The sequence below is a fragment of the Antennarius striatus genome, chromosome 1 (assembly GCF_040054535.1).
Source record: "Antennarius striatus isolate MH-2024 chromosome 1, ASM4005453v1, whole genome shotgun sequence".
In the NCBI taxonomy this organism is placed as follows: Eukaryota; Metazoa; Chordata; class Actinopteri; order Lophiiformes; family Antennariidae; genus Antennarius; species Antennarius striatus.
This window is the reverse complement of record NC_090776.1, coordinates 22,510,631-22,798,988: the sequence shown is the minus strand read 5'-3', so window position 1 is coordinate 22,798,988 and position 288,358 is coordinate 22,510,631. Positions and strand designations below refer to the sequence as shown.

The following is a 288,358-nucleotide window of genomic DNA, read 5'->3' as shown; positions in this document are numbered from 1 at the left end:
ATAACACACAATATCATCCTCTTCATGCTCTACTGACTCCTTCATTCACCTGTGCACCTGTCAACATTCCAAAAATAATCAACTGAAAGGAATCAAGCCAGAAAATTATTCCATAGTGTCCATCTGATGATAGATTCTGTAGAAATGTCTTTTCATTTACCGATCTGAAAGGATGGACCTGAATATGGTGTGAATGCACACATAAACACGCTCATAATTACTCTCGCCAGTGAAGCACTTCCAATGCAACCCCACCCTTCTGCAGTGTCCTCTTTCCATCTGACTGTATTAAAAGAAAACATCCACTGCCTATACTGGAATCACTCTTTAGGGCAGTGAGCCAACAAATTAAAACTGTCAAACTAGATATGTTTTTGGTCTGCCATCTGTTTAATCAGCATTCTACAAGCGACAACATGGTTTCCTCTGATAGATCAATGTTGCGTTTACTGTTATGATTCCCCTTGTTCTGGATAGCCAATGTGTAATGAGGATTTCTTTCAGCAAGTTGCATGATGTTACCCTTGTCCTTTACATAAAACCCATTTGGAAAAAAAAGTAGACCATTGAGCAGGGACCAAAAACCATTTATGAATATTAAAGTTGCCATGTATCTCTTACCTATGTAATTTGTTTGCTTCCGATATTTTCTAAAATAAGAAGTCAAAAACTTGTGCTATGATAAGTGATCAGTCTTGAGTCACATTTGCCAAGCATAGTTCATTGCCCTAACATTGTATGTTGAAAAGAACCTTGTGGGGGAATCTGGAAATAGCTTCACAATGTTAATGAGCAGTTTGATAGGCATTATATATGTGTGCGTCCTGTAGCTGCACACGCAGCACCTTCAGCGTCGTAATGCAAGTCATATTCCTGCTGCAGGATAATTGACTGTACACAGGAGCCCAGTTGTCACTCAGCACCCCAGGAATGCTGGATTTTCACTGCCTTCATTTAAAATCTCTATAAGGAGGCTAATCGTCATATAGCTGAGCATGCACCATGACACCACCACATTTATGTTGGAGGAAAGTTGGAGTATAGATTGTCAAGCCTGTGTTTCAGCTTATTTTGTTGCAAATAGAAAGAAGGCAGTTGGAGACTGTGACATCCCCGACTTACCCTTGACCTACTTCCAAGGTAGGTCTTTGACCATAGATCAAAGCTAGTGCATAGGTAGGTCACAGTGGCCTTCTCCCTCATCTTTCTGTCTTATCCTGTTCCTTGACCTTGACCTAGTTTTCTAAAGGTCAAGGTCATCATCTCATTTTCATCCCCTTTGCCGCTTGAGTAATGTGCTTTTTGTTTCATTTTTCTATCTCCAACGGTTGTGAAGATATTTGGGACATACTAACTTGCGAACGAATGAACAGACGAACACCGACAATCACAATACATCACCACTTTGAATCGGGATGTAATAATAGATTTTGACCAAAAAATACATTACCTAACTTCATCTTATGTATAATGAAATAGAATTATATTTGTTCTCCTTAATTTATCGATCGACTATTGTATTAAATGTAGTAATGTTTTTTTTAATTTGATGCCTTAGGTTTTTTTCAACAAAATAACAATACTCAGTGTTTTTATTTCTTTCACCCTTCCAGTGATCTCTGACTCCAATGACACCCTTGAACAATTCCAGTTAATGGAGACACTCTCAGGGGAAAGTCTGATTACTCCTCTGCTGTTGCTGCTGCTGATGACGGGTATGCTGAGTTCCCTTTGGGCTTTACCTTCACTAAATAAGAACACCAGCAATTACCTCAGCCTCTTCTTCCATTTATCTACATGTGACCAGTTGTTTGCAGGCAGCACATCCACCCAGGCACCTTACTACAAGACCTCAGAACTAACAGGACGATAGGACTCAAAGTTTACGCTGGTTGTCATCATCATCAGTGGTCATCACCGCATCTTTTAGATGTACCTCTGTCAAAAGCCTTTTTAAAACATACGTTATCCTGAAATTCACAAAATATTATGTATAAAAACTATTATGCTGTTTTTCTATGTAAGCAAGTAAATGACAGGCTTGTATGAAATGCACTTGAGCATACTTTAACATGCTGTAGGGGTGATGATCAGATAGTTTTAGTTTAAAATTAACCTTCAAGTCAAGTAAATCTTTTCTGTATTTCTGTATTTAAAGTTGTGTTTGTGTCTTTTTTAAATTTCCATATCTTCACTGGCAGACCTGCAGACTATGAATAAGCCAGAGAGACGTGTATAAGATGGATACACTTGACAACATGCATCACATGGCTCTCCCTGGATGAATTTATAATATGATTATTCCGATTGTCTTTTTTATTGATTCAGTACAGGACATTTTAGTATTTCATAATACAGAACTGACTACGTATCTGCCTGTGTTGTAATGACTCAATAGAAGAGTAATGGTTGGCTTGGTCATCATTCTCCTTAGAAATAAACCATAATGTCCATATTTTTTATTCATTAATTTTGTCAGTGCTCTCCTAACAGATTCATGCAAAGGGTCCTAAAAGTCAAAAATTCACCAAAAATAAACAGATGTAGATCTATCAAGGACAAAAAAAAAAAACTCTCCTGAATTTGTATTTAATTCTCCTTTTAATAATGCATGCTCATGGATTAGTTAGTTGTTCCTCAAGAATTAATAGCCTATTGCCTTTTTCATGGGTCATTTTAAAGCTCAGTCTGCCTCTCTTGCCACCGAAACAAAGCTACGAAGACAACCTTCAGTGAAAATTATAGAGTAGCAGCATCATTACCAAGGCTGCCTCTGTACAGGACAATGACTGAACATATTCCATATTCTAGCCCTGCAACAAAGAACAACATTTTTGACAAAAAAAACAAAATTATAACCCATTTTTTATTTTCGTGATTATAAGTATTCAATAAATGAATGATGCACAGGCTTTATATGTAATATACAGCATGCTTGAAAAACCCTGTGGCACCCTGAACTCCAGTTCCACAGAGCACATCAGATTCAACCATACAGTTAAACGAAAATCTGTAACTCCACATGTAATGATGAAAGTAGTTGTGTGGTTGTCTTTTATGTATTTGTTTGGGTCTGCAGCCTGTAGGAGAGCGACAGAGCAGCTCGAAGTCCAACAGGTCCAACACATGAGTCATTATTCAAGATGTGATCTGCAGGACAATACTGTTAGCAGTACTTTTTAATAATTCACTTTTGATTCCGTTGGTAAGACAGAGACTTAGGTTGGCTCTCACTCTCCCCCACCCTACCATCGGCTTCACATCACAGCTCGTACTCTGTATTCACAGTCTTCTGGAGAACAGTGATCCCAGATGTTGTCACATGAACTTAAAGACACTCTAACATCAACAACAGAATGCCCATCTGAGGAAGTATAAAGAATCACTATCTCTGAGGAGCATTGCAAGGAGATCTCCTCTTGTAAAGCTTGCATGTGTTCAAATTTTTTTACCTTCCTCAAATAGGCGGACACTAATTATTTGTGCATAAAGGCTACGGTGAAGATTTCCCTCTAAATGCGTGTCAATGAGTGCTTTTGAAGTAACTTCGGATTCTCTGCTTTTCTAGACATGTACACTGTATGGACTCACACTAGTATTCTCTATATTCTCAAGTTTCTTCTGAGACATATGTTCGGGTGAACATTTCCTTTAATGAGCAAATTACATCACAATTGTTCTTTTTAAAACTTAATTGCTAGTTTATTTTCTGTTTTTCTGCTCAATGTCTTCAGAAGAACTTGAAGCATGCACAGATTTTCCCAAGCATTCTTGAAGAGCTGCAACATCTCAGAAAACACAGGAACTACTGCTGCTGTGCAGTCTCCTTTCCGACCTTCATCACTTCTGAAGAGGATATAAAATTACATCTGAGGATGAACTGAACCAGTGACGGAGATAGAGCAAGTCATTTGTTTATGTAGAGCAGGTTTCTGATATGCTGATGTAAAATAGCGAGATGCTATTGGCTTATTCCTGGTATTCTTGCCATTTAATCAGTATTTCCTCTTCCAGTTCTGTTTTGGTGGAATAGAATTAGTTCTCTTGTTGATAAAACTCTTACATTACTCCTTATTTTGTAAAGTGGAGCAGTTTTATATTTTAAAGCTGATGAAGAAGTTTACAGAGATTGGAGGCTGAGTTCACAACTGCGCTTGCGAGATGTTTGTCCAAAACTGTAGCCTAATGAGAGCGGAGTTCTCCCACAGTGCAGATGTGATCACTGATGTGATCACTACATCCTGCTTCAAAGCGGTGATGTATTGTAATCGTCAGTGTTTCTGTGTTTGTCAGTTCGTCTGACCACCAAGTATCTTCACAACCGTTGCAGATAGAAAGATGAAACAAAAAGCACATTACTTGGACGGCAAAGGGGATGAAAATGGGATGACCTTGATCTTCAGAAAACTAGGTCAAGGTCAAATTTCAACTTTTATAAGCTCAGGAACTGGATAAGATAGAATCACGAGGGAGAAGGCCAGTGTAAGACCATGGATCAAAGATAGTGCTTTGACCTACCTTGAAAGGTCATACAGTAGCTATGCACTTGTCAGGTACTACTTTCAGGGTACCCTGACCTACTCTTCATGAGATGTGGCAGTCTCTGACTGCCTTGGTTCTTGATTGTGTTTGTAAGACATTCAACAACCAACAACAAATGCCTTACTATTGAGATAATTCATGGTATCCAAACCCAAATAGATACTAGTAATGAATAATTCCATGACATTTACCCGTAGCTCTGGAGTGCATGTGAGAAAACACAAACACACACGTACAGTATTCCAATCTGGCACATGGCCAGTCACTGAATTTTGTATCTGATTCAGGACCAACCGCGACAGTGAACCAGATTTCATCTGAGGAACATATTTTTGTGTTCATACAACTCATTATTCTAATGGTTTAGCTCCGTCAAGCCCATTAACTGATGATGTCATACACAGCCCTGTACTTAAATTTCAGCTGATTGTGGTGTTATTGAATGAATACTATGTGGGCAGGTTGTCTTTAACGGCGTGTTTCTGCGCTGCATCACAACAGAGATACCAAAGGCATAATTTCTACTTCTATATTCATGTATGTCTAGTTTGGCCCTCTGGGCAGCTCACATCATTTTCCAAGGCCAAACTATCCTCAAGGTCGGCTGTTTGCTGAATTGCAAAAATCTTATTGCAGATGCTGTTACTAAGCCCCACTCCTTACTTCCTGTTGCTAGATCACAGGTTGTGGACATTCATTTTACAACCATAGAATTTTCAAATGGGATTCATTTATTTCAAGTTTACAAGAAAACAATATTTATCATGTGGAGCCAATCCTACGTTTTCCAGACATGGTTCAGTTAATCCTGGATAAGGTTGTACCGTTTAAATACCAGCTGCTAATTTCAGCTTAAACAACATCTCCAAACCCTTGAATCCAGGATCGACATCACAATACAAACTGGTGCAATGTCAGTACAGGTATACCTCGGCTCATGTCGTTAAACAACTTACAATTAACTAGTCTCCAGGCTAAACTAAAAATAATTATTCCAGTCATGTACTGTATATTCACGAATGCATTTTCAATAAGTTACTGATAAGTTTGCAGTAGTTCTAGTTCTACAACCTAAACACAGTTTAATCCACTTCTGACACATTTACTTGTGCTTCATCTCGGAAGGGCTGAATAATTTCCTCAAACCCACAGTGTTGTCATACATAGTATGGATATATCCCACAAATGAATCAAAAAATATCTCAGAAACTGCTCCAGTATCTGTTTAATTATTAAATAAGTATTTACAAATTTTAAATGTCTACAATTCGAGAACAAAACAGTGGGGTCAAGAAAACAGACACAGGGGTTTTGGGTGGAGGCACAGGCATTGGGGATCGTTTACGCTGGGCTGACTCAAGAGGAATCAGCAGTCTTCTTTTTGAAGTGAAACATGTGGCTCCAGAATCTGTTGTCTTTCTTGTCTTTGACGACCTCCTTAAAAGAAGAAGACATCATATTTATTCAAACTTCCAGACATCTTGCTACCGATCCAGGATGCTCACCGAACACCTTATTGGCCATAGCCAGACTTAGACATGTAGACAAAGAGTTGAAGTTTGACCTGTGGCCACTCACTCGTGTTGGGATATCCTCCTCCTGCATCTCCAGTAGCTCCTCTTTCTCTGCTGGCACACCCAGATGATTGCCACTCCTTTTGTGAAGGTGTTCCAGGTTCTCGTTTGCTTCCTCTAGCTGGTGAGCTTTCCTTTCCCAGCTGGCACAGACCTCAGACATCCTCTGTAGGTCAGAGGTGATCTTCTGCAGGCTCTTGTCCTTCTCTGAGAGTTGCTTCTTCAGGATCTTCTCTTGCTCAGAGAAGTCCTGCTGGAGTCTTTCCATCATCTCTGCCATTTCCTTCTTAAAACTCCTGTGTTTCTCAGAGAGTTCTTGCTGGTGAAGGGCATCTCTCTGAGCCAGATGCTCCTGCAGAACATCAAACCGAACCCAGGACTCTTGTGGAGGTCTCTGTGTGTCATACAGATACTTTACACAAAAAGAACCCAAACAAAAACCTTAAAGTTCACGCTTCACCCATGAAATATGTAAAAAAAATTTAAAAAAATCAAATATTACTAGGGGAATCTCACCTGTGGACAGTTACCCTGGACTTGCTGGAGCTTCTCATGATTGAGAAGTTTGCTTTCAGTCATTTGCTCTGGTCTCAAATTCAGTGCCTCCAGCTGAAGTGCCTTCCTTTCCCAGGTTGCACATAACTTGGACATGTCTTTCCTTCTGGACAGTTCTTTCTTCAAATCCACGTTCTCCTCGATGAGATCATAAAGACTGCGCAGCAGAGAGATAATATTTTGATCTCTACGTGTGATGTCAGCTTTTGCCTCTCTGAGATCATCATGGAGCTGCTTGCTCTGCATAGCTGAGAGCTGACCTTGAAGAAAAGTGTGTTCTTCACCCTGTGCCTGAAGAAAGATCAAATTACAGGAAAAGATGCATAAGGAAAACCTTTGAAACTTTGTTCCATCATAAGCTGCTGCAACTGTCTCCCTCTGATTCTCCATCTCTCTGTAACTGGATCAGCTGTCCTGTTTACTGTAGGGACATATATCTACAGTATGTAAACTAACTGCTTTAATTGCCAATTTAAAAGTCCTAAAGCTACCTAGCTATTTATATTTACAAGGAACGTTATTAACCGGTTCGGGAACTAAATTTCTTGTTCAAAGCGGTTCAGGAACATCAGTTAATGGGTGGAAGGAAAAACAGGAAACGTTATAATACTGTTTCTGTTCAGAACGACCCGACTGACAAAAAAAAATTCTGGTTCAAAGCCCTGCTTATGACTAACTGTGGAACATTTCTATGAAAGATGGCTTAAAATATCTGCATTCTTTGAGTTTAAATCTTTTTTCACTGAACTCTGAGACAGTTGCTGGGTGTCAACCAGAACCCATGTCTGCTGTTGGATGGAGGTTTCCCGGTAGCAGGTAAACTTTGTGACTCCCTCAGACAGGTGCATGTTGGCTTAGTGGGTGCAAATGTGATATCAGATTCCCAACATGAAATCGATAAAGTACTGTATGTCAAAATCTACTTCAGCCTGAGGCTGTGTTTGTGACCTCTTGGCTTCTGGAGACGTATAGATTACTCGTCATATGGAAGGTGGGTGGAGGACATGTGCATCCCCCCCAGGGCAGACCCCACCCCACCTGACGCCAGGTGCTTCACCGACCTGGGATACGGAATGCTTCATTCATACATAACATACCACCAGTGGTTAGCAGTAGCATTAAAGGGTAGTTTTAGTTAGCTGTCTCATGTTACAACACTTTAGAAAACTTCGTCACAACATATAAACCAAGCAGATCAGTCACCGAAAAAAACCAACCCTGCGGTAATATAAGTAAATAATACCTGTGTGCTTCTGAACCCACCTGAGACATATCGGAGAACTCAGAACACGCAGCATTGTTTTCTAACTGCAGTACTAACAACTTGTAGCAGTGACTTCTTCTGCCGTAAAACTGCGCAGCGCCAAATACTCTCTGGGTGTATACTGCCACCTGCTGGCCATAGACGACAACGCCCTAGAGGACACAGGTGGGATTTTCTTTTGATTATTCATTAATTCATTCATTTTCTAAAGTGCTTCATCCGCTTGCGCAGGTTGTTTCCTTGATTAATGAAAATGAAAATGAATGAATTAAATAATTAATGAAAATTAATATTTAGAGAAATATTAAGTTAAACACTGGTGGGGGCTGGGATGGCTATAAAACAATTACTACTATATATCCAGGGCACCACATAGTAAACAGTGTATTAATATCATTCCTGATTTCTGATTGGGTGGGCAGCCCCCAACATCTGCTTCAAAGTCACAGACTCATTCTTATTACAAAGGCAGATACAAAGAACTCAATATGGTAAAGACCTCTTCAGGCCAATGTTCAGACTGTTATTTCACACTAGTTAAAAAGATCTGCCCTGCAGACAATATATTCCTGTTTCCCAAGGCAATGAGTGGGTCAGCTGACTATTGAACCCCATTATGTCTGGTCATCATATGGGACAACAGAGGCCTCTTCCTAAAGTGCTGTGTTTCTGTCCATATTACAACTTAATGAGCAAAAGACAAAGCAAATAAACTTTAACTACTGTTACATGTCATGGACACACACCATTAGTGATAGTAAAGCTTTAGCACCACACCAGCAAGCAACTGAAGTGACATTTACATTTAACATTACTCTCTAATGTGCTGCAGCAGAGCAGCTAAGCAGTGGTCACATTTAAACCCAACATTAACAGATGCAATTTTCTCTGGTGGCTCATTGAGTTAAGCTGCAGAACACGACATATGGTCACGTTTGTAAGCTTGATGACAGAGACTTCAGCAACAATGTCAATGTCTCACAATTCTCTCTGATCCAGCATCATTTATTCATTTATTTATTCATTTGACACTGACAATGACATTGACTCAGTGTCATTTTCTGCTATGGATAAAAAATTCAAAAATAAAGAGTCATTACGAAGCCTAAAGATTTTTTTTTTAAATGCATTATTCCATTTTGTTTTCTGAAATTGCCTTGAAACATCACCCTGTGTTGATGGGTGAAATAGTCATTGGGATTGCCTGGTGGGCTGCTAATAAACAGTATTATAATAAAACAAAAAATACTAACACAAAACTAAAACTAATTTCTGATTGCTATCCCATAGGAACTGAACAAAATGGAGGAAACATGGAAATAACCCCGAGCCTTGTCAAGCTTTGAAAATCATGGATAAACATCTAACAAAATACAATGGTGGAGCTGAGAAGTAAAACACTGTGAGTGATTGTACCAACAACCTAGTGATATTTAAATCATAGATGGCTTGTCATCACATCCATGTTTATGTAAGCTCGTCTATTGTTCAGAAACTAGGAGGACACAAATCCTTAACTCCTAAACTACTTTTTAAAAACAAATTTATTAGCTCATTTACCCATGTATTGCATTTATGTAACATTACATATAATGCAGATACAAGAAAGATCTCCTAAAAATATGGTTTGTCTGAACTGACAAACCTTATTGTTGATCCTGCCATTGTAGTCCAAGTGACCCAAGTGTGTGTGTGTGTGTGTGTGTGTGTGTGTGTGTGTGTGTGTGTGTGTGTGTGTGTGTGTGTGTGTGTGTGTGTGTGTGTGTGTGTGGACTGGCTAGATCCTGAACCACAGTGCATCTCAAATTTGCTTTAGTTTTGAGAACTGCATTGGAGTTTAGTCACAGGTAGAGATAGAAACAGTTTAATAACTGGAGCTTCATCAGGGACACTTGGTAATGTGAAGTGGGGCTATAGGAATAGAAAATGTGCCAGATATTGAACTGAGCCTCACTTGATTTGTTTTATGGTGGGGACTAATTTGCATTTAAATTACTGCATTTCAGGAAAATGTGCACATAAATCATATTTGTATTGATCAATGAGGGCACTTACTTATTTATAATCTCATTTTTGGATTTTAACAAAAGCTTTTATGGTAAAATACCGACCTGTATGTCATTGATCGTGCAGCTGTGTAAATACTGACACTGTGTTGCTCCTAAGAATTCAATTTTACCCTCACATTAACACATCAAACTGAGAAAAGACTCATACAGAATATAGCAAAAACAAATTCTGGCTATCAAATTTTTAAAAAATATCTGATTAATAGTATTTTATTGATCCAAACTAAATACAGTCAATGTAATTCTGAGTTTGAACAATGACGCTTCTTTTACAAAAGACGTGGTTGTTGATGGATATAAAAGGCACTCATCTGGAGAAGACTTTCACCGCCTCACTGGGATGGCTGGGTATGAGCCAGTACCCTAAATATCACCCTGCTAACAGAGCATGGATTATGTTCAGCTCCCCTGAAGCACTTCTTTCACCCTGGAAAATACGTTGCCACTTATGTGCGTATGACTGACGGTAAAGCCTGAAATGTGATCTGAAAGGCAATTTAAGTCACATTTCAATCCTCCTCCAAATGTGATTTGCTTCTGATTTGCAAGAACAAAAAACCCCCCAAAAAAACAAAAAAAACAGCTCTGGATATGACGAAAAAAAATTGACTTGAAGTTATTTGAGTGCCATCCTATTTACCTGTAGGCCATACTATAACCAGTTCTTCTTTGAATTTCCTGCTACCCTCTCCTTATGAGTCTTTGTCTGCATTGGAGTCCTCCTCCCATTGTTGGAGTTCACTGGATATGACACATGAATGATTTACAGAGCATATTCTGTGACGTAGCAGACAAAAATGCTTTTTAATCTTGATTCAGTTTCAATCAATTCCTGAAAACCTCAACATAAAAGCCTCACTAATGCAGTATTTAACAGATCCCAAAGCTATTATATGGTATTGTATGGAACAAGTGCTCATTATGCTCACCCTCCATAGATGTGACCACCTGCAATACTATAAGACATGCAGCAATGACTGAATAAAATCCATCATTTGTTGCCTGAGTTTTCAGCCTGTATGTACAGTATTTTTGTTCTTTATTGAACAGATATCTTCTTTAGCTTCTTTAGCATGCAGGGTTTTAAGCATGTCTCTGTAGCTGACAGTGATTAAAGAAAGATGCCTTCATACTATTTAGTTTTCTTACAGATTTTCCTTCATTGTGTCATAAAACAGGATCCAGCTACTGTTCACTCCTCTAATATCAAACAACAAAATTGTGTGTGGGCTCAATTACAAGCAAGGCTGTATCCAGTATCCAGACAGCAGTGGCTTTTTTTTTTTTAAAAAGGCATTTTCTTGGTAAAGTAGTGATTTATGATGTTTGCAAAGGCAAGAGGCATGCTATTTTATTAATGCACTATTGTTGAGGTTTCTATAGAATGGGTGAATGTTTTAGGTCCAAAATGTGTTTTTCTAATGTCCTATGACATTAAAGATTGTAGAAGACAAACAGAGAACAGGAACCAATGCAGTCACAGACTGCAACATCCCGCGACACCCCTGAATTCAAAATTTTACCCTGACCTACTTGCATAGGTCAAAGATCAAAGCTAGTGCTCTGACCTACTTTCAAAGATCAAAGCACTAGCTCTGATCTCTGGTCTTACACTGGCCTTCAAACTCGTCTTTCTGTTTTATCCGGTTCCTGAGTGTACAAAATTTTGAATTTGACCTTGACCTAGTTTTCTCAAGGTCAAAGTCATTGTTTCATTTTCATCCCCTTTTCCGCCAGAGTAATGTCCTTTTTGTTTCATCTTTATCTGCAACTGTTGCAAAGATATTTGGTGGACAAACTAGCAAACGGACGAACGGACAAACACATGAACACTGACAATCACAATACATCACCGCTTTGAAGCGGAATGGGAAAATCAAGACCTCTCCATCTTTTTGACACCTGCATTACACAGCAACTTTACCAGGTGAAATTCTTATTCTCCTTCTAGATCAGGTATATTCCGAAACAGCCATTTATTTTATTTTGTGTTCTATGTAATATCTTTATTTCATATTTCATTGCAGCTTTTTCACTGATTTGTGCATCATCTGTTTCCTCTGTAAGGCACCCTGAATGACCTTACTTTTGAAAGGCGGTGTATAAATAAAAATGCCTTGCTTTGTTTAATTATCCTTGAATAGTAGGGCACTAAATGGTTTCTCCACTCAACAGCTTACTCACATGCGTCCCTTCTGGAGCACTATTTAAAAGGTCTGCCAAACCTGTAAAGTATTTTGCAGAGTTAATAAATACAGTAGTTTCAAGCAGCACCATTTAAAAAATAGCTTGAAAAGGATTAATCATAAAAAGGCAAATAAAGCAGAAATCAACAAATTGATCACAAAGGAATAAAACTGAACATGCAAACAGCTAAACATGACAAAATTTGAACAGGATGCAATGCAAAAAGCCTCTTAAATCACAAATACAACCCTATAACTGATATGCGGTTCCAGATGAGTGGTGAGAGGCTGAAGTTGGTCTAATTTATTTTGTTTGCCCTGCAGCAGCTTCTTTCATCAGAGCAGAGAAAGTTACAAGAGTTTCGGCAAAATTTAACACAGGAAAGGATAAGCGTTGCAAAGGCTATAAAAAAAACCTGGGATCCTACTTGTCACCGGCTCGAACAAACAACCATTCTTACTGGAGTCAAAATGTTTTGGAAATGCATTCTAATGTTTAACTTAAAAGAAAAGCAAAACTAATTCACATTCAGTTCAGCATTTGTTTTATTGTTTCATGACTAACTGATCACTGCTCTTTCATAGCATTACACATACTGTATATGGAAAATATGAAAAAAAATGACTTGGTTTCCATTCTATAATTGTCTGAAGTATGAACAAGACTGAAAAACACCTTGACACTGTTATTTGTACTGCATAAAGCCCATGCTATAAATTCTATTATAAACACCTACTAATGATGAAGCACTTCTCTTTATTGGAATGAAACAACATGAAAACTGTCTTAACTGTGAGTCTGTCGCTTACTGTTTTGTTTTGTTTTTTGTTTTTTTTGGTGAAGGGTGATGGACATGAAACACAAACAAATAGCATCCTGTTTCAAAGGAAAATACTGGCAGAGCGAACTGCTCTAACAAGTACTAATTCAGAACCTGCAGACTTGAGCAAGAGACAAATGAGTGTTGAGGTGGAAATAATTGCAGACTTGTCAGCTAGATTTAACCACAGAGTTCAGGCTCCTGGAGTCCCACTAAGATAATTCTCAGAGGTTCTGTCTGGTGCACAGCTATTGTTAGTCAAATGTGTCACTATCTATTTTTCTGAAAAATCAAGACTAAGATGCAATAAATTGTTTGTTTAATATCAAATGTAAATTCAACCAGTTTAACTATTTTAAGAGAGCCCACTCAGCCTACCAAATGGTGGGGCATGTAGAACAGAACAGCCTTCAAATGAAGTACTGTAAATGGCAGCCACTCATGAGCAAGACATACTGTAAATTACAGCCAAGTCTGCAGTGGAGTTTGAAAGTGTTCTACTTTTTTAGAAACTGTGTGAATAAAAGTTGTTTTGTAAGTACCGGTAATAGTTTTTATTGCGGGCTGGACAGAGTAATAGAGGAGTGAACAAAAGCCCCAGGGTGAACACAGAGGGATAAAAGAATAGAGCAAAAAACCTCACAGCCTGGAGAGTGTAGCAACGCAGTGTGTGTGTGTGTGTGTGTGTGTGTGTGTGTGTGTGTGTGTGTATGTGTGTGTGTGTGTGTGTGTGTGTGTGTGTGTGTGTGTGTGTGTGTGTAGTGGCGAACAGCTGTTTCGTCAGCTGATGCGCGGGCGCGTAACCACAGCGGCATTGCAGCGTGCACAATCAGCCAAACCTCAGTTGTAAATATTGTATTGTCATTATAGAGTGCTCGGCAGAGCACGTTCGCACCCGTGTTCGTCTTGGTAGTCCCGGATAAAGTTTGTGTGTAATTCGGTATAGTTCGGTCATTTAGTTTGCTCATTTAAAGTAGTTTACGTATAGTTGTGTATAATTGCAGCAATGAGCGCTCCCAGACAGTCTTAGGAGCCATCCAATGTGAAAGCTACGGCTACCAAACATTTTTTGCAAACAGATTTGGGGAGATCCAAAGCAGTACAGATGTCCAAGACTGGTGGTGGATTCCTGGGCCCCTCAATATCGCAGACATTATCAAGAGGGGCGAGCCCCAAGGAACTGGACGAAGGTACAGAGTGGCAGGAGGGTCCTAAGTTCCTCTGTCTCCCAGAGTGAGTGGCCAGTGACGTTGCTGTCGAAGCTAGAGACAATCTCATACGCATCCAGAAAAAGACATTCGTTGCTGCCCTGACCAGACCTGGAATAAAGACAGAGCCCAAGCCTGAACTAATCTCAAGCCCCGCCGTGCACAGGTCTCCCGCTAGGGCTGCATTCAGAAGCCTGATGGATATCCAGCGATTGAGCAGCCTAACCAGACTGGAAAAGTCACTCGCACTGGTCTGGAGGGCAGCAAAGAAGTTTCTTCATGGTATAGCCAGGGAAAGACCAAATTGGGAGGCAGTTCCGTTTGATGGTACACTCACCGTGGCAGAGAGAGAAGACGCCTTCCTAGACCTCTGTCTGGCGGCACAAGTAGGTGCTACTTTTCCCAGCATCACAATACAACTATACACAACAGCTGGTTGTGTACAGGGACAAAGCAAGCGGGCTATTGGTATGCAGAGGCAGAATCCATCACTTCAAAGTGGACGGCTTGGTTGTTCCACTGATTCCCTTTGACACTTGGATGGGGACTCTGCTTGCACACCACACACACACTTGAGTCACCAAGAAGGACATGAGGGAGTTGCCGGGACTCTACTCAAGGCAGAAGGCTGGCCCAGAAAGTCGTTAACCAGTGAGTCCACTGCAGAAAGCCCAGAGCTCAAGTATGTCAACAGGTGATGGGTGACCTGCCAGTGGAAAGATCAAGATCTGCTGTGCCATTCCAGTTCATATCAGTTGACTTGTTTGGACCTTACTTGGTGAAGGACGATGTAAAGAGAAGAGTGTCCATGAAGGTCTGGGGGGTCATTTACTGCTGCATGGCAAGCCGAGCCTCACACATAGAACTGGTCAACAGTATGTCCACAGAGAGCTTCCTAATGGCCTACCACAGATTCACAGCCATCAGAGGCCACCCCCTATAGGTTTGGTCAGATCCTGGGACCAATTTCATTGGTGCAAAGTCCCTGTTGGAGGAGTTGTATGCGTTCTTGAACAGCCAAGACAGTGCAAGCCTGGAAGAGTATGCAGCAACAATTGGAACAAAATGGACCTGGAAAGTGCTCCCTGCCAACTCACCACAACGGAATGGAGCTGCTGAAGCTGCTGTGAAGGGCGCCAAGAGAGCTCTTCAAAGTTTGAGCAAGTCGACAAATCTTACGTTCAGCGAGTTCCTCACAGCCTTCCAAATGGCAGCAAACAAAAATCCTATTAATGCAAGAGTCCAGAGTCAGGAAGACCGCGTGGAGTATGTGTCACCAAATTCGCTTCTCCTGGGCCGAGCACATCACAGTGGTGACTTCAAGTCCTTTGATTTCCAGAACTACCCCTACAAGCGGCTCTGAGAAATCCAAGGTCAAGTCAACGAGTTCTTGAAAGCATGGTGTCAGCTTGCTGGCCAAAACCTTTTTGTTAGATCAAAATGACATGCTACAGAAATAATGTCTGTTGGTGACGTTGTATGGCTTTGTGATCAGAATGCTTTGCATGGGCAGTTTAGACTTGGCCGAGTTGTCACTGTAGCTCCCGATCCAAAGGGCATCGTGAGAGACGTTGAGGTTCTTGTCACTCCAGGCAAATGTGCCTCAGTCCACCATCAGCAGCCAGTGATACACTCCACAGGTTCTAGTGACCGGAAAGACAAGTCTGATGGTGTTGTATTGCGCAGAGATGTCAGGCAGCTCGTAGTTCTCTTACCTGTAGAGGAACAGTGCCCTTAGCGGTAAAGTAGTTGGTAAAGTTGTTCGCCTTTTCATTTTGCAAGCTTTCTGAGTAAGCTCAGCTGATGCGCGGGCGCGTAACCACGGCGGCATTGCAGCGCGCACAATCAGCCAAACCTCAGTCGTAAATATTGTATTTTCATTATAGAGTGCTCGGCAGAGCACGTTCGCACTTCGCACCCGTGTTCGTCTTGGTAGTTTTGGATAAAGTGTGTGTGTAATTCGGTATAGTTCAGCCATTCAGTTTGCTCGTTTAAAGTAGTTTACATATAGTTGTGCATAACTGCAGTGATGAGCGCTCCCGGCTCATCAGCTGGGGCGGGGGCATGTTGATTACCCTCACCTGTGTCAAATCGAGCAGAGAAAAGAGACGCCACTGGGGAGCAGAAAACTTTAGTTTCCCCAAAGAGCGTGCAAAAAGTACTAACAAAGAGCTCAACCGACCGCCGGTAAGAACACTTATTTTATGTGTGGATGCGAGGTATCTGAGGTGTGGGTGAAGGTATTTGTAGCGCCCTGTGCTGTGTGTAAATGTTGGCTGGTGAGGAAGAGTCAGTGTAACTTGTTTGGTCTGAATACAATATTGTAGCAGTCTGCTTAATCCATATTAGAAGTATTTGATGTGCAGACATAACTGTGCTGGATTGGCTACTAGTGAGAGCAAGGGATAAATGGGTAATTTTTTTCTCTACCTGCAGACAGCATATTTAAGGCTGCTAAAAAGTGACTTACTGAAAAAATAATAATTTTATAGTGAATAGTGGATGTAAACGTGTGTCTCAACACATGTATGTTGGTCTAGTAAAATATTTAATTCATTGGTTCCATGGTTTAAAAGAAAAACAAACATGAATTTCATATATTTTGATGCATTTCCATTGAAATAATTTACTTACGTCTGTTTTAACTTAAAGGGAAAAATCTATTTTCGTGTACTTGGTTAATGGTTAATGTGAAAGGGGTTTGATAATTGATCATTATTAATTTGTATTATAATTTATTATTGATTATGGGTCTGATAGTTATGTGATTTATTAGAACCTGTTTTACAAAATGATAATCATGAGGTGCTTGTCTAAGGTTTTTCACCTGCTGTTGAAGACTATTGAAGAAAAAGGTTGTAAAGAAAAATAAAAGAAAATACAGAAGGAACAATGACCTGGTCTTTGAGTGGATTCCAGCCTCTGATGTTCGGCATTGGTACACGCCTTGTAGACATAAATACATACAGACAGACAAATATACAAATAGATACACATATCCAAACACGAGAGTAAGCACGTATATATTTGGATATATGTAGGTAGTCTGTGCATATGTAAACCTGTCAAAGCACACATGGTTTTCCTTACCTTCCGTGGAGTTCTTTGGGCTTGTACCAACACATCAGCTTGAAACCACATAATGAGAACTAAATTGAGCAGTGTTTTAAAACTGCACACTCCATTTCATCAGCTGGGGACATAAAACAGCTATGCATTTTTGGGAAACGCTCGTAAGGTGATAAATAATTTCAAAAAATCCAGTATAAGCAGTTTTCCTTACAGACAGTTCATGTCATGCATCATAAAATGTCTCTCAAGTGGCTCATGCAGCATTTTATGCATTATGATACCACAGAGTTATCTGATGAGACGTACCAGTCTCTCACAGTCATTGGTTTGACAATCACATGTTTGGACTAGAAAACAGAATTCATTTCTACTCCATTTTTAATCTTTAATATTTTTAAGTGAATAATTTTCTCAAGGGGAAGTCTGGCTTTTTAGATTAGACTCTGTACAACTGCAAAAGGATATTACATTTGAGCAAATAGCACGGCCTAAGTCACTGCAGCCTCTCATAAACACTGTTATCAGTAAATGCTTTTTCTATCAACGATGTGTTTTCCAGGTGTGAAAACAAGAGACAGGATTTAAAGATTTAAGACTGTTTTCTGGAGAAAGTGAAAACTGAAAAGTACACATTAAAGCTACACAAGTTCCACTTTAGGCAGTACTAAAATATTTTTTAAATATCCATCGACGCCTTTCCTTAAATATCTGATCAACAGTGTCACCCCTTGAATCATTATTTCTACCTCAAATAAAAACTAATGCATTAATGAAGGGTATCTGAGAGTGTGAAACATGGTTATGCTTCAAAAACATGGACAGGTGTTAATTACACTAATATTATATTCAAAAGACTGTTTTGCATACAAGTAGATTAATTTTAGAAAACTATAAATAAAACATCTTGTGTTTTCCCAAAACCCCAAAAAGTTTAGTATTAGATCAATAAAAAAAATGCAATGAATAATTCATAAGGGTTATTTTTACTGAATTAGATCAATTATTTTTACATTTTTTCAATAGCTGACAAATTTCAAGGTCACAAAAGATCTCATTATAAATTGATTTTTTTTCTGATTTTTAGGATAGCTTATGGATATGGAAATGGAATATAAAATAATTTCAAGTAGCACCTAACCCTAACCGTGTTATGTGTTTGTCTGAACAGAACTTTTCGAGTCTATTCTTTGAAAGTGCTTTGTGTCTAAAAACAGATTGAGAAACGCTGCACTCATTGCTCTCTTGGATGCTTCGATAATATAGGAAAATGGTAAAATGGGTCACCCAATAAATCTCAGTTGTTTCATTTTATTATTTCATTTATTTAAACCGTGTGTGTTGGGAAAATTATGTGTCTGTGTAATACTGGTATGGATGTTGATATTGATGCTAATATTGATGTTGATATTGATGTTGATATTGTAGGCAGCCAGAAATAACTGAACATGTGGGAAAAATCTGCAATGAAAAAAAAAATCCCCTGGAAGGCTTTCACTGCTTGATGATTTAAAAGAAAGCATAGACAGCAGCAGAGATTTTCAGGGAAACGCAAGTTTATCTACGAGTGGTCACCTGTATGGAGCTGAGCTCTGATCTACATGTATGTCTAAATCCATGTGTAGCCCCTCTTAAGTTGATGTTAATTGAGCTAGAGGTAATGCCAGCTGACATTTTTAACACCATAACTCTAAGGGTCGTTGATATGTACATGACAGCCACATTTATGATTGTGTGCTAAAAGACAATGCTAAAGGATTGTAGGTTAAAATAAAGAGGGAAAGTCTCATCAGGTGAATAATCATGAAGGACATACTGAGACAAAACAAAATTGTTCTTGTATTCAAAATTTAACGCTTGTCTGTGCTGATATTATGAAAAAAGCATTAAAAATGTATTTATATTTTTAATCCTAATGAATTATGGTGGAATTAAATGCCTCCATATCACTAAATAATAGACATCTTGTTTAAATAACAGTGATCATAACTTCATTGATCATTAGCATTCTTTTACAAGAGATGAGGATTTGTAAAGGCATTAGCAAATATTTTCTGTCAAACCTTAATTTACTAAGTGAGAACTTTCCAAACCAAGCAGGATGAAGAAGATATTGTAACTCTAACCTCTATTATAGTATAGCATAGCATTATACTTCCCACAGGGTACCGGGTCATAGTGGAATTCTATTCATAAAGAGAATTTGCTTGTTATTGTTATCGCTGGACATATGGAAAAACCCCATCCAACAGAGACCTAGCAGCACCATGCTGGACATTCCATCAATCGAATATCCAATTTATCTATAATTTCATGATCATGAGGAGCAGAGATGAGCATTTCTAGTTTCAAACAATTAGAACTAAAGAAAAATGAGATTTAAAAACAAATGCAAAGATCATTTAAAGTAAGAATTTATTATCAAAATGACTTCTGTAATTCGAGTGCACGCATGTGGAAGGGATTGAGAGACGGGGGAGTCCACCAGTAGTGTGCAAATCACACACAAATACTCAGATAAAATTGGCAAACAATAGAAAACTGAAAGAGAAAAGGCTCCACCAGATAACCTACACCGCCCGCACAGATGTAGCAGCACATCCCACCTCCTACTTGTCTCCAACACACGACTCCATATCTACCTCCTGTTATTTCCCTCGCAACATGTGGGAGATAAGGACTAAAATAAGATTCGACAGTCAGGAAAATAATCCTCTAATAGAGACCAATCAAATCTAGAATTAGTGGGAAGAAGGAAGAGGGATGCTCTTTTCTCCCTAGGATCAACAGATGGTCGGTCAAAATCCTCAAGTTAAAAAATGAGAATATTGTGACCCAACGACAGTTTTTAGCCTCAAATATGTTCACATTCACAAATATATTTCAGTTTTGCCATGATACAAACCATTGTTGCAAGACCAACCTTGGGTCTACATGAAACAGACGAGACCTGACGTCCTGGCTGTCCCTCTTAGCAGAAGCAGCACTCGTGTCCAGCGGGGTGTCCTGCATCCTGTTGTTCAACTTGTTCCACTTTTAAAGCCCGACTCGTTTTTCTTGGATTTCTCAGATCCGGGCTCCGTGCTAGAATTTCATTTTTGGTTGGGCCGATGTCATTTTAGCTGGGACTTTTAATTATAGAAGTGAATGATGTTTACCTATCTTTGATGGATTCCAGCTACTCACTAATATACTGTGGAAAGTCACCTTCATATCAGCTTCTATACGAGAATTTGTTTAGAACATTTTCAGTGACAAGATATGTTTAACCCTGAGTTACATATGACATGTATATTCTCAGAGAGAGAGTTGTCCTGCCTGTGTTGTCCTGCCTGTGTTGTTCGCCTGTGTTGTCCTGCCTGTGTTGTACTGCCCGTGTTGTACTGCCTGTGTTGTACTGCCTGTGTTGTACTGCCTGTGTTGTACTGTCTGTGTTGTCCCACGTTGTACTACCTGTGTTGTACTGCCTGTTGTACTGTCTGTGTTGTACTGCCTGTTGTACTGTCTACCGTGGGTCAGAGAGGACTGCAATTTCATCTGTGCTGTATGTCGTGCATATATGGTACATTTGACAATAAAGCTGACTTTGACTTTGAGTGACATAAACATAATACGCTGCAACATACACATACTATTTTTTTAAAAAATCTGACTGATTCATGATTTCCAAAATTATTTAGTCCTTTTGAAGGTGTAAAAGCACTGTGAAAAGCTTTAACAGATATCTAATATCAGAAAAATAAAACTCTGGATGGTGATGGAGCCATTTTTGGCAGTAATTGCCTTTTTACTTTTTTGACTTTTTGTCAGACAAAAAGTGTAATGGCACTTTCAAACCCCTGAAACTCTTTGATTTTTAAAAATTTTTTTATACAATTTAATAATCCCTGAAGGGAAATTAAGAACACAGTCTACTTTTTTTTTGTTAGTAAATCACACGCATGTATATTAGTGTGTACAGGCCCCTGTAATACACACAACCACACACATGGGGGCCTGTAAGCATGCAATGGGAGGTGGAGTGGCGGGCAGCTCCTTCGTGGTGCACCCAAATGAGCAGCTTGTGTGGGTGGACAGCGCCTTGCTCAAGGGCGCCTCGGCAGTGCTCCGGAGGTGAGCTGACATCTCCCACTGTTAGCTCACTTTCGGGTGTTTTCTTTTTGGGCGGGAGTGGGAATTGAACCGCTGATCTCAGAACATTGGACGACCCACTCTACCGCGCGCTCTACCACTGAGCCACTGCCACCCCTTTATTTGGCCAATATTGTTGTCATACAATTTTTTTAACGATGTATTATTATTTAGGGTATTAAATGTGCACTATGCTCTGCTGATATAAATGTTTGTCTATATAGATGTGTGCCCATGTTAACATGAACTCTGGGCTGTAGACAGACCCTCAGTGTTATGAGCACAGAACATGCGCATCATATGAGCCCTCTCAGAAATGCCATTGTGTAGATTTATTTGCCAAGAAGCAGTGGAAAAATGCGTAAAACAAAAATCTCACAATATCTCACAAGCATTAGGAGAGTACAAGATTTATAGTTCAACACACTTTTATGATCCATTAACTTCCATCTTCAAAACAGTGAGTATACAAATACCACAAACCCTACATTGTTTTCAGATATGACATAATAATCATGTTTCTTTGACACAGCACCTCACATATTTCTAAATCAAAGTAACCTTGTAGGAGAGTCCCTGTTGACACACTTTCATTTGGTGAGGAAATCTGATCTGAACAGGTGACAGGCGTGCAGCGGCCAGCATGCTGTGATTACCATAAAGTCTGCATCACTCACTCTAGGCTGGAAATAGATAATGGAGATGATCTTGGAATCAGTAGGCATCCATGTAACCTTTACTTTAGCTTTGCTTTCTCTGCCTGAGTTGTCATGTTGGAGCCTTGAGTGCCTCAAATACTACGCTTGTCCTTGAGCTGTGCAGTATTGATCCATTCAACACTGATTATCTACTCCATCTTACACACAATTGACTTTGAGAGACCCAATTGGTGCAGAGTTCAGGTGATTATCATGAAGACCAGAGTAAATACACAACATGAATTTGGAGGACAGAAACACATTGGGAGGACTAAGTTTTGGACGGACTTAATGGCTAATTTAATGGATAAGTCAGCCAAGAGAATGCGAGTATGGTATCACGTGACTACCTACTAAAAATCTGTGATGAGGTGAAGTCGGGCATCTTGAAGCCCGAATACACGAGGAATTACTGTAGTTGGATATGGCAGCATATGGTGGTTGATCATATCTATGCATGTTCAGAAGTCAGATGTTCGTAACTTGAGGACTACCTGTATTTACGGTGAAAAGCTAGTTAATGTCACAACTTAACATTGGCCTCTTGTCTGTGGATTTACGTGAGTAACCAGGTCAGAATTCTAGAGAGTGGCAATGCTGTGGAGACTGTCAATATGGCTCCTTTGGTGCCGCATGTGAGGTAGCATCTAGTTCTACGGAGACTGAAACCAAGACAACAGGATGACACGTCTGAAACGCTAAGACTCAAACCACAGTCAATGTGAGTGGATAAATAGAACCCCAGGTGAGGTGTTTTTGATTGTGGAGTGATCTGTCCCTTCAGCATTGGCTGAGTGAAGGTGTGAGCCTTTGTGTTTGCTGCCCTGCTGACTTTAATGTGAACTCTATGGTTAGTCTGTCAGGCTGGTTGACAGATGAGTGGTCAGGCTGAGGTGACGCCCTGCTGGCTCTGACCTGCAGCAATGCTTCCCTCTACTGGCTTTATCTACTTTCTATTTTATTTCTGTGCCACAGTGGTTTTTTGCATGTTGATCAGGAGCAGATACGCCTGATATCAGCTGACATTGTCCAATGATTGGACCTAATTAGTTTATCTTAAACATGCACAAATGATAATTATAGAAATTAAGAAAACACATTATTTGACTAATCAACAGCTAATGAAAGCTAAATGGTAATATAGTTTCTTTTTAATTTGTTTCTGATTTGTGAACTTTTTATTCACTTTTTTATGACTAATTTCTCTTAATATTTAACAGGATTAGGAGCTGAATACACACAAATACTGTTAAACTTTATGTGTGTCCTTAGGACACGAATACTCAGAACGTCTTCACCTGAACAGCTGACATCCCTCATAAAATCTAACGCATGATCACTGGGCATGACAACAAAATAGTGGTATTTGCTTTCTATTTATGTTTAAAACTCGACTGAATGATGGACATTCTGACTAATGACTGTTTATGTTGATTAATTTATTACAAAAAACTGAGTATTTGCAGCATTTTATTCTGTTTTCTCGAGAGGGGGAGAAATTTTAACCAATGACATTTATCCAAGGTATTCTCTCATGCATTTTTAGTTTAATGAAGGAAACAAACATTTAAATTGCCTTTGCAAAATCTTGGGCTTCATTAAGATCCAGAGCGGGTTCTATAAATGCCAGACAATTCCACACTTCTTCACAGTGATCCCTTTGGTCCTGGTGCTGTTCACATTTGTTGTCCTCTCAGTCACTTATTAATGTTAGAGCTACAGGAGTCTGTTTGCTGCAGATTTACAGTAATTCCATCCTGCCCAGCAGGACGACCGCCTGTCAGCTCCACCTCCACCTCCAGAGACCTGGAGGAAGGCAGGCCGTCCAGCTGTCCGGAAAGCCATCACAGTGGTGTATTCCAAAAATACAAATAAATGTTATAGTAATTCCTGCATTTAATTTTTTCCCCTCAGCATACTGGATTCTGTCTTTGAAAATATTTCTATAAATTTCTAGTAACTGAAGCTGGTTTTCAATTCTAGTCTAAGGTGTGTTCCTACAAGCCCAACTAATATCTCTTCTCTCTATTTCTCCCAACCATTTCTTATTGTTTTGTCCGTTTCTGTGCTATTTATTTTACAAAAATATCAGACAAAAACAGGCTTTGTCCAAAATGTCTTTGAAAGGCTATCAAACAATTTTATCAAAGTGACTATTCTTTAAAATAAGTGTTCGTTGGCTTTAAATAAAGATATTTCATTTTCACTGGAAAAGATGTATCAGGTTTTAGTATGAATAAATTCATAGCTGCAGAAATGTGGATAAAGTTGGCTTTAAACAGAATTATCAGGTTTGCTTTACGGGTCATTTGAGGGGAAGGAACACGCTGAGAATAAGAAAGAGAAAATAGCATTTTATAAATTCAGTAATGTTCTAACAATCAAAATCTCATCAGCTTTTTTCATGTAGGACTGAAAACAGAGTAGGATGCCAAACAAACTATAAATTTGAATTTATAAGTCCAAAAATACATGAGTTATTCTATGAACTTTATAAATTCAAACATGCAAGTAAGCAATTGTATTATTTAAATCTCTATCTTTCGTCGCTCCGTTGTTTTTCTTAGAGGTTAAAAGGAAAGAGTAGATTGAAACATCAATAATGCTGACTTCACACCAAATTTTTCTCGGATATCATTTTGACCCTCATGAACTTCATTTTAATCTTTGACCATTGCAACAATCGTAACCTTAATAAAGATATGTGAGCAAATCAGTGTGTGATGCAGATCACCAGTACGAACAGTGAGTTCACGGTGTTTATCACTAACAGTACCTTCATCTGCTTGTCAGATTACATCTATGTTCTATCTGTGGAGTGTAGCAAATCCACGTGCATGACCAGTGAAGACACACAGGCTTCACCTTTTGTACACACTTTCAGAAACTGGTACTAATATGGAGTTGGATTGACCATCCAGCAGCAATCAGAGAAATTATTTTCACAAGCTACGGCTGAGGGCCGTATAGAACACTCATTTCTGACGGATTTGTTGTAATCCAAAAATAATTTCATTATAATATCATGTCTAACACTGTCTGGTTAAATGAACTGTTGCATGACAGCGACCTCTTGTGGAAACTACGTTAATCATGCCGTACATTGAAGCATAACTAGTGAGGTTATTTCTTACTGGAATGGACAACAGGCACTGTGGAGCAAGGCGGTTCCGGGTTTTATATTATACTTTAATGTTACAGGAGAAAATTATTGAAGTCACATTCAGTTCTATCAAAATCAGTTCTGCAGACATTTACACCACACAGCTTCCTGTAGTTCCAGTGAGATTATGATGGATCAGTTATAACAAAAAGCTGAGAGGCTAATCAGAGATTAAAATTCTGATATCAGCCTGTCTATGAGAATGATTTCAGTGATTGATGCTGATAAAACAGAAAAATGAACTTGTTTGCTGGCGCCTCTCTATGTCTGTTGTCTGAATGTTCGCTGTGCACAACAGTGAGAAGACACTATCTTAATTTGACACCACAATCACCTGTTCTGGATAGTCAAATCAACACTGCAAAAGCATGTGATGGATTCATGTGAGCACGGTATTCATATAAAACAAGAGCGGGCAGACTGGTACACAGTATTTCTGCACAGCTGTTTGATGGAGGGACAAAACCATCCTGGTTGGTAAATACATTGTTATGTACTTTAACTCCAGGAGGACTTGGATGGTCAAACACAGGAGCACCTGAATCTTTCATCACTAGACCTGATTCCACCTCCTTCATGATGTAGATATGCATTCCATGTGTTGGTTTCACAGGCTCATTGTCAGTGATGTCGACATTCTAAATATACCCTGTATGTTACATGACATCTTCAAGTCAGGTGACCTCATTTCATCAAAAAAGAACACCATTTCTAGGAAAGAATTATCCGCTGGTGTCCTTCCATACCTTTACATACTATAGAGAGGCCTGATAGATGAATGTGTCACTAGATGGATATCCAAAACCACAACTATTCACTACAAAAATGCATCCCACACATTGGAACGACACCAATTTGTCTGCTACCTTTATTGTTCGGACCTTAAAAAACATGAACACAAATAACATTGAAATTAATACAGTAAATCCATCTGAAATATAATGTGTTCAAAACCTGTGTATGTATAGAAGCAGTTTATTTGCAGCCCACACATTTATATATAGCTCGAAGATATAAGTCATTTTTATATGTGTTACTTTCTTTGTGACATGGGGTGACCCACGTTAATGATTTGCGTGCAGTTCTTCTCATCAATCTCTGTCCAGTCCTGCTGCACACCAGCTACATGCCATTACTGAGATGGCTCACATTGTGACCACATGAGATAATGAGAGCTGCTTGGTGAGTATATTACACATGTCTAAATATAGAGTTGAAAGTGCAGGTCTTGATGAGTGCTTTTTTTTTTTGTGCATGATAGAACGCTACGATGAAAATAAACTTCAGTCAATTTTATGGCCCTGCAAGTACTAATTCTTTCATTTATCCAAGTGTAGGACCTGCCAGAGCCTGATGTCCTGAACTGTTATGCCAATGTTAGAACCACACATGTTGTGGTTTGACATCAAAATTAATTTCATAGAATAAAATCAAATTTAACAAAGCTATTTTATTTAAAAAAATAAATACTTTGAAAAATGAATCCATTTCTCCTAAAAGCAAATGCATAGCTGTATATTACGCGTAATTCCAAGAGCACTGTAAATACAAAGCCCATTGCGGAGGGCCTTCATGACAGAAAGATGTTGGTCTTAGCACGGCACATATTCCTTTAGTCATGACATAGCCATTCCTTCGCCACATTTAAAAAATGATTTCATGGTTATCCAATGCACCTTTTGACACTGTGGCAAGGTGATCCACAACCTATTCATCATTCGAGTGCACTGGCACACAATGAAAAAGAAAAAGTCAGCTAATATCAAGCCATGCTTGTTGAAAATTCTGTATTTCCTGCTAAAATGCATGACTTCCCAGGTGGAGCAGCTCATACTACATGCAGTCAACAAGCCTGCATAAAACAACTCATTTCTTTTAGTACAAGAAATACATAAAAATTCAAAGTGGGTTAAATTTCTTTGCTATCATAAGTATTACATTAAAAACTGTTTTACTGTAATGGTTATTCATGCAGAAATATGTTACACGGATTAAATTCTAATTAATTCTTCTTTTAGTCTGCTCCAGGCTAGATGTCTGTGACAGATCCATTAGTATTGCAAGAAATGTGTGCATCACAGTCTGAATGAATTACAGCCAGAGTGCAGGTTTAATCTCCTGCTGCTATAAACACTCTGCATTTATTCAATATTGATACCTCCTATTTTTCTCCATGAGAAAAATGTGGCACTGGTCCAAATCTACATGATTCATTTGCTTTGGGTGAGCCCAAATTTTCATTCAGGGACTTTTAGACGCATGCACGAGGTCAGCCATAAAATAATTGCATTACTAATAAATTTATCTTGATAGTCATTATCATTTTAATGAAAATATCATATCATATCATATCCTGTGCATTAGAGAAAAGGTGCTAAGAAATATCTTGCACATGCACTCAAGTATATAAGTATAATAACAAAACTCTCCTTATACAGCATGAAGAACTAAAATGGAACAAGTTCAACAACAGTGTGACAACAGGACACTTTGCAGAGGTGTTGAAAGATGAGTTAGTAGTGACTGGTGGTGGTGGTGGTGTCATGCAGATGCCTGTCCCCATCGATGCATTGGAAAAGTGACATGAGCATCAACAGTGAAAATTGTTCATTGATGACCAGGGGAGGGCTATATAAAGGAGAGAACTTTTCTAGCACGAAGGTCTGATCAACAAGGTTGACGTCTTTGCCACGCTGATACCGTCTCAACGAATCCTGCTGTACTTTTTCCTGGATAATAGGACAGAAACTCTGGTAAGAATGACAGAGGGAGCAGCTCACATTTGACCCATGGCATTTTACTCTGTCAAAACACATTCAAATATTTTAGCTAGTGTGACAAACTTCAAATTCTGAAGACATTAATTCACAGTTACAACAATTATAACAGTTATTCACTTTTATGTATCACTGTACTCTAATCTAGCAATTTCTCTCAGGACAAACTTTACATTGTGCTTACCATTGTGGCTTTTTGAAGAAAGATCTCTAAAACTTGCTAACCTTAATTTATTTGTTTCAGTTATTCATCATGCTTTCTTTGAGGCACTGGGAAACATTGGCCCTGATACTCTTCCTCACCAGTTTCCACATACAGGGTAAACCACTGAGGTAACTTCTGCCTTTTGTTTGTCAAGTAGAAAGATGTGATGGGTAAATCACAATTATACTAAATATTTCACTATTGATGGAATTCAGCCCTGTGATATTTTCTTATTTCTACAGAAAGAGGACCATCAGTGAAGTGCAGCTCATGCACAACATTCAGGAACACAAACAAGTGGGAGAAAGACAAGATTGGCTACAGGAAAGGCTTAAGGACATTATTGTTACCAGCACCAAATCACAACATGGACAGTCAGGAAATATTAAGAATATTTTCCCAAAGGATGCTCTTGGTTCAAAGAAGTTGTAGACCTGAAAAATCGAACTCGACAGACACCCTGCTCAAAATCTGAAGATATCTGACAATTGTGTGTGTGTGTGTGTGTGTGTGTGTGTGTGTGTGTGTGTGTGTGTGTGTGTGTGTGTGTGTGTGTGTAAAAATGTTTTGCAATTTTTAAATGTCATTTTTAATCTGCTGCCTCAGTGCAAAATATATCATCTTTCATGTTATTTTGTATTGTAATAGGATTACAACTATAATAGTTATATTTCAGGCCAACATAAGGGAGAAATAGTCCCTCCTATAAAAGTATACTGCTGATGTCACCTTAGTCTGCTGTTCTGAATAACAACGCGTTGTCAAAATTCACCGAATAGAATAAATATTATTTCTTGTATATTTTAATGTGCAAAAAGGACCAACTAAGAAGGTAGTCTTACATGTACTGTATGTACTGTGTCACTTGCATAAAACAAAAGTCCTCCCTTTCTTCAAACTGAATTTTTTTTTCTTTTAAAACTTTCATTGATCTCATCTCTTTAAATATTATGATGGTGTTTGAGTAATACTGCTGTTGTCATTTATTTCTGGAGATGTTAAAGGCTAATTCTAAATAATTAATGCAACCTTAAAATGGTTAAACCTACGGCAAAGGCTTCAGACTCTCTATGACAAATTCTGTGGCCATTGTAGCATAAACAAATTAACTTTTTTTTTCAATTTATAAAAGAACTCCGCCTGCAGTTAAACAGATATGTTCAAATTCAGAATCACAAAATCAGGAAGTACTCTACATTGTTTTCACTGTACCTGAAAGGTATGAAAACCTGCTAAAGGTGACTAGAGAGGTCAGAACTGGAGAAAAAGCCACAGTGTGGTGGAGAGATAAATTTGCATAAAGTGCAATAAGTCACAGAAAAATGCTTTGAATTTGGACCTAAGCAAGTAAATGTAATGACCTTCCTCCTCTGAGCATGAGTCAGGTTGTCATCTTCTCTTGATTTCTACAAGTTTGTTGATATCCCTCAAATCACTCTTTTTTTTTTATTATCATGTAGAAATCTGACAGTTGTTTAGTAACAATGTCTATATTTTAGTGTGACATGTTAATTCTTTCTGATTTTGCTTCACATAAATTATCCTGGCCCAGCCTAATCAGTAGAATGGTATTAGACCATTAGCTTCACACTCATGGCTCCTCATTCAGAAATATATTTTTCCCCACTGTTACTGGAATACGTACGCGATGTTTCAAATACACTGTTGTTTTCCATGTCCTCACATCTCAGAAATACCTTTATCCTTCCTCAAGAATGAAGACGATGTATTAAATGAAATAAAGTACAGTAGTTAGCAGTAAACTTGTTTTGTCAATATGTCTTCCTCTTTAGCAATTATATATACAGTATTTTTCATAATCTTACAAGCACTAAAGTTATTTTGTTGGACTTTTAAACTGCTCATACATTAGAGGTAATTAAATTGGTTCACTTTCTTTAGATTGTTTGTCCTCTTGTCACTAGATATAACTAACCACATTTTGTGTACCTTTATTCTAACTACGTTTGTGATGTCCATCACTTCAATTTGCTATGCTGTGCTCTACCACCTAAAAATACATGTTCTGTTCTGTTCAGAACATCCTGTTTTTTTGTTCTCCTGATAATGTCTTTAACAAATTGATGTTTCATTTGCAACTTTCTCCTCCTCTCAATTAAGAATTGAGAGGAGGAGAAGAATTGCTTGACTTACAACTTCTGTTATTTCTCACTGATAACTCCTTTCCACGATTACCCCTCAGTACAGGGGTCAGGGGTTGAGTCTGACACAACTACATTTCTTCTGATATTAGAATATACCCTGACGAATTAATCATATACCCTACTATTTAGCCTCTTTCAATAAAACTTTGACATAAATTATATAAAATACACTTTATTCAATCAATTCACATTTCAACTGGAATAATGTATACCTCTTTTCATTCATTCATTCGTTCGTTTGCTCGTTCGTTCATTTCATTTCATAGATGGGAAAAAGAACGTCGTACATATCGCGAGATTTGCAATCAGTCAAATCCCATTTGCCTTCTAAGGAAAAAGTACACAAAAAAAAGTAATTTAAATAGATGTTGAAACGAAATTGTTTCCATCCAAACCATATTTATTTTTTCATCATACCTGCTTTTTTAAAAAACTAAAATGTGTTTGTGTTTTAGTAATACAGTAGTGGCTTGCCGCTTTGCGTGCGTCACGCGTCAAAGCCCTACGTAGTGCGTCACTACCTCTGACGTCATCAGGGTGAGTGTTTTGAAAGGGGACGGCTGGCTAGCTGGTGGTGTACGGTTTAGACAATTCAGCGGAAATCACTAGCAAACCGGGTACGTATCGTTTTCTCACTTTGTCATATCTTCTGATAATGTTCTGGGCTTTGCGTCTGTACTTTGAGAACCAATTTACTATTCACGTAACTTTCCCGTAATAGTATATTAACTGTTTTTTGGTTGTACCTCTGCCGATGCTAGTTTGCTAGCTGGATAGGCTAACATAGCAATGAGCTAACAATCGTCTGACTCAGACAAACAGCAGCGTTGGTTTTGTCGTGTTACATTTGTCTAGAACTTCAGCGGTACTGTAATCCTTCAGTTTCATACATTCCATCAATAGAGTGAACCATTGTGTTAGTTTACCACGGCTTTCCGTTTCCTGGTTAGCTCGGTGCTAAAGCGACATGACTTGTTGATTTCCCAATTAGCCAGATTATGAACGCTGAAGGATCCAGAGCGGACTCCCCTCTGTACGGGTGATGGCAGCGAGTCTAGAGTCATATGATAGTAACTCCAGTGACACCGAAAACTGGGATCGAAAATCAACAAGCCGACCCCGCAAACTCTGCAGACATTCGAGGTGAGCCTAACAATTAGTCAGACCTGAAGAGAATAGTCAAATTGGTAATAGTTTCACATGGCATTAGCTGATATTATTAATCCTAAACCACCACTGGAGAAGCCAAAAATTGAACTTCAAATATATTTATGTTATCTAGATGTGGTGTATGAGTTGCATTTTGTATGAAGTTGATTCACATTGATGCCATCATGCTATTTTGGTTAATTTAGCAGTACAGTACAGAAGAATTTGTCCATCCTGTCCTTCCCTCCTTATTATGACACAACATCATGTGGATCTGGTAGGCATTGCTTTACAAAACAGTTGAACTCATTCATTCATTCATTCATTTACCCTAACTGCTTCATCCGCTTGTGTGGGTCCACACAAGCTGGAGCCTATCCCAGCTGTCTTGGGGCATGAGGCTGGGGAAACTCCGGGTGTGACGCCAGTGCACCGCGGACAGTTGAACTCAACATCAACAAATTGTTTAAGTGATAACTGTTCTATAAAATGACAACATAGTTGCTGACAAAGCGTGTTCCGTAGTTATTGTTTATTCTCTAAGTGTAAGTGGTTTAAAGTTTATTGCTGCAGGATTTTTATTTTCTTTTGACACAAAACGACAGTTGTATATGCAAGAAAAGCTGAGAGTTGTGTGCTTGGTTTGAGGCCAAGCTGTAGTTGTGTGTCTGTGATAATGCAGGCTGTGATGATAGAAGGCTAGATATACCAATGTAATTTTTTCTTGTCTGTAGTGGCTTTGTCTCTCATGAAACTTTGATGTGTTTATTCTACTACGCCAGATTTTCTGGTGCATTGAGGATGTTTATGTTTGTTACAGTTGCATTAAATTTCAAGGGAAATAGAGCCTGATTTCTATGGGATATGTTATTTTTTATACTTTCTAATTCATGTGTCTGTAAGTGCTCATGAGTAATGTTCATAATATCTGTAAAGCCCACCAATCTGTAGAGCAGGAATAGGTGAATCTGTCTAGCTTTATAAGTATGACAGCAAAATAATAACTGAAAACTGAGAACCAGGGACAAGTTTTGGAATGCTTTTGTCTTTACAAATAGCAACCAGGCCCGAGCGTCTTGCTTTGAGGTCGAACAGAGGAAGATGAACCTGCATGGTGCCAGTGGAGGCAGTGACCGTTCACGTGACCGCCGCCGCTCTTGTGACCGCTCCAGAGACTCCTCACATGAAAGGGACGGCCAGCTCACTCCCTGCATCCGTAACATCACCTCACCCACCCGTCAACACAATACCGGTATGTTTTCAAGGAGGAAAAAAAAATCAGCAGCTTGAACAGAGTTTTCACAGCTCTTATCAGCTGTTACAGAGCATAGTGTATGGTGTTAATCAACTTATAGCTCAGACAGGTTTACAGGTCTACTTTTATGGCAGTAAGTGATCAAAACAGCACTTTTGTTCAGACAGAGACAACATGATTGTATGGATTGAAAAGACACACTGAGTAGAATTCTTTCCAGCCACTCAGTTATTTTAGATCAGCAGATGACCATTACTCTGAGGGAGCCAAATCTTACGTGAGAATGTTTATCATGAATATGAAACAACAACCACACCATTGGTAACACACCAAAGTGTTTACATGACATTCAGATAGCAATAAGAAATCATTACGTGTTTTTGATGAGACGCTGTGTGTCTGTAGACCGTGAACGTGACTGTGGCCCATCATCAAGGCCCAGTAGCCCACGACCTCAGAGAGTCTCTCCCAGTGGCTCTAGCAGCAGCGGGGTAGTGAGCAGTCGCAACAGCAGCTTGTCCAGTAATGAAGGCACCTTCAAAGGCTTGGGAATTGGAGAAATGGTTTTCGTCTACGAAAATCCCAAAGAGGGAGGAGCGAGCGCCACTGTTGGAAGCCGAAACATCAGGACCTCAGAAAGAGTCACTCTGATAGTTGATAATACAAGATTTGTTGTCGATCCTTCCATCTTCACAGCACAACCCAATACCATGTTGGGCAGGTAAAGTTCACTGTCGTTTTTATTTGTCCTTACCCATTACAGATACAATATCTGAACATATTTTAGTTGTGAGTAATGTGCAAGTAGTTATAAATGTACCTATAAAAATACAGTGGATTCTTTTATGTCTGTTGTCTTTTTATTTGTATAATAAACCAAGGCTTCTTTTTTTCAGAATGTTTGGATCTGGAAGAGAACACAATTTCACACGACCCAATGAGAAGGGAGAGTATGAGGTGGCTGAAGGCATTAGCTCAACTGTTTTCAGAGCAATTCTGGTCAGTCTGTCTTCATTTTTCTGTTTATATTAATGATGGTAGACTTCAGTTTAGAAGCATTTCAAATTGTAACTCAATGCCATTCAGCCCTCAGAATGGACAACCCCCCGCAGTTTAGTGCCTCAAAGAATCATTCATATCACTCTCATAAAGAGGAGATTTATGGCTGGGCTGTTGTGGGTTTCTATATTTAATTAGGTGCCGGGCCTAACAATCTATGTCTATGGTACAACTGTTATTCAATAAAATAACAGGAAAATTAATTTTACTTTGTGATACGGTGAGTGGGTGAGTGCACTAATTCCGGAGAGGTTGCTCTTGTTGTCCTGGAATATAATGTGCAAGTCTGATGGCACTCTGCTGTGTGTTTTGTGTACACGAGGGGGATAAAAGACAACTCCATCACCACAGACAGACAGCTGTCATACACTTTATTTTATTGTTAACACCCTCACAGCTGTTAATGTTCTGTCCATCTGGCTGCTATTTTCAATAATTTGTTTTGTAGAAGCTGTAGGCACTTGATTTCTTTAGTTTACATTTTATTTTGTTGGGTAAGGTGTTAACACAGCGTTCAAAATGACTTCCTTCTCTGTGATTTCCATCTGATTGACAGGATTACTACAAATCTGGGATAATCCGCTGTCCTGATGGAATCTCCATCCCTGAATTGCGAGAGGCGTGTGATTATCTATGCATCTCCTTTGACTACAGCACCATTAAATGCAGAGACCTCAGTGAGTGTTTCCTCTGGTGCATTGAAACAGTTTATCCAAACCACCACCAGCATGAACAATGTGATTGTATTTCACTTTGTCTACATATATAATATTTTTGTTGATGACCCTAATATCTCCTGTTAAAGGTGCCCTGATGCACGAGCTATCCAACGATGGAGCTCGGCGACAATTTGAGTTTTACCTGGAGGAAATGGTTTTGCCTTTAATGGTGGCGAGTGCCCAGAGTGGAGAGAGGGAATGTCACATTGTAGTCCTCACCGATGATGATGTGGTTGACTGGGATGAAGAATATCCTCCACAAATGGGAGAAGAGTATTCACAGAGTGAGTACACACTAACTTATGGAGAAAACACACAGGTCTGCTCATTCATGAGAGAGATCTGGTTTAAAAAAATGTTCCCTTTGTTTCTTTTGCAGTCATCTACAGTACAAAGCTCTACAGATTTTTTAAGTATATTGAGAACCGTGATGTGGCCAAATCCGTTTTGAAGGAGAGAGGATTAAAGAAAATAAGACTTGGCATTGAAGGTAAGATAAAAAGTATTGATTAATCTCTTCTTATTGAAATAAGCTTTTAGTGAAATGTTTGTCAGAAGAAATGCTGGGGGACAGAGAGTGAGAAGAGAGACACCAAAACGCATTAGACGTTATGTTAACAGCAGAGCACATAGATGGAGCAGAATATTATGATAAGAAGATTGTGTAGCAGCAGCAATGGCCTTAACGAAACAGCTGTTCTTCAGACAGGCAAAGCAGAAACACACAGGAATGACCAAGCAAAGCCGCTAACATCAATTAAAAAGGCACCAGTTAGTCTGTCTCTCCAGCAAAAGAAATGCAAGCATCGTGTTGGCGAAGGAATGAAGCATGAATAATGTAGTGGGTGAGGATACGGGAATGACTCCGCAGCTATGAAGCAGTTGGAAATGAACAGGAAGACATCAAGCACAGTTTGATTTACTAAAAAACATCTTCAGAGGTGTTTGGCGGTGGATTATTTCATCTTGATAATCAATAAGTGTTAGCTGATTATGGAAGTGGATACGTCTTTCATCAAGGGTGATCTGTGTCTGATTTTGAAATAACTTTTGAAATAGTGACCCAAAAACAAATATTTTTGACATGTTGTCATATTGAAAACATACAATTACAATAAATATTGTTATGCATGTGTCCTGTATGCTTTATGAATGGACAAAAATGTAGAAGAAAAGGCAATATATATAAAAGTGTAATTCGGTTATAAATTCTGCTGACTTTTATTTTCTGATGCAAAATGTAACTAATATGCTGTTTTAGTTTGATTGTATTTTTTAAACTGACTGGATCTCACACTGTTCCTCCACCAGGTTACCCCACGTATAAAGAGAAGGTCAAAAAGCGACCGGGAGGTCGCCCAGAGGTCATTTACAACTATGTCCAGAGGCCCTTCATCCGCATGTCCTGGGAAAAGGAAGAGGGTAAGAGCCGCCATGTGGACTTCCAGTGTGTCAAGTCCAAGTCCATCACCAACCTGGCGGCGGCGGCAGCTGACATCCCCCAGGACCAGCTGGTGGTGATGCACCCCGGTCCGCAAGTGGATGAACTGGACATCCTGCCTAATCATCCCCCGAGTGGGAGTCACTACAGTCACTATAGCAACGAGCCTGATCCTGATGTACCGCCACCTGCCGTCTGAGGACACACCAGTCCTCTGTCAATGCCTCTGCCCTTTTCCTCGTCTAGTCCTACTCCCAGCATGCTGCAGCATGGAGCGCCAGGGGCACCATAACCATATTGCCTTGACACCTCCTTTGCAGCCTTAGAGCCTCGAGAACCTGGTTGACTGTAGAGAATCAAACATGAGGGACATCAGGCGGGTGAAAAGACGTTTTCACAATTATTTACAATTTGTTTTTTACTTGACCAAATGAATTTATTTTTCACTTTGAAATAAATGAGTAAAACACTTTAATATTAACTTTATTATTTTTGTTTGTTATTGTACCTTTCTTTGAGCACTCTAACGGCTTTGCTAGTTTTTTACAGGTTATTTTACTGATACGTTTGCTTTTGATTCACTTGGGTGGCCTAACTACTAAGTGTGCTTTTTGATTGAGGAAAAAAGCAAGACCTCGGGAAAAAAATGTGACTATCTTCTCATGAGAAAAGTTTTCATCACCGCTTAGTGTCATGATATCCAGTTGAACTTCTTTCAATCTCTGTAATTGGGTATTTCGTCATTGGCTGGATCTGATATGTGATATTTTGCTCCTCGTGCAGTCAAGATCTTAAGCAGAGCACAGGTTGTTGTGGTCAGTGTTTGTGCAAAGCTTGAAATTGTTGTTTAAAATTAAATGTAATATTAAATAAAAATGTCAAAGCATTTTCTGTTTTTGATCCCTGAGTATTCAATGTTATGGTGAGTAATGAATGGAGGGACCGAGCAGCAAAGAAAACGTCTTGTTCAGGTGATGCATGATTGTTATTCTTCAAAAATCTATGTGATGCAAGTTTCAGCTTCACAAATACTTTACCTTGCAAATACAGGAGAAATAATACTTAAAAATAAATGAAAACTATCAGGTATATTTTCTTATACTAACTTTATTGTACATTTAACTTGCAGAAATGGTAAGTGGCTTGAAAACCTAAAGGGGATCCTCACCTACAGAAAGATTCTAATATTTTTTGTTCCAAAGGTAACCCATCTTTTTTCTTATATGCCTCCTTACCCCACAGAAATCCTAAAGCCACAGATTAGTCGACACACACATCTCATCGTTAGATGCAGGAAGTTATTTGTCTAACTTGGAGATCTTCACTTTATCACTTTTCATTTATAATGCTCACATAATGGTGAATGTTCAAGGTTAGGGAGTTCCTCATCCTTTGAGCCCTTAATCCTCTGCGACTATCGGTGAGATATGGTGTTACTTATCTAGAACCAGTGGATGACAGTATGTTGAAACAGTTTCATTGTCACGTTACATTACATTCTGTTATGGGTCTTATTTATTTTATTTGTAGTATCAGATACCTCTTGCATATCAATCCCACACCTGCGGTATTATCAGTTACAACTGACAGTATTGGTCTGGTGGTGTTACATCTGGTCCATCCTCGGCAGTCACTTACTTTATCCATCAGGAACTCCAAACACTGTTTGCAGACATTATTTCCTATCACCAGAAGCATGAGGCTGTCAGATGTGTTTCCTGTTGTTTTGCTTTGGCGGTTATGATTAAACACTCATAGGATATGACTGTCTGTGTCACCTGGCAACAGGACAGCAGCCATTGTGTGCGAGAGAAAGCAGAAGGCAGATAAAATCTGATCCTGAGTTTTCCATTGAGGATGGGGCCGGGTTTGTCCAAACTGAAATATCTTACCAACAACAACTTGGATTGGTTTTCAATGTTAAACACCTAGTCTCGTAAAGGGTGAACTGATCAGAATTGGGTGGGAAATCTCTCTTTATGTATTTTGTGGATTGTTAGGAAGTTTACACATATAGCATTATTGTAAATAACTCATAATTCACAATAACAATTAACTATATTACACATCTGGGTAACATGCTTAAGTTAATTTTAAAAAATGAAGATTAATAATGCTGAATGATACTAAGACAAAAATAATCTTGTAAAATGATTCATGTAACTTCAATAATGGCAGAGACAGTTTACTTCACCAATTTGATGTGAGAGGTTATAAAACTAAATATAGGAAATGCTCAGTGTGATGCATGAGTCATCTTTAATTTTCTACTTGTAACTGATCACATAAAGCTTTTCCCACATCTGTAGGACTTTCAGCACGTTGTGACAAACAAGAGAATGAGTGGATGACAGATAATGTGCAAGTAAGATAAACTACAGAGAGTGTTTCACCCGTTGCTTCATTCCCCTCACGAAGAGCAGTAAAGAACTGAAAATCCACTTTAACATTTATCAGTATGATCAGTGAATGTGGATAGCGAGTGTGTAACCGTGCTGCATGTGTGTTCAAGGACAGAGGCTCTGAAGTCCAGTCATACCCCTTCTGTAAAATGTTTTTAATTTTTAATTTTGTATACTAGTCAATCCTCGAAGGGAAATTAAGAGCACACTCTAGTTAGTAATTCTTCTATCAAAGACATGCATACATATTAGTGTGTACAGGCCCCTGTAGCACACACACACACACACACACACACACACACACACACACACACACACACACAAGGGGCATGGAATGGGACATAGAGTGGCGGGCAGCTCCTTCCTGGTGTGCCCCAAATAATTATAATATTATATAATGTAATATAATATAATAATCTTCTTCTTATAATATATAAGATATATCATTTACCTGTCACATTATGCTAAATGTTGTCTTCATGAGGATATTCATCAATCTTAAGTGTGTTTCAGACATGTGATATCATGTATAGATCATCATGGCTTGGTTAAGGTTTATTTAAATAAAATAAACATTCACACCTTCCATTCAAAAGTCAAATATCTTCCAACATCATGACATGAAAAGAACAACCACCGGCCTGACCATAGTGTCATTCTGCACTGCCTATGAATCAGCACAGAGATGCAACTGAACAGCTTTAATTCATGATGCATTGATTATCAGCTCTGCTGTGGGACATCTCTGCCCTTCTGTACCGGGGCACCGGGGGGTGGATGGTTCAAGACCCATGTCAGGCAAAAAATTTCAGAAACTGAGTAGCATATTCATAGGAATCCTAAAATGGTTTGGCTTTTTGCCTGTTACTTCCTCTTTTACCAGCTGTTTAAAGACAGGCTGTGCTGTCTTCTAATTTAATATGTCACAGGCAGAGACAGGCAGGCATGAAACCTTATACTTTATTCAACCCAAACCGAAACCCACCATCTGCTGCCTTTGTGAGATAAACTTTCAGCATTCCGTGTACCCGTCTGTGTGAAACCAAATGAGGAAATGTTTGGTCTAGCATGGGCTGAATCCTATAGTAGAAATTCTATTAAAAAAGTAAAGGGAACATTCAGAAGTTGTAATTTATGGCATTTCCCACAGTAAATTGTAATATAGGTGCAAACACGTGTCATCTGTTTTTATCTCACAAATAGCATGTCAACATTAGGAAGAATGGGTTCAGGTGTATTTGTTATGCTCAGCCGACCATTCCTGGAAATAATATGAGATAAGAAAATTAAATAATAAAGAAGAAATAACAGAAATAACAAAGCATGATAACAGAATTCCCTCTGTAAATTGTCCCAGTTATTGTGTGTGTGTGTGTGTGAGTGTGTGTGTGTGTGTGTGTGTGTGTGTGTGTGTGTGTGTGTGTGTGTGTGTGTGTGTGTGTGTGTGTGTGTGTGTGTGTGTGTGTGTGTGTGTGTGTGTGTGTGTGTGTGTGTGTGTGTGTGTGTGTGTGTGTGTGTGTGTAAAAAGAGACCTGGAATGACTTTATTGATAAGTATTTCATGTGTTAAATTAAACAATATATTTAATATAAAAATAAAAAACGATGAATGATGAACGAGATGCTTGAAACTATCCTCCGCTCCGTCATACCACTCACTGTGATTTAGCTTTTGATTACTGGAAGGTAACCAACCTGTTTGTGACAGATCTGGGTTACGCCCACCCCTACTGGAGATGACAGGCCATGAGATGTTCTGAAATAGGTTGTTGAGTGTCCCACAGTCAAGGTCCCAGGGTCAGCACCTGGCCCAACAGGATTAACACGTCTTCTGCTGGCATAATGGTGTTTAATTAGCACAAAGTGGTGACTCCAGTCTGTTAACAACAGGCGCAGTGTCTCTGAGCGGCTCACAGCTCTGCACTGGCATTGAAACCCTGGCTCAGGAGTCAATACCTCCATTAGTGACTTCAGAGAAGATGGCTGTGAGGTGAACAAAGGCTCCGGCGAACACAAAGTCACACATTCCAGGGATTAGAGAGCGCTGGCAGGTTCTGCCATTAAAAGACATTCATTTCTTTTCATAACATGCAAGGAATTTACTTTGGCTTCATGAAGAATAGCGTATTTTAACAGAATCAACATGACAAGGTGACTTTTCTTTCACATGACTGAGACTTAGAAAACCTGAATATATTAACAGTGTCATGTTTTTCTAACCAGCTAAATAGTCCTGCAAACTTAAAATCGCCACAGGTGCAGGTAGGTGCAAAATCAACATTATCATAATCCGTATTAGATTAGAATATTTTAGGGGCATATAAATGCCCAAAAGGGCGGAACCCTACCTGAGCCCTACCTCCTGCCCAACTCATCTGGGTCAGGATTCAGCCTTCCTCCACAGGATGAGCAGCTACAGCAAATTATTAAATTAATAAATGTTAGATATTCTTTACAAGATAAGCAGATTCTGGGTCTTGACCGGAGGAGGATGTAACTCAGACTGAAGGCTGGGCTGCCATCAGGTCAATGTACCCTCCTTACAAACATCAGTCACAAATAAACTTGTCTGTTTTTCTCTTCTTTATTTTAATATCAATCACTTTATGATAAACGACCTGCAGTAGCTCTTAAGCAGTTTGATAAGGATGGTATAAAATATATAACGAATATATAAGGAATAATATATCACTACAATAGACAATATTTTCTGACATAATGTGTAAACAGTATATCAAATCTCAGACTAGGTTTTTTTTTCCCACTCGTGAATTTACTGAGAAAGGTGAGAGAAGGTCTCTGAGGGTGAATACAGAACCAGAGCCTCACACACTGGGTGACTTGCGTGGGTCATGATTGGAACTTCAGTTCACACGTCAGTTTGTGCCAAACCTCTCCGATGGTTTTCCTTTCCTCTGTTGACTTCCTCCAGAAAGTCTCAGATGTCCTCCTCCATTGCCGGACAGCAGTCTTGAGTCAGCTTTAGATCGTTTTAATAGCGTCTAGGTCCACGTTGAGATGCAGACCGATGTATGACCTCACATCTACCTGCTTTTTCTCAGCTCCTCTTTCAAATCGGTCGTGCGTCCTGCTCCGTGTCTGACCTCCCTTGCGTCCAGCGACGCTCCAGCTCCTCCTGCATCTGCACCATAATGAGGCTTCCTGCTTCCACAGCTCCCCTTGCAGTCTAAGCGCGTCCTCACATCGCCGTGCGTACTCCTTAAACCCGGTAAAGGTCTCAGGAAGAGACCCTCCTGAGACGTGTCAATAGAAGGTATGTCCTGTATATAATCAATCCCGTATTTTGTTTTTATTCTGTCGAGACGCATCTTTAACTCGCACCTCTCAATCCTGTCATCCATCTCTGCAGTCCTCTGAATCTGCTGTGGAATGCTAAGAGAAATCACGACATGAGCCTGTTTCCACATTCTCTGCAGATGACGCTTCTCAGTGTGCTGCCTGGTTCCTCTTGATTCTCCCCAACTTTCTGAACGCTTTTCTTCATAATTCGATGCTTCCTTGACCCTATAACCCTGTCCGTTACCCGTTTCTCAGGTGCAATGCCACTGGTGGGAGGCCTCGCTATGCCCTTGGTAACACAGGTCTGCTGAGCTCCAGTCGCTCCTCTGCGCTCCGGGAACCTCGTTGGTTCAAAGATGCGTCGCTTTTCATTAAAACAAACTTCACGTTCCTCCGTTTCTCTCCCGACGCGACTCAAAGTCGGTTTTGTTTGATAAAAGCTTCTAGAAACTTCTCTATTTGTCGATCATACAGGAGGACTGCTGAGACGCAGTTCCGATGAGGCCGTGCTGTGAGTTTGGGTCTGCGCGTAAAAGTGCACAGGTTGTGCGCTCTTACGCGCCGACGACGATCTCGTCCTCCCGGCACGCGTAAACTGGAGTCTGTGTGTCCTCCGACGCCATCATGGACGTCTGATAACCTGATGACCCCTAATCCCTACACGCGTACGTGACGTTTATTGATCACATCTCTCAGTGCTCGGTCCCGCGGCCAGGTAAAGGAAGCGCGCCTCCAAGAGGCTGCAGGTGTCATTACATAAGATTTATAATGATGTTTGATGGAACCACGATATTATCGATGCTCTCGTTATTGATCAAATTAATTAGATGCTGATAATGAAAAATCACCTGGAAGAAGATAAAATGACATTAATTAAGTCAAATTAATTAAATTAATTATTTGTAGGCGGCACGGTGGCGCTACAAGCCTACAATTAATAAACCCCTTCAATGTTCAAATGTTATAGCTGCACAATGCTGTTCAGCGTGCTTTCGATACAAGGAATGCTTAAAAAGAGGACAAGGTCTGACTTTGTGTTCTTCATAAATGTTTAAAATGCACATCTTTCAAAATAAAAGTTAGAAAAGCACATTGTGTATCCCTGTTGTGTTTGTGAGACAGCTCGGACTTACACAGGTAACAAAATTAAGTTGTTCCATGTTTTACCATATTCCTCCTCCACATTCTCGTCTTCTTCCTCCTCTGGTTCTTCCTAATTCATAAAGTGAAATTTTATGCCAACATGTCACTTCTGAGAGAGTCCATCAGAGCTAATTCTCTGGAGGATTTGACAATGTTAGCATGAAAATATAGTTTATTGTTACTCTGAGATTTAATTATCTGATTTAACAGAAATCATGCAGTCATCTCTATGATATTAGGGTCACATTTTAAAGTCTATCCTAAAGTCTTCCTGTTTGCCGAAGCCACTGGTTGTGTGTAATTATTTCAAATGATGACTATATTTAAACCAGAAAGAAGGAAATACTCAACTTATTGCAAAGTAATAGTAAATACAGACCGCACAGGAATTACCTCCTACATTTTCACTAATGATCTTAGATAATCTGGCTTTGTACTCTTCTGTTTTGAGGACAAATTGTTTTAACTGTTTTCAGAAATGAATGATAATTTATTGGCTGGTCGCTGATGCAGTACATGCATGTGGCCAGCAGGAGGCGCGTTTCTCTAAAGACGACAAGAACATGATGGACATCAATCTAAATGTATGGCTTCAGAGATGAGGGCGAGTTTTGTGCATAAATCCCAGGTCATTTTATACATGACTAGATGCTTCTAGTCATGACTAGAACCAGAGAAATTTGTTCTTGTATGCGACTCAGTTGTCGTAAGGAGAAATGTGAGGTTTGCGGTTCATGTTTGGAAAGTAGAGCAAGAACCTGTGTGAATCAGTCATATGTGCAGCCTTCACGGTGACCACACGGTGGCGCAATACGATTCAAATATATTCACTTTTTTCTTGGGCTCTTAAATGACTTTTATTGAATTGAGGTTTCCTGTAAGACATTCGGGGGTGAGCTACTTTACATGTCGCGTCTGTACTGACAGTATTTTAAGATTTGAAGACTTAAATGACAAGATTTCTTTTCAAACTACTTACAATCAATTAAAATGTTTTCCATAAACGGGTCTTATCTACAATTTTATAATTTTAAGACATTACTTTTCTTTAAACTAGAGCTTCCTCAGGTGAAGATTTCTGTAGCCAGAGTGAAATACATTAAATCTAAAGCATGTGAAAGGCCCAGTCTGCTCTTGATAGGAGCTTTTGTACAGATCAACATTCAAATAATTGGTGCCTCATAAATTGGACGCTGCCTTCTGTGGGGAAAGTCAAATATCAGCACAAAAAAAACGCAAAATTTTGAAGTGAAAGGAAAATGAGGCAGCATTTATTCAGTTTTATTAAACTTCAATATGGCATACATGGAAAGTATCTAGAAAGCTACAAAATATCTACTGTTATCAAGAAGGCGTAATGTTACGGAGCAAAGACAAGACCATACGCAGAACACAGAAACGATGCAGAGCTTCTCCCCTTTTACTCCAATACTTTTTACTGTCATGATTAGGAAAAGATATCACATCTGTACCAAGAAAAGCTAAGATTTCATTTTATACAAAGCACCTTTTCACAAAAAAACAAAAAAAAAAACAAAAAACAGGTCTGCACACGAAAACCAAATGTGTGAATGATAACAACATGTGAGCCATGTGGAAAAGCACTTTAAAGCCACCATGTGAAAATGGTCATTAAACATAAAGGTACCAGTACCTACTCTGACAGAATTACAATTAACAAGAGCTAAACTGCTGATATGTTTGAAACATGATTCCTCAACGAAGATGATTTTTTTTTTTTTTTGTGTGTGTCCCATTTCTTCTTCAAATGGTCCACCAGACATTCGTGCAACTGAAGGCATCAGTTTCGCTGCACTAGTGTTGAAATGACATGTCAAAATGTACCAGCAGTGCAGCAGCAACGTCATTATTATCTATTTGCAATATACAGACGATGTCATCACAAAACAAAGTACGACTGTATACAAATACAATAAGTAAACAAGAACAGCTAGTAATCATTAATGTGAACAGATACACAGGGTAAACAGAAGAAAAAAACTCCAGTGTCTGTAGGACTGTGGCAAAACACTGAATGATTGAAACTTATCTGCATCCACCCAAGACAGTCCGCAAAGATATAGAGCTTCTTCAGATAAAATACTTAAAGAGTAATATTCTTTTGTAAGAAACAATAAATGTTTAAGTAGCTGTGGTCCGAACGGTGAAAAATACTAAGCTCTACGGTCTCGTCCTCATTAGCAAAAAGTGTTTCTGATGCAGCTTCCCAAACAGGTTCTGGAAACAATGCCAGATGTCACCACGTCAGAATCAGTTAAATAAATGTTCATTTTGTTGTAAAAGATAATTCATGACATCACACCCGCATCATTAATGGTAACAGTGTGTGAAGGGTGATGCGTTCTTCGGTGTTTTTATTGTGCGACCGTGCAGTCTGGGAAAGAGGAAACCCTCTTTTATTAAAAAAAAACAACAACAAAAAACAAACAAAATTAAACACTTGAACCTGCAAGTGTGCACGGAGCAGACTACTGCAGTGCTTCTTCTGTATACTATCAGCGGGTCCTTTTTTTTTTTGTTTCAAATTGATTCAAAATGTAAATAATGACTACAACACGTCTTAATATTGACCAGAAGCCTGCTTTCCCCTGCTGACATTACAGTTTTCTAAAAAGGCAATGTGGTGACTGGTTTCACTTGCATTTCCTCTTTTTTTTTTTTTTTTTTTGGTCTGGCAACAATCATTTTTTTTCAATTTGTTTGATCTTTTTGAAGCTGGGATTCTTAAACTAAAGGCACTTCCACGCTACCATGCAGGACATAACAAAAGATTTCACTGTATATCTGTATTTTTGGTCTTCTACATCAGGAAAGGCATCCAGTCTACACTCTTTGAAAAAGGCTGATGTCTCAGGAATATTTTACAGAATAGAGAAAAATATCACCAGTAATTTGACTGAATCTGACATAAATGTACGGCCATTTAAAAACACAACTGTACTTCTAGGAATGTACCAATCATTAGAAACATGATTGTCTGATGTGAATACGTAAGAAGTGGTTCGCTTCTTTTCCTTGTTTCATTCAAAACAGATTTTTGACTTAAAGCAAAGCAACAGGTGATGCTAGAGGATATTTTAAGGCACTGTTAATCCACACTTTGGCAGATAATATTGTGAATTTCCTACACAATATAAAGATATAAAGAGTCTTCCCATGTACAGATCACAGTTTTAGTGGCATCTCTAAGGGGTTTACGCAGCTAGAATCCTTTAAGGCTGGGGACTGGTTTAGGCCACAGAAACATGTGAACATAGCGTGAAGGCATCAACGCTTGGCTTGGAGATTTTCACCGTGGTCCCAGAGGGGAATGGTGTTCTCGAAGTCTGTCAGGGGAGCAAAGCAACAGCATACTAAAGGAGATCTGCTGTTTAAAGGTGATATACAGTGTAAAGATGTCCTAAAACCACTGATCTACCAGGAAACATCACTAAAGTAGGTCCAGAAAAGGGAACAAAGTGCTTTTGGATAAGGTGAGAAATTGAGTCATTTTAAGCATCAGCTGTCAGAGAGGAGACTTGATTGCAGGTTATCAAGACTTCCTGCATTTATAGAGCTGATGTTTGACGTCTGAAGTATTTTCACAGTGCATTCATTCTGTTAGTGTCTAAGACTTGGAGTGCTTCAACGGGGATAAATAACATTGGACACTGAGGTGTAACCGCAATCTTCAAGACCACTTGCTTCCAAATTGCTTTGTAGTGTTCTGTTAGTTTTGTTTCTTTGGAAAGTCTATTTGCTGTGTCTGGAGATCGACAGTATGTATGCTGATAAAATTCTGAACTATAGACTTACAAAACACTCAAACAAGTTGCACACACCACGTCAGGCCGCTGATAGAAACGGTTGTCATGGTTCCTTTTCTCAGTCTACATTACAGAGTAGAAAGACACAACACACATAACTCCATTTACCAAATAAATTTAGCAAATTATTGTTGAATGGCCATGGTTATACCCAACAAAGTCCAACGTAACATATTTTAAACAAGAATTCCCATATTTAAACATATAACAACTGTACCGCAAACCACAGCTGCAGTCATATAACAAACACAAATCTTTAAACAGCTGACTTCACCCAATAGTGTGAGCAAAAAGCATTGTAAGTGTGACGTTCAGGTAGAGGCACTGCCACTTGTTTTGAGGTTGATAAGTCTATGAAAGGAGAAGGTTGAGAGGGAAGGAGCCTGGAGCCTCTCATTCCTTCACCAGTCTGTAGATGTGATGCTGGGCGCCGTGCTCGCTGTTCGAAACTTCGAACACACACGCCATACATAGCAGGGTCTCCTGGGTGTCCCTGTTTGTCACCACCTGGAAGAGAAGAGATGGTTGCTCTCTGGTAAAGAAGTACTTATCGCTTGAAAAGAGTGAAAAGAAGTTGAAATAATGTACTGAAAATACAAAAACGTGGACAAAAGAACAAGACCTTGTGGTTTCTCATTGTCAACTCACTGAGGCGCTGAAGAGATACTGAATGAAATAAATGTGTAAGGCCAATATACGTTTTAAAAAATACATAAATCAGAAAATAGAAATGTGTAAAAACAAACTTAATCTTAATTCATATTAATTAACAACCAACAGTCTAAAATATGCTTAACCATGTGACAGTAAACACACAGTGATTTAAAAAAAACCCAAACTGTCTGCTTAAGCTGCTGCTCTGGACATCGAACCCAGAATCAAACAGTACAATTATGGTACTCAAATAATTATTTGTTATTTGTGCTCCGAACTGGAATACAAAAAACAAACAATCATAAAAAAACAGGAACATGAAGAGGTTCTTTATTTTAGAACATCCTAAGATGTCTTTAAACAGGAAGACTGATTCGACCAGTTATTTTTTTAAAGGTTTCTGAGAAACACTTCTGCTTAAAAACGAGACCGAGGTCTTGATTACTTTGGCCTGAAGACGCTCTCAGACCTGCTTGTCATTTTGCATCCACACTCTGCATACACGAGCCTCCGCCTGTGTTTTCACTCGATTTGTGCTTTCCTGCAGTGACGAATGACCCTTTAAAGCCCTGACTGATGGTTAATAACAGGGGTCCCTGCCCCCCTCTTATCCTCTCCTTTCCCCTGCAGATAATGAGGCTCCTCACACAGAGTTTCATCCCCTGTGGAATGACAGCAATGCAGGACGAGTGAGAGGAACTCATCTCAAAGCCCGGTCAACCTCACACACTTCGTTTTGTTGCAGCTGGAGCCATGAACACACCACAACAGCACAGACAATGAGAGTCCTACAGAGGGATATCACACACACACGCATACACACACACACACACACCCGTCAATGACGTGATTACCAGTAAGATGGTGAAGTTCTCCAGCACGCTGTTCATCATGTATTTCTCTGGCAGGTGTTTTAGCTTATGGATGAAGTTGATCATGTATTCACACATGGGAGACCGGCTTATCCTGTAGACAAAGCGTCCATTCTCAAAACGCGCGTATTCAGTCTGAGGATGGAAGAGAGAGACGGTAAGAAACAAAAGCAACGCGAGGAAAGAGGACATACGCAACAGGAACTGTTTGGATTCACAGGATGGAGTTCATACCTCCACTTTTTCAACCACCTGCTTGCCAAAGGAGCAGACCTTCGTGGAGCATGTGATGGTCATATTCTCTGAGCTCTCATACTGACTAGTGACTCCGTAAAAAGATCCACTATCGTCTTGAATGTTGCAGTTCAAGTCAGCCTGGGAACCAATCACAAGACAGCGTCAGAATGAGAGTCTTAGTTGTGTTTAAGGTTCTGCGTACACAAACAAACAAAAAGAACCACTGTCTGCTAAACATTGTCAGTCTGTTAAAAAAAATTAGAACATCATCAAAATTAAATTTGTCTTACAAAGCAGCTGCAATCTGAATACACAAGCATTGACGGGTTTCTGTTTAACCTGCATGTAACAGCTGAGTGCATTCTATTGATCACCGTATTACACGTTTAGTGTGGAAGTGAGACACGTGTCTGTGCTTTTAGAGGAATTTAGAATTTGGTATAAACATCAAGGCTAAAAAAATTTAAATTTGAACTTCGCAAATCAGAATTTGTCTGGATAGAGCTGTCAAGATTATGCATTCAAGTTGAGATTAGAATATCTCAGCCACACGTCTGTCATGGTAATGTGTCCGTATCAGAAAGAAGATTGTAAAGAGGATTAAATGAAGCTACGCTAAAAGAGCCATTTACAAGGTTGAGCGGGTCTCCTCCTGGAGGGCAGCCTTTCTATGCCCTCAAACATCCTGTTCATTATGGACGCAAAAAAGAGAAGACATCCTCCTACAACATTCTCCTCATTCATTAAGCAAAGCAGTTCTACGTTCATTGTTGTGCAGATTCTGTCTTTCATTTGAAATTTAGATTGGCCGGTAACTTCAAAAGGAATTTGAGGGGACTTGGTCCGAGTGCATACGACCCTACTTTGTTGGCTGCCGCTAGTTAGCATTTTGCATCAGGGAGGAAATACATGCAATGTTTAAACAGCCATTAGGAGTCCAACAAGGTCACTCCATTGTTTGGAGACATTACATTGAATTAGTGGGTGCTTTGATCAAAAGCTCTCCTGCTATGCAAGTCCAAATGCAGCAAAGAGCATTCTGTAAACATGAAGAGAGCAATCTTCTCTGTGGACTTTATTACACTCATTCACTAAAGAGGAACCTGGACAGACAGATGCTGCAGGAGTCACAATGCGCTTAAGGTCACAATGATATTAAGAACATAGACCATACAATCAACACAGCTACATGATACTATTACTCATTAATGTGACTGACGAATCATACTCACCCAGAATTTTATAAGAAAGAAAGAATTCTGGGGACCTTTTCCATACAGCTCCTTCAGTCCTCCTTTTTTTTCTGGGAATTTGTCATAAATCTGGCGAATGTCGACCGACTCCAGCAGGGCGTCACTGTAGGAGTGATTTGTCTGTCCGATATGTACAAATAGGTGCTTGTTGTACTGAAAACAGTTGAGACACAGTATTAGAAACACACTGTATCCTTAGACAGAATTACAAATTAAATTTCCGAAAAGTCATTCACACAAAAATTTATTGAAATTAAAACCGATTAACTCATTTGCATTAAAACACTTAAAACACAGTGTCATATAAACCTTCAGTTGTGACTTTATCACAGGTAAGAACGCTGTGACTGAGGCAGACGTCTTACGGTTTGTAAAACCACACAGTGAAATCATTTACTCAAAGGCTAATGGTGGATGAATAGTTCCTAGGCTACATATTCCTGCATTAAAGACAAATCATAGATGAAATTATGGTTTGTTAAGCTTCAGTCCCCTGCTGCTTGAAAGCAGAAAGAGATCGGTGACTCAGAGAGAGTACCTCTTGATTTTCAGGTAGCGCTGAATGAAACCCTGTCATGTGGCTATGCACTTTAAAAGCTCGGGGAGGGAGCTGCCCCTCCAACACGTGGGCTTCAACGTTAAGGCAACCATGTTAAGCATTAGCTGAAAGTAAGATTGGAGTTGTGTTATACTGTCATACTGTGTGTCGACAAACCAGCCTCCTCTCAAAATGTTCCAGTTTATTCATAGAGGACAGGACGCTACAGTGACGTTTCACTCACTGTGTCCGGGTCTCTCTGCTGCTCCAGGAAGGCGGAGAACTCCACCAGTCGGAGTTTGGATGTCCCGATGGAGCGGCCCTGCCACGCTGGTGCCGTGGGAGCTGGAACCGCAGTGGGCTCATAACCTACAACAATAAAAGACCCATCCAGTCTATAGGTTGTTTTACAGCACAGCATGGATGCGTTCATTTGGCTACAACATAATTGGTTGATGTGAAACTCCAGCTATTGTTATTATAATATTAAAACATATAGAAAGTTCATTAGTTACAATAATAAATACACATCAAACTGGAAAAATGAGGATTCTTAACATATCCATCCATTGAGGTGCAAATGTTTGGATTTTGTCAGTTTTTGCTTGGCTTGTTCTGTGTCTTTATCCGCAATATCCACACTAACATCAGTCTTCATTAATTTTTGATTGTTTTTTATTCAAGAAAGCAACTTTTGCATCTTTTTCAGAGGCATAGCGATAATGTAAGACTAACTCCTCGCTCTCTGTCTGGTTGATTTTAATAAGGTTGAATCGTGCAGGTGAGTCTCGTGATGAAAACTCTTGTCGGACTTAAAACATAATAGCGATTTCCAGGTTGGAAATTTAAGTGGAGAAATGGATAAATTGTGAATATTTTTGTTGAATGGAAGATACTTTTTTCCCCAATATTATGTAGCGGAAAATGGTAGCTTTGATGGGGTTTTTTTTGTATTAAGTAATAAGTATTTAAAGCTCGTGTCCCAGGGACACATGTCTTCTCCTTATCAAAATATTTGTTTTATAGCAAGACAAACCATCAGTTGTAACAAAGTAGAGGTTTTGAAATGAGTTTTATCAAATGAGACAAGCCACAGGAAAAGGGGGGGAAATGCTGGCACGTTTCACTGTGTGCAGTGTTGTCCCAAACAGAATATAGAGGGAAGACTTTAGGTTGGTGATTTTTTCGGACCCAAGCTCACACTAGTAGGAAGCGTGTTGTTAAATTCTCACTTGAAATAGGTGTTGTGACTGCTGGCTGGATGGGATAGGGTTGCTGGGCAAAAGGCTTAATACTGAAACAGATAAAGAGTGATTAGAAAAAAACCCACTTCCACAGCACATTGTATTGAATGTGTTGCTCAAAGAGAGCTCATCCTCTCGTTTTTCTGCCACCAAAGTGTGCTCCTTACTCTTGTGAGGATCCCGGTTGACCAGTCGATATCATACCCTGCCATAACTGAATACATGAACAGACAACAAAGAACACAAAAACAGTCAGTATTTAACTTGAATACCATTCATTTTGACCAGTAAATGTATTGGGTTGTGTCCTAGTTGTCTGCGTGGTTGGTCACATGGCTGTTTGGTGAATCCGGACGGGACGGATGAACAGCGTGGCGCCAACCGGGGTCTTACCCCTGCTCCAGGGAAGGCTGGACGAGGGATGCCTGGCAGTCCGAGCTTGTTGTGAATCGCCGTGGCAGAGACGATCTGAGCAGAGGACATGGAGGCCATGCTCTGCAGGGCTTTGTCCTTCACTGCTTGGTCCTTTAACAGCAGTCACAAAAGGCTTAGCAATCACACAGAAGGGTGAGGGGGAGGCAGCAACTACCAGACTCCTAACAACACATTAAAAGCACCGCTGACCTCTCACAACAGCAACAGCAAGCAGGTTAAAGGAAGACGCATTTACATTGCCATTTAATAGTATTTACAAATGTTAAGCTTTTAAAAGGAATGTGCCAAACAATCCCAGGTGAATTCCAATATACAATGGTTGGTAAAGGTATGCACTTAAATGAAAAGTTTGTTGTTGACTAATCTACGGCTGCAATAGTTACAAAACTAATTCAGCAGCACTTTGATCAAGGCTGAATGTCAAAAGTCTTCAACATTGTGAAGAATTTTCAAGTTAAAACGAAGGACACAAATCCCACTTGTTTAAGTGTCTTTCACAACTCCAAGGGTTTTAACACCAAACAGAGGTTTTTGAAATGATCAAGATATATCCACATTTATTGTAAATGGCCGTGTTTCATTGTTGGAATAACTCCAAACCCCTCTGCAAGTGCACAACACATTGTATATAGTTGTACATGCAGTCATGTGTTAATTCCCTTTAACAAACTCATTTAAATTCAGAACCATCCTGCTGTTGGTGTAAACAGTGGAGCACATATAAGCAGCTCACTCACACTAAAAAAAAACCCCATGCAGATTCACCGGTGGCAGAAGCTAAAAGGTACACATGCTGGCAAAAGATGCTTGTGGAGCAGAGTCAGGCAGCAGTGTGATAACACTATGATGACACAAAGAAGACAAAACCAAGAAGACACTGGGTAACAGCTATCGTGTCACTATGGCAAGAGCGAAACTGTCAGACTAGCAGCTGAAGGATGAGGCAGTCCACAAATAAAGCAGGATAAGTACCAAAAATCCAAAAGAATAAATACTTACCATACTTGTAACCTAAACGCAAAGAGACATTGTTTTACTGCAGATTTGCGCAGTTCTTATCGAGACGTCTTCAACGCATTAAATCATTTCAGCATGAAAAGTCTGTCACAGTGAAAAACCTTCTACTTTTAGATTATCAAGCATTGGTCACACAGAACAACAAATGAGTGAAAAAAATTACGCAATTAGTGTTTCCAAACTATCCTTGGCCTTGCTGATGGGGGGGGGGTGTCTTGCCCGCTATAATTTTAAAGATTAAATCCACTTTATTCGTCCACACGTGGGGAAATTATCTTTACACTCTTCTCACTCTTGTTCCATGTGGTAACATTTTTGGGTTAGTCATGCATACACACATAGCTTTTTGAATACAAATAACAATTTGATCAATATATATGACATGAGACAACATGATAATATTGTATCACAGAAACAGGTTTTAATGGATGCACCCCTGCATTAAATGAGAAAAGACAGATTTATACAAAAGCTGTCTGTTTTTCTTCAGACATCCGTTTGTGCCCTTGAAAGACAGGCCATTCATGTCGCTAGCTGCTTATCTGAGTCTGTTTCTCAACACACACACACACACACACACACACACACACACACACACATGCATGCACAGATTAATGATGGTCATTAACTTATACTAGAAGTAGAGCAACATGTTTAAATCAAAATGTATAGTTAACCACAAGAATAGAAAATGGTACATGGACATTGTCCTTTCATATACACGCTTCCATTACATAATTACTACCTTCAATTAGAAGCACATTTTATACAATATTATATCATTCACAATTCTCCATTTGGTTCTGCTTTCTTCAGTGATTTTTAACAGCTTTCACTACAACTGATATAATGGAAGAGAAAGCTTTGAAATGACCACATCTGAAACGGGAGGGAGGAAAGTGACTAACAACTACGGCTTTGTGAGAGTCTGGAGTTAGACAGATCGAAGGGAGAAGGAGAAAGCAGAGAGGGCATTGCACAAAACAGCCAGCCGCCATCAGGTCCATTTCCTCCGATCTTCAGCTGTCAGCCAATCACCAGCAGCCAATGCCAGCATGCTTCCCAACATATCTATGCTCCCCCCACCCCCCCAAATTATTATAATATGAATATTATTATTATAATATGAACGGGACTCTTATGGGGTGGCTTTACAAGCAGTTTAGTCTAGATGTCTGCCAAAGTTCAAGAATAAACTACCAAAAATATTTCAGACTTGATTTAAAAAATATTTTTCTATTCAAGGGACACGTTTGTGGATCGTCAATGTTGGTCAATTAGCGTGTCAATCTAGTTTACAATGACTTTTCACGACCAATTTTACATTGACTTCGATGAAATCTGGCGCAAAGATCCACGAGCCTCAGAGGCTGAACCCTGCTGACTTGTGTGATTGGTCGGATTTTTCATCTAGAGACTGTGGGGTTGTTGTTTGTGTTTTCAAATGGATATCAGAAGTGATAGACTTTCATTAAATGTGTTTCACACATTCATGTCGGATTGTGATCATTTGGCTGATCCCAGACTTTGAATTCAGTGCCATCCTCATGTCAAAATTGAAATTCGTCGATATGTTTGTGAACATATCTGCATTTTAAAACTACACTAGCCTAGCATTATGTCTGTGAAAGTTCTCATTCATCCATGTCTTGGTTTACCAAAGGTGGTGAAATCAATCCACTGGACTTGTGCAAAGTGCCTTCAAGAGGTTTCACCTCACATCTCATCTAGGAGGCTGCAGCCTCTTGAAACATCTTCAGGAATTTTCTACAAGTCCAGTGGATTAATTTCAACAACTTTGGATAACCTAGTATTAGTTACTTATGTTAACCTTTAGCCATGTAAATAATGTATCATGGCTACAACTCCCGAGAAAGTAACTTAGGGACTGTTTGAACCAACATTTTTGTATGTTATTGGCCAACATCTAGCAAATGCATTTGATAGGAGGCTCCTGTATAATCGGCGTGGGGGGGTGTTTTGTGGGATGTTTAATATTAATCAATTTCAATAGCTTTATTAATGTAAATAATACAATAAACCCCATTTTAGTCACCAGAAAATATGAGCATCCACAATCACAGAAAGGAAATGTAATAAAAGCAAATCCATACAGAGAGAAGTCGGAAACAAATCTGAGTATGGGTGGGAGATGGATTGGGAGGGTGACGGGAGAGGTGGGGGTTAGGAAATCTGAACAGACTTCAGTCAGCAGAGGATTTGGGTTAGAGAGAACAGAGCAGCAGGCATTCAGTCTCACCACAGGAAACAGGAAGTTAAGACACACAGCAACCAACAAGCCCAAAAGCAGAAAAGCGCATACCTTTAGCTTGGAATGAAACTCACGAGATTTCCTTCTGGCAAGAACCTGAATGTGACTAGACACCTGTGGGGTAGGGGAGGGGAGGAAGACAAAGGGAGAGCCTGTAACCATGGCAATGAAAAGCCCACTGCAAGTGGGCAAAGCCAGACGTACCTTAATGGCAGCTTGAATTTCTCGAACTTTCTTTCTTGCTAAGACCTGTAGGTGACTAGACACCTCCATTAAAAAAAGAAAAGATTGAAAAGAAAAAATAGGAAAAATTGTACAGATTAGCTTTATGTTTTTCATCTGAAGGAGGTCATGTGAACAACAGATGCTTCTCCAAAGCACATAGCGAGCTAACAGTGAGGTCAGCCATTAAGCTGTGTTGTCATCACTTAAGTGAACTGATTAAGGAGTGAGCAGGCTGGTTTAACACACATTAAGAGGACCCAGATGTGATCTGCTTTGTGCTGAATGAGAATCGGTTAATTTGGTATTCTAACAGGAGCTGGATGAGGCATTTCACTGGCCAGCTTTACCACTGGCATCTGCATCTTTAAATATGATTTAATGTCGCTTCAGATTTTCAAGAGCGCAAGCAGCAGTTTGCAGGGGTCATACAATCATCATGGACACATTACCTGGTGATGAAATAATGTGATTCACTGAACAAAAAAATCATAACTGACTGCCTTAATAATATCAAAAAAGGCTTTACATTAAAGATGTAAAGTAAGTATAAATTATTAAGCATTTTATAGGACTATAAACTGAACATGATTGAGTTTTAGAAGGTTGGTCAATCAAAATAATATATGAAGATACAGTATGCTCGTCTCGGGGAAATCATTCTGAGGATTTTTGTGTTTTAAAGACAAATTACTCAAGACAATAATTGCCATACTGACCAGTAAGTGTTATTCCGCTTTTCAAGTGGAATAATTGTTTTTCCACTATTTCACCAATTTATCATTTAAGCTCTAAAAGTCATATAAATAAAAAACAAATCCAACCATAAATTCCAGAATCCCAAAATAATATTTCAGTTTAGCCAAACTCAAAAATCTAGGACATTTTCACTTTGCCGTCATAAACGAGTCAGAATACAAGTGAATAATTAGCATTTTTAAAGTACTCCTCTGAAATCGACTAAAAAGGCTTGTTGTACACACAGCCCTACAATAGAAAAAACAAAAAAACAATTCTACACACATTACACCTTAGAAAAAAATAGATGTCTGTACGACAGGAAATAACTCTTTCCTCTCTGTTTCTGATTCTTTCTCAGAGAGGGAAACCAGACGGCCTTTCTGGTCCAGACTGATCAATTCAGAGCTCAGATGTGATTGTCCATCATTGTCACTCACTGGAAATGTCCTTGTTTAACCACCCTGATCAGTCAGTGGGTGGTTAAGTACTGTCAGAGATGCTCTTTATCGGGTGATCTGAACACAAGGATCAAAGGTAGGGTGTGATTTACTTAATGCTTTATATCCTATGAGATGGGATGTGGATACAAGAGAAGCTGAGCCTTTAGTTATATCAACACAATTTATTTTGATTCAGCGGTTTGAGATATACTCTGTGATGATAGTTTAGCGTCTGAAGAGCACACAGTGTGTTACAATGGATGGACTACTCACAGCAAACTTTTAAAAAAAGTTTTTATCTGCACTAAGCACAAGGAGAGGTCACCTCTGCAGCAACACAGAGAGACCTTCTGCACTTCAGAAGTCCCCTGACCTGCTAAAAACATTATGTTATCCTTTTTGGTTGGTCTGCTGCAGAATGGAAGGCAGCAGTCTGCACACGTTCAGACATGACAGTCCTCTGATGCTCATGCAGCCAAGGTAGGTCCGCTCCGTCTTACCTGCTTTCGAGTCCTTGTCTTTCCGGTCCGAAGCTTGATGTATCTGGCTATCAGCTCATTCCGACCTGCAGAAACAGGACATTGTAGTAGAAACACTGTTAATTTATAGATAAACTGAGAATATCAAAGGAACAGAAAGAAAAAACCTAAGAATCCAATGAATCAGGTTAGAGACTCTTCAATATTTAATCATAGCTCAGTACATAAACTTTGGTTCCTCATATTTTTATTTATTTTGAATAACAATTGTCAACATATTGTTAAAAAAGGATGCTTTTTTGCTATATTTAAAATTATATATAATAATATTAAAGTTCCAAATACACTGTAGTCAGGGCCGAAGCAACAGTTTTCTGAAGTTTCTCACAGTTTAACAGTTTCTTTTGATTTCCTCACCGCATGTTTTATATGAAAAACAAACATTGTCGACAATCTTGAAAAATCAATAACCACTTGTTTTTGTCTATGTCGGTAATGTAGAGAAAATCAAACAACCAAAAAATGAACTGATCCACAAATCAACAAAAAACCTCTTCCTGTCTGTTTCTGTCTGTTGAAGTCTCTGTCAGACATTCTGTAAATAATAAATGGCTTTATTCAGAAAAAAAACAAACACCTTTTCTACGTGACCATATATTCATTCTTAAGATTTTAGAAAACAGTTATGGGAAACGATACATTGCTAGTTTTATTATTATATTTCAATAATGGAAACTGAATCTATTGGCTTTAAAACAGTGTAGCTCTTATCACATTATAATTAAAGCATAGCTGTGCAGAGATTTCCAATTAACAACAGCTCTAAACATTTTTCTGACCATGTTATTTTTTGGAACAATGCACATCGCCCCTACTTGGCCTTTTTACATGATAATGACATACCACCAACCAAAAATATCACACAAATTATAGGTAAGGAGACACTCTAATTATGTGTCCGGCTGTAGCCTACAAATGCCACAGACCTGCACTAATACAGCATGAAATGCATCACTCCCGCACTACCATCAAACATTTTTCAACACGTACTTCATCCTTAACTAATGATCTTACTTTTGTCATGATACGATGGGACCACAATGCAATGTGCATGTGCTAATGAGCCGTATCTTAGGTAAGCAGAAGAAAAAGCACTTTGTTATACGATTGAAAGAATTTAATAGCACTCAAGGGACAAAGCAAAAAAATAAGAAATGCAGACATACTGCAAAAAATCAAAAGATGATACAAAGCTGATGGCTGTTTCTGTCTGCTTGTTGTCTGTGTGATGGAAACGCAAAGTAATATAGTAGTCGAGCTGCAGATTTCATGAGGCTGTGCAAGTGTCCTCAAAGTGTGTTTGTTCTATATAAAAGGTATAAACCCATTGTGGGCATAATTCAGGCTTTGGGGCATAAACCTGCCTCCAACATAAGAACTTGATTCTTGTGTTGCCTACCCGCGTGCCACACCTACACATTTAGTTGTTTTTAGCGGAGGGAGGCTTTGACCTGCAGCTTGTTACAGGCTGACCTCAAAGCTCTTCTCACACCGAACATTTGGGTGAAGCCAGGCTGAGAGAACCCGGTCATGTGACCTCAGAGAATAAATAAACTACATCTGGGGATTTACAATTCCAGGCTGCCCGTCCAGTCCTGCAGCGTAAACACGATGAAGAGAGGGCCCCGCACTATTTTCAATAATTCACACAGCGTTGAAGCAGAACATGACAATACAGGCATTCATGCAAACTCCTGATTCCTAGATCAAAGCACACAAATAGTCATCTGAAAGCTTACTGCTGAATAATTCATTTGTTATACCAGGCTGGCTCAATGGGTCCTGGCTAGCCGGATTTTTTTTTCTTCCCATTGCCTGCATTTGTGCTGCAAAACAACAATTGTTGATGAAAAAAAATAACATTTGGAACTCAACAACTTCATGGGGGTGGGGGGGGGTGTCCATGTCACTCAGAACAGCAGGGAAAGGATTGAATATTCAGAGTGTGACCCCCGATCAGATTTGTGTTGTTAAAGCAGGAGGAGCCCTCCACCTGAGAATCTATGACACATGAATGGTGCTTCACCAGCACCCCACAAAGACACGGTGGCCAGACTTTCTCTAAACCATCCTAAAGTATTTTTCTCATTCAGTCAGAAATCCAATTTGGACTTCTGGATCCTTTCTCCAAGGCAGCTGGGACAAACCTGCTGAGAATAACAATGGAGGATATTGCCCCATCCACTGGGGACCAACCTCAGAGACGCCTCACATGGAAGCACCCAGACTTCACTAAAGGATAAATTAAACCTAAACCTAGAGGATAAATTAAACCTAACATGCATAACTACACAACAAACTGCTTGAATCCCCTCCTCAAACCACCACAAACACACTGCTGACCCGAGCACTGAACAACCCTCCTCTGAAGAAAATACGAGCTATAAAATGAAAATACACAACATATATAATTCAACATCAACATCCATGTGAGCCCCTACTCAATAATTACTTTGCAGGACACAGCGTAAATAAGACACACAAACTACAACACTTCAAGTTACAACTTTTGTTGCTGCTTGATAAAACATAAAATCTTGTAGCGTTCACATTTTACATGAGTGGTCTCCAGCAGTCTGTTTATCTGATAGGTCGGTTAATCATTCACCACGTAGATCAAAGAAATATTTTAACACTGTGACACACAAACACTTGAATGAAGTTCATTATGGAACATATATACCCCTCCGCCTGTTCAGTCCTTACATTTCCTTGGCGTCTGTGGTAGAAGTAGGAGGGGGGGGGGGGTTGTTTGGTTAGAAGACTAAAAGGAGAAGAATTATGATTAAGTGTTTGTTTGTGCGTGAAGATGACGAGCCCAGCGACATTTAAAAATCATATTAGGTAATGCAGAAATTTAAAACAGCACGATGATGATTATTTCCAACATCCTTGAGCCCTAAACTGAAGCAGGGTTGCAACGCTATTTCATTTCTTTCATTCCAGATTTACCAGATGGTTATTTCCAAGGTCAATCAATTACTTGGTCTAAAAGATGCTTTTAAATATAGGAAACAATGATAATAAAACATGTGTCAAATTGTGTACGGTTTTACCGTGAATTGACACTGAAAATATTTTCTTTATTTTGCCCAATATTTAAAATGTATACATGACAATAAACATCATCCATCATCATCTCTGTATTTGCTTGCCTAGAAGTCCCTCCCTTGTGAGTGTGTGTGCGCTTGAACTTGTAAATATATTTAGACGTGTGTAAAATACATATTCAAAAATTGAGTGGAAAAAACTATTTTCCTACGGGATCACTGAAATTTGCTTTTTCTTCTTCTTCTTCTCTTCTAATCCAAACACAAAAAAAGAATCATCTTAAACTATCTCATCTTTACACCAGAACAGGTTTTTAAAAATCTATAAAATACTCTTTCTTAATTGACATAAAATGCATGAATTTTGACTGAATCAGTTGGCAAAGTCTTTATGCCCAACATAAGTGCTGCAACTAATCAAAGTAATGGCATATTAAACTATTTAACGGGTTCGGTTGAATGTTTGTGCAGCAGGAACAATATTTTACTGCAGTGCTCCATTTTTTTCTTCACATTTCCTGTAACAGCACTTTTTTCTAATGCAGGCAGGACCACAGTCACATCTGGCCAAGCACTCTGCCATGAGACGGTGCTGGGCCTGGCCGAGGATTAGTCGGCAGATTGCTTACGTGTGGGTGGCTTCCACCACTCGGCAGCCTCTCACCGCAGGCCTCAGATCAGATTCACAATACAGAGTGAATACAGGACTGTATGGACAGGTCCCATCAATAACCTCGTATTTAATTCTTCTTTATCAACACTTACTGTAATATGATAAATCGGTGCTCATATTGAAAATCCTTTCGATAAAAAAGGCTTGAGATTATCCCACAATGCAAACTCATGTGCTCAAAATAACGGTACCTGTGCTGTTTCACTATGATCGCTGTGATTTATGGTCCTTTTCCTTTGCCAGTGTATGACTGCAAATTTCTAAAGGAAGGATCTATTATACAAAATGTCATTGGAAGAGTTAAATAAACGTCAGGTCACTTCACAGAAACCAAGTACTAGCTGTTCCAAGTATTTATTGTTTGACTTTTTTTTTTTTAATGTTTTTTTTTAAATTGTGTGTTCTATATTGTTAGTAATGAACTGTTTATATATGGTGTATCTATCTAAATTGTAGTGTAATGTAGTTCTTGTAATTTAAAGTTACATGTTATTGTGTGTGTGTGTGTGTGTGTGTGTGTGTGTGTGTGTGTGTGTGTGTGTGTGTGTGTGTGTGTGTGTGTGTGTGTGTGTGTGTCTCTGTGTGTGTGTGTGTGTGTGTGTGTGTGTGTGTGTGTGTGTGTGTGTGTGTGTGTGTGTGTGTGTGTGTGTGTGTGTGTGTGTGTGTGTGTGTGTGTGTGTGTGTGTGTGTGTGTGTGTGTGTGCACACAAGGGGCAATGTCTTTGCTCTACTGTGTTACATAAAATTCGATAGATGACTCAATGGTCTCAGGCAGGTATTAGCATCACAATAGACTAAACCAACAATACAAAGGCATTCGTCCAGGAAACCCTCTTACTAGCTTCACCAATGGGAAACCACTATTTGAACATGAACACGAGAGTTGACACAAAATTATTAGTGAACTTTTTGGAAGGAAAACAAATCATTTTAGCAGGGGAACTAAAGTCTATGCTGTCGACTATGTTTTTATGCGTCAAATATATCCTAGGAAAAAATTAACTATAATGGAATACTTTAATTATAAACGCTTAAACAATTACAAATAATTCGAAATGCTGCACCTTGTTCAACAGGATCAATTTCTGACATATTTTTACAGTTTTGTCTCCATTTTTTGATAATTCAGGAAACAGTCCATCATCTGCTCATCACAAGTGTTTAAACTTTGTGGGGTTTGAACCTTCACTCATAAGAAACACTTCAAGGCCAAACAATTGCCACAACAATTGGCTGTCCAAAATAATATCTGTTTCTTTTTCTTCATGAACTTTTAGTCAAGAAAGCACTCATTGTCACAACTCGTCGCTCTCTCACTGCTGCGTGTAAAATGAGCAGGTGTCGTGTTAATCGTGTTGGTCGATATTAATAAGGCTGAATTACGAAGCTGAGTTGTGCGAGGTCCTAGCGTGAGATCCAAACATAATGCCGATTTCCAGGTTCAAAATTTAAGTGGAGAAATGGATAAATTGTGAATATTTTTGTTGAATGGAAGTGCATTTTTTCCCCAATGTTATATCCTGCGTCCCTGTCAAAAATGTGTGTCAAATACACAAGGAAACACGCTTACAAGAGCACTAAAGCGCCACATTTGACTAGTTCACTGTTGTGCAGCAACTCATGCCGATCAGCACCGCTCCATACGCACATCTCCAATACTCAACTCCCTCTTCTCAACTTCACCGTAGGTAAAAGCAACTGCTAATAGGATAAAAACATTCTGTATGATTATTTGCATGCGTGTGTGTTCACTATGATGCTGAAAATACACCGTAAGCAGACACACACGGGCGCATGCACACACACTCACACACACATACTACAGGCTACACATACACAGACCAAAGCAGAGCTAACTACTTAGCCAAATGCAAGCTGACTTCAACAGCTTGTGAGGAACTTTCAGTGTGTAGGTCTCAGCTAGGACATTGCCGCACACTGCTACCTTATCCTGAAAACTAACTTCACCTCGGGGATGAACACACCCTTATCTGGGGAGATGGGAGTGTTCTCCCTCTCTCCCATCGTGATGTCACAACGGGAGCTGATTTTAATCAGGACATCTTTAGACTCCCGGATGTTTTTCTAGATATTAGAGTCAATGCAGGAAGCATTTGTTGTCAAGATTCTAGGAGTTGGTATGGTTAGGGAGGACCACTATGTACTGTATATGTAGAGAGCTGAAAAAAATGTGGTTTTCATAACAGAACCTAAACACCTCTTTCATAATAGTCAAACACCTTTAATTTCAAGAATTGTCTCTTGATCTAATTCTCTTGATTTAAAACTGGCAAATAACAAAAGAAAATATACATCTAAAGAACAGATATCTTGTTCCATTCTATCAACATTTACCAGTACTTAGTGTACAAAAGGAGCACTAATATGATCAGCAGCAACATCTGCAAATGCTATCACAAATTCATTCACTGACTTGGTTTCTGTCCAATGTTCAGTCTTTCCTCTTGCTTTTTTTTTTTTTTAAATCAAAACATCCAGCATTACCACTCCAGAGTTAAATACACAAAATGAAAATGCACATTAAATCTGGTGGATGGAAAAACACTCACTGCGCATTGCATCTCTGGTTTAAAAATTGAGCCACTGAAAAACTAAATTTGGTGTATAATGCAGTGCGTATCTGTAATTAACAGCTCTTTAAAATCCATTTTTTCCCTCTGCACACCAAAAGAAATCAATACTTAACTTCAAATGACCTTATTGAGCTGGATAAAAGGCTTTATTGCAGGGGCTGGGTCAGGAGTGGTTGAGCTAATGTGTTAGTTGAACAGCGGGGGATTAAAGGTGAGGTGTTCTCTCAAAATCTGACACGACATCACAAAGCAGCAGGTCACTAACCTGAGCCTTCCTGGAGACACTGAGAGGATTACAGCAGCTAACCTCTGCTGAACTGTGCCTGTATTCAGATGGTGCTAAGGGGGGAAGACAGCCTCTTTATCACTCAGCAGGTCCAGCCCCTTCTGCTTCCTCTCCCCACTCTATGACTCTCAAATGAGTCCAGTGCTGAAACCCCCTAGTCCCAACTCCAAGCAATATACTCACAGGGGGCCAATTTGCACAGGCAGCCCTTGTCTGAATCACTCTATCAATTAGGAACCACTGTGTTTATCATCACATACATTATTGCAGAGGCTGGTCTGGTCAATGCGTTGAGGTGTGCCTCTCAGGAGAGAGAAAAGGATGAAATAAATGACCAGGGAGTCAAGCCACAGTTGAACAGGCTGCTGGAGTAATCTGCAAGGACAGCTGTAATTATGAGTCTCCTGAGGAACTGGCTGTGTGGTGAGTCCAGTGTAGGAGCACAGCGCTAAGAGTCAGGAAGGAGTACTGCCCCCACCCCTTCGACACAACAAAGTAAGACACTGAGTCAAATCAATATTTTCAATCTGTCAAGATCAATTCAGCATCTCAACACAAAGGACGACATGTCGGCAGTGGCCAATATGCATAAATGAAAAGTCAAAATGCATGTGATTGGCTCTTATATTTCGCATTCTTTGTAATCGTAAGGACGTAGACAGAGTCAGTCGCGACTTCAGGTTGCGATAGAATTTAAGTTTGGAAAGAGGTAAGTTTCCAAACAGCATATAATGCAGATAGTTATGACATAATAAACATGCATTTACTGTTACATTAGAGGATGATAATAAGACCGCTCATACTGGATGCTGGGGTCACTACAGGACACAGTCGAGTGTGATAATTTTAACGGTCGTGGATATAGTCTTCCTTTGTTGCCAGGGATAGTATTCAGTGTTGAGAGACCTTTTTTTAAAAATTAAAAAAAACAGCAAAGGAAGCAACTGGAGTGTCGTCCCCGCACTCTGACTGAGAGAATAACATTGGCATTCAGATTCCATTCATATGTTGATTACACAAAATGGTCCCATCAGAATGAGATGATCTCATCAGAATGAAAGTGTTTCATCAATGGGATATGATGTAATCAGTGACAAAAGATGATTTCTTGAAGCTTGAAAGTGACACTGCATCTTTAAAAAGCCCAGAGTCTCTCTGTGTTTTAGTCTAACAAAAGCAGCCAATTGGGAACATGCAACCTGAAACCAGAAGCCCGCCTCAGAGGGCCTTCCACAGACCTCAGAGCAGGGACACACCCCATGCACTCCTGCCTGCTATCAGCGTTCAACGCCAACAGTCACTGACTGACAGAGATCACACACACACACACACTGATGGTGTCATGAGGCTTCTTTTCAAATCGCTTGTAGAAATGCACGAACGGTGTGAATTGATCCTGGTAGAAGTCATGCAAATCACTGAAACACACCACTGAGCAAGCAAATTTAACAATTTTCCACAGTTTCGTCTCTTTTCACTCACAACTCAATAGTCTGGTTAGTGTCAGGTTCAGCAGCGTTTACACCTCAAATCTTTTCATCACCTGTCTTTACAATGAGAACAGGTGTGAAACCGTCACATGGACCACTCATACAAGACTGCAGTAATTACTGGCAAATAACATATGGCATTACATTTCATGCAAACACAGAAACATGACATTTCTGTTTGGCTGTTATCTCGCTCACAGTTGCTCTATCTCTTAGCAACACATCCCTATATGAATACTGCATTAACATCACAAACATTAAGTCAAATATTCACATCCGAAATAGAAGCTCTGACGTGTAAAACCCGTTTGACAGATGATTTGCACAACTATGTCAATTTATTCTCATTGACCTGTTCACATCACCCACAGGCACATTTGATATGTTCACCATGTCAAGTTGAAAAATCTCTCCAGCAACCCTCAATGAATTAAGAGCCAACTTGCCCCAACCCTAAAATTTTCAATGCTAAAAAAAGACTAAGACTCCTTCATGCATTCATTAAACCTGCATCAAAACTATTTAGACTTTTAACAATAATTCTTTTTCAGGGATGAAATCAAATAATTGGACGTTTTCAGTAGTCTGTGTGTGAAAACACAGTAGTCTTCCTCTGACAATGGCAGCGGAACAAATGAGAGATTACTCTGTAGGTGTGTGAAGCCTCTCCTGCAATGAAGTTCCTCACACTCCATTCTGAGTGAATGTAGGTGACTCAGGGAGCCTGAGCTGATCCCAGAATTCCTCATTATCCGCCCAGCGGGGAGACTCAGGTTCCGCTCGCTCCATCTCAGAGCATGCTAGGCCTGATGAGACGAGCCCCAGAGGAGCACGGTGCTGGGACATCAGGGGCAAGCCAGGTCTGCTCATTATATCTAACTCCTCCTTGGCATCCCTGCAAACCAAGTGCCACTTAGTTCCCACAGGAGGGGTCTGGGCTGGAGCACCAGAGAGATGGTAGGGCAAATAGCAGAGTCGTAATAGGAAATGGTTTACATCAAAAGACATATGTGAATGGCGGCTGCGCGTCCAACAGTCCAGCAACAGCGTGAATATCACGAGATTATTAATAATCTGTGTTCTTTTGTTATGATATATATGTAAGATTACTGACGCTGTTTAGAATCTGATTCATTTCATGAAAGTTTCCATTACAAGCATTAGAATATAGTTTTAGCAGGGTGTGGCATCATCTACTCAGCACTAAAAAAAATACGACACAGGTATGAAATAGTATAGAGTATTCATTTACAGATTTGTTTCAAGGCACGAAACAAAATCTGTACTTCTTTTTTCAGCAAAAAATGTACTGGTGTCATTCAGCTTGCCAGCTAAGTGCAAATACATAATTCAATGAATAAACATACAATTTGAGTGAAGCGTGTTGTTTCATTTATCAACTCTATTTGAGAGATAAATGAATGCGGCCGAGCACAGCAGGTGAATTATACAAGTGCAGTCTTAAGCCTTAAGCTGCGAGACAGTGCCCTCTATTTCCGTTTACTTCACACGATATTCTTATAAGCAAACAGCGAGATGCGGTGCATGAATGTAATGTCTTCCATACTGCCTCTGATAATCTGCACACTGCCAGTCTACCCCGGTCTCAGCAAATGCAAAACACTTCAGGTAAACACCACAATAAGCTAAGAAGGAGAAATTAGAAATTGTTTTGTGCTGCAACACAGTTGCTATAGAGACTGTTGCTAATTAACTACACTCTACCCCAGGGTAACAAAGGGCTTAAGGGCACTCAGGGCAGCTCTTCTTGTGATGAGCTCCGTGTATGGAACGTTATGCCATCCCCAGGGTCTCTCAAGAACAGAATACCTATCTCCTTGTTTCCAACTTTCCTCTCAAATGCCATGAGAGGTGGTGTCTCTCTGTGGCTGCTGTAAACCCTATGGACCTGGATTACATCACTATCAGCCTCATCAAGCTTAGCTGATCTCTGCTCCTTTTCAAAGACAAAAACCAATAGAGGTTTTAGACAAATCAATGTCTTGTAGCAGCATGGAGGACCACTTCCTTGGTTCTTAAGTATCTCTGATGTCATTCTAAAGAGTCAGCTAGCATCACTGCAGAAAACCGTAGCATCTCACTCGAGTCTCTGTCAAAAAAGTGCATTCATCTTCATAGCAGGCATGTAGCTCGTGTATGAATTACATTCAATATTATTCCAGCCAAATAATCTAAACAGTTGCTGCCTTGGAACATCTGACTGATATTTATAACAATGCATCTCAGACAGTCGAAAGGGGAAATGATAGGTGTGAAGTTTATATTTGTTCACTTGTCAGATGTAGCAGCTTGAACAAATATTTTAAATCTTTGCAACTTTTTCAATACCGTAGGCACAATTTTTGTACTCTGTTGACAAATTCAATGCAGCACTACCTTGATAATATTTTGTTGATCAATGACAACTGCAGAGAGAACCAGTAAAACATTTCAGTCAGACACTTTAAGGTTTAAAAGGGAAAAACCAAACCTTTGTATAGAACAGACTATGTAAGACTACTTCAACACAATACTGCACTACCCACAGCAAGCGTAGGAATGTGTTTATTTCTGACAAAAGAGGAACATGGAAACGTACATCAGTCACAAACCATATCAAAAATCATTTTTATGATATTAGCTTAAAAAAGCTGGAAATATCGCAGAAGATTCTCTGTGTTGACTAAAATCAACTGGAGTTTCTCATCTCATCCGCGGCACTTCATATTAAACCTTATGGGAGTCATCAAGGTTGTTAAGTCATGACGTAGTGACTCATCACCATCCAAAATACACTGGATGAACTCTGTTCTAATTTGATATTTTTTCTTATTATACTTGAGCATCTATCTTGTGTTTCAATTAAAATAAAAACTGACTGATTTCTTTCCTTCCTGATTTCTTGCCTTCCTGCCTTTGGGGATTGTCACAGTTCATGATGATTGTAGTGGCAGTAGGATACAAATGAATAGTAGACCAACAATGTAAAACAACTGTTGAGTCACATTCTTCCTTGGAAAATCAATTCCTTCTTTAAACAACTGGACGCTGGCAGTCCAGATCATTTTTTTAAATGTGAAACCGTGTTCCCTTACTGTATCTCCTCAGAAATATGAAAAAACAAATTTTACTGCCGTGTTAAACAGTTTTGACTCGGTATTGGTAGGGAAGATAGCTCATCTATTCTACGACAGATATGTAACCAGATCCAGAGCACATCTGGCAGATGAAACCCTGTAAGTTGTCTCTTAAGGTGGATTCAAGACCGCAAAACAAAAGGCTGTAATCAAGGCCTTGAATCTCTCTTAAGTATTAATCTTTTCAGTCAAGCGAAAGAAAAATGAAGTGCATTAATTTAGAATTGCAGAAAAAACTGTGGTGCTCAAGCCACAGCAGAGGGACAGCTTCTCTGGAAGCCCTGCTCTGAATGGAGACGAGGGAATTGGAGGAGGCAGCGGGCTGGGTCCTGCTGTCTGAGCTTTGCGGTGGCAGCTGAGGGGTTTCACTGCAACTCCTACGATTTACATTTTGTTTGGTTGCTAGGGTCACATGACAGATGCAAGCAAATGCTCGAATGGGATTTCTGCTGTCACTTGAAACTGACAGGCTGCGAAATGGTCCAACACCACTGAGAGAAAATATTCCCTCTTTCCATGACATCACCCAGCCAGAAATGGTTGGAAATAGGAGGAAGGAGAGGCGGCACAGCTGGTGGCAGCCACTGCACCATCTGCTACCGGCTAATAGTTTACGCTGCCGTACGTAAAAATGTGCTCATCCCAGATCCCATTGCTGATAAATATGAGACGGATTACACTGAAATATTTTATTACAGGGCCTGGCATTGAAACATCTGTTTTATTTTTAAAGGAATAGCTTGACATTTTATAAGCTACTGCAGACATTTAAAGAAGCTGTTAAAAACCTCTGTGGTCTTTCTGTTAGGCCTGTGTATTAAAAATTCACCAGGAACTAATTCATACAAACACAAAAATCAAAAAGTCAGTCAGTCTATTTCTTGGATGGCCACAGGTATGTACTAAAGGCCAAAAAACAAACAACACGCCTGCTCAGAAACCAGAATTTTCTGTATGAATTACAGTATTTTCTGCAGTATAAGGCGCACCATCAATGAATGGCCTGATTTGAATATTTTTCCATATATAAGGCACACTGGATTATAAAGCGCACTGACGGTTTTAGAAAAAATTAAAGGCTTTTAGGTGTGCCTTATAGTACGGAAAATACTGTAAGCAAACAAGTTAAAACATGTAGTATACAGTTACTAGCAGGCAGATTGTGTTCCCCACAAACAGTCAAGCTCGCCACTTCCCCACAATATAGTCTATAAGTGACATTACACACGAGTCTTGTGAGTATTCTCATCCAGAACACAATTATACATCTTTAAGGTCATCCATTAAAACCAAGCTTCTATAACTCAAACATCTGTACTCACCATACATCTTTCCCTCATCAGAGAGGATGATCTTCCTGCGCCCACAAGGAGGATAGATGGCTAGGGCCTCCTGGAAGCTCTGCTCAATGTCAGGGCTCCACACCCCCTCGGCATCGTTGTCCATAGGTTTGTCTGCTGAGTCACTCATCCTCTCCATGTCCTCGGCAGGGCTCTCACTGCCGCTCCAGCTGCTGGGATCAATCGTGGCGGTTGAGCTCTCCAAGCTGAGGCTTGGAGCAAACTAGGGAGAGACCTGGAATTTCCAAAGAAACACCCAAAGGGTCAGTCTCCACAATAGAGCAGCAAACCATTTCAAAAACAAATGACTCAACAATGATGGCTGAGAGTATAGTATGGAGCAGAAGCAACAAAGATATGTTGGAAAGCAACCAGGATGTTGTTTACTTGATTTACAGCTGACATTAGAACGGGTCACGGGTCTGCTGGAACTTATCTAAGCTGGCTACGGATGAGAAGCAGGCTACACCCCGGATGAGATGCCAACTCATCGCGGGGCCACACAATAGACAAACAGTCCTGCATGCTAACACTCACATCTATGGACAATTTGGTGTGACCAGTTCACAATTGAGACATGGGGAAAGCATACAAAGTCTGCACAGAAAGGAATCAAACCTGGAAATTAAATAGATATTATTACTCGAGTGAGAACATAGAACAGCATTTGATGCTTCCCTTGTCTGCTCCTCTGCTCAGGTACCCTTGAGCCAAGACATTTCATCCCAGCTTACAGCTACAGGTGGGGGCTTCAGGAATAAATGTGTTATAAATACAAGATGGAGAAGAAAATAGCTCTTCTGTAGAGTTCATGCCAGCAGTCAGCCCCACCCAGTCACACTGAATATTAAGCAGAGACTCAAACAAAATGGAGCACGTGACGACGAAAAATAAAAAACAGGATTCAGACTTGCAGCCATCGGATCACAACTAGTACTTAGAGAACTAGCGTCATCAATGCCACTGACACTGCTAAAGAAACTCATCTCACCACACATTATCATGCATGTATCTTGTTGTGTTTACACTCAATGATTTCTATGACAGATTTGTTCTGGTTTGATGAAGGCCAATGGCCAGCACACACAAATACAACTGTTTACTGTCAGTGGACATCTTCACGTAGTTCTGTTGATGTGTCCACATGTAGAAGCTGGCTGCACAATGGTGAGATGTGGGCGCACACAGACCTTTTATGGGGATTCATGGCCACACAGATGCAGACATTATGAAATGGACTTCAGAATTGAATGAGCGCTATCAAACATAAGCATTATTAATTGGAGAATGAAGTGTGTAGCAACAGTAAATAATCCCTCCAAAAACATTCTGCATTTAAGCAACGATCCAAATCACCATCAAACTCTTTATTGGACCCGCCCCAACCCTCTAAAACTGAAAAAAAAAGCAAATACAAGGTGACCACGCCCATCAGGTTAGATATCTGGAGCTCCCCACTGAAGAATCTTCTTGGATGAGAGGCGAAACATCTTCAAGCTTTTCTTTCAAGTTCAATTGACTTTATTCGATCATGTAAGACAAACTGTCACAATTGAGGCTAAATAAATGGCGTTGCACAAAGGTGAGTAAATGTTTGTACAGAAAAATGTCTGCTAAGGCAAAACAACAGAGCAAATTGGAGGAAACAGAAGAATTATTCATCGGTTTTTATACACAAGCACAATAAGAGTTAGGCCACAACAGGTGCTTTCATTACCAATTCATGTCATTTTCTAAACAAATTGATTTTATAGGTTAGAAATAAATAATTGTGGACATTTTAATTACAAATTCAGCATCTTTTCATGACATGACAGCTGAAAACACAAAATGGCAGAAAATACAAATGAAGTGCAAAAAATCTTTGTCTTTGAGAAGCTGAACACAAAATAAAATATAAAAATTTATAATACTAATTATTGTGAAGTCGACAACTCATTTTCTTTTGATCAACTAAATGCCTGATCAGTGCAGCTCTGTTAAGGACCTGATCATACTCAATGACCATTTAGCCATAATACTACACAACTGTGATGAGTCCACTGTAGATAGTGTCTGAGGTCGGCAGGCCACCCAAGGTGACAATCCACCATTACTATCAGAGCAACTCATACAGTATCTACTAATATACGGTAGGTACAGTACATTAGAGCAGTTTCTGTGTAAGAAAACATTTAACACACAAATAGTTAGATTCACAATGTCAATGAGTTTTACTTCATTTAATATTCATTCCCAGACTTGTCCGGCTTTGTTTAATCTTTTCTCTCTTTCAAGAACCCCTCTTCTTCTCTGGAAGATCGTAACTGAGAGAAGGGAGTAGCAGCATTTGTTCTTCCAGCACTTCCCTTCATGACGGGGAAAGGGGGGATGGGAACAAGCTGCAAGGGGAAAAAAAATCCCAGAGAGCAGTGCGAGCGTTACGTTTTTTGTGCGCTGACTGCTGATACTGCAGAATGGACTCAAAAACTGATGAGGGAGGGGAAAAAATTCCCAGTTCAACCACTAAGAGGCTGTGCCTCTTTCTGGATGTGCTTCCCTCATCCCAACCAAATGATGGACTGCGCTGATAATCGCTTCCAGCTTCCACTGACACGAATAGGAGGGGCTGTGAATAGAATATCCAGTTTTAGTCTGCTCCACTCCAAACAACTACTTACCATACAGTCTTCATTCAAAAAAGATTTCAAAAGATATGGTACCATTAGGATCAATCAGTGAATCAACAATTATTCATATTTTTACAATGAATAGGTGTTTTATTGAGGGACATACAATAAATAGATTAAAATTAAAAAAGAAAAGTTGTTTTGGGACTAAAGGAGGTATTTTGTGTAACACAACACAACCAGCAGCCTGTCTGGACTACCATGTTGTTTGATGCATCATAAATACAAACAAGAAACAACAAGGTAGTCACAGTCTGCAACATCACGCGACACCCCTGAGTTTAAAATTTTACCCTGACCTACTTTCGTAGATCAAAGCACTAGCTTTGATCTATGGTATTACTCACACTCGCCTTCTCCCTCATCTTTCTATCTTTATCCAGTTCCTGAGTGTACAAAAATTGAAATTTGACCTTGAACTAGTTTTCTCAAGGTCAAGGTCATCATCTCATTTTCATCCCCTTTGCTGCCCGAGTAATGTGCTTTTTGTTTCATCTTTCTATCTGCAACGGTTGTGAAGATATTTGGTGGACAAACTAACAAAAACACGAACACAAACAATTACAGTACATCACCGCTTCGAAGCGGGATGTAACAAACTGTGTCAGCCAGAAGTTGGCAAACAGTTTGTGTAATTCTAACGTTCTTATGAAAAAATTCCAGTTGCCACTGGTGGTGTTTTGTCACAACCTGTTGAATCTGATAGCAGCAACTTGAGTGATCGGGAGTGATTTTGTGGTTCTGTCCATCACACCAGATTGATGCTCAGGCATAGATGTTTCCCTCAACTGCAGGTGCCTCCTTTCATGTCACACCAGGAAATGAATACTCCTACACTAACACGCTATGAATTATTAAACCTCAACTCCACCTGCTATCCTATCTGACGGCTGAAGTCTGTGGTGTTAGAGAAACATCACAATCACATAACTACTCACCTTAACTACGACAGAAGCACTAAGCTTCTGGTCAGGTAAGAACACGATTGATCTATTTGTCCCAGTCTGGCCTGCAGAGGTGCAAGATGTACAAAAACATCCAGAGAGGGTCAAAAAGAAGTCAAGAATCTTTAAGTTGCTGGATGACAGAGAAAGTTTTAAATCACTGCAACCACAAAACCAGAAAAAATGTTTCGCCTACAAAAAAACCCCAGGAACTAATATTTTTATGAGTTTATTTTAGTATGAATATGAAGAATATAACCAGTTCCATTGCCTCATAGGTGGCATTAATTCATGTTGGGACAAAGTACCCTAAAGGAATTAAATATTTACAGTACATATAAACAAGATTCAATCACAAATAATTGAAGGAAAAGTAAACTTGTAAGATACACAAAGGTTATAAAAACAATCACTTTTACATTTCAGTACAACTAGATGACTTCATGTTCATGGATATTAAAATCCAAAATAGCTGCAACTTAGATTTCTATATTTTTTGTTGTTGTTTTTTTTTGGGGGGGGGGGTGACATTTGGAAACTTGTCTTGCTTTTATTCGATGAATGAAAGAAAGAGAACCCTGAATTTTCTGCTACACTGAATTATGTCATGTGATTTATTTAGGAAAAAAGGTTCTCATGGTCCTGCAGGGCACGACGGGGTTCGTGGGTTCCTCCCACCTCCAAAAACAGGTGAATTGGTGTCTCTAAATTGTCTGTAGGTATGAGTGTGAGCAGAAGAATGTATTTGTCTACGTGTAGCCCTGCGATAAACTGGCTTCTTGTCCAGGGTGTACCCCGCCTCTTGCCAGCTGGGATAGGCTTGATCCATGACCAGTATTCAGATAAGCAGCTGAATACTCTCTCCTCCTCCTTCTCTACAACCATCTGTTACTCCTCTTCCTCTCCGATCTCACTCTCCAAGTCTCCAATCACACCCGACTAACTCAACTTCTTCCCTGGAGTCTCTGTCCTCACAGGTTTTTCTCAGGTTCACCCCTCATCCACCAATCTGCTATGGACCCGCTCTTCTCATCCCACCAGTATCAACCCTAACCTAATCATCGGCCGGGGTCCGGCTTCCTTTTTTCCCCCCTCCGCGCCACCATACTGTACCACCCCTCATCCACCCATCCGCTGTGGACCATCTGCTGTGGACCTGCACCTCCCATCCACCAGTATCACCCCTCACCTAACTATCGGCTGGGGTCCTGCTGCCTCTCTTCCTTCGTGTCGTCATACTGTTCCACCCGTCATCTGCCCAGCCGCTGTGGACCTTCCTCTGTGGACCTGCACCTCCAAGCCCACCAGTATCACCCCCATCTATCCATGTGCTGTGGACCTTCTCTTCCAAGCCCACCTGTACCACCCCTCGTCTATCTATCGGCTGGGGTCCTGCTTCCTTTCTTCTTCCGTGCAGCCATACAGTCATCCATGCAGCTGTAATTGTGCCTTGACTTTAGCAGTGGGACACATAACCTTAACCACATTGACACTGACTCTATCTGGTCTATCTGTCACTCTCTCTCTGTCTCTCTTTCTCTGACCCTGTTCTTATCTTCCTTTAATTTCTTTTCCACCCAACCAGTCAAGGCGGATGGCCGCCCAAAAGAGTCTGGGTCCTGCCCGGAGTTTCTTCCTCATCGAGGGAGTTTTTCCCCACCACTGTCGCTTATGCTTGCTCTGGAGGGTTCAGTTGGGTTTCTCTGTCTGTTAAAGCGCTTTGAAATGTCTGTTGCCATGATTAAGCGCTATATAAATAAAACTTGATTAATTGATTGATTGATTGATTGAAGATGAGACAATTATTGATTGTCCAGTGTTCAAGAAAACAAATGAATAAATGAATGGTCCTGCACTGCTATTTGATCACGTCTTTTTTATTATATTTGTAATTTGTCCACAAATTTATGAATTCCTATTAGCGATGTCAAAGCTGTTTAAAAAGAAAAACATTCCAGGCACTACAAATAAGGGTGTTCAAACTAATCATTTACACACATGAGCATGAATAAATCATGTGCAGAATAATGCAACACTTTTTCCAACCGTAAATAATTTATTGAGTGATTTAAGCATTACTTCTTAACAGAAATATTATACATTTTATATTTGTAGCAACGCAGTAAGAACCTGATGGGCTCTGGCTTGTGGTATTTGATTATTATTCACACATACATGCATTTCCTTGATATACACTAAGAATTAAAACACTACATTTAGTACTGCACATCCTGCTGGTGTTGCACACCTTACATGGATTTGGTTTGATATCTTGAAATGATTTTCCCGTTTCTCAGGTGTCAGTGTCAGTGTGGCAGCGGTTTGCACCCTCAGAGTGGATTTTAGTGTAACATGGGTCTTGGCTTTTATTGTTGGATGCACTGTAGAGTTACAGAGCTCTGTTTTTTCAGTAAGGAGACTCTCACTCCTCGATGATCAGTGTCAATAACATGTTTATAAATGGTCAAATTAATAAAAAAAGGATGTGGAATGGGGAAATGGGGAAATAACTTTCCATTCATGGAAGAAAATGATGTGGGATATGTGATTGGACGCCTTCAAGTGAATGCATACCTTGTCTTTTATGACCAGTATGAGTCAGAGGAATTCTGACGGATACTGGTCTATATAGTGATCTACTATAATGATATTTAATTAATCTTCTCTTGACAACCGGAGATAGGGTCTGTTGACATCATTCAACCGCAGATGAAACAAAGGACGAAACACATCCTCGTCTTGTCTGCATCCACTGACATCAACTGGATATTTTTGCTGTGTGCAGCATGTGAATAACCTGACAGAGTTGTCAATGAAGATGGTCTCTTAGTGCCAGAGAATCCAGGGTCTAATTATGTCTGTCAAAAGAAGGTATGACAGTCACCCGTAGAAACACTTGTGGCGAACAGATAATTGCATAGTTCTGTGTTTGTGGGGTGTACACCATAGAAATAGTCTTATTTGTGATATGTTGGGAAGAGACGGCGTGCAATGCAATAAGTGGACGTGGTAGCTAAGCAGAGCCGTAAGTCTGACATGGTATTATGGGAAATTATACTTACCGTGAGATTACATAAACCACTCACCAAGCTGGAATCTGGCTCCTTAAATTAAGAGAACCCATTTCACCCAGCAGAGAGAGCAAGGTAATGAAAAGCACAGATGAGGAGTCTCAAATGTAATTTTCCATGTGGAGTTCTTTTGTGCCGTTATCTCAGAGGGTGCAATAATGATTCTGTGAATGACTTTTGTGCACCCCATAATGGCGCACAGTAGTTAAGGCCACAGTGTGTAAAACTATAATTGCAATGTGATTTCAAACTCAACATTTGCAAAGAGATGTAAAGGCATATCCTGGCCTTTGCATAATTATAACAGCAAAGTCAATAGCCTTCCATTTTCAGCAACATGTAACCTACGATGAACATTTACAATGACAATCATTACTGAAATTCCACTTAGTTTTAGCCATTAAAAAAATTAATTACCTTGTGTGTTTATGGAATGAAGCCTTTGATAGCAGATCTTAGAGGACCTTGAGATTCAGTCACAGGAAAGACATAAAATACAATTAACAGAGAATCTACAGGAATACTCAGATTTTTTCTGAGAACTTTGCCACTCTAAGTAAAGCCAAGCTTCAGACACTATTTAAAATAAATCAAAATCAAATAAATAGGTGTGAAAGATGAGTCCCAGCCTTTATTGAGTAAAATCACAGCTCTTGTTTGACCTGCTGCTATTTCATTTACAAAAAGAAAATGGGGCAAATAAGAGGGAATGCTTCAATTATCGCTTCCATATTGAGTGTTTGGTAAGTATTTGGATTTTTTTAATAAATACACCTTAAAATTTGGACCACACACAAATGGATAAAAAAGGTTTTCAATACCTATATCCAGAGGTCTGCTGGAGAGTCCAGAAAGATTACTTATGCTGCATCTGTTACTGGCGATGGCTTCATGTCTGTTTCATGCCTCTTTGAACCTGCATGGCTTAGACGCTATGAATCTGTCTGATATCATACCAGTCAAGTCTGAGGCCTGGAGCCCACCACCCAGCAACCAACAAGGCACTGTGGGATCAATCTTTGTTTGCCAGAGAATGGGATTGATTTACAGGTTCTGTCAAAGCAGCCATCTGTAGCGGCTTCAGAATGAGAAACAGGTAGCAACAACACGACCCAGACGACACCAGATACGACGGCAGCCCAGGAAAGAGTCATAGCGACAGACCTGCCATTCTTAACAGCAGAGACAACGGGAGTGTGAATCTTAGACAAAACAAAAAAATGTCTTTCAAGGTGAGAAAAGTAATTCCAAAATATAAAAAAAAATACAATTTCCCATTCAAACAAGGAGTATAATGAAAGTTCGGAAGATATTTGCCTTTCAAAAATTTGCAGTGCATTCCAGGCAGCGTAAAGCCGTCTGACAGTGGATTGTGAGCGGAACACATAAAGCTCAGGAAATTAAAGCTGTAAATAAAGGTCCGTCAGATAAAGGATCTCCTGACAGTTATGAGAGCAGAGCAGGCCGAGGGCTGGCTGGCCGCTGCCTCATTCAGGACGCGTGCGGATAGGCATAAAAAAACAAATCACAGTGATGAGCATGAAGGCCACCATTTGCATTTGGCTCAGCCAATTCACTGCGACTTTCATCACTTTTCTTCCTCTTCTCAAGCATTCATTTATCCTCTAAGACTATATACTTCTTTCCTTTCCTTCTTTCCAGAGCCATCTTATTCTCTCCTTTTTTTTCTTTCTTTGGGTTGGCGACTCCAGTAAAAGATACTGGATAATTTTAGTATAAATGAAGCAGCCTCCTAAAAGGTGCTGTATCGTCAGCCAACAGTGACTAAAATTCATCCTCATCAAATGGGTTTTACTTCTGAACAGAGCGAATATGCAAAATGTGAACTTATTTTAGGAGTGACTTTGGCACATAGAAAATATATTTACAGAACTACATTATATAAATAGATAAACCCTGCGAAGGAAGAAATCCCTATTGTTTTTTTACAAAGCAGCGGTCGTAAACCATTCTGAGATGTTGAGTTCTTTGTCATGTTTCTCATACATATCATACACAAATTACACAGATTAGGAAAATATTATTAACTAGAAGACAACCAAAACACGTCTACCTGTGGGATCGAGACACACAGCGGAGAACTCTAATTTGAGACCATCTATTTGGAGATTACTGCACATAAATGATCTCGACTGGTAAAAATATTTGGTGAGTAATGAAAGATAAGCATCCAGGGATGATATTTTTGGAGAAATTTAGAAGGTTTTATGAAGTATAGTGAGACATCTATAATGAGTAGAGCATAAACACTTAACTTATTCCATGTTTTTGTGAGTATTTGTCAACTAGGACCAAGAAGTAGTCAAAAAAATGAATCATCTGGGTTTTCAACCCATTTGGAATATTGAAAGTTCACATCATAATTACTAGTTTTTTCTGAGGCTGACATTTTACGTTTCTGTGGTTATCAAGGACCCCCGTTTGAAGAATAATTAAGTTTATTCCTCTGCTCCTGAGGGCTGTTCAGAAACAATTTGAAATACACTGAAGAGTCAGGCTGCGTGGTATGAGTTTACGACCACCGTATCAACATACGTCAGAACCACATATATCATCCTGCTGCTTTAAATATGCACAAGAGCAGCAAAGACATATTGATCCGACATTAAAAATAGTCCCCAACAAATGCTCTTAATTTTCAGTTAAGTTTATAGAACATTCCCAAATGTTTTAGAGAATAAGTTTACCGAATTTAAACTAAACTATACATTTGTGTCTTGTGTGTTCAGAACAAACAAAATGATCTGGGGTTTAATCCAATGCACAGGAAGTCAGAAAATATAAGAGCCGGACTACAGCACATCTGGTTTAAATATTATCATCCTTTTCCTTGACAATAAAGAAAAGCAGAATAGAGGAAGAGGAATATATGGAGCTTATCTTTTAGATTGATTTTTAAAAAAAAAAGAATTCTTGCTCTAATAAAAACTGAGTAGTCTGAGATTTATTTTTGCTGTCAGCACGGGAAATGAAGATGCAATTTACGATCCAACAAGACTCATTTTTGAAAACTACCAGTATTGGCTCTATTAAATACTTCGGACAACCAAATTCTGTCGCTTTGTCCCACATTGGATTCTAATTTACCAGACACAGCCAGCATATTAATGTTTGGCGCTACCCTATATACTATCTGTGCTCCGCTGAATTCAGGGCAGAGAGCTTGGCTGAACTGTGTCAGCCGTTATAACAATACAGACATCATTGATGAAAAGTCTTGTGGGAATTTATTACAAACAACGACTGAGGAATACTGCACCAGAGGGACTGAATAACCCACATTTGAATACAAGCCACAAATTATACACAGTTTCAGTAAATGAAGTGACTGTGTGTCTTTGTTCGGCTGCTTTTCTTTTCACTAGTGGGAGGCTGAACTCCAGTAAAGCTACTACGGCCAGCACTGACAAAGGAAGTAGTTGAAGCCAAGATTTCCTGCTTTCATTGTGGTTACGGACTAAAAATGCCTATAGTGGTTTCAGAAAGTGACTCACGTAATGATTCATGGAGTGCATATTGCTTTTCAATTTTGTACAATTGTGAGGCAGCCCATTTATTTTACTTTTTTATTCATATAGGAAGAAGTAAATTTCTGGGTCAAAATTTCTGGGTCAAAATAACTGCTGAGGCACTACACATAAGTAATGAGTGGTTGTGGCAATATTCTGTTTGCGGGTCTTTATTTGAGCACACATGACAACGAACGCTATATGGTAAAAATGATGAGGATATAATATTAAAACAGTGCGACTTAAAGCAGTCAGAGACACCAAGTTGTTTGGTGATTTGATTTATGATCTACTAGAGAGGCACAAACACCACTTGTTCTAAATGAACAGGTGGAGTCTGGTGCAAAACAGACTTAACACAATCTGTCTTCTAGAAGTATTCACATGGAGGGGAAAAAAAATACTGTGCTGAACTTATGAAGGGGGCTGACAGGGCCAAAGTGCATTCAGTAGCTGGCAGTCATTTTATGGCTGCAGTGCTGAAACAGATTTACTTAGATGACGTCAGTGGCTTTGAGCCAGCTTTTCCTTTTAGGTGGCACTCTCCACTGGCCTCAGTGGGCCCTGCTCAAACTGCTGTGCAGTAGCACACACTCTAAAATTCCCTTTCTAAACCAAGGTTTACCTCAGGGCACACACAGTCTGGAGGCCTGCGAGAAGTGTTTTAAAAGCGTGCTTTGACCAAGAGTCCACTGATGTTTAGATGAGATTCTACTACTGTCACAAATCATTTGTAATTATACAATTCATGACTGTTCCCAGACTCACTTCCAGATCACATATCTTCTTCTAACTTTTATGGACAAAATAAATAAATAATATTGTCTATTATCATCTCAATTATTTGTGAAGCACGTAATGTGCATATTCCCATGAGAAATTTCATGGGTTTAGTCCAAAAATAAAGTAAAAACCAAATCTGACCAAAGCTTTTAATGGCTGATAGTAGCAAAACAAGAATAGCCCTCAACAAGGCACATATAAACCGGACTTAAATGTGACAAATCACAGAAATCTGGAAGCTTTTGTTAAAAAAATCATCTACATCCCCTTACCTCAAATACATTGGCGGTACATGTGAGTTACTAGTAGTTCTACTAGTATCTCACACGTAGTTCTACTGGTTATAGTACTGCACCTAAATAACAACAACATTCTATGAACACATATTTTGACCTGATGGATTCTGATTCTGATCTGGATTTACACACAGACATAGAAACACATCATGCATGTGTGCTATGGCTTCATACGCCTTTTTTTTTCCTCCTGATAAATTGGGAAAAATGTTTAAAATTGAACTACAACACGGTTTTGAAGAAAGCTAGAAAAGAATTTCGTTAATTCAAATCTTCATCACTTCCGTACAAGACTCAAACAGGTTGTTACCCGACCAGCGGCCCAAACCTTCGTCTTTCATGAAAATCAGTTTTTATTCAACCAGGAAACAGACAATCAAACAAAAAAAAATGTTTCATCCCAGACAATCAAGCTGTGAAATTACAAGGTTGCAACCCACAAAACAAAAACCACAGCAGTGACAATAAAACATTCATTCATTTGTAATCTGTAGAACTCGTTTCAAAATCTGGTTACGAAACAAACAAACAAACACGACTCTGTTATAATTGCACTCTCTGGAAAATGTTACATTCACTTGTTAGTGACTGCATGAATAAAACTTGAAACATTTTGCTTTCTAAACTATATCCTCCAAACCTTAAGCCCAAACTAACACTAGAGAACATTTAAATCAGATGTCGTCCAGACAGCACATCGCTGCTCCGTGGCACCTGTTGCATGGAGATCTGACCACACAGGGGCTTTTCTGCAGCAACCAGCTACAACTGTCTCACACAGAATTATCCCTTAATGCGATGATAATCAAACCAGGCCAGGAAGATAGGAAGTCGCTTTAAAATTTAGGCTTAACATAACAATATGAGAGGCTAAAAACAGTCGTCTTCAGCCTTTAATTTCAGCATAATTTCTGGGTAGTTTAAGTAACGCACAAATTTGAAGTCATTGCCCTAACAACAAGGCGTTTAAAGGAATTGAAAATATGATGTATATTCGTGGTGGACACAGATGTCAGGCCAGCATTGTATATTTATTTCATCACATAAATGCAAAAAAACAGCAAAGATGTTTCAAACGCTGAGTTAAAAATACAGTTTTCTGAAATAACAATCAAGAAACATTCAGTATGGATAACTAAAGAAAAAGAGAAGTCTCCATTTTTCTCTGGGAGTCAACATAGTCCACTCTGTGTCCACTCTCTGTTTCACAAAAGCACTTTATTCTGTCCGCACTTCACAACAGAGAGACAACACTCCGCAGTCAAATTCAACAATGCAGCCAAAATAGGAAAACCCAACAAACAGTAAATCAAAGTTACACATCTCCTGTACAGATGATGAAACGTGTTATCAACGGCACGCTCTCCCACTCAGATTTTAACAGTGCCTGCTCAAAGCCTGAAAATGACTGAGCAATCAGAATATACATGAAGGCGCAATCTCATGTCTATGTGGTAGCCTCTTTTTAAAACCAAACGTGATGCTTGGTGTGACATTTTGCTACGCTGACAGAGAAAGTTTGGAAACTCCTGCGTGCAGAGGTAAAGATTCATTCATTTAAAAAAAAAAGACAAAATTCAGGCTTTCATCCAACAGGTCGACAGGTAGAGATGAAAACAAAGCATCTATTTCTACTCCTAGCTTTTATCCCAAATGACCAGGTTACGTCTGAATATTTTCCTGGAAATGATAATTAGCCATTCTGTAAGGTTTTCAGCAACGGTCGGTCATGAAAATTTGATTTTATAAATGAAAGAAGAGCACTTTGTACTTTGTGCTGGTCTCACCATGATCAGCTGCTTTCACATCACAAAAACAAAGAGGCAGAAGCCTGGAGATGCTGCAACCACAAACATACTAGTAGAATGGAAAGAAAGCAGATGTTGTCCAGCCCGTTAAAGCGAGTTCACATCTGTTTAAATCCCAAAAACACACAACTGTCTTCTGCTAAAAATTGCAATAACACACAAATTGATTGGTTTTCTGAATGCACGTATGTCACAAGCCAAGGCACGCAATGATAAATCAATGTGACTAGACATCCCAGGCAAACTGAACAGCTCAAGACAGAATGAGAACGGTCACATCAGGATCTGCTTATTGTGTATAATTAAGCATTAACACTCCTGATTGAATCACAGCAGCATATCTGCGCTGTGCAGCCGATGACCTGCTGACCTGAGTGGGCTGTGAGCTCAAAATAAACAGTTCCGAGCTGCAAACATTCAATTGTGTCAAGACAGGAGAGAGAGCTCCCTGAGTTACTTTTTAATATCGCTGGTGAAAAGTTTCTGTCCAGTTTCTCATCCCTCTCTTTGATAAACATCCTGTGTAATTTCCATAAAAAGTTGTGGGACTTGGAAGCAGGAAAACTTTGGGGCAGACATTTGAGAGGGAGTTGACTTTCAGCGGAGCAAGGCAAACAAAGCCCTCCAAAATAAAACCATCACAATCGGAACGGTGCAGGCAAACAAAAGTTTAATCTTAACAGAGTCAGATTAGGATGTTATGATATTATTTCACACCCACAAAGTAACAAGAGTCAACCGGGTGGGTAGTTTTGTTCATACACGACTCAGGCAGCGGTCAGAGGGAGCTTCAATCCACCAGACGAGTCCTGGACAACATTTCCTCTGGAGTTCGTGGAACAACATGGAGATCAGCACCCAGGACTGGGCAACAAAACGACAAACATGTACTCACACACACAACTTCGATGGCGATTAAAACAGCTTCTGCTCAACGGATCGAAGCAACAAGTCTCCTGGCTGAGGTTTTTCTTCGTGGTCGTCCGAAAACGCTCCGAGGAAATCCCCAACAACTCCCGGCTGATCCAACTAGGGAGAGGAAGACAGGAACGATTTTCAATCGTCATCTTGTCCAAAAAAAAAAAAAAAAAATGTTATTCGTGCTGTATCTGGTAGTTCTTCCTTCCCCGCTTGGGAGTTTGTGAGGATCTAACACGGGACAAAGAAGAAGCCGAGGGTTTTAAAGGGGCGGATGATGGGGCTTCTTTTCAAAAAATGTGAAAAATGTCAAAGATTTTCGCTGCTATGTCAAAGCCAAAGGCTGCAGCAGAGCGCCCAAAGTGGGCACCCTGTTGCAGCAGCCGTCTAGCTATCTGGGCGATGAAAACAGGCGATCTAACGTCATTTCACACCATGGAATAACTGGTAAACATTATAAAATAAATTCACATTTATAATGTAATGTCCAAAACGTCAACGAACCCCCGCGAACAGAAGTCTACAACCAGTTTGGATACCTGAAACTACCATTGAAACTTACCTCGTTATTGATATCTCATATAAAAATGTTCCTTTCTTTTGGTAATGGGATGTTACGGGGTATTTTTAATACTATGTCAAGTTATTCGGGTGTTTCTGGGCCAGCCAGGAAGGTGTAGGTGAATCGCTTCGCGTACTGACAGAGATGCGAAGAATGCTCGGAATGAGAGGAGGAATGAAATGAACGCAAAGAGCGAGTTTGCGCCGGGGCGGAGCGAGAGGTGGCGTCATCCTGAGCCCCGGCAGGCAGCCCGGGCAGCGGCGGGGCAGGGAAGGACGAAAACCTGGAGAGCTGAGGCCTTCACGGACACCCTCCAAGCTCCGATTTTACAGCTTCAAAGCCTCCAAGACCTCACCAAGTGGTCTTTGGCTCGTCTTAATCCCCTCAGCGTGTTGAATGCGTAACGCTTTTAGATAGATCATTGAGAGCTATCTAAGAATTCATACATATGTATGTATGTATGTATGTATACCCTGAGGACGCCTGTTTGAACATAGATATCAAAGATGCTGACATCAGCATTCTATTTTGTACATACAGTGCTATGAAAAAAAGCTGATGTCATTCTTTAGCTGCACAGTTATAACACATGTGTACACTTATGAACATAAGTCTCTGAATGTGATGATGATCAATAAGATTTGCACCAGCGCATCAAAACCAAGATGTTTGCACCGTGTTCTTTTTTTATATATAAATATGATGTCTAATATATATTTTAAAAAAAATATATATATATATATATATATATATATATATAAAACTGTATTTATTATTTCATTCATTCTCTATTTTTCCTTTGATCTGGAAAATACATTTACATTCGCATCTTTTGTTCATATTGTCAAAATGATATTTCAGTTATAAAACCCCATATGTGGTAGCCATTATTAGCTAGTTATGCTACTGATCATGAATATACTACTTACAATTTGGATTAAACTTTAACTGTAAAGTATGACAAGGCATTGCTGGTGGTATGCACTGCAGTGAGTTCCTTTCTTTTGATCAAGAAGTTCACTGAACTGCCAAAATGTATTTCCCTGAAGCATCAGAAATGCAATAGGCAGTGAAGAACAAGTAAAGGGGTATACGACAGTAGGATGTGCATGATCCATTACAACAGTATGAATACAAACAACTTCATATTAAAATGCTAAAAGAAATAGTCTGAATCATGAAAAATATCAACAGTATGCTCAGTGTGTAATGAGTATTCACTTGAAGGCTTACACAGGTATTTCATGTGGTTGTATTCCTTTTGGTGACAGTGATGTTAGCATCAACCCATGTACAGTACTTGTCTTTCTTTGGAAATGTGTTGTGTTTTATCAATGTGTTGTATGGATTTCCAATTTAATTATTGTACTTTCCTACCGTGTGTTTTCAAGGCAAGTTACCCCTTGCAAACATGAATGTTTTGGTCTATCTCACATAACATCAGCAAACTTCACAATTTCAAAGCCTTCGAGAAAGATCTAAAACTACATGACAAATTTAAGGTTTATTTTATCATATATGTTATTACTATGATGATAATATAGCAGAGAAAACTAAGTAAAGCGTGACAAATAAGCAATTAGTGTTATTTGCTGTCATGGTTTCTAATTCATTTGTGTTTCGGACACACCTTTTGGTCCTTCTTTAACATGCTTGATAACATTTCCTGACTCCAACATGTTAACCAAGACGACCAAAAAAGAACAAACCTATATCTTTATGTCAAGGCAGTTTGTTTTCTACAAGCCACTTGTTCAAATAAAAGACATTTATTGCGGACATGTTGACTAAACTTTTATATGATCTGATTTTTGTTAAGCCTGAATTTGTATTCGCATGTATGCGTTCAAAGAGTTATAGATAGCAAACCCAGTCAAAGACAGAGCTGCAGTCATGTCTGAACATGCCATCTATTAGAAGGCAGTGTTTTGACATCCAGCCTTAAAAAGAAAAGGATCTATAAAGATGAATGACTGAACCTGTGAGGACATCCATCAGCTCTTCTAAAACCTGTCTGTACATGTCGGGTTTGAGATTGTAGCAGGGAGGTGTATGCTTAAATTTCTTTGATACAGGATTGTCTTTTGCTCTAATTTTTTTCATGTGGATGGAAGCAGCTTTTCATGGTGTTTATTAGCAGTAACAACTTAAAACAGTTCCTTTTAGACAATACTGGGCTATTGTCCTCTATTTTATGAGTGAGAACCCTCAATAAATAACAAAAATTACTAGTCATCAAAAGGCAGCTGCATGTTCATTGTATTTGATGCCCTTGTTTCCTTCCACAGTTGAAAAGAGGAAGTATCTTCAACTCAGATGTTGCAGTGGTGATCTATGGATGACTATCCTGTTAGCACTGGTTATATGTATAGAATTAGTAAAACACTTACTGTACTACTGTATGAGAAGACCTCTGTGTCAGTGCACTCACTAGAGGGCTGGATTTTGTGGTTTACTGACCAACATAATTACGGTTAAATGAGAGATATACTAATTCCTTGTGTACCTATCACTGTGATGACTGTGCAATTATCGTATTTCATCTTGCCTATTTGAGTTGATGTAGCAAATCCTATAAACACTTTATGTCAAAAAAAGTGTTTGTTTTACAATGATACTGTTTGTGAAAAAAGCTGTTTAGTAACGGGGGTGTTTTCATGTGTGTGATATGTGGTGGTGTAAGCTGTAAAGGTAACAAATGAGACAAGACAGAGAAAACAGGGAGTAACATGTGAAATACATGTTCCTCTTATTAAAGAGCGGTGGTCAGGAGGAGCCCACCTCTTAAAATACAGGAAAAACAAAAAGGATCTAGTGCAGCATTTAAAGAACATTTTAATATCTCTGCAAGCAAAGTTTTTAATATGGATTATTCAATCAGGTGAAATCCTTAATGAGAAAACCTCCTTTCCAAGAGTGATATGGCCAAGAGATCAAATAATGAATGAATGAAAGAATAGTGATGCCAATGAAAACCCTTTTATAATTCTCATTTACAGACCTGTTTAAGGTGGAGGGAAATACTACTGTATTTCTGGTGGAAGGAGGAAGCTGGAGAACCCACACAGAGATGGGGAGAACATGCAAAGCTCACAGAGAAATGTCCCAGGGGGCTTTGAAACCAAGACCTTCTCTGAAGCATCACAATGATGAATGATGAACATCACTGTGCACTCTACATTACGGAGAGTGGATTACAGTACAGTGCTGCACTGGTTTGGATTTGTTCAACCACAGCATATTCCAGCATTAGCAGGTCTGTACAGATGACAGGCATCGTCTGGATTGGGCCTACATTAAAACTCTGCATCAGTTCAGGCAAACTGCACCACATGGTGAGACACCAGGCTGACACTATCCCCTGTACTACGCACAGGGCTACAGAATAAAATTTAAAAAAAACCCAGGATGAAAAATATTTAAAAAATATTTATATTTAACATTTAGTTCTTGAAATTGATTTCAAAGTTTGTGCTGTGCAATGGTGAATACAGAGGTGATCCTAGGATCAAAGCTCCAGGAGGCTTAGCCCTAAATCACAGTGTGACATGCAGACATTGTCTTACAAATGTGTTAAAGCCCAGGTTTACCTGTTTATTGGCTTTAAACATGAGTAGTTTGAAAGATGTGGTACTTAAGTGTACCACAAATACACTCGTAATGAATTATTTACTGAATGAATTGAATTTTATTCATTCATCTCCTTAACTGCTTCTTCTGCATTTGCGGGTCACAGGGGTTGCTGGAGCCTATCCCAAATGTCATACGGTTGAGAGGCAGTGGACACTCCAAGCCACTACACTGCAAAGCCACAAGAAAGACAAACAACCGCTCCCTCTACTTGAGTTTTTAATTTTTTTTAAATAACAGCAGTGGTCCAGAGAGAACAATCAAAATTTTAATACAATAAGCACATCTTAGAGAAAGCACTCAGCTAGTCAAGGAGTTCAGAAATCAATCTTGATAGCCAGGACTGACCAAAAATAACTCTAAACAATAACCCTAACCCTTAATCCTAACTTCTAATTCTAACCCTAACCCCTTACCCCTGACCCCTAACCCTTTACCCTTAACTCTAACCCCTAACCCTAACCCTTACACATAACCCTAACTCTTACCCTAACCCTAACCCTGATCCCTAACCCTAAGCCCGAACTCTAACCTCTAACCCTAACCCTAACAAAGTACATATGAGGATAAATGTATTAAACATTGTCGCTGTCTTTGAAACAGATGAGAGCAGTTTGTTAATGATGAATGCAGCATCATTCAATTCAGCTGTTCTACTGCTTGTCCAGAATCAGGGGAAACACTTTCATTCTGTCAGCAGACTTTCATTCTGTTGACAGAAAGTGACAGGATCGCAAACTGCTCTCTTAATGCCACATTTGAGTCCTATCTTTTCTATTCAGTGTGTGCCCACTTGTACATCTGATTATCCTCCTGGTGAAAATGTAGTAATGTCTATCATTTGTAAGTAGGAAAGGATTCTGAATGAAAAAATGTGCTGCTTAATTAATATTGATGTCAAGACAAGCCTTAAGAAGACAGACTTTTGTTCATATCAGTCAGAGGGAATAGAGTGTGTGAGTCTTCACCATCACAGTGGGAATGCACATATTATCTGTAAATCCTCTGACTAAAAGGAAGTATATAAATACAGAATAACGCCTGAGGGACACTGCAAGAGAGTGGGTTTAGGGATGAAGAGAATATACCCATTAGAAAAGAGAAAGATCTGTTTAAAGAGGTAAGAACAAGAATAGACAAATACAGTGTCCTTAATACCAATGTATTCTGAGTTATAAGGACAATATGATCTACTGTATCAACAATTTATATGAGTGGTTGACTGGGAAGTTTTATTTTTTATTTGGAAAGGGTTTAGATGCAGGAGACAGTGAGAAATCATTAATAGAGAGGATCTGAGGACCAAAAACAAGAAATAGTGTTTTCTCACATCCTTGTCGAGGAGGGGAGTGGTGCAGTGAGTACCACTGTCGTCGCACAGCAACGCAGGTCCGGGTTCGAGTCCTTCTCTGTATGGAGTTTGCATATTCTCCCCGTGTCTGCGTGGGTTCTCTCCGGCTTCTCCAGCTTCCTCCCACCTCCAAAAACATGCACTTCAGGTTCATTGACCAGTCCAGAACATAACAGACAAAATCACAGTCAGCCTGGACCTTCATCTGTTTGCACAGGGAACCAACAGCCCCATAGAGGGTGCCATTGCCACTGCCCCCACTGTCCGCACAAATTGAACTCAGAAGCTGCATCAGAATATGATTGTTGCTTTCAGGTCAGCATTCAATGCAATCCCCTCCATGACACGGAAAGGTAACACTCTAGGCATTAGTACCACATTCTGCATTTGGATATGCATTTGGATACTGTATTGGATTTCTGCAAAAATAGATGCTAGAAAGTTTGAGAAAGTCACACCTCTTTTACTTTTGTGTTGAACACTGTAGCCCCCAGGGCTGTTTTCAGCCTCCTCCTGTTCACATTATACACCAGTACATTACTCTAGCTATGGAGAGGTCTACTGTTACATATGCATATCTGTCATTGTATTGATTAACAATCATCCAATCCAAACCTGGGAATCTCTTGCCTTTGCTGTCTTTGCTGTGCAGATGTCATTTCTAAAAGGAATGATGACCTGATACACAGTTGATTGAGATTAACTAAATCAAAATGTTGAAAGGGGGTCATCCTGCAGAGAGTCTAGGGCAGTGGTTCTTAACCTGGGTTCGATCAAACCCTAGGGGTTCAGTGAGTCGGTCTCAGGGGTTCGGCAGAGTCGGGGCTCAAGACAAAACACCCGACACATCGTGTCAGGTGTTTTTGCCGAACATACACGAATCACTGTGTACATTTGACACATCGTGTCAATTTGTGATGACACGCCCCCCTTAGCCATCACTGGCTACAGGTGATCATGCTACATCGATTAGCCTACCTGTGCTACATGGATTTTGTGAACTCAGTAGTCAATTTATGCCTGTCATGATGGTACGTCATCTGATTGCTTTCTTCATGTTTTAATTCATAGTAACTACTTTGAGCAAAAAAAGAAAGTGGTCGGACAAACATGTCCTGTATAACGGAACGTGATGGGAGTCAGCGTTCTGCATTATTTGCAATGTCAAGTTGAGCAACTCTAGCCTCACAGTGGCAAAAATAAAGGAACACTTCCTTAAGCTGCATGGAAAACAACAGAAACAGACTTTGCTGTGAAAATGACATCAGAGTAGCACTTGCCAAGGTGAAGCCACACATATCTGAACTGGTTTTTCAATAACAACAGCAGAAGTCACACTGATTTGCAGGTGGGTCATTGAGTTCACGCATTGTCTTGGTTTTGTTCTTTGAAAAATGTGACATTAATGCACGATTCATTAAATACACCAGTAAAACATATACTTAAGTCTTAAATTTGAAAAAAAAAAATTTTTTTTTTTACTAAAGAAGGGTTCAGTGAGTGAGCATATGAAACCGGCAGGGTTTGGCACCTCCAACAAGTTTAAGAACCACTAGTCTAGGGCCAACTCTAGGTCCCAAGGTAGCATGAAATAAATTCAAATCTTTCACCCAAAACATGTGCGGTGAGGATCCAATTCACCAATACCTTTAAAACCAATAAACGCCATCTCCCTCTTTCAATGATCTTTCAGAAACTGCAGGATCTCCCGGGCCTCACATATGTGGAATAAACTAAGTGGGCCACTTATGTGTGCTCCACATCACAACTCTATATCACATCAAATGTCCTACAATGTATGAATATGATTGTCTTACAGACAGAGACCATGCCACATGACGGCTCTCTATCAACATCTTTGGCAATCCCAATGATTGAAGTGGTAGGTTCTGTTGGGGGGGGGGGTGTCCCTGGGGACAGAAGTGACTCAAGATTGGGAGCTGTCATTGTGCCCTATGTATCAGAAGTGGGGTGTATGACAAACTAGGCAGCATGAGGCCATTTCAGGGCTCTCAGTGCCCGCAACGCTTTGTTCAATCCAAATCGTTTGTACATTGGATGATAGAAAAGCAGGGGGTGCATATAGAAAGCTACAAATAGGCTGAGGCATTGGTGCAAAGGGGAAGGTTGACCCTTGTCAAGGAGAACAGCAAAGAGCAAAGAACTTCGCTGACTCCCTTCAAGTAAAATATTCCTTTGACTGCTGGATCTTCTGATTGAAGCCACCAACACCATGCTGACCATCACTTGGAGCAAATTGATTGCCCTGTTGGATGAGCAGGAATTCTAGTAGTGAATTCCTGCTCCACCGCTCAAATGATGCTGGCCTTTCTCTTAATTCTTGCTGCCCCTACTGGAGAAGACATATTGTAGCAGCTCCAGAATCCACAATCATAACCAGAAACTGCAATGATATGGAAAACCCTTAGTTTTCTGTAAACCTGACCAGAGCAAAGTCAGTGATCTCAATTGCTCCAGGAGCCTAGCTGCATCTGATGTTTTTTAAAGTAGGATGTGGGTCCATCAACAACGACAGCATTGCTTAATCTATCTGTTTTATTGAGATTTTTTAGTGGCTTGAATCTGATAATCCTTGGGTCAAAACAAATTGAATTACTCATTAAAGTTTCCAACCATTGTTAAGGAATCAAAAAATTCAAAAAGACTCTTTCCATCTCAGCCTTTAATTAGAGAATCACAAGTAATACCTAACCAGCCACATGGCTACCATCACTCTGTCTACCACTGCTGATTTCTTAGTGAGCATCATCTGGAACACCGTGATTGCGTTCACTCTAAACTATAAGTATTCAACCTCTTGCAGCTCATACTGGGGGTGCCTGCTCAACCCAGGATGGGCATTGAAGGTGGAATTGAAGATTGAAGAATTGAAGGTGGCACAAGTGTAATTTTTGAATTTCTACCTCCTTGAGGTTGCCAGAGGCTAACGAAGGGGAGTTTCCTTTCATATCTGTATGTGGGAATATAGTATTTTTTTTTCTTCCACTTCATCTTCTTCTATATCTCTTGCCAAGGGGTGTAACTCATCTGCTGTTCAAAAATCCATTCTTTCCTCATTAAATGTAGGGGTGGGGCAGGGCCTAACTGATGTTCTGCTCCAGGGACTTTTGGGACAGTTTGTGTAGCATCTGGCTTTAAACCAAAGCTACCTTTCCTGTCTACAGTACTTCAAGCTGTCATAATAAAGCCGTAACACATGTGACTGGGAGGCCCCAGTTGACTGTCATTATATATGGATCTGGATGGAGACACAGTGCTCTTTTTTCATTCCAGGTTCCTCCTTTGATGCTCGTGTGTGTGTGTGTGTGTGTGTGTGTGTGTGTGTGTGTGTGTGTGTGTGTGTGCGTGCGTGCGCGCGTGTGTGTGTGTGTGCGCGCGCGCACGCAGGGCAATGTCTTTGCTCTACTGTGTCTCAAACTTCATGTTACATTAAATTCCTTTTTACTGAAATTAAAATATGACAGATAAGTCTTTTCTTATCTGTAAAGCAAATTTAATTATCTGTAAAGCAAATTTAATGCTCAGAGACACCCAGACAACAGCAACCAGCTGTTCTGAACCAATGATTCTGTTTCCTGATTCTAGACACCTGGTTTATGAGGTTGGTCTGTGCTATAACTTTGATTTGAACCTGCTCTAAAGCCTCTAAGGGAGGCCATGGTGCAAGAGATTTAACCTGGTTTATCTCAGGTTACCCCAGATCTGCTCTGTTGTTTCCATCGCCTGCTTGGTCTGGTTTCAGCCTGGCCTGCAACTTCCTATAATCAGATAGCCATGTAAGGCCAGGTGCTTCCCTGGCTCTGTGTTTTGACTGCTCATCCAGCAATGCTGATTCTTCTGTTTAGAGATAAGAGAAGCACTCGTCAGGTTCTCTTACCGGGGAAACAAATAGGTCTGTGGGAGCTAACATCTGCAGAGCTTACATTCGTTTTACATGTTTTGTTTGTTCTTGTGTATTTGTTTTTTGAAACATGTATTTATTATGAGTGAATGTGAAAGTATAATGCGAAGTGTTTAGCTTGTTACCGCACATTTTACAATAACTGTTTAAATTAATCAATCAATATTGGGGTTTCTTTCCTCATGAAATCAATGAATTGTTCATTGATTAAACCACAAATAAAGTGAACCATATAATTTCTGGTATATCCCATCCCTTTTTTGCAAATTCGAATTAAATGGTGTTGTCAAGGTTCACTGAAAATAAATAACAAGAATCATGCATATAAAGGCTTGTTGACATGCCACGTTTAATTTTAGAAACGTGTTGCTTTTTCACTCCTTGGATCACGTTTGCGCTTACCGTACTTCAATTTCCTCAAAGAGATTGAGAATGCATGTGTGAGTGTGTGTGTGTGTGTGTGTGTGTGTGTGTGTGTGTGTGTGTGTGTGTGTGTGTGTGTGTGTGTGTGTGTTTGCTTGGTGTTCTTTACTCTCATATAGGAATATATTGCTATTTAGACATAAAATGTTACAAAATCTTCAAGCTGCTCTACTTTAAGTGTCCTACTGATAAATGTAAACACTTTTCTCATTTTCCATCATTCTAACACCCGTTACCATACATCACATTATAATAATGCAACCATACCTTTATGTTAAGTGTTATATATGAAATAGTCTGTAACAAGATGGCTAACAATTGAGAACAGTTGTTTGGATTGAATAAAAGTGTAATATCTCTGAAATACAAACTGGAATGACATTTTTCATGTTTTTAGGTTGGACTTGAACAAAATGACTGAATACTGATAACATCCTTCATCCATCCTTTAAAAAGAAAGCCTACAGTGACTTGTGAATGTATTAGCCCCCAAAAAACTTTTTGACATTTCGCCACATTTCAGGCTTCAAACTTAAAGATAACAAACTGAAAATATTTTTCAAGAATCAACAACATGTGAGACACAATCTTGAAGTGGAACCAAATTTATTCAACATTTTATATTGTGTTTCCAAATAAAAAACTGAAAAGTAGGATGTGTAAATGTGAGACCAAATGACAATACAGGTGAACTCTTTTTGTCATTGTTGTCATTTAGGTCAACATTGGATCATTCAGAAGTCATCAGGGAACTTCTGGAGTCGGTTACCTGAGCTGAGAGAACAGGGGGGCAATATTTCTACTTTTCAGTTTTTTATTCGTAAACACAATGTAAAATGTTGAATAAATTTGGCTTGGGCTTGACATTATCCCTGTTAGCACCAGACAAAAGGGGGAGCACAGGTCACCTGTTAATTATAGGGCCAACACAGTGAGGGGAAAAAGGGAAATTCACCTCTTATGAATATCTTTGGTTTTTGGTTGAAACCTGGAGGCAAACACATACATAGAGAAAACATGAGTCCACAAAGAGCCCTGGTCTGCAAAGAGTCATGGTCAGAAACATCCAGGAAATCCAGCTGGTTGACTTCTACAAATGCTTGAGGTATCGCAATCACTTCTACAAGTGGAGATCAAACACCAGAACATTATTAAAAGGAACCCCAGCAGAGACTCTCCTCTAAGAGCATCTAAAAGTTGAATATCATGGGAGCATCCTTGCTTTATGACTGAATACTGGACAAAATAGTGGCAATGGCTATAATTTCCTGCTAAAATTATTATCAGTCCAAACAAAGATGGAGTTGCACCTGGTTACAAGAATTAGAATATACAAAACATATGACCAGACTATATCTTCAAGCCTTGAACTATTAGGTGTTTCTTTACTCATTGACCTGATGGTAGACATAACATCGGTCTTCAATGAGTCATGAACAGGACTGAAGCTAAGTCTGAGAGACACAAAGCTTTTTGGCACAATGCCATACTTTCAGATTGACACAGTAATTTTCCTGCCCGTGATTTCTTTAATGGAAGATATAGTAAATGTACCCACTGCTCTGGCCACTGAGAGAGGCTCCATTAGACAGCAGTTGCAGTTCAACGTCAATGGTAATAATGAATGAAAATTACTACTGCATGGTGCAATGGGCTGTACACTAGTGGCCAGCTCAGCGTCAATCATGTTCCATATTCTTTACTGTAGACTTGCTTAATATGAACTCACCGTGGATTAACAAAACAAACAATGGCCTGTAGTGTTTTCCACAGATACAGTAATATATTTATTGTATACAGCAGCCGTATCACTGGTTATAATAAACATCTTCTGTCACCTTCTGTCGGTAAAGTTCACCCTACTATGGAATATGTAGCGAGGTTGTTCTCAAATGTTCCAATATTCTGCTGCAGCACAGTACTAAATAGTTTACATACCTGCTAGTTCCCTACAAATCTCTTGGCAGCTCCCTTAAACATTCAGCAGAAGCTTCGGCCAGGAGGACACACACATCAAGGATAGATTGATTCATAAATGTGTTCATAATAATGTTTATAACCAGATGTGCACACAGATTGTATCTAAAGCAGAGTTTTTCATGGTATCACACAGAATCCTGGTTTCACAACTTAGATTTAATTCCTACCATCAAAACTGTACACCATCAATGTCTGCTGCAATGTCTGAAAACCAGTCCTCATTTGCAAAAATGACTACATCCGTAGCCCCTGTACTAAAAAGTACAAAAACACACAGGCACATATTAGCATACAAACCTAAATAATTTAAGATAAAACTAATTAAAACACACAGGCCAATGAGGTACAAGTATGTAAATTGTAAGAATAGAATAAACATCAGTGTACATGCACGGACCTTTTCACAAATCAATTGTGTTAAGTGCAAGAAGGTGTGTGTGCTTGTGTCTGTGTGTGTGTGTGTGTGTGTGTGTGTGTGTGTGTGTGTGTGTGTGTGTGTGTGTGTGTGTGTGTGTGTGTGTGTGTGTGTGTGTGTGTGTGTGTGTGTGTGTGTGTGTGTGTGTGTGTGTGTGTGTGTGTCTGTGTGTGTGCAGGGTATGGTATGTTGAGGGGCTGGGGGGGATCAACCCCCCCTGTGGTTTCTATATCTGTATTTCTACTGAATAAATTTTACTCTTGGGGGGTGCAGAGGCTAATCGAAGCTTTAAGCTACTGAGGTATTCCACCACAATGACGTGAATGACGAGCTGATACGCTTCCTACTAATTTAAAGTCCAACACGACAATTATGTTTAATTTCTCTGTTTTATTTCCAATCAGTTTCTCAGTTAACTGGACCAATAGTTAACATCAAATGGCAAAACATTCAGAGTTCAGCATTCAGCAGTCAAAATCCTGTTAATGCTTCAGAGCAGAAAATAACATTGGTTCCTACTTATACCTGAGCACCAATTATCCCAAGGAGGCAAATTTATTTTTCCCGAACCATTCGGCCACCTTCGCCAGTCACAGCTGAGTTGAGACTTCACAATTTACATTGTGCGCTCAAAGATGTTTTGTGCCCCTACAATGCTGTAGCTTTGTGCACGAGGATCAGCTGGACAGAATCACGGTGTTATTTACAGTTTTTTTCAGTCGCTAACAAGCATTTGTCCAAACAGTAGTCACATTTTCAAAACTCTTAACACAGACTCACACCTCGAAAGCACAATTGACCAAATGGTTAATTTTCTTCTCAAAAACATTCATTTCAAAATAGAATACATCTTTTTCTGTACACACACTTTACCAAAACACTGGATATTCGACTCAAAATGACATTACTGTGTCAAACAATAATGCTTGTTTTCACTTCATAAGGTACATGCAGTCAATCAAAGTACACCAGGTTTCAAAATACTGGGTATCGCTGACATTTGAAAAATTACATAGACTTTTATGTTTCAGTTTTACAGTTTTTTCCAGTCGCTAACAAGCGTTTGTCCAAACAGCAGTCACATTTTCAAAACTCTAAACACAATTAGCACAGCATCGGTCTTTTGTGGCCATACCATTCACACATTTCATGTTGCTTTCACACAATATGCAGTCAGTGAACACATTTCCACATTGCTTTCATTTTATTAACACACAAGCTATACCTCCCAACAAAATTGTGGATTGTTTTTCTATTATTTTTGAATGTTAACACACAACATCCCACAATAGCAACAACAATATTCCAAACCTTAGATACGGTATAAAAACCTCTTCTTCTGCAACAATATCAAAAACATCAAAACAAATATATATTGCAGCTGATAAACAAACAATTAAATATTTGTTAAATTTTTTATTTGTTTTTTATTTTATATATTCAATTAATTCTGAAAGGGAAATTATTGGCACACTCTAGTGTGTGTATGCGTACAGGACCCCTATGTGTGTGAGTGTGTGTTCAGGGCCTGTACACACTAATATATGCACGTATGAATTACTAACACTAGAGTGTGCCACTAATTTCCCTTTCAGAATTAATTGAGTATATAAAATTTAAAAAAAAAGTAAAACTAAAAACAAAAAAAATCAATTATTTGTTTATCAGCTGCGATATATTGTTTTTGAACTGATATCATTGCAGAAGCAGAGGTTTTTATACTGTATCTAAGGTTTGGAATATTGTTGTTGCTATTGTTGGATGATGTGTGTTAACATTTGTAAATAATAACAAAAACAATCCATAATTTTGTTGGGAGGTATAGTTTGTCTGTTAAGAAAATGAAAGCAATGTGGAAATGTGTTCACTGACTGCATATTGTGTGAAAGCAACATGAAATGTGTGAATGGTATGGCCACAAAAGACCGATGCTGTGCTTATTGTGTTTAGAGTTTTGAAAATGTGACTGCTGGTTGGACAAACGCTTGTTAGCGACTGAAAAAAACTGTAAATAGTAGGTGCACCAAAGACCTTTGGGTGCACTATGCAGATTATGATGTCACAATTCACTGGTGATTGGATAAAGTACATATCGCAAGGCTGAATGCTTTATGAAAAATAAATTTGCCTCAAGGAGAACCAATACATCATTCAGCTCCTACAGGGGGACAATCCTGTCAATAATTTAAAAAAATATGTAATAGCATGCAGGTTGTGAGTGAGTTTTCTTACAGGTAGCCTATAATCTACATTTCTGGCTATAACTTTCAACCTGACCCGAATTGTATGCTAAGAATTTAGGCTCATAGGGTTTATTAATATCTTAGTGATTCCCTTATTCTTTTCATAATTAAGAAAAATAAAAAATCCCCCTTTCAGTTATTTGACAAATTGTACCCTACCAGTGTCTTTATGCGATTCAGGGTAATCAGCAAGAGTAACAGTAACTGTAATCTGTTTAAGGGGGTCAGGGTCATCAGTCAGTGCAGTTTAAAGGTGTCTTGGAAATTGTTCCAAACAACTTCTACAAAGAAAAAGGAATTGTTGCCAAAAATAGCAGAGGTCTTACTGATAATGAGCTGTATGTATTCACTCGACCTAGTATGAAAGTTGTTTTGCGTGAGGAGAAGAAGAGATGACAGATGGTGTGATGTCTTGCCTAGGATTGATTTATAGACGAAATGAGACCAGTGATGGAGCTGCCGGGTATGGAGGGGGGGTCAGCCCACAAATTTATAGAGGTCACAGTGGTGAGGCTGGTCAGGTGCCTTAGTGTCAAAGCAGATGAGGGTGGTACTTAATACCATTTTATAGAAGAAGTCACTGTAAGCCACGATAGGGAGAGCTGTCATCTTATTCTCACTACGGTCATCTTTAATAAAGATTGTATTTCAGCAAACAGTCTCAGCAGGTGAAACAAGGCAGTCAGGGACTGCAACATCCCGCGACACCCCTGAATTCAATATTTTACCCTGACCTATCTATCTGTATTACTTTTTCCCACACTCTTATCAACTGTTTAAAGCACATTTGTGTCTCACGGAAGTCCGAGACTCACAGAACGTAGCACTTCTGGATGCCATCAGCCAATAAGAATGCGTACGGTATCACACGACTGCCTTCCAAAAATCCGCGATGAGTACAAAGGTTGAAATTTGACCTTGAACTAGTTTTCTCAACATCAAGATCATCATCTAATTTTCATCCCCTTTGCTGCCTGAGTAATGTGCTTTTTCTTTCATCTTTCTGTCTGCAACGGTTGTGAAGGTATTTAGTGGACGGACAGATGGATGGATGAACTGGATGGATGTAATGAGTCCAATTTCAGAAGAGAGGAAATTGTAAACTACAAGTGTGAATGGTAACTTTTAAAAAAATGGTGATTAAGTAATTGATTGATGGGTTGACACAACAACATGAAGTCCAAAGGCTGGAAAAGACACAAGCTAAGGCTGCAGTCCTGTATAGACGTCAGACAGGCCTGTGGTGTTACATATGTGGAGAGGCCTAATTGATATGAGTCCAGTGGTCTGTATGGTCAGATACAGGAGTGTAATTACACCTAATGGCTGGAAATTCTCCTATTTAATAAGTCTTGCTGTATGACGTGTGATAATGGCAGAATCTTTTGTGTTTCTTGGTGGTAAAAGCAGATAATTCAGATCCAGGGTATAGTGCTTCAGACAATGGGCTATTGAAAAGCATTTTCACTATTGTAGTTTAAATGTCAGAGTATACAGCTGCAAGAAATTCACATCCTCGACCAAAACTTGGAGCAGAAAGTTAATTTGTTTATTTGTAGAGAGCAGCAAGTATTTTGCTATGAAAAGAAAGACACTATTTCACCATAGACATTAAATTAAATTTTTTTATAAATAAAGAATAAACATGGGAAACTAAAAAATAATTAAAATTCCTGCTCCACAAAAGTTACTAAAAATCTGACAATGCTGAAGCATCACATTCAAATTAGCAATGATTGAATTTTGGGGTTCAGACAAAAGACAAAAATTTGAAGGATGTTGTTTGTGGCGAGGTATGTCATAGTTGAAGTTCACAGTTTGCTTTGAAAAATGCCATTACAAACATTTATATATGTACAGAGTGCATGTGATTTGTTCAAGGGCCTTCAGCAGCATTCTTTGAGACAATAAAATGCACACTGATGATTTTAAAAATTATTACTGAATGTTTTGTGGAATATTTCCACAAAGCTTTAAATTCTCCATTGGATAAATGGAAATGGAAGAATTTCTGTGTTACAGTAGAAAAGTAACAAAAACAACAAAGAGCAGTAAAAGATTAGCAACAATATTTTTTTTGAAAATGAACACCAACATCTAACACATTCGTATCCACAAAACTACTGTTAAAGCGTTTTTAAAAAGTTCATGATTTTCCTCAAAGGAACCAGTTGATTAAAAACAAACTGATCATATTCTTCCTCAGAGATGGGTTAGGGTTAGGGTGTTCTGTTTTTACCTCCACCAAGGAGACAATTTTTTTTTTTAAATCAAATAGATTTGTTTAGCTTTTAGTTCAAAATCAGGAGGACAGGTATGACAGAAGAATATTTCTGCTCTTGTTTAGGTTCATGTCTGCCTCAAACCATTTGTTTAAAGCAACTTATCCCTCAAATCAAGACTATGAATAAAATACTGACTGTGTACAGCCTTATGTAGGATAACTGAGTCCTTGTTATATATTAGTGTGTTTTTGAAGGCCTGATTTTGACCTTCAAAAACACATTTTACTTAATTTTCAATTAAAACTTCAATTCAATCCTTTCATTACCGAAAACTGGAGAAGAATCTGTTTTATTATTATGCTGCATCACAACAGAAGCAGTATAATAAACAGTAAAGCAGCTGAAGATGAGCCAATTGCAGTCATCTTGTCTGATTTGACACTTCTTCTATTACAGATCTGAGGAAGTGTAATGGAAACTATCAACTAGTCTATTGAATATGGTTTATTGTATGAGGAAGTCTGGAGTGGCAGAGAAATATGTTAGAGCGGTGCAGGACATGTATGAGGACTGTAAGACAGTGGTGAGGGTGCTGTAGGTGTGACAGAGGAGTTCAAGATGGAGGTGGGACTGCATCAGGGATCAGCTCTGAGCCCCTTCTTGTTCGCTATGGTGATGGACAGGCTGACAGACGAGGTTAGAGAAGAATCTACATTGACTATGATGTTTGCAGATGACATTGTGATCTATAGTGAGAGCAGGGAACAGGTGGAGGAGAAGCTAGAGAGGTGGAGGTTTGTCCTGGAAAGGAGAGGAATGAAGGTTAGCCGCAATAAGACAGAGTACATGTGTGTCAATGAGAGGGACCCAAGTGGAATAGTGAGGTTAGAGGGAGAAGAGATCAAGAAGGTGGAGGATTTTAAGTACTTACGGTCAACAGTCCAGAGCAATGGAGAGTGTGGAAAAGAGGTGAAGAAGAGTGTACAGGCAGGATGGAATGGGTGGAGAAAAGTGTCAGGTGTGATGTGTGATAGAAGAGTTTCAGCTAAAATGAAAGGAAAGGTGTACAAAACTGTGGTGAGACCAGCGATGTTGTTTGGTCTAGAGACAGTGTCACTGAGGAAAAGACAGGAGACAGAGCTGGAGGTAGCAGAGATGAAGATGCTGAGGTTCTCTCTGGGAGTGACCAGGAAGGATAGGATCAGGAATGAGTACATCAGAGGGACAGCACATGTTAGAGGTTTTGGAGACAAAGTCAGAGAGGCCAGACTGAGATGGTTTGGACATGTCCAGAGGGGAGGTAGTGAATATATTGGTAGAAGGATGCTGAGTTTTGAACTGCCAGGCAGGAGGCCTAGAGGAAGACCAAAGAGGAGGTTTATGGATGTAGTGAAAGAAGACATGAAGGTAGTTGGTGTGAGAGAAGAGGATGCAGAAGACAGGGTTAGATGGAGGCAACTGATTCGCTGTGGCGACCCCTGAAGGGAAAAGTCGAAAGGAAAAGAAGAAAAAGTCTATTAAATATGGTTTTCCCACACTTTTGAACAGAAAGTTATAATAAATATCATCATCCAATTGGGAACCAATATCTTTGTCATGCATGTTGTGGCCTCCTGTTGCTGTACATGCTTATTGACTTGCGTGGCTGTTTAGAAGCATACTGAGATCTACTGCGCTAGGTACCTACCTGCGCTACCTGTTCAAACTATCTCTGATGATAACATTTTAAAATAATTATTCACACTGCTCAAAAGAATGAAGGGAACATTGGAATCACAAATCAGATTTAGATTCAGAATTACTCAAACTGAAAATCTTTAACCATGTACATTGTAAAATTTGCAGGACAAAATCACATAACAAAGGCCTGTGGAAATGAAAGTCATCAACCATTTAAAGCCAATCATGCAGCACATTGGCAAGAATGTTGTGATGGTGAATGAAGGGAAAACAAAGTCCTTGGTGAGTTTGGACGACAGTGAGCAGGATGACTGAGTGATAATGAGTAAGGACAAAATTAATGTAATGCTCTGTCCCCTTCAGGCTATGACGAACAAATACTCTCTTTTCTACTACTCTATTACTATCTTTGTCTATCTTATTTCGACTCTTTCAGAATTCTGCTGCTGAGGTCGTGAAAATTTCCCCACTGTGAGGCGAATAAAGGATGTTTATCTTATCTTATCTTATCTTATCTTATCTTATCTTATCTTATCTTATCTTATCTTATCTTATCTTATCTTATCTTATCTTCGATGCATTGAGCCCACATTTGTTGGTTGTTCAGTCCTGATTGGTAGGAATGTGATCCAACCCAATTTAAGCTTGAATATTAGTTTATAATACAATCTTCATTGTAGTATTTTGTAAATATGGGCAGAAAGCACCTTAACTGACAGTTGTTAACAACAGAATGTATTCTGCTGTTAAGAGGACAATTTTCTCCTCAGAGGAAATGCAAATATAAACGTCGTAATGGAATATAGATTATTTTCTCCAGCAAGTGTCTCCTCACTTTAGAAGATTTGTGTTTGGCTGTTTAAAAGGATGTCAGCTCAAATAATGACATTATATTTTTAGAATCATCTTGGCCCAGCTTTTTTTTTATTTTGTCAACTTTCACAGCTTCTGTAATTTCAAAGCAATTTCTGGCACTGATTACTCTGTTTCTTGAATTCTAATCACCGTTACTGTACAACTTGTTTTCTATGCTGCTCTTTTGGCTTTAAAGCAAAGGTAATTTAATAAAAAAGGAAGAGATGAAAAACTTACAAGAGGTCAGGAAAACAGATGGCACTCCCAAACAAAGTGCAGGGGTTTGTGCTTCTGCAGGGCTGTGCTTAATAAAACTGTCACTCATAAATCTGTGGGGTTAACCCAAATCCATTTTATTCTTCTTTACTTGAAAAATATTGTTTGCCTTCAAGATTGTGGTTATCTTGTGTGAAATGCAGCTCTTGTGTCAGAGCCGGCTGTGTATTGAAATGCCGTTCTACAAAAAAAAAATCAGTCTGTATCCATAAAGTCTCAGTGATGTGAATGCATGAAATTCCTTATAAATACAAAGATAGTCTCTTATTGTTTTTTATACAGTTTTGCTCTTCATTGAATGTGTCCTCTGGAGCAATGATAAATAAACTGACCCAGTTTAGTACTACCTGTGTTACCATCATGTCATTTTTAGGATGGTCTAGTTGAGTCCATCCTAGTTGAGGTTTAATAATCAACATCCTGTTTTAGAATACCACTTGTCCTGACATTGAAATGGATTCCTGGACAAGTCAGCAGTTTATCACAATGCCAAGACAAAAAAAAGGAATAAAAACCATTCACACTGACTCCTACAGAACATTCAGAAGTCACCAGAGAAGGATCCAGGGATGTGCTAGGGAAAGAACAGAACACATAGAAAGAGCCCAGGTTTGAATCAAAACCTACGTAGATCCAGACCCTCCTGGCTGTTAGGGAACCAAGCAAACCACTTTATTTAAATCAGTAAAAAATGCACTTTTTCCAGTTGTTTCAGAATAAAAGAAAGGCAGACAATATTGTGTTGGTATTGACTTCCCTTCAAAGTGACTAGCAAATAACTGTTTATGATCAATTCTCAATTATAGAGCATCCCCAGAAGCCGAGGAAACGCTGAGGAACTGCTTCCAGACCACCAACTGGGATGTTATTGTGGGCTCACATGGGGAGGACATTGAGGGGGCAGCTCAGTGCTTTACAGATTACATCAACTTTTGTGTGGACACCGTGGCCCTTGTCAGGACAGTCAAATGTTACCCCAACAACAAACCATGGGTAACAAAGGAAGTCAAGCCTGTCCTGGTTAGGAAGAAGCGGGTGTTCAGGAGCAAGAACAAGGAGGAGATAAGGAAGGCCCGGCAGGAAGTGAGACTCTGCCTGAGGGAGGCCAAGGAGGCGTACTGGAGGAAGCTGGAGAAGCAGCTGGGGCGCAACCAGGTGTGGGAGGTCTGGAATGGGATGAAAAACAGCTTTTTCAATCGGTTCAGCTCCCCTACCACTCCCAGCTCCTCGTCCCAGGCCTCTCACGGCCCTGCAGACCGCTCCACTGGTGCTCCCTCCTCCTGTGCTTCCTCCTTCACGCTTATCAGGCCAAGGTTGGGGTTGACAACGCTGTCTTGTACCTCCTCCACCGCGTGCTCTCCTACCTGGATACTGGGGGCTGTGCCGTCAGGGTGCTCTTGTTTGATTTTTTTAGCGCCTTCAACACCATCCAGCCCCGGCTCTTGCAGGATAAACTGACCTCCATGGCTGTGGACCCCTACCTCGTGAGCTGGATCACGGACTACCTAACGGACAGACCCCAGTACGTCCGTATGGGGGACTGTTTGTCTTCTATGGTGACCAGCAGCACGGGGGCGCCACAGGGGACCATGCTCTCCCCCATTCTCTTCACCCTCTACACATTGGAATTCAAGCACAACTCGGATACCTGCCACATACAGAAGTACTCCGATGACACTGCAATTGTGGCATGTATCTGGGAGGGTGATGAGGGGGGGTACAGGGCATTGGTGGCTGACTTCGTGGAGTGGTGCCAGCAGAACCAGCTCCAGCTCAACGTCTCCAAGACAAAGGAGATGGTTCTGGATTTCCGGCGGGCACCTCCCTCTCCACAGCCGGTGATCATCAAAGGCAGTGAGGTGGAGGTGGTAGGAAATTATAAGTACCTGGGACTGCAGCTAGACAGCAGACTGGACTGGTCACTCAACTCCAACTGTGTATACAAGAAGGGGCAGAGCAGGATGTACTTCCTAAGGAGGCTGGCCTCCTTCAACATCTGTCCTAAGCTCCTTCTCATGTTCTATCAGTCCGTAGTCTCCAGTGTGCTGTCATACGCCATTGTGTGTTGGAGTGGTGGGGCCAGGAACACAGATATGGACCGTCTGAACAGACTCATCCACAGAGCGGGCTCAGTGGTCGGGCTGAGCCTGGACTCTGTGGATATGCTTCTGGAGAGCAGGACCATGTCTAAAATTAAGGCCATCATGAACAACACCAGGCACCCCCTACACACCACCTTCTCCCAGCAGAGGAGCACCTTCAGACTGCTGTCACACAGCGCCTCCACAGAGAGGCTGAGGTCCTCCTTCGTGCCCCGTGCCATCAGGGGGTACAGTGACTCCCTCAGGAGGAGTGGGGGGTGGGGGTGGCGAGGTCAGCACGCGGTTAAATGGATTTTATGTAACTTTATACTGTTTATATTTTAGTTTTAGTTTAGTATATGTCCTGTTAATGCTCTGTGTGTCTGTTAGTGTAGTGTATGTCTGGTGGTATGTCCTGTGATGTCAGTGTTTTGTTTTGTTTTTCATGGTATTTATTCATTATGTAATGCCTGAGCAGTGGATATGTGCAATTTCCTCCGGGATTAATAAAGTATCTATCTATCTATCTATCTATCTATCTATCTATCTATCTATCTATCTATCTATCTATCTATCTATCTATCTATCTATCTATCTATCTATCTATCTATCTATCTATCTATCTATCTATCTATCTATCTATCTATCTATCCATCTATCTAACTGATCAGTGACTTTTCCCATTTCAGATACAATTTACGCTCTATGTTCGAGTATTAATTTTACCTTTAAATTTAACTTTCTGTTATCTTGACCTGTAAAATTACTCAGCAATGAACAAGGGAAGACAAGTTAACATCTAGACTACTCCAAATGAAAGTAGACATTTAAAACTATCTTTCAGCACAAAAAAGGCTTTCAGTCATTCAGAAATAAATTGACTCTGTGGGATGAAGGACCTTTTCACTTCACACTCTCAAGATCATTTGTTTAACACTTAATCAAACTGAGTATTTGCAGCTGACCAGAATTTTTTTCCGACCTGGTAGAAGCGCAGTCCTCAGTGCTCTAAGTGCATTCCTCAAGTTTCTGACGCATTAAGAAAACGTTTTTCTTTGAAGACAAAGTAGTTTTGTGGATCAAAAAGAAACAGTTCTGCCTTCTTGTGGCCTTCTGTATTATGTACATAACGACCATATTTTAGTATCAGTTTAAAAGATGTAAAACTGAAATGCACTGGTCAGAACCTGGCCACCGACGCAGTTTACACCTTTCGGGATATTAGTGACATAAATGGAGCTTTCATGAAATGTGGGACAGAGGTAATCCATCCTTCAGATTGATCTAATTCAGAGTAAGCTCGAGCTAAAGACATGAAGCGTCTCACTCAGAGAACGCTGGTAACAACCTAACCTTCAATGTTCTCTAGGGCAGGGGTCTCCAACTTTTTTCCTCCTCTATTTGTGTCAGTGTGACTGTTTTTCAACTTGCTGTGCCCACAGGCAGGGAGACCCTCTGTAGCCTCAATGACACTTTTCCCATCAGCTGAAGATGCGAACTTTCAATAGAGTCAACACCCCACCGTGGTGGAGACTGGAGTGTGGCAGCAGTACAGTACTCGTTCAACAATCATGTCTTGACTGCTCAGTGTGGAGATCTGTGGATCCAAACAATCCCATACACTGATGTGTTTAATAGACTGTGTACCGCTGCAACTGTGAGTAGCATCCATGTCACTCTGTCAGCTAGAGACAAGTCCCTTTGTACATGGAATACATAGAAAAGACAACATTCTGACAAATATATCTGATTGACTTTACATTATAATTTTCTATACAAAAACACTTGTTTTGATTAACAAGAGTCAATAAAATCACCATTTTCTGATTTGTTACCATAATCTATTAAGGTCAGAGAGGAGTAAACCTAAACTATCTGAAATTTATTCCAGATATATCATCATGATTCAGCATTGATTTTAAACACTTACATATAGGTACACAATAAAGATCTTTTCATCCTTATGCATTCAGTCCTGTAACATGGCACCTCAAAAAATAGCAATTTCAAAATTAAAAAACAAAAGGAAGCAAATATTGGAAAAAAAATTCTTCATATCATTTTATAACTTTATTGATCTTGGTGGCATCACACATGAATTTATAAAACAACTGAGGGGCAAATGCAGATACAGACAAAACAGCTGGTTTGATTCAAATCCTTCCTTTAAAGAGTTTAAAATGAATATGAATTGAATTTTATGAAATCAATCTTCAAAGATTTTAAATTGATAAAAATACTTTTTAAAGTTGAAAAATTTTATGAATTGTACATATATTTCCCATAAATGTACAAGCTTTTAGAGAAAATATAGACACATCAATGGAAATAAATATAGACACATCAATTATTTCTAAATGCAAAGTTTATAACTAATTAAATCATGGAAAAAATAATTAACAAAGACATATGTTAGTTTGTTAGCTGTCAGGAAGCATTAAGTGGACCTCTCTGAACACAAACAGGGCCATGTTTTAAATTAAGATCTAAATAAGTCAGATCATGCCCCCGCATGCAACACCGAACAGTTTATCTGTGAGGGGTTCGTAAGCCATGTTTTCCTTATATATGTTCGTTTGACAATGACAGAATTTATCATTTTGCCATTTAAACATAATTAAGAGTAGAAAACATCCAAGTTAATTTAGTGGAATGTTAAATTATGGATTAAGTTTTTCAAAAGTTGTGAAATGTTAATATTTGCCCTCAAAAAAGATGCAGTAGCAGAGAACCTAAAAATACTAAATCATGTCACACGTATTGTATTTGTTCAGAGTGAATGGAATTTCAGTTCTGTGAGCTCTTTGTAAGTGCATTCCTGAAGTCTTTGACTAAGAGAAAAATTTATTTTTTATTTTAGTCATGGAGGACAGGCATGCATGCAATGTGTTTCATTAACACATTAACTCTGAAATAAAAACTTCTTGAGAGCAGTTTCTCTAAACGGTGCTATGCTGCACATGAAAACATCAAATGGTGCAGATAAAAAAGACATTTTTACATTCTTATTTAACAAAGAAATTGTGACAATTTTATATAACTTTCTCTTGTGTTCTGTTCTGCTACAATTAGAATTTTTCTCACGAAAAAATGTCATTAATTTTATCCGTTTGTCACAAGAATCCATGACATCGTTCACACATGAAGTCTGAACACATTAAATAAAGGTTGAGGAGGTTTTTAATTTTGGAACTTGATGAAGTTTGGTGCATCCTCAGAGTTCACATGCAATCACATGTGGATAAAACAGCTCTGGTAAGTAAAGCTCAGTTCTTACGGTGGAAGATGGTTGAATGATGTAAGCTTAGGTCAGCAAGATTTGAGATATCCACATGAAATCCATTTGATAAGTAAAACACAACATTAGTTTACAATATGTATGATTTATGGATTTCTCAGCCTCAGTGAAGTTGTCATTTACAAAAATAATTTTAAAAAACAGGGTTAAAATACATCATTAATTAACTTTATCAGTGTCAGGTCACTGTCAGTTAATGACTGAAGCTTGAACATTCCCATCACTGGGTGCAGCACTGTTGTAGACAAATCAAACCCCAGGGCCGAAAGTTCATTTTTCTGGACACCTTGGGTAGGTCTATTCCATGTCATCTGTAAAGTACTTAACATGCGCACTGGAAGTGCTAAGAAAACCAGTCTGTCCCAACCAGGTAGTTGGTCTGTGGAGAAATAAACTGACATCGCTTTCTGATGTATAATGAAGTAGAAAAATACCATGTGAGGCAGTTACAGCATGAAGAGGAAAGACAAACGCAGAAGCTGTTGATTAGTCATGAGTTTAGTCACTCGGTGTCACGTCAAAGAGAATGTTTATTACCCCAGCACTGTCAATATGGTTAGCTCAGTTATTTACTGCCAGTAAACACATCACACATGATCATGTGACTGTGCAAGTGATCACCTTCAAAATGTCATTTCTCCTAACCATCCAGCCGGATCACACACTTCAAACAAAGTTTCAGCTAAATGAGAAGAAAAAGAGAAGAAAAAAAAAAGTCGAAAACCACAGAGAATTTTTTAGCATAAATAACAACAAATAAAAGTACAAAACATTCACGAAATAAAACACTGGAAGCAATTCCTGTCTGCTGGCACAACAGTACATGTGAAGTTTGAACGTCTCATGTTTTTATACAGATGTTAATTTCAGTCAGGATGTATGGAGACCGTTATTTGGCATTTTAAAAGACGTAAATCTCACATTCCTTAACGCACATGTATTAAATTCCTTTTATATGTTGCAGATTTAATAATTCCACATGGTTTCAATACAGCGGATACCAAAAAAAATCCAGTATCTGAACACCTAAAATAATGGCTGACGTTTTGCAAATATCATTGTCAAGTATTTTACAAAAAAATTAAGAAAATACTCTGAAATTTTAAAGTGCTTTATCAGCATTATTAGATGTATATGAATAGGAAGCAACAGCGTGGCTTCCAGTCAAAGGGGTTTGCAGGCGATCATCCGACAACATGCCTTAAATTAAAATTCAAACACATCACAGCATGCTCACCAGCTTCTAATGTCTACAGTAAAATATATCTCGTAAATCCATGCTTTTTAAACAGAACTATCTCTGAATGATCTGTTGAGGTTTAAAAAACATGATGAAAGGTATGTCACTTTGTCTTCATTGTTATTCTAACAGTCAACAGTAGATGGCAGCACAGTAAAATTAAATACCGTTTCTGCATTGCAGCCAACAGGCCTTAACATACATGACAGTCTGCTGCAATGCACACCAGGCAGTTCTCAAATATAAAGTGCAACAAGTTAGTCAGTACTAACCTGAGTTAAACCAGTTTAACTGCAGGATCCATTTTCATCGACAGATTGAATTTCAGTTCAATTGTACAGCAATGATGACATTACAGCAGTTTCAAGTCTTCCATGTCTGACTGTGGCCTGATGCCCCCGTTAACAACCTGCAAACGTCAAGACTGTCTGATCTTTGGCGAGTGTATCACAAATTAGGTAACAAGTCTAACTACAGTATCATCACAAGTTGCAAGTAAACATTAAAATGGTGCTTTTGCACTGCTACAAATGACAAGACGAAAATGTTCCAGCTGATGTTGTCACTGAGCCGCAGGATTGATGGAACCTGGAGTCAAATATTGATAATTGGGGTGGTCTGAGTGTTACAGGAGTGTCACGCCTGTTTGCTCCTGCAGCCACAGCACGACAGTTTGTATAAAGGGAGACTCGACAGGTTGTATAGGGATGGGCTCGTCAACTTCATCTTCTGCTTGCATCTGTAGCAGTACTTCTAGTAAAACGACCAGCAGGGGTAAACTCATGCTCAGCAACTCGTACAGGGATGCATAGTCCTGGGCGTTGTCCCTGACGTGGCCGACGAGGGCCCGTGCTTTGTTACGCATGCCGCGGCAGAGGTACCGGGGGGTGTTACACACGGTACGGATCACACTCAGGGGCCAGCTCAGGTGTTTCCTCATGCACGAGCTGAAGGTACCTGCTGAGGACCGACTCTGCAGGTCTGCTGTGCTGCTGGACGCTGAACCGCGTCCATCATCAGCGACGCTCCCCTGAAGTCCAGCTACGTTACGATTCTGAGACGGAGGGAGTGACAAACAGAAAAGTTTGATATTTTACGGTAATTTTTGCATAGATTAGTCAAATGTTGTTTAGATGCAAAAAACACTCACTGAATGAAAAGTCACATTCCTCCTTAGATTTGTCCTGTTGTTGCGCTGATCAAAATGAAGTTTGCAGTATAATTTACCTGTAAAATGACACCAAACATCAGTCGGTAAGAAGCAAACTCCATATAGAACATTTTAGCAACGTATTGATACGGTGCTGTCGACAGGTGATATCAACAGTACTGACCGGTCTCAGAGTCGAAGGCGTGGGCTCCCTGTCTCAAGGAAAAGTTGCAGGTAGAGCAGCGAAAACACTCCCTGTGGAAGTAGAGCCCCTCCGCAGAAACTCTCTCCATCATGTACACACGCCTCTCACAGGAGTGACACTTGTCGCTGGACGGGGGGAACGCCCGCCGTACTGAGCCCCCCTGCTGGGAAGAGCACAGGCACAACAATGGTGAAAAGAAAACCATGAACCCATCACTGACTTTAAGACATTGATTAAACACCTAAATAACAAGATATCACTAAAACAGATGCCGAGCACATTGTAGGGTCTTGGTTTTTTTTAAATTTCATATGATCTTAAATTTATGCTCAAAGATGTTTATCCCAAGATAATAAAACAAGCATGAAATACCGCACTTCTTGCTTCACAATTTAAAAGTAAAAACAAATTGCTCCAGTCGAACAGAGATGCATAAATAAAGTTTAGAGAAAAATTACTTAACAGCATTTGAGCTCCGCTCACAAAATACAACATTTAAATGATAGCAATGGAAAAAAAATGGAATAGATACAAATCATAAACAAGTAAAAATCATAACTTTCTAAAGGCACCACTTCAGAACTGCTGCGGTGTGAAGGTAGTTTCATGAAAACATATTTTACACTTTATGTTTTAGAAAGGAAATGTGACTGACAGACGGAGGCACTGAACCCACTTCCTAAATAACTTCGTGTCGGGGATAAAAATGTAAAGTTCATATTTTTCCAAGATCAAGATTATACGGTACTCCCATGTTGAATATTTCTGCTGTGACTGAGAATATTAATACAACAATGTATATGTTTTACAACTAAGAATGTATGGCGCTGGCAAGACATAGCTACAATCTCAAACCCCAAACTGAGAATGTAATCAGTCACATAATGTTCCTCTGCATTAGAAGTTCAGTCAGATTTTCTAGGGGGTGTCAGCAGAAGTGGTTGAACTTGTTGGGCACAGCATTACATGCTAGAGGAGTAATACTGTGAGACGATGAACACAAGACATGGGACATGTCTTCTGGTTACAGTAAGCCTTTCTCACCAAGATAATTATAGAAAATCACAAGGGCATTTGCAAGAACATAAATGGTTCAGTGAGAAGGTTTAGAAAGTCTGTCATGAATCAAATTTGATCCAAAAAAATTACAATTGAAACATAGATCACAAAGTGTAACAGGAGCAATTCCACTCAGCGTTAGTCACGCTGTAACATCTGGCTGTGGGGTCGGCTGTTTGTGACGGGTGGAGCAGAGAAACCCACAAAGAGGCACCCACAAAAACACACTTCTCTTTTGAGAGGACAGCAGGTCATTAAAAGCACAACAGGCACAACCAGCAGTTGATAGTATTCATGCAAAGCAGGAAGTCTTTTGCATCAGTTGGTTATGATTAAGAAATTAAATGATGTAAATCATCATCATCATGAAAACCACATTAAGATATAACTAATAACTAATTAATCACAGCAAATATAAATTTAAAGTGTTGCTTTGTTTCACAAAACTACAGTAGTTTTGTCATGTAAAACTGGGTCTGTTTGTGAATTAAATATCAATTTGACAAAATCTGTTTTTGCTTTTAAAACTGCTTCTACGTCTATATGTAGGGTTGGTTTTGTCATAATTTTTTCATGCTTATTGATTTTGTTGTTGTTCTTAATGCCACCTTAGGTCTAAAAAGATGGCAACAAGAAGTAGCCACAATGCTTTCATCCAAGTAAGGCTGTAACCAATGCTGATTATATATAACGTTGTATACTCCAGTTGACCTCCTGAGAAATGGATCAGAAGGTTGGTTGTTCGAGCGTCAGTCCCTCCGGTCAACATACTGTTCTATCCTGATGTAGACTGAGCCCAAGACTGAGCAGGGAAGAATTTCCCCCCTGGGGGATCATTGAAGAGTTCAAAAATTATAATAATGGAAATGTGACATAGCATCAGCATGCTTTCATTTAGTCCTGTTTCCAAACAGGATTATTGATTGGATCATTCTCTAAAACCAGGGATTACAGTCTGTTTTCTGACAGTCGATACAAAAAATTGTTTTGGATTTTCCACATGAACTTTTGTAAAAGTTGAGAGAAATCAGGGAAACCATAAAAACCGAACAGGAAGAGACATGAACTCCCACATGAATGTGGGTCAAGCTCCACACCCATCAACCACTGCCTACGTAGAGGCCACACTACTTCCTGTCCTGGCACTGAACATTGACTCTGAACATTAAAGTAGGCTGCTGAAGCATCCAGTATTAACTGAAAACTAGGATGGATTAAAAGCATAGTGGCACACCTTCTTATCTTTAATTATGGAACTTTGTCTCCCTGACTACGGACCAACTGATGTAAACTCACTCAAAAAGAACAAACAACAAACATTCAATATTAGGAGTCACTTCGGTAAAGAAAGCTAAGTAGTCATGGCAGAATTTCCTTCAATGAAATCTATCATGACAGAAAAAGAAAAAAAAAAGGCTGCATGTGACACCTGTGACCCCAAACATAAACACACTGGGAGGTGCAGAGGGGGGGTGAGGACAGACCACTCTTCGGATAGTCACCTTGAGCACAGCTGAGCTGTCACCTGAGAACAGCCCACTGAGGTGAAGGCCTTTTTCCTTTATACTCTTAGTGTGAAACTCTCTAGCCTGTTGTGTCTGAGCTTTTCTCTGCAGGGTGAAAGGAAAAGCCATCAGTCTCAATGAGACATATTCTCCCACAAACAAGCGTGTAGACATGATTAGGTTGGCTAATAACCATTTAATGCACGATTCACAGCTAAGTAATGAAAGGCCCTTCAGTTTTGCTCACCCACTAAGAAGCTGGCTTTGACAGCTAAGAGTTTTATTGTCAGGAAAACAATAGAGTCACTGTGTGAGATGAAGGATTCCTTATTACATTAATTTCATACTCCACTTGATGTGGTTTCTAATTTACTGGAACAGAGAAATCAGACAGCTGTACAGACCTGGCAGAGAAATTGGAGATGAGGACTTTGGTTCAGATGAGATCTGTGTTGTTGTACCATAAAGTAAATTATTGAGTCAGTGTGAAGATGCTGTCTGCGTGAGGTAAGACTAAATTACAGTATTTTCCGCACTGTAAGGAGCACCTAAAAGCCTTTAATTTTCTCAAAAACCGACAGTGAGCCTTATAATCCAGTGCGCCTTATATATGAAAAGGGATTTAAAATAGACCTTTAATGGAAGTATGCCTTATAGTGCGGAAAATACTGTACTTTGGTCTGACCTGCTGTAGTTAAAAAAATACTCAAGACCTGTGAGAAAATATTAGACGCTAAAAAGTTTCACACTCTCACTTTCCCTCAACAAAAAAAACAAAAGTCCTAGACTCCGAACATTTTTGAAGCTCTGATCTGAACCACATTACGCAGTCTTCTGGCAGAATCGGAATAATCTATCTTACGTTCAGATCGCTTCGACCAGTAGCCCACACCCTGGCTGACCTGTTCCCCAACAATCCTGTGTCTGTCTCAGCTCCTGCCAGGTCTGAAGCCCTACTCCTGGCTTTACTGTCAGGCTGTATAAATTAAGGGCTAACTTCACCTCCTGACACTTAAACAAGACTACGTGTGTAATCAGGTACAATACAGGTATAGTTTACATAATCACAGTTCACTCCGTGGCCGATTTTGGAGGTCAGAACACGCAACACAAACATTTTGACAAAAGAAGGACAGAAGGAACAAAAGGATGAAGTGAAAGACGTGAAGACAGAGACAGAGATCACCTCAGACACGTGATCGTCCACCTCCCTGAGGCGCTGGAGGACCCTTGACACGAATTGGATGGCTGATTGACAGGAAGGAGAGGAAGCAGGAGGGAGAGCGCTCTCAAGGTGAGGCTGGAGCTTTGTCTCATTGGGTGTTTGCTCAACATGTCTGAGCTTCACAACCGCAAACGGATGCTGGGGCTGAGGCTGGAGTTTGGCTTTGGGGAGACTCTTTGGGAGGTGGACTAAATGTTCTGCAGCTTTCTTGATGCTGACTTCAAACTGAAAGGAATTAAATGTGTGTGAGTGTTTTAGAGTCATCACTGCAGATCATGTCAAGGACAGACAGGGGATTGCATATAAAGTTTACAGTTGTCAGCGAAGCAGAACACTCAATTCAACCTGCATAGGGCGTCAAAACTGTTACAGTGAATTATCTGCCAGCGATATGTAATCAAGATCACGTGACGATGCGGGAACTGTTTTTAAAACTTTCTTCTAGGGACCGTCAAGGAGTGACGGGTCAGTCTGAAATCTGAGACGTGCGAATCAACAACCAGCCGGTAAATGAACAAGACTGTGAAATTCACTCCTTGTTTTTTCGTTGCTGTTTCGTTTTCTTTGTGGGTGGGACTTTTAAAAGCTTAGTTGATGAATGAATGTACTGTACTTTATTAATATTTAACAGACACATTTTGTAAACGTGGACAGACTCAGTTATAGACTTCTATTTCCTTCAATAAAGGAATCATCAAAAGTTGTTGAATTGTATCAGGATCAATTCTAAACATGCTTCTATTTATGTGAAGATTTACACATCACCGCTAGTTTCAAACACTGCCCTGATACCTGCATCTCAGGAGGAGGTTTAGGTGGGACTGGAGGCCTGACTTTAACGGACAGACTCCCCATCTTGCCAAGCGTGTGCAGTGGGGAGGATGTCTCACAGCCTGGCTGAGATTTAACAGAAAAGTTAGGAAGGAATACAAAAGGTTGACAGGATTATCAGGTGGACATCACAGATAGGAGAAGAAACTAAAGTCAGAAAAAGGAAACATTTTGCTGAAAACGGCCGAAAGATAAGCTGATATTCACAACAAAAGACGTTTTAAATAGTTTTTGAACTCATATTTGTGTTTTCACCTGGGTTCTCCTGACAGGGTAGCTGGGTGTGCCTTCAAACTTGGCCAGCAGCTGACTAGCCATGGAGCGCACTTTGTTTTCTTTGGGCTCTCGATCTTCTCTCAATAAAGCGCTGTTACCCGACAGGTTGGTGGCCTAACAGGAGACAGACGACAGACCAGATCATTCAACCGCGTAGGAAAGTATGAACTATGAAATAATGAGTAGGCATTTTTACTAACAAACCTCCTCCAAATAGCTGCAGAATTTCCTCCTCCTTTTGTAAATCGGATCTGAACCGTCTGACTTCTTCTCATCCTGTCAGTTCAGCAAAAAAAAAAAGAAAAAAAAGAAAAAGGGAATAAGATGGACTATCCAGGAAAAAGAGGGGGAGTTTCTAGCCGCAAACTACTGGGGAAAATTCTGGAATACATTGCCCACTAAAACTCATTTAACAATGACATACTGTATGCATGAAAGAATTCCACACAAAGCCAGAATCAGTCTAATAATTATATTGAGCATGAGATTTAAACAGTGTGGAGCTACCTTTGGTACACGTTTCCTTGGCACTGCAAGATTGAGCACATTATTATTACTTCTGACTTCTCTGGATGGATAATCTTCATTGTTTTCATCCAGTGCTCTGGAGCCTACAGTATAAGACACAACTGTATCAGAGTTTTCACTGTTTCTACAGCACACAGCTGTAAATGTCAGGTCATAACAATGGATAATGGAATTTGAAGACAGTTACTGAGTCGGGTGCTTTATAAAAATACAAATGAATCACTCCGGTGCATGTCAGAGGAGGATAAAGTGAGTCAAGTGGAGTCAGAAAACAGAATTGTAGAGTAAAGAAGTTAGAGTAAAGAAGAATGCTATAGTGTCAAGCACAGTTGAGTAGTTTCTAGTATAGCGAGCAAAATGGAGCAGATTGGAATACATAAGAATAAAATAAACGACCTGAGGCAGGAAAAGGCGTTCCACGGAACAGCTCATAAAACTTGGACAGGTAGGCCATCACCCTGGTCTTATCCGGCTCCTGATCACCGCTCAGTTCCTTGTCGGACGCAAACGACCGGATCCCAAACTCACGCTCGCTGATGTCCAAAGCCAGCTGGAGGTTGGCAGCATGGTCTTCTTCATTTAACGAGTCAAAATCTCTGATGACCCAGACAGTGAGAGATTTTACAGATGATGGTGAAGATCCTGAGTCAAGACTATCCATCTTCAGACAGATTACTTATTTTTTTGGTGTGCATTTCATAAAGATTAAGCTACTTCCTATTTATTTATTTTACAAAAGCCTTTATAACTATCTAAGATTCCCTGAATAATGCGATGGGAATGAAACAGTTGGTTTTGTTAATGAGATTCTCAGAGGGATTATTTCCTGTTGGAGCCAACATGTAGGTGTCAGCTGACTAGACCCAAGGGGAGTTCAAGATAATAATATAAAAACATTTAACAGTCGGCACCGGGGGAAGACATCAGACAAAAAAAAACCTGTCCTCAGCAGTCTTTAACCCGACACAGGAACACTCCACAGGACAAAACAGTGGGAGAAAATAGTAGCCCTGACGTCTCCGCCTCCCCTGACGTCCTTTCATACTAATGTAAAGAAGACAGCAGGAACCTAACAGCAGCACACACAAACTTTGGTGTTACTCTTAAAGAAAGGAGGCCCACTCTTTTCCCCAATCTCTTTCTTTTTTTTTTTTTTTTACAAATAAACTCCCACTCTCCTGTCTGCTGACAGACATGCGTATAGAAAAATGTCCTGGAAACCACATGAAATTTTCCTGGCATGTGGTGAGGTATGTAGGCAGCAATTAAAGAGTGAGAGGATATAATTAGATTTGTAAATGTTCTAATCTATAGTTGCACTGATTCATACACATGTTGTGTAAAGCAGCCGGAGGTGGAAAAGAGGAAATTAAGGCTCATTTTCTTTTTTTTCTTCACAACTCGAGATCACAAGACGGAAAGACCCATAACTTGGATCTAAATACTAACAACTTTTTATGTCAGTCATTTCAATAACAATGATAAAAATGTGTGAAATGTATATCTGCAAAACTCTGGATACGCCTCTGTTTCCATTTTTACACCCAGCTGACGTGAAGCAGAGCGCAACGACGCATGAAGTATTTTTCAAATCTGTCAGCACACTTAAAAGGGACCAAATGTTTGTAAGTTTTGGGAAGGAGGTAGAACGTCGCCAAAAACACACAAAGATTAAAGAGTCTCTCATTCTGAACACATTCATCACGCCCACAAAAAAAAATCTCTTTCACAAGTAGTTGTTAAAAAGAGGGCGCAGAGTTCATTTTAAGACAAAAAAAAAAGAATCGGGCCTGTCCATTTGATGTCCTTGCACATGCAAGAAAGAAATCCTGTTAAGCAATGCAGACGCAAGAGTGTGACATGATGGGATGTGTGTTACATACATCAGATGGGGTCTGAACCGGTGGATGAGGGCACAGAGGGTGATGCCACTTTTCCAACAAGACGTCAAGTCTGTGATCATCACATTCCTGTAGCCCTCCGTCTGCCTCTGGCACCAGGTCAGGAGCCTCGCCGGTCGGATCTCTGACTCTATAACACGATGTAGAAAGAGACATTTTCAAATGAAACACAGTTGCTCAAATCACTCAACGCCTGTCACCATCAGGAAGTTTACAGTGGAAAGAATATGAGGTCACAGGCAAATAAAGAGGGTCACGTGAAGGCTGAGGGCTAAAGTATGTAATTTCTATCAGCTTTGTCTGAACATGTACTTTCCTGTCTCCTTCAGGGGATGGCTCAAGTTACTTGAGTCAAACATACAGCTCAGATCAGTATGAAGGGGGTTTACCGTCCCACAACACATACAATCACATTTACAACTGTTCCAGAGGAGGATGAATGTTTTTCTTCAAAAACCTTTGACCGGGTTTGCCACAAACTCCCAAAAATGGAAAGTAAAGTTAAAAAAATGCTATAGGACAAAGAGTTACACAGGAGTCTTCGCAACCATTGCAGATAGAAATATGAAACAAAAAGCACATTACTCGGGCAGCAAAGGGGATGAAAATGAGATGATGACCTTGACCTTGAGAAAATTAGGTCAAGGTGAAATTTCAACTTTTGCACACTCAGTAACCGGATAAGATAGAAAGACGAGGGAGAAGGCCAGTGTGAGAAAGACCGTAGATCAAAGCTAGTGCTTCAATCTATGAAGGGTAAAATTTTGAATTCAGGGGTGTCACGGGATGTTGCAAGTCTGTGTTTGATCTAGAGATTCACTCCTAAAACACAGGAATCTGCCAAATCCTGGAAAATCTACCTCGTCTGCTTAGATTAACGGGCCGGCGTATGGTTGCAGCTCGCTCTAAAGAGCAGGAGTTCGTCTCTCCGCTGATGTACAGGTGACGCACCTGAAACAAGGAAAAGGGAAATTTAAACACCAGAGAAGCTGTTAAAGATAAGAGACCAACGGTAAGACTGTGACAGCGCTGCCTCCCACCTGGTGTGGCCTGACACAAGTGGAGTGAAGGTTGGGGTAGCGGGTCGCGGGGTCTATGGTGTACTGGTCAAAGTTTTTGCCGATGTTTTCAGGTGTTGTCTGCGGGAGCAGTCTGTAAATACTCTCCCTGTTGAAACATCACATGAACTCTGTTCAGTCAGTGTCTTAAAAAGAAGGTTTTGTGATACTAAAAGACACAAATATGCAGTGTTTGGCACCTTTCTGCCAGCACCTCCAGAACCGTCCGACCCTGAGCCCAGCTCTGTACCATCCAGGCCGTGTCAAAGGCAGCTAAGAAGCCTCTGGCACACCCTGTCCCCATGGGCCAGAAGGGCTGCACAGAACATGTCACAAATATACAAATGAATGCCTATAAATGTGTGTCAGAATAAACTGAGAGACAAAAAAAAAATCCTAAAGGATGGAATCAACTCTGCAAAAACAAAAAAATCAAAAACCAGCTGGCAACAGAAACAAATCTCACATGCAGTGTTTTACACGCTGGTTGTTCATCTTCTTTCCACACCATCTACACTCCTGCACTCACCGATATCAAGCCAACTTTACTCAACATGACCAGTCTACGCTTTTCTCACCTCTAGTAGACTGTCGCCAACTAGCGCTACCACCAAGTGGTGTCCAAATCTCTCCCTGACCAGAGCAGCATTCTCAGAGGCGTGCATGCTGGTGAAGTCAAACATCGCTACATCCGGCTGCCCGCAGTGGTTCATGGCAAAATCCAGCGTGGGAAGTTGATAGTTGGTGCCAAAGTCAGCAGCTTCACGGGCGTAGCACAGAAGAGCTTCCTGGTTGACGTTTTCACTATTCAGCAGCATCTGGGTTTCTCCATAATCCTGTGGAGCAGAAGCACAGCAGTAAGGAGAAGCCGCAGTTTCGCCCAACTAGTTTCATGGCAATCAATCAAGGGGTTTGGTTGCAATCCTGATAAGAGACAAACAAACAAGCCCACAGATGCTAATGAAAACCCCCCTAGATGATGCAGACATCTCCAAATTCATCAATAGGAAACCGCTGGTGCCAATAATCTGCTTACATTAATAACGACACCCTTGTCCAGCAGGCTTTGTTTCTTGGCAGTCATGACAAAGTAATGCGTATTGTCTCTGTAGTACACAATGTTCTCCAGATCGATGCCTACAACAAACAACAACAGACAAATCAGTGGCTACAACCAGAGCAAACTTTCTCTCTAGATGGATCACATCAGGTAACTCCTCAGTGCCTTTCTCCCACCTGTCACCTCTTTGAGGTCAAGAAAGAACTTCTGGTTGAAGATGAAGGCCACGCCACTGATCTCCTCCACTTTGGCCTCGGCGGTCGTGTTCCTGTTGATGAAGTTGGCTGTGATCGCAATCGCCAGCTTTCCCCTGAATTCTTTTCTTCGGAAACCTGAGAGAGAAACAGTTGATGAGATGAGGAATAAAGCAGAGATTAATCATCACCGGTGTCTCAAGCAACGCTGATCCCAATCAAACCAAGCCCTGTGAGCTTGACCAAGCAAATACTGTAATTACAAGAAAAAGCACAATTACAAGGCACTTATTTTGGGATCAGAGGCAGATTACCCAGGTGAGCCTTTCTGTAGCCAAGGGAACAAAAGCCATGGATTGTAAAAAGCACCAGTAATTAAATATTAAAGTACCCCTCAGAGGGGTGTGTGTGGCAGTAATGGGCCATCTGTAAAGCTTAAATACGTAAGCTAGTTTGTCATTTTACTTACAATGTGCTCATTCAGTTGAGATTTACAAGTATGTCACAGTATAACCTTTCTCTAGTCATATATTCAAAGAATTTAACTTATTAAATCCTATTTGTGGTCTAATGGCTCGGATACTTCTGTTACCTCCCAGACGACAGCAGGATGATGATTATTGTCGTTCTTGAGCAGAAGATGGGTGTTAGACTTTCTAAGGTGTAAGCAAAACACTTTTTTTGTGTCAGGGTTTCTCCATTATTGTTCACATTTCTGCTCTCCCTCTCTCTCTCTCTCTCTCTCTCTCTTTGTAGACCATACAAGTATCTCAAAGTCCACATGACGGCAGGAGAAAATCATTTCCTCTGGGCTCTTTCTTTTCTTCATTTTTGAAGATTGAGATAAAACATTTTGTTCTGCCTGAAAATTCCCTTTTCCGGAATAAGTATCCGACATGAATTGGCTGTTTGATGACGGAATATTTGGGAGGGAGGCCAAAACAGCATGATAGAGGGATGGAGAGACGCCAGCATGCATGTATCAATTGCTGCACTGAAGTCCAGCTGTAATCTCTTTCTATACAGCGTTTTGGCATGCACCTTTTCCCTCTGGGAGAGATTATTGACTTTACATGAGCTCAGGTTTACAGAAGGTGAGTGTATTTATAGATTCAACAGCAAGAATAAAGCCGATGTAATTCAGAGACAAGCTCCAGTAAGAGTCCTGTTGAACATGTTGGACTAGTCAGTAAACAGACGGTGCTCTGGGTTTCATCTGAATCAAGAAAACATGAGTTCTTCTTCCACATGACACCTCAGAGATTTTTTTAAAATACTATAAAAAATAGTGTGTGTATTTTCGTATTGCTGAGACTGAAGAGACCAGAATGTAATCGAAACGGCCTTATTGATTACAGATACCTTCGAACTAGTGTTGAAATGAAGGACACACTGTTTTTTAAAGTGTTGTTAACTGTTAATAAGGGATGACAGTCATAAACACCGCTGGAGTGTAAAAACGTGTAAAAAGCATCATATCAACATTAACTCCTTATTAAAGTGATAGTTGGCTCCCATAATGCTGTGCTTTGAATGCTGGTACGGTACACATACGGGGTCATGGATTCTTCCTGGAACACCCACAGGTAACTTTATATTATCCTTTCAAGACAAAAAGAGGCACATCCTTGAACTAAATCTTTCATCCCTGACATTCCCTATCTTCTCACCTTCCAGAGTGTTCCTGCGTCCATCGGCCCCCACGATGACATCAAACTCAAAGTTAGCCACGGGGTGATCAGAGGGTCGGATTGCAGCTCTCCACCCAATCCCTGAGAGGAACAAAGATATGAAGAGTGAGAGGGGTGAAATGCACTTCATACACGTAGCAGGATCACTTCCTTGTTGCTGTGATGCCAGTAAAACGAGAAATAACATCTTTTTTTCCTTTCAGAAAACAATTTTAATTGACAAGAAAGCAGGACAGCTCACGATTAAGTTCACGATTTGAGATACCGCATGTCCGTAAGTCTGACTCAGACTTCGGATTTAACATGGTAAGAATGCAGTGTGGTTGCTATGGGAGTGTGAGGCCGGCTTGTCAGTTTGTTGTGTAACATCAACATGTGGAAAATACATTCCATGATGTCAAAGGCAGAGCTAAGTCTGTCACAGCAAAAGAGGAGGGATAAGCTGGCGTCTAAATTAAAGCATGGCTCTTGTTATTATCAGAGCTTTGATATTAACGCTGAGGACACAAAGCCTGGCAGCAGCTTCTATTTGCTTCCCGACTCGATGTAGTTCAACATGATGAGAGGGTCAAATATCTAAACATGCTATAAACACGCATGGAAACGACAACAGCAAAGGCTTGGTCTTAAATTAAGGACAGTGTGTTGATTCACTGGTGTTGCGATGAGAATATCAGGCACTAAAAGGGAAGTCAGGCAGCCAGGTGACCTCCATTAATGTAACTATGATGGAAAAACTAGCTTGTTGCTCGTGTCCTGCTTCTTCCAGGGAATTGAATACAGCAGTATGAGAACTCTCTGGCAACCGGATCAACAGCACTAGATGATGGGTAAACACGACCCCGAAGGATGGCTGCACAGTAGCAGTCCAACAAAGACGCTTGTCACCATCTATTCATGTGGTTTCCTGCCGCTTAAATCTTTCCAAAGCTCACAGCTCACAAAATAAATGTTCAGTTGCTGTTTATAAAAGGACTGTCAAGTTTATTGGTTGAGTGCATGCATGGGTACTTTTGTTTTCCTGATCTTTTGGGGGTTCCAGCAAGTTGACAAACTCCACGTTGATGTGAAACTCCACGGCAACAATCAAGGCAACCTTCAGGAGGATGAGCTGCAGCTGTTGAATGCCTATCAAATACACACAAACACACATTACGTTTCTGTACAGACTTACACAATGCTGAAACACTTTGTGTGCTGTTATCTTGACATTGTCAAGAACGAGCCAGAAACTCCTGTGATCTTTCACCATTCCTCTTTTCAGTCTGTGATGTTGGTCTAATCATCAAATTCTTTTCAAATACAGTACTTTGTGAATTATAAGGCGTACCTAAACGCCTTTAGTTTTCTCAAAAACCAACAGTGCACCTTTTAATCCCGTGTGCCTTATATGTGAAATACATTTTAAAATGGGCCATTCGTTGAAGGTGCGCCTTATAATCTGATGCACCTTGTAATTCAGTGCAGAAAGGGTTTTAGAATAGGCCATTCATTGAAGGTGCGCCTTATAGTCCAGTGTGCCTTATAGTCCAGTGTGCCTTATAGTCCAGTGTGCCTTATAGTCCAGTGCACCTTATAGTCCAGTGTGCCTTATAGTGCAGAACATACTGTAAATTGTAACATCATTTCCTTAATTCACAGGGAAATTGTAACATTTATCAATAAACTAAAACCGCTTGCCATCGTCTTTGTTTCTATAAAGTCAGATACTAACTGATGTGGTCGATGGCTCCAGCGCAGAATTTGCCGTAAAACTTTTTGGCCCCAAGGCCCCTCAGGTCGTGAATGGTGAAGGGCCACAGGTGGAGCACGTTGTTCCTGGAGAAAGAGTCCCTCTTCTCAATCACCACCACTTTGGCTCCCATTAAAGCGAGCTCGATGGCTGTCCTCAGGCCGCAAGGACCTCCTCCGATGATGAGGCACTAAATAAGAGAATGACAAATTGCCCTCATTATCCAAACAATGTAGAGAGAAAAGAGCTTCAGCTGCATGTTGCCTGTAATCACCGAGGGCTGAAACCCTTCCTGCAGAAAGACTGAGAGGAATCCAATGGGTTTTTTTTAACATATAACGCAGCATTAAATGGATCATAAGAGGGGAGCAGCATTTATTGCTCCAGTGGAGCATTAAGTAGTTTACAGTGCCTCGCTTCAGCACACTTCAGCAGAGGCAGAACGCTGAGGACCTTTCTATTCAGCCCACCCTGTATGTGTTAGCAGTTTTAACACACCTGTAAAACAACCTCCATTTCAATCTACATATCTGAGGAGTGATTCGTGCATCGGCCTGCGCCAAATATGCGTGACATCACTGAGGTTACAGCATCCGTCTGAGAATGTGGTGGAAACATAACATCTCCTTCCAGAATGATAAGAGAAGTCCTCCACAATGTCTGTGTTTTTTTAAAGGTGAAACCTTCATTCTATTCCAAAAGCACGAAGAGCTCTGCAGCCCGAGCTCTAAATCCCACCAGTATTCAGACAAGAGTTTGCTACATATTTGAACCCAGGGAGTAATTTCCTGAATCCTGTGTGTCCTACAAAAGACAAACACAAAGCGGGTACAACGTGAGTCGATGTCACCCTTATCCACATCTTTGGAAAACTATCAGACAAACCCCAGATGCTTCCCTACACGCCCAAAAACAAGGTGACTGCTTTTGTAAGCATGTGGCTAAACTTTCACAGGCAATGAGGTACATAATGTGTCATAAACTATTTCCTGTGGTGATGTCATCGCGTTATCTCAGGTGTGACCGACACCCACAGGTGTCGTTAGCAGCAACAGGCTGTTTGTTCAAGCCTGTTGTTTTTCCTCGGTGGATTATTCCCAATGAGGCTTTTCCTGACCAGATACACACAAACATTTACCTTCAGCTCCATTTCAGTACAGAGCATCTTCATTTCAAGGTTGAAGACTTTGTCTTCCATATAGAGAAAAAAGTGGTTCAATTTCTGAGAGGCATCACAGCTCAAAAACAGTATCCAAATAACTAATCAATTATAAATCTACAGGGTGCATGATCAACAGTGTCAACACATCCGTCAGACTGAATGACTGCAGAGGGCTGCTGCCAGGAACAGTCTGGACTAACCAGCAGAACCAATCTGGGCTTTGATGAGGATTCAACAGGCATTTAGCTGTTGTTGTATCACAGAGGAGTCAGATTGCACAAAATTAATTTTTTGTGCATTGTAAAACTGTGATAATGACTGTGTGGTTATGTGTCACAGCAGCAAACTGGTCAGGCCGTAAAGCGTGGTTGGCATTGCATCTTTTACAAATTGCCGCTAGGGACGCGGAAATGAAGAGGAGTGCTGACTGATTTAATGCGTCACTTTTTTTGAGGAAATGAGTCACCATGAAAACACAACTCTTCCCCTTGTTATTTCAGTAAAAGCAAACTGGCCATCCTGTGAGCGATTACCTGTAAATGTGTTCTGTACGTGTGTGACGATTGAAAAGTAACTTGTTAAATCTCAAACACTGAGAAGAGAACTTAATTTCATAACTTCAAAAAAAGTTCATGTTTAAACCATGCAGACGATCCACTGTTTTAAGCACTTGTCTCACCCCCTTTTTATTTTACAACACTACCCTTTGGATTGTTCAATTTACGAAATTTGACCTTAATCTATTTGATGTTGGATTAATTCAGACAGAACCTGTGAAAGTGAGCTCACATGAAAACCCATTCCGCAGCATTACTGGTTTGTCTCCAGCCTTAAAGGAAGGGAGGAATACACACTCCGTTTGACGGGGGCTGAAGATTTAAAGTCAGCGAGTGATGCCGTCTTTCACTCTGTGCAATAAAAACTCTTTGAAGCTGCAGACAGATGATGTCTGAAAGGTAATAAAAGCCCTCCAGGTTTTCCTCCTTTCACCTTTCTTGCCAGACGCTGCCGCCACCACACACCCTGACATGATGTGTTCATCCCACTGCTGTCAGCTCTTTGCAATAACGTTCTCACTCTTATTACATGTTCATGTTGTTTCCTCTCTCTGTGAGGGATGGTTGTCAGCGAAATGGATTTAGATTTATGTTTTTTTTTTGTGCATTTTATGAAAACCTCTGTTGTGTTTTATATGATTGTGTGCTCACCTGGTGTTTCTGATTGTCTTGTGTGTTTGTGGACCGAGATTCTTTTGGCATCTCTCTTTCTCTACAGCTGAATGTAAAGGTTTCAGCAATTAATTTGTCTAGGTAGAAATGATTGCATGTATGCACAGCTTTGTTTTGGAGCACCTATCTGAGCGAATCAGTGCAAAGTAAAGTAGATGCCTTTAATTTCCTGTCCTGCATGTTGGGAACTAGAGTGAAAGAGTGAGTGTTTTTGGAGATGATGAGCTGTGTTCTGAGAACACCAACATCACCTCAGTGACGGTGTTTAGTCTTCATGAACAGATCCTGAGGAAGAACATCATTCATACGATTTTAAAAAATCAAATCAAAGCAGATACACAATATATTTTCAGTATCCTAAAATGTCAGCTTTGTGAAAAATTTACATTCAGATTATTTCTACCTTACTCTTTTGATTTGAAAAAGGTCACTCTTTTTTTGTGGTATAGCTTTGTTTGCCTGTTACATAAAAAAACATTATTAACAGATTTGGAATGTTACCAAAAGTTTCTTTAATATTTGCTGACAAGGCATTTATAAGACCCTTGTCTTCAGGGAATTAATGCTTGACCCTGCCAAACATCAGACTATAATCTGTGTTCAAGTCATATTCCAGATTTATGGAGCTTACATAACAAATAATAATGCATAAATTTGATGCATCTTCGAAAATTACTGAACTTCATCCTGAAAACATTAACTATTAGTGAAATATCAATTCTAACTTGAAGGGACATGCTTTTATAAACAAGTTAGATTATAAGGATCACACTAATATGGGACTCTTACTGTGAGGTACAACAAAAGGCCTTGGTAGAGATTTCTTCGTTACACAACACTGGCATGTGGACCTTTTAAAATAAACTTTCATACACAATAAAAAAAATAACTTCTAGATCCCTTACAACATTGAAGATGATATTAGAATATTTGCATCTTTTTTTGTCAGTCTTTTTTCTTTTTAAATTCACCACCTGTACTTTCAGTAGCCTACGACTTGACTGTTCAAAACTTTTTAAAAGTACCTTGGTGCCAGAGCAGACCTGGCCTGTGTTGTACTCCTTATGGGACATCCTCTTGTCCAGTTTACTCCACAGCGCTTTGGCCTTCCAGGTGGTGACTTTGGCCTTCAGACTGTTGTAGAAGGTGGCGTTGTCTGAGGGGTCCAGGGACAGACGTCTGCAGAGGACGTTGAAAGCCTGGAGGGTTTCCTTACAGGTCAAGGCCTGGACGAAGTTCTCAAATAGTTTCCCCACATTATCCCTGTCCTCCTCCGTCTCTCCCATCTTTCCCCACCAGAGTAATGTCCAGTGAGCTGCGTGCCTGCGTACTTTAGCACTCTCTGCCAGATGTGGCTACACCCTCTGCTTGGCCGTCATGCCCAGTCTGCAGAGGCAAGAGACAAGAGAGTGTGATGTCATCTCATGGCAAAGACTCTCTCACAGATGGTTTTGGGAAACTGGTTTATCCATCGTCTATTATTAGTATGGATATGTCTCATTTTTAAAACATTCAAGTTTTTTTCCCATTAATTTCGCTTTGAAGTCATTTCAAATAAGTATAAAGCATAGCTTTGTCTTATACGCTCTAAGCTCTGACGCGCTCATTTCTGACGGATAGTTTTACGATTTCTACGTCTCTTTTTACATATGCATTAGCTCATTGCACACACCTCTTTATATTGTACCATTTCTGTTTATTGTGTATTTTGCTGCTTTACGTGCTTTCAATTTTTTTTAATTGAATTGAACTGAATTGAATTAAATGAGGGCAACTTAATTACCATCGTTTTCAGGACTCTCAGTAGCAGTCATTATTAAGAGACGTGTCCTCAGACTGACAAGCTAGCATTCAAAGTGAAGTCAAAGCTGTCAGGTAAATATGAGAGCAAATGTTAAAGGAGACAGTTTTGTAATCAGCAGCAATCAAGGACATAGCTTCAGTTTTCTAAATGTTTTTACCACGTGAGCCTTTAAAAGCAGCTGGTTGCGGTTCTATTTTGGATTTATTGCTTCGGTAAACAGCTTCAAGGTTCCACAAAATATTTAAACACAACAAAACTGTGAGGGCTTTGTATTAAACACTCTAAAAAGTAATTCTACTTGCAAAAAGAAAACACTAGCGTAAGAACAGAGCTGAACAGACAAAATAAAACGTCAGCCACCAAGTATTTTGAAAAATGCTCTCAAAAGATCTTCATAAAAGCAAAGAGGAGATATTTTTTATTGTTGAAGCACGTGTTGGCTCATGTGGAGACCACGGCTTAACTGTCTGCTGTTTTTGACTTTTAAAAATCCTGTGAATGATGGGCAGCAAGGGTCAGACTGGCAGAGCAGGACTGACTGACCCTCACAGTAATTCATGATCATTGTAGTAAATCAATTACAATGATCAATCAATCAACCTTTATTCGTATAGCTCTTTAAAGCTTCTTGTTTCACCTTATTATCTGGTTCTTTGAAACTTTGAAGCTTTGAAAATTTTGTTGGAGACATTTTTATGAAAACAAATAGATAGTGGGCTTGGCATCAAAACATTTTGTTTCCAGAGCATGTTATTTAATGTATGAATTCTTCCTTTATCAGTTTCTACATGTACATATGCTAACAGTATGTTAGTGGTATTGACTTTTGTAATACTCATTTTATGCCTTTCCACTGTCATGTTGAACCATATTCATGTAAAAATAAAAGAAATAAATGAATGTAAAGTAAATTGTTTTGTTTGTTTTTTTGGTTGCTGTCTATTTTCAGGCAAGAGGGAGGTCTTAACCTGGAACGACATGCTGTGTCCAACGAGCCCCCAGTACTGGGGGCTCGTTTCCACTTGTCTTTGTACTGCAATTTGAATAAGGTGTTATTTTGAACGTCCCTCCCCTGTTTGTCCCTTTGCTAAAATTAACATAATCATTAACACAAAATCCTGTTTGGGTGTGCCTTTGCATCCTGTTTTTGATTCTCTTGATGAGAAAGATTCAGGCACAGAAAAGAACACCAACCTGCCCACAAAAATGTTGCAGTGAGACGCCCCACGGCCTGCTTTAAAGCTTCAAACTGCCCATGTTCCATTGGTAGATTCTGTGGAGCCCTGAGGCTTTTCACTGCCGGCATCCAGCCACAAAATGAGCCGACATTCCTCTGCCACGTGGCCAGAAGAGCCCTGAACTGCTCTATCAGCATGAGTCCGACACTCAGCGAGACCTCTCACCACCTCCACCAGCAAAGTAGTCACAGGACAGTCTCCACATTTCTTTGAGGAATTCACTCCCCCAGTTTCCAGTGAGGGAAGAGCAATGACTAAGACAGACATGATATAAGATGCAGGTGCTTTAATCTTTCATGCATGCAGCAGACTGTGATGGGAAAATCCCTGTGTATTCTATCATGCAATCAAGGAGTGTTAGGGGCCTGCATAGTGTCATCTATAAAGTCTCTGAGGAGTTATTTCTTTTTGAAAGCGGACTTAAAAGTTTGTTTGAGAAAGTAAGATGTAAAATACTGCCTAAAAAGGATTAAAGATGAGTAATGGTGTAATAAACACAAGCATGTATTTTTAGAACAGCTACTCGTGGCTGTGTTTGCAAAAGAACAACAAGAAATAACTTTAGGTTGACATCATTTTATTCCAAACGTTGGCAAGAGTTCAATAGTCTTTAATGCCTTTTGAGGAAAATTCACATTAAGATATGTTGACCTAACCAACATGGAGTCCAGCTGGTGAAGTAGAAAGTATTAAGACAGAGCAGACCTCCACCAGCTCAGTTTCCCCATTATACTGCTGAACCTAAAGGGATTGTTTGACCCACATAATATGACTCCATGACCATGGAAACCGACCACCAGAATAAAGAATAACATTAGTATCACTATCAATTCTCTACTTTGTCAATAAAACAATATTTTGCTAATGTTATTTTTCTTCAGGATCCAGCTGAGTAACTTGTACTGCTGCAACGTTTACATTTCCCAGTTCGGGATAAATAAAGTATATCTTATCTTATAAAGATCCATCATATGATATTTGAGTCTTTGTTACATATCTGTCACACCAGTTTGGTATTTCACAGTAGTGAATTGTCTCAGTCCTATAATTCTAAACATTCTGGATCGCCAGAACTGGAATATAGATTTTTGATGGATCTTATTGTATTGTATGTTTTTTTTATCCAAGTATTGATGATATCACCCATGAGTTTATGAAAAAAAAAAATCCCAGAGATCAATATCCCGCAACAGTGAAGAATCCCGTGAATAATGCACTGGATCACTACCAGAACCGAATGTATTGTTCATTGATCCATACCCCACCTCTCCAGAAACATTCACAATGTTCATTCACAAATTTGCATGTAATCCTACTAACAAGAAACTTTTGGAAGCATCTCTTTTGCAAGTATGTGACAATTGAAGAAAAACATACCAGTAAAAGTTTTCATAGTGGAGCCAAAGCTCAACACTTAAGCTACATTATCTCAGGCAGAGTCAAATGACTTCACCGCGTCTGACAGGATGGAAAGTCACTTGTGGGCAGACAGTAAAACCACAGAATGGCTGTAAAAATATGACTAAAGACAGACCAAGCAGAAAAAAACACACACACGCCATATGACCGTCGAAACACACAATGCTTAAGAAGATGCTGTGAAGGTTTGGAGTCTCCTGTCCAATCAGACGATGATCTGATGGAGTAAAACTGTCAGCAGCCAATGGACAAAATCATGATAAGTGATTCATTTATCTGAATGGTGAAGAATTTATAGTGCTATCTGAACTTTGGGAATTTTATTCTAGCACTTCCATCTCCTCATGCCATTAGGGTCACATGACACAGAAGTACTGCCACCACGGCATGGCTGTGCAGTGGAGCGTATAAATTAATGCACTGCTGTGTGTCTGAGGGACGTAGCAAACCTATCGGCTTCCAGTGTGATAGAACGGGAATGTCAGGAATGTGCAAAACATACCTCTTACACCTGGATGGTAAAGAGAACAAAGAAACGACCACACATGCACACCTTAACACACGCATGTTTCAGTTCAAATAACTGAATACACATAGTTTAAACACAAAAATGTGCTTCACCTCTTTACAACTTTAGAGTTCAGCTCAAGTTAGTGAAGCAGAAGTGAATCGTACTTTTGCTTAGGACAGTGAATGAATAGTCCTTAAGGACCATTGAGTGTATTTATAAAATAGGGTGGCGCATGACTGTTGGAGTTAAAATAGACACAGGACTACTTCACGACTGTGCAATTGTGTGAAAGCTTCAACTCTGCAAAAATAAAACCACTTGTTTACTTCATCAATTTATTGTTGATTTGTTTTTTTCCCCATCACATTAAATAATATACCTCTATCATCCACAAATAAGACTACATTTGAATATGTGAGCAAATGTCAGAGATACTGGAAGGAGTCGGTGATGTATGAAAGTTACAGAATAAAACTGACAATAAAAAAACCCATAAAGACAGTTACACAAGTTTCAAGCCAGCGATTCAACGTCTTCATTTGTTTGCACACAGCTCATAGTCTGAAGCTGTCAGAATACAATAGGAAGCTTGCAATTTAACGGAAAACATTGGGAGTGGTGGGAAATGTGTATACTGTAGCATAGCCAGCAAGTAACAGTAATTACAGGCTGAGTGAAGGAAACCAGGAAGGAACCCTCTGTGGGCTGATAGGCCAGCAGTGAGAAAACAGTTGACTCTGTCCAGGCCCCAAAGCCTCCAGTATTGTCTCACCTCTCTGAAATCTGTTCAGGAGGCGATGCAAACGCAGACGAGGCGCCCCCATTGACGAGGTGGAGATGGTGACAGATTGAATGTCAGAGGAACATTCGGCGTCGAGGTGCATTCACCACACGGCTCCTTTGGAGAATGATTTGTCTGGACAGAGTGTGCCTGCCCAGTTTCTAGCACAGACAACTTCACTTGACCTACAGCAAACTCATCAAATGGATTTATCATTCTGATGAGTGTTTCAGGGGCATAAAAATGCAGTATTATCCAGAAGATAAACTGCAAAGTGACTAAACGTCAAAGCGCAGTGTGGGTTTCTTCTTCGATCCATATCATGACAGTATTACAGCCTGGCAACAGCAGCAGATTCTACAATCCAATATGTGCCAAATAGAGAAGTGTCATGTTGAAGAAAACAACACATGACTAGTACAGACAGCAGCAGCGCTTGAATCAGTCAGCAGGAGAGCCTGTAAACAAGACTTCCCCTGATGAACACAGAAATGTACAAAGGTCAACTCAATAAAGGCCATGTGTTCAGGTGGAGGAGTGGTAGCAGGACAGAAGGCCTCTCACAAAACTAAATATTAAACACGATCGTTATGTCATCACCAACGTGCTGTCACACCAGGAGTATCCAGCTGGCTAAACCGTGATGGTGATGCACAGAGCAAGACATCCAATGCCTTGTTTTACAATTTAAACAGGGCTAAAATGCAACAGTGAAGAGCGTGAGCTCCCTCAGACGTCTCTTATCTGAACCCTTCCTGTGGCGTGTGTCTGGTTTCCTGTTCAGATCAAAGCTGAGAGGAGGCTGTAAAATTCCAGCGTTGTGATTGCAAAGCATGACTGAGGTATGTTCAACATGATCGCCTTCGATGGAAAGTGTTAATGAAGTCCAGGAGTGAATATGACCAGAGTAACATCTCCTTTTAAACCGGTTTAAACCGACCGGTTTAGACGTGGTGCATCCCAACTTATCTTGTCATTCACCATCATCTTTTATAAAAAAACATAAATGCTGTTATTTCATGAAATTTCATCAGGCTACTAGCAGGGCACGGGGAGCGCCACCGCCATCAGAAAGTTTCTCTCCCTGTTTTGTCTGATACCAGCTGCCCAGTTTTACGCAACAGAACAAGGAAGGAAACATATCGTCAAGAGGAAAGAGACAGTTTGCAACACATCGCCTGGCAATACTCGGAAAAATATGTAAAACACTTTCTCTTTATTTTTTCCTCACATAGCTACATCACCCTCATTTACCTAGGGATTGATTTATTAATTCTCCAGGATATCGATCAATTTATTCAATCCATCACTCAGATTTGGCCCGCTGCCAATGCCGAAGAGCAAAGGTGATCATTTATGATTTTTTATGTGTAAAATAAGATTTTGGAAAATTCATTTAGTAGTTGTAGTAAATAATAAGCTGGAAAGGTGATGACAGAGCATCTGTGGTGAAGGAGAACATTTGCAAATGTTTAGAATTTTAAATCTAATGGCTGTTATCACTGTGATTGTTCAGGTCTTAAGCATTCTAGTGATTTAGCAAAAAATATAAATTTTCTAACTTACCAGGATGTTTCCTGTTTTACCACATATTTTGCATAACAGCAAATGAAAGACTAAAAAAAAAAAGGCTTGTTGACAGGCAAATTCGCACTAATTCCATTAGTGTAAATCACTGAAACCATCTGTGTGGTAGTTATGATATGAATGAAAACTGTTTGGATGCACATTTCCTGGTAGAGTCACTCCAGAGTGAAGTATGACTCTTACAGTCTGACGTATCATAAATTACACAGGACATGACTCCTCACACAGCAGTGGGCGGTGAAATACCAGCTGCTTTACAAGCGTTACTTCAGACATTATGCATCATCCTCCTAAAATGAGTGGAGACATGTCTGGAGATGCAGATAAGTGATCATAATGTCTTTCTTTCTAAGCAACCGTCAGTGGTTCAGGTGTTAAACTTTGGCCATGTTATGGGAATGTGGTGTCTGCTTTATTCATTCAGCTGTGTATCTGATCAGCACATGAACCAATGATTGTCATTCACATTCATTCATGACTCTGATACCTCAGCTTTTCAACACCACACCTTTCTTTCTCATGCAATTTGAGGCATTACTACTGTCTGGAGCTGCTGAGCAGGTGGAGTCGCTCTGAAGAATGGTCCACAGGAATTAAAACACCACTCAGTGGTCGATCACTTTTAATCATACCACCACTTTCAAAGGTCATGATTAAGGATTTTTTTTTTTTTAAATCAAACCAGTTTTCCATTTCTTCTATCATTGAATTTTGAAAATCTCATAAATTTCATTTTGACAGCTCAACGTAATCCAGTGTGATTTACTACACCAGCAGGATAAAAGGTGATTTTACATGGTGATGACATTATATAGTGATCAGGATTAAGCTGTCCAATAAAAACGCGAGACGAACACGTGTTCAAAAAAAAAAGTCCGATTCAAATTCAAAACAACACCTCGATCGATTTAAAACTTTGTTCAAACTTAATGGTGACTGTTTATTTTTGTGCTGTTTTAATACGTCTGCTTATCATATCAGAGTACTCGTTAGAAGACCGTCACTTTCTCTAAAACCACAAAGTTAAAAACAAAACAACTTACCTCCGATCTCAACCCCGGTCTCCACGATGCCTTCACGATCCACGCTGTGGGTTGTGTTCCAGTCAGACTGACAGCAGGTCTGTCCGTAGTTCTGTCTGAGGGCGGTGCTCGTGGGTCGGACGCGTCCCTGAGCTGCTGTTTAATACACAGACTCCAGTTCCCCCACAGGAGACATCACTGCCTCCCCAACCACGAAAGGGTTTGATTTTAGAACCAAAATCAAACGGGGTCGACCATTCTAGAAACATATTACTGAATCAAAGTTCCTGTCTGATTAAATACTTGGGTATAATTTATGAGAATAAACTACATTTTCAAAAATTGTGAAAGTGCTGATAAGAGGTCTATGGAAAAATTTAATTGTGACACAGTTAACTGGTTTTTTCACGTGTTACTAGTTCATTTTGTAAGAGGTGATCCAAAAGTTACTCAACACATCACTTATTTACATTGTCAGCAGAAATAATCGTCCACGCAGCACAGCGTGAAACAAACAGCAGTAAGTCACTAGTCACGCAAACACGCCATCTAGTGTCCGTCCGGCGGAACTACGTGTCAATCGGGTCAACCCAAGGAAGCTTTTCTCAATTTACTAAATCTGAGTGTAGCTGGAGTACAACTAACATAACAATTAGTATTGATAATCTAGGAAAGTTTACAAAGTATACCATTGATCTTAGTTTTCTTACAGTATTACAAACCTATTTACATGTCTTGCAAATTAAAAAAAACAAAACAGATGTGAATAAAAATGCTGACGTGCCACAACACAAGTTTATGTGTGCCAACTTCCATTTCTTATGTACTTTTGGTTAATGTTTGTTAATTTATTGTTTGTCAAAGTTTATTTATTGTTCAACAATAGTCAATAGTTAGTCAAACTAGATATATTATAATAATTAGTTAGCAAATTATTAACCCTAACCCTGATAACTCTAACCCTAATATAGTAATTAGCAGAGTAGTTATTGGCTAGTTTAATATTGGCATTGATTGCAAAAGTTTACAAATTATGCCATTGATCTTATTTTTATAATAGCAAAACTAATTGCGTAATATGATTATTATTATCTAATTATTATTATCATTTGCCAGCTATTCATGTAGCTACCTAGCATTTAGCCAATTTGACGTCATAGCTGCTAAGATTATCCCTTCTTCATCAAGAAAGGTGATTAAATTTGAGTAATATAGATCTGTTCCTGGTTATGTTTATATGCTCTATACGTTTATGATGACACATACTGTATTAAAGTGTCTGAGGTGATGACACATACTGTATTAAAGTGTCTGAGGTGATGACATCCTCAGTGGACATGACTTCTCCGCTGCTGGCGTAGGTCGCCATCACTGCCACACCCTCCTCAGAACGCAGCGGCAGGACCAGCAGCAGGACCAGCAGCAGGACCAGCAGCAGGACCAGCAGCATGACGCAGCTAGCCCTGCTGGTTTTGCTTCTCACGGCGGGCTGCAACGGCATCCTTCCTGAGATCGTGGACTCAGGCATCAGCTACATTCTGGAGGATGATTACACTCGTGGACGAACGGAGTTGGAAGAGGAGCGACCCTCAGAGGAACCGCAGGAAACACCCGAGGATGCGTTTAAGCAAGTAGGAATTTTGCCCTCTTCCCCAGACCTTGTACTGTATAAGTTCCTGGAGGAAATTATGAGAATACAGTATTTTAAAATGACTTAATATACAAAGGCAGCCGTGCAAATAGAGTACGAGGCATCTCGTTACCTCTGGGTTCTCTTTCTAGGGGAACGTCAGTCTCAGCTCTCATCCCTCTGACCTTCCTCCAAGTCATCACAATGAAACTGGTTCTGACGCAGTGAGGGACAGTGAACCTGTCTTTACCTCAGCAGAGCAGGTAGGCTTAATAAAGTCAATAAAGTTATTGATGCATTCCAAATATTTGTTTTATTCCTTATGGGACAATCCTGACTGGTGTCCCCCCCCCCCCCCCTTCATGCAGGAGACAAACAACATTACAGCAGCCATCCAGTCCACAGAGATGTGGAACAATATTGATCGTGTAAGTTTGTTATGTTACAGAGCTGAAGATAACAGTATTAATATGATCCTTGATTTGAATTGTTGATATTGACATTTTTTATTTTACCAATGGAAACTAAAATGTTGATACAGTCAGTATTTTAAATTAAATTTGTTGCACATACTTTTAATTCAAACTAATACCAGTCAAAGTTACACGTAGATATGGCTTGTAAAGCTAAATATTCCAACAGCAAGTGTTGATATCTAAAATTGCTGTTACTGCATAAATAAAACGGTTTGCCATGATTCTTCACTCTTGTCTGCAGGGATGTATGACTGAGGAGGACTGTGGGGTGGGAAGCTATTGCTTTTATGATTTACACAACTCTAAATGTCTGCCTTGCAAAGCAACTGATGTGGTAAGTGAACCCAACTTTATTGAGTGACTGAATTGAGGCACCATTTGACATTCATGTCCTTCACACACATGCATCACTTTAGAACAGCTGGTGTCAGTTTGGTTGTATTGCAGTGTGTCCACAAGTGTAACCTGAGTGTGTTGTTTGTGAACATTGACCCAGGAGCTTCAAGCGAAAGGACATTTTACCCCCCACCCCCTTAGGAGTAAAAATGGTTTAAATAAAGGCTTGGTATATTCTTGGGATTTTGCCGTGTCATCCCTGGATATATAGCTGCATGGGATTAAAAAAATATGTGAATGGATTAAGGGACTGGCAGTCTGCCAAAGACAGGCACAGCATGCAGGGATTATAAATACAGAGGGGACAGAATCTGTATCTTGTCAAAAGTTCTGCATGGAAATATCTAGATAGACGATGATTTACTACATACCCAAATTAAGAACTGATGAAGGATATATATAAGATTTGTAATTTATTAATATTTAACAGGCAATAATTGTCTTTAATGCTCTGGTGAGTTTCCGTGTGGAACTGAAAATGCTTCGTAATTTTTTTATTATGCGAGAAATGAGAATGATTCTCTTTCTACCTTTAGTCGTGTACTAAGGACGAGCAGTGTTGCAGTGACCAGCTGTGTGTTTGGGGCCAGTGCAGTCCTAATGCAACCAAAGGAGGTGCAGGCAGCACTTGTCAATACCAGACAGACTGCAGCACAGACCTCTGCTGTGCTTTCCATAAAGGTGCAGCGCAGCACACACTGCAGTAAATGTTTCATGCCTCTCTGCATTCTTTTAAAAAGTTAGCGTGTGTGTGTGTGTGTTCAGCCCTGCTCTTCCCCGTGTGTTTGGCCAAGCCCATTGAGCGCGAACGCTGTTTTGGTGCTTCCAACCACTTGACAGAGCTCTTGCCCTGGGACATCCAGGATGACGGACCAAGGAAACATTGCCCCTGTGCAGGAGCACTCCAATGCCAGCAGCTGGGGTGAGTGAAATGAATGTATTTACATTACATATCTTAAATCTAAATGTTTGTATTTACTCTTGATTGAAAGATTCTATTAAAAGGAACTTAAGATATCAAAGCTTTGCCCTCATTTTTCACAGGCGAGGGTCCATGTGCCTTAAAGGAGAGGACCAAAGTGAAGAGGACCTGACAGACACGCTGTACTCAGAAATAGACTATATTCTCTAGACTTGATTGGATCTTAAGATGCTTTTCTTAATATGTTTCAATTGAAACCAGAGGTTTATTGTCTTTCCATGTTTCTGAAATGTCGATATACCGTAGAATCTATCAGAAAACAGGAAATAAAAGAAACCTGTCATTGTTCTGCATGTGCTTTGTAGCTAAAACCACCAATGCTCTTCCAAGGTCTCTTCTAAATCCACAGAAGGACTTTGTTTTAATGTAAAGATGGGTAACAGTTGGTGATATTGCTATCTAACAAGGCAATTAGAATATTTTTAAATGCCAAACCAACCTCTGCTGGGTAAATCTATTTCTTGTTGATACATGTGTATTCCACAGAAAAGATTTTGGTAAACCTCACATGATGATTGAAGCGTTATATAGCCATTTTTCAAGATATTAAAGCTACTTAGTTCTACACCAGTAGAAGTGCACCAAACGTGTAAATCATTTAGAATCAGAAAAAGAGTCAGAATCCTTTATTCATCCCTGAGGGGGACATTGCTTTTATTAGTCTCTCAAATACAGAGCAAAGGTAAAAAGTACTGTTTGGCCTAAAACACCAGACACATATTCCATATTTTACTCCCGTTTTTTACAGCTGTCCTTTATGTCCTCATACAAAATGAACGTCTCCCTTGAGGTTTTTACAGCAACGGTTTAAAGGTTTAAAGAAACACCAGCCTCCACCTCGTGGTGGTAAAATATGACAGTGATCATTTCAGTTATAAATGAAGGATTCCTGCTGAATCTGGCTGTCTGTGAGCAGGTTGTAAATTAGTCCATTTGGAAAAGCTTATTTCTTCTCTCCTACCCCTGCATGCTCTCACAGATGTCACAAAAACCCGACTGAAACCTTACATGGAGCAATAATGGAACTGAGTGTCTCAAATGTGAAAGCTATAACTTGCCCCACAAAGAATAAAATATGTCAGTGAAAAATTTTTTTTTGTTTATAATCGTGTAATTTTTTTTGTAGCGTTGACCTTATTTACGCATAACTCAAGATTTTATTGTTTGAACATGCATCAATAACCATGAAGAGCATCTTTTAAAACTAATTTTAGGCTTGGAGATGCAGCCATTTGATTTTTGTTTTACCGGTAATTATACCTCACATGCATCTTTATGTTGTACCACATTGCCGTTTTGGAACACAATAATCAACACTAGAATAATAAAAAAGGTCAAGTTCATATAAATGTCAGAACTCTTTAAAGGTGAACGTGGTTTGGGTGTGAAACTTTTCTTTTTCCAGTAACAAAAAGAAAACTCCACTTATGAAAAAAAGCATTTTAATTACTAAAATCATTTTACAGTATTTTCACACAGGGTTTAAATTTCAAAGAAATAAACATCAACAACAAAAACAAAGATCTTCTTTCCTCTTTTATTGGCATTCTACAGTGAGTAGCTGGTGGCAGCATCTGGGATGCTGAACTTCGATCCTCAAACCATTCGCTCAGGCAGAGTGACAATTCCAGAGAGCTTCCTGTTGCCTGTTTATCAAGCAGCAGCAGGTAGCAGACAAATGTAATCGTTTCACACAGTTCTCTCCTGTCAGCGGCACACAAACCCACACTGGATCGACACAGGACACTGGAGATGTACACTCTGTTCACATGATGCACAGAGAAAGAAAATCCCACTTTCTAAATTAAAGACTTACAGACAGCTGGAGCATGCCCCACAAGACCAAGTTCAATTAATCAGTCTGGAGCAAAATAATTTACAATGAACAAAAAACATAAAAAAAAGAAGAAGAAAAAACTCATTTGTTTTTATTGTAATCTGTAAAAGGACCTAAAGGCTGTGTATCACTACATCTACTGGAAGTGATGTAAAAGAGGTAAAGCTCCTATGAAGCACATAGAGCAGCAATAGGTATGACCCACGACAACACAACTCTGGCATTTAAGGAGCAGAAACAACCTCCAGTTAAATTCCTAAATTGTTGCTTTTATTTCATTCAATATCTTTTGAATGATGTCTTAGTTTTGTCAAAGTCACAGAGGATGAGGTTTGCCTTACCAGAAAGGAAGAGACCGGGAAGGCTGGATAAATCGTTCTTAGTTCTATGTGCTGTTGGTCTCCTGATATTCACGAGGAAGCTGAGACAACACTAGGATCTTTTTTCTCATGGAGAAGCGCTCAAACAGTCTGAGCGTAGATGGTCAGGGACAAATCAGAATCAACACCATTCCTAAAACAGGAATTGAATGAGGAGGGCAGCGATGTGAAAGGAGACTTAAATAGACAAGACGGACGCCCTCCAGCCCAGGTTCACAGTCCAGACATCTCTGCACTGATCTCTAACTTTTCTTTCAATCGATGAGGCTATACAAGATTCAATTCTCATTTTCTGTATTCAATAGCTTCTCTACATCCCTTTAAACTTTACAGTAAAATATACTCTAGTGCACAATCGGGTTTGAGGCAGTCCTGGGCTCAAAGTGGAGGGTCAGAGCACATCAGCCTAATCATGTTGTCCATCAGGCCCAATAGACTCAAAAGTGCTGAAGCCTGGTTGCTTTGCTGCAGCCAGACCAACAACATATCCAGGGGTAGTGCTGTGTGTCTCAGTCCTGCCCCGGGTCCTTAGCAGGCCCGCCGTCCAAGTAGATCTTGAGGGCTTTCTCCTTGCGTGGGGAGTAACTGACACGGTGTCCAGTCTTGAGCAGACGTGTGCTCTCTTTCTTCATGAGCTCATTGCGCTCATCCTCTGACAGCTCCATGAGCTCCTCAGTGCTGTTCCTGCAAACACATCACAGCACGTGGGTTTCAGTAACAAGTCTGAACAATATGAAGAGAAATTGGGAGTTGTGGGACCTCTGCTTTAGTCTGAACCCCCACCACAACTTTGTATTTGTTCAAAATATATTCTGGCTGAAATGTGTATCTGAACCGTGCAATTAAATTAAAATCAACTTATTCCACTAACTGTGTGTACACATAATGTACCAGTCAGTTTTCAAAAAAGTTAGGATGCTACATAAATATAAATAAAATATTAAGAAAACAACATTTGTTTCAAAATCAATAAGGTTCAATGGCAGGTTCAGTGTTACTATTAAAGTCAAAATTTTAACGCAAGACTTTCATTGTTAAATGAGAATGACATTCAACACTGCTTGTAGGTCCACCATGTCTGTCATATAAAATTGGCTGAGAGCTCTAAAACAGGATCCCACCCAGCCAGTGAGTGTGTTTTATAACTCTTTAGAGCTCATGTACCTGTAGAAAACCACAGCTCCATCATCACAGATGTACAGGGGCCACACGTTTAGAGTCGACACTTTGGTGTTCCAGTCCAAATCCTGGTGGATCTCCAATACAGAAATATCACAAGGAAATGTTCCTCTACCCTGCACAGAGCAAAAAGATGGATTCTCAGAATATGTTAAAATCACTGAAAACGTGAAGGAAACAAAAACTGCCTCGCGTACCTTTGCAAACTCCAGGTTCTCGAGAGGAATATCACTGATTTCACTGAGCTGCAAATGGAAATTAAAGTATTTGAAGAAAAAAAAACCAGTCGGTTACAATGTCTGGTTACCATTTTACAGGTTTAAACTCATTTAGTGAATTAGCAAAATGTAATACTGCTGACTGGAGTGAATATGGATATATATCTTTTAAAGAAAGTAGTAGTTCAGAATGAATAAACTGACCCAGTATTAATTATGTGACAAACCAAAAAAAAATAAAATGAGATGGACCTTCTCCTTTAGTTCATCTACACTGCTACTCTCCAGGATAACTTCCTGGAAGGCCCCCAATTTCATTGTAGCAGGCCTCCACCGCCGGGTCAGAACAGCCAGCTGAGACATGGACTTCATCTTCTCTGGTTCTGAAAACATACCATGGCAGGGAATAAAGTTGTACTTGACTTGTAAGTGAAACCTACAAATCCTCCAGCAGCTCTGTATTTGTTGAATCAGTGGACAAATCAAGCTTCATTTTGATTCAACGCCAAAAAGAAGAAGCGATTGCCAACGGCTTGAAAAGTTGTCTGTTAGTGATGTAGTTTGGCTTTAATTCAGCCCCAAAACAAATCCTTTAATTATACAAACATTCTAGCTTCATTAAAAAAAATTGGGGACAGTGTGATACCATTAAGAACTTCCAGGAAGACTTCCCAGTTGGAGGAGATGCTGATGTCCTCTTCATAGACGTGGTAGTCCAGAAACACGGTGCCTGGGTTCTTCCACGTCTTTTTCCTGAGACGAAACCTAAATACACACAAATGCACATATTGTTTGGTGGAACACAAACCATTTCTTTTTCTTCTTCCTGAATGAATTTCCAGTAATAAAAACCTAACCTGTCAATTGTGAGGTCAAGCTTGCACTGCTCTTTTAACTGAGGGAGCAGCTCCTCTTTAGACTGCCCAACAGTCATGCCCTTGGCAAACACAGTATCCACAAGGAATTTGCAGGGCTGGGAAAGAAATAAATTCTCAATGTCATTAGAATGTCATGTCAAAAAATGTTGAGCACAGAAAGAAAAATTATTACCTCTGGTTCATTCAATAGTAGTTGGTACACTTTCACTCTGTATTCACCCTTTTTCAAAGCTCTTCCCAGCCGAATAGTTATCTGTGTCAAGAAATAAAACATCCAACTTAAGTCTACATTAACCGATTTCCTCAGCTCAGTAGAAATCTACAAAAAACACAGTTCTAAAACAGATCCTGACCTTGTTGTCATCAGAAAATGATGAGAGAGTTTCATTGAGTCGTATGCTCTCAAACTCCTGGTTGTTGGCATAAACACGAAAGACCTTGAACTGAGTTGAGGTGACTCCAACATATGGCTCCAGGTTCTGTTTAAAAGCTGCTAACGTAATTCTTTTGTCCACATGAACCACTAAACCTGGAGCAGACCACAAGACACCAAAGAGTTTTGTCAGATTTTCCGTCCCCCAGTGTTGTCGTTTCACATACATAATACTATCAATGCAATGTTAGGCAAAACAGTAAATGTGGTATTAACAGAAAAATGCGATGTGAATCATTTTTTCCCCTCATCTTTTAGGTCTCATGATAACGAGAAGGTTCGTACATTTTTGAGTATCCCACATAGAGTCATCCTGAGAGCAAGGCTCCGCTCTGAAATAAAGGTATTGAGCCTCTCCCTTGCTCTTCCCATTATCGTCATACTCGCTGTCTGTTCCAGAGTCTTCCTCAGCCGTGTCCCACGTCTCTTTTTTCCCTTCGTGTGCTTTAGAGCGACGGCTGCTTGTGATGCTGTGCGAGTCCAAGCCGTTGGCCAGCTGTATGGGCCCGCTGTCAGCGTTGCAAAGTGTGTCACTGCTGTGACTGGAGCTCAGAATGTCACTGTCTACTGAGCTGGTGCTGCGATCATTGTTCATCTCAGAATCTGAGCGTTCTTCGCACACAAAGTGGTTCTCGGGGTCAGAGGAAGTGCCGCCGTTGCCCGCTGCCATGGACCTGATCCGGTTCTCCAACTCTCTGTTGTCTGCTGCCACACAGAGTGAAGAGTTGGAATCAACTTGTTGGATTGGGGATTCGATATGTTCAAAGTCGCTGGTATCTGAGCTTTTCTGGCTGTCGCTTGTGCTGGAACCCTGCTGCTGCTGCAGAGACAGATTCTTTAGCTTTTCTGTGCTCTCTTCAAGGATAGCCTCAACGGATTTTCTGTTACCCTTTGACCCTTCAAAGGACACATCAGAGTCAGTCCCTCCTTTTTGGCACAGAGTTCTGTTGGTCAAGGTACCAGGAGACTGCTCAGGTAGCAAGACAAAGAGTCGAATTGTATTGCCGTGACGATCCAACAGCTTCCATAAGAGTGAGTCAGCGAATGCCAGCTGATAATCCAAAGACTCAGAGCTCTCCACAAACACCTGATTGGAAAGAGAAAAAGTTTAACATCCAGTTTAGGAAGGAGTGAATTTTACTGAAACAAAGCAATAAAAGCACAGAAGTCTGGAACCTTGTTGCTTCTGAAGAACCCCTCAGCTTTCAGTGTCTTGTTGGGAACGTACAAGAGTCGGAGGTCATTGTAGCAGCGTTCCAGGACCACACGCATGGTTTCTGCAAATAACCCTGTAGCCTGGGAGGAAACACACACTCTATGGGTCAGGGCTGATCACACAATCTCTAGAGAAATTATAAAGGTAATGAATTAAAAAAAGAGGAGAGAACCTGAGAACAGTAACAAACCTGTGCAATCAGCTGCTTGAATTCAGTGGTTGTCTGGTTCAAGTAGGCTCTAACACTGATTGGAGAGGCGATAGTCTCTCTCTTCAAATCCACAACATGAACCTTCACCATCACCTCTAGAAAAACGAGACATATCCAAACCCTTTTTTTGTTGTTGGTATTTTCACAATTTATCACTAGTTTATTTATTAACCAGCTAACTTTCAATTCTCTTTGCGTCAGCTGCAGCTTGCTACTGACCTCCAGGTTTGTAAGGTTGGAACACTTGCTCTGGCCGGCGGGTCTCGAGCAGCAAGTCAAACATATATGAGGACTTGACTCCTCCCAGCAGCAGGCCCATTGGTGTGTCCTCCTCACCTTCGTAGGAGCGCTCCAGGTATTCGTGAAACTCATCATACTTGACCAAACGGCAGCAGTCCAGTGAGACCACTCCCTCCAGTTCCATCAGCTGAAGTGAAGAACAGAAAACTGACAACTGCACATTGTTTCATTTGAAACTGAGCTATTAATAAACAAATCTTACAATTACAGCTAAAAGTCTTTTTATATTTGATTTCTGGAAATCATAATTCAGTCCCACTATGACTGGTGATTCATTAAAATAAACAATCTAACGACAGACCTTGTAGGCCATCTGCGTTGCTTCTGTGAGGGTTTTGTCCTTGTGTACTTCCAGCTTGCTTTCCATCATCATCTTTACCGGATGCATGCAGAAAAGCTTTATCTAATGATAACACCCGAGAGAGGAAACAAGTTTAACTTGGACAAAAGAGAATCAGTGCATAAACTGATTCTCATCCCAAAAACAAAAAATGAACTCTTGAAGAAAACCAGGTCACGTACTTTGCATGTGTTTCGCTCAATCTCCCTTTGCCTCTTCTCCTGCTCTTCAGACTCTTTCTCCTTCTGGACCAAACTCTTGATGTGCTCTGGGAAGTCTTCCACGGATAAATACTCTGAAGACACGACAAAAGGGGTTTGAATCACAACTGTGTAATAAATCCAAGGAAGAAAGATTAAAGATAAGGCAGCCCTCATGACAAAGAGCAAGTAATAAAAAACTGTTCTGCATAACTTCAGGGAAGCTGCAGTGAAGAATGGTGCAGGTCAAATAACAGGGGCATTATTTTTCGATGGAGGAGATTTAACATAATTGAATCCTTACTTGCATTTCTTGAGGCATCTTTCAATCTATAAATCAGCATGTATGCATTTGTTGAGCTGTAAAGATAAAAAAGATGTACGGCAAATGAATGTAGTGGAATACATAGCATAAAAAACATTGAGCCATAAGAGATGCTTAAAGAACAAAATGTTGTATGAAGAAAAGAAGGAACAAACAAGAACCCTTTTTACTTTCCTCTGGAATGCTGACCAATAAAAAAGTTGAGCACATGCCTCAAAGTAGTTTATGTGAAAAGGGGTAAATGAAAAGAGTTCTTTCTTGTTAAATAAAAAGGCATTTTTTTCCTGCCACCTTTTTTCCCTTCAGGATAATCAATTAACTCATTCACTGCCAGTGCTTTGTGACAATTGATCTCCTTTGGCCGACACTCTGGACATTTATCTGTGTTTTCCTTCTGTTCTTGACCGATCGCCAAATGTTTCGCTCACAGCAACACCGTTTTCACTCAACCGTACATGCTAACATACCTAAACTTTATTGCATCATAAGATGTCGCAACTTCTTCATCTTCCTCTGATCCATAACTGGATCAGCTATTACGCAAAATTCCATGCTTTGAATCCTGATTTTCACTGACAAGCTTTGCTGAACTCTCCCCCAGTACACCCTGTTGAAAAACGTAACTGACGTGTATAGAAGTCTTTAGTAGCCAGTGAGTGGGGTAGTTTATGTGTAATACAGTGAAAAGAAAAGAACCACCAGCTGGTAAACATAACCACTTTGTCAATAAGGTAAGGCACCGATGGGAGATAAACATTTCTAGTTCATAACTACCTTACAAGAGCAAATGTACTCCAAGCATGATGTGTATCAATGCAGTGAAAGCTGGAGACACAAAAGAGATCACTGACCTTGCAAAGGCACTGGAGTAATAGCCTCTGCTCCCTGAGGATCCCCCGTAAGTCTTCTTGATATCATCTTGGGTAATCTGAAATGCACACAAACTGATAATGATTCAGATCATTCTGCCATTATTGATAGAGAGTAAAATGGTGAATGACGACCAGGACTGATATAAATACAAAAGTCCAAGCCTGACCTTGCTAACATGTTGATCATTGAAACTGTACCACTGGCCGTCACTGAAGGATTTGATGCAGGCATAGTAGTGGCCACCTGCAGCGCTCCCGGAGTGGACCATGACAGAGAACAACTCAAATGTCAGCAAACTCTGAGGACAGATGATGGAGAAAAGAATAAGCTCAAGATATGCTCTACTCACAAAGGAATGAGTGAAGAATGGACAGGAAAAGTTTCAACTCAACATTAAAGTTCAGGCAGCAAAAATTAGTTTGACCTGCGAAGTGTCAGCGAGGTCATTGTGTGGATAGTTACTGGAAATAACTGGCACTTCTCAGAAAATAAACATCATTTGTGCAGAGAGCTGGTCAAGATGGTTACCTTTGGCTTCATCACCCTCTCTGTGCTGCTGGTGCTGTCGAGGCAGATGCCCTCATCCACACAGTCATCAGTAGAAAAATCATTGCTCATCTGGTCGCTGTGGCAACTGCCTTCATTCTCTGCTCCGCTGTCAGTGCAGCTCTCTGTCTGAGGTGACTTCTAAAAAAAGAGCATTTAAAATTCGTAACTGTAGAGTTTAATGAAAGCTATGTCTACAGTCTGTACTCTAACCAGTCATAACAACCGAGCACGAGACCATCCCTCTGGCCCACCACGATTGAGGCATTTGGCCACCTCCCTCATGGTACCTTGTGGAGAGTGGTCCTGGAGTATGGGGTTCAAGGCCCTTTGCTAAACGCTGTTCAATCCCTTTACAACCAAAGCTGGAGCTTGTTTCGTATTGCAGGAAGTAAGTCGGAACTATTCCTGGTGCCTGTTGAACTGCAGCGGGGTTGCCCTTTGTCACTGGTTCTGCTCATTATTTTTATGGTGAGAATTTCTAGGTGCAGCCAGGGGCCAGAGGGGCCTGTTGGCCTTATCAAGTCTGAACCTTCAGCATGCACTGAGGCGGTTCGCAGCTGAGTGCGACGCAAGAGGGATGAGGATCAGCACCTCCAAATCAGAGGCCGTGGTTCACGACCGAAAATAGGTGGTCTGCCCTTTCAAGGAGAGTGGGGAGTATTTGCCCCAAGTGGAAGACTTTACCGTAAGTATTTTGGGGTTTTGTTCGTGAGTCAGGGAGAGACAGAACGTGAGATTGACAGACGGATCGATGCAGCGTCTGCAGCGATGCCATCATTGTAAAGGTCTGTCGTGGTGAAGAAGGAGCTGAGTCGTAAGACGACGCTCTTGATTTACCGGTCAATCTACATTCCCACTCTCACCTATGGTCATGAGCTTTGGGTCGTGTCTGGAAAGATAAGATCCTGGACACAAGCGGTTAACTTGAGTTTCCTCCGTAGAGTGTCTGGACCCACCCTTAGAGATAGGGTGAGGAGCTCAATCAACATTATCGAATCACCAATTTGTTATTTCATGAAATGTGACACTGCCGGATTTTTTTGAAAACGCAACTTTTTGAAAATGCATTGAAAACAATTCGCGTCCACACGACAGCGTTTTCAAAAACATCTCTGTCCACACGTACATGCATCAGTGTGTTTTCGAAGACAGCTATAAGCATGCCAAACCATGTGGTGGCAGTACTGAGTCAAATTTTATCCAATAGGAATCCTCCGTGTTTTGTTGTCACAACACACAGGCCCATAAATATGACGTCACAGAGGTTTTCGTCGCTGGCAAGACGTCAGCGTTTTTAAAAAGTTGCGGATACACCATCCACACGACAATGCAGACCCAGCGTTTTTAAAAAAATCCACCTCGGCTAGCGTTTTCAAAAAGTTGTGTTGTTTTCGTTCCGGATATCTGCATTGTCGTGTGGACGGAAGGCGTAAACACAACAAAAAAGTTGCGTTTTCCAAAAAGTTCCAGCATCGTGTGGACGGGGCCCTAGTCTCAATCTCTCCTTCTCCTGACTTATTGTGTTCAGTCAGTCTTTTTGCACAGCATACGATCAAAGGGAAGTTGACTGTGACTTATTGACTATAAAATATATATCCTTTTACATTTTAACCTACTAAACATTTTATGTAGAATTTTGTCGTTATTAGCAAATGCTTCTGGATCACAGATCACAGCGAAATGTGACCAAATTGTATTTGGCATATTCTTAGGTTGAATCATTGTGCCAAATGTAGAGATTGCCTTTCATGAAAACTGGATAGATAGATATGAGGTCATAGTAATTTTGGCCTATGATGATGAAATTGCTATCAGTGATCTATGTATTTTCCAAGTATTTCTGTATCAAAGCAGACGACCAAATTAAAATATTGGGAGTAACACACAAATGTTCACTTCTCTACGGATTAATCTAGTGACTGAAGAAAACAGGTTCTGCTTTTTCTGTGTTCACCTCATCTTCCACATCAATGAATGGACTCATGTCAAGTTCCTCAGGGAAAGTCATGCGGTCGTTCAGCTTGATGCGATGCATAGTGGTGTAGTCGAAATCGAAGCGTTTCAGCTGGAGCGTCAGCAGATAGGGAAAGTGTAGAAATCTCAGCCCCTGTGTAAGAGAAGCGTTTATCAGAGTCAGGCAGGCTAAAAGCAGAACTTACTTCACTGAACACGACGCCCAGTTCACATTTTATGTGTGCTCACCTTCCGAGCATCACATTTCTTTTTGCAACGCTCGCAGAAGTACTGGTTGGGCCCATCCAGAGTTTCTGGTTGGATAAATGCCTGCAAAGCCTCTTCCTGTGTCAAAAAATGTTTCAAGTCAACTTAAATGAAGGTTCTTTTACAAAACTGTCATGACCTATTTAAAACGAGCTGAATGTACTGAACTTCAGGCACCCTTGATGTTGCTGTGAATGCCAAACAGTAAATAAATGTTAAGCATTTTCTGCAGCTTTTGCTGCCAAGATGTTACACTTAAAAGCAATAAAATATGGAGGAAAAACTCACCACGCTGCCGTAGGCCTGGCTGGCTCCAAAGGGTCTGATCACAAGAGGGATGTCCAGGTAAGTATCGATCCTCCAGCTCTCGTAGCCACACTCCAGACAACGAACATAATCCTTCAGTTTCCCCTGGTACAGCTGGTTGATAAGGTCAGCCTGAGGAAACAGAAGCATGGCAGTCAGGTCTTGTGAGATAGGCTCAATCTTCATCAATAAATTATTTGTCAAGGCAACAACATCTTTACTCAATACATTCACTGTAAAACTGAAAACTACGCTGTTAACAAAAGCAAAAGGGATTATTCTTTGTGAAGTGCATTTTTTTCTCTCAGATTCTACCTCATGTGTTCTATTTATACATATAATCCTAAAGTGCTTGTAATTAACATGACGATTGAGTCTTGAGTCCTAGAGGAACTAAGGGAAACAATAAAGTCATCGTTTGAGTCTAAACAGGTTACATGTTATGATAAATTACTATAATGAAGGAACAGCCACAGCCGTTCCTTAACTGGTTTGAGCAAGTTTTTTCTTCTGCCTTTTCAACAATGATGATGATTCCTGAACACATGGATCCACAAAATGACATAAATGCTGTGTGAATGTCACGTCAGAAGACGGTAGTGTAGCCTCTCACAACCGTCATCACAGAATAAGATCACAGTCATGGTTCAGAGAATATATGTTATGGAGCGTAGATAAACAATAGGTTAACAGTGACAGTAGAACATACATTTTTTCTTGTGGTCGATCTCTAGATCTTGTTTTTCTGCTTGTATTGTATGAATGTCTTTAATGTCCTTGTCTGTAAAACTTTTTTAAAAATATACAGTATTTTCCGAACTATAAGGCGCACTGGACTATAAGGCGCACCCTCAATAATTTTTTTGTTTTATAATTTCATATATAAGACGCACCGGATTATAAGGCGCACACAATAAAAAATAAATAAAATTTATTTGATAAACTGCAGCGGCTGCAGTTGCGCAATCCGTCCACTAGATAGAGCCGCGCTGCTCAGGCAGTAATGATTGCATTCCTGACTACCTTTGAATGGCCCCTTTTGTTATGTAAATAAGCCATTCTGAGCCTCATCATGGAAACCTGATCACTTGTTCACTTTGCCATCTTAGAAAGAAGTCAACACGCACATTAAAAAACCTGACATTAAAAACTGGTTGAATTCATTACGAGTGCAGTCAGTGTGAACAGAGCGGATTATTTCCTGATCTGAAGTTTAAAGCAGATATTTAAGCTCCGACGTTCGTCTTTGTTTATTAATTAAATATTGTTTCGATTGATCGGTAGTCCAGTCGGAGGTGAGTCAAAGTCAAAGTCAAACATTCTTTATTGGCATTATACACATACACAGATGGTACAACGAAATTTCAAAGATCAGATGGAGTGTTGGTCCAGCTATTTGCTGCTGTGTATCCTAAACAATTTTTTAACTAGTTTTTAATGTCAGGCTGCTCATTTACTGGCAAATATGACACTGTTTTACTCCTAGAACTGACTTTAACGTCGGTGTCTCACCGCCGTGAATCTCACAGCACGTCGCTGCAGACAGAATACACAAGCCTGAATGCGCCCCTCCGCCGCCCGCCCAGAGCTATCAACTACATTTGTAAATCAATTGCAGCACACCCGTTGGCACCTTTGTCTAGCAGTGACTCCGCTCTTGAAATTTCAGAAAAGGCTGGAAGTTCAGCTTTGAGGGTCTTTCATTCATCTTTATGCCAGTTTCTCCGTGTGTTTCCACAGGCTAATAGAATGGACCATCACTAGATTCCAGATGACAGCACAATGGCATTTTTAAGACCAATTAAGTTTAAAGTGGGTTATTTCCGACGCCAAATAGTTAGGAAATACTGAGAGCAGTCAGTCAGTCAAACTTTATTAATAGAATTGTTGAAAGTTCCTTATGTTTTGCTACGTAATCACCGGTGCTCCTACAGTCTGCTCTACCGTCTGAGAGCAGCTCAGTCAGAGCCTGGACTTCGGTGACGCCCCTTGACTACCGTTGTTAGGGGGCGTGGGCCTGAGTGCCTTGTGAGGGGGCTCCTCTGGTGGTGGAGTGCGGCATGACTGGCGACCAGACTGCCGGCTTTTTTTCAGCGATCATGTTTTTAACCAATATTAATATGAATATTAATAAGATGCACCATATATAAGATGCACCAGATTATAAGGTGCACTATGGTATAGACCACGTATAGACCACGTGTGTACCGCCACTAAAGTATTGCTCACAGTTTAGAAGATGAAAATTAGCTAACCCTGGTGCTTACTGGCTTATTTCACTTTTCCCACAGTGAGGCTTTTGTATTCTACAATGGGGGCAGCCCTCAGCTTTGTGACTGAATTTTTATCTGCTGTCAACACTGCAGGAAAACTTTTGTTTTGTCCTACCTGCACGGTCTGCTTCCACTTCTGCTCCAGGGCATCAAACATGACCCTGCACAGCTCCTGGACGTCATGCTGTTGCCAAGCTAAAACAGACGAGAAATGTATTTAAGAATATAAGGAGAGGCGTGTGGTTTGTCATGTGAGTCCAGCGACGAGAGAAATGCTCACCCTCACTGCTGTCCCAGCCAAAGCTCCTCGTCACATCGGTAGTCTCTATAGCCCGTTTCTTACTAGTCTGCAGTAGAACAAACAGCCTCTGAAGCTGGTAGGGAATACTGGTGACTGGATCCTCCTCAGACTCCTCAAACTCCCAGCTGCATGTGAACAAAAGTTTCAAAAGAAATGTAAACCGTCATTGGAAAAAAATATTTTCAAAGACTTGAAGACAAGACTCTTCCAAGAGTTTCTTACTTGTAGAGTGCATTTCTAAACTCCGGAGTCATGAAAAGTGTCTGTAGAAGGCTGTTCAAATAGCAGGTCATAGCCTGGTTGACCAAGCCCACGTAACCTAAAGGCAGAAGGAAGGGTGGGAGTTAAGATGTCGGTAGGGGTTGTTGAGGAGTAGTGTTTACAAATTCAACCAAACACCACCTCACCCGTCTCCGATTTGGTGAGGATGGAGGAGTAGGAGTAAGACGGACTGCAATAGTCACCACTAAAGCTGGCTGTACAGTCTCTAGGTAGGGGCCCAATGAATCGCTCCTGGGAACTGTCATCCAGACCGCTGCTCTCTGCTGTTCCCGACTCATCCTGTGAATGAAACCATACAGGGGAACCTTTTATGTTAGTTATTGGCAGTTACCAGAACCAAACTTACTGCAAAACAAACAAAAACTTGTTTTGATGTTATTTAAGAAACCGAGAATTTAATAAATCTTGAAAAACTCACTGATGCAATCTGGGGCTGCTCTCCATCTTTGTCTGTGAGATGGAGGAAGTTTCTTTTACCACAAGGTTCAAACGCAGAATCCAAGAGGGACATCTCACTGCTGTGGTCCAGTGGTGCCTAAAGGGAGGCGAAGCAAGAACACAAATCATATGAACAGAAAAGGCCTTAGAAAAGCAGAAAAAGAGGTTGAAAACAAGTTGTGTGCATTAGGCTACTAACTACTTAAACTCACACAGAGACTTAAATTTCTACTGAAGTCATTTTCAGCAAAATCACAGTACTGATACGAACAAGGCCCGTAGCTTGAAGCCAACATGTGAACGATACCACGTAGCAGAGATCTTTCTCCTGGGCACGCTTGAGGACAAGCAAGTGCTGCAGTGGAAACATCCAATAGCTTAATCCACTGACCTACTCAGTGAGATAACAACAGACACAGCACCTGGGCTTTGGCCTGGGTCAGCAGCAGGATTAGCCTGTGCTCAAATAGGAAAAGGAACACTTCAGTGCCAAAAACAAAAAAGTTTTGGACCCATGTTTACACGACAGCTGTACCAGCGCGGTAGGCAGTAAGGTTAACAAGACCCCTTGCCATAGCTAAAATATGTTTGATATGACAAAAAAAAATCATTAATTCTAATATTAAGTGCTTGCATTTATCTGAGCAGTCTTTTCAGTTCTTCGAATAGCAAAACGATGCTTGATTATAGTAAAAGTGGTGAAGTGCATGATCCCAACCATAAGAGTAAGATGTCTGAAAGTCTCTGAAAGACATTCTTGGTGTGACTCAGTGAAAGTCGGAAGGATTAAGTTCAAGGGGTCAAATGAATGTTATTAGTATTGGATGACTTTTTGCCATATAACATGTTTATATGCAAAAAAAAAACAGAATAAGAGCCATTAATAAATTATGATTAATTCACTGTTGTTTGGATTAAATACACATAATACCAAAATCTGATTCACGTTACTGCTTGCATTAACAACTCATCCGTTCTCAGAAATGAAAGAGTCCCTGATGAAGATCTTCTATTAGCATTCACACGACCGTATTCGGGAAATGCTCCTGGAGGTTTCTGGGATGGACAGCATGTGTAGCAATTTCCACAAATTTGGAAAAAAAGGCAGAAAAACAATCAAAAAGTCCGTTTATGGCCTCGGTTTATGAAGTAGATAACAACTGTATCATTTAATGCATATCAAAACCCGTAGCTTATAAGACCAGTGTACAGGATGAAAAGTCATGATTTATTTTGTCCCTGCAACATAATCAAGCACAATCACAAGCCAGGGATTTAAGGAAACTGCAAGTAATATAAGGTAATGAGGACAACTTTCCAATTCTCTGACTCTAAAAGCTCCTGGTACAGATGAATGATTCTACAAACCATGTCTTGTGCATTTCCCCAGGCAAGTTCGAAAGTGCCATTCACATATCCCGTTTTAAGGGCAACATCTTCATAAAGTCTGGAGAGGGTGGTGGAAGCAGGCAAGTTAATAGCAAGCCTCTCATTGATCGTCTTTGCACTGGTGATGTCCTGGATTATACACAACACTCTGGGCTCCTCAGCTGCATTCTGGATCTGCAAATTAAGAAGAGCAGGAAAAACAACAATTAGCTACACTTTTATTCTCTTCTGTAGGGACAAGTGTTAAGTTAGCTGAAAATCATTAGAACATTTATAAAACTGTGCAACAAGTTTTGGAAAAAATATATGCAAAAATGCATATTCAAAGCTGATGCAAATGTCTCAGATTCTGTCGTTGGATTGTTCTAGATTTTAATTACCAGAAAGATTCAGAGACAGTCAAAATGTTTAAGTCCAGGTTGCCTGATGTTGACGAGACAATGATGTCAACAAAAAAAGGTGTTCATATAATATCAAAAATATTTAAAGAATTACCCACAACCTGAAAAACTTATTAATTCACAGCAACTTCAAAGTACTTTAATCAAGTGTGGGAAGACTCAAATGATATACTGTTAACGCACAGAAGCTGATGAAAAAAATTAATTTGGAGGGTTAACAGAGGATGTTTTAATACTCAGTCTCTCTCTTCATACTACCCCCGTCCCTACCCCTTACCCACCCAAACCAAAAGCTGCAGATCATTCATGCCTCAATCTGAATAAAAAAGTGCTGATGTACAAACCAAGCAAAGGAGATACCAAAGCTGATTAACTTAAAATGTTTCTTCTTTTAAGTACGCAAATTCTGCACAAGCAGTTGATAAAAATTTGTTCAAAGGACTAACATTCTAATGAAGTTTTGATTGATAAGCGTTTTAAAAGAGTGCATGCATGATAAATTACATTGCATAAAGAATGGACGTTGCAGTTCTGCTTCATGCCATTTAACACCATGCTTTAGTCGTCTCTTCTCCACACCACACACAAGCCATGGCTACCTGAGAATTTTTTTTCATTTCATCAAAAATACTTTGTCTGCATTTCCAGAACACACCCTAGAAACATAAGGAGATATCTGTGGTGAAGCAATATTCAAAAACAAAGATGGGGGAAAACAAGACTCAAAACATAAAATATTAATGTAATTGACATCTTTCATTACCTGACCTACAGGGCTACATCTGCTATTGTGTGGAAAGCAAATCTCTTGGATGGTAACACAGCACCAATAGCAGGGATTTATTCTGGTTATTCCTGTTTGAGTCACCTCTTTGTGAGGTTTGTGATCTTGGCAAAATGTAACTGACAGGTCCTATAAATACACTGTAGCCACCCGCACACAAGTATATTACGAGATTAAAGGTTATTTATACCGTGGATGTAATCACATAGAGCTGACATGAAACCGGGGGAACAGTAAAGCACAAACTGTGTTCCCTTTCAGCTTTAACTGATTCTTATTTGCACAACATGGTTGAAAACAATGTCTAATGTCAGTGTTATGCACACTTAATATAGTCAAATGGATTTCCATCTGCAAATAACAGGCAAGTACAAAACAGAATAGAGATTGTGACAGCAAAAATTTTAAAAAAGCCAAAATTCTACACAAATGTGAGATGGCACACTTGTCAACTAAACGCCATAGAGTTTACATAACATAACTTACTGAAATCAAAATCTGGACAGACCACATAGTTTTCAAAAGAGTTGCAGTGACAAGTAAATCTTCATCTGAATAATCAGAGTTAAATACCATTGAGGCTATTTCAGTTAACATGTGGTCTTTTTTGGGTCATATTTCTTTAAATTGCAGTTCAATAAAAGTAAATAAATAGGTGATAGATGACCAGTCTGGAAGGTATTAAGGTCCAATATTCAACTTGTCTTCAATTATCAGTACTGCTGTGTTTTTTTTGTCAAGCTGTGACTCACTTTGTCTGATTTATTATTCTGTCAAGCCTAATTGACAGAATAATTCTGAATAAAATGAGTCTCACTGGTTACAAACCAAAGTCCTGAGCTGCTGAGGTGCCCTTGAGCAAAGCACTGAACCCACAAGCTGCTCCTGGGGCACTGATATACGGCTGCCCCTCATTTGACCAGCTCTTCATTTTTACATGTCTACAGGCGCATGTGTAAGTGAGTGCGTGTGTCTGTGTGCGCACTCCAGCCTGTATGTGTGTTTAGTATATACTGTATATCAAGTGGAGAAAGAATTCCCCACTGGAAATCAATAAAGTACATTAGAAATGTATGTGATTAGATGCAACATGATTTTATCCCATCAGTGTTTATTCTAAAATTAAAAATCAAGACTTCTGTCAGGAATTTTTGTTTTTGTTTTTCTTACAGGGAAAAGGGAATCTGTTGGAGTCTTGACATTTTAAATAGCACTGGTCCAGGTGTGTCTGTTGGGAACCAATGCCCTAAAATGTTCACACTAAATAGAAATTTAAAATGATTGAACTATGGCAAAAATAATGTGCCTGCCATCCATTTAATAAGGATGGGAGAGGACGAACAAATATGCTGCTCATCTGTTGACACCTGGGAGAGACAGCAGCATATCTGGGGCTTCTTAAAGACTAAACAAGATTCTACTTTGATCCACAGCTGCCTAGAAGGAGAAGATGCCAGATTTGCTTTTGTTTTCTTTATTTCCTGGATCATAAAAGGGGATTCACCCCTGCTCTTGTCTCCTTTCCGCACCAGCAAGCGCCATATAATGTAAGGTACAGTACTGTAATTAGACTCTTCATCTTCATTGACTAGACTCAAGGGGATGTGTGTTTTGCCCCAGGAGCGAACGCAAGTAGGAAAAAAAACAGCTGGAGGGAAACAAACAGAGCTTTTGTTGAGTATTGAGTCAACACAGATCCCGGTCTCTGCCTTTTGTACACCAATTGATGGCTGATATAGCCATCTATTCCATAATCCTTCTATGTTCATTTTGTACATGTTTGAGTATATAACTAGAGTTTACCATCAAGAACAAAATGGAGAATGACTATAAGTCAAGCAAGGCATGACAAACATCTCTAGACAACAACAAAACAAAGCAAGATGGACAATGGGGAAACATTCTCTGCGCCCAAACATGTGTCACTTCAGTCCAATGGCACATTCATCAGTGCGCCTGCATTTGTCACTTTGTCTATAGTAGGTTCATCATCACAAACTCTTCTGACAGTTGTCATATTTGTTCTTGTCAAAACTGACATTTCACTGCCCCGCCATAGTTTTATCAATGTCTATGTGCAGAAGTATGTTGATGGACACTGTTGACACATGGTTTCATCTGTTTAGGCTTTCTGTGTGGATGAAAGGGACTCTGATGAAGGCTTACAGTAATCTCACCAAGTCTCATGTGCGTACTTTTGCCGTGGGCCGGTGATCCGCTGCATCCATCATATTCATTAATTGTTATTGAGTTTTTCTATCCCAGATGGTAATTTAGCCGACTACCTCCAAATTTGTCCCAGTCACGAAGATCTTCAATGCATTCTTAGTGGGAAATGTTTTTAATGCTCAGTCAACAATGTATAATGGTTACAATTATATTGTCTTCTTAATTACTAATCACAAGTTAAACTTCATTACTACATTACAGGTTAAATTCTAAATGAAGCTTATAAGTCAATGCTTAAAACATACTTCCTCAAACTGGTGGCTTTTTCAGACAAAACCTGCCAGCCAGGCAATGAAAAATATCTGTTAGAACAAATACAAAAACTTAAATGCAAAAAGTTGTAAAAAACAAAACAAAATACTTCTGAGTAACTCAACAGCAACGAAGCTTTGAGGAGCTCATGATCTCATATTATTTACCTTAGTTAACGTGTCCGCCAGCTATTCTACTGACCCTAAAGCCTTAAGAGAAGCTACTTTATATATGTGTGTATAAATATAAAAACATGACGATGAGTTTCCCATCGCAGCATATACATTATATTATTTTAGTTATTTGTGTAGGATTATTCACCGCAGGTACAAACGAGCAACTCAACTAAATTACCTGCAGTAGTTTGTTATGGATGACTAAATGGGGACGGGTTACAATTTTACAAAGTTAAGGACATTAAAATAACCACCATTCAATATAAAGCTGTAGTTATTAACCTACATCTGCATCTTAGCTAGTTAAATCCGCTAACACTAGCTTTAGCTTGCTGTGTTGTCAAGCTAACATCAGCGTTTAGTTTACTAAAGCTACAAGTAAGGTTACGATTGCAAAAAGCTGCAAACTGGAGTAAGATGAAATCGAATCATGGATATTTTTGTGAACATTATTATTGCATGATGGAGCAGTGACGCGACGTAGTGGTTGGCATTTGATTTTGCAACTTCAAAAACATCGACAGCTGAACTGACTGGAGTTGTCATCATTAACAAGACTTATAAAGCTAGCGACAGTAGCTACAACCAGCTATGTCACTTATAAATTAGCTTATCAAAAGGTTGGCAAACGTCGTGTTTTAAATATACTTGAAAAGCTCAAAATGGTTAATTCATTACCAAAACGTACTAATATTTATATTACATCTTTAGCTGTTTATTGAATCTCACTTTGTCTGACATGTTGTGAAACTAGTGGTGTTGGCTAACATGTTAGCTACATGATAGGCCGTCTAAGTCATGTTTGGCTAAGCGTTAGCAACTGACTGTTAGCTTCTCAATGGCAAAACCAAGACCGTGAACTCCGAAAGTGGTAAAGAAGTTCTGTTATTACGAATGACAGCCAACATCAAGAGGAAAATTCCCCTTAACGGGATTGGATCCGTAACCTCACCTCTTTAGGTACGAACTGGTTCTCCTCGCTCGGTACCATTTCCATTTGTTCGTCAGTTTAATCAAGCATATATCCGGATAAGGATGTCAGCTAAACAACTTTGAAGCGGTAAACACAACCATGTTTTGCGTCCCGTTGTTTTAAGTTTGGATCCTCGGATAACAGAATTCAACTTGCCAAAACTTAAAGGCCTGTGAAAGTAATCGCAACACTCTCGGGGACGCTACCCAAGCACGAACTGTCCTGATGTAAATGGAGAAAAATGGCCGGTGTTTTATTCCGCGAGACTTGGCTCAGGGCGCGACGCCGTCTCGACCAAGCGCGCGTGACGTCAGCGGACCGCATGACGTCGGCGCGCGTCAGCGTTTCATAAGGAGCGTGACGACAGACATACGCAACATACATTAGTAAGAGGGGAATTAAGAAGGATCAGGTTCTCTTTAGGACTGACCAGGAAAGATAGAATGAGGAATGAGTACATCAGAGGGACAGCACATGTTAGAGGTTTTGGAGATAAAGTCAGAGAGGCCAGACTGAGATGGTTTGGACATGTCCAGAGGAGAGATGGTGAATATATTGGTAGAAGGATGCTGAGTTTTGAACGGCCAGGCAGGAGGCCTAGAAGAAGACCAATGTCAACTAAGTAAGCCACAACAAGCCACATTCTGTGTCCAAGACAGCGGCTTGCTATAATAGCAAGTAAAACTTACGAGTAAACATTGAGTAATATTTTGTATGATTGTATCTTCACATAGTGATGCAAGTTTTCAATTGTTTCGGGTGTAAAACCATGTTTGTTGTGGGGGTGTGGGGGGGTGTCCGGGGGGCCTCCCCCGAGAAATTTTTTAGAAAATGGGGTTGTTTTCCTGCATTCTGCTGCATTCTGAGGGCAAAATCTTCTGTTCAGTTTACCTACAAAAATACACTAAAGTCAACAGTTCAACCTTAACTATCTTTATTTCTATCCTACTTGTGCAGGTATAAATGTGAGATTCAACAATTGAAAACTTGCATTCACTATGTGAAGATACACTAAGAGGATGCAGAAGACAGGGTTAGATGGACTGGAAACTGAAGAGTAAACTGAACACTACATACAAAAAAGTGTTAAAGAAATAAGCATATTCATAATGTGAAAAATTGAAAGATATGTATACATGTTAGACTAGTTTTTTAAATATATTTAGAGTTTTAAATAACACATTAAAAAATTTCGATATTTTTTTATTTTTTGTGTAACTTCCACAACATAACTTTTCTGTTTACATCTTGTTACCTGACAATCTGAGGATGTCTGACACGCATAGTTAACAAAGCCGTTAATGGCCACAGAGGTCAATTTAAGATAAGAAACGGGGTTTTTAAGGCAATCAAATGCATTATATATAAGTACAGAAATGACAACTGATTTTTTTGCACAGTTTTAATGCAAGCCATACAAATGATTGTACAACCACTGTGTCTTCAGGGAATGACATATTCACAGATGTACTTTTTGAGGCTACGACACACCTCATCGTACCATTTTCCTTGTGCAACCACTGAAAGAGCAACACAGCTTTCCCTCTTCGTTCCTGTGGGCTGCTTCTTGGAGCGGTCCCAGTTGAAGTAGCTGACTGGCAAACTGTTGACATCGACATACTGGCCTTCTTTCACTATGTCTGCCACGCCGATCCAGAAGTCCTTGGATCCAGGAGCACTCCTCTTTGCATAATCTTTCAACTCATTGTTTTCCATCATATCTCGGGGTGTTGCAAGTGTTCCTCCTTGTGCAATGCAGTCTTCATTTGCTTCATGGTAATGTTTGGGCTCCTCAATGGTAAGGTAACACTTCCTGTGAGATTTGATGCCACGGAGACAGACTGAAAATACAGAACACTTACTTCATTTGCGATCTAACTTAAAGGTATGTCTATTTAAACAGTCCAAAACAATAGCAGAATAGTTTCTTCAATGTCAACAAAATAATCATGATGGATCATATCTTTTTTAAAAATTACCTCTTTTGGAATTTCATTTTTTAATTCTTAGTTTTCTGTACACAATCTACATTTGTACTCATACCATGAATTATAGTGCAAGAAGCTCTGAATCTCAATAGTGACTGAAAATTGACCATGAAAGGAAAAGCAGGTAACAATGACATACTTAATAGCAACTGTGCTTTTATATTATTATATTATTCCTATATATGATGCAAAATACTGAAGATTAAAAACATTGAGATAGTTAGTTATATATTTACTAATAATTTATTCTGTGACATTCTTCCCAATGAACAATTTAACCTTTTCACTTCGCAGAGCAGGATCTGGGCTGCTGCCATCTACTGGTGACATAGCAGTCCATGAAGGTCAAAATCAAAGCTCCCAATAATTTCAAGCTATTTTCGCAACATGAAAGCACAATAATCAGGTAAATTAATTAGTGTACTGTGATTTATTTATTTGTATGCATTTGTTGTTTTAAACTGACCTGTCTGCAGTGCTTGCATCTCTTTCAGTGAATTCACCTCTAGCCACAACCTCTCAATCTGGGACTTCACATCGCTTTCCTCTGCTGCTGCTTCTCGATGGAAAGATATAGGTCAGATGAACAAGTGTGCAAACAGATGAACCCAGTGCAATGAGCGTAGTTACCTCCCGACTGACGAGGTGTAACAGCCTTCCTGGTGCGGGATGGACGGCCGGAGCTCAAGTGGACCAAGGAGAAGCAAAGAATGAGGAAGACAGGGAGGGTCATGCGTGCCATGTCTGAGGCTCGTGGATCTACAGGGTACAGTGGTGCAACTTGTACTGCTGTGAAAGGAGCCCAAAACACTACAGGCAGCTCAATATATATATACTAGCCCTCTGTATGCCTTTCTGGGTGCTCTCCATGCATTGGCTCCAGCTCTGTTTGCTTTTGTCCAAACATCAGGGAGCGGTGAGAGAGGTATAAGGGTGGAGTGGCAAATAATGACTTCCTTGTGTCTGGCTTTTAAATATTTACTTGGGCCGAGATGCACCAAGCTGTATTCCCTTTCATTTCTCAAACAAACTGGAAATTCATTGGCAGTTTCACTATTACAGAGAGTTATTCATCCTATCCACAGTTTTGTGTCAGGTTTGGACAACTGAATAATAACGTTAAAAACAAAATCCCAACTTGGCAGCAGCAAATGATGAGATGCAGGATTTATGTAATTCAGAGTAATAGCTACATTAATTGTATAGATTTGAAAGATTTCATGTGGATAAGATCAAGTAGACTAAATGTTGTTGCTTCTTACACAGCGGTCAAGTCCTCAGGGTTTCAATCTCACAGACTTGCAGTTGCATAACTTTTGAAAAAAACTGCTATTAGACCCATGGAAATCCAGCTCACGGCGGTGGTTATTTATAGACTGATGTATAAAGATGGGAGGGGTGAGCTAATAAGAAACACCATAGGGCATATGGTCACAGTATAGCAATACAACTCACCTCAAGTGAGTTTTTCTGTTTTACAGTCTTTATATTGTACATTTCTAAGCACTAAATTTTACCCTTGGCTTTACTTTACCCAAATGGTTGTATTTCTCTTATAAGTGAAATTTGAAATAATCTGTTCAATAATTCATTCCAAACTAAGCATGGTTGTTAATTTGGAAATCCATGAAAGTTTTATTAGTGGCGATATGTACATTATCTAGAACTAAAATAAAAAACAAAAAAATATTGATTTGTTTGTGTTTACTCCATACAGATGATGTATGGATGTTAAAATGGTGTTCTGCTGTGATTTAGACTGAGGAACCAAAAAGATCTTTTAGCAGAGACGTTTCAGAGAATTATCTGCAATTATTTCTCTGATGAAGCAGACATAAAGCCTCAAACTAACTATTTTAAACAATGGCCAGATAAAAACGCAATCAGTTCTTTGCAGATGAATTTATTATAATGAGTAAAAAGAACTCTTAAGTATGCAAAAAAGTGACAAAAATATAGGACTCCATAAACCAAAGTTTAAACCACAGTTTTGTGGATAATACACTTAATTATGTGTTAACATTTTTAATAATCATAATACACTCAAAAATAAAAATTATTTCTCTCTCTCCCTCTCTCTCTCTCTCTCTCTCACACACACACACACACACACACACACACATACACACACACACACACACAAAATCAAAAAACATGTCATTAAAAGCATCAAATTCAGATGTATCTCCTAATTGTCTAGACATCATTATCCTAATTTACAAGGCTTGACTCCATTTCTAAATCACGTTAGTAAATGCATTAACTCTGTCTCGCCACTGCTCATCACTCAGCTTCAAAACATGTAGTGTTTATTTCTGTTAGATTGCTGCTGCAAAACTCAGGATGCCATTCAAATTCCTTAAAATGACAATCAAACTTCTCAAAAACTACAAGATGCTTTAACACTGAGTATTTCTATTTTTTGAGAAAATACTTTCGCTTCAATAACTGAAGTAATAAATAATTTGGGTTGATATCCAAAACACATTAACTAGCAAGGCCAAAGATTTTAGGAAAATGCAAGACAGTGCTGCTTATTTTAGCAGAATTTTTTTTAAAAAAAAAGATCCATCTGTGACCGTGGAGTCACAGCTAGTTTTCTCTTAACTGAATGTCATTAGTAGCTCACACATTTCTCACCAAAGCAGAAAGCATCAAAATTAAAATTAGCCTGCCCTCATACAGAAAGTCACTGTAAAAATATGAGGCACCACCAAAAACACACCTTTGTGATTACACAAATTTTTAAGTGGAGACTGAAAAATATACCATCAATTTATTAAGTATCGAGACCCTTTTTTAATATGCATTTGTGGTGCTGAAATGCTTTCCTAAATATTTCGATGGAACATAAATACAAATAAAAAGTGACTATGCAACATCAGACGAATTAGAATCTAACATTTAACAATATGTGTCCATAATACTAGATCCAGTTTTACTGCAGGGCTTCTGCGTGTGGATGTCCAGGGTGTGTTGTTGTACCCCAGTAGGTACAACAGAACAACGCTCTGTCTCTGTATTCTAGTGAATTCTAACATAATAAAAAGTGGAAAACTAGAACTTATCGTAAGTATTGTAGTGTGTGTAAATTATATTGCTGATGATTGCTGATGAAGTAAAATGAAAATGATAAATTTGACCCATAATTAGGAAAGAAGGGCAAAGCAATCCCACCTTGTTTTATCCTGTTAGCCTTCTGTATTATTTACTTATTATTCTTTAGAATGTATTCCTGGTTATGGTTGTAGTTGTACATCCCTGATTACAATGAGATTAGTACACAGTAATAAAATAACAACAGATTTTAATGCCCTGCAAAGCTTTTTTGACAAATATATTACAAAAATAATAAATTTGTGTGTTAAAAATATGCATTCATCCACTTCATTACTTTTTGCAAGCATCTGCTTAATTTGAGCTACAAGTTGGACCAAAGGCAAAAAATTAAAAAGGATAAGTTTTAAAACACCTGTGTGTGTGTGTGTGTGTGTGTGTGTGTGTGTGTGTGTGTGTGTGTGTGTGTGTGTGTGTGTGTGTGTGTGTGTGTGTGTGTGTGTGTGTGTGTGTGTGTGTGTGGTTTATGCTATTTTATCACTGCATATTTAACATATACTTTTGAAAGAACTGAATTTACAGTGTAATACGGAAATGCTACCTCAGAGGACAAACAGTTATGAGTTTAAAAAATGCTTTCATAAAAACATATATAAAATACCTTTTGTGTCGGTTACTTAATTGTGAACTTGTGAACACAAAGGAAGCAGTTCAACTATCAGACAAGTTTTTTTAGCAAAAGGCACAACTGCTAATCATAAAATCATAAAGTAATGACAGTGAGACAGCAGATTCAACACTTCTTTAGTTTGTTGCCAATTAAATAAACTTTATGCAGATGGAATTAACCACAAAGTAGGCACAAGCCGATTCACATCATTAGCCTACTATCACTTCATAATACAATAAATTACATAATAATTCTGTTTAAACATGGCACTGTGGCTTGTTGACTGGATAGCAAACACATAGTTAGTCTTTTTTTCCAAAGACTTTTTAAACAATCAGGTAACAAAACAGCTAAAAAACAAGAGGATGCAGGACAGGACATATTCATATACACAAGCATGCATGCATACATATGCACTAACTGTTTGTGGTTGCATTCATCTGTGGGGATCGTGTGCAGCCTCTCTACGTGTGTTGCAGTCGAGATCTCAGCTTTAGTGAATGAAGGGCATCCGCTCCTTGCTGTCGTTGTCTCCCTCAGGCTCCTCTTCTTCTTCTTCTTCTTCTTCTCCTGCTTCACTAGTTTCAGTGCTGTCGCTGGCCATCTGGGGGTAAAATAATATCCACATCAGCAGCACCAACAGTAGAGAATATCTATCGATCACATTTTCATAATATATATGCATACTGTTTGCAGGGTCGTCAAGGAGGACGGAGAAAAACCAGCTGACAAGACAGGTTTGAACCTAAACCTCAATACTGTGTGGAGACAGTACAAATCACTGGAACATCACCCTCAAGTGGTGAATCGAATGTGACATCTTCTGACAGACCACATTTGTAAAATCTAAGAAACCACAAGGGGGAGATGTTTCGATCTTAATTTATCTTACTGTTGTTTCACATCAGACCAGTCCTCTTCCTCCTCTGTCACTTACCCTCAGCCAATAAGGTCCTATAACACTTTAATTTGATGACCAATGCACTGCAAAGCCACATATAGACAAACACACACACACACACACACACACACACACACACACACACACACACACACACACACACACACACACACACACACACACACACACACACACACACACACACACACACACACACACACACACACACACACACACACAGATGGCCAATCTGCCTGAAGTGCATGTTTTTGGAGGTGGGAACCTGGAGAGAACCCATGCAGACACGGGGAGAACGTGACACAACTCAACAAATTAAACATTACCAGAGGGGTGGGAGACTTTTCAATATCCAGAATTAGTTTTCCTATGTTGCCTCTGTCATGAATTCTCTGCATGGCTTCTTTTACCTGAGAATGAACAACAACAACAAGAAAATAGCCACAAATCAAAGGGAGAATACAAAGTTTACAAGGTGTGCTTCAAAACAAGCATCCCTAGTTTCTTTGGGTTATTGCCAATAAAATGCAAAAAATAAAATTCATATTATCAAAAGGCCAAAGTAGCAAAAAGCATCACTCCAACAATTGGTTGATGGGTTTTCACAAATTGTTGAATGATTCAGGAACTCACACATTCAAAATTTTTGAACAAGCAAATAATTAAAATGTTAAAAACACAAGAAATCACCGTTTGTGCACCTATTTGATGAGTCAATAAAGCTTTATGAAAGAATCATTGATGATTCTAAAATGTGCTTAGGCAGGTACATATTACATACTTCCAACAACAAAGCTTGACTTAAGTTATTTTCAAACAGAGCCAATTAAAAAATTAAAACTATAACGTATTGAATGCGATCTGACTTTGCTGAGGCTGCCTCAACTGTATTTTTAGTATAATTCTACAGCAGCAAGCAACATACCTAACAGGTAACAGCTTTGCACAACAAAACAAAAAAAAATTGTCACATTCAATTGTGTCATGGAAAATTCACACCTTACCAAGCATTTGCAGGATACAATATTTTATTTCCTCATTTACAGTCAACACAAAGGCCAATGTAATGTGTGTCTTCTCTGAGAGGCAGTGAGTCACAAGAATTAAATGTTAAATGAAAGAGAAGAAAGCAAGCCAGGAACAAAAATAGACCAGAAACAACAGCAGCAGCAGCAGAGTGGATATGAGGTCAGTATATGGGGATTTTACTTGTCAGCAAAAGCTCAGAGGTTCATTCCTTATCATCAGAAGAAGCATTCACCTATAGATCTGTACGCCCAGATCACAAAAACATCATAAACTGCCGCAGCTCAGTCTACCTCTACACATTATCCTGTTTCAAACATGCATGTTCTCCAAAGTGGGTTGCTATTGTTAAAATGAAAACCAACACCTCCCGAATGCCCCCTCAGAAACAACCACCGAGGCCCTGACCACCACCGCAATCTATCCTTCCGTCTAATGAGATTCTTCACGGGCAGTGGCTGCAGAGAATGGCTCCAGCAATCTGCCAAAGTTTAATGACAACATTACGTGGGGAGTTTCCCATGAGAAATGTTCATCTGTAGACGGCAGTCTGTTCAGTAACATACAGTATTATCTGCCTGGATGCAGGTACGACATACGCACATGTACAAAATTGTTGGTTCCCCATTGTTGATGGAAGAAAAACCCACAGGGGTCATTGAGATATGATCAAACTGACAAAAGCAATAATAATAATAATAATAATAATAATAATAAAAATACTGCAATGGCACCTACCCCAACAACCTAAGATCAATCCTTTCTAAATATGAAATTGCAAGGAATTTTAGGATTTCACCATTTACAGACCATAATGTATGAAGATTCAAAGAAATTGGAAAAATCTCTGCACATCAGGCGCAAATCAATAGCTGAGAGCTCCAATCCACCGGGCAGCAATGAACCAATAACCAAAGCCTTTTAACTGTAAAATCAACATGGTAACCTATGTGTGTTTATGAATTCCTCTCCAAAAAACCTTTTAGCAAGATTCTGGTGAGGGGGCAACATATGCATGAACATAAATAGAGTTAAATTTGTAAAGATTCATTCCAGTTTCACCCCTGGCAGTTCAATCATTCGAATGCTTATTTGTCCAAACCATTTGCTGTGGTTTAACTTATAGGAAGAGGAAAACAAAAACACTGCTCACTTCTTCCAATCTTTTTCACTTGAAATTTCCCCTAAATTCTACAACAATGATTTTTTCCCAAATCATTGTTCTAGAATAGCCAACAGTATTCCACTGATATGTGGATTGATTTAGTTCAAAACTCAGGTTGTGTTACTTTTTGAACTACTTACAGTTTTCATTTTCCACACAGTCCCTTCACGTTCAGCTGACAACAATAATGGCATCTCCCATCACTGCCATACTTTCATTACATCGGTGCTTTACTCTGCTGCAAAAATGGTAATTAAATATGTCTTGGCAACATCACACTAATGAGTTTTTGATCTAGAAAGTATGAATATGTAAAAACCTCCATCAAAGAAAAACAAATTGAACTGACAATTTCAAGTGTGAAACTGCCAATCAGATTCATTTATTCAATTACTGTGGGTGTTATGAAAATCCAACCGTCTGTGGGAAAATTGTTGATGAACACCTAACAACATCCCAGATACCTCAGCTGTACATAAGTTTAAATACGCTACAAGACAGTTGTGGAAATCTGCCACTTCAATCAGTTTCCCTGCCTTTTTACCCCCACTGATCACATTGTCTCACAGAGTCCACTACCCCCAGGGTCGTACCTCTTCCAGTGCCCACAGGGAGTCCACCACCGGCTTGATTTTCTTTTCTTCGTAGAGACACAAGAGCTTGTCCATCACTGACCGAACAAGACTACATTTCCCATGCTTGAAGAGGAGGTTGAGAAGAGAGAATCCTGCCATCACTTTGTTCTCCTCATATAGTTTAATTGGGTTGACCTTCTCCACCTGCCACCACTGGAGAATAATAAAAAAAGAAAAAGAAAAGACAATCACATTCATCCTGAGTGACTCATGCTCGTGTTTCATTACCATGAAATGTTCACTGGATGGTAAAGAATAATATTTTCTTCACATGTTGACGACAGACTGCATCTCTGACTCACAGATTTAGCAAAGCTGAAGAAGCTCTTTGTCTCCCCAGTTACCATGTTTGACGCGCCTGAAAAAACAAAAATAAAGACATCGCTGTACGCTGTGCTCGATAATAACCAGCCACGTAGCATGAAGTCGGAGGTGAATGACAGACTGTTGGCACCTTTAGACCTCACCTTAGACTAGTGCATGCATGCCTGCTACATACTGTATTCAGTGTAATTAAAATAATGAATTAATCTCCGTCTAATGCTGCTATTTAATTCATGAGGATCTACAGGAAATAAAGTAATTAATAGAGGTCAGATACGAGTGAAGGACAGCACGTTTCACTGGCTAATAATAAAATGCATCTTATTCAAGACTTGTATTCCTACTAGTCTTTAAATGGATAGTTTGACATTATGGGAAATACATTTTCTTTCTTGGCCAAAGTCAGAAGTCAAGCTTGATTTCACTCTCATTTCCATTTGATCAAAAAAAAAGACATTTAATATAATAAGTTTAGCATAAGGACCAGAAATGAGGAGAAACAGTTAATCTTAGCTCAGTCCAAATATAATTAAAAAAATCAGCCCACAAGCACACTTTATGATTTGTTTTTTGATTCATTCTAAAGTTTTGTTTTCTTCTGTTTCCAGACTTTTTTTCTGACATATGAGTCAGAGAGAAAGCTTCATTATGAAGATATCAGAGAGGCATCTTCTCATTCACGCTGCTCAAGACAGCACAGCAGCATTTTCCCCCAAAGGTTAACTAGTTCTTTAGCTACTGAAATTAACTGAATGTTAAAAACAAACAGACTAATTTGTGGAGAGTGCGATATGGAAAGCTGATATTTATTTAAAACACTGCTCCCACCATAGAGGATGTATGTTCCCAGAGGTTTCAGCAGAGTCAGGCCTTTCCCGGTGTTCTCCCCACACAGACAGTCCAAAACAACGTCCACTCCCTCTGGAGAAATCCTGAAACATCCGGGGAAGAACACAGTTTTAAACATACTATAATGAATACACACTACCATATGGGCACTAGAAGATGAACTGAACTACGTACATTATTTTCAATGAATCATTTAGTTCATCATGCATAAAGTAATGAAAAATCTACCCGACAATTCCCCAGAGCTCCAGTTCATGTCTTAAAAAAACAAAACTATTTCATTAGCAAAGGAAAAGAAACTCCAACCAGATTCATTGTTGCTTTAAAAGGGATTCATGTGACTGTCAAAAATGCTTTGATGATAAAAATTGATTAAAAAACATTACTGAAAGTCAGCAGAGCAACAGGTTTCCTGCTTTTCTTTGCATTATACTGTAGACTGGATATGTCTGCCCTGTGGGCAGAGACTTGGGGAAAGACACAGAACTTGATGACCTGACCATGGGGAATTATGACTTCAATTAATCCTGGAAATATTCAGAAGATACAATAATAATGAAAACGAGTTGCAGCCCTAAAATAGCTGCAGACTAATTTTCTGTCCAGTTATTAATCAGTGGAAGGTGGAGCGACTGATTCTGGATAAACATAAATGATTTGTCTCATTCCCAGGTCATCCCATACAGAGGTTTTGGGATGGTAGCTCACCCCATCTGCTCATTTTCTTATGCAAATCATTTACAGTATACGTATATTAGTTGATATATTCAGTCCAGCTCTGCAGCAGCTTTAATTTTTTTGTCTATTCATGGATTGCAAACAGTGATTCTCTGAAGCATTATGAGGAAAAGCTGCAGAACAAACTCTGAAGAAGAGCTCATTGATGCTTTATCGTTCCCACACTACTCCTCATCATCCTTTACATCATATGACATGTTAAACGGTTGATTTGCACACATAATCTGACAGAAAAGATTGTGATACTGAGAATCATTATAGGCAAATATATGAAAGAATGAACAGCATGTTATTATCAGGGGGAGGGCAGTAATTCCCTACGTTCTGCCTTCTTGCCCCGGACACCTGCTTGGCTGAACTGCTTGGTGGTCTTGTGATTCACATGGTTGTTGTGCCTTTTGTAAAAAAAAAGAAAAAAGAAAAAAAAAAGAGACTAATTTAGCTGTACTTTACTCTTGATCCTGAAAAGAATGTGTCGGACAAAGAGATGAAAGGCAAATTAATCCAGAACCGCTGGTGATATCTAGGTAGACAGCCTGAAACCGCCGGTGCTCACCAAAATTATTTGAATGTCCATGTTTATAAGGGGAAAGTCATGCAGAATGTTTCCAATATTTCTGGTATATTTATATATATCCTGTTTGCTTGACTCAGTAATGCATTCAAAAAAATCACTGAAGCAGAGTCAAACAGTAGTGAGCTCCATAGCGAATTAATATAAAACATTAAATCGCAGCAAATACATGTCATATCCCATCAAACCTCACTCTGTGTTTGCTGCAATCTGTTTTCTCCAGAGTGTGACCTCACCAGCAACAAGCTGCGTTATGAATGGAATGTGTATGGAAACAATGCTCAGCTCTAATTGACCCAGTTGTTCCACATTTCCAGTGGAGACCTCCGTCCCACACAGTGTTGCTGCTCCCTGTGATGAGCTGTACGTTGCCATGGGGACCACAGTCGTGCACGACCAAAATAACGGCAACAGGTAACACCACCATCCTTGCACAGTTCTTTTAAACCAGCTGAGGTCCACGTCACCACACGAGTGCACAGGAAAAACCTGCAATGGTGACCCTGCGCGATGGTGCACTGGTAATATATTAACTGTGTAAATATCAAAGAGAAAAAGATATCCTTCTAATAATAATAATAATTATAACTAATAATACAATAATAATAACTAATAATATTAATATAATATTAATAAATAATAATATTAATAAATAATATTAATAATATTAATAAATAATAATAACTAATAATACAACTTACTTTTTGACTTCTTGCATGTAATCAATATTTCTGTCAAACAGGTGAGTCACAGAGTCTCTAATGGCTGCTTGTTTGAAACATGAGGCGATTCCAAACACCGTGACATTGGGAACGGTGGTGCACAGCTGAGCCACAGCTTGACCCTGAAAATAACAAGCAGTTGAAACACTTTGAAAACAACACAAATGCAAAACCAAAATTATATTTAAAAAACTATTTGCTCAATGCTTTCCCTTGAATGTTTTTGAATGATTATGCATTTCTTTTGTTTCTAGTCAAGAATATATGATTTACTCGAGATGTTCAAGAAGTTTCAGAATGAAATAATTTAACAAATTGTTAAATATTTCCCTTTTGAACTGTAACATAAACAACAATAATAAAGTAACAGCTCACAAACCTTCTCTTATGGGTATGAAATAATCAGCCATGATGAAATTTAGAACCACGAAAATGGATGGATATATGGATGGGTGGATGGATTTTGGTTGTGTAACTGTCAGATATGGGTTGTACTTACTACTGCGCCTCCTGCAGAGTGGACCAACACTGACATTCCCTCTCGTAGGTTGGCAACCTCAAAGAGCATCAAGTAGGCAGCCACAAAGTTCAGGCAGAAAGCAGCAGCTTCTGCAAAAGTCATTTCATCTGGCATCTTGTAGACAAGCTCCGCCGGTGTGCAGACAACCTCAGCCCAAGCATTGTAATTCACAAAAGCCATGACTCTGTCTCCTATCTGGAAAAAAATGTGTTGAAAAGTAGTAGAAAACAAGCAGACACTCCTGGAAAAAAAAAAAGAATTAAGTCCCTGATGGGTGGGAGGACTTCTTTAATTATACTTACCTCAAATCCTGTTGTGTTTTTACCCACTGACTCAACTATTCCAGAGCATTCAAACCCAGGAACAAGAGGAGGTTTTGGAGGATTATCTATTGTTCCCTGACGCACCATTAAATCAAGGAAATTCAAACCGCTGCAAAAAAAAAAGAACAAACATATAATTTGCATTAAAGGAAATAATATCTTTATACTGGCATCTATTAAAAATAACACAAATTTGGAGTATTAACTGTTAAGACATTTGGGAATCACCTTGCAAATAAATTATTTATTGTCCTCAATGAGTCACTGGTTATTCCCCCGTGAATGTGGGATCAGGCATTCTCAATAAACCTGCATTTTTTATTTAAAAAAAAAATTATCTAAGTTTGTGAACAGCATGCAGACAAAACTGTCTGCAACAGTCTGATGGATGCCACGTCAATCCAGTTTGCACATAGAACACTTGATTTGGCTTATTGTGAATGGGCTGCAGTCAGGCATCCTCCAGAAGAGACCTGTGGCTTCTGCAAACGACTTATTCTTGTGAATGTGTATCCAAAATGTTATGCTGTTTTCATATTTACCATGCTTTGACGCGGATCTTCACTTCACCATCCTGGAGCTCCGGCATCACCTTCTTGGTTACTCGGAGTTTGTTAAGACCTCCAAACCCCGCCAGCATCACCGCTCGCATTTCTTTGCCATTGCCTGATGATTCCACGTTTTCTGCATCCATCCCCACGTTTTTATCTATCATGCACTCGGTTTCCTCTGCCATGCCCGCTCCTTCCTTATCCATGCCGGAGACGAGATGCTGTGGCTCTGCGCTCCCACCCGGGGCTCAGAGGGATGTGGCGAGCAGCCTGTGCGCAGGTGTTGTCCACCCCGAGATCTCACCGCCGACACTCATTCATTTATGCACGATTTCATTCGTGATTGTTTTTTATTTTAAATTCAAACAAAGAGATAACGGGTTATTCAACTTAAGTTTGCTGTAAAAAGGATCGGAAATGTAATTCACTCACCGTCACCGTTAGTTGGCTCTACTTCTACACGTTCAAAAGTGCGCCACCTGCTGGTACCAAGTGGACAAACTTAATTCCATCGGTTTATTATACTGTAAAAAGTTCCACTATTTTGTTCACACGCTGAATCTGACTCACAAAATAAATCGATAATTTGTTTGAAAATTTTTTTGGTGGAACTTTAGTTCCCTTAAAACTGAATGGTCATTACAACGCCTCTCTATGGTTCCATGGCAACCTCCAATAGTTACTAGATCATTCTTGCAGCTCTGGTCTGTGAAGCTTGTTGATGCTCTATTAACAAGTCATTCTGTGCAGCATGATGGCTGAAAGAGATACAAAAAACCCAGATATAGCTTTGGTTTATTCTGAGATAAAAATTTGCATTTTTTTATTACTGTAGATGTCCTTGATAATATAAAATACCTCTTGAGCCATTTTACATCTCATCTCATGACATGATCCTGGATTTATTTTTTCATTTCTTTGCTCGTCCCATGCCTCATCTCTTGTGTTCTACTGAGTGCTTTGGTTTCTTATTGTCATTCTGGGTCGCAGATTCACACACAGAGAGATACTCACAATACAAACTTTCTCTTCTACTGTTTTGTATTTAAGCCACATGATGAAAAGTTCTAGAACTTCAGAACAACTGTTTTCAGAAAATTATCAACTATACTTGTTGTTCATGTAACAGAGAAAATTTGTAGAATATTTACTTGAGTTTTGTCATTCTTAGTATTAATGAGTTACAGATGTGACAGTTCCACCGTCTCTTCATCTCAGTGCAGTCAAAGCGCACTGAGATCAGCATTAAAACACTTCCATCCTCTCCTGTCAGTGCTTTGTTGATTTGTTTATGTGTTTCCCTGTAACTGTTCTTCAGAGTTAGTTCTTAGGGACATGTTTATGTCATTTTGGTCAAAGCTGGTTACTCATGTAAAAAGTTATTTACAATTCTCATACATTTCCTGGTAAAGCATTACAGTATATCATTATTACAGGGTTATTATAAATTTTCTTTTCATGTAGGTGGGTAGGTAGATTGGATTCAGGAGCTACTGCATGGGTAAAATCTGCAAGATTTCCTGTAGCTTTGGGTGAAGTACGTGTTTTTCCACAATAATTCTTTCTGGTCTGTGGTTCTAGTGTGACTCTATAGTCTTTAAAATCTGAAGCACCCATTCCCACTGAGGGATAATGGCCTGCAAAGTAAAAGCTACTCCCAAAAAAGCTTAATAAGAGGTGACCTGTTATAACAAACCTTTGCAGTATATAGCCATGGTGGTATTTTTATTTTTATAAAATCCTTATTCCACATGATTTTTGTTAATGTTAATATGGTCTATATTTTGTTGTCACCTTATTTAAGTTTCAATTGGATTTGGAAAGAACTCATGAAAAATACCAGGACCAAGAAAACCACATCTGTCTGTGCTTTGAGTGAACCATGTGTGTGTGTGTGTGTGTGTGTGAAGACAGACAGGTTAGGACTTAGAGAAAGACAAAGCACAGAAAAGGGTGTGCTTATAACACAAGCAAATAGTAATAAGCCCTATGCAGCACAATAATCAGTCCAATAGTGACATAGTGACAATAGCGATTAGCCTCTAACTTTGTGGAAGCAGCTGGTGAGAGGATTCTTCTGTCCTTTTTCCGACTCAGTCCTCCAAGAACTTTCTTTTGTCACCGTCACTTTTTTGCCAAAGTGAATTAGGATTTATGATTGATGAAGATATTTCAGAGGCACTACCATCCCTACATGCACGATTCATAATACATCTTTCAAACTGACACAATTTTAAAAATTTTGACAAGAATGATGTGAAATTGATTTGTGGATCATGTACTGATGACAAACATCTCTGATGGATGCAGTGTGAGAACGTTTTATATTCAAGTAATACCTTTAGAATTTATATGCTTACGTTTCTTGTCTTCTAATTCACCAAGACATTGCAAAATGGCATAACTTCTGCTGGTACTACATCAATATATAGTCAGGCTAGTACTAAGGTACTGTTTCCTTATGGAACAGTTATTTGGTTAATTTTGTGGATAGTCTTCAATCTCAAAAAGGTCCTTAGAGACACAGCCATAACGGCTTCATTCTGCTAAACTTAAATGGTTGCTCCCTTGTGAAACTAATCCACTCCTTTAAAGTGGCATGAGATCAGCAAGAATGCCATGACAGAGGCATCAAATGAAAGAGAATGACATCACAACTCTGGACTGGCCAATGATTTCAAAGTGGTTGTATTCACATCATCTTCAAGTGCTCATTTAATGTATCAGGATAATCGTCCTCAACCTGAAAGGACTCAAATCGTAACAAAATCTCAACTAGAAAATGCTCCACTGCAGTCCCACTACTGGCAAAGTAACAATAATCACGTAATTAATCTACAACACAACAGCATCCTTTAAACAGCTCATTCATAATAGGAAAGAAATGTTGTAGGTCAACAGTGGAGGGACTTCAATCTTTTGGAACGTCCGTGAATATTCGCAGTCCGTGCATTCCCTGAATTTCCTCCTTGAGTGCCTGGAGAAGAACAAATACAACACAGTGATGAGTGAAGTAAAAATGAACTAATACAAAGCTAAACATCTAAAAGGGTTTCATAAACATGGCACCCAGTCAAGGGGAAAACAATGTAGCAATGATCACTTTTTAAAAAAGTTACAACTGTACAATACATAACTCTGAACTGCTCCTGAGACTTATTTTGACATGCTACAAGCAAAATGTTCAACATGTTGTTAGTATGATTTATACATGATAAGATGATACCTGATTGACTAACTGGTGTTGCTGAATTGTCCTTTTCCCTTTGAACTCACTGGACTCTATGTGCACCTCATACATGGCCCCGCAACCACCTGTAGGCAGGACAGGATCACAGAAATTACACTTCATTCATGCATATGCTAGACTAATAAAATGATGACTATACACAAGAAGTATTTCACATGTAGAATCAAGTACAAAAATATATTAATTTAATGGAATGTCAGAGCTGGGAACACAAATGCTGTCTCAGGTCTTGACATTTATTTCTGTGTTGACCTCGTAACTTGAAAAACCAGAAACAAGTCATCAAGCAATGATACTAAGCAGTTTATCAGGCAAACTCAAATGAAAATAAAAAAGGGATGAGGGTGTTAAAGGGACCTGCTTTGCATATCAAGATACTTCTACCATTTAGTTTCTATATCTTTAATCAGATGTGATGTCATTTCTACGCATCACTCCCACAACATGATACTTCAGACTGTTGTCTTCCAGATTTGGCTGGGGTTTCACTTGAGCCTAACCATAACTCCAAACATTCTTCCTCCATGAAAGGCTGGAGGAAAATGTGACTGGATTCACCACATGAGCCTGGAATCTGAGAGAAACGTCCTGAGGTTCTGCCACATGACCTGTAGTCATGTGGCAGAACCTCAGGATGTGAATTACCATCAAATTATGACCAAAGACAGGCTGCTGCACTCAGGCATAATGGTGAAAATCACTCTCTCAGACACACCACTTTGCAATGCAGGAATGAGGATGCCAGTTGCTCTGGGCAACCAACATCATTAGGTTCTATAAAATCTTAGAAATCTGACTGACATTAATGTGATATTCAGACATGAGCTTAACATGTTTCAGTCTTGCCCATGGATTAATGGTTATATTAAGGGGGCAATGTTTCTACTGCTGTTGGTTTATTTGCTGGTCTGTAAACAGGATTACTTTAAATGGGGTAAATAACACATTTGAAGATGTAAATATTTCAATTTTTTAATGAGTTTGAAAAGGCCAACAGCTGATTTGTAGTGTCTCTGCACCCTTCTTTTCACAGGGAGCAAATTCATGTGAATTTGTACTACGGATTGATTTTGTGATTGATTTTAAGTAAGTGCAACACAAAGCTGCTCGACTTTCTGTGTAAACACACCATTAACATTACCACAACCTGGACGAACGTGGTTCTACACAAATGTTTACTCAAAAATATGAATTACTTTTGATTTTATTATTTGGAGAAGTCTGGTATCAAGACAATCATGCGGAATCATTACCTCTGTCACATCGATGCGATTCCCAGATTTTTATTTCTAACAGCATAATGTCTGAAAGGCTTGAACACAAAATACATTTTCACATCTCCATAAGATCTACTGCACACCAAACTGTGATCCAGCTCAAAGTGATATTCTAGTTTAAGATCAATTATATCCAAATTGATAAACCTCATGTAAACTTCCCAACTATGAGATCACAAAGAGTAAAGATGTAGATTTACAATAGGGTAGCAGAAACTATGATACGCTCTGGTGTCAAATTTGACAGATCGTCAAACGTTACGTCTCCAGATGCTGTACCCTGGGTCCTGTCATTCTGAAATAACGATCAAACTAATCAAGATACCAATGGGATTGCAAATGAGGTTTTTTTTGTAGTCACTTAACCATATCATGAGGGTCAAACTATCATGGAACTATTGTGGAACTATAGGTGGAAACCTTTTCTTGGTGGTTTGTCCCTGAATTTTGTCTAGTTTTCGATGTGACATGCAGCATCATCTGCTCTACTTCATTATTTCAAGCCACCAGCTTGAAGTACGTAATAAAGTACAGTGGGTCACGTGTTCAGGGCTTCCGCAGTGACCCCCCAGGCCTTTCCCAAATCATTGGTATCAAGTGTACTAGAACGACATATACACTGTCTATCGTCAACTGAAAGCGCTTATAATAAAAATAATTTGATAATAATTTACGTGACTTTCCTTAACCCCTTGTCTGCCGATCAGCGTTTACCTGATATGTCTACAACTTTTAGGGATGAGGCCAACGGAAACTTCTCCTTCAGTATCTTTGCGATGCGGATCTCTCCGTCTGTCTGTGTAGACATACATCTCTGAACACGTCCGGAAGCAACAACCTGTGAGGACACAAACGGAGCTGCGTCAAAGTTTTAGCTCTTAACGCGACAGACCGACCGCTGGAGCTGCAGGGAAAAGACCGGAAAAGAGACTTTACTTGATTACTGCAAAGAACCCGGAGGGCAGAGACCACAGTCCCGGTCCAGCTCCGTCTAACAGCCAGCATTGTCCGCCTGGAGCCTCAGTTTAATCACAGGATGCTGTTTAAATTCACAATAAGTCATGTCCTCTGACGTCTGCGTCTCATTAAGATGACGTCACACATACGGGACTGTATGACGTCTCCTCGCTCAAAACAAACAGTAAATAGTAAATAAATTGTATAACATTTTATAAAATGTTATACAATGATTTTATACATAAATCATTGTATAATATTTATGAATAAATATCAAATGATTTGATATTTATTTATAAATATTTTATAAAGAAATATTAGAAGTTTTTTTTTTTTTTTTAAAAACCCACTAAAAAGAAGCACTAAACGGGTTTTTATTTAATTCAGTGGATTATTACTCATAGCCATAAGAACTAAAAATACATTTTTATACAGTATTTCACATATGAAACATAAAATTTTGGCAAATGAATCTGTGAAATAAACTTAATTTAGTGGTATCCAGTGGTGACTGTAAGAGAAAAGTGAATCATCATGTTAGATCGATCATAATTTTCAAAAAACTTGCATTTTCTTCGTTTTAACAATTGTTGGTGTGAAGTGATACAACAGTGATATGAGGTGAGATATATTAAAGAAAAACACTAAATACAAAACAGTCCAAGGGCCTGTCCGGGTCCACTCTGTATGGGATAAATGCTTCAATTTACTTCTGCTAAAAATAACAATTAAAATTTCCTTCCTTTTTAATTAGATGCACATGTTTCCTACATTATTCAATATTGTTTCAAACTTTGACTGGTGACAAAGAAACACTCCTGATAATATTAGATGAATACAGTACAAGCTAAACTATAAAACCTATTGCATCTGCCATGATTTGCATTTCTTTGAGAAACTTGCCACAATTATTATTTTTGAATATTCAACATTGAGGTCCAGGCTGGAGTCAAATAGGTCAAACAAATTGTGCCTTTGTATGCAATGTATACATCTTTGTCCAGCATCCGAGCCAATAGATCTTTTTAAAAGCAGACATTTACAATTTACAAACTATGACATGCACGGGTGGTACTGATAACATTAGCAATGGTCCTGTTCTATTCATGTGCCCAGTATCTTGCTCTGACAGTATTAGCCAGGATTCACAATACCAGGTCCCTGAAGTTGCAGCAACTTCATGAAATTCACTGTTAATTATTGACACCTGTAATTTTTCTGTTATTATAATGTATGTCAAAATATCTTTCGTGAAAAAGATTAAGATGAGTGAAAAAAATCATCCATAGATCAGGTGAAGCTTCTGGGCCTTAATAGAATTCAGAGTGACATTTTCATTGTAGGAAAAGGTCTGAATGCAAAGCTTATCTCCCTCTGCAGGTTGTGGACTACTATAACAATGGAGGCAGAGAAGCAATTAGGGCTTTAGTGCTTTTTTTCAGTCCAGGCCTGAGCTTTGTGTATGCACAAGAATTATGACCACAACACAAAGCTGAACGAGGATCCAGGAGGCCACTCTAATGTTAAAAACAATGGTAAAAGGAGCTGATGAGGGGCAGAGTTACTGACGTCACTGCCCTTTAAAGACAAGATGCTACTACAGGTTCTGAATAGTTTACAGGTGCAGAGATGGAAAGCAACACTTTCACCACGTTGACATTTTGGTTGGTTGTTCTCCTCAGTCATACTTGTGATGCTGAGGAGGATACAGAGACGCTCTCCTGTCAAGAGAACCAAGAGGGTTTTGATGGCTCTTGCTACCAGTTTTTGGATCTGCAGCATTCTTTCCTCAGTGCACAGGGGTGGTGTGAACACGGTGGAGGGCACCTAGCCTTCATCCTGAATGATGAAACTCAGCAGTTCCTTCAGAAGCACCTGGATCCGGGTGTAGACTGGTGGATTGGTCTGGCGCCAGCTGCTCCAAACCTCACACTTGACTCTTCTGCTACAGAGGGTGAGAGATGTGGAATGTGGACATTGAGTACTGCATGTCTTCTGATGACTAGAATATACTAAGTTCATTTGTTTTTGAGCATAGACTTTAATAAAGTACCAAGAAATATTCATAAAATAATATATTCCAGTGAAAGCTATAATTTCAGTACCTAAAAATTTTCATACATGCAGTACCTGTGATTACAATCTAATAAGTAAGTAAAGAATTTCATGAATGAAGATTTCTGCATTAGTTGCTCTCTCATTAGACAGCGTATATATGTCCATTTTTGAAATCTGTAATTTATTTGTCTCTCATCACACTTGAGCAGCAGGTGTGATGAGAGACAAATATTCAATTTAACAATATTGGAAAGGGCCCATCATCACATACACATTTGTTGTTATTTTTCCCTTGCAGACAAGTGCTTTATTCGTGTGGCCTGTATCCATATCTATTGCTTTATTTTATATTCCTTAAGCTATTTATTAAGATAAGATATCAGGCACACAGAAGAAACAGACACAGGGAAAATAGACTTTGAAGATAAACTAAGACATAAGGGGAAAGGGAATAATAATAATAATAATATTAAAAATATTAACAACAATAATAATTCCGAAGCATGGCAGGTATAAAGTTATAAATACGTGTGTCACTCTATGGCCATACACAGGACTTCATGAAAGCCTTACCTAAACATCAGACTGGTGGAACCCTATCTGATATGTTAGAGCTGTTGTATAGAGTGATGGCTTGTGGCAGGAATGACTTCCTGTACCTTTCCCTTCGACAGCGGAGCTGTAGCAGTCTGTTGGAGAAAGAGCTCCAATGTCTGTCCAATGTGTGGTGGAGAGGGTGAGCTGGGTTATCCATGATGAAAAACAGTTTGTCCAGAGTCCTCCTCTCCACCACATCCTCCATAGTGTCTAAACTGCAGCCAATCACAGAGCCAGTCTTCCTTATTAGCTTATTAAGTCGCTGGCACCGATGCTGCTCCCCCAGCAGACCACTGCAAAGAAGAGAACGCTGGCCACAACAGACTGGTAGAACATCTCCATCATCTTAATGCATACACTGAAGGATCTCAGCTTCCTCAAGAAATACAGTCTACCCATCCCCTTCTTGTAAACAGCGTTGGTGTTGGGCTGATACCATCAGGTCCGGCAGCCTTCCTCTGGTTATTCTTACCCTTATGTTATTCTGCTGTAGTTTGGTCTCCAGCTTCCTCCTGTAGCTCACCTTACATTTCCCCAGTTTGTCTCTGACTTCGTCCTGCACTCTCTTTATTAAGAATGAACCTTGTCTTATCATCTGTATAGTGATATTATCAAAAACAGATTTTTTTTCTTGAATAGAAGAAGTTGAAGTAGAATTTTGATCAAATCAAATGCTGATTTATTTATTTATTTTTGGCCTTTCTCAGTTTCCCTTGCATGGCTGGATGGCTCAGATGTCAGCTATAGTAACTGGGTGGACCTTCCAGCTGCACAAGCATCCTGTGGACACATCCTGAGACATTCAGGCTTTCAGTGGGAAGCTGTAGGGAACTGTAGTCAGGAACTCAACTTCATCTGCCAGTTTGGTATATATTCTATATAAAACATTGCAGTATTGAAGGTCCTGAAGCTTGTGCTTGCTCTCCTTATTGAAATCTTATGTTTCCTCTCAGATTCTGACAAATCTATTGCATGTAGTGGACAAAATGTGACAATGCGATGTGGTTCTGGTGAAGTTGTAGAGATAGATGACAGCTTCTATGGCCGTAAAACAATTCACTACTGCCGATCCAAACATACAACATCGCCCACATCCTCCCAGGAGGAGTGCAGCTGGATAGATGTGATGGATTCTATAACAGGTAAGTTTTTTATAGAAATGAAATGCAATTATAAAAATTAATAAATACTTCCTGCACTAATATGGTGATATTATCATTTATTTGGTGCAAATTATAGAACATTTTATTTTAAGACATGTTTATATCTTAAAATAAGATAACTGATCTTATTGTTTACGGTAAAATCAATGGGAACATATTTGGCTTTGCTAAAGCAGCTATAACAAAAGAGTCATATGATACTATGAAAACATAATCACTATGGCTTATGTGAAACAAAAAGCTGTGTTTGCCTTTTGGCTACAAACCGTAGGATTACATATCCCAGGAGCAGATGTAAAGCAAATCTCCTCATAGTAGCTGAATAGATGCTCTGGGGTTAAGTACATGTTCACATTCACAAGAGTCTAGGATTAATTACACAGCAGGAAATCATGTGATGACTGACCAACTATTTGAAGGTTTTATTTATTGTCAATGCACTTTTTAGACCTCACAGGGCCTCTCTTTAGAGGGTTATGACAAGGCAAATGTATTTCAGTTTAAACAGATGAAATTTTTACAATGATCCTCTGACATTTCATTCCAGCACAGTGCCATGGTCTGCCATCTTGCCAGGTTCCTGTGGATCTGAGTGCTTTTGGTGAACCATGTCCAGTACTGGGAAGTTACCTGTCTGTAGAGTATCACTGCAGACATGGTGAGATTTGTTCTGGCAACTTCTTTAGTTTCTTTTTCAAATTATATTTTAATTATTTTTTTAAGTAGAGATGTGAACAATGTAACTTAATCCATGTAAAAACTGAATGTTTATTTTTTATTACCTTACATGGTTCATTTTAAGTCCAAGAAGTTTACTGCTGTTGTGCTTGTTGTATATCCTATGTACTATACTGTATGTTCTATATTATATTATAGTATTTTTTTCTATAACAATGAAATTTTCCTATTCAGCTAGTTTTCCAGCAGAGATATGTAGCATTTCAAGCCAACAGACTAACTGAACCCACTTCAGTTTGCTTATAGGATCAATAGAAACTGAAGATGTCATCTCCGTCACTCTCCACATTGCCCTCTCCCACCTTAACCAGAGGGACACATATGTGAGAATGCTGTTAATTTATTACAGTTCCGCATTCAATACAATTGTGACTCTGAAGCTCATTACCGGGCTATGAGGGTGAAGTGTCACATCGTCCACATTGCCTCTGTCCTGACGCACTAACGTGGAAAACAAATTGACAGCGATGCCGTGATCTCTTCCCAGGGCTCCACCTGTTGATGAGCAAGCTGGCAGCTGTCTTTGATAACGTCACCATCACCGTCAAGTGGCTCCTTCATCCCTTTCAGGGAAACCTCACATGCACATTGAATGCAGGAGATGGCCACGTCATTGATACGTACAGGCCAGAGGAGTGAGCAAGACTGCATACAACATGAAATAACACACACTAGTGCAAGTTTATATTCACTAACCTATTTTTATGCCACTAAACTTTCAGGATGGAGAGCACAGTGATGCACAAATTCAACCGTCCTGGTGTTTTTGTAGTTGAAGTGGAATGCAGTACCAGCGACTGGCATGTCAAAGTGCAGAAGGCCATAACCATTCAAGAGCCTATTGAAGATTTTAACATAATAAAATGCTATAGCAGGAATGTGTCATCAAATAGTGGTGGATGCAAAATAATGTATGGTAGTCCTGTTGAGATCCAGGTCATGGTGGAGTCAGGTGAGTCAATATTAACACTATAGAGGAGAAATATTTCCTGTTAAACATATTAAACACACAACACCACCATTTATGTTCTTTTTAACCAGGCACCAATGTCACATACATAATCCAATACAAAGACCATTTGATTGCAAACCTGTCTGTGGACAGAGGAGTCACACCTCACAACATCACACTGAGTGAAAGTGTGATGGAGACTCTTGGACTTGGCTGCCACAACCTGAGTCTAGCTGCCTCCAACAGAGTCACAGACCACACAGTGTCCACTGGTCTGCAGCTGTGTCTACTGGAGCCTGTCAGCGGCCTGCAGGCCACAGTGGTAGCAGAGGACCACCGCTGTCCAAACTCCACGGATCTCACCATCGGAGTTTCGCTGGAGCAAGGAGCCCCTGTAGAGCTTGTCTTCACCCTGACTGGAGCCAGGAACTCTCTCTCTGAGACCAGAAATATGCTTAATGGTAGCTCACGACTGTATACATTTTCCAGCCCACTTCGAGGTATATTTGAATATTTAAAGATATATTACATATATGGGAACAGTCACCTGTAGTATATAATACAAGTGCTCAGTATTCTAAAGTACTGTATTTTGTTGAAGGGTTGTTCAAGGTGGAGGTAAGAGCCATGAATGCCTTTACTTCCTCTGATGTGGTCGTGGATATAGAGGCTATACTTCAGGCCTGCCAGAATTTATCCGACATCTCAACCGATGAATATGAAGATACAGTATGTAGAAGATTAGCATTTAAAATTTCATGATCTGTGGACAAATCTTTCTGTTGCAGCACTGATTTTGTTTCCATCCTCAGAGTATTATGATTGATGATGACTCCGCTGACTTTGAAATAGTTGCTACTCCAGACACGTTGGTTGACTACAATCAGAGTGTCACACTGAATGCAACTGGAATGGAATCAATGCCCAGCAAAGGACTCGCATTTCAATGGAAATGTAGTACGTACAACACTTAGTTCACCTCTGAGCATATTAAATATGTGACTTAACTTCTCAGTCAATGTGATATGCCTCTCCATTGTGCTATTATGATACAACATTCGCTGTCAGATGATTAATGATGAAATGTTTCTATTCAAAATTCTGCTTTCATGTCTATCCAAACAGGAGGAAAATGCAAATGCAGAAACAGAACTTATGAGGAAACTCACATTATTGAAAAAGACTGTCTTCCAAACCCTTTTGATTTTTTCAAGTATGTTTTAACTGTGAGGAAGAAGACCTGGTTTCAAAAATGGATTAAAATTGATTCAGCTTCAAAGTGTATCACTGTTACTCCAAAGGAATTCCCAGACGTCACCATCAGGTAAACGTTCAAACACATTTACAATTATTTTTCTCATGGGTGGGCAGACAGCGGTTGGACATATGCTTAGGTTGCACTCATATATTTACTCGTACTCTTGCAGCTGTGATGATTGTGGTTCAATAAATGTGAACAGCCACATAAAACTCAGACTGAGCTGTGTGGCAACTTGCCCAGATGTCCTTTGGTACTTGGAGGATCCCAATCCAGTGGTAAACCAACATTTAAAAAGATTTTAAACTGCAGTATGAGAGATTAATGTGTCCACCAATTATTAAAGGTGATCTTTTCTCAGGATGACCTCAAGAAATGTTACTCCAGTGCAGGAAGAAGGCCACTCATTGAGAAACAGAATGGCGGCACTGAATATACTGTACATAGCCAACATCTGAGGGAGTCAAGGGACACATTGCACAACATCAGTGTGATTGTTTATGGTGGGTTTTCATCCCCTTGTGAGTTGTAATATCAGACAGATAAAGGTTAGTTTCAACTGACATACACTTTCTGGAATTTTTAATCATGAAAAAAAAAAAAACGCTGCTAAATGAATTTCTCAACCTAACTCAATGGAATTATTTTCTACAGGAAAAAAGGAGTCGCGTTTTGCCAAGTACACGTTTCCAATACCGGATCCTGAGCCAACTGAACCAGCTGCTAGTGATGCACCAACAAGGCCCAGTCCTCCCTCATGCAGCATCTCACCACCATCTGGAACAGTTCTCCAAGCTTTTGACATCAGCTGTGAAGACAGCCAGTTCTGCTCTACTAGTTGTGTTTATTGCTTCAAAACAGACAAGGGTGAGAATGTGCCGTGGTACCGCTTGATTTAATTTACATTTAAAAAAGGAAAAAGAAGACAAAAAAGAAAAAGTGTGTAAATGCGATGTTAAAATGAATGAACAATGCAGACGTGGGTTTTCTCTCTTTAGAAATGTTCATTATGTGAACTGTCTGTTCCCGGAAGATTTATATACTGTAGATTTGTCTCAAAACGTTTTGTTTAGTTAGACAGCTATTTACAACCTTCCTCCAATCAATCAATTTTGACTGATGTGACTTTATTTAGATGTTCAAAAGCAGAACAACTTATTTTTATGTTTGACGCCATGCACTGAACGAGATGTCACTAAAAACAAGTGTATTTTTAAGGAAAACATCTACGCTGCAGTGACGCTGGTGATGTGAAATCTGTATACCTTCCACTCGGCGATGAGAATGACGACTACACCTTAGCGATCGTGGTGACTGTGAAAAATGAAAAAAGTGAAACACTCACTACAACTGTCTCCACTCGGGTTTGTGATGTCTATATGAGAAATCATGTTTTGCATGAAACTATTTTAAATTATTGAGAACCACCTCAAGATTAATCTTGAATGAATACTTTAAGGTATGGGAGACCAGCTCCAGCACCTCTGTGGAGGATCTCCAGTCCACCGTGGAGGACGCCGTGAGTCAGTTAGAGCAGCAGGGTCTGCTCTCTGGTGAGGCTCTTGGGCAAATATTTACTTCAGTTTCTGATGTACTAAATTCAGAGGTTGATGAGGATCAGAAGGATGCAAGAACACAGGTAACCGGGCAGTGACTGTAATGCGTAATGTGCGGGTTTAGATCAGATTGTTTAGGTCTTTTCCTATTTCAGCTCAGAGAGCAGATGTTGATCCAAATGGCCGCAGTTCTGATGGACTCACCAAGCAACACCACTGAGGCAGTGCAAGCAACAGCCCAAGCAGTGGTTGGACTCACCCTACACCCGGACGAGCTCAGCCCCACCGCTCAGGTATTAAACATGTTAATATATAATTTATGCATGATAAAAGACTTTTTTTTTCCCCATCCAGAAACAAGTCAAGTGGGATTACCTAAAAACAAAACACTATACCTTCAGAAAGTTCAAAAATTATTCTGAGATTTTTTTGAACATGTTACGCAGAAATAATTGCTAATTGCAGCAACATGTGACCCTGTCAGTATAATATATTCATTATGAATTTTAGACGTTGAACACAGATCACCATTAACGTTTGGTAATGCTTTTTTTCCTCTCCAGGAAGAAGCTAGTTCTTTATTGGTAGACCTGAGCTCATCCCTAAACACTTTCAGCTCTGATTTGGTCAATGGAGATGATGGAGAAGTTGTGCAAGCAGCGACACCAATAGTTGAAGCAGCCAGCAATATTTTAAATGTTTCATCAAATGTGAGGATATAAAGAAAATCAGTGTTGGTGTTAAATATGTTTTTACCAATTCCTTATCAAACAAATTTTTTTTTCTTCAGAAAAAAGTCTCAGACTTTCTTCTCACCGGGATAAACAACGTTCAAAGTGCTTTGCTGCAAAATAAAAAGTTGAATGGAGACCCTGCCATCATTGATTCTGGACAGATCATCGTTTATGCCAACAGGTAAGTGATCAATCATAAAAATTATTAAAATGTACAAAAGGACTATGACAGGTTAAAATTACTTAAATATTCCTGCTTCTACTTCTGCTTCTGCTAGAGTTTCTCCAGAAAACATGCAAATGCTGAATATAAACGTTCAGAGCAACAGGTCCTCCAAGTTCTCTTTTCCTAGCCTTCCTGCTCACATCGTCTCTCCAGAGGAACCTGTGGATGTCAGAGTAAGTGCATGCAGTATAACCTACAAGCTTTAACTGATACAAATGGCAATAAGTTACTAGTTCAATCATCAAATTATATTTTGTACAAATATGCGTTCTTAGGTATAGTGTTTGTTTCCCTTCAGTTCTTGAAAGTTTCATAAATTCCTTCTCAAATTTGATGATCTAATGTACTAATAATACTCACCATTTGTAGATGATGAGTTTTGACAGAAATCCACATTCTTGGAAGGCAGAAAACATCACAGGAACTGTTGGATCTGTCTCTCTCACCAGAACGGACGGCACTGTCATCCCCGTAGAGGACTTACATGATGAGATAGAGGTAACATTTACTTTAGAGTTCTGTTTCACGTTGTGTAACTTCATTTTATTATTAAGGATGATGTGTTTTTCTTTTCAGATTCTGCTGCCACGACCTGATGTCGGACAGGAGAACAGCACAGTCCTGGATCTGGCTAATTTCAGCACATTGATAATTGACATACCTTCACCAGATGTAACACTGGTTTTAAAAATGGAGCCATCTGAAGACATTACCCTCATGTTATTCCTGGGATATGGAGATTATCCAAACAATGAGAAACACATAGCCAAGACACAGATCCCTCTACAGAACACAACAGGAGGTAAATCCAATATGATGATATGACATTGTTGTCTACTCAGTTATTATTCTAAGTCAGTTGTAGGTAGTGATGGTCAAACTTGATGTGCTTTGTTTGATTGATAACAATCAACAAAATACACACTGTAGATCTCTCTAACCAAGTCTGTAGACATAAAGCATATTTACCATATCGAGATAATATAATTTTCTGGATAAAGAAATCTGTCATTTGAACGCAGATGAAAAATATACATGGGTGTTGAGTCCTAAAGATAGAACCTCAGATGTCGGTGTGCACTACCTTGTTATGAAGCCCATCGTTGAAGCTGGTGTCAAATCTATCAATGCGACAGTCATTGTGACTTCAATCGCCGCTCAGTGCAAATTTTGGAATGAAACAGAGTCTTTTTGGAGTGAAGTTGGCTGTAGGGTGGGTAAAATCACATCCATTAGAGTTGCATGGATACATTCTTGAAAAGCGAGCTATTTAACTTCATCTGTTTTTGATGTTTTTTTTCCACAGGTTGGTCCACTCACCACACCTTTGGTCACTCAGTGCCTCTGTAACCATTTAACTCTCTTTGGCAGTTCTTTTTTTGTTATGCCAAACTTGGTTGATGTGTCACGCACTGCGGAACTGTTCGCTACGTTCACCAATAATCCTGTGGTGGTGTGTTTTGTTGGGGCTATCTTTGTTGCATATCTCGTGGTGGCTGTTTGGGCACGCAGGAAAGACATCCAGGACTCAGCTAAGGTAATTTAGGTAATTTCGCCCACATTGTAGTGTTAAGATTAAATGCCACACCATTTGAGTGACTCAGACTTAACTGCAATGTACTTCAAATTCTTCCAATTCTTTAAGCTAATCACCCATGTGTGGGATTGTTTGGCTACTGAATGGTATTCAAGCTATGACTTGTGTGAGAATGTTTTTAGTAAAGTCCTATTTTATCATTGATGCTTCACTATATAACACTCTTCAATGAATTAACCAGTAGAAAAATATCTTCTCATTGAATACCTTAACCCTCACTCGTAGGTGAAGATAACAGTGCTTGAGGACAATGACCCCTTGGCAGAGTATCGATATATGGTGAATTTCAGCACAGGCCATCGACATGGTGCAGCCACATCTTCTCAGGTCAGTGATGGCTGCGGAAGCTGAGCGGGACTTCTGCATTCCATTCCTCTTTATTGACCTTTTTTTTTTCTTTTTAGGTGACAATCATTCTGCTGGGCACAGAAGGAGAAAGTGAGCCCCACCACCTTACAGACCCTGAGAAGCCATTGTTTGAGAGGGGTGGGGTGGATATATTTCTGCTTACTACACACTTCTCCCTCGGAGATCTGCACAGCATCCGGCTGTGGCATGACAACTCTGGATCACACCCTGCGTGGTATGGATGATGGCAAAACTAACGATTAAATCTAAGTTAGCTTGAGTTGGCGCTAATATCATAAAGTTGTATGCAGGTATGTCAATAAAGTTATGGTGCAGGATATGGAGACTGGTCAGAAATGGCACTTCCTGTGTAACTCCTGGTTGGCTGTAGATGTGGGAGATTGCACTCTTGACAAGGTCTTCCCAGTTGCTACAGAAATGGATTTGAAAAGGTTTAGGTGAGGCTGATGATTGATCTAGTTTAATTGCAAAATCCTTATTGATTTATTATTTGTCCTGACTCCTAATGTCTGTTTTTCAAACTTTTAGCAACCTCTTCTTTATGAAAACAGCCAAAGATTTCCGAGACGGCCACATCTGGTTTTCTGTTATAAGTCGACCTCCTTGCAGCACTTTCACACGTGTGCAGCGAGTGTCCTGCTGCTTTTCTCTACTGCTGTGCACCATGCTAACCAGCATCATGTTTTGGGGTATCCCTTCAGACCCCTCTGAGCAGACCATGGACCTGGGTAGGTATCAGAAGACATTAGCTTCAATTACTTCATCATATTTTTAGATTACTGTTACTAAAAATATGAGGATCCATCTTAGTTTTCTATCACACACACAATGAAAACAAAATTATTCCTGTCTTGCAGCACAAGTTTTAATCTGAAGTATTTTTGTATTGAACTTTTGCAGCAAGGTGTTTGAACGTGTACATTCTTGTATTTATAAAAACGTAATTAGTGTCATTAAAAGCCATTTAAACTCAAACTAATGTTTTACTTTGCAGGTCACATAGAGTTCACTTGGCAACAAGTTATGATTGGCATTCAAAGCTCAATCATAATGTTTCCCGTCAACCTCCTTATTGTGAGCATCTTCAGAAATACTCGACCTCGAGAGCGGATCATCAAACCAGACACAACCAAACAGGGAAAAACCGTCCGAGTTTCTCCCTCTCAGACTTCTTCTCCTCAGAAAGAGCTGAAGGATATCACAACAGACACCGTGATGAAGGTGGGGAAATTAATCATTATGGCAAGTCATGTTAACACTTAATCATATTAGCATTAAAACAAATTAACTACAGAAATGTAATCTCAGATATCCAGGCTCTGATATCTACAACATTTCAAATACTTAGTTGAATTTCAATTTCAAGCCTTTCATGCATGAATTACGATACTCTTGTCGGAATTTTTTTTCAAGGTGTTTTGCTTATGTTTAGGCATAAACAACAAGTTTTGAAAGAAAAATTGAATCCATGTTTTATAAAGATATTTTTTAAATGCAGAAAAAGACAAAAACCTTGAACTACATTCTGAAAACAAATTGATTTCCAGCCCTGAAACATCCCCACAGATGAAGAATATGCAAGATCATTGTAACCATACTAAATAAAAAAGTTATGTTTATTAGGGCCACATATCCCAAAGGATTTTGTAAATATAAGTTAATATCACATCATATAAAAAATAACATAAAAATATAAAATCTTGATAGCTAAAATGGTCATTATTTGTACGTAAAACTATGCCATCTGTTTAAGACATCTTAAGTGTTTGATGTGGTTTTTCCATTAGGACATAAAGAGAATTGCTCAATCACTGTCTAAGGCCATGAAGAGTCCACTGCCTGATATTGAGGTCCGGCCTGGTCAGCAGGTCGACATCAACACTCTGCTGTCTCTGGTGGAGGACATCATCAGGCAGCAGAACCGAGACACGGGAGAATTCTACACTGACAGCTCCAAGAAAGACCGCTCTATGATCCTTAGCTTAGGTGCTGTAAATCTTCAAGGTAAATTGGAGCCATCATCCTTGATTTAATATATTGTATTCTCAATTTTTATTGGCTGGTCCAATTTGCCACACTTAAAAAAACCTTGATTGAACAAATTGACAAATGATGCTTCAATAGATTAGAACATTAAAATAAACTAAGAAAATAAGCTAGTTGATATCTATAAGCACATGCAATATTGAACACCCTGGCCTGTTGTTTGCTTTGTTGAATTATTGACATAATTTTATGACATAATAGCAGATTAATGACAGTTGTTACTTGGACAGCGAACAGTGAAAGTGGCAGCTTTGAGAAGTCACCAGATGAAGTCCAGAAGAAGAGCAACAACAGCAGGTACCTGTACAGGCAGCTGCGTCATGTTGAAAAGGAGCTGGGTTTGTTAGGACCTTCTCGTTTTCCAAACCCAGATAGCTTCAACCGCGCCATGCAGCAAGTTCAGGGAATGAAAGGTCTTCTGGAGCTCAACCTTCCCTCATCCAGCTTGTATGGAGCAGCAATTGATGGCTGCCCCAGTCCAGAGGAGAGCATCCACGGAGACACCACCAAAAAGTGCTGTCAAGGCGGGCTGCCTTGGTGGTTTGTGTTTGTTGGATGGATACTGGTGATTGCAACTAGTGGTGTGTCAGGATATTTCACCATGATGTATGGGCTGACATACGGCAAAGACCGCTCTATCAGCTGGCTTATCTCCATGGTGGTCTCCTTCTTTGAAAGTCTCTTCATTACTCAACCCCTGAAAGTGAGCAGCGTTGCATTCTCACTATCAGAATAAACAAATACCATGTATTGCTTTACAGATGTTTAAAAAGTGTGTTATAAACACACATACCCATGCAGTGTGTGTATATATTTAATCTTAAATTCTTTAATCTTTAAAAAAATTTAATTACTATGATTTGACATCATTTTTAATGTCAAATATAATTTCAATCACTGCCCTGTTTTTATATAGCACATATATATACTTTCTTGAAAGAAAATACATGCATATTGTACTAATAATGTATTATTTATAGATGTCTGAAAATCTCCTTTCACAGGTTCTTGGTTTTGCTGCTTTCTTTGCTCTTGTTCTGAAGAAAGTGGACCAGGAGGAATACGGAGAACCTCAGATAGATGACAGTCTCAGAAACACAGGTAAGTTTGGTTCCGGTTTTCTATTTGTGATACACTGTTTTTTAAATTTCACATTTAAAAAAATCTGAATAATTTCCCCCCCTCAGATGATGCTGATGCTGTGCGTACTGGAAGAAGAGACAGTACCTGCAGTTTCTATCAGCCGCCACCTCCCACTGACATCGAGAGGATGAGAAACAATATGATTAAAGAGCAGAAAGTTTTTGCCCTCATAAGGGAGATCCTTGGTAGAAAAAACCTTTTGATGCATGACAACAATAAATATAACATAATGCAATTTGAGATGTGATAAAGACAATGACAGAATACAAATGCTTTGTTTGTGATGCAGCCTATATGGGATTCATGTGGGTGTTGCTCCTGGTGGCATACGGCCAAAGGGACCCCAATGCTTTCTTTCTGACCCAACACATCCGTCAGAGCTTCAGCAAAGACATCTCAGATAGCATGAGCATTCAGGATGTGTTTAACTGGGCGAACACCACCCTGCTGAGCAACCTTTTTGGGGAATACCCAGGTCAGTATGTTTTGGATTATAAAATGTTGTACTTGAGTGATTTACATAAATGACTTTACATAAATGACTTTGGTATTGTTATACATTTATTGTTACTGTTATTGTTACTGTTATTATTATTGTGTTGTTAATCTGTACATGCGGTATCTATTGCTTCGTCTGTCCACTCCTGGAAGAGGGGTCCCTCCTCTGCAGTCTTCCTGAGGTTTCTCCCATCCATTTTTTCCCCTGTTAAAAGGGTTTTTGGGGGGAGTTGTTCCTTATCCGATGCGAGGGTCGCACTGCTTGCAGTGCACAAAGGTCAGAGGGATATCGTCCATGTGCAGATTGTAAAGCCCTTTGAGACATTGTTTGTGAATCTGGGCTATATAAAAATAAATAAACTTGAAACTTGAAACTTGAAACTATCCAAATAGCAACACGTAATTGTAAAAGTATTGGACCCAAATGTTCTGTAACTTTACAATACCTCAGATTAATCTGTCAAATATGTCTTTTTGTATTTACCTTAGCTAAGCTATATAAATCACATCACAGGTATGCAGTATCAATGTAGTAGAACTAAAAATACCCAAATTTTTGCAATTTTATTTATGTGTTTGTTTATTTATTTATTTGTTTGTTTTTGCATTTTTTTAGTGACTGTAACAAATAAACTTAACGACTAATCTGTGACAGGATTCATCACAGATGGAAACTCCAAACTGGTGGGTAATGCTCGTCTTCGCCAGGTGAGGGTGCATAATGCCTCCTGTCAGGTGGCCCACTTAGTGCAGCAGTCTGAGAAAAACTTACACGCACCATATTCCTGGGAGTTGGAGGACATGGACTCCTACGGTCCAGGCTGGAGTCATCCTGTCGGTGACAATGTCACTCAAAACCTTCACAGTCCCTGGAAGTACCAGTCCCAGGGCAAACTCAGGGCCTACCCCATCTGGGGCAGTGTGACGCTCTACAGAGGCGGAGGGTTTGTCATGGAATTGGGGCCAGACTTAGAAAATTCCATCAGGTAGGCATCAAGAGCCCACTGAGGTAAACTCAATGAAGTGACCTATGATTACCGTAGAAAAATTATAAGTTTTATAATGAAAAATAAGATGGAAAACCAAGAGAAATTAGTAGTAACAAAGTTACTAAAAGTAGAAGCAACCAGAGTGCCAGTGTGGACTTGCACATAACTGTGTGCGCAGTGGAGCATGCGCACATGCACAGAAGACACAGTGGATCAGTTTGGGGCAATACATTTCAAATGCAATGTAGCTGGACATGTGGCAGCTGTGTGAATTACTTTAAAAGAGGGTAATATGGGACAAAATTGGCAAACAAAGTTGTGTAAACTGCACATCACTGACAACAGGTCTCATATAGCAGGCAGAAAATATGCTATTTTATGGCATCAGCTGAGAATTGTGCTTTAAAGTATGACATTTATTACTAGTATAATTTAATCATGTTGTTCTTTTCATAGAGCCCTACAGTACCTTTATGACAACACTTGGTTTGACGTGTACACCCAAGCCATCTTTGTGGAGTTCACCGTGTACAATGCTAATGTCAACCTGTTCTGCATCGTAACACTGATGCTTGAGACCACAGCCATTGGTTAGTAGTCGCCATGCAGCTACTGTGTATGAGCTGGGCAGCTACTGTTGAATAAACCACGCTGTCCGTCACTTTCTTCCAGGAGCTTTTCAGTTCCGCAGTGAGCTTCAGAGTGTACGTCTGTATCAATCCACTGGTGGGCTTCATATCTTTGTCATGGCCTCTGAAGCTATTTACTTCCTTTTCATCATCTATTACATGTTTGTCCAGGTATAAATTCATTTCACCTTGACTTTGCTGTCAATTTTTATAATTAAAGCTGCTTACCTAAACCCCTCTGCCCTGACAGGGAAAACGTCTGAAGCAGCAGAGATGGACTTACTTCAAGAGCAAGTGGAACTTGCTGGAGATGGCGATTATCATTCTCAGCTGGAGTGCACTATCTGTCTTTGTCAAGAGGACTTTACTGGGAAAGAGAGACATTGAATACTACCAGAACCACAAAGACCAGTAAGGAATGAGTAAAAAACAACCTGTACTTACACACAAGCAAGTACCACAATCCTATGAAAAATCATTTCAGTCATTTATTGGCGGCAGTAGCTTAGTCCATGGGTTTTTGGGAATCAGGCCACTGCCATACGGAAGCCCATCACTCCACCATCTCTCTCCGCATTTGTATCTCAAAAAGGCCCTTTTCTGTGTATGTCTCTGTTTGTGTGTGTTTCGACCTATACTGTATATGTGAAAAAATATAAACTACAATGAAGAACAAATGTCCCTCATTGAGAGATCAGTAATGTATTATGTATTTTGCTTTTAGTTATTTTAAATTTTCTCATCAGAAAAATATTGTAGCAAGTCAGTACAACTCAGACCTAATTTTAACAATTGGAAAATAAACATAAACTGAAATAATTTATCATTTGACCAAAATTTCAAAAAAACACATCAAGAGAACATAACTAGGTCGACTGTGTTTCCATTAATCCTTTTCACTAGATTGTGAAACAAGCCTGCTCTGTCCTGTCACATGCTGACTTTAGGTATGCCAGTTTCCATGAGACAGCCAAGGCTGATGCAGTGCTGGGCTATCTGATTGCCTTTCTGGTGCTGTTGGCTACAATCAAACTGTGGCACCTGCTGAGACTGAACCCAAAGCTGCACATGATCACGGCCACACTGCAGCGAGCCTGGACTGATATTTCAGGCTTCCTGGTGGTCATGGCCATCATGTTCCTGGCCTACTCTATTGCTGTGAGAAGTTTCCCACACTTACCACTGACATGCTATACACTATAAATTTTAACAAGTTCATAAGGTGGTTATTAACACAGATATGAACTCTGCACTACTCAGTCTAACCTGATGTATGGGTGGAAGCTCTATGCCTATCGGACTCTGCTGGATTCTGCACAGACAATGATCAGCCTGCAGCTTGGCATTTTTAACTATGAAGAGGTTTGTTATGAGATAATCACTTTTTCTAATCCCAGAGTGACATTGGTATGTTCCCCATGCTTTTTTTGAAACTGCTTGTTTGAAGAATTTGTCCATTGTATGGATTTTTGCATAGCCGTCAAAATCATTGGCGTTTGTTCAGGTTTTTCTTTAACTCTGCAATTGGCATTTGCGGATTTAGATGCTTTTTTAAATTTAGATTATAGTTAACATTGTACCAGAATTTATTATGAATTTGTGTGACTTCCTCCTCATTCTTCAGGTTCTTAACTATAATCCCATACTTGGTGCTTGCCTCATCGGCTCCTGCATTGTGTTCATGACCTTTGTGGTGCTGAACCTCTTCATCTCTGTCATTCTGGTGGCATTCAGTCAGGAGCAGATACATCACGAGGTAACACATCCACGCCAGGTCTGAAATGCCATACTGTGCATGTGACAAAAGTACATTTCCTGATTGCATTCTTTTTATTCATCCATATTCTCTACTGTTTCCACAGCCATCCGAAGAAGATGAGATTGTGGACCTGATGCTGATGAAACTGTACAGCTTTTTTGGACTGAAATATAAGAAACATGACGGCGAGTGCATAACTGAGACACCAGTTATTCCATCTGCTTCACATTAGGGCCTCTCTGGACATATTCATAATGGTTGAAATGTTCCCATAGAATCCTTGCCTTTATTTATTGTTTGCAGTAGCTGCTGTGTTTATTTATGCTGCTGTGACAGCATAGTAGATTAGATTAAAATTTTGATGATAGTGATCATTTTCCATTCTCTGCATGATGCTGCTCAGAGAAGCTGGAACATAGAGAAAGTAGAACTGAGGCTGCAGCTTTTTCCTCATTAAAAACATTTTTGGTTCTAAAGTCAAGTGACTTGTATGACCTACTTTTATTCTATTATGTATTTATTCATTGATACTATTGAAACTTTTTTGCATAAATCTGACCAAAATATATCACCAGCTGTTTGTTTTTTTAATTTGTCAGAAATGCGCAATACCTAGTAGTGCAGATTAAAGCATCTTCAGCAACATATTGCAGTTCTGTATTTCATTACATTTCTCTCAATTACCGTAAATATGAGGAAGTAAATTAGTTCTAGTATATTTTATAAAAACTTGAGAAAGCTGAAAATGAATACCAATATCATGTTGGCAGGTCAGAACTCTTCGTAAACACGAACACACTACATTATGAATGGCAATCTCCACGCAGTCAGGACGTACTACGTCATCCGTGTGGGCGTGTCCGTGTGGGCGTGTCCGCGTGGGCGTGTCCTCTGCCCTACACAGCTCGGATCTTATGCTGAAGACAACACACGCAGAAGGCGGTTCCAATCGAACTCTTCACTTAAATGACAGTGGGGGCATTTGAGGAGGTGAACCGAGACAGAGTCAGGAATCAAAAGTTGTTCTAAGCCCAGCCAGACGGTTTACTTTCAGCCCCACAGAGATTAAAGAACGTCTGCTGGAGGGACGTCACGCTGTGTCTGAGTGACGGGCGTCCGGGTTCCCAGCGTGAGGGTTTGCGATGCCCTCTGACTTTATCTCCCTTTTCAGCGGGGACCTCGACCTGAATTCTTCCACATCCTTATACTCAAAAGGTAAAACATTTTTTTGTTGTTGTTTCGTTTTAGGTTAAAAGTTGCTGTTTGTTGCGGGTTCTTTATTGCTCTGTGTAATTTATCCACGTATCTGTTTGATCGTAACTTTGTGCGTCCGTGTTCAGTCGCATGTCTGCTGTTACCGGTGCAGGGGTCGCTCCTAAACCTCTGACCACACATTCCCACTCCGCTGGCTGGCTGAATTTTCATTTCTGCAGCAAGTGGAGAGTGATTGTATTTATTTTTTCAAACTGGTACTGAGGAGCTGCTGCACACCGGTCAGACCAGTTTACCCCCCCCCCCCCGTCAAATGAAGAGCAGGGCAGTAACAGGACGCTTCTTTATTATGAGGATTTTAAATCACATGTGCGTAGACAGAGGGACACCGGGCCCCATCAGAGCAATGATTGCATCCCATCTGTGAAATAAAACACATCCAATGACCTACACACACCAAAAAACAACAACGTGTAAACAGAATACAATGCTGTTTTAAAGCATTTTCTTGATGACAACCTTGTACTATTTGGCTTTGTTTTTACCTCTTTTATTACACACATGTTACACACACATACACATATATCAGAATCAGAAATTCGTTATTGTCATTATACAGTACAAGTACCGTCCATCGAAATTTTGTTCGCACACTACCAGTAAGGAGTGCTGTGTGCTGTTTGTGTGTGTGTGTTTGTGTGTGTGTGTGTGTGTGTGTGTGTGTGTGTGTGTGTGTGTGTGTGTGTGTGTGTGTGTGTGTGTACATATACATGTAGAAATATCTATCTATCCTTCGATCCATCTATCTTTAATAAATTGCATGTGGTCTTCCTGTGGAACTGTTATAAACATCTTGTTTGGTTTTATCCAGACACAACACTTTGACATCATGAATATAATTATGTGCTGTCCCATTCTTTTCTCTGAGTACTGAGGGGTTGCAAAAACAAAATGTGATGGTGTATAATACCTCCCACTGTATTGAAACAAATAGATGGTGCCCCTTTCAAGTCCATCCATTGATTTTTTGTAGGCATTTAATGGCTAATGGGTGTTTCCAATAATGAGTAACGTTACACTGAAAACAACCAAAATAATAATACAGATTATTTTGACTCTTAATTATGATAAAATGAGCCTCAATCATAATATTTTACTTGGAGATCAATTGTGAAGGTAAATAATATCAAGCAATCTTAAATAAGGTTTGACAACCTGTATTATTTATTATTAATTTTCCTTTGGCTCAAAAAGCCTGTTGCCTGTGGACTAAACATCAGTTGTTGCGTGCATCATTTAAATCAGCTGGCATTCGATTGAGATTTTTCTTGTTTTGCAGTGTGTTTGCTCAGTAATCATACAATATTGACACCACTGGTGACTTGGCTGTGCCTGAAAGGATTTTTAGATTTTGCTGACATGGCCAACTCTCATACCATGTTACAAGAGTTGTTATTATTACGTCCATCTTCAATTGCTCATATCCTATGCATTAACTTGTCTTTTCTTTTCGTTGATGAAAAGAAATAATCCTTTTTGAATTCCATTTTTTCTGTATTTTTACGAAAATGGTTTGTCAGTTTTGCTGGGTTGGACAGATACATCATAATGGGAATTATTTTTAGCATGTGAAAGGTCCAGGGAATACCAAGGAAAACTAACATGCTATAACAATAGCTCTCAGGTTGGGAATGCTTGACTACGCATTAATGAACATCATAAAATATCTTCCCAACAGTTTTACCTCAAAGGTGGTGAATAATAAGGCATTATTAATGTTCTTTTAAAACCAGTTAAAAATTAAAAAGCACATATCTTGAAATAGTTTGGGTTTTCTTTCTCATATTGACACCGACAAAACCCTGGCAAATTATTAACTGTCTAGCTGCTCTGTGTGTAAACTCGAGCCTAAATAGCACTCCATTAATATTGACTCTGTTATGTTAAACAAACTTTGCGGCATGCACTGAAGAATATTTGATTGCCCTGAAAGCTTGTAGATATCTGATCATGAAAGAAAAGATACGTGGGGTAAAACGCCTGAAATAAATAAGGTAACAATGTATTTAGAGCTCATAAATGTGTAATTCAGGTCTCAGGTCAGTGTCTTTTTTGTCATGCATATCAGTAGGTGGACTTTTGACGTAGCTTAGTCATGACCCAGTAGCCTAGTGAAACTTACGTGATTGTAAATGTCTTGATGGAGAAATCCAGAAAATTTTACGCTCAAACACTGATTGGCCTCAGCTAAAGAAAAATATATTTTGTCCTGGACCTTATTAGTGTTTTACTGAGTTTTGGTCAGTGTTAATGAATAATTAAAGAGATTTAATAGAAAGTAAATAGATGTGACTAATATACATTATTGCTTTTATTTTTGGACAAGTACACACTATGAATCTAGCAACTTAACAGGAAAACTGAAAAATAGATAAATGTATATCCCATATCATAATTCAGGCATAATTTGTGTAATACCCTCATTAGTTCATAAAAGTCTTTACTAAAAAAACACTTTGTGGTGCATCAAAAACTTGTGTCTTGAATATGGAATATAATCATATTTTAAGAAAATGTATTACTTAAATGCCGGCATGCAAGACACATTCTTCAAATATAGCCTAAGATAAGTTTCTTCATTTTATCCCAAATTTGATGCATTTTTTTGGTGGCACATGCTCCACTCATCCAGTCATTTTCAAGGTAATGGAAATCATTTTCCCTCTTTGTCACATGCAATATCAACAATGATAACAGCACCCTATCTCTCAGGGTGTGCCCAGCCACTCTACAGAGGAAACTCATTTCATCTGCTTGTATCTGGGATTTTGTCGTTTCAATCATGACCCAAACCTCATGACCACAGGTGAGAGTAGGAGCTTCGCTTTTCTTCACCACAACAGACCTATACCACGACTGCATCACTGCAGCTTCTACACCGATACGTCTGTTCCTACATACTGAGCTGAGCCAGCTGAGGTGGCTCAGGCATCAGCTTTGGACACCTCCCTGATGAGGTGTTACAGGTACGTCCTGCCGGAAAGAGGCCTCAGTAAAGACCTAGGACACTCGAGAAAGACTATGTCTCTGCCCTGGGAATGCCTTAGGATCCTTCCAGATGAAGTTTCTGGGGAGCGGGAAGTATGGGCATCCCTGTTTGGATTGTTGCCTCTGCGACCTATCTCCAGATAGGCAGTTGAGAATGGATGGATGGATGGATGGATGGATAGATGATAACAATAATAACTAGAATGACAGTTATTAGATACATACCTCCACTGAGGCCAAACATCTCCCTTTAACTCAGTCAAGCCTTTCCCAAATCAGCCTTGAGCGCTGTCAAGATACACGTTTTTAAATAAAGAATAGAGAAAAACTCCTGGATCTGCCCCTTCATCCAAATTTTCACAAAATGTAACTGGCTCTGTGCAGCATAAAAAATCATTTTAAGATTAAAAATAGACATAATGTTAAGAATATTTGACTTAAAAAACAATGCTGATTTATAAATTCTGCATGAAGGTTACACCACAACTGATGAGCTATAACAGCAATCAGTGGATCTACTCTGTTCTTTAAATTACTTTTACAGTTTTTCCCACTTACAAAGCATGCAGAGTTCTGTATCGGAGGAATACAGTAGATGATCAAGAGAATGACTTGTTCCATGAAATCTTTAATGAGAAAATGGATAATATAATATATGATCTTTAGAAGGGATTGTTTTCACAGACCATCCAAGGCATGACTTTTCTTACTATTGTTAAATTAAAAAAAAAATTTTTTAAATTTTATATACTGGTTTGATCCCCGAAGGGAAGAACTACCTTGTTGTTCCACGTAATTCAAACTTTTTTAAAAAGCGTGTATAAACACAAACCTTTAACAAAAAATGTAGATATATTTTTATAGTAAGGCTTGAGTATGAAGGCTTTTTCACGGTTGGCTTTCAGTTTATGTTGAACTCTGTCACAATAGGTAATTAAAAAAATGTGGACCATGACAGCCGGTCACAAGATCTTTAAGTGCATGTTTTTATGGGACCTTTGGATCATTCATTAGCTACTGGAGGATTATAGTCCTTTCAACCTTGTATTAAGTTACCACCCCATGGTTTCATTTAAAAACAAAGGTCACATTTTCCTCTCTTGCCACCACAAACACACTTTATTTTCTCTTGGGTAGTTTTACTCCGTGTATATTTGTGTGGTTTAGTAACAACCCTCATGCTTCTCGGCCTTCAGGTTGCCCGGTGCTATTTTTCTTGTTCATGTTGGTGTTATGGAGTTAATTTTCATTTGAATTGATCAGTTGTCATTGTTTAATGCTTGTTGTGCTTGTTTTGGTAGGCACATTCCATCAGTGCTATGATGTCTCTTTCTTGCCACTCCTTTGTGTGCAAGTTTGGAAACAGTTTGGATTTGTTTGCAGTGAGTTAAGACACCATCAGCAGATATTACGACATTCTCCTTTGCCGTCTTTGCAAGCCACCCCCAGGTCAAATAGAAATTCGACTTGTTTCCACTTCATGCTACTCTGTGATTTCATTTGCTCATTCCGTTTTCTGATACAAATCCTGTTTTTACATGGTAATAAAAGTAGGCGATTATGTGTTTAATGAATGAATGAATGTGGGGAAAGATTTTCTACATTTATAGATGTGTGTTCTGGATCAAGGGTTGTTCATTATAAACAGTGAATTGTTATTGCATCATTAGCGTTTTGCAAAATAAACCGTCATTTCTGAAGAAACTTAATTCAGTAGGTCACACATTTTACTGACACAAAAGTCATATCCAAATACACAAGTGGTGTCCAAAATATATATATATATATATATATATATATATATATATATATATATATATATATATATATATATATATATATATATATATATATATATATATATATATTTTTTTTTTTTTATTTATTTTTTTTTTTTTTAGTTTTCAGTGACAGGGTCATAGGTCACAGGGACACAATTCACTTGTTTTGACCAAAATTTGCTAGTTTGCTGTACTTTGGCCCAAACAATTAGAAAGAAAAGAAAGAAAGAAAGTATACTTTATTAATCTTTATTAATAAAGTATACTTTATTTATCAAATGGGGAATCAATAAATCAACCACAATCAGACAAAGTGTTTCAGTTAATATTTTTTCTAGTTGAGTGAATCTCTTGTACAGTAAGTGAGAGTGAAGGAAACCCAGTATGTGGCATAAATCTGGAGAATAGTGCGGTTTTAACAGACTTGATCTGACCTGCAGCCGCAGTTGCTCTTTGTTCCAAGCGGCATTTGTTTTGAAAAAGCTCCCTGCTTTTCATGCTTTTGGATTTAGGTTTCTTGTGCTGCATTCTCATGCTTTGACTGTACTATTGTGAATTTTGAAGGGCCACTTGACTCATGTTGATCTTTCCAGTGTTTTATAAATGTTTACCTTAAAGTCAGCTATTCTATCTTTTGTTACTTTCTTTTGAATAGAGTCAACAACTTTAAAACTACGAAGATGAACTGCAGGTTTTGAACCTTTATTTCTTCGTATGGCAAAAGTGTTATTGTTTCTGTCATTCATTGTTGCTCGGACTCACCTATTCCCAGAACTAGGAAATGGTCTCAATGACAAGTTGGCATTGTAATTAGTTGATTTGTGTGGACAAACATAAAAGAGAAACCACCTAAGTTCTTTTGAGGTGGCTGTTGGTGGTTGCATCTTCACTTTATGTGCTCTGTCGCAAGAGGCCGGTCCTGTTGCCTCAGCATAGTTGTCCTGCAGACAACAATGAAATGCCTTTGTCGGCACATCAAGCACTGCTGAACTGCTCTATTAACATATTCACTCTTGATTGTGGAGTGTTTATATACACGTGTGTGTGTGTGTGTGTGTGTGTGTGTGTGTGTGTGTGTGTGTGCGCGCGCGTGTGTGCGTGTCTCTATGTGTGTGTGCATGCCTGACATTTTTTGGTTTTTGCATGAGTGTGAGTGTGTGTTGGTTCATGGTCATGTTTTAAATTCCTCTGCATTCTGAGGTTTCTCTTTCTCGTTCCGCTCTGCCTCTGCTTCTTCTTTTGGGGCGTGTTGGTAAACACAGAGCCAAATTGTGTCACAGATTTTTAATCCAGTCATGGTTTAATCCAGTGACAGAAACTGAGTCTTCGTTGTGAAGTGGATGGCTTGCCCCCTCCCCTCACCCCTTAGAATCCTGAGTGGGCTGTTTTGTAAAGTCAGGATAGTGGTGGTTGTTTTTGAAACAAGTCATGTAAACTGAGGCTTGAAGGTCGTTCCTGTTCCTTTTAGGACTGAAAGAGCTACATGGAAACAAAATGCTAACCTTCACTTTGTCAAAAAACTGTATAGAAAGAATGACACGATGATCAGGACTGTACAATCTGGTGAAAATGGTCATCACTATAACTTTTCTACAAGCATTTAATATCAGTATTTATCGCGGTGTATAATTTCTTGAGATGAATAGACTGACAATGACAGAATAAAGAAATCTTTTTTAACGAAGTAAACATCACATGGTCGTGAGGTTTGTTTTTTTTCCCTTTAAATAAAAAAGGTCTTCACTGCTTCATGCAAACATTTCTCTTTGCGGACCTGTTATATCTTCTTTGACAAACAGAAGAATTTTGCTTGCCTCATAACTTTGAATAATAATGTTGTGGTTGCTTAGATGAGATGGGATTTGTTTTGTTCTACCGGTTGGAACAGACTGACTGCATAATTTGGTGGCTGTCTTCCTTTTCCAGGCCAATTCATATAACTTTCTTTTTTTTTATAAACCTCTCCCTCAAACTTTGAGGAAAAGGTTTGTTTGTGCTCTGCTTGCTCGACAGGTTTTTAATAATTTGATCATCTTATTTCCTTTTTGTAATGCTTCTTGATGAATGAGCATCGTCGTCGTTGACTAGAATAAAATATTGCTCTGTTCTGATAAGAAGCTGCTTTTTTTCATCTGTATCATGTCATTCTACCCCTGGCAGCAGCAATTTAGAGACATGCTGGTTGATTAGATCTATACCGAAACCAGTGTCTTATGGCTACTATTTTTTTCTATGATCAATTTCTGTTGGACCGCCTACAGGTGTTTTTTGTCTTATACTTTTTGATATTTTTCCAATAAACTGTCAGAACTCAAAGATGATTGAGATTATGCAAAATTTTCCTTTTGCTGCAACTTCAGAGCACTGAGGTTACTAAGGTTTATAACAAATACTTTCTGTGCTTTTGGCCTGGATTCAATGGTGGTTAAGGTTAGAATGTTGATTAAGGTATGCTGTATGGTCAGGGATTTCATTTGAAGGGGAATTTATTTGAAGTCTGGTACATTATCATACAATATATTATATATTTTTGATTATTTTGACTAATGATTCATCTGATCTACATAATGCTCCTGTTAAAACAATGAGTCTTGCAGTCGTGATGTGGGATTGAGGCTGTCATTGATTGGTCATCCCCTCTACTTTAATGTGGTAATTCTGTTTCTTCATCATGATGTCACTACGCTTATAGTCATGGTGGCAGCAACTGTGCTCTAGGCTTCACTATAATTACTGTAAGGATTGTATTTCAACACAAATGTGGTCATTTCTGTTGTCGTCATTTGGTTTTTTAAGACACTTTAGAAAAAATAATATTGTGTAACCTGCATTCAACTTGTGCAATTTTATAGATTTGTTTCAAAAAAGTTGAGAAAAAAAGTATTTTCTACTTTTGATCTGTGCTCCAGTCTAGATGATTTGCAACCCATAATTTGTAATGTGGTAGTGATATTGATTTAGGTCTGACTTTGTCTGCTAAAGGTTCATTCCAATGAATGGACTGAATGTGGTTGTTGTGAGGTAAGCCACTGTCTTGGCAGTAGTTTTAGACCTATCAGCTGTTCAGCTGTCTACCTTCTCTCAAACATAACAGAACTAGATGACTGTTAAAACAACTTCTATGTTGTTGTTTCAAGCAGAGTAAAACCTTACCTGTCTTTTCTGTTCTGTCATGCAAGTTTATGATAAGCCAGCTTCTTTGACAGGTTTTTACAGCTTGTACTGTAAATGCAATTCCAGTTGGCATTTCATAGGGACTACTACCTAAATTAAATGCACTAAAACAACAGTCCTGCAATGAATCCTACTTTTCTGAAGGTTCTGATGTCAAGGTTCTGTTCAAATTATGTTAAACTGCAGGCTTGATCTTTTTCTTGAGCCTGCAGTTTGCTGTTCTGAATTGTGTCATACTGAGAAGTACTTATGATATATTGTCTGCCTTAATCTAGTCAATACATTTCACCAAATTAAATTAAATATTTAAATATCTCAATACTAATTTAAATAAATTCTGTCTGAAGAAACTGGACTTCTGTTTTTGGGTGATGTTAAATTTTTCATCCAAAAGTCTACTTTGGTTCCAAGATTTTGATGGGGAGTACAGATACTGTGTAAACTCTTCTGAGGTCGCTTACACAATGGTCGCCCTTATGGTCGCCCTTTAACACTTGTGTCAAAATTGCTATTGGTGGTTGAAGTTGATTTTAGTTGAATGCAATTTTTGGGAGTGATGTTGCCAGGAAATAAGTAAAGCCCAAATCATATATAGAGACTTCTGCCAGGCCGCCTTATTAGATATACATACACAAATCCTGGATCTACCCCTTTAAGCCTGTGCCTCTCAGCCCTGTGGGGTCCCACGACATGTCTTCAACGTGATCCTGAGTCTGCAGAAGGTCCCTGTGATCTGGAAGACATTTTGCCTAGTTCCTGCACCAAAGACACCATGCCTAAGTGGAGCTAAAAACTACAGACGTGTGGCCCAGCTCTCTTACATTATGCAAACCTTTGAAAAACTCATCTGGGAGCACCTCTGGAACCTGGTCCAACCACACTTCCTCTTCAGTTCGCCTACCAGCCATGTATTGGAGTTGGGGACATCATCATCTCCTCTCTTTCCTGCCCCTGCAACTATTCACTCTGACACTCAGATGGGGAGGAGAAGGAGGATCAATTCAGACACTAGTTATTGTATATACCCATACTTTTACATTCTTTTATTTATTCTGGTATTTATTCTGACAGTTTCTCTGTATTTTGATATAGTCTCTTGTACGTTCTGGAGCAGTGTAAGTGCACAATAAGCAATTTCTCCTCAGGGATATTGCTGCAGTTTTGGTGCAGTCATGCCTACAAACCATCCAAGCAAACTAGGTAAAAAAATATTTCAGACTCAAAAAAAATTATAATGATGAAATTAGATTGACATCCATTATTCATTTTTTATAATCGTTTCATAAAGAAACAAATATGATGATGGTGCCCTAAGTCAGTCATACAATCTTAGGCAATAAGAGCTGCACATCTATGCCAACGGCAAAACTAAATCTGCAGTATAAAATGTTTATAAAAATAATTTCATTCACACTTAGAGCATCTGAACTATTCAGTTATAATGCATTGACAGTAACAGACTGTCACTTAGTCTTTAGCAGTATTTATAATGATGTCATATACAGTGGTGCTCTGTGAGCTTTGGAGCATGTTCCACTCTGATCTGGAGGACACAAATTGGGCAGATTTGATTGATTTCCTGGTTTAATGTTAGTCATGTGTTTTTTCTTCCCCTGCTTTGGGAGTTACTTTTATTGCTGACAAAGTTTTTTTTTTCCTGTCTTGAGAAATTAAATGACTGAACATGGCAATGAGAAGTCCTGCTTTATATTGCTTGTCATACACTGTTGACCATTCAACGCTGGACAAGAAAAGTGTCGCTGTTTGGTCATTTTTTCCAGTAATTTGCTGCTGGTGCTGCTTACAGATTGAAGAGTCATGAATTAGTGAAGCATGAATGTTTTACACTCATTACAAAGGGTATTATTTTCACTGCTACAACCCAAAGTGACTGCTGCTGACATTAAGATAATGATGTGATATACTGCAACTCAGCTATTTTCCACAACAATTCACTGGTGTTCATTCGATATCCTGAGCTGCCCAGGTCATTCTTTTGAAGTTGGTTATTGTTTTTACAATTTCACACATTTTCTTATGAGACATGAGAAAGCTCAGAAGATTTTTTTCCCCTGATGTGTTTCCATGGAGTTGCTGGCAGCCTTCATGTAAGCTTGGCCGTAAACATTTCAGGGTTGTTGCACATGGTTTGCTGCACGTGCGAGCCCCTTCACTTTTTATTGCCTTTTTTGCTGCTGAGAATATTGTCAAAATGAACTGTAGAGGTGACGTTAAATATAAAATACCCCATTGTTTTTTTGTTAAGCTATGTTTTGCCAAGCTTACTTTGTGTGTCTTGTTGAATGTATCATTCGACATAAGTAGTTTATTGCTTATACCTGCTCTTTTCTTTATTGCATGTTTGACAGGGTTCCACATTTCATTAACAACCAACCTGTGGGTCAAGTAAATTTACAGAAAATGGTTTGAAAGCACGGTAAACAACACAGAGTGGGGTAGATGTGAGTGGAGGAGGGGGACTGAAAGGGAGTTAAATCGGTCACTCATCCAAAACAACAGTACCACGCCCCAGGTGCCAGGCTAGTAAGAGCAAGCAGCAGGAATGTGAAATGTGAGGGAAATGAATGGGAGTGTAAGTCCCACCATTCACATGGTGAGTGCTTTCTTTCTTCACCTTTATGCGAACTACATACCGTATAAATGTGATGTGAGTATAAACGGTCAGCTCCAAAAATATCCACATTTATGTTAGAGGTCTGATGGGAAATTTTGGGTGGGTTGTCCTCCAGTTTATACTGAATGTGAGTGTGAATTAAAGTTGTGGTCCACTTAATAAGGCTAGGTTCAGTTGATATTCATCTAAATGTGTGAAAAAAGAATAAATCTAATTATTATTCAATCATGTTATCTCCTAATGTGATGGTTGTTGATCACATTTTTTTTTGAGTCTTCGCACAGCAAGGCTTCAGCATCATGGTGTGAGTCGGTTAATATTCTGGCTATTGACGCGGGGAGGGGGGGGGGGTATTTTTATTTTTTACATCCCCTCCTTAATGAAAGGAGCAGTGTTTTTTCACTTGCAAATAAAGAATTGCTCTCTGTTGGCTTGTGAGGAAACAAACATGCATCAAAATAAGAACTTTTTTCAGTCTTTAAAAAATGTCAGGGGAGTTTGGAAACACTTTGAACAGGCCAGCCAGTGATTTGAGACTGCAGCTAAAGAGAAGAGTACATATTTTCTGTCTGTGTGGTTGGCTGTCTGTTTACTGGAAGTGTTGCTCACTGTGAGCACATGTTGCTGCATGTGCAGTCCCTAAGAAGACTGGGGTTTTGGTACAATATAAATGCAGGGTCAGAGAAAGTGTTTTTTGCTTGCACATGGACATTTGTGCCCATGTGCATGCATGTGTGCCGTTGATTTTGTTTTGAGGACTAAGCAAATATCCAGTAAAACCACACTAGAACCCTGTGTACATGTGTGGCAAGTGTTATATGAGTTAGCTTAGTCCAGATTTAAGCTCCGTCTCTGGGAACCTGCATTCCCTTCTCTACTACAGTGAGCTGTAAGAGACTGGGGGGCTTTGGAAATGAAGAGGCATGGGCTGGTTTCAGTACGTCCCAGGTTTGTCTATTGTATGCTGCAAGTGATAACAATGGGGGGGTTAAGTGTCTGATATACACACCAAAACCCCGGGACTCAGCTGCAAGTAATTAAAGCTGGCAGTTGGCAGAGGAGGGAATCAGGCGACTGTAAGGGCAGCTCTAAGTTCATACCATAATATTTTGATGATGAATCAGGCTGCTAGTAAAAGTGTTGTCATGCTGTTGACTCAAGGCTTTCTCCCCTCCCCAATGCCCCTGACGGGGCTGATGGAGGTGCAGAGGAAATAAAAAGCTTTTGTATAACCCCGCTGCCTGCTTTCAATAAAACCTTGTGTTTATTTGCCGTGTTCTACTTTGTGCTTGTATGTCAATCATCGTGTTTGTGCTCTTCTTCATTCAGTTCGATCTCTTCAAGATGCATTTAGAGCCCAGAGTTTGTTTTTTAGTTTGAATGAAAATGCCTTCCTGTTTAAGGCTATCTTGCTAAGTTAAATGGAAATGACACATAGTGCTAGCTGGTCCAACCAACAATTGTTTTTGTTATAAATGAATGAGCTGATTATTTTTTCTTTATTGGGCTGAATGTTGAGATTTTAAAGGTGACAAAACATTGAACATTGTTGATTGCGTTTTCCTTTGGTCCTCACAGATCATCAGACGTCTGGTTTTACTTAGCTAACAATTCAAAACCTAACTCTGCTATACTGTTTGAGTTTAATTTAAATAAATGCATTCTTTAGAATATTCTGCTGAGTTAATGTCACACAGTGACACAATGTAAATCTCAGAGCAATCTAAGAGAAATAATACATGTTTACAGCACTTACCAGCATGCTGCTGGCCACCTTTTTATTGAAAGGCTGGTGGTTTGATTCCCAGGCCCTGCTCTGTAACTTACATGTTGTGACTGGTTAACAGATTAGCTTTGTGCTCCTGGATTCCATATGAAAAGCACTGAATGATCATCCAGACTGGAAAGAACTATGTAATTACAGTACATTCACTATTCCACTAATATGACTGGTTCGACCTACAGGATGACCTCTGAAGGTTGTACCAATCCAGGAGGAGGAGGATTACTGCTGTAGGATGCATGAATTACTGACTGTGTTTAATTTATAATTGTGTTTGGTGTTGTTTTTGTTCTGACTCTTGGTTTTGTGCTACGGATTAATTTCAGATAAACATCCGAAGTTGATGAGCTGTTATTTTCATAGCAAAGTTATAAATTAAGTCTGGTACATTCTCAAATCCCTTCAGTGCAGTCTGTGAGTCCATTACAAAACTGAAATAGGGCAATCCATCTGCCAACACAGGGAAAATACTTATATGGACTGATTGGAATGAAAAAATTTTTTTTCTGAGTACAGCATTACTTGAAAAAGGTGTAACAGCTACCACATGATTTGTCTTCCTGCTGTTAACATGTGACTTAATATTTTTTTCTTACTTCCCTCTGTGTCTCCTGACAGAAGCGGTGTATGACCTTCTTGGAGAGCTGCGATTGCCTTCCTTCACTCGGCTGAACCCAGAAATCATGAGTCAAAAGAGTGGCGGCGAGGCAGGGCCTCTCCCTCCGGCTGCTATAACTTCAGGTACAATTGTGCTCCTGTTATCTTTATGGCTCTTGGTTTATTTCCCTTCATGCACCACCACAAGAAGCAACCACTCCGCTAACAGTCTGTTTGTCTGTGAGCAAAGAAACACCTCCATATTGTAGGGCCTGACAACCAGCTTGCTGTTCTGTGACCCTCACACATGAAGAGGGCTGGGTATCATTTAGAAAGTTACGCCACCAGTACCCTTATAGTGGTACCAAAACAGTAGATTACCTCAGTTGATATCCGGGTACGTTGAACTGCGTCCAAATCCACCACAGCACAGACCGTTTGGGTTGCAGCTGCTTTAGTACTGGCCAATCACAGTACTCATTAAATAACAGATTGGCTTAAAACCAAAATAGTGACTTTATTGCTTGATGTGGATACAAAATGAATCAAATACTGAAGGAGATGCTCCCCAGTACTGGATTATTTTGTTTGATATTAATGATATTGAGTGGTGGTACCCAGCCCCGCAGTCAAAAAAATCAGTCAAAACTGCTAAACAAAGATGTCATCCAAATATCTGTCTGTCAAATACTTGTGACTTACTATGTGTTGTTGTCGTCTCTAGCAGGAACAAAGTCTTGAAATGTAAGTCACATACTTGAGATAGGGGGGTTACTTGAGGCGCTCTTTTCTAATTTTGATTAAAAAGAATTTGTAAAACAAAGTAAGGGTTTAAACTGTAAACAGAACACAATAGCAGTAGGGAGAGCCAAACAAAGCTTATTATTTCAGTGTCAGCAATAATATTTCAAAGAATTAGGGAGCTTTATGGCTATAATCACAATTTTGGCGATATTTAGCTTTCAGCTTCAGGGGGTGTACAGTCCTATTGTTCGCAAGAGAAATTCATATTTGCACACTGTTGCCTCATAATTTCTGTATATTTCTACAGTAAATGAAAATAATCTTGATTGTTATATTTGATGCATGATGGTGAAATTCTAAAACATTTATGTTTCATACACTTTAGATGACCCACAGATGTTTTTTTTGCATGCATGATGTTATAAAAGTAGTACATGTGCTGAGTTCTCTTGATATGTTGCAAAAAACATAAAACCTTCTGCAGAGAAGTGAGACATCCATCTTCCAAATCATTCATTGTGCTCATTTATTGACTGGGTTATGGTCAAGGTTAAAGACCTATCGCCCACCTTGTAGACATCAGCATTCATTGACTTGTGTTGGTTTTGTATTTTTTATTGTCCTATGATTTTAGTCTTGTCAAAAGTTAATTACCCTCCAGAGTTAAATGTTTTTTCTTTAGTCACTAAATAATTAAGAATGGCAAGAACAATTTTAACTAATTTTTTTTAATGATTTGCAATTTAAAGGTTAAATGTAGGATATTTTGAAAACATAGTCCAGCAATCCACTGGCTTTTTTTTTGTATTAATTGTAACTGGTAGAGAAGTCCATGCATGCTGGTGCATGTGGGTTGTGCATGTTAGTGAATGCAAGTCTGTATCTGTCCTATAATATCTATTTTCAACAATGGTGGCCTCATTATAAACCTTCTTTGAGAACTGTATACCGAAATATATTACTGAAAACATTTTAGGTGAGAAATAATCTGTGTAGTAACAAATTTGGTCAGTACTGCTTTGTAATTTGATCTGGTTCAAATTAATACAATCTTAATAAATACTATTTTGTGCCAAAAAAAGGAGCTCTTTCACCATGAGGTTTCTTGTTTAGTGCGACGCTATACATCAAAATATACTGTAGTTCTGAAGACATTTAAGCAAGAAAAAAACTTTAGTGACACAGTCCTATAATTTTAGCAACATTGCCTAAATTTACACTTTAAAAAAAGAACTGAGCAGTGTTTGTTTGTGTACACATTGTATGTGTACACTAATAACAATGTGTAGACCCGCTGTCTCTCTTCCTCTTTCTTTCTATCTTTATTTTGTTTTGGTCTGAAACACTTTTTCACTAGTGCGAGCCCATAGGCAGTGCTCGTGTGTGTAACCTTTAATCACACTGGTCCACTCTTCATCTAGTTCAGTATAACTATTTGAATGCTTTTGAATTACAGTGTATGTCGGCATGCTGCAGCAACATTTTCTGACCAACAGAATAATACCCTGTGATATTTTAATTTTTTCAAAAATCTGAATACATTTTTGCTGTTCAGCTCTTATTGTTCATCCGCTGTCTCATTTTTATATTCCAGGAAATTCCCTCTGAATCAGGGAGTGTCTGCATATAAAATGGTCTGCAGGTCTCTGCTTCATAGGTCAGAAGCTTGTTTATTTTGTCTCTGTGGCTACGTTCAGTCCCAACTAAATTAACTTTTTTTAAAAAAATGAAAATGAAAGCTCTTATAATTGGCATGCATTATATTGTAAGCCTGGATAGAATTATTATTTTTGACTTTCCTCTCCGTTTTATCATTTTGAATTTTTTAAAGTTCATCATGAGCAGAACAGAAGTAATAAAGACAATTTCATTCAGTTATCTGACTTTTTGTTTCAAACTGATTGATTTATCATATTTAGATTTTTTAGCAGTGTTATTGCTCACCTTTCATCTTTTGCGCCTAAAGTACTGTGCATTAACATTTATAGACATGAGTACCGCAGACACACACACGAATAAGATGCATTGGAAAGAGGGACATTGTAATTGCATTGTGGACACATGGACTTCACTTTTAAATCTCAGACTAAAAAAATACTTTAAGAAATAGCAAAAAAAATTTTGCTGCTTAAATGGGACTGCTAGCCAATCCTGATAGGAATGCCTTCATTGACTGTTACTTTATTTGCACTGTAGATCCCATGTCCTCTTCAACCAGTGACCAGAACCATGTTCACAGCGGTACTGTCGAGCCAGAGGATGCCAGGAGTAGCAGAGCGGTACCAGAGGTTGTCGGAGCAGATAGCCGGAGTGGTAGCAACAGTGGGGGTAACGGTGAGCTAGGAGGAGCAAGATGTGGAACGTCTCAAGAGGCGCAACCACATCACCAGATGACCCCATCCAAGCGTCACACCGTGCTGAGCATCTCTCCACCGCCGCAAGACCTGCTTGATGACAGTCACATGTCCTGCCAGGATGAAGTTACCCTGGACTCGGAGCAGAGTAACAACATCTGGATGGATGAGTCCCTCTCCAACTTCAGTGCCATGAGCTGCATCACTTACAATGACAACACAGAGGTGCCACGCAAGTCCCGCAAACGTACCCCTCGCCAGAGGGGTCCCAAGTCAGCGCCTGCAAGCAAGGCCAGCCTGGATATGTTTGATGCAGATAGTGCCAAAGGTCCGCACTTTGTCCTGTCACAGCTGGGCACAGACAACAAGACTGGATCAAAAGGAAGGTTGGTTTGACTGTTAAACTTCTTCTCCCAACATTGTGAAAGGAAGCTTTAATGGGCAGATGACTTAAAAGTTCAAATGAAATAAGGCCACTATTTTAAAAAGATAGGCCATCACAGCTGACTCCAACTCCAGAACACCTTTTAATGAATTAAATCCAGAACATATTCAAACAATCACTTTTTCTTTTCAATCAAACTGCCATTCGTTCTCTGGTTCCGCCATCACAAATATTAGAATTTGCAGTTTTTATTCGCGTAAAAAGTTAAATGAATATTTTTGTCTTCTGGACTGTTGATAGAACAAAACAAACAAATTCATGGTGAGCTCTAAGAATGTATTTTTCCAGTGTTTTTTGTTTTTCTTTAAAGTTAGATAGTCTTTTTACATAGAAGTCTGCCATTTTTTCCGAAGTAGAATCTGGTGAATATTTCAGTCTTCCTTGCTGTTTGGAAGCATCCACTTACAAATGTGTCCAGTTGTTGTTTTTTTTCACCTGTCAGTGATCAAAGAAAAGTGAATGTTATTTAACCTGCAGAGCAGGATAAATAAACAGATAACTCAATGTTGTAAGAGTTGTGGATAGAATTGATTGTTAACACTGCATTGCATTGCAAAAATCAAAAGAAGGTCAGAATCTGGTCAAGTTTCAGACATTCTTGCACCAGCTAAAATACTATAATGCAATGCAAGAATTTGAGTTTATCTTTGTGGTCTTTGTTGCAGTTCTGACGATACACAAACAACAAATCAGAAAGGAGGAATCCTTTTGATGCAATACCCCCCAAAGAGTGAGGGGAAAGAACTGAAGATACTCGTCCAGCCAGAGACTCAGCACCGAGCGCGCTATCTGACCGAAGGCAGCAGAGGGTCGGTGAAGGACCGCAGTCAGCAGGGCTTCCCTACTGTGAAGGTAACCTCAAAAGCACTGTCAAAGCATCTGCAAATAACTCTTCTGTCATTGGGTGCCACTGAGTTGTTGGAGTTGAATTGAAGTTGCTCTGAATTTTGGTCTCATCAAAGAACACTCTTGTTTTTGCTGCCACTTTTCACATTTTGAAGTAAAAGATCAAAAAATAGATATTTTTCAGATTACTATTGCAGCACTTCTTGGTCTCTATAACACTTCTAAAAGCCTCTATCTGTCATCACTGCTCCACAAATAACAACTGAAGCTATGAAAGGAGGAAATCAAGTTAGAAAAACAACAACAGAGACATAGAAATGCCCTCAACCACAGTAGGCTAGAGGTGCATGGTGGTATTTGTTGGGTGTATTAGTGGTAAAAGGTATGGAGAACTTGCAAATTATTGAAGACATCACCAGTGGTGAAAGACATAAACAGGTTTTGGAACAACATGTGCTGCCAAGGATGCATCCTTTCAGAGAAAAGACATGTTTTAATGCCAAACCACCTTGTTTCAATGCCAAACCACGTTTCACACATATTTTGAGATAATAGATTTATAGAAGGTGTCTGGTGTACAATCTACACTCCTTATTCACTACTCTTTGAAATTTTTTAGCTCATATTCAAAGGACATCAGACCTCATGAGCAGGTGATTTCCTATGTATGAAAAGAATGGAAGGACATTCCACTTTTAAAATGACAGCAATAAATCACCTTAATTACAAAACAGGTGTTGTTAAAAAAAACAAAACAGGTGATCCATCATAGCTGTAGACATGACCCTGTTGCAACTCTGTTGAAATATGTTTAAGGCATCAAATTCTAATTTTCAGTGTCATTGCAAGCTGTTTTAAATAACTTTTCACACTCCAGCCTTGTTGGATATGGGTTTGCATTCGAGCACATCAAAATCGACTTTTATAAAATTAGAGCATAAACAAAATTTTTGTATTTCTGATATTGTTGAGTATATTTTTATAACATTGAATAATATTTTGTATTTCATATAAATATGAAAAGGCAATAACTGTAAAAAAATGTTTTGACAATTTATCCATTACTTTTAGAAAGATTTGGATGGTTGTGTTTTGGGGAAGTTCTAATCAGACTTCATGAAACCGAATTTCGTTCCTGCATCCAACACTCCAGAGCTTGAACTAAACCAGGAATACAATTTGTACATGCGTTTACCCTGAAGTACACAGAGATTTCACTACTCGTCATATTTCAAATACTAAGGTTTCATGATTTTCCTGTCCTGAAAGAATTTTTGGACCCTAGAACAAACTTCAGATATGAAATATATTTTAGACTGAGCTGTGGAAAAGGCAGATCGTTCATTTTGACAGATAAGCATCACTGAGCATGTATGGATGGTAGACATGTGACCATTTTATGAAGACTGAGGAAGATGGAGAAGTGATATTTGTCTCTGTATGCCAGACCTGAGCATATGGTCATAACACAGTGTAGGGAACATAGATGACGTAGATTAGAAACACAGACGAGAGAGCATGATAATAAATAAGATGAAATCAACACACACTGAACACAAGCTTCATTTCTTCACGGTAAAAAGCCCAAACACTCATGAGGGTATCTTCACCCCTCATGGTCACAGTTTTACCACATCATGTAAATTATCTTTGTCTCCTAATTTGGTAGTTTGGTTATTTTTAAAATGCTCATGATCCTTGTCTGTTTTTCTGTGCAGCTGGAGGGAGTGAACGAGCCAGTGGTTTTACGGGTGTTTGTTGGAAATGATGCTGGGCGTGTGAAGCCTCATGGATTTTACCAAGCCTGCAGAGTGACTGGCCGCAACACCACAGCCTGCAAAGAGGTGGACATCGATGGCACAACTGTCATTGAAGTGTTACTGGACCCAAGCACCAACATGACACTTGCGTATGTTATTTTATTGAGATTGAAATTGCATTTGAGAGGTTTAATTTTACTTCAATAAAGGACATAATCACAAATAGCCCTTTTTTGATTGCATTTTTTTTAAATTCTACTTTAAGAAACGTACAAAGATTGTTGTTTGAACTGTAAGTTTTCTGCAAGTCATCCATTTGTCTGCGCAGCGTGGATTGCGTTGGGATACTGAAGCTCCGTAATGCCGATGTTGAAGCTCGCATTGGAGTAGCCGGGTCAAAGAAGAGGAGCACACGGGCTCGGCTGGTGTTTCGAGTCAACATCCCCCGTCCAGATGGTTCAGTGCTCACACTACAGACTCCCTCATCTTCAATTCTGTGCAGTGAGTCACTGGTTTCTGCCTTAAGGTGAACTGTTGAGATCTTAAAATGCTGCTAGGAAAGTTGATGTGACAAACAGCTCTGAGAGAACAAAAGGATGAAACAAACAGGGTGTGTGAATTCCGGTTGTTTACACAGCCAGAATATAATCAAGGATTTTTTTTTTATGTTTGTGCGTGTACACATATTAAATTCCTAAATTCCATGTTTTCCCTCTGTTGCAGTTTTGTCTTCTTTTTTATCAGTAAATATATTTTTTGTATATATTATTATAATTACATTCTGATCACTTTTTGTGTGTATTATTTTTACAGCTCAGCCTGCAGGGCTGCCTGAAATCCTGAAGAAGTCGCTACACAGCTGTTCTGTTAGAGGGGGAGAAGAACTTTTCATCATTGGCAAAAACTTCCTTAAGGACACTAAAGTCTTATTCCATGAGAATATTACAGGTATGTTTTTTTTTGTTGATATGTTGGTTTCATGTTTTGTTTTTTTAAAAGTTTTTGGAAAATAAACAGGCCCCGTCTTTAATCTCTTCCAGATGAGAAATCATGGAAGGCAGAAGCTGAGATTGATATGGAGCTGTTTCACCCGGTAACGTGATTGTTTCTGTGTTTCTAACTTAATTTCTGCTGGACTGAGTAGCTAGAAAGAGCAATTTCAGATTTGTAAGGGGCTTCAGATATAATCATCTTAAATGGCAACTTGTCCAAAGGATTGAGTAGTCTCATTGTGTTCTGACCTAATTACAATCTGTCTGAGAGGCTATTCTTAACATGTCTCAACAGTCCAGTTGAGACATGTTAAGTACACAAAATGGTCAGAAGTAGATTAATTGGTCAATCCGCAGCTAATAAAAGAAGTCCTTGTGTGTAATTCTTGGATATTGTGTACTAACTGCATGCTTACAGGCCACCTTGTGTGCTGTGTTTCAGGGGGCCTGTGTATGCACTGACTGTCACTGTTTTATCTCTGTTTTTAACCCTGCTGTGTCCAGACAGTGTACCTTCTGTCCCCTTCGTGAGACAGTCTTTCACGATTTTAGTGAGTGTGGGAGACTTGCAGTGCTCTTCACTCTTCGAACGAATGTTTTTAATCTGTTCAGTGTCAGGAAATTCACCTACGGTGCTGGGTACAATAAATCGAATCAAAGAAAGTGGCAGCTTTTAAATTTTATCTCTGGAGAGGCAAAACAATTTACGTGACCAGGAAGAGGAGAATTGAAAACAATACTGTTCAAGAAGCAGCTACTGTTTTTTGCTGTAACATTAAAAATAGAATTTGGCTTTTATAAAATGACAAAAGACCTAAACAACTTTAGGAACATCTGGTGTCACAAAAATATCCTGTGCACTTTAGTTGATGATCACCTCACTTTTGCAAACTTCCTGATATAATGCACTACTTTTTAAATTGTATTTCCTTTTATTTTATGGTTTTTAGTGTTTTTGAAGCACTTAGTACTTTCATCTAATGAAAAATTGTAAAATGTTTGAATGTGATTGAAGTGGTTTTGCAAAAAATCTTCTTCTTCTTCTATTTTTTTAGTTTTCTGGTAATAAAAAACAAACAAACTAGACATGTTCATGTGCGGTTTTTCCAGACAGACACAATAGTGGTCTGTCACTTAAAAGAGCTTTAAATTTTTTCAGCAGAGCCTCCTCTGTGTGTACAAAATGTTAAAAAAAGATTAATTTTGTGTTGCTGGTAACCCCCTAGAATCACTTGATCGTGAAGATCCCCCAATACCAGAACCAAGCCATCACCTCTTCAGTGAGTGTGGGGATCTATGTGGTGACGAATGCAGGGAGATCACATGACATCCAGGCTTTTACCTACACTCCAGATATAGGTTTGTTCTACTTAATTCACTTAAGAGTCTCTTCATTTGTTTTAACAATAAATACCCGTTCATTTCTACACACTAGATCTTTATTGCCTTGCTTTCAGGTTTATTTATTGGCACCACAACGAGCTTTCAATCAAAAGAATTCTGGCTCACATTTTCACATGTCGTTTCTACAAATGTGTCACAACTTGCTTATGTTTTCATTAGAACAGTATGGAATAGGAAAGCTCTTGGTGAGAAACTTGATGGATGTGGTAATCATAATATGAAAGTGACATAATGAAGTGCACTGTCCACTTTTGAACAATTCCTGACAAGTTTTTCTTAAAACTCATTTTCTTCCACAGCCTTAAATGATATTTCTGTGAAGAAGGAGATGCCATCACCAGTCAAGACTTGTCCGTTTGATGAACCGATTAAAGGTCCCTTTTTCCCTTGTTTATGCTTACTAGAATCTACATGACATGATTGTAGTGTCCTATGTGAAAGCTCATTTATTTGATAGTATTCCATTAATTTTACAGAATAGTACTTTTTGTTATATTATGTGATTTTCTCCTGCAGCTCTAGATGGTTCCTTGATGCCTTCTATGATGCCTTTAGTTAAGAGAGAAGACATCACCCCGATGGAGATCACTAGTAACCTCCAGTCCTCTGGTGTTTTTAAGGTAATACATCAACCTTGTATCTTAGTGGGGACCCAGTAGATAATCATTTCATAGGTATATAGATCATATTAAAACAAATTTAATTTAATGAACTAATTTTTATAAATTACATATTTAAAGAAATTGTATTTCTTCATTAGTTTGACTATGCTATTAATCTCATCAGCATCTAAAACAAGATCTTTTATTTTATATTACAATTTCAGCAGACTGGTGACCTGTGCCCATCTCAGCAGAACACAGACATGACTGGAGATCAACTAAATAAATCCAATCCCTTCTCCAGTAACCTATCCCAGCCGGCAGGTGACTGCGACAAAGGCCAGACTCCTGTTTTTACCAGCACAGGGTCGTTGAGCACCATCCATGAGCAGGACATCGCCGTTTCCAACTCTTTCTCTGTGCCTTCCAATTCTTTGCTTCAACAAGGCTCGCAGCGATTCCTCCTGGAGCCCAGAGAGGGACTCGGGCAGGAGAGGGCCAATGGAGTCCCAGGAGCCGTGGGGAGGCTGTGTCGAGAACCTGGATCTCAACAGCAGCAACTTACGCTGTTGCCCCCAGATGAAGTGGCCCAACTAGAGGAAGCAGTGCAACAACTTAAAGCCAAAGGATTCTGCAACTTACCGCTTCAATCTGACAACTCAGCGGCCAATGAACAGCAGCAACACATCCAACACCAACAGCATATCCAGAAACAGCAAATTCAGCAGCAGCAGCATCAAATCCAGCAGCAGCTTCAACAGCAGCAGCTTCAACAGCAGCAACAGCACCAGGTTTTGGAGAATTTACAGCAACAGTTGTTTCAGTCACAGATTCAGATGCAGTGTGGGATGTTTCAGGATGCCTCACAGGAGAAGACTGCAGAACAGCAAGGGGCCACACAAGGAGTTGTGCCAAATCAGGGGACCCTATTCCAACAGACCCAACAGCAGCAGCAGCAACAAGCAGCCCTTTACCAGCAGGCCAATGACCTGCTTCCCATTCAGACCAACTTCCTGCAGCAGACACCTTCTCATCCTTCACCACCCATATTCCACAATGAAACTCAAGATCCACAGGGGGGTTTGTTTCAGAAGGCCTCTCAAGAGCAGGTTCAAGCTGCTCTTTTTCAGAGCACCATGACGGTGTTACAGTCTCAAGACCAACGGCCCTCGACCCCTGGACTTTTCCACCCTCAAACATCCCTGTCCTCTCAGCTGACTACCAGTGGTTCTCAACAATCACAGCCGCTGGCCTTCCTCATTGCTCCACAAAATCCTGCGCCTGAACCACAATCAGTATTTCAGGCTCAGACACAACTCACTCCAAACCAACAGGGAAGCCCCATGGAGCAGCAGCAGCCCTCTCAGCCTCATTCCCACACTCAGCCGACCCAACCGGCTTCTTTATATCAGAATATCTCCCCACATTCATCTGCAAACACAAGCCAGCAGCAGCAGCAGCAGCAACAGACTGGACTCTTGTTCTGCAACAACCCCATGTCCAGTCCGGACCAGGCTTCCAGCCTCATGTTCAGCAGCCAGGTTCAGATGCCACCGCTGACTAGCAGCAGTTTAGTTTCTCAAGAGCCCCAAAACCCTTCCGTTCTCTTTTCCCAAGCCGCCATGGTGACAGTAAACCAACAGGATAGTTCTGAGCCTATGGCCATAGGGAATCCCACCAACCCACAACAGCAAGTGCTATTTCAGGAGCAACAGCCGATGCAGTTGGCAAGAGACTCCATAAACCATCAGGAGCAGCCTGTGGGCCTCTTCATGAGTCAGTCTAACATGGGCACACTGCAGGGGGGGCTTGCAGCACAGGAGCTCACACAATCAGCCATCTTTGCCACACAGACCAGTGTGACCACCCTCCAGACTACCACCTCCTCCCCTGTCCAACGGCCAGGGACCGTGTTCCAGACCACCGTCAGTGGAAGCATCAATCAATCGAGCCAGCCTCAACAACCTGGCCTCTTCCTCTTTGGGATGCAGAATGGTAAGGACTTGATAATGAAGGTGCACGTCCATAAATTGAGACCTTAAACTTGTTGATGAGAGCAATAAGTTCAGTTGGCTGTAATGCTAAATAGCCAGGGACACCTGTCGGGAACTCAATCAGCAAATTAAATTTTTGTTCCACACGTAATGAATCATACTACATACCTGATGGGAGATATGGTAAATTTCAAAGTAAATGGATTGGCACCCTAAAAAAGAAAACTACATTTCGTGATAAATTGCGTGATATATCCATCCATCCATCTTCCACCGCTTATCCTTAGTCGGGTCGCGGGGGCAGCAGCTTCAACAGGGAGCCCCAAACTTCCCTTTCCCCGGCCACATCCACCAGCTCTGACTGGGGGATCCCAAGGCGTTCCCAGGCCAGTGTTGAGATAGAATCCCTCCATCTGGTCCTGGGTCTGCCCCGAGGTCTCCTTCCAGCTGGACGTGCCAGAAACACCTCCCTAGGGAGGCGTCCCGGAGGCATCCGCACCAGATGCCCAAACCACCTCATGACCCATCGCTCATGACCATAGGTGAGGGTAGGAATGGAGATTGAACAGTAGATGGAGAGCTTTGCCTCTCGGCTTAGCTCCCTCTTTGTGACAACAGTGCAGTAAAGCAACTGCAATACCTCTCCTGCCAATTCTCCGTCCAATCTCACGCTCCATTGTTCCCTCACTCGTGAACAGGACCCCAAGTTACTTAAACTCCTTCACTTGTGGAAGGACCTCATTCCCCACTCGGAGAAGGCAGTCCACCGGTTTCCTGCTGAGGACCATGCCTCAAGGCTGAGGAGTGTGATGCTCCTGTAGTTGGCACACACCCTCTGGTCCCCCTTTTTAAAAAGAGGAACCACCACCCCAGTCTGCCACTCTTTCCAAAACACACGGTCAAAGGTTAGATGATAGATAGATACTTTATCAATCCCGGAGGAAATTGTATAAAAATGTGAAGATACGATCACAAGATCAATCATTGACCTCAGACCCAGGGCGGAGGTCAATTCCACAATATAGCAATGAAATATTTATTTTATTATTTAATTAAAATAATTGAAATGTTTATGAATCCTCCCAATACCTTTTCTCACACTCTTATAGACTGTTTAAAGCACTTTTCTATTCAGGAAAAGTTGCAGGAGGAACCGTGAGTCGGGATGACGTGGCTGACGTGGATGCTGTCAACCAATAGCATGCGCGTACGGTATCATGTGACTACCTACTAAAAATTTGCGATATTGTGAATCGCGAATAAGTGAGGGATTATGTACTGTCCAATTATGAATCTAGCTAACTTTGTTTTTTGTTATGCAATTTCCTCCGGGATTAATAAAGTATCTATCTATCTATCTATCTATCTATCTATCTATCTATCTATCTATCTATCTATCTATCTATCTATCTGTTTTATTTAGAGGAAATGGGTCAATCCTGGATTGTGGGATGCAGATGGTTAAATTTGTATTCTCAACACATGTATGAACAAAACTATCATGCTACGACTAATTGAAACTAACCTGCGTCATGCTATATGTTCTCTCATGGTGACTAGCTTCTTTTTTGTTGTCCTCACAGAATGCAGCTCAATGATGAACTCTGCTGGAAACACCGTGTCGGACCAGATCATAGCCATCAGCCAGTCGGGTCAGAACCAGAGAGAGAGTGACGCACGCATCCAGTCTCTACTCAGCCAGGCCCTGTCTTCATCTGGTTCTGTTCAGAACAGCATGGCTGCCTCCCAGAACATGGAGAAGATGGATGACCTGCTAGTCAGCCTGCAGGAGACAGGCAGTATCTTAACTCGTTCATACTAACATTCATATTGGTTTCTTTTTTTATTTATTACTGGTTATACCTGCAATAATTGTAAAATATAGAGAGAATAAATTTACTGTCTGTTAATAAGCAGATCAGGTGAAAGATTTGTGAATTTGCCCATTTCAGATATACTGAGTACTGTTTGCAGATAAGTATTTTTTCCCTCCTAACATATAATTCCATTTACTTATTTGTTAAAAGCAGAGAGAGTGATGTGAAATTATTGCTGAGGACAAATAAGATAAAGTGTCATCTTGACAGTGATTTTTTTTTGGATAACACAAGAGATAAAATAAATTGGTATTTGGTCTTTCTTTTTCTTCAACTTCTCCTACAACAAGCCATGAATTTATAGGCTTTGTATTTCAGTTCACCTGTGTGTGAGTGTACACACATTGTCAGCAATGATATTCTCACACCTTTGCAGTTTTCATGGTGTAGTGTTAGTTAAAGCTTATACTTTATATGCTACGTTGTCATTTTTTGTAGCTTGGAGTGCAGTTTTTGGTACAGAAAGGTTTAGACAGAATACGGTGAACATGAATGACATTTGATTCTACAGATGATTGGTTATATATAGAGAAACTCTTTATTAGGTATACGTACATTAAGTCACGCTGCAGGTTGTGTTCTGCTATTTTCAAAAGACCAGGCTTGGTTAGTTCTAGTCTTGTGTAAATATGTTAATCACAGTAATTAATGTAAAAGGTAATTTGTTCTTCAGCCAATAACTGTGCAGGAAAAATACTTCCCTCCAGCGATTAAACTTATCCTTCAACAGTAGATACCATCTTCATCTTTCAGCCGGTGCCTGTTTTAAGAAAACTTCACAGTTACCTCAGATGTCTTTTTTTTACATATTATGTATTCAGCACTTTATGATGCTGCCTCTTCCTCATTATTTACAGTGAAGAAGATTCTTATTAACATGCTCAGACATGAGTCATTGTCATTACTGTCCGTATTTGTAATGCAATGCATATAAAATTGGGAAGACTCACTTTTTCCGATGAAGCCAGTACGAATAAATTCATGATTCGACCAGTGACCTTATTTTTAGTTAGTCGCCACTTTTTTTTCTGTTGACCATTGCATTAAAATTTTGCCGACCATCATTGCACTTCAAAAACACAAATTCGCTATCGGTTCTTGAAACAGAGTTGGAGAAATTACACAAAAATGTGAATTAGTATATTTTATTCAAATAGTGTAATTTCAGCTGACATATACTGTATGTGATTCATATTTAAGTACATAATTCTACAGTTGACCCCTTAGAATGTGATATAATGTTTTATTTTTGTTTTTATTATAAGGATAAGTTGTAAGGGTCATTATATGTTTCAGTGTCATTTCCATGGCATCATTCTGCGTCAGGCACGCATGAACTGGAATAGTATTCTTAAACCAGCAAGTAAAGAACCTTTTTATTTTGACACTTTTGTTATGCCATGGATTTAGTGAAAATAAGGAGAAGTAGTAGAGTAGATTATTGGCAGCAGCTGTTCATTACACATCTTCTCCACATGATGGTAATAACATGCAGGAGACCATTTACTTACTTCCTTGTAAATGCAAAGCGTTAAAGATGTAGTATCTTAGTCAGCGGTCCCGGGACCGGAATTTGACTCAAATGTTTCCTTCCATGAATCCTGATGATCGGCCAGTTTTATGGCTTTTATGCTTTTATTTTCCTGTTTCTTATTTAAACTGAACTTAAGCGCGAACAAGGCGCTGGTCTTTCTGAAGATGACATTATTAACTCCATATTACATATTTCTATGTATGTGGAAATTGTATACATTTTATAAACGTGATTCTTTGAACTACGGCATTAGTTTGAATGGTTTTTAAAGGGTCTCTACTTCTGAAGGATACCTGACTTTGGAGAAAAATGCTATCTGTGATTGGCTTTCTTCAACTTGTGAAATAGAAGAACGAAGATTTCCAGTGTAAGATATTTATGATTTTATTTGTTTTTGTTTGTTTAACAAAGTATAAGAATATCTTTTTTTCTTTGGGGGGGGGGGGTAGTACCTGTGCCTTTTTTCAAAAATGTGTATCTAATTTATTTCTGCTTTGGTTATTTTCCAAATGACCTCCTGTAATCACAGTTGTGTTCAGATATTTTCTACATGTGTTAGTGACTACAGTGTGATTTGGCTTCAACACTTGCTAAGGGTGTGACTGGCACCTTTTGTTGATGATAAATGTGCTTTGAACACATGTATATCAAGTAGTGCACAGTTACTCTAGTGATTCTGGGTTTCATTGTAATAATATACAACTCACTGTACATATGTTGTGTTGAATAAAGGCTTATATTGGACATCTGTTTGACAAGTGGTAACACTGAACCTTTTTAATGTTAATATCATAAACCCTACAAAACTGGACCAACTACAGTATTTTTACAATGAATGTAATGATTCATCAAGGCCAGAAATGTCTCAGATGCAAACTGTTCTTTTATATAAATACTGGAAAACGACTTACTGTTTGTAAATCTCAATTGTGTCTTTACAATATATGTACAGCGATCAGAAATATGTAGAAGTGTGACTCATTATATGGTCAGTACTGGTTGTATGGAGAAGAGGCCAAATGTTGAATAAAAGTTGTTATATTTCAGTAAGACGCTACAGACTCTTGACTGTCTCTGTGTTTCTTGACAGAACATTTAACCTAATTGTCAACAGAGACTATCAAAGATATTTAGAGCTCTAGCTACGATGTCACTTTACACACTGGTAGGTATTGTGCGTGTGTTCGAAGGAGATGTAGCACTGATCAGATTGATGATTATCTGTGTTGCCTGTCTTCATTAATTAGGATGTTTTGAAGCCATAACACTTTACATGTGTAACAGGAGTGAGCCTATAGATGTGGTTGTGGTTGTGTAATTGTTTATACTGAAGTATTCTTTGCATTTATGTTATACAATAGATGCTGGCAAATCTCTAAAACTGCTATGCAGCTAATTTAAGGTAAATTTAGATTTTTAAAAAAAATATGTTTTTCTAAGATGCTACAAAGTATAAAACCAAAAAAGCTGTTCTTTTTTATTATTTGTGTTGCTTGTTGAAATAGTGTCTGGAGCTTTGAGTGCCACCTGAAGATTAAGCATTTTAATCTTTAGAAGTCTCATTTTTTTCTTTGTTTTGAAAAGGCGCGTAGGTTGTTTGTCATTTCTCCTAATTCCCTTCTTGTCGTCAGGGTTTTTTTTGTGTCCAGTCTCACTTTTTAACAGTGTTTCCTTATCTTACTGATATTCAGATCAGCAATCATCTATTAATTTTACTACTAAAATAATCTGAAATACATTTTATCAGTGCTGATCTTTGATTGTTTTTCACCTAATGCTTGTTGGTGTAACATATTTTGAGTCACGTCTCCCCTGACAGATGTGGAGCATTTTTCTAGTAAACTGACTATTACTCCTGAAATCAGCAAGTGGGAAACTTTTACCTTTTTATTTCTAACCATCTGAACAACTGTCAAATAATCACCTTCGGGGTTAAACAGTATATTTTTATTTGGCTTTTATTGGTACATTTTATTTTGCAGTTACATTTCTGTAAACTTACTGCTGTATATATTAAACATATATTCCAAAAATACTAAGCCTTGGAGCTCTTATTTCATACTTTTTTATGTGTGATTCTGCACAGGTTTGCTTCGGCTGCCAAACAAAGATTGGTTTGAATTGTCACATCAAAGCACCCTACAGTCCATGGTGTAATACACAGTATATAAACTTCACAGCTCTCATCTGAAATAAATAATGTAAGTAATGCTTGAAAAATCATATATCAGCAAATGAAAGTATAATATGGGAATATACAGCCACTATATTATATTTAGTGCTCAGTTCTTTATTTTCTTCTATATAATGACTTAAAAATAATGAGTTCTTATTTGGATCAGTGTGAGATTTTTGGGAGTGAAGTTGTTCTCTTTTATTGTTGCAAGAGGAAGTGTAGTGAATCACTGCAACTGTGACATGATTTCTTATGACATTTAGAAAGTACCTAAATCTTGTCTTGTCTTGAGCCATTGTGTGTGTGTGTGTTTGTGTGTGTGTGTCTGTGTGTGTGTCTGTGTGTTTTCTGACACTAGTAGCGTAGCAACACATCTGAGATTCTGTCATTTTAGTTTTTAAACATGGATTAATTTTTTTAATATCAAGTTCTTATGTACGTAAATATCTGTCAACTGAAGACAACCATTAGCTTTATTGTAACACTTGAGTTGTATAGTGATACCATCTGGAAGAATCAAACACTCCATCCGTTTCCATGGAAACAAAGGGCACTAGTCGTGGACTTTGCATCTTCACTATCTGCAGACATTCCTGTATTTTCATATTCATGATTCGAGTATTGACCCATCAGTCTGGTCTGAGATGTTGGCTGAAGTTTGAAGTGACTTTGAAGTGTGTGGCAAAATGCCACACACTTCAAATTCATTCATTCATTCATTCATTCATTCATTCATTCATTCATTCATTCATTCATTCATTCATTCATTCATTCATTCATTTTCTGACCGCTTCATCATACCAATTGATATTTTTGCATCCAAGTAGATGTCCTACCAGAGCAAATGAACCCTCACAGAAGCTTTTAGCTGGACGGAACTGGTTGGATGAAAGGCTTCAAAGCTTTATGAAGCTCCTGCACCTGGCAGTGGTTGTTGATACCTGATTTCAGTAGGACGTAGCTAAACGGTTTCCGACAGCCTTGAACGCCTCATCAAGCCTTCGCTCGTACGTGTTGCGTGCGCGTTCTTGGGCCTTTCCGAGTACGGCATCTACAACATGGCTGACGTAACAGCGGTGGACGGAGGGAAACTCAGCAAAAAGTGAGTTTATTCATTTTTGTCTTTGCATTTTGACAATTCTGAACATAGATTACTGTGACGTTCTACTCAAATAATCGGTTCTTTTATCATTTTTGATCGTTTAAATGTGCTAATGAGGATAATACAAGAACCAGCCTGACGATAATACAAAGTGAGCTCCACATGAACAAACGTTAGCATACATATCCCATCATTCAGTTCGGTTATTTACCTGGTAGTTGTAGTCCTGATCATGAACAGAAGTTGTTATATTTATGCATTGAACAAGTGTATGAAACTACAAGATCCGGAGTACCTATAAAACGTCCTCTGTTGTATCGTGTGCTCCTGTGGATTTACCTGCTTATAGTTCCTGTAACGCTAATACATAACATGAAATAGTTCTTCTTGCTTTTTCTATAAGTGGATGTACTTTCGTAATTCAAAGCGCAATTATTTTGTAAGGTGAAATGGGTCGAACTGAGAACGCCTTGACATTGTATGTTAGCATCACCGTTAGGTTATCGCTGACCTCGCTAACTAAAAGTGAAAGTAAACAGGTTACTCTGCCTGAGCTTTATTATCATTCTTAGGTTTTTTCTTTTTTTTTCTTTTTTTTTTTGAGTGGACGTATTTTTATTCCCTGGTACTCATCAGCAGAGTCATTTGCAACTCAACAGTGTCTTGCTATTCTCTGTTGGGCCCAAGGCAGCCTTTACGGCATATGCTTTTATTCTGTATATGTCTATTTTCTCAGGTGTGATTGCTAGCAGCGTTAGCTCAACATGCTGTGTCTGGCCAGAGCATTCAGGCAAGCCCTTGGGGTCAGGGGACAATGGTTAAAATATGTACCCCCACCATCGGCTGCAGTACCTGCTCAAATTTATGGAATACGTTGGAGAGGTGACAAAAGGTTGGTGGCTTTTGCATTCCATTGAAAAAGACAGCCAACCTTTTGTCATCAGAGTCCTTGTGGTCCCCTTCTCCCACCTGCGTCATTTTTTTATTGTGCACATCTGGTATTATCAGATTTGATTGCACTCCACAATCCTGTTCCGCATGTAACACGATGAAACTAAAACCACTCTATGGTTATATGGAAAGTCAGTCAATAACCAAGTTGAATATCAAACCTATTGTCAGGTCATAATTTAATGTAACCGATGGCCCATCTTTTTTTCCATTTATCTGCTTTGTCAGTGAGATAAAGAGACGGCTGAAAGCTGAAAAGAAGGCAGCTGAGAAAGACGCCAAAGTCAGAGAACAGGCTGAGCAAAAGGCGGAATTGAATGATCAGGGAGGCCAACATGCCTGTGCAGATGAGGAGACGCTTGACCCAAATGTGAGATATTTCTGCAGTAGCAATACCTCACTGATTTTTTTTAATCATGCACTTAATTTTCGGTCATTGTTTTTTAAAAACATACAAAAAAAACTTGTCTCTTTCCTTCTAATATAGCAATACTTCAAGATTCGCTCCCAGGCCATCCAGGAGCTCAAGGGGACAGTGGAGGACCCATACCCACACAAGTTTCATGTTGATATTTCACTCACAGAGTTTATTGAGAAATACGACCATCTACAGCCTGGTGACCACCTGACCGATGTTGTCCTTAATCTATCAGGTACCAGAAGTATTTGTGATCTAAACTTGCTCTTTATTTTGTATGCAACCTGTAATCCAGTAGATTTCCTGTTAAGCTAAGTGTGTGATTGGCAGGCCGTGTCCATGCTAAGAGGGTTTCTGGTGCCAAGCTGCTGTTCTACGACCTGCGAGGTGAAGGAGTCAAGTTGCAAGTTATGGCAAACTCCAGGTACAGAATGACGGCTATGGTCCACAAAAATGATGCTGCTACTTCTTTTTTAGACTGTTATTCTGTTTGTTATATTACTACTTTTTACTTGCACTAGTTTACACACACCATGTTGCAGTTGTGTACAGTGAGATAATAGGTTATTTATTGAACTGCCCCACTTGACTGATTCTGTGCTCCGGAAGCCAAGGAACAGACATTTCGTTGTATAAATTTCACTCTCGATTTTTTTTTGTGTGCAATGATAAATAAAGAAACTCTAAAGTCTTAGAGTGCATTTAGGTAATGTTTGTGTAACGTTTTCTACTCTCAGGAACTACAAGTCAGAGGCGGACTTTGTGACCATCAACAACAAGCTGCGCCGTGGTGATATCATTGGTGTTCGTGGTAATCCAGGGAAGACCAAAAAAGGAGAATTGAGCATCATTCCTATAGAGCTGACCCTGCTGTCTCCGTGCCTGCACATGTTGCCCCATCTCCACTTTGGCCTCAAAGACAAGGTAATAACCTTGTTATTAACACTCTTATGTTTTCTTCTTTGAATGCTTAGATGACGACAAGTCTTCTCACCACTGTAAGAAAACCCTGCTTCACTTGAAACTGGTGAACTAAAAAGCAGATTCAAAAAATATAGCATCTAAATTCCATGTTGCCGTTTATAATTTTGCAGGTGCCTCAGGGATTTGATATTTACTCACATTGCTTGTGATATTTGTGAAATTTAATTAGCAAGAACTAATGTTAAAGCGTTTGTTCTCAACCTTGTGATCTTTCAAAGGAAACAAGATTCCGCCAGCGCTACTTGGACTTGATTCTCAACGATTATGTAAGGCAGAAGTTTATAACTCGCGCCAAAATCATCACGTATGTGCGCAGCTTCCTGGACCAGCTTGGCTTTTTAGAAGTAAGTATTTGCCTGTCTTGAATAAAAATGTTGACCATGTCAGATAGTGAATCAGCTGAATACTGTGTCTTTAGTATTTCAAATTTGTTCCACTTCTGAGAATGGTAAAATGTCAGCTTGCATGGCTGAATCGTGGTTGCTGTTGCTTCAGATTGAGACTCCCATGATGAATATCATTCCTGGAGGAGCTGTGGCCCGTCCGTTCGTCACTTACCACAATGAGCTCGACATGAACCTGTACATGAGGATCGCGCCTGAGCTCTACCACAAGGTAGTCCAAAGAGCCATCCTCTTTAATAATCAACCACTTCCAGAGGGAAGATCTTTGTAAATATGTTGTCAATTTTGTGATTTGCCTGTAAACAGTTTGTGCAAAAAGGTATCTATTATTTTAACATTTGAAATGTATTCTTATTTGGCTGTCTCTCCCACAGATGCTTGTGGTTGGTGGAATGGACAGGGTGTATGAGATCGGTCGCCAGTTCAGGAATGAAGGCATTGATCTTACTCATAATCCAGAGTTCACCACCTGTGAATTCTACATGGCGTATGCAGATTACAATGACCTGATGGAAATCACAGAGAAACTAGTCTCAGGTCAGTGACAGCAGTCATTTACTTCTTCTATCAGGGTTTTGACTGATCGTTTGACAACAGACACTTTATATCACAACAGGGTATCTCCCGGTTTGATTTAAAAATGTCAAGGTGGTTCATGTTTCCAGTCCATTTGGGTTGTCTGTACACATCATCAAGTTGTGATGGGGGTCATTGTTGTTCCATCTGGTGGCAGAGGCAGTAACTGCACTCAAACAAACATCTGTATGACTACAAGGAGGCAGGGCACAAAAGAAGTGATGTTTTCGGGACATATTTGTGCAGTGACATCTCATGTCTCATCGTACGGAACATAATCAAGAACAAAGACTTTACGTAAATGAAAGGATTTTTTGAGAAAAAATGTACTCAATAATTAGCCTAAAAGTTAATGAAACACCATTTTATTATCTTGTGAATGATTGTCCCTGTTGATCTGGGATAAACCATGATCTACCCACAACATATTAACTAACCAAACCAAAGCAAGTCCAACACCTTTTCCTTAACTAGCAGCACCCTGGGTAACACGTTCCTAACCATATCAGTCCACAAATACCCCAAACGGTAAAAAAAAGATTTTACCAGAAAACCACAAAAACGTACCTCCGCAGGCCTCAGTCAATGAGTTCAATCTTGCACTGCTGCTTTCCCTGCCATCTTTTCATATCTAGGTTTCTTGCTCTCATAGGCTTCTTCAACTTTGTTACCAGGGACAGATTCAGCCATAGTGGAGTGCTAACTATGTGCAGTGTAAGATTTATTTTCAAGAAACATTGTAACAAAGACAAAAATCCATCAAAACTCAAATTTCCTTACTTTCTGTGCATAATTTGTTGAATACAGGTGACAATGATTCCAGCGTACAGTAGACAATAATATTTTCCTACTCAATCCCAGTAGAGTTCTCTGGTAGGGAAAGGGTAGAGAATCAACAGTAATGCAAGGAGTAAGAAAAACATTTAGTTAATTAACCATTACAGAGTGATACTGTCTTAAAGGCATTCATTTTATGTTCGCTGTGCCAACACCCAAATCAACCAATCCAGTCCTCACTGATATACAGTATATAGTAAGCCAATCAACCGTCAGATATTAAATATGTTACAGTGAGGCTACGACTGATAGCCATGCTTGACATCAAAGGTTTGTGTTTCACATTGAAGTCATTCATATATACAGTGTGGATTTAGTTAATTTTCCATGTACAGTATGCACTGTATCATGAGGGGCTACAACAGGGTGGCCCCACCAACACACTGACCACCATAGTTGTATTTTAGACATGAACTGGAAGAACAGAGAACAATTAAATTAACTAAAAAAGCATTTAAAATATTATTTAATATAAAAAAACCCTCTACAAATTAAATAAAAATAGTGGTGATGCTGTAAGTTTAATTATAGCAGACAAAAATATTTGACAATTGATAATAATATAAATACAGAAAAAAATAGATTATATGTATTACACACACACACACAAACACACACACACACATATATATATATATGTATGTGTGTGTGTGTGTGTGTGTGTGTATGGGTACATATATATACATGCACGTGCATATACCTGTATATGCATTTACAGTAATACTAAGAAATGACAAGATATAGTCGTTTTAACTGACTATAGCATATAAAAGACTATGACTATGGCATTTAAATGCTAAATGCATTTACATGCTCTAAATACTGTAATGCATTCAGCATTTACAGCAATGCTAAAACATGACTATAGAATGAACAATAACCTCTCACCAGTAGATGGCACTGTGTTTCCACAGTCACACTGAAAGTAATATGCAGTGTGTCTGCTTGTGGGTCAACATGGAGCCAATTGCCAGCAGCACCTTTGTTGCAATCGATTGAGAGAAAATTAAACCTTTGTCTCAATGCCGAGACACCAAACAAGTTATATTTGACCAGATTTCTATGAATCTGTTTAATGCAAAGACTGGAATGTGTTTTTATGTAGATGAGTATATGCATATTGCTGTCATAGACGATTTACTGCTGTTATGATAGTGGTAGTGAATCACAGCATGACAAATACGTGACTCATTCTGTCTGTCTTCACAAAAACGTTCTTGGTTCCATAACATTTAGTGTTCACTGGTTGAACTGGCACATCCTATATTTATCCATCTCATGATAACCCTAACCCTAATCTAAAGCATGAAAACAAAGATGGTGCTTAACATGAACATTTGAAGAAAAGGCCTCCTGTTGTCTAATTATCCTGTTGGTTATGTGTCTTTTAAACAACTGACTGAGACAATGCTGTCCATTGTGTCATGAGATATGTATGTTCAAGCTATGTAGATATTCATGAATTTGGAAGCAATAACTTCTAATATCTCGATTACACAATAAAGAATTGTTCAAAAACTCCTCCATGCATAAGATCCTCCAGCTCACCACCAAAATTCAATTGATTGTTCATTGATGCCTGAGGAGAAATCCAGATTTATGGTAGCTGCACCCTGGAATCACTCAGTAATGCCAACATTCAGGTAGTTGGTTGTAGCATGCCACAACATGAGCCTCCGTTCAGTTCTTCCCATCAATGTTTTCATCACTCTGACAACTCGCTGTCAGTCAACTAATGTTTTGATGACCAGAGGCTGAGTAAGTGGGCTTATATAGTGTTTTATTTCACTGTATGTGTCCAACGTTAAACCTGCTGCTATGTAAGGTGCCGCCAGATAATTCAGCATCAGCATCTTGCTGAAGAACACTTCAACGATTAGAGCTGAGATTTGAACCGCCGATCTTTTGATTTTCGGATGACCCGCTCTCCCAACTGAGCCACAGGTGCCCCAAAGCACTTTCTCAAAGCAAGATTACACAAGTTTATTGGCTTTTTTGTATAATTAGTTTGGATGAGTAACAGAAGAACCCATTTATACCCTTTAGAGTGGAACTAAGGATGAAATGCTGGAAGAGCTTTTTTCTGTACTAGAAAGGTTCAGGAGGGGGGTGCTACTGAGCTGATACCAAATATGTGGAAACCCTGACGGCATATATTGGTGAAGGCTTGTTCCCAACAGGAATTAATTGTACATTTTCCAATATTAATAGTCAATTTGTTATTGTTTTAGGAATGGTGAAGCACATCACTGGAGGATTCAAGGTGACCTATCACCCTGATGGACCAGAGGGACAAGCCTATGAGATTGACTTCACTCCACCATTCCGAAGAGTCAGCATGACACGTGACCTGGAGAAGATTATGGGAGTCAAGTTTCCTCCACCTCACAGCTACAACACTGATGGTCAAAATCTCTCGATAATCTTTTGTTCTCTCTTTGGCCACACCGGTGGCATTTTCAGAATCCTGTATTATTTATCCTTTATGTAGGATATTTTGTTTTATTTGTCTTTTTTCACTGTTTCAGGGCTTACTTTTGAGTGTTGTTAGTGGGTATGCTCCACAGGTAGGATGTGAGCTGGAGGAGAAGGAGAAATTCTGGTTGGACTTTGATGAAGTGATGCAGAGCATACCTAGAAGTGAGAGAGTTGTCATTGGTGCAGACTTCAATGGGCATGTTGGTGCAGGAAACAGGTGATGAGGAGGTGATGGGCAGGTTTGATATCCAGGAGAGGATGCAGAAGGACAGATGGTGGTTGACTTTGCAAAAAGGATGGAAACAGGCTGACAGATGAGGTTAGACAGGAATCTCCATGGACTATGATGTTTGCAGATGACATTGTGATCTGTAGTGAGAGCAGAGAACAGGTGGAGGAGAAGCTAGAGGTGGAGGTTTGTCCTGGAAAGGAGAAGAATGAAGGTTGGTCGCAGTAAGACAGAATACATGTGTGTGAATGAGAAGGACCCAAGTGGAAGAGTGAGGTTACAGGGAGAAGAGATCAAGAAGGTGGAGGATTTTAAGTACTTAGGGTCAACAGTCCAGGGCAATGGAGAGTGTGGAAAAGAGGTGAAGAAGCGTGTACAGGCAGGATGGAACGGGTGGAGGAAAGTGTCAAATGTGATTGAAGAGTTTCAGCTGAAATGAAAGGAAAGGTGTTCAAAGCTGTGGTGAGACCAGCGATGTTGTTTGGTCTAGAGACAGTGTCACTGAGGAGAAGACAGGAGACAGAGCTGGAGGTAGCAGAGATGAAGATACTGAGGTTCTCTTTGGGAGTGACCAGGAAGGATAGGATCAGGAATGAGTACATCAGAGGGACAGCACATGTTAGAGGTTTTGGAGATAAAGTCAGAGAGGCCAGACTGAGATGGTTTGGACATGTCCAGAGGAGAGATAGTGAATATATTGGTAGAAGGATGCTGAGTTTTGAACTGCTAGGCAGGAGGCCTAGAGGAAGACCAAAGAGGAGGTTTATGGACATAGTGAAAGAGGACATGATAGTAGTTGGTGTGAGAGAAGAGGATGCAGAAGACGGGGTTAGATGGAGGCAACTGATTCACTTTATCGACCCTTGAAGGGAAAAGCTGAAAAGAAGAGTTTACTTTTGAGTACCAAGTAGTCAGATTTCTCACATTTTTCTCATGCTTTTATCTTTAGAGACACGCAAATTCTTTGATGAACTTTGTGCACAAAAAGGAGTTGAATGTCCCCCTCCCCGGACCACTGCACGGCTTCTTGATAAGGTACTCTATTGTATTGATGAACACAATACTGTTCTACAGATTAGTACTTCTTCTTTTTGATTAGTTTCACTCTACTAATGGCTTTTTACCCACAGTTGGTTGGAGATTTCCTTGAGGTCACCTGTGTCAACCCCACGTTCATCTGTGATCACCCCCAAGTCATGAGTCCTTTAGCAAAATGGTTAGGGCTGCCTCGTTTTAGCTTTGTATTCATACTTTTTAAATGCAGTGTTGGGCTGCAGGCTAACACTACTTGAACTGTTACAGGCACAGATCAGAGAAAGGCTTAACGGAGCGTTTTGAGCTCTTTGTGATGAAGAAGGAAATCTGCAATGCTTACACTGAGTTGAATGATCCAGTAAGACAGAGGGAGCTTTTTGAGCAGCAGGCTAAGGTAATTACAAAACTCAAAATTGACAGACTTTTTTCCAACTTTCTATTCATGGACATTGTGACTGTTTTGTACAGGTTGACTCCACCTTTGCATCGTGGGGTTGTATATTAGATTTAGGACTAATAAGATTTGTATATATTTCAGGCCAAAGCCGAGGGTGATGATGAAGCCATGTTTATTGATGAGACCTTTTGCACAGCACTGGAATATGGACTGCCACCGACCGCCGGTTGGGGGATGGGTATTGATCGTCTGACTATGTTCCTCACTGACTCCAACAACATCAAGGTAATTGCATGATGTGCATCAAGATGCATTAGCAACATGCAATTAGTCCCAAAATCTAAATTAAAATAAAGGGGTTGCGTGTCATTGTTTCAAAAACAACCAATATGAGAATTTCCTGATCCATAAATAAAGTGAACTTCGACCTCAACTCAAATCAGACTTAAAGAGCAAAGAATCAATTCTTCTTAATTTATCGATATCTTGGCAAGATTCGTTACTTTTTCTGACTGTGTGGCACTTTATCCAGTTAAATCAAAGCTTTATTCTAATGATTCATAATCAAACAGACCAATCAGATTGTGAAACAGATTAAGCAGCACATTTTACTGCAGATGCGTTCTTAGGTATTTGAAGGTGTAGTTTCTGTTGATCATTCTGGTTTGCTTGTCACTGCTAATCTCTGCTTATCTTAGTATGTTTCTTGTTCATTTTGCAGATGTAATTATCTAGACATCAGATCAAAATGAACCTGAAACTGTTCCTTTTGTGAAGATGAATTACCTAATATCTCCAACATTTTCATTGTACACACTGGGGAGAGAGTTGCTTTGCCTCCCTTCTTTTTCATGCCATCAACATTTACAAAATCACTTTCTGAAATCTGCATGAGAATGTAGAATGAATTTCTCCGACCATTTGGTTTGCCACCATCTATGAATTAACGTCAAGAAAACAAGGTCAAAAATCGAAGTTAAACTACAGCAGTGATGTCCTCTTTTTTTGCTTTCACGTTGTAAGGGCGTTTGATGGGAATTATTTCTTTACAGGAGGTGTTGCTCTTTCCTGCCATGAAGCCTGATGACAACAAAACTTCGGTACCCACTGAGGGAACCTCCATCTAATGCCCTGACCTCTGACCTCTGCCACTATCAGACCTGTGAAAGAGAGTATGGAGCGTTTGTCTCACTGTAGTGATCAGCGGAGCCTGTGGGTTGTGTGGTTATTGCTGTTTGTCTCGGTGTAAGGGAATCATCATGTCTCTAATGTTTCTTTTCTTTCATTATGCTTTTCCTCTCACAGTTGTCCTTCTTGTACGACATAAGACACATTTTAATCTTTGTTGTCATCCAAACAATAAAATATATTTGGTATCATGTCAGGAACTGATGTTTGATGTGTTTTTTGTGCGGACTTCGATGGAGCACTTCTAAATATGCTTGGACATATTTCAAGAGGAGTGATTCTAGCTACCAGGTACATAAAGGATCCCACTTAAAATACCTCTGCGGTGTTCTAAATTCTTTCAGTTGTTGCAGGTCTGATTGTTACATTTAGTAGTAAGACAGGAACCTAGGAAGAGTAGACTTGGTTATATAGATGAAAACTTTCAACTAGGCCCAAAGCCAATCCTGCCTAGCTATCTACCTTGTTACTGCCAGAAATGTGTGTCAAAATCTATGCAAGTAGGTCATGATAACATTTTGAATTCAGGGGTGTCGCAGGATGTTGCCTTGTTCTCCTCTGTACCCATGAACACTTTCTTGCGTATGCATGTAAATTCAACATGAAGCTAACGGCGCAAGTAAAGATCAGTGTATTTTTTTAGGAGTCAGACATGATAAACACTGAAGGTGTATACATGGAAAACATTTGGAATAAAATAAAACAAGGCAGTCACAGACTGCAACATCCTGCCACACCCCTGAATTGTACACTGCAGTGTATAGTCCATGGACTATAAGGCACATCTTCAATGAATGGCCTATTTTTAACCTTTTTCATATAAAAGGCTTACTGGATTATAAGGTGCATCTGATTATAATGTGCACCTTCAATGACTGGCCTATTTCAAAACTTTTCACAAATAAGGCCCACTGAATTATAAAGTGCACTGTCGGGTGAGAAAATTAAAGGCTTTTAGGTGCGCCTTATAGTGTGGAAAATACTGTACTTGCATAGGTCAAAGATCAAAGCCAGTGCTCTGACCTCCTGTCATTGATCAAAGCGCAAGCTTTGATCTATGGTCCTACACTGGCCTCTCTCGTCTTTGTATCTTACCCGGTTCCTGAGTGTACAAAAGTTGAAATTTGACATTGACCTAGTTTTTTCTCAAGGTCAAGGTCATCATCCCATTTTCATCCCCTTTGCCGCCCCGGTAATGTACTTTTTATTTCATCTTTCTATCTGCAACGGTTGTGAAGATATTTGGTGGACTGGACATACGAACAGACAATGGACGGACGAACACGCGAACACAGACAATACCGCTGGTTCATTCTCTTTGATCTCTACGGACATTAGGATCCAGTTGGTCCTGAAGTTCGCTGGATAAATTTGTCAGCTTATGATAAATTCGAAGCAGAATATTCATAGTGAAGGAAAATATAATCATATATATTTTCAGGTTTTTGTATTTACTTTGTATTTATTTTTGTATTTATTTTGAGCGGTGTTACTGGATAAGAGCTGCTCTTCGACCCTCCCTCCCTCCACCCCCCGCCTCTCTCGACCAGTAGGATGATGCGCGCGACCGCCGTCAAGTGCGGCTCGTGCTCTGTGTGAAAGTCGACACACAGTGAAGATGGCGATGAGAGCGGCACTCCGGTGCCTCCCTGGAAACTTTTCCCCAAGACTGCCTCACCTCTCGTCGGCAGCGCGGCTCTCGGCCACTCGGCTGGCGTGGAGGTGGAGGAGCGGCTCTCCGCGGACTCTGAGCACGACCTCGGTTCTGTCCACAGGTAGGAATACTCGTGAAAAACACGTCAGCTCAGCTGCCCGCAGCACGGACTAACTCGACCCCTCGCTCCTTCCTCCGTGTCCAACTTTCCCACAGCGGGGCAGTGGAATGCCATCTCTGAAAGGTCGTGTTATAACTTTTTAAGGGCGAAACAGACTGGGAAATGGGATTCTCGTGTCATGTCGACTGGTTTGATGCCCCTGGTTTGATGCCCTTAGAACGCACGTGCAATATAAATGTAATTAAAGCCATAATCAAAGCATTGCCCTCGTCTCGTGCACCAAGTGGCAGTTAATTACCACTTCAGTCATCCGTTGTCCGCGATTTGTGTTTAAAAAGGGCTGTGAGCTGATGCCCCGCATGTTAACATGTGCTTCGAAAATATGAACAGAACATTTCAAGTTTTGTTGTTCTTGGATTCATCGGAGCCGCCACCCATAAAACCAGTTTTCACAGATAACGATGCTCCTCACGGGCAACTGGGACTAGAACCTGACTCACAAACCGGATAAAACCTGTATTTAATCTGCGGTTTGATGTTAACACTGAGATGACCAGCCAGTCGAATACTATTATACTTCCCAAACAGTGCTGTCAAGAAAACAGTGTTACAATCAACTGAAGAAATGTTTTTCTTCTTAGTGCAACCAGTAAACTGTGTATTTTATTTCATTTCTATGCACTTGCTGTTGCATGCGACAATGAAAATCAATTGTTGCACAAAATGGGTTTATGTGCATATGTATGTGTACCATAATGATTTATTTGTCCTCTCTGCAGCCCTCAAGTTCACAGATAAACATGAGTGGGTGAGAGTGGAAGGTGAAATTGGCACTATTGGTGTCAGCAATTATGCGCAGGTAAACTGTTGTCTCTTAATCATTGAGTTACAATGCCCTTGTTCAGAGTTTATGTAATGGCGATGTAAAAATTGTGATATGTAGTTGTGCACAGTGTGCAATTCAGTGCTGCACTTTGCCCTCCACCGCAGCAACTGCACTGTTTTATGACTATTCATTCATTTTCATGTACCGCCGCTGTATCCGCCGTAGCGGGTCACGGGGAGCTGGAGCCTATCCCAGCTGGCATAGGGCGTGAGGCGGGGGACACTCCGGGCATGACGCCAGTGCACCGCGGAGCCACATACAAAGACACACACACACACACACCTACGGACAATTTGGGACCGACCAATCAACCTGAGGTGTTTTTGGAGGTGTTTTATGACTATTTCTGAGAGAATTAATTGCTTTCATCCTGCAGTGTATACAGAGAAACCTACGATTAACACTTTGCTTGCCTCTATTTAAACCTCTGAATCAAGACAGTTTATTTCTTAACGTGACATCTTCAACAGCTGGATTTACACTGATACTTTTTTTCCCCCCAAACCTGACTTTCCATTCGCAACACTAATATTATCAGGAAGTCAGACTATCTGAATGTCAGGCTGACAATATTGCAGTGTTTTCATTGCTTGTGGTTGTTTTGATAAATATTCATACCACTGCTTTGTTCAAAAAGAAAACACCCAGCCTTGTGCTTTCAGTTATCTATTCAGTGCCTAAAATGGGCATTTTTGTTTATTACGTCTTCATTGTGTGCCACCATCTGCTGTTGAGTCTAGGAACCCAGTTCTGAACACTTACACAAGTGGGAGACTTTGTAAGGCCCTTAGATTTATGAGAACAATCTGGTATACCAGGTTACCGAATAACTGCATCTCTGTGCAGACACACATTTAGTGTTGGCCCAGGTGTTGGCCCAGGCCCATTCATCTGATAACTGATAACTTCTCATTTTAAAGAGGAAATTCAAACCTGGTATTGCCTCCTTATCATTTATTACAGCACCATTTGTGTCTCCACGTTTCCTTCCAAAGTATTGATCAGATGTAATCCAGTTCGTACTTCATAAATGGCATTTGGCTTGAGACAGACAGGCTTGAGAAACCGAGGTGTTGAGATGCCTTTTTTCCTTTATTCATGTACTTATTGACAACATCAGGTATAGATTATAACCAACATTGCCCAATTTTAAAAATTGAACTGCTTTTTTTCAACTTTCTGTCATATAATACATTATGTAAGTTTTGATTACTGCAGTTTTTTTTTCATCCTTTTAGGAAGCATTAGGTGATGTGGTTTACTGTGGACTCCCTGAAGTTGGACAGAAATTAGACCAAATGGGTAAGAGCCTGGAAAGGTCTGCAGATTGTAGAATTAATTGTGTAGTAGTGTGTTATGTGTCACCTTGTTTCTCAAAATCTCTGTATTTGTGTTAGAGGAGTTTGGCACTTTGGAAAGCGTAAAAGCTGCCAGTGAGTTATATGCACCACTAACGGGAGAGGTGACTGAAGTCAACGCAGAACTGACAGAGAACCCTGGACTTGTGAATAAAGACTGCTATGGAGAGGGTGAGTATTTTTTGGTTACTGTTGTTCATTTCCAGATATTTCTCAAAAGATTTGCTGTCAGGTCAGGTGACAGGTTCTCAATCGTGACACACTGCTTGTTTTTGAGGACAGTAATGTCGCTCTGGATTTTAACGCATCATTACTTTTTGCAGGGTGGCTAGTGAAGATGAGACTTGAAAAACCTGAAGAGCTTGAAGGCCTCATGGATCAGTCAGCATATGATAAATTTACTAAGTCACTTGAATAAGTCAAACCGATTGTGCTGTTTTATAATGTAACTACAATCAAAGACTAGCGGGCAGGGTTACTAACATCTTGTGTGATACTTTCATCATCTGTGGTATTTATTTTGAGACTGTAACTGTTATCACAATTTTAAATTGTCAGTAACATAAATTAGAATTTCTTCAACATACTAGCAAAGGACATGTAATCAAGATGTGCCAATATTTTTGGTCTTTGTCATTAGGTTCTCCATTTTTAAATGTTCACAGAATGACTGGGAAGTGATTTTCATACTCATTGAATAAAATGTCCTTACATTTGAATTGATACCCTTGTTTTATTTTAAAATCAAACGTTTTTTAATATGTTTGTGGTGACTTTTGTATTAAACAAGGATATGTTCTGTTGGTGACAGAGTGGCACTGTTGAAGACACACACGCCAACAAAAAGCAAGAATTCTTCACAAATGCTTTTGTTAGGCGATATGCACTCATACATAAGCTAAAAGGGAAGGCTGTTAATAAATACTATGCACATTGACCTTTGACCACAGGTGATAACAGATATTTCAGAATCTATTTTATCAATGATTAATGAAGCGGTGGTTTGACAATGACTGCAAAAAACTGCTCATCTGATAATGCAAAAATAAACATTCAAATAAATAGAATACCATATTTAACTGAATGAAATATTGTGACTACACTTTCAGCTGTAAATCATTTTACCATATTTTAATTATTTTATGAGTGCATTAACTCCCTATTAAACTGAGGGTATATTGTATCTACTAGAAGCTAGAAACACATGTAACACTGCATTCAGAAAGCAACTGTCCAGTATGATGGCTAACATCAACAATATATTAGTGGTTCTGTTAAGGCTATGTACTGTATTGTCGACACAGTATCCAATGGTATGACCAACGCTCACCAGCAATGACGGGTACTAGGCCTCCCTCTAGTGGCCAATGCAAAAACTGCACTTCACGTGAGTTTGGGGCTCCAACCCGGAAGTACCTGTGTCTTAACTTCCGACCATTCAAAACGAACCGGAGTCTTTACATACGTGCAGTTAGTAAACATTCTTGTACATAGATATGTCTATTCAACTGTAAAATTATATCCGGGGATTGAAGAGTCAACTCAAGTATGAATTCAACAAAGTAGAAATATGACAAGAGTTTCTAAATTTTCTAAATTTAGATTTTTATTAGCATTCGAGACAAAAATGCACAACAAAAATGAAAAACAGTCTTAACAACGACAACCTTACTGACACAGGAACATAATCTTCTCGAAAAGACTATACAGGCATCCAGAATGCGGTTCTTCATAATCACTTGCAGAACGACCGAAACTATATGAATGTGATCTAATTTAAAATGCACATAGCAAATTATGTGCATTTTGTGCCGTCAAATTAATTAAATAATACAGTACTGTATACAATTAATAAGGATTAATTATTAAATAAGGATTAATTATTAAATATTCTTTCATATTTAAACATATCGATAACATTTAACATATCTAACATTCCTAGTTCAGAAAAAGGTAATTTCCCTACGGGGATCAATAAAGGATTGTTTCTTTTTATTTATTATAGTTCAGAAAATAATCAGGAATATTTAGTTCACTTTATGCTTAATAGTTTTTAGTCTTTCATTATATTCGTTCCAGTATAATTCATTACTTTATATATTACAGTATTATTATTAGTACAGTATTATTATTACATTCACTCTAACTTGAGGATGGGACGGAGCTACGATCTGCTCGTCTATTGGCTGGTCGAGACATATCCCACAATCCCCCGCTTTTCGACTTCCTTTTCCTTTCGGCCATTTTCCTCCCTCGTAGGTATGAGAATTTTTCCTCTACAGAACTAGAAATAATCCACTCTAATCCTTGGTATTTTATCGAGATTTGTTGATTTCTCCCACAACACGAGATAGTATGATTGTTCAGTGTTGTAATAAAGTAATTATTTTCAGATATGTCGCCTCATGACTAAAGAATCTCTGGGATTCGCGTTCCCGGATGAAGTGTTAGTACCGCTGCTACATGCTAATTAGTAGCATGTAGTAGCCTGTGAAACTTCCTAATTTATTCACAATTTTGTCAAAGGCACCGACTGGGGAGATGGAGTAAGGAAAATGCACATTACGTATAATAACCGTAATCTTACCCCAACAATCAGCCGGCAAACCAGCTGGCCGGCTAACCAGCTAGCTTAGAATGTAGACCGCTGTGATGAATGGTGTGTTGGCTTGACAGGCTGCTCATGTCCGCGTGTCTGTTGTGTTGCAGGGACGTAGGCAGCCATGGCCCCGAGCCGGAATGGGATGATTCTGAACCCACATTTCCACAAAGACTGGCAGAAAAGAGTGCGCACCTGGTTCAACCAGCCAGCCAGGAAACTTCGCAGGTGAGAACTAACTTGTGTTCAGCCGGGCCTCTGAGGAGTACAGAATTATTTAGTTGGATTGAGACACAGACATTGCCGGGATTTGAAAGCTAAAATCATGAAGTTACTCATTTTCAGATGACAGGAATGCAGGCATAAAGAGTCTAAACATGAAGAGATGCTAGCTAAAGCTTGGATGTGGTGGGGATTGGAGTCAAGTCAAAATTGGGCCTTTCCTTTGATTGCTTTCCATCAATTTAGTGTAATTTCATGGCCAACCATGATGTCTGGGAATATATTAGGTGTTTTTTTTTCTGTTTTTCGTTTGCATGTCAGGGATCTTGTGACATTCTAGATGGAATGTATATAAACATGTCTGGCATAGGGACAGTAGGGTTGCAGCGTATCATCCAATTAAAAGACTTTTTGTATAGTCCCTTAAACATATAAATTAATAAAGCTTCCTCTTTATATAGGCGAAAGGCTCGTCAGGCCAAAGCCCGTCGAATTGCTCCACGGCCTGTTGCTGGACCACTGCGGCCACAGGTCAGGTGTCCGACTATCAGGTACCACACCAAGGTCCGTGCTGGACGTGGCTTTACCCTGGAGGAACTGAAGGTAATTGTTGTCTATATACAAAACATATTAATGATAACTTCAGCGGGCAGCTGAACTCTCGACCAGTTGTAGTTTATGAAGGGATTTGTGAGGGAGCCCGAATAGCAGAGAATTGCAGTAGTCGAGTCGAGAGGTGACAAGAATGGCAGTAGTGTAGGGCGTGAGGGAGGGGCGGAGACGATTGATATTGCATGGCGGCGCTGTCAGGCCAGCCCGGTACCTGGACTGAACCATTTTGGTTATTATTGGATTGTTTTGTATTTTAAAACATCACTAAAAGATTTTTTATGTTGCCCCAAACTCCATCATGCCTTTAGTGAACATTCGTTTACATTTTTCTCGGTCATTTTGCCCTCAGCTCGGACTTCAGGGGATAATTCTGTGCAAAATATCTGCTTTGTGTCATGGTGGTGCTTCATGTTACCACTTTTAATTCATGCTATGTGTTCAGACCATATGAGGTAAAATGGTTTTGAACTGCCTGACGGAGGAATAAACATAAATTTCGTCCACTCATTGTTAACCAGCGGTTTTCTTTGTTAACCTCTCTTCGTTTGGAGCTATGCTGTCTCCCTTCTTCTGCGCTTCGCTGTAGCGGTAAACTCACAGCGGTAGCAGCAGCGGGCTGTTTCACTACCTGGTACGCTGACAGCGCTGGGTAGACAATCTGATTGGCTGAACTGAGTGGCGCTATTACCGTAAAAAAAATGGAGGAGTAGCGCCTGCCGTCTGTAGCCGCAAATTGCAAGTAAAAATGCGCCAAGAAAATCGTGAATTGATCATGGAGTGGTCACGGGTCCAGACAGAACCATCACGCGGTCCAGATCTGGATCAGTGTAACCTGCTGGATGACGTTACAATTGTGGTTTTAAAATAAATTAATAACCTGCTGTTGATGCACACCGAGGCATGAGAGGCTGATGCAGGACTTCATAATCCATGGCTCAAAGACTTTGTTGGAACAGAAGTTTAGACATGAGTGGTTCTTTCCAGGTGCAAAAGTTTGATGTTGACAATCTGTACAGTGGGTATTTTTTGCATTTGTTGGTGGATCACCAAATGAAAAGACTTTTTTAACCCGTGACATTTGGTTGCAATGCAGGCAGCTGGCATCCACAAGAAGACTGCCCGCACTATTGGCATCTCTGTTGACCCTCGTCGTCGCAACAGATCCACAGAGTCTCTCCAGGCCAACGTACAGCGTCTGAAAGAGTACCGCTCCAAACTTGTCCTGTTCCCCAGGAAGGCTTCAGCTCCTAAGAAGGGAGACAGCACTGTAAGTGTCTTTTCGTGCTGTGAAAGAGTTTTTTCCAAATCATTCCCTGGGATAAAAGCAAAGACGTTCTCCGATAAAATACAGCTAACGCTTATGGCCATGAGTCACAACTTAAAATTACATTTTGAGCACCTTGAGAGCAGTTTGTTTACACACGGTAAGCCGTGTCTGAAATGGGATTTTGTCCCTCATGCATTTTGAAATATTGCAAGGCCTAATTTGGAGTTTTAAGACTTGCTGATGCTCTCTTAGATGCTCTCAGATTTCTGAACAAATAATTACTTTTTTTTTCATTAAACTTTCACCTGGATCCTCATTGAGAATTGTTTGAGATTTGATTTAATGAAGCTATCTCACAAACTTGCAGATGTTTGGTTCATAGAAAACTAGATGATTCAATGTAGATGGGCTTGTTGCTTTAAAAATGACCAATTTGCAATTGCAATTTGTAATTTTCAGGAGGAGGAACTGAAGATGGCCACTCAGCTCACAGGTCCAGTTATGCCCATCAAAACTGTAAGTCTGGAAGATTCCACAATTACCAACACAAATGTTATAAGATGGAAAATTAGTTCTGCATGTACCCCAAAAATGGCACCACAGGTCATATGTATGTGTAAATATGTGTTCACACTTTTCTTTTACTATTTCATTGGTGGGTTTTCATAAATATACAAATCTGCTTTGAACCTCAGCAGTCAGATGATGACAAATCTCCGGAATCTCTGTATTTCTTGATGAAATATTTGAACCCTTTTTTCTGATGACTGCTTTTAAGATAAGACAAAGACAATCAAAAATGGTGATAGTATGAAATTGGATTTTTGTTTCTAGTATGAAATTGGATTTTTGTTTCTCAGTCGATATTTATTGAATAGTGAGGTCTGTGTTCACTGTTTTTGTTTTTGTTTGTAGGTACACAAAAAGGAGAAGGCCCGGGTTATCTCTGAGGATGAGAAGAACTTCAAGGCCTTCGCCAGTCTGCGTATGGCCCGCGCCAACGCTCGACTTTTCGGCATTCGTGCCAAGAGAGCCAAAGAGGCTGCCGAGCAAGATGTGGACAAAAAGAAGTGAGAATAGTCACTATGGAACTTTGCAAAATAAAGTGTTTCAAAAGATCATTGGGATAATGTCATAATTATGAGTTGGTGTCTTCTTGGATTAAATAATGGGGGGGCATGGATTAGAACCACAGCGATGGAGGTCAAAACCTCACATGTTGTGATCCGAAAGAACTGGATATCAAGTTAAACACATGCATGTATGAACAGACATCATCTGATTTATAGATTAGTTAAAATAACCTGTAGCTTCAAATAACTAGCATGTTACTGGCCAATTTTAAAAATTAATATATTAACAAGGCAGTCACAGACTGCAACATCCCGCGACACCACTGAATTCAAAATTTTACCCTGACCTACCTGCATAGGTCAAGGATCAAAGATGTTTGGTGCACTAATGGACAGATGAACACACAAACACAATTGCAATACATCACCGCCTTGAAACTGGATGTAATAATGTAATATAAATGTTAAGTTCTCTCATGGCATTGCTGTACACCTGATAATAAAAATCACACAAGACCATAGTAAAAGGTGCTGTTAATAATTATAGCATTATTAAGGACATTTTTAAGAGGTATGAGTGTTGCCGGTGAAATTATGATGGAACAGAACTCTTGACACCAGATACTTTTCTGTTAAATATTTTTTTAATCAACTTGAGTGGAAAATGTTAGTCCTGATGGCGAAATGATGCGTCACACCAGATTATACTTGTGTTGTACCTTTTATTCCATCTCTTCTGATTGAAAAAATTTCTTTGCACCTTCTTTGTCGCTGCGAGTGGAAGTGCTACCATCTGTAGAAACTTGACATTGCAACCTTTTTGCATAATGATGAGCTGCAGTTAACTTGCAGACCTGAAAAACAGCCGTGAGCCAACCTGCATAGACCCTGAAAGTAATTCAGTTTGAAAAGTTTAAAAATCTTTTATTTCACACATGAATTTCCAAAATTCATGTCAATATATGTGAGCATTTGTTGAAGGGAATGAAATGCAGAAGCATTAAATAGAAGATATATGCAGAATACTTACTGTGCTAAACCGTAGAACGAGGTACCTACAGAATAGTCATAGATTCCAAATAGGACATGGACTGGATATACCGGTATTGCACAGTATAGACCATATAAACTATATTAGATATTTTTTATGCATAGAATGTTTTTTCGAATACATGGTTTAATGTTTTGTATTCCTTTCCATAACTTAAGATTTCTGAGTCTCAAATATCTGGTGTGAAACTAAAGTAGCTGTTGTTGCAAAACACATTTTTTTCTTGCTTACTGCTCAGTGTCACTCTACATGCTGTTATATGGGTCAGTCTCTGGCACCAGTAGGGGGCACTAGAGGCACAGGATCAGGCATGAAAATAGAAAAAGAGTATTTGATCAGCGTGGCTGTAATTTAGAATTGTGAATCCATTTGTCAGCATCTGGATTGTGTTCAATTGTTGTAAATTCAATATCCTAATGCAAAATAGCCACATTTCAGAAGACAGGTAGAAACAAAGAGAAATTCAAATTTACTTCAATAAAATATTTTTTTGCCAGTTGAAAAAAATTATTAGACAAGTTATTAGAATCCAAAAAGCCCAGCTTTGAAGTGGAGGTCAGCAACCGTCCTCAAGACAGGAAATTCAGGAGGAAGACGATCAAGGAGGACCTTTTTAGATTTCATCTCAGAACATTGAATTCTGGCAAATATGAACATTTATTAAAAATATGAAACATTGGTATGACAACAGATTTCTAAACAATTTGCAACAGCAGAAATAATAACAGTAAAAAAATGACCTCAAGCATCGCATACAGACAAGGTCAAGACTGAGTGAAACTAAAAGTCCTTGTCGGCCTGTCTTCTGTGTTGTAACAGTTTGAACTGAAATGAATTATTCCATTAATGGGGTCTCGTGGGTAGTCGATTCATTTCAGACCAGGGATGATTGATTGGACTGAGACAGGAACTCAAATCGATTTGTCTTTAAAATTTACTCTTAAAATAGAGTACTGCAACGTCAACAAACTCCAATGTAAAAGGACACGGTGGATTTTCCACAGCTTAAATCAATTAAGGGAAGTTTCTGAATACGTAATCATTCAGTCAGGATTAGGAAACTGAAGAATCACCACATTCCAATATTTCCCAATGATTTTTGTTCCAATAATAAACTTTACCTGACATCAGTGCCAGATAGTAAATAAATCACTTGTCTCAGCTCCGTGGATTGGAAAACGAATGGGGAAAGGATAGCGTTACACTGTTCATATGATGCAACACTGATGCACACTGATGAAAGGATTACCTAATCAATTAGTCAATAAGTTTACTGACAGAAAATTACAAATTGATCAGTGCATTAAGGTTTTACAATGCTAGTGAGATACTGTTACCTATTGTTCTGGAAGTTTCTTCTTTCTGTTTCCTGATTGTTTATAGACTCAAATATCGATCATTTAACTGGAAATACATAGATATAGAAATTAGCCATACTGTAAACTCACTGTGTGGCATAATTATTAAATGTCTACGTTTTCATTTCCTCACCTGTGAGCACAACTGCTACTGCTGAGTGACCTTACCTTGGAGAGCACCTTTCAATAATATTTGTTTGCACGTCTCCATTTGATGCAGTCATTGAAATCACTGAGAGCGTGTTTTTATCCTGTAGCGTCACCTTCACCCCTGTGATATAATGTCTGTATCATATTTACTCTGTACATGAAAAAGTGAGCACAGTATTTGTAGGTCAATGAAGCAAATATGATGTTGGAGATCATGTTTCTATTCAGTGAGCTCAGTTGAAGTCAATCCTCCTGATACACAAGCGTGGTGATGAATTACCATCAACAGCGACGCTACAGTGACCCCCATCATCAAACAGAGAGTATCACCTAGACGTCAGGCAAACCTCCATGCAGGTCAGGTTACGCATTACAACACTACACTGAAACCAAAGGTCACACAATAGTTTGACCCACATAATATGATTCAGTGACCAATAAGTTCTACCTCTACAATTTGAAACCGAATCAATAACATTGGATTTTATAGTTATTCAAGAAAATATTTTTCTTCAGTTTTCTTCGGGATCAAGCTCAGAAATCTTTGAAGAGATATCAAATTTGGCACCAAACTGATTCAACAGGGTTTCAACTACATTTTGACTTTACCTTACCTACCTTAACTATTTTGACCTAAGTTTGGATCAATTTTTTTTGTTGTTGTCTCACTGTTCTGATTGTTCCATCTGTCTAATAAGCTTACACATTTTGATCCTCAGATCCATAACACGGCTTGGATCCAGTTAAGACTTTGATGCCTGGATGTCATTGCATCATTTTTGACCAACAAGACATCGCTAAAATGATCGCCCTGTTCTGTTTAATAAAAAGAAAGAAAATACACCTCTTCATCAGAATGTAGTCCAAATCATATCTATTTTTGGAACATTTCCCAACCTATCTATATCCCAAACCTAATCTAGTTTCATGATAATCCCTCAGGTAATGTGGGTAACTGATAAAAACATTAAAAGGAAAAAAAGCAGAGAAGAAGCCAAGAATAAAAAAAAAAAGTGAGTCCGATCTATTATCTGTATTTCTTCTAAAATTCCATGGGTTCTTCTGTTCTCCATTTCCATCTATCCTTCCATGTTTAACCCAAAGCTCTATGTTTAATCATATGAAATAGATACAGAAACATAAAAAACAATTTTTGGAAGATTTCCTTGTCATATGCCAAAATCTCCCAATAGGTTTCTTGAAAATTCTTCAAGCAGTTGTCCTGTCCTCCTACTAACAGACACCACCGGTGAAAACATCACCTGCTGTGTGGAGGTAATGCTAATGTCTCTTTCCTCAACCCCAAAATAGCTCTATCTGGGAGAACTGTTGATGGGACGCCATAGATGCTGACGTGAGTTTGACTGAAAACACGAGCGTCACATTACGTCATGCTAGTGGGCTCCCTGTTGGGGTTGTGTACATACGATATGGTTAGCAGCACCGAGGCAAGCAGCGAGGGGAGGCCTGGGGGAGGCGGAGTGGGAGTCTGAATAGGTGATCCATGTGTAAATGCAGGGAACTTCCTGCAAAGTGTTGAAGTGACAGCAGCAGCAGATGGCCGCTGTTTGGAGCTGTGCTGGAACAGGGCTCAGGTGTGTGCCCCAGAGGACACTAAACAACCACAGGAGAGAGAGAGAGAGAGAGATCACTGCTCTGAAAGCAGCACATTCTCTTGTTGAACACGTTGTGTGCAGATTCTGGTGTAATTTTATTCAATTTAGGAAAAAATATTTCACTGAAAAAAAACTCAAACCGAAAGAGATTATTATTAATTTTTTGAGTTAAAAACTCAACGGAACAGATGATTAAAAAGCAGAGTTAGTTAAATTGACCCACCGTTCTGCTACACACATTACTTTACCATCTGAAAGCTTGATGAATGGATAAGTCCTCAGAGAATCAGCCTTGTCCTTTTGTAATCAAAGCCAAACTTATGGATGTGCGTTGCACGAAGGTCTCATAAAAATATTATTTTCTGTGTGAAGGACACTTCACAATCCAAAGATTTAAAAGCTTTTGGGCATAAATTGTTGCATCAGCTTAAGTGTACACGTTGCTACCAACATAAAGTCAAACAGTCAAGCACACAGTTTACAATTTGGGGGTTAAGACTATATTTGCACTTACCTCTTGTAGGTCACTTATTTTTCACAGCCTTTGCTTCTGATTTGCAGAAACTCTGCAAGGAGCCGCTGTTGTGTCAATGCACTCTAAAAATCTATAAATGTTACACAATGTCTGGAAATACATTCATGAAAATAATACATTTGTGGGTGGACTGTGGAGGGTTCAAGTATCCATGTTGTGTAGAAACAATACATTGCATAACCAGCTTTCAAAGGACTGAAAATCTACACTAATATAGTGAGTGAGTGACACATGCATGATTGTTTGCCTTGATGAAGAAAGAAAGGAGAGAATCACTGGCTTCACACATGAAGTATGGCACTTTTGCCTCCACCAAGGGTGTTTTTAATCATGTTTTTGCCACCATTTCATTACACTTTCTGGACAGGTACGGTGTCCCTCAAGGGGTGACCAACCAAACAACATATTTTTGGTACTGATGGATTTCATCATCTGGTCCCAGAATGTTTTGTTTGCATAAATCCAACAATACTTGTACAAAAATGACATAAAGGCACCCCAACACAATCAGCAAAACATCAAATAAATGACAAGAAACCTGGACACATTCCAAATCTGGTCATCTGTAATACTTACATTTATATCTCTCATGGACAATCACTACTGTAATATAACAAAAACAAAAAAATCCTGCTGCACTGAACTAAAATCAGATTGTTGAACAAATTGTGATGAATGAGTTAGGTGTCAAATTTGACTTATCTTCAAAAATTATTGATCCGAACCCCGAAGAAAATTTGCTGATTATCGTTTTTCCATTTAACTAATAATGACACCAATGTAATTTTGATTCTCTTAGTGTTTTACGTGAAATGTCTCTTTTGTCTTTATTTGTTTGACACCAGGACGCCACACCAGCCAGAACCCATTTATTTAAACTGGAATTACCTCGTGTTTGAACAAATTGGAAATCTATAGCTACTACAGAAAGAGGCATCCAAACATCTGATTTCACTTTCTTGTGTTTACATGTGCCGTGGGGCGTCTGATCTGAGGGATTTGCTGCATGATTAGTCCAGTAAATTAGAGGAAATTGTTTCTTGATGTGGTTAGTGTTTTCCATGAGCAGCTGAAGGAAAACACCCAGTTAAATGAATGATATTTACACATTGAGACACTTTACTCAGTGAAGGTGGAGGAAAAGCTGATTGACATATAAAAGTGTTTCAAAATCCGGGCAGAATGAGCCTCCAGAGGATTATGGGCACAAAGAGGGAGAATGGTGAGACTGAATGCTGCTTCACGTCTTGTCACTACATCTAAATGTCAGTAAATTGTTTGCGCCCTACAAGGTCACCATTATTTAGCCTAAATGTCAGCAAATGGATGAAAACCGTGCGTTTATTCTGGGCGCTCTGAAGGAGTCTCATGTTTTTGACGCTCCAATTTTTTTTTATACCAATAATCCAGTCCGAGCGAAAAACCCCTTCCTTACATCAGCAGCTGATTCCTGTCCACTCCCCATCTCCACAGCCCGACTCCCTCCTCACCAGGATCGCCAATGAGTTTCGGCAGAGGGAAAAAAATCACGCTGCGTGTTTTGTGAGAGGATAAAACGAGCGTGTCTAAGAGTACAGAACAGGTAAGAAGTGACTTTTAACTTAATCGGTCGCAGATCGGCGTCATTTTTCTTATTATTAGATAAAGAAATAGCGATCAAAGACAAATGATGTTCCCAAAGTAGATTTATTCATGTTCGGTTTTGCTTGTTGGGATGATTAGTTTGAGGAAATGTGGTTATTTGTCCGCCTGGGCGTCAGCTGATGTGTTTTTCGGGATGTGTTCATTCATTGGTGATGAAGCCAGAAAGGAGCGTCTCCTCTGTCGCCTTCATTAACTTATTGGATGCAAGCTGCAGCTTCTGCACACGTTGTATCTTTAATTTATTGTTATTTCTAACATGCACATTTTATTATTTCTTTCAATAACACAACTTTTGCTCGGCTTGTATGTAGTCACAGTTTCTATTGAATTAAACGTCCGATTAATGATTTTGCGGGGACAGCAAATTTGCATTCTGACAGCCAGCAAAAAAGAACCTTCGGGCGCTGTCTCTGGTGCTGAAAGTCAAACAGTCCACTTGTTCATTTGTGTCCTGACGATGAGACACTTCCACTGGTGGAGTCAATGACACTTCCTCCCCTTTTCAACAGTCAAGTGATGTCAAAAAGCCTTTGCTCAAGGACACTTAAGCAGCAGCTTTTCTTAGTTAAAAGGACGTTGAACCATGTTTCTGTTTCTCTCCTCCCCTACTTTTAATATCTATCTATCTATCTATCTATCTATCTATCTATCTATCTATCTATCTATCTATCTATCTATCTATCTATCTATCTATCTATCTATCTATCTATCTATCTATGACATATCAAAAGAGTTTAATTCGATTTCAATTACTTTAGTGAAAAATAATATTTCTTAATCAATGAAGTGCCGTTGATTTCACTTCAGTAAAAGCAATTAAAAAAAAGCCAGCAATACAATTTTCACCGCCTGCCAGGTCTGCGCATGCGCAAAAAACGTGCGCCACTCCAGAGGTAGGGTTTTTTTGTTTTTTTTTGGGTTTTTTAAAAATCGTTTTGTTTCGGGGCAGCATGGTGGACTGGTAGGTAGCACTGATGCCTCATAGAAAAAAGGTGGTTTACATGTTCTTTCCATGTCTGCGTGGGTTCCATCCCACATTCCCCTATATGCTGTGTAGTTGAATCTATCACTCTACAGCTTATGAAATGAATACAGTTTAAAAATAATTTTAAAAAATGAGGTAATTCATTTAAAATATGTCTTGATATGGATAAAATGTACTCTGAGCACAATATATAAAAATATATATTTTTTATGGTGTAATTAATTAAGGACACTTGAAAGGGGAATGACCAGATTTGACTTTCTTCAATTAATCTTTCCAACAATCTGATCTAGACATATGAATATACATTCCCCGCCACCCTCATGTCCTGTCTCTCCTGATTATCAGGGTGAGATGCTATTCGTCACCAGGGAGATAGATCTGACAGTCAGTAATAACAGGTTGGGTTCCGTTTGGTCCTCTGGGACTGAACGGGAATCTTTGTTCTGACTCTGACATCTGTACCAAGTCAAAAGATCCTTTCTCTCCAGAGAGAACCACATCTTTACTGAAGTCCCTCAGCTCACCGCTACGCTTTCCCCACCCTCAGAGCGACCGACAGCCTCACACCTTACTGCTTCACTGGTTGTCAGCTACTTTTGCCCCCGAGCCAGGATGAATGACGTTGAAGAGGCCACCTCCCCCGCGACCGGCCTCAGCGGTCCAGCAACCTGTGTTTCCAAAGTGGAGCTGCGTGTGTCTTGCAAAGCACTACTGGACAGAGACACACTGAATAAATCAGACCCCTGCGTCGTACTCATGGTACAGACCAACGGGCAGTGGACGGAGGTGAGCCCTCTTTCCTTTCATATTTGTGCACAGTTGGCTCTTTAGGGAGAAAAATGCAAGGCCGATCTCTTCTTAATCACACATTCCATAAGAAGCAGATGTAGCATTTAAAAATTAATGGGCCATGTTTTATTAATCTCCCTGTCTGAGTAATTAACCAGATTATTTAATGATTCTGTACATCACACTTACAAAGGCTCATACGATTCACCCTGGGAGGATCTGAACATGTTTCTTAATGATCACACTGAAATTCCCCAAGCAGACTGTTGGTCAGTCCTCCCTTTGATAGACAGTATCAGAACTCTGACAATGCTAGGATTTTGAGATGATGTGTGATGTTCTACACATTTGGATGAATTTCCACTTCCAAACACAGTTAATTAATCAAACCCATGATGTAACGTGAGATCAACCAGGGGAAATAAATGTTTTTGTCAGCTGGTGAACTTGCAGCTGTTATTTTGCTTGTTTTCAAAAAGATCACGGCTCACACAACAGCTGTCTGTCTCAGAATTAAAAATGTCAAATGCGATGAATATCTGCAGAGGAGGAGTAACTGTTTGTCAGCGCAAGTCATTTTCAGCAGATTGTACCGTCTGCTGTGTAGGATTCACTTTGTACAGCAGCATGAAGCACGTACAAATTTATCCCACCGGTCTGCATGTGCAGACAAACAGCAGGCTAGTTACATACAGAAGGATGAGTTGTGTTCCGCTTGGAAAATGTTTGCTTTTTTGGTTCAAACCCAAACTAATTTTGAGCGTGGGCTGGAGCTCTCCCTCTCTTCTCTGTTAATTAAATAATTTGGTTCTATCTATTTATCTATCTATCCATCTATCTGAGCACTGGGTATGCACTGCTTATGCATGTTTGTAACTGACGTCAGCAGCTGAGTAAGAGGCCACTCACCGCCCTCCTTCTCTGCTCTACACTCATGCTGAATGGACCCACTGACTTGCTAATGCTATTTGTCGAACTGCTTTTATTTCATTATTATCTGATTTCAGCACCTCCACTTCCCAAGGACAAACACAGAAGGAAAGATACTTCTTTTTCTTTTTATTTGAATGAACTTGTCCTGCTCCTTGGGTAATGAGTTCATTCAAACCTCAGTCTTTCTGCTCTGTTCTGACACCTAGGCGACAGAGCTCGTTTTGATTGACTGAGATGGACAGACGCTCTACCTGGCTAGGGAAAACTGATTAGTAAGAGCCCTCATTTTTTCCATGACAGGGAGTCAGGTTCTAGTTCTGGCCCCACACCAACAGTAAACAGGCACAGCCTATCCTCTGTAGCTCCGATTAGCTTTCATCAACAAACAGACTCATCCCAAATCTGTCCATCCAGATGGCACAAAGAGAGGAGGAAGAAGGCAATAATGTAGGATGAAAAGATGAGGGTATGAATGAGGTTGAGTAAGACCTTTCTGACAGTTCTTTCTTTCTGACATTTGTTAGAATTTGGAGGAAAATTCCTGCTTCTTATCATCCATGACATTTCTTTTCATGTTGTTAATACATTGCTTATATTTGAGAAAACTCGAAAAAGTCAGGCAGAATAATTTGAGCTTCAGATCCAGTCAAATTATTCATCTAGAGATGTGGAGAAAACCAAAATTTGTTATTTTTCACCGTAATTTCTTTTAAGTAGTTCAAGGATTCAGACATGACAAAAATAAATCCCAGCAGCAATGTGTTTCACAATCACAGGACAAGAAACTGAGTTGTAAGTGAATTTATCTGTGCAGAAATGTTCTGTATGGTCAACAGCACAAATAACAAAGTCAAACGCAGCGTGCTAATTAAAGTGCCTCGTCAAGGATGTTTCAGGCAAATGTCCTTCCTCTCCATGCAAACTGGGAACAATGTGAAACAGGCTGATGAAACAATATTTGATCGGGATGAGAATTTCATCTTATGTGCGGTTAAACATCTGCAAGCAGAAATAAAGATGTGTCCGTGCAGCAAATCAATTCAAGGTGAAATAAACACCCAAACAAAAACCGCATTCATCATCTTTATTCCATGATGAAACATTTCTATCCTAGTGTGAGTGATCTCTTTCAGGATGATAACGCCACTCCTCAGCAGAAAACCAGGGCTAACTGGCTGCTTTCACGAGTGGGCTACATTTTTATAACCTTCACAGCAACAGAGGGAATATTTTTTGGGAGAATGATGTTTTTGTCTCTGGCAGAGGTCAGAGACGTTTTCCAAATGTTGAAGCTGTTCTAGTTGCTTTTAGAGAAAGAAGTCCTTAAATGCAGTGCACGTGAAGGTCACATGATGCATTGTGAAGAAGTCTCTGATGAAAGGTGGAACATCTTCACACCCTAAACACAAGCTGCTTCAGATCCAGGCTGCAAGGATTAACATGATCTGGATGAATGAGAATGTACACCAAGAGATACGCATCACAATACTTAAATACCCTGGAACTGTCAGACAAAACTGTATTGAAGTGTTTGGGATGAGCACTAAACGCTCTTATGTGTAACGTTTCACAGTCTGAATATAAATAAATCGTCTTTACTTCTGTTTTTCTCTGCGCTGCAGAACCAGAACAGATTATAATTCAAATACCAAGTCATGCATTAATCATTGTGTTAAAGAAGGTCTTTTTAAATGCAATTACTCTATCTTTGTTATTATTTCCTGACACTCCTCCTCATTATTATTATAAATAATTAAATTCCATGATCTACAATAATTGATTCTTGTAACAAGCATTAATATTACTGGGAGTGTGTGAGAGGTACGCTCATGTGCATCATGTGCTGGTGGCGGACTCTATGAGTGCAGCTGTAATTGTTAGGTAGAAATGAGATGTATGCATGTTTTCTGTAGGCTGAGATTAAATGTCTGAGTCTTTGAGGCCTCTCCCATATCATCCTCTTAGAAGTGCATAGTAATGGGTCTTATGTGCATGCCTAGCGCTCCTGAAAATAAGAATGCAGAACGCTGCAGACATGGTGTAAGTTATATTGGACAGACCTATTTTTCAGGGCTCTTGCTGTAAAAGAATAAAGGATACGATACATTTTTTTTGTGTTACCTAGTCAGAGAACAGCTTAGTGAGGTATAAAGTAATCTAAGCTACTGCTTTAATCCCACATGCACAATGAGAGATATTTCAATCTTGCGGTGCTTGTGGTAGTTCAAAATCCGAGTGTGTGTCTAAGTGTGTGTCTCTCTCCTCCCAGCTGGACAGGACAGAGGTGATCAAGAGCAACCTGCACCCAGTTTTTGCAAAGGTTTTCACTTTGGACTACTACTTTGAGGAGGTGCAGAAGCTGCGACTCGAAGTCTATGACATTCATGGCACTCACAGCATCGGGACCCGTGATGATGACTTTCTGGGTGGGGTGGAGTGTACTCTTGGCCAGGTAAACAGATGCTACTATCTAAATGACCCATTATTAGATGTTTTATGAATGTTAAATAGAAATTCTTTGGGTTCAGTGCCTTTAACTCTGGTAGTAATCACACCTGATGCTGTTTTTTGTCTCTGAGTGGTAGAGTGAGTGATGAACACTGATCACTGGTTATGATGACTCAGATCCCTGTTCACTGCTCTTTACTGCGGAGGTCTCAAGGCCAATGTTGTGATTATGCTGCTTTTCACAGATTGTAGCCCAGAAGAAGATGGTGAAGCCTTTATTGCTGAAGTACGGAAAATATGCCGGCAAATCTATCATCACGGTAGGATTCTGAAACTGTGCAAAAGACTTTGGTTCTCTAGAGAATTAAATTTCTAAAAATTTAATTGGATCAAATGAATTGGTCATCAATTCTCAGTGAGAATGAAAAAATGTTTTCAACAACTTTTCACTTTCAGTGGAATTCTTTTTATCTTGTGTACATCAGGATCTCTATTTGGTGTTTCTGCTTGACATTGCATGTGTTTTTAGTGGTTAAGTCTGCATCCTCTCTGAACTCTATATACTATTCTCTATTTTTGGTGACGTTGGTCCTCCTCCTCCTCCTTCTCAAATAAATAAATAAATAAATACATAACAAATGATGCATGTATAAGAAATCACATGTGTCATGTCTGGAGGAGAGGAGCTGGTGGTTCATTAAACCCCAGCTTATAGTTAACAAGCCATGGTTTGGTAGCAAATGACAAAACAAGATAAATTAAACCATACAGGCATCCATTCTGAAGATAAATGGTTTTATCGTGCATTTGTGCTTGTTCAATTCTTATTTCTCATCACTGAGAGGATAAAGCTCTACCTGTACCATCAATGCAAATTTGAACTGAATGTGTATATGTTCCTGTGATTAAGTTTCTTTCTATGTGTCCGGCCTGGAAAGAATTGGCAAATTATTCACTTGCCCATCATCTGGGATCGGCTCCAGTCCCCTTGAATCTGCAAATGTAAAAATGGCTAGAGTGAATGGATGAATGGGATATATCAAACTCATCCGAGTCTGACTGAATTGGTTTTTTCTTCCCCGTCAGTGGAATGCCTTAAGGTACAGGCTAGCATCACAATGTAATAATGGTTGTTATTAACTCAAAGGAATCCAGAAAGCTTTGATAGTTTTCCAAGAAAAACATTTAGCCAATTCTACAAAAACATTTAAAAATGGTGACATACCAAATGGAAAAAAATTAAGATTGTAAAAGATTCCAAACGGCTAAACACACCACTGCAACATATCTTTAATGTGTACGCAGAATTTATTTATGGTACGAGAAAATGTTCTGGTCTGGACAAGCACTTGAGTAAAGCTAACCATTCAGATTAGATTTGCTTTTTAACTTCCATCCATCCATCCATCCATCCATCCATCCATCCATCCATCCATCGGTCCGTCCGTCTTTCCATCTTTCCATTTTTGCGGGTCAGGGTTGCTGCTGACATAGATTTTATTTTTCATAATGTGCCTCTGCTTGCAATTACAATGTATGGACACACAAGAAGATTCACTCCAGGCCCAACCCCAATTTGTTCTGAGCGAGGCTGGAGGAAAAAAAGCGCACACACAACAATCAATCACAAACAATCCTTTATAAAGCTTCCTCTTTATGCTCAGCAACTGTTACAAGTTGTCTGACAGAAAAGTTTCCTCCCTTGCCAGTCGTCAGTGTCAAGGCCTGTCAAGCCCTGAATGAGCTCACAGTAAATCCACAGTTCTGGCAATTCGAGGTCATGTTTCTGAGTGTTTCAAACAAAGGCTTAAGAGATCTGTGTGGTCCACAAAGTGGCTGCTTGGGAAACTTAAAAGTGGCAAACCTGATGTATTATCATTACTGCCACACTTATAAACAAACAGAAAAACAGCCATTCATAGAGTCCCTCTATGTACTTCCTTTTATTTGCACTAAATGTGTGTGTTTAGGCTTGAGGAAATAACCTACAGCCTGTGGTGTTGGTGTTGGTGTCATTTTCCAGTTTATTAAAATTGTAAACTTTATAAAAAAGGAAAGAAAAAGTTAGGAACTACTCATAAAAACTGACTGTAACTTCCAATGAATTATATATGTACTGTGTGTGTGTGTGTGTGTGTGTGTGTGTGTGTGTGTGTGTGTGTGTGTGTGTGTATTGACAAAGGCTTTGAAAGCTAACGCCTTGTTGCTTTATTGTGTCTTAATTTTCTAGTTGTGTTGTTTCTATTCTTACCATCGCAGTCGCTTTGAGCTGATTTAAATACAATGCAATAAAATGCTTGTGTGATTAATCACTACTTCTTGCCGTGAGAGATGTTATTGATCATTTCTATTTTCTCTCAGGTGCATGCTGAAGAAATTTCTGGCAACAACGGCTATGTGGAGCTCTCTTTCTGTGCCAAGAAGCTTGACGATAAGGTGAGGAGATCATAAAGGTTTGAATGACACGCCGACAGGCTTCACAGTTTATTAGAAATGGCTTTGGTTGCACTGGGCTGGGAAAGAAGTAGTATTAATGTGTGATGACATAACAGGAGGAACACATCACTGACCATGAACTCATGTATATATGTGGGATTATTTGTCAGAAAATGAATTTCAAGTCACAGAAGGGGAAACTCCATGATACCTATATGTGATGCCATATATCTATAGTGACTTGCTGTCATAATATGAAAGCACATTCATGATGTTAGTTATTATGTACCATTTGTGTGACCATATGGAATCATATGTGGAGTAACATCACATGTGCTCAGAATATCATATGTAAATGTGTGTTATGAGTTGTCTGGTTTCACTTAAAGACATTTTAATTGATATCATGAACCGTAACTCCTCCTGTTCTCACATTTCACACAGACAAAGTCTGCAGAAAGCAAACTTCAGTCATGAACAGTGTGAAGTTTATATTCATGTTTGACCATCTAAAATCACTTAAGAGTAACTCTTAGAAGCTCACACGGGCTGCCCTCGACTTCCACTGGTTTTAGGAGACAAATGTGAATTTTCTACAGTATATTCATCTATTTCCTAAATTGGAATTTACTATATACATCTATATACAGCCTTACATGCTGTTTACTGACATTGCTGGTAGAATCCATTCAATAATGAATTCTGAAAGGATGGATTGAAGATTTTCTTTCATCTTCTTTATTAACATCATAAGTCTTTTTTTTTTTCAACTTTTCTATTATGAATAAACTACCTGATGAACTTTGATGAAACTTAGAGAGGAACTGGTTATGTGCCAAGAAAGGAACTGTAATGATTAATTTTTCACTTCCTTTAATATCAATTTTATTTATTTATTTTAATTATAAGAGAATGTTTGGCCTTGGTGGAGTTCAGCATACGTTAAACATGCTCTGTGGCATTGTTGCATTAAAGGAACATCACAAAGAAACACCAGTAGTAACCTTTGATGCTGAGTAGTTATTTCAGTTATGTCTATCAATATTCTCACCAGGATCTTTAATTAAAATATCAGACACGTAAACAAATATTCTGTTTATTAGTCATATTGTGGTTTTCAACAGGTCAGATGACGTAACTTCAGCTTCCTCTCACATTCTGAATCTGTCAGTGTTCATGTACAGTATCATCTAATTATGATTTCTAACATCCCAAGAAATGTTATGTCATCAGCAGTGAGATATATTATAGACATTTTCTTAACAGTTCAGTTTAGCCGCTACAGACCACTCAGGTTTAACAATTTATCCATCACAGACAACAGACAATAACCGAGGCAGCAAACTGTTTCTCATAGCTGTGATTAATGTCTCTATCACCTCGCAACCTGCTGGGAATATTATGAATAACCAAGAAGCACAGTATTGTAGATGATGATTAAGAGGATTAATGATCATACATTATAGCTTATGGTAATAAGTAATGATTACCATAACTGCTTACGATTGACTTTTCACATGCACACCAAATTAGTCATGCTGATGATGTCACCGGTGAGGGATTGCCAAGACAAACAGAGGATGTTCCAGCTCCTTTTCCTCTTGTCCGCTGGGAGATGAATCTGGTTAATGTGGCAGGAAATGCAGAATTAACTGTGTCATTCAGTCTGAACAAAACCCTGCCACCCACCACCCAACCGCTGCAGCCCCCCAAACACACACACACACACACACACACACACACACACACACACACACACACACACACACACACACACACACACACACACACACACACACACACACACACACACACACACACACACACACACACACACACACACACACACGGAACAGGGATTTTTTTTTTCTCCATGAAGAATCAATTGACCTAAATAATCAGTATAACCACACAAGATGCTAACTATTTCACATGCTTTTAATTTAGCAGCCTTGACTGTGTCTGTGTACGTCAACTGTGCTAATGATGCAAATGGACAGAGTGAAGCTCACTAGTCTGGCGAATTAACTCCAATGTGTTGTGCCTATAAAAACCCATTGCTCAGATATTTAAGATCCATTTTGGATACGGTCCAAGTAATGGGTGCTGAACAAGCTGAAGGAGCCACTGAAGATATTTCTGAACTGCAAGGATGCATGGGAAAAAATAGCAGGCCTATCAGGTTATTGACTGAAGAACAAGGTCTGTGACTAAGGGAACAAATTGCTATTTAATTCATGTAAATCTTATGTGTACGCTTTATTTACAGTGTATTTCATGTGTTGTTGTTTTTTGTCCCTGTTAAATTAATTTTAAACAGACTTTCTTGATATGTTGTGTAGGAAAAAAATTAATCAAATTTTTCTTTTACCTAATAAATAATTTTAGCAGATGATATCTTTTTCCCAACAAAAAACAAATGCTTTAGGTTGCTCTAAAAATATAATAGATAATTTTGACATTTGATTTGATGCTATTTCTTCTGCAGGATCTCTTCAGCAAGTCAGACCCATTTCTGGAGATCTATCGGATCAATGATGATGGAAGTGAACAACTTGTGCACAGAACTGAGGTAAATTTCTGATATTGCCTCCCCATTTGCATCGACATGTGTTACCTCCACTTTATGCAATTGCTTTTTCTCTCATAGGTGATTAAAAATAACTTGAATCCTGTGTGGGAGCCCTTCAAAGTCTCTCTAATTTCCCTGTGCAGCTGTGATGAGGAGCGGAAGCTAAAGGTAATAGATTTTATTAAGTTCACAAAGGGAATAGGTTACAGAGACATTTGAGTCATAAACCAATGAATGTACAGTATAAATGCTGTTTGTTTTTACAGCGGAACTACATGAGATAAAGTAGTAAACACCAATGTGTGTGTGCTTTACAGTGCCTAGTGTGGGATTATGACTCCAGGGGGAAGCATGACTTCATCGGCGAGTTCTACGCTACGTTTGGGGAAATGCAGAAAATTTCCAGTGGAAATCAGGTCAGTGAACAGAGATACTAGGCAGAGCAGTGGAGACACAGCCAAGAAACAGTTTCATCCATTTCCAATGTGCTTCGGATTTTATTTGACTGAAATCCATCCATAGATGAGACAAATGTTATGGTACTTATATATTTGCAAGATGCCCCTAAATGATATTCCTGTTTGGTCTGTCTTGCTGTACATGGTATAAGGTGTCGTGGGATTGTGTGAATCCCAAATATAAACAGAAGAAGAGAAACTACAAGAATTCAGGAGTCGTCATCCTCAGTGACCTGAAGGTAGGAAGCTGCCACAGAGTCATGGCTGTGAACTTTTAATGAAGTTAACAGATTTTTTTTTTTCATTCTGTAAAACAACATTACTTAGTCAGGAAATGAAGCCTTCTTTTTTTTTTTTTTTACAATCTTTTTTTTCTATGAAACCATGCAATGATTAATGTTTGTTTTGCATGTCTGCATTTTACATAGAATCGTTGCACAAAAAATTTTCTCCCACAATTTGTCATAATTTTTTTTTTTTTTACTTTTTGAAGTAAACAAATATGTGGAGTTGATTCTGCTTTAACATCCCGTCCAAAACATCCTTTACTCAAGTGTTATGTTTTTTTTTTTTCAGCTCCACAGAATCTACTCCTTCTTAGATTACATCATGGGAGGATGCCAGATTCACTTTACGGTAATTAGATCAGTCTGTGTTTATTCATGCCTTGTTGTCGTCGAACTTCAAACCGCACTGGCCCTTGTTTTAGGAATCACTAAGTACTGTCTGCAAGTTTCCCATCGGTCCTTTAGAATGCATTTTAATAATTCTGAAATATTACACATTCTACATTTAGCCTCACTACATGTTGCAAAAATAGCTATTTTTTTTAGATGGACAATAGAAAGCATTTGTTCAATTTCTGGTTGATTAACAACATTTCAGTATTTTTATTCACTTTTTTCAAACAAAAGATCAGTTTATCAGGAAGGATGATAACCACAATAAAGAGTAATTGGCTGCTTTGATAGTCATACATGAGAAATAACCATTGAAAATATATACCGTATAATGAAATAAATAATATACACTTTTATTTGTTTTTATTTTTGATGATTTCATTGCTCCACTTTAATTAATACTGATATCACTGGAGTGATATCAGTATTTTTATTTGGGATCATAATAATTCCTCTGTCAGTGACAGTGTTTATAGCTCTTCTTTTTGTTTATACAGCTCTTGTTGGTGTTTTTTCCTGTGCACCCAGTTTTTGTTTTTTTTTGTTTTGTAGCATGCTTCACAGAATAAATTCAAATCCTGTTCAACTCTTGCCCTTTGGTCTGCTCTCATAGTTCTACTGCTTTTTCTACAGCTGGATTACTGAAGCGGTGAATATTAATAATGAGGACCGCTGTGGTAGAGGCAGTAACTCCTTGTTGAAGCAGTTGGAGCTGCAGCTGCTTGAATCTCTGTGGGTGTTAAATGTGAAAGTGCCTACCTCTGATCAGATAATTTATACTGCCATATGTTATATTGTAGGCTTCATATGGAAAGTGCAGCCAAATAAATGTCTGCATAAAGACAAATCAGGAACAGAAATTAACAAGAAAGTTAAAATAATTGATTCCATAATATTGTTCATGTTGCATAGTTACTGTTCTTCCTACCAGGTTGCCATCGACTTCACAGCCTCCAATGGAGATCCCAGGAACAGCTGTTCGCTGCACTACATCAACCCCTACCAGCCCAACGAGTACCTGAAGGCTCTGATAGCAGTGGGGGAGATCTGTCAAGACTATGATAGGTTTGTCAATGCTTTGTTTCTCAGCATAGGCTCTTTGATGCCTCTAGGGATTGCCAGTCTCTCCTGTGGAGAGACAGAGTTGCAGGGCGCTCACTGCATGCCACTTTGGTGGTTTCTTGCACCCTGGAATGAGCCACTCCAAGTGAAATGCAGCAACAAGATTGCAACGGAAATCATTGAGCACTGAACGACACAGATGACCCTGCAGATTATTACATATTCGCTCACCTGCTTGTTAGAGGGCTGATAGAACTGTTGAATGCCAACTCCACCATCCCCAATTCATTTTCCACTGACATGTTTTCTCATTTTGAGTGAACTTGAATAGGTGATATATTGCCAGAAAAGCAGCTGCTCAGCACAAACACAACAAGCTGTCAACATCATTTTCAAATTAGTAAATCACTTTAATCCTTGTTAAACCCTGTGTACATCAGAAGCTGTTTGCACCTAGTACATTTGTGAAGTGAATTGGTCTCTACTTGCATGTTTTATGCATGGAGCCAATCTGGGGCTGCAGAAGTCAGTCAAGGACATTGACACGCTAATTTATGCTTCCTCGTTGACTGGTTCTATTTCAAAATATCAATTCATTTTCATCATTTAATGATCTGCCAGAAAAATGATGTTTTGGCCTTTATATCACCAGCAGGCATTTAAATCCTGCGAAGACATCAGAAACGAATTTATTTGCATGCTGGCCTTTTTTTCCTGGTGGATTTCTCAAAGCAGTTTTTACAAGATATTCTGGTATCACAGTGAGGAGAAGACAATACATATACTAAGTTTTCTTTTTTCTCATAACACAGTAGGAATAGGAGCACTAAACATTAAAAGCCTAAGAAATACATGTAGTATTACAGCATATAAATAAAACACGTTTTATATTGTACAAAACATAATACAATTCCGTTTCATCTCATATAGTTTTCATTTTCAACATGAAGTTGAACATTCAGGTGGTCCCATACTTAAAGTACAAGCATTTGTGCAACAACTGTACAACCATAGAATACTGTGTTGGGTCAGAGTACAGTAAGGTTAGGAGTCACTGTGAAGTCAAAACACAGACACACATCAGTGCATCTGTGCTAAGAAAATGGTTTGGTGCATTCTTGACCTTGCTGGGTGTGTGTGTTTTCTCCTTTAGAGCAACGGTGTAGTCCTCAGTACCTGTCACTGCTACTACTACTACTACTACTACTGCTGCTACTGCTACTACTACCGCTTCTACTACTGCTACTGACAGTACTACTACCTCTTCCACTACTGCTACTGATAATACTACTACTGCTACTACTACTGCTACTGCTACTAGTGCTGCTACTACAACTGCTACTACTACTACTACTACTACTACTACTACTACTACTGGTACTGCTGCTACTGCTACTGCTACTACTAATACCACAGTACTGCTACTACTACTACTGCTACTGCTACTGCTTCTTCTTTTACTGCTACTGCTACTGGTTCTACTACTACTACTGCTTCTGCAACTGCTTCCGCTTCTTCTTCTGCTTCACTGAACTACGGTCAAGCAGAGAAAGGGGGCTAACCAAACAAAGGCAAACACTCAAAAAAGAAGTGTTGGGTGGAGAATTAACAGCATGGCTTGGAAAGTGATGTGAGCCTGTTTAAGGAAGGAACTGAATACAGTTCAGTAAAGATTAGTCGAAGTAAAACAGAATATTTGTGCATAAATTAGAGGATTGGAGAAGGAAGAGTGAGGCTATAGGGATAAGAAATATCAAAAGGACTTTAAATACTTTGGGTCAGTAGACCAGAGTAACAGTGAGTATGATGAGGAGGTGAAGAAACAGATTCAAGCAGGGTGGAATGGGTGGAGGAAAGTGTCCGGTGTCTTAAGTAACAAGAGTCTCTGTTAGAATTAAGGGAAAAGTTTATAAGTCAGTGGTGAGGACAGCCATGATGTACAGATTACAGACAGTGTTGCTGAAAAGAAGACAGGAAGCCGAGCTGGAAGTGGAGGAAGTGAAGATGTTGAAGTTCTCTCTAGGAGGGACCAGGTTGGATGAGTTCAGAGGAACGGCTGAGGTGAGATGTTTTGCAGACAAAGTCAGAGAGAGCAGACTTCAATGGTTTGGACACGTCCAGCGGAGAGATGGTGAGTATAAAGGTAAGGGTTGAGGATGGAGCTACCAGGCAAGAGGGCAAGAGGGAGACCAAAGAGAAGGTGGATGGATGTAGTGATGGAAGACATGAGGGCAGATGGTGTTGGAGAGGAGGATGCAGAAGTTAGGCTGATAAACCAAATGATTATTTATTATTTTTTTGGCAGGCTTGTAAGTACTTTGTTCTCATTGGGAAATAATTAAAAGTATGCCTTGCTCCAGAGAAACCTCATCTCATCTATTTTAGACCAACATCTATGTGTATTAACACCCCTGATTAATGAAGGTCATCCTATGGATTGTCAGGGGGAAACTTACTGGATCATAATGGCATTCCAATAGAGAGCACTGGAGATACTGAAGACCTACCTCATCAAAATTATCTGCTCATAGCATTATCATTTGTTGTGTTTACACATCTGCTGCATGAACATAATGGCATCGTAGATAATAAGTGGCCGCATGTGTAGGCAACTATTCTCTCTGCTATTGAGGTGTGAAATGTGACCAAGCAAACCTTTTAGCCTTTAGTGAAAATCAGTAATGTAGATTTTTAGGGTCCTTGTAGAGGAGTACATTATGGAGCTGGAGTGATTAGCTTTGTCTGTGTGGGAAGAGACTCGTTTACCTTGCTGAGAGGGCTGTTATAGCAGCCACATTACCCCGTGGCTCCTCACACGTGCAGACAAAAAGTGGGACATCACGGGACCACTTTACACTTTATAGCAGAACGGATTCAATAGGTTATCGGTTGTCTTCTCTGTCCTCTTGTCCTCTACTTAACGAAAACTGTTGATGCCAATAAAAAAGCAAAAACCACAATTTGTTTGTTCCCATCAATTTGCATCCCAGCTATCAACATGCTGTAATGTGTTTCAAAGGGTCTGGGAGTATTTTGAACAAAATTGATTGAGAAGCCCAACTGAACATGTGCTCTAATGGTGAGCTTAGAACTTACCGTTCAACAGCAGAGTTTAAGCACACAGCATGTTAGCAGGGTCATATGGATAGTATGCACAAAAAACACTGCACTCATTTACATATTTGTCTCTCTTGAGGATGTAATGATTGTGACTCACTATGGTAATCAGGAGGACCCATATGCCTTATTGATCAGTGATGGCTTTCCCACGAGCTCAAAGTCTAGATTCTAGCTTGTGCAGCGTTCCACTTACAATACAGTAACTGATACTGTAAGGTAATGTTTCTCAATTGTTTTCTGTTAAGCCCCCCCATAAGATAAGAAAGCATTCTGCGTCCCTCACCCTCCGCCACGCATGCCCTCTGGTGTTTCTGTGCATTTGTGTGTGTGTGTGTGTGTGTGTGTGTGTGTGTGTGTGTATGTATGTGTGTGTGCTAAGTAAAAAAAAAAATCCTAGACCACAGCAGAGGAGTAAATACTCCCAGAGCACGCTCTATTAATTACAGTTAATAGCACATTACATGTAGATGGGAAAACTCCACTGCCACCTACTGTAGAGGATGTGTAATTACGTATATTCTGATATGTCAATGAAAAAGAAGACGAGACAATTTTTTAATTTTATATATATATATCTATAGATACACACGCACGCACGCACGCACGCACGCACGCACGCACGCACACACACACACACACACACACACACACACACACACACACACACACACACACTGTGGCCTGAGATCACCTTTAAAAGAGGATTTGACCCAGGTAATTTAGAAATCATCTCTTTGGCAAATTTTAGAGTTAATGAAGCTCCCCATAGCTCTGAAAAGCTGCCTCAAAGCCATAGTAGTTCAGCGAGGGGACAAATAGCTCTCCAATCAACACTTGTCAGAGCACCATATACATCAACTCTAAAATTACGACTGCGAACTTTGCTGTGCACAGTTTGAAGCCCCCACACCATGTCCAGAGCAGATTAATTAAATACATGGTTTAAAATGTCTCTCCAAATCTGCTGTGCTGCAGTCCTGATATGAGAATGAACCAGACATGTTCTGCATTTGGCATACATTTAGTGGTGGAAGTGTGCTGCATGTATGGTGTACAGAACTCTAACAATTTGTTTTGACTCATAAAATTAGGGTTTTATGGGTCAAAACCCTAATAATGAAGTGTTTTTCATTATTGGATCACACCATACAACATATGGTGGTGCAGTGTGTAGCGCTTTTGCAAGAAGGTTACAGGTTCAATTCCTTCTGATGCCTAAAGTTTCCCATTTTCTGCATGGATGTATGTATGGTATTGAACCATCACATTATTGTTGTCTAGTCTAAGTCCAGTCAGAATTCCCTGTGGTTGCCCCTCGCACAACACTGGTGTTGACACCGGTGAAGGTGTGCACAACAGGTCACATCTTGTTTTTATAAGCATGTTTCTTCTCCCTGTCTAGTGACTTAAACACAGAAATAAAATCCAACTTGTTATTCATACACAGCTGTGCAACCTGACCTTGAGGAGCACATAATCCTGCACAGCAGAAACTCAGAAATTCTGCACAGCAGAATCTCAGAAAAAGGTTCAGCAAAAAATGGAAAAGATAAAGACGCTTAGTAACTCGTAACAGGTGTAAACTGTGGCTGCAGGGACACATTTTAAATTGTAATTTAGTCTTTTAATATTCATGAAATCAAAGCAAGAAATTGAGTCGCCCTCAGAAATGTGAACAGAAAGATAAGCCAACAATATTTTTCAGATAACTATCAAATGCTATTACAGACTAAATAACAGTAACCCAAAGAAATGACATTAATTTTCTCATCATTTCAGTGACAAAAGGTTTTCCGCTTTGGGGTTTGGTGCCAGAATCCCTCCAAATTATGAGGTGAGTATCTGTTTGTGTCACTGCACTGCCTGTTTTTAGTACATGAACAATAATAAGTATAAGTATATAGTTTAGTACAAGTGTATATTATAATTAGAATATAACTATATATTCATGTATTCTTATCAAATCCAACTCACTGATAAGAAAGTTGATTTTGTTATAAATGTTTTGACACGGTTGGCTATTCTGACAACACATTTAAAAGTAATTACTGAGTTTAATTTTATTCATAACCCCATGTCTTTAAATATCAACATGTCTTCAGAAAATATCATGTTCCAATCACATGAAAGCTCTGTGTTGTTGATTTCCAATTTATATAACAATTCATGAGAGCCTTTCTTTGAGTAACCTGCACCAAATTCCTTCAGAGGCTCTGAGCGGAGCCCTGGGGGTGGAAATACACAGCGTTAGTTTGTGCACACATGCACCGAAGCATGACATAAGCTATCAAACCAGAATGACCTCTTATTAATGGAACACACCGCTGTGGTGTGTGGTGATGTGAAAAAACAACAATTACATTTTCAATCCTACAAAGAGTTGTAGCTCAGATGTAATGATGACATGTGACTCCTCCATTTGTGGTTGCCTTTAAGGACTAAAAGAAATCTTACTCCTTGCTGCAGCAGCATTGTTAACAATCAGTAGTAGTAGATAAATGCAAATTACCAACAAAGAGCAGCTAAACAAATGCTGTATCTATGAACTCAGGCTGTGAAAGCTTGACACCTGTCATCACACCAAGCCTTTATCTCCGTCTAGGATGTTGTGCACTCTTGTAGCTTTAATTGTGTCTCATCCATAGTGTGTGTGATTAGAGAATACAAATAAATACCTGACAGTTTGCATCAGATAGTGAGGTTTGTGAGTTAAGGGGAAGCTTCATGTTTATTTCCAATGAATATGAACGACTGTGTTTGGAAATGTGACAAACACAACACCAAACCTGCCAGCTCAGTCTGTGTTGCTTCATGTCGGCCCGTCAAACCTCTCTCACCAACGTAACATGCACATGCATTTTGCATGGCTTGATGCGGAACGTCAAGGTTGTCAGATGTTTTCACTAACCAGCAAATTAATGTCAGTTCTACTCCGACAGTTTTGTCTGACTCAGAGTTAAGACATGTCAAACCCAGATGAGGGTTTTTGTAGTCTGTGAGATTTGCCATTGACTTGGACTATGCTTTTCTTTGTAAATCTAAATGAGAAGGTGGGTGGGTGCTTTCTGGAACCATTCAAATTGATCTTGTTAGCACCACACAACGGTCAGAATTATTTAAACCAAGCTTACAATAATAACTACTTACTGCAGCTGTAAATTAAACCCAGAGTAAATTTGTTTTTCAAATATGAAATGTTGCGTCATTACTTTAAATTGTCATGTTTTGTCCTTGTCAGTGTGTGTGTGTGTGTGTGTGTGTGTGTGTGTGTGTGTGTGCGTGTGTGTGTGTGTGTGTATGTGTGTGTGTGTGTGTGTGTGTGTGTGTGTGTGTGTGTGTGTGTGTATTGTGTATTTTGGAATAATCATTATATTTTATGATGGGATGTATTGTCTGATTATGTTGGATAGAATAAATTTAGCCTGTTATATCAGTGACAGACGAAGTGTAATACTGAATGAACGAATGAATGAATGAACGAATGAATGAATGAACGAATGAATGAATGAATGAATGAATGAATGAGTTACATACTGACATGCTTTAGACAAAACTGACAGGTGGAACCCAAAAGTACAACAGGAGAATAGAATCAAAATCCATGTTTAATTCCAGAATGGCGTTTAAAACACCAGGTAACCAATCCAAACAGGCAAACAAATCCAACAAGTAGCAGGCAAGAGGCAGAATCCAGGGAATGGGCCAAATCAATACTAGATATTCAAGCAGAAAACAGGGATGCTGGATAAACATTAACAATCGGGGTGGAATATGTTGGGTGGAGACTGATAGAGAAACGGGTTGCAGGTGACTGAGGTACCACAGATGAAGGGGATGAACCGATTGAGTTCACGGAGGTGGAGAAGGCTCTGAAATGACAGGAAACAATGCAGCAAAACACTAAAAATGAATAGAATTAAAAATGAAGTGTTGACAGGACATACACTGAATGAACAAATGAATGAATATACAAATGAATGAATGAATTAACCTATTAAATGAACGATGACTGAAAAGTGTAACTAAGGAAACAGACACTTAAAAATGTAACATTCTATTTAAATGTTACCATACAGCTCTATCCCTTAGAAACTTGTATGGTATATGTAACTTATTAACAACAGTAGAAACATTTATAAGAATATATTATATTGTGGAACAATAGTGTTACAATTTTCTACATTACAAACATTTTTGCCTATCTTATATGCAGACCTGAGACTGGTCCCAACCTGGTATCAGAGTTTTTTTCCTATCCATCACCACCTTCCTGCTACTGAATGAGCATTTCTTTGTCTCTTATCTATCAACCCAGGCTGCAAATATAAATGTATTTGCTGTTGCAAATGATATCAATGCAATTTCTAAATGAAAGCGATGCCCTTTAACCTGTGCAAGTGAACCATCCTACACAATCCTGTGCTCAACAACTAGCTAATGCAAGACAGCAATTATGAATGTTATTAGTTAAGCATGTCCATTTCATGCTGTCATATCAGGAGGTCTGCTGTGAAACAAGCCTGATAAACAAGATCCCTCCTCTGGCAGCATCCCAGTGACATTCACTGGGCAGCAGGATTAATTTCTCTGTCATATTTATCTGTACAGTAACTGATTTCAGGGTGTTAATACCATGAAAAACAAAAAATGGCTTTAAAATAACTGGGAAAAAGCAAATATGTTGCCAGCTGGAGACGAGTCAGCTGTCACTGATCTCCCCGACAGTTGGTGCGTCTGGAAAAAAAATGGTTTGTGGTGAGGGGAAATAACACAGGAGGATTTAATTTTTGCCATTCCAACAGCTTTGTGATAAACAAAATCAATCTGACATTTTGATGGCAAGAATATTACATTAATGTTAAAGATATTTATTTATTACATTAAAAGAGGAAGTAATGTTTTTGCCAAGGTTGGTTTGCCTGTTTGTAAGATTTCAAAGGAAAAAAAAAAAAAAGACATTGAAAGATTTTCATGAAACTCGACAGGAAAGGTGTGTATAAGTGTATGTACTATTAAAGTGCTGGAGTGAATCCCAGTAAAGGCATGGATGCAGTAATTTTCTTTCATTCTGTTTAACATTGTGAGTACTGTACAGCTTTTTTCACTCCTTTAATCTATTATGCATAAACGACTGACAGATTTTGATGAAACCTTTGGCTTGGGTATACAGTGAGGAAGAGGCCATTAAAATTTGGAGTGTATCCAGTTAATGGAAAAAGTCTTGCCTTGTCATATAGCATGGGGGACGTGTACCTTGGTTCAGGTGTACCCTCTGTGTGCTGTTTATTATAGTTTATTTGTTTATAATCTTAATAATGTATGACTAATTAAGACATGTGGTCAGTTGTGTTGTTTTAAATATCATTAGGATATCTTCCTTGGTATGATACTTGACTGTAAACACAACAACATTCAACTGTAATTTCCCATTTTCAGTTATCTGAGCTCTTAGGTCTCAGCTATGTGTTATTATTAAAGTGACTTCCTGGCAGGACTGTAGTCACCAGCATCAGAATGAATAACAACATGATGAACATTTCTGGTGCATTTTGGAGGAACAATAAGGATGGCATTGTAAAAAAGCCACATCATTAGCAGCAATAACACTTTTGTCCTCTTTAATCCTCAGGTCTCTCATGATTTTGCCATTAATTTCAACCAAGAAGATGACGAATGTGAAGGTAAGAAAGGACTTTGCGCATCAGACTTCTTTCAAATTATTGTAGAATTTTAAATTGTTAAAAAATCCATGTCACTCTGAAGGGCCCTTGTTATAAATTCCTGGTAAATTAAAAAATAAAGTGAATTAATGGCAGAATATTAAGAGTTTTCTCAACATTCCTAACATATCCCCCAAAAAGAAAGGTTTTTGTGAGCATTTCTGTTTCTGTTTTGCATTGAAGCATGATGTTTGACCAATCAGTTAAACACATTGAGGCCACTGACTGATTCATCTGACTGTACACTTGAGTTTACACGTGCTTGTTCACCTCTAGAGTACATAAATGTGTTTATGTTTCCTTCATTTTGCTCATTGCTTTCCTCAAAAAGAGATCCAAGGTGTGGTCGAGGCGTACCAGGGTTGCCTTCCGAAGATCCAACTGTACGGCCCAACCAACGTATCCCCCATAATTAACAGAATAGCCAAGCAGGCAGCAGGTGACGGCAACATCAAAGATGCTTCTGTGAGTGTCCCTCTGCACTCTTTTAAAGAATGTGATGCTATATCACTGGGTTTATTGGCTTGCATCTTACAATCAATCGAGTTCGCATATCCAATAGGCTCTGGTTCACCCCACTGTTTACAGTAATGATGCCCTACAGGGCAAAAGAAATTGTAATAGTAGAACAAATTAGTATTCATTTGGTGTGGTTTGAAGCCATAAAGCACCACAATGGATGTGCACTTTTGTCTTATTCCAATATTATTGGTTAGATATTACCTCATGAGCTGAAGTTAAAATACAATTTAACAACAGGGGCTTTTCGTGTTATCGTGCTCTTATCTTTTGTTAATACCCCTTAGAGAGTAAAAACACACTTGCAGTTTATCTATTTACTGTCTTAAATTACCCATTGGCTGTGTGGACATTGTATTCTCACACATTACAGTCCTGCAATTGTGCTGAACCCCGGATAATTATTACTCCTCAATATCAGACCTTATTTGATCATTAAGTTACTTGTAATAAACAGCTGTGCTTTCAGGACATTAATAATACACACAAACACACAAACCACTACACATAGGAGCAATCAAAAAAAAAAGAGAAACATTACTGCACATCATATCATATTTATATTCTTGTACTGGAATTATTTTCACACATTCATGTGGGCATTCATACATTATTAATGCACTACTCTATGACTGCTTTCCAAGCCTTGGTTATGTATGAACACAAAGACTTCTTCATAGATCTTCATATGTAGACTGTAATATTATCCACGACAGCATTGGGTGACCTACTTCAAAAGAAATCACACACTGAGAGTCGTCCTCGATTATAACTGCAGGTTGCCATTAATGATGGATTAACATTAACATTGATTGATTCACACTGAAAACTCTTATCTCTTTCCAGCGATACCACATCCTGCTCATTCTCACAGATGGAGTGGTGACGGACATGGCAGACACACGTGAAGCCATTGTACGAGCCTCCTACCAGCCTCTCTCCATTATCATTGTTGGTGTGGGCAATGCAGACTTCACAGACATGCAGATATTGGATGGAGATGATGGAGTGCTTCGCTCACCAAAGGGTGAACCGGTCCTCAGGGACATTGTGCAGTTCGTGCCCTTCAGAGATTTCAAAACGGTCAGTTCTTTCATTCAGTTTTAGCTTCCTATTATTTGGTTTTTGCCTTCATTCCCACTCCTGACGTCTGTGCTGCCTATGGAAATATTTTTTATTCTAAAGAACTAACAGGAGGCTTTTGTTGGCTTTGTCATCTCCCCAAATGGCATCAATGACTGGAGCAATTCAAGATACGATAGCTACAAGAAACCAGCAATATTTTAGATGGCTGTGCAGTTATATGACTTCTTATGCCATGTTTCATTTCCCACAGTGTGTGTTACATTATCTTTTTACTATATAGAGAAAATGTTTTAGGAAACAAAACCTGAGGAGGGGGATGAGGAGCAAAGTATGTTATTGATGTCAATCTTCAACATGCTCTCATTTCACCTTGTGAGATACCAGTCCTGCCAGAGCACTAGACGGCTCCACAAAGCCTCACTAACATGTAGCTAAAATGAAACGGGATGTAGGCTCAGAAATTCAAATGTTAGTTTTATGAGCTGATATTGGACAAACTCCCAGATCTGTTGGCTGAGAATCATGTGTGACCTGCCATTATATCTTGACTTCCACCTTTCATTGGAATTAATGGCTTTGCACACTGGGTCATGTTTGGTCACTATTCTGATAGTCTCATGATTTGGTTTGATTTACGGCAGATAGTAAACTAGAGTTGTGTCTTGATGAGACACAAAGGGAAGTGGCAGAAACTTAGCAGTGGTTGCCCTGGAAATGTGACAATGCTGGTATCTGATGTTACAGTCGTCAACACCAGATCTCAAATTGGCTTGAAATGAGAGAATAGAACTGAGGATGTATGAACAGAACAATACAGCAATATTTAGAGGTAACAATAATAAAAAATATCTGGTGTAAAATAGATATGGTTAACTTCACCAAGACAGAGCATGACCTTCACAGGATTGCTTCTCCATATTGGTATTATTCCTGTTTATACTGCATGTAATACCTATATTTAAGGTCTTTCATCATGAAAACTCAGGCCTGGATCTTAGATCTGTCCATAAGACACAATGAATGACCAAGTATTTCTGTTCCATTGGGCAGATTCTTGAGTGATCCCCCCCAAAAAAAATTAATCCACCTAGTTTCAGGGACATCTATTGGGCGACAGTGTCTGAATTTCTCCATCATCATCACCCCCTCCATACATTGGTGTATGTTGTCGCTACATGTCCAGTACAATCCTACTGACAATTCATCAGTACAATGTGTTACCCAACTAAGAAGCTGATAAACTGCTACATTGAGATGGGTGCTTCACCTCCGTAATAACTGCATTAAAAATGTGTGCAACATAAACGATTGCAAAATGTCCATTGGAAAATATTTTGTATCTCAGATTATATGGTGTGTAACAGTAAGTTGACAACTCCACCTGTTCTCGGTCTGTTGCAGGCCTCACCTGCAGCTCTGGCCAAATGTGTTCTGGCAGAGGTTCCCAAGCAAGTTGTAGAATACTACAGCCATAAGGCCATCTCCCCGATGTGTCCCATGAGGGACTTACTGACACCCATCCTCAGCCCAGTCGCCTCCACCCCAACAGAATAACAACCTGCACCGGTCTCTCGGTCTGAGCTCTGACCACAGCACCGCTCCGGTAATCTTGGAGGGAGGAGGAACGCATGCTTCACCATTATCAACAAGGACTAAAGAGAGAATCTTTCTAAATGTGTTGTAACTCATTCATGTTCAGTCGCCAACTGCCATCACCGTGTTTACACTAGGTCAGTGCTACAGGGATGATTTCTTATTCCTCTGCTGAGTGTGGAATCCACAATTCTCTTGACCATCCAGCTGTTTGAGCATCATGAATGTTGTTTATTATTCTCCAAAAATTTTTGGTATTCAAAACTGTTCTGACCTGATAATTACATGCAATCTTTGGATTCCTCTCTGCCCATTAAATTAAAGCTTTGACATTTTATGTTCAGTATTTTCCAGTATTTCACAACAAAGAAATAGTTTACTCAATTTGAACAATATCTAAACCAATTTTTACAGATAAATCAGGAGACACTGTTGACCTTCACTCACAGACTTAAGTCTTTCTGACTATGGTGTTGACATTACTTTCTTTTAGAGATCAAAATTTAAAATCAACCTACGATAAGTTGACATTGGAATGGACTACTGTAGTTGAAAATCATTAATCCTTAAATTAATCTTTTCAAACACACCAGCATGAAAAAAGATTGACACCAGCCCCATATAGCAAACCCTGAGTGTATTTAGTAGTAAGCAGTGCAATTTGCCAAGTTAGTGTGGTCCATGTAGAACGATTACATCAGAAATACGTCTTAAAGCCAGATCGGCATTGGAAAAATCTGTTATTAATTGTAACCACTTCAAACTGTAAAACCTCAAGTCGCATACTGTAGCATCACCAATGTGTGATGTTTGCTGTATGCTTGTGCTTGCATGCTTTTTCAGCTACAACAGAGAGCGAACAGGTCACAAAGAGAAGGTAAACAGCCGGGTCATCAGCTGACAGGTGGAAATAAGAAATATGTTTAGTTTCCTGTGGAGTAAAAAAAAAATGTGCAAGACCTGCCTTTTCTGAGATTAGTGTTTACAAAACCTGAACATTTTTCTCCAGGAGAAGATGAATCATCACACCTTATATTTGTTTAGTTTCTAAGGTGGCAATGTTATATCCTATGAAGGTCATGCTATGCTTTCTTGTGATGCTGTTTATGCAGATAGCGTTCTTCACCTTTCTGCAGTTTGGCTCAGTATTTTTTTCCTTTTATACCACTTCTTGTATGCAATGTAATTATAAAGGATGCTTCATAATGAATCATTGAGCAAATTATAATTTAGCTAATACAATAAAGATGGTCATAGTCAACAAAGATGGTCACAATGAGTGCCATGAAACAGTCATACCTATCAAACCTGAATGAGCGGCATCAGTTAAATGTACATCAAAATATCGAAAACATGAAGAGGACAATGAATCCTAAACTATACGTTGGTTCAGGTGGTGAACTGGATCTGCGCTGCTGTAAACATGTCATGTCATCCTTCCTTCTGCCTGTCAATGCCTCTGCTACTTTGTATTGCTGCCTGCTCTCTGAGCCTTGAAGCGTTTGTTTTCCGGCTTCAAGATGTTTGCTCATCACTCCTCATCACTCTCTATGTCAACTTATCGATGGCGAGTGATGAGGTCAGAGCCTGGACTCCAACTATGCTCTGCTGCTATAATAAATATTCCAAAATTTTGACTTGCCTGACTGAATTACCAAATTGCCTCAGTGAATATAATAAAACATCTGAACATGAAATAATACAGTATTAATTATGAGTGAGCACTGATCACAGAATAATTGTTTTACTGAATCATTTTCTTTCACTCTTGCCTAATGGAATATATGGTATTTATTTCATTATTCCACCATACAGTACAGCTTTACAGTGTTTATTTTTTCAAGGAAACCTTTATTTTCAGGTACCTGGACGGACTATGCCATATTGTTGATATAGTGCTGGAAAAACAGAATCGTGTTTTGGCCTATTCCCCAAAGGAGTGAGTTGATGTTCCAGAGGTTAGAACATGATCTCTTATCAAAAACAGATCTTCAAAGTGTAAAAAAAACAGGTTGCTGTTTGAAATGGCTGTCTAACCAGTCTCTCGTGTTAGTTTGTTAGTTAGACATAAATCCCACAAAGTCCTACTCGGAGCTGAAAAATTATTTACTGTTATCGATCTTGTTCTTACCCTTGTCTTGGCTGATTATGTATTAAAACTAATATTCCACTCTGTTAAAGAAATAAAACATCTGATATGATCCAGAAACATTCTCTAAACAGATTTGAAATATTGTGTTCATAGAGTTCAAACCAACACCAGCAGTCTGATTGTTGGCATCAACAACATAATGGCTCCACTCTTTTAAAGCCTTATTCTTCATTAAATGCTAACCCAAATGTTTGTTTGTGTCTGTTCTTATAATGATAATACATTTTCTATATTTTTTTATTGCTCTTGCATTCATCCTATGTTTATTTGTGTGCTGAGCTGCTATAGATGGTGTCTTATTTAATTGGCTGAAAACAAAGATATCCCCACTGTTGCATCTGCAATATACTGTATGTGGCCCATGCAGCTATTCTGACATGGACTGTATATCTGCCCCCCCAACCCCCCCCCAAGCTACAAATATTAATCTAACTTTGATTTGTTCTCTAGAGCTTCACTAGCCCTCCCCAGGCACACTTATTGACTTCTCATGAATGCCCCAAAATGCAGTTAGCTCTACTGTTGGCTGCTCTCTGAGGTCCTTTAAAGACCACAACGATTGAAGATTCCTCAGTCAGTGCAGATCACAGGATGGAGCCTATTGATTCTGTAGGCCCAGATTCAGAGCCAATGAATTTAAATGATCCAAGGGCTCAGCTCCATGTGGCTGGTTTACAACAGTCAGGAAAAACTTAAGATAATATTACATATAGGTTATTTACTGAGAACCTTTGTACTTTTTGTGAGACTGGTAATTTTCTTTTATATTTTTTATAATTTATGCATAAAGTAATTTCCCTATGGGGATCGATAAAGGATGTATTTATTATTATTATTATTAATAATAATAATAACAATAATTTCATACATACATGCAAATGTTCTTTGCAAAAGTGAAATCTGTCCTATTAGAACAGATTTAGTGTGACCAAAAAAAAAATTGAAATTCTCAAATGATGATTACAATAGCAAAATGTGTACATTAAAACTCCTATTGGCTGCTTGTCCCGATGTGTACCTATCAACGAACACTTCTGCTTCTTGAAGCAAATCCACCTCACAGGCTTACTGCATATCCCAGAGGCATCCGAATTAGTACTATGATTCATGTGGTCTACGCTCTACTCTTACTTACCTTACCTTACCTGCAACACCTTATTGCTACCGTGTCTCAGGTTTTGAGCTGGACTATCTTGTATGCTTCCCATAATCATATGTCCATAAGATATGATGCAATAGACTGACCTCAGATAACACAAACCATTATTTCCTGACCTTTGTGTACTTACGTCCAGGCCCAACAGATTTAATAAATTCGATTAAGCCTTTTCCAAAATCTAACTAGTAGCTCTGTAATTTGTAACTAATCTAAACACAAATACATGCACTCGTGGATACTAACCCATAAATGGCCAATTTTCTTCATCAAAATCAAGGAATCAATGTCAGAAAAATGAGTCAAAATGTCAAAAAATTCAGGATTCTTAAAATGATGAAGAAAATAAAACCAACCAACCAACCAACCAACCAACCAACCAACCAACCAACCCAACAACCAACATTCAAATAACTAAACAATCAAACAATCAATAAAGCAACCAGCGAAGATGAATATAACCTTCTTGACGGAAACAATGAATAGTTTTAAAGAAACAGAAAATATTACTATATTTATTTCAGTTATTTAATGAATAGTGCAATAATACAAGTACAGTTTAAAGGTTTTATTTGTTCATATATAATGGTACCTGTAATGAGAAGACAAATGTTTCATTCTCTTGTGAATTTACTTGAATTAAAAATCAATCTTACATGTAATGGTAGAACATGTTGATGTGATGAATGGGTCTTTGATGCCTTACCATATTTGTCCCTAACAAATATCTCTAAAAACCTTGGCATAATCTTTTTCAGTAAGTGACACATTGGATCACGATCAGTCATGTTGGATTCAAAGAAGTATCCCTATGTATAAGAGCTAGTTCTGTCCTAGTGCAGACATTTGGTCTCATCGTTTTTAAAAATAATTATGAAAGCTTATTCATGTCTTCAAGGGAACTATTTTTTGTATCAATGAGACAGCAGACTGAAGCACCTGAGGCAATAAGGCTGCAGTGGATGTGGTCATGTTTGACTGCAGAAAATTGAGGGAAGATTTCAACAAGTTGATTGTTTCTCTTTATCTACATTGACACCATTGTGAGATATAATTTTTCTTCCAGCATATTTATACACCATGCTGATTTATAACTGTTAATAAATGAATTATTTTATACACACACTCTTCCTTTCACTCATCCACCCATAATATGTGGGTGAAAGGCAAACCTATTCAGTTAGCATTCATATTTGACTTCTTTAAAAGGAAACAAGGGATTATTGCATGCTCACCTTTATTGTTAGGCTGCACTGTGCAGTCTTTCCTTTGGGTCTCATGATATGCTCATATGCAAGCCTGCATTTGCACAAAACCTCTGTTCTTGTAGTTGATGCACTCTGTTTTGCAGTTGCATAATAATAAATGTCATCACTTAACTGAAACCGTCTCTTTGATTTGTTATAATGTGTAATTCAAGGTTTAATTATCCTGTGCTGCTACATCCTAATGCTTTTGACATTCAGTTCCTTCCCATGTGACTCATCAGACACAAGAACATGGCATCGATGTCCTTGATGAGAAGTATGCCACGCTTACTTACTCTTTTGCCCTAAGTGGTTTGTTTGGAGACGCTATCTGCACTTATTTTATGGAAGAGAAACTAAGCCTACTCCTTAATTCCACTAGACAGTTTCTTTTATTTAACAGCTATTGTTGAGAGTACTGAATAACAGTTGTTTCCATGGTGACACCTACTTGCCGGGAGACGTGGACCTTCATTTTTTTTTGTCAGATTCAGGGACAAAGATGCAGGATGTTGTGAGGGCTCCGGGAGGAGGCCACCCCCATGTTATCATCAAAAGAGGAGGCACTGATTGTAATGGCTGCATGTCCTTTGCCTGTTCACTGAATGTCCAGTGGGGCTGTGAGCCGCAGGTGAGCTCTCTCACTCTCTGTTTCATAATGCTTTTTTTTTTTTTCTCAACCGTCTGATTTATGGCCACAATCAAGGAACAGTCACCACCAATTAACATGCACAGGCAATAACATAAACAGTGGCATTGTATCCTGGGACAAGGTGCTGTTTAGTGGAATCATCCAATTGCCTCCAATTTATCAGATTATACCTTGATAATGATTTTAAACTCAGCTGGGCTTCCCTACTTGCTGCTATGGCTCGGAGGCTGAACTCCAGGCACCATAAAGAAGAAAAAGAAGAGGAGACATTGGTTTTTATTGTCAGTGTCTGGTTTCCTACTGTTTGTAACAAGGAAATGATTAATATGAGATGGAGAATGTGATATCTCAGCGGTAATTAGCTGTCTCCTCAGTCCCTGGAGGGAACATAACACACCTTTGAAATCCTTCCCTTTAACTCCTCTAATGTGAATATTGTCCTTGTGTGTGTCCCCCAACCACACGTGTTTATTGTATGCATACACTGTATTTCTCACTTATGAACAATGAAGGGTTTTGATGACATGTCCTTTAAGTACCTTTGCAGGGCGCACTATGTTCCAGTGCTGTGTGCATTAGCTTCAAATGATGCAGTATTCCAAGTCCAATATTCCATGCATGTCAATAGAAGTCCACATTCAGGAGTTACACACAATGCTAAGTAAGAAGAGGAGGCACAGCAAATAAGAGTAGTTTGGATTTGTTTTTTAACTAAGAAAAAGTGAACGTCTGGGCATGTCATATCAGAGTCCTGCATTCTGTCTCACTCACTATCTCACTCCTTCCTCATGCACCCCATTCACATTCACAGTCTTCTCTAATTTTCACATTCATTTGTGTTTCAAGTCAGTCATTGTCGCTGCTTATGAGAAAGCACCCTCCCCACTCACACACTATTAGCATACAGAATGAGTTTTCCCATAACATGGAAAATCAAGTGTGTTTTCATCCCATATTATTCATGATGACAGCAACAACACGCTGCTGTTATTTCCTTTTATTTTCAATACAAAAATAATGTTGAAAATAGTTTGATTTTAATTTTTGACTTCTATTATAAAAATAAAATCACTGGAAGAAATAACGATGTGCAATTTAATAAAGAAAATTATTGCCTTACTGGCCATTTTCAATCATTTTCAGTACATGTGTAAGTCTGAATATATGAAAGAAGAAAATTGGCTGTGCAGTTGTACTTTGGTGAAAATGTGTCTTATATCTAACGCAAATAGAAATGTAATAATCATGCTCTTTTTGATTATTTGAACACAGCATGAGTCATTTGAACACCTCCTTCATACACCTGCTTTAATTGATACACAATATTAAATAAGAGAAAATGACAAAACTGTCCACACTTTTGTTTTTGTGTTTTCCATATAAGAAAGTTACAGAAGGATCTTTGTGACAAAAAACTCAGCCGACTGGTGGGTCATTGTACAGTAGATCTAGATAGATGGTTCTTGCTTGTCTGTCTCTCTACTATGAGTTTTATAAAAATATTCCAGGTCTGGGATACTTTTCTTTTTTCTTAGATACGAGGGCATAAATCCGGAAAGAGGTCATTCAATTCCCTAGGTCTGAATGTGGTTTAGCACTACCTAATACTCCCTAATACTCATGTCAAAGAGCTTCAAACATTATTAAACGTCTTTTTTTGGAACACTATCTAACAGAGGACACACTACCTCAATCTGCCCAGATGGAGTCGTTTTACATGCGTCTCTCGCTGTGGTTGGTGTTCTGTTCTCAATTACCATTCCAAGTCTAAACGGTTGTTAAAACCACTATTCTAAGTAATTCTTTGAAATATTTACAATCAGTTTTAAAAACAGTTTGGTGTGTAAGCAGCATCTGGCTTAATGTTAATCACATTTTCTCCCAGTGTTCTCTGATACACATTTTGTGCAAATTCAATACTGTCAATTTCAGAATTGTACGCTAGACTTTATAATTGCGTTTTTATTACTTAACACCAATGAAAAGAAATTGCAATCATCTTGTCTAAAGAAAATTAATGAATGGATGTCCGAGGTACCCAGTTGTATGAGGTGGGTTATTGCATTTACTTTACTTACCAGGAGACTGATTCATTAAAAATGGAGACATTAAGCTCCCATCTACAGTAGGTGGGTTCATGAAATTCTGTGTTGCGTCAGGCTTGAGAGGATCAAGCTCTCCTTAATTGATCACTGAAGCTGTTCTTTAAGACCTGGCAAAGTACTTTGTGCTACATTGACACCATGATAAGCTGAAGAACAACCTAACAAATTTGGTTAAAGTGCAATTTCTGCCATTTTTTTTGCAACATAAAAAGGATGGCAGTTGTTTTGTTGAGCTGTTTCCCGCTGTGCACATGTACTGTACGAGCCAGTCATGGTTAGACAGAATGTTATGAATTTTGTTCAATTATACACTAAGAATATCAAAACCAACTATTATGGATAATGATGTCATTCACAATATGTAGGCAGCCAGTGAGATCCAGCATCTGCAGCATGAGTCAGTGAGGCATTGAAATCTGAAGTACAATACAAACCTTGAGCAGCAGAGAGAGACAATTATTCCCAGTGATATGTCTCATTGTTAGATTATCTCACTAGCAACAGATATCAATATCTGTTGCTAGTTGTAAGAATAATGCCTTAAATTAAAAGACATGATCCAATATGTGTGTGTAGAATATCTGCAATGAAATTATGTTTCTAGGTTGCTACAAGATGCAGGAAGACAGACAATGATTCTATTGAGATATTGTTGATTCCCTGGCCCATGATGAGCCATTATGGGTTAACCATGTTCAATCAACTAACCCTAATCACAGGAATGGATGCTATGACTGTACATGGTTATATATCTTATGATGCATTAAATGAAACTAACATTTCGTGGTCAAAATCAACTCTCGTCACTAGTATTGGCTTAAATTTGAGTGAAGGTACAATATGGTCTCAATCTGAGCTTTTCTTATACATAAAAATACTGAATATACTGAATGAAATACTGAACTAGTTATAACGTCTGTCCTCCATACCTCACTATTAATTTGTGTCATTCAAACAGATAAAAAACATCCATGGTGTCTTCATGTTCAGACACTTCCAACTACATCGGTATTAAAGTGGAATTAATCGTTCAGAATCAGACATGCAAAAGGTCAGCAGTGTATGGGCTGTGACAAAAAAGAGAGATAATTCATATAAGAATAACATGGACAAATGTGTGGTGAGAGATTACGAAAGAGCAACTTCTCTGTTTCTTTTGACATTCCTCTGGAGGTGCATACTGAAGGGTGAAACTGACATCTAACAGTGTAAGATCTAGAGGTAAGTAGTCATAAACTAGATGAATTAAGTGCTCACTATGCCTTAGCTATTTCCCTGGCAATTCATCACTCTGTCGTCCATGACAGATTTTGTATTTATTAATGATATGTCAGAATCAAGTCAACAGTACCATGAATTGACTTCAAAATCTAAAGGTCATACCTGTTCCCAGTCCTGTTAAAAAATGAAATCTGTTATGAACAAAAGCCAGTACTTTGCACTAAATGTGAAGGACATTGTACATCTATGAATCAGGATGAATCTGCAACGGACAATAAGGATGTTAACCTT

General features: G+C 39.3%; 14 protein-coding genes and 1 non-coding gene across 35 annotated transcripts; 8 read left to right on the top strand and 7 right to left on the bottom strand.

The window, feature by feature from the left end:
• Positions 1 to 5,288: 5,288 nt before the first annotated feature.
• LOC137598760 (paramyosin-like) lies at positions 5,289 to 8,011 on the bottom strand. 2 transcript variants are annotated; one of them, XM_068319217.1, is made up of 4 exons: positions 7,935 to 8,011; positions 6,633 to 6,962; positions 6,121 to 6,528; positions 5,289 to 5,979 (listed from the first exon to the last, which is right to left on the bottom strand). In XM_068319217.1, exons 1-4 carry the CDS (start codon positions 7,941 to 7,943, stop codon positions 5,899 to 5,901), a joined length of 828 nt encoding a protein of 275 aa, XP_068175318.1. In that variant the 5' UTR covers positions 7,944 to 8,011; the 3' UTR covers positions 5,289 to 5,898. The 2 variants fall into 2 exon arrangements, with proteins under 2 accessions (XP_068175318.1, XP_068175325.1); XM_068319224.1 differs by having other exon boundaries at positions 6,121 to 6,510.
• Positions 8,012 to 30,958: 22,947 nt separating this feature from the next.
• Positions 30,959 to 36,930, top strand: btbd10b (BTB (POZ) domain containing 10b). Of its 2 annotated transcripts, XM_068321474.1 has the most exons (9): positions 30,959 to 31,044; positions 31,419 to 31,570; positions 32,635 to 32,828; positions 33,237 to 33,552; positions 33,728 to 33,830; positions 34,447 to 34,567; positions 34,696 to 34,893; positions 34,989 to 35,099; positions 35,921 to 36,930. In XM_068321474.1, exons 2-9 carry the CDS (start codon positions 31,470 to 31,472, stop codon positions 36,247 to 36,249), a joined length of 1,473 nt encoding a protein of 490 aa, XP_068177575.1. In that variant the 5' UTR covers positions 30,959 to 31,044; positions 31,419 to 31,469; the 3' UTR covers positions 36,250 to 36,930. The 2 variants fall into 2 exon arrangements, with proteins under 2 accessions (XP_068177575.1, XP_068177576.1); XM_068321475.1 differs by lacking the exon at positions 31,419 to 31,570.
• Positions 36,931 to 44,159: 7,229 nt separating this feature from the next.
• tead1b (TEA domain family member 1b) lies at positions 44,160 to 85,020 on the bottom strand. 5 transcript variants are annotated; one of them, XM_068306320.1, is made up of 15 exons: positions 84,337 to 85,019; positions 83,752 to 83,885; positions 69,738 to 69,990; positions 57,147 to 57,211; positions 55,448 to 55,510; positions 55,295 to 55,357; positions 52,954 to 52,965; positions 51,913 to 52,044; positions 51,687 to 51,733; positions 51,508 to 51,569; positions 50,520 to 50,644; positions 49,717 to 49,890; positions 48,482 to 48,622; positions 48,230 to 48,382; positions 44,160 to 47,228 (listed from the first exon to the last, which is right to left on the bottom strand). In XM_068306320.1, the coding sequence occupies exons 3-15, from the start codon at positions 69,892 to 69,894 to the stop codon at positions 47,115 to 47,117; spliced, it is 1,308 nt and encodes a 435-aa protein (XP_068162421.1). In that variant the 5' UTR covers positions 69,895 to 69,990; positions 83,752 to 83,885; positions 84,337 to 85,019; the 3' UTR covers positions 44,160 to 47,114. The 5 variants fall into 5 exon arrangements, with proteins under 5 accessions (XP_068162421.1, XP_068162261.1, XP_068162566.1 ...); XM_068306160.1 differs by having other exon boundaries at positions 55,295 to 55,510; positions 84,337 to 85,020; XM_068306465.1 differs by lacking the exon at positions 55,295 to 55,357.
• A 23,559-nt stretch (positions 85,021 to 108,579) lies between these two features.
• mical2a (microtubule associated monooxygenase, calponin and LIM domain containing 2a) lies at positions 108,580 to 135,367 on the bottom strand. Of its 8 annotated transcripts, none has more exons than XM_068312155.1 (22): positions 135,145 to 135,367; positions 127,787 to 128,147; positions 124,353 to 124,560; positions 123,650 to 123,766; positions 122,618 to 122,719; positions 120,930 to 121,085; positions 120,730 to 120,830; positions 120,272 to 120,529; positions 119,894 to 120,009; positions 119,676 to 119,802; positions 119,496 to 119,586; positions 118,618 to 118,765; positions 117,131 to 117,330; positions 116,714 to 116,817; positions 116,411 to 116,482; positions 116,186 to 116,320; positions 115,892 to 115,996; positions 115,061 to 115,324; positions 113,872 to 113,979; positions 111,290 to 111,470; positions 111,106 to 111,182; positions 108,580 to 111,009 (listed from the first exon to the last, which is right to left on the bottom strand). In XM_068312155.1, the coding sequence occupies exons 2-22, from the start codon at positions 128,045 to 128,047 to the stop codon at positions 110,581 to 110,583; spliced, it is 3,360 nt and encodes a 1,119-aa protein (XP_068168256.1). In that variant the 5' UTR covers positions 128,048 to 128,147; positions 135,145 to 135,367; the 3' UTR covers positions 108,580 to 110,580. The 8 variants fall into 8 exon arrangements, with proteins under 8 accessions (XP_068168256.1, XP_068168251.1, XP_068168272.1 ...); XM_068312150.1 differs by having other exon boundaries at positions 111,290 to 111,473; positions 135,145 to 135,366; XM_068312171.1 differs by lacking the exon at positions 113,872 to 113,979 and having other exon boundaries at positions 111,290 to 111,473; positions 135,145 to 135,364.
• Positions 134,398 to 139,904, top strand: dkk3a (dickkopf WNT signaling pathway inhibitor 3a). 2 transcript variants are annotated; one of them, XM_068312219.1, is made up of 9 exons: positions 134,398 to 134,747; positions 134,843 to 134,886; positions 136,485 to 136,754; positions 136,906 to 137,016; positions 137,122 to 137,181; positions 137,471 to 137,563; positions 138,162 to 138,306; positions 138,391 to 138,547; positions 138,670 to 139,904. In XM_068312219.1, the coding sequence occupies exons 3-9, from the start codon at positions 136,572 to 136,574 to the stop codon at positions 138,755 to 138,757; spliced, it is 837 nt and encodes a 278-aa protein (XP_068168320.1). In that variant the 5' UTR covers positions 134,398 to 134,747; positions 134,843 to 134,886; positions 136,485 to 136,571; the 3' UTR covers positions 138,758 to 139,904. The 2 variants fall into 2 exon arrangements, with proteins under 2 accessions (XP_068168320.1, XP_068168331.1); XM_068312230.1 differs by lacking the exon at positions 134,398 to 134,747 and having other exon boundaries at positions 134,834 to 134,886.
• A 128-nt stretch (positions 139,905 to 140,032) lies between these two features.
• Positions 140,033 to 159,806, bottom strand: usp47 (ubiquitin specific peptidase 47). 2 transcript variants are annotated; one of them, XM_068312132.1, is made up of 28 exons: positions 159,550 to 159,806; positions 154,735 to 154,929; positions 153,347 to 153,463; positions 153,054 to 153,207; positions 152,869 to 152,965; positions 152,626 to 152,771; positions 152,461 to 152,540; positions 150,055 to 150,204; positions 149,749 to 149,844; positions 149,501 to 149,653; positions 147,526 to 147,684; positions 147,164 to 147,295; positions 146,976 to 147,052; positions 146,104 to 146,159; positions 145,782 to 145,894; positions 145,561 to 145,662; positions 145,179 to 145,386; positions 144,939 to 145,054; positions 144,709 to 144,828; positions 143,818 to 144,619; positions 143,453 to 143,628; positions 143,272 to 143,352; positions 143,079 to 143,194; positions 142,868 to 142,986; positions 142,474 to 142,604; positions 142,201 to 142,248; positions 141,989 to 142,119; positions 140,033 to 141,508 (listed from the first exon to the last, which is right to left on the bottom strand). In XM_068312132.1, exons 1-28 carry the CDS (start codon positions 159,592 to 159,594, stop codon positions 141,334 to 141,336), a joined length of 4,095 nt encoding a protein of 1,364 aa, XP_068168233.1. In that variant the 5' UTR covers positions 159,595 to 159,806; the 3' UTR covers positions 140,033 to 141,333. The 2 variants fall into 2 exon arrangements, with proteins under 2 accessions (XP_068168233.1, XP_068168240.1); XM_068312139.1 differs by having other exon boundaries at positions 153,111 to 153,207.
• Positions 159,807 to 160,777: 971 nt separating this feature from the next.
• Positions 160,778 to 163,180, bottom strand: clec3a (C-type lectin domain family 3, member A). 2 transcript variants are annotated; one of them, XM_068318352.1, is made up of 3 exons: positions 162,189 to 163,180; positions 162,025 to 162,111; positions 160,778 to 161,411 (listed from the first exon to the last, which is right to left on the bottom strand). In XM_068318352.1, exons 1-3 carry the CDS (start codon positions 162,298 to 162,300, stop codon positions 161,014 to 161,016), a joined length of 597 nt encoding a protein of 198 aa, XP_068174453.1. In that variant the 5' UTR covers positions 162,301 to 163,180; the 3' UTR covers positions 160,778 to 161,013. The 2 variants fall into 2 exon arrangements, with proteins under 2 accessions (XP_068174453.1, XP_068174452.1); XM_068318351.1 differs by having other exon boundaries at positions 160,783 to 161,411; positions 162,025 to 162,114; positions 162,189 to 163,165.
• A 381-nt stretch (positions 163,181 to 163,561) lies between these two features.
• vat1l (vesicle amine transport 1-like) lies at positions 163,562 to 174,063 on the bottom strand. The gene is made up of 9 exons (XM_068317095.1): positions 173,623 to 174,063; positions 173,060 to 173,189; positions 172,737 to 172,952; positions 172,217 to 172,359; positions 170,183 to 170,286; positions 169,333 to 169,388; positions 168,989 to 169,183; positions 166,531 to 166,614; positions 163,562 to 165,889 (listed from the first exon to the last, which is right to left on the bottom strand). Exons 1-9 carry the CDS (start codon positions 173,835 to 173,837, stop codon positions 165,779 to 165,781), a joined length of 1,254 nt encoding a protein of 417 aa, XP_068173196.1. The 5' UTR covers positions 173,838 to 174,063; the 3' UTR covers positions 163,562 to 165,778.
• A 2,240-nt stretch (positions 174,064 to 176,303) lies between these two features.
• Positions 176,304 to 179,248, bottom strand: bola3 (bolA family member 3). The gene is made up of 4 exons (XM_068318343.1): positions 179,095 to 179,248; positions 178,873 to 178,996; positions 176,858 to 176,946; positions 176,304 to 176,608 (listed from the first exon to the last, which is right to left on the bottom strand). The coding sequence occupies exons 1-4, from the start codon at positions 179,161 to 179,163 to the stop codon at positions 176,543 to 176,545; spliced, it is 348 nt and encodes a 115-aa protein (XP_068174444.1). The 5' UTR covers positions 179,164 to 179,248; the 3' UTR covers positions 176,304 to 176,542.
• A 1,496-nt stretch (positions 179,249 to 180,744) lies between these two features.
• On the top strand, positions 180,745 to 197,659 carry LOC137593802 (polycystin-1-like protein 2). The gene is given in 40 exon segments (XM_068312863.1): positions 180,745 to 181,078; positions 182,478 to 182,636; positions 182,724 to 182,912; positions 183,481 to 183,591; positions 184,159 to 184,306; positions 184,394 to 184,623; positions 184,713 to 185,123; positions 185,225 to 185,352; positions 185,436 to 185,580; positions 185,749 to 185,947; positions 186,051 to 186,159; positions 186,243 to 186,384; positions 186,536 to 186,748; positions 187,100 to 187,245; positions 187,341 to 187,520; positions 187,593 to 187,730; positions 188,001 to 188,147; positions 188,228 to 188,352; positions 188,450 to 188,570; positions 188,767 to 188,895; positions 188,974 to 189,199; positions 189,420 to 189,934; positions 190,220 to 190,321; positions 190,399 to 190,577; positions 190,654 to 190,800; positions 190,892 to 191,091; positions 191,358 to 191,584; positions 192,151 to 192,367; positions 192,640 to 193,112; positions 193,414 to 193,510; positions 193,597 to 193,737; positions 193,842 to 194,027; positions 194,706 to 195,036; positions 195,496 to 195,629; positions 195,712 to 195,839; positions 195,919 to 196,079; positions 196,616 to 196,826; positions 196,929 to 197,030; positions 197,293 to 197,424; positions 197,531 to 197,659. Coding segments are annotated over 40 exon segments (7,542 nt in total).
• Positions 197,660 to 198,360: 701 nt separating this feature from the next.
• Positions 198,361 to 228,235, top strand: nfat5b (nuclear factor of activated T cells 5b). Of its 4 annotated transcripts, XM_068315897.1 has the most exons (14): positions 198,361 to 198,642; positions 211,679 to 211,801; positions 214,598 to 215,141; positions 215,866 to 216,052; positions 217,765 to 217,955; positions 218,135 to 218,307; positions 218,620 to 218,754; positions 218,847 to 218,899; positions 220,025 to 220,157; positions 220,502 to 220,576; positions 220,719 to 220,822; positions 221,029 to 221,128; positions 221,252 to 222,799; positions 224,382 to 228,235. In XM_068315897.1, exons 1-14 carry the CDS (start codon positions 198,570 to 198,572, stop codon positions 224,618 to 224,620), a joined length of 3,678 nt encoding a protein of 1,225 aa, XP_068171998.1. In that variant the 5' UTR covers positions 198,361 to 198,569; the 3' UTR covers positions 224,621 to 228,235. The 4 variants fall into 4 exon arrangements, with proteins under 4 accessions (XP_068171998.1, XP_068171988.1, XP_068171979.1 ...); XM_068315887.1 differs by having other exon boundaries at positions 221,032 to 222,799; XM_068315878.1 differs by having other exon boundaries at positions 221,029 to 222,799.
• Positions 228,236 to 229,422: 1,187 nt separating this feature from the next.
• kars1 (lysyl-tRNA synthetase 1) lies at positions 229,423 to 239,184 on the top strand. 2 transcript variants are annotated; one of them, XM_068304483.1, is made up of 15 exons: positions 229,427 to 229,487; positions 230,224 to 230,379; positions 230,667 to 230,808; positions 230,926 to 231,091; positions 231,187 to 231,280; positions 231,594 to 231,780; positions 232,059 to 232,184; positions 232,336 to 232,455; positions 232,619 to 232,781; positions 235,889 to 236,062; positions 237,314 to 237,399; positions 237,495 to 237,580; positions 237,667 to 237,793; positions 237,938 to 238,081; positions 238,849 to 239,184. In XM_068304483.1, the coding sequence occupies exons 2-15, from the start codon at positions 230,252 to 230,254 to the stop codon at positions 238,921 to 238,923; spliced, it is 1,818 nt and encodes a 605-aa protein (XP_068160584.1). In that variant the 5' UTR covers positions 229,427 to 229,487; positions 230,224 to 230,251; the 3' UTR covers positions 238,924 to 239,184. The 2 variants fall into 2 exon arrangements, with proteins under 2 accessions (XP_068160658.1, XP_068160584.1); XM_068304557.1 differs by lacking the exon at positions 230,224 to 230,379 and having other exon boundaries at positions 229,423 to 229,487.
• A 1,375-nt stretch (positions 239,185 to 240,559) lies between these two features.
• On the top strand, positions 240,560 to 243,749 carry gcshb (glycine cleavage system protein H (aminomethyl carrier), b). Its single transcript, XM_068318328.1, has 5 exons — positions 240,560 to 240,759; positions 241,539 to 241,618; positions 242,884 to 242,947; positions 243,043 to 243,174; positions 243,327 to 243,749. The coding sequence occupies exons 1-5, from the start codon at positions 240,603 to 240,605 to the stop codon at positions 243,419 to 243,421; spliced, it is 528 nt and encodes a 175-aa protein (XP_068174429.1). The 5' UTR covers positions 240,560 to 240,602; the 3' UTR covers positions 243,422 to 243,749.
• A 1,465-nt stretch (positions 243,750 to 245,214) lies between these two features.
• Positions 245,215 to 279,510, top strand: LOC137592874 (copine-7-like). Its single transcript, XM_068311347.1, has 19 exons — positions 245,215 to 245,262; positions 245,713 to 245,830; positions 246,286 to 246,427; positions 247,530 to 247,639; positions 256,730 to 256,904; positions 260,110 to 260,292; positions 260,534 to 260,608; positions 262,650 to 262,724; positions 265,213 to 265,296; positions 265,375 to 265,464; positions 265,614 to 265,712; positions 265,907 to 265,993; positions 266,331 to 266,390; positions 267,366 to 267,499; positions 272,396 to 272,450; positions 276,246 to 276,297; positions 276,668 to 276,801; positions 277,702 to 277,938; positions 279,343 to 279,510. The coding sequence occupies exons 2-19, from the start codon at positions 245,727 to 245,729 to the stop codon at positions 279,493 to 279,495; spliced, it is 2,049 nt and encodes a 682-aa protein (XP_068167448.1). The 5' UTR covers positions 245,215 to 245,262; positions 245,713 to 245,726; the 3' UTR covers positions 279,496 to 279,510.
• Positions 248,408 to 248,485, top strand: LOC137601117 (small nucleolar RNA MBII-202). Its single transcript, XR_011037030.1, has one exon. It is a non-coding gene; the product is annotated as a small nucleolar RNA MBII-202 (small nucleolar RNA).
• Positions 279,511 to 288,358: the final 8,848 nt, after the last annotated feature.

Coding starts and splice junctions, on each gene's coding strand:
- LOC137598760 (XM_068319217.1), bottom strand. Junction 6,529..6,632: donor TCCAGGGTAACTGTCCACAG/GTGAGATTCCCC, acceptor TTTTGTGTAAAG/TATCTGTATGACACACAGAG. Junction 5,980..6,120: donor AGGAGGATATCCCAACACGA/GTGAGTGGCCAC, acceptor TCTTCTTTTAAG/GAGGTCGTCAAAGACAAGAA.
- usp47 (XM_068312132.1), bottom strand. CDS start 159,594: ATGGAAATGGTACCGAGCGAGGAGAACCAGTTCGTACCTAAAGAG. Junction 149,845..150,054: donor GCCAGGCCTACGGCAGCGTG/GTGAGTTTTTCC, acceptor TTTTTGACACAG/GAAGAGGCTTTGCAGGCATT. Junction 143,629..143,817: donor TATGTGGGATACTCAAAAAT/GTACGAACCTTC, acceptor GGTCTGCTCCAG/GTTTAGTGGTTCATGTGGAC.
- tead1b (XM_068306238.1), bottom strand. CDS start 69,894: ATGGAGAGGATGAGTGACTCAGCAGACAAACCTATGGACAACGATGCC. Junction 48,383..48,481: donor AGGTGGTTGAAAAAGTGGAG/GTATGAACTCCA, acceptor TTCCATCCTCAG/ACTGAATACGCGCGTTTTGA. Junction 47,229..48,229: donor AGAACTTCACCATCTTACTG/GTAATCACGTCA, acceptor CTTCTCTTCCAG/GTGGTGACAAACAGGGACAC.
- mical2a (XM_068312150.1), bottom strand. CDS start 128,047: ATGGGAGAGACGGAGGAGGACAGGGATAATGTGGGGAAACTATTTGAG. Junction 111,183..111,289: donor CGCCTTCGACTCTGAGACCG/GTCAGTACTGTT, acceptor GTCATTTTACAG/GTAAATTATACTGCAAACTT. Junction 111,010..111,105: donor GGAATGTGACTTTTCATTCA/GTGAGTGTTTTT, acceptor CCTCCGTCTCAG/AATCGTAACGTAGCTGGACT.
- bola3 (XM_068318343.1), bottom strand. CDS start 179,163: ATGCTGGCTGTTAGACGGAGCTGGACCGGGACTGTGGTCTCTGCCCTC. Junction 178,997..179,094: donor GGGTTCTTTGCAGTAATCAA/GTAAAGTCTCTT, acceptor GTGTCCTCACAG/GTTGTTGCTTCCGGACGTGT. Junction 176,609..176,857: donor AACACCAGTTAGTCAATCAG/GTATCATCTTAT, acceptor GTTCTTCTCCAG/GCACTCAAGGAGGAAATTCA.
- btbd10b (XM_068321474.1), top strand. CDS start 31,470: ATGGCAGCGAGTCTAGAGTCATATGATAGTAACTCCAGTGACACCGAA. Junction 32,829..33,236: donor CACCCGTCAACACAATACCG/GTATGTTTTCAA, acceptor GTGTGTCTGTAG/ACCGTGAACGTGACTGTGGC. Junction 34,894..34,988: donor GGGAGAAGAGTATTCACAGA/GTGAGTACACAC, acceptor TTTCTTTTGCAG/TCATCTACAGTACAAAGCTC.
- dkk3a (XM_068312219.1), top strand. CDS start 136,572: ATGACGCAGCTAGCCCTGCTGGTTTTGCTTCTCACGGCGGGCTGCAAC. Junction 137,564..138,161: donor CTTGCAAAGCAACTGATGTG/GTAAGTGAACCC, acceptor TTCTACCTTTAG/TCGTGTACTAAGGACGAGCA. Junction 138,307..138,390: donor CTGCTGTGCTTTCCATAAAG/GTGCAGCGCAGC, acceptor GTGTGTGTTCAG/CCCTGCTCTTCCCCGTGTGT.
- LOC137592874 (XM_068311347.1), top strand. CDS start 245,727: ATGGCCCCGAGCCGGAATGGGATGATTCTGAACCCACATTTCCACAAA. Junction 265,994..266,330: donor TCATCCTCAGTGACCTGAAG/GTAGGAAGCTGC, acceptor TTTTTTTTTCAG/CTCCACAGAATCTACTCCTT. Junction 266,391..267,365: donor GATGCCAGATTCACTTTACG/GTAATTAGATCA, acceptor TCTTCCTACCAG/GTTGCCATCGACTTCACAGC.
- kars1 (XM_068304483.1), top strand. CDS start 230,252: ATGCTGTGTCTGGCCAGAGCATTCAGGCAAGCCCTTGGGGTCAGGGGA. Junction 230,380..230,666: donor CGTTGGAGAGGTGACAAAAG/GTTGGTGGCTTT, acceptor CTGCTTTGTCAG/TGAGATAAAGAGACGGCTGA. Junction 231,092..231,186: donor TGTTGTCCTTAATCTATCAG/GTACCAGAAGTA, acceptor TGTGATTGGCAG/GCCGTGTCCATGCTAAGAGG.
- vat1l (XM_068317095.1), bottom strand. CDS start 173,837: ATGGATAAGGAAGGAGCGGGCATGGCAGAGGAAACCGAGTGCATGATA. Junction 172,360..172,736: donor ACTCTGCAGGAGGCGCAGTA/GTAAGTACAACC, acceptor TGTTATTTTCAG/GGTCAAGCTGTGGCTCAGCT. Junction 169,389..170,182: donor GGGAACATACATCCTCTATG/GTGGGAGCAGTG, acceptor TTGTTTTTTCAG/GCGCGTCAAACATGGTAACT.
- clec3a (XM_068318351.1), bottom strand. CDS start 162,300: ATGGCACGCATGACCCTCCCTGTCTTCCTCATTCTTTGCTTCTCCTTG. Junction 162,115..162,188: donor TACACCTCGTCAGTCGGGAG/GTAACTACGCTC, acceptor TCCATCGAGAAG/CAGCAGCAGAGGAAAGCGAT. Junction 161,412..162,024: donor GATGCAAGCACTGCAGACAG/GTCAGTTTAAAA, acceptor CTGTATTTTCAG/TCTGTCTCCGTGGCATCAAA.
- nfat5b (XM_068315878.1), top strand. CDS start 198,570: ATGCCCTCTGACTTTATCTCCCTTTTCAGCGGGGACCTCGACCTGAAT. Junction 218,308..218,619: donor CTCATCTTCAATTCTGTGCA/GTGAGTCACTGG, acceptor TTATTTTTACAG/CTCAGCCTGCAGGGCTGCCT. Junction 220,823..221,028: donor AGTCCTCTGGTGTTTTTAAG/GTAATACATCAA, acceptor TTACAATTTCAG/CAGACTGGTGACCTGTGCCC.
- gcshb (XM_068318328.1), top strand. CDS start 240,603: ATGGCGATGAGAGCGGCACTCCGGTGCCTCCCTGGAAACTTTTCCCCA. Junction 240,760..241,538: donor GACCTCGGTTCTGTCCACAG/GTAGGAATACTC, acceptor TCCTCTCTGCAG/CCCTCAAGTTCACAGATAAA. Junction 243,175..243,326: donor TAAAGACTGCTATGGAGAGG/GTGAGTATTTTT, acceptor TACTTTTTGCAG/GGTGGCTAGTGAAGATGAGA.